The sequence below is a fragment of the Rhinatrema bivittatum genome, chromosome 4 (genome assembly GCF_901001135.1).
Source record: "Rhinatrema bivittatum chromosome 4, aRhiBiv1.1, whole genome shotgun sequence".
Lineage (NCBI taxonomy): Eukaryota > Metazoa > Chordata > Amphibia > Gymnophiona > Rhinatrematidae > Rhinatrema > Rhinatrema bivittatum.
In genome coordinates, this window is record NC_042618.1 from 36,089,926 (window position 1) to 36,378,283 (window position 288,358).

Consider the following 288,358-nt stretch of genomic DNA (forward strand, 5'->3'; position numbering starts at 1 on the left):
TAAATTTAACGTGGACAAGTGCAAGGTGATGCATATAGGGAAAAATAACTCATGCTGTAGTTACAAGATGTTACATTTCATGTTAGGAGTTGCCACCCAGGAAGAAGTTCTAGACATGATAGTGGACAATACTTTGGAATTGTTGGCTAGGTGTGCTGCAGTGGTAAAAAAAGCTAACAGTGTGTAAGGAATTAGGGGATTGTGTTCTTTTGGTTCACTCACTGTTTTTTTTAATTCAGTTTGTTTCCTGACCTGAAAACCCCCCAAAACCAAAGAATAAAACAAGCCTCCCAGAGGCATTCTGACCCCTCTCTCACCCCAAGAAAAGCCCTGGGTCCCTTTGACCCAATCCATCCCACAAAATAGATCTAGACTTGGGCCTAACTGGGGCTTTGCCAGGCCACTCTGACCCCCCCCCCCCCACCCCCATACACACACACCCCATTCAAACAAACAGCATGCACAGGGTTAGGGCTGGAAGCCTCCTCAACCCCCACTTACCCATTCTCTAGTGGCCCAGTGGTTCAAAAGGGCAAGAGCAATGCCCAATGTCTCTGCTTTATCTGGTGCTCTTTCACTATGGTGGCATTGGCCAACCTGAGTGGTGCCAAAATGACATCACTTTGACACCTGTCTGAAGTACGGCTGGCACCATGTTGTGTTGGCTCCCGCCATTTGTTTTAAGGGAAAAGAGGAGTTGGAGGGGCCTGACCAGGCCTCTGCTGGGCCTAGCTAGGCCCAGATAGTTCCAGCCGGGTAGGTTTAAGCCTGGACTTATTTCTCAGGAGGGAGGTGGTTTGGAAAGGCCTGGGTGGGTGTCCAGTGACTTCTGTTGGGGCAAGAGGGGAATTAAAGGGCCTCCAAGTAGTCTTTTATTATTTTGCTCACACACAAATATGAAACTACCTAAAACATTTTGGGTATTTTTGTAAGAGGCCATTTTGATTTGTTACATTTGGAATGAACTGAAAATGGCCTCATTCATCCCATTTTACCCATTCGGGTAAATAAAATGCACATCCCTCTAGTATAGACTGTCCTGGCAATTCAGGTTTAACAAAAGAAGAAACCAATGATCAAGTAGGTTCCTACCTTGATAAAAGGCAAAATTATGTGGAGATTGAAAAAAGGGGTATTCAGACAATGCATGCCAGTAATTCAAAATAGCATTTTGAACAAAATGAGAGCTAACAGAAAAAAAGGTAAAATGCATACCAAAAATAATGATGAGACTTTTATTTTTTAGACTCAGCAACCATTCCTGATGTGCATGTAAAGCCTATTTATAAACCTTATTCACAATCCAAAAGGGGTAGGCAGACTTGCTCCAAAACTTGAGAAACGATATGCTGTGCAGAAACGTTAAACTAATTAAATGGAGAGCAAAGTAATCTTAAACAAAGAACTTGACCTGTAGGTATATTGTCAAGTAGGCACTTAGGATGATGACTCTGATAGAGCAATAAATTGTTTTCAAACCACTAGGCGACACTGAAATCAAAATGTCCAAAAAAAAGTATATGCGTGGTACTAATGTGAGGTAAACTATAGGTGTGGGCTCCAGCTATTGAGCCAAGCCACGAATTCTTGGAAACACACCGTTGAATCAGTCCAGATGATAAATACATCATCCGTAAAATGCTTCCAAGTGCTGTGACTTCATAAATATTTGTACCATTTTATACGAGCCCTGGATTTTCCTAGGTATTGTTTTCTTTATTTTATGTTTGCTCTCATGTTACGCCTCTCTTCTTATGGTGGAATCATTTTTAAGTTTTCCTAATTGATTTTCTTGTATAAGCTATCTCTTTTCCTTTTTCTTTGAAATAATGCTTTTGGAAGTAGATTGCCTGCATTTGTTGAGTTAAATAGAGAAAAAATGTTAAATGAGAAAAAAAAAAGTGCTTCCAAGCATGAATGCGAAAATATACAGGGGAGATGTATAAACATGCGAAGTGTCAAAATGGGCCTCATAGAGACAAGCAAGAGAGGGTGCTGTGGTGACACCCAGGGCTGTTCCCTCGCCCCGCTGATAAAAGCAATCCCGAAAAAAAAATAGTTCTTTGTGATAGCAAACTTCATAATGTCTCCCAAAAACACCACTTTTTCTGCAGAAAAATGGTAATACTGTAAGGGGTAGATTTTCATACAGGGCGCCCTTGCGTACTTTTGTAGGCGCATCAGGCGCAAACAAAAGTACGCTGGATTTTAGTAGATACGCGCGGAGCCGCGCGTATCTGCTATAATCCTGGATCGGCGCGCGCAAGGCTACCGATTTCGTGTAGCCGGCGCACGCCGAGCCGCGCAGCCTACCTCCCTACCTCCCTACCTCCGTTCCCTCCGAGGCCGCTCCGAAATCGGAGCGGCCTCGGAGGGAATTCGCTAACGCCCTCCCCTCCCCTTCCCCTCCCTTCCTCTACCTAACCCACCCCCCCGGCCCTGTCTAAACCCCCCACCCCCTACCTTTGTTGGGGGATTTACACCTCCCAGAGGGAGAAGTAAATCCCCGCGCGCCAGCGGGCCACTGGTGCGCCTAGACGCAACCCGGGGGCGGTTCCGGAGGGCGCGGCCACGCCCCCGGACCGCCCCGGGCCGAAACCACGCCCCTGGGCCCGCCCCCGAAATGCCGCCGACACGCCCCGAAAACGCCGCGCCGATCGGCCCCGCCCCCGACACGCCCCCTGACAAACCCCGGGACTTACGCGAGTCCCGGGGCTCTGCGCGCGCCGGCAGGCTTATGTAAAATAGGCGCACCGGCGTGCAAGCCCTGCTTGCGTAAATCCGGGCGGATTTATGCGAGCAGGGCTCTTAAAATCCGCCCCTAAATGTTCTTCTACCAAGGTTACTGTGGTATATTAGTATACAGCGAGTGCACGTAGGCAATACATTGATTAAATCAGGGTAAGCTCTAATGTATGACAAATTCTTAGCAACAGGAGGTTGTAAAAATGTATCTGTATAAATTGGTAAGGGCTCCAAAACAGAACCAATGCCAGAGACACTAGGTCATCTAGGCAGAGATTGTAATGATTTATGAATCTTAGGCAAAAAAAAAAAAAAAATCAACTGCAGGAACAACAAGATGAGATTATACAAGGAAATCATTCTCTTTAGCTGTCAGAAAGCCATGATCCCTGCCAGAATTAACAATAACTGATATTATAATCTGTTGCTGAATGGAAGAAGTAGGGTCCTTAGGAAGCACAGAGTAAAACTGTATATCAGAAAGTTGTTGACGTGCTTCCTTATTATACATAAGAACATAAGAGGTTGCCCTACTGGGTCAGTCCAAGGGTTTATCAAGCCCAGCTTCCTGTTTCCAGCAGTGGCCAATGCAGGTCACAAGTACCAGGCAAGTACCCAAACAGTAAATAGATCCCATACTGCTATTGCGCAGTGATAAGTAGTGACTAGTCCCTTAAAGACGAATTTTTCAAAAGCTGAATCCATACAAATTAGCAGGTAGGTGTGTATAATAGCCATCTGCAGATCAAAAGTCAGCATCATCATTCTTTAATTACTTCTGGCCTTTCTTTGCAATTTTGAGGATTTGGTTTACAGCTGAGCATTGTTTTGAACCTTTGATTTACTTGCTTTTTCAGCCTCTATTAATTTTGATCTAAGATTGATATAAAGTGTTTTTTCTGGTGTATTACGATTAGACATTTTTGACAGTGATATTCCGCTGTCATCATGGGAAATTATAGTTCTATGAATTATCCTCTCTCACTCGTTTTATGCACCATTCACTGGTAAATATAATATTTTGTTTAGTTTATGAATGTTTATTTATGGTTTAATGTAAGATTTTTTTTAATTTTGTACTATAGGACCCCCCCTTTTATTTGTTTGTTTTTATTTATACTAATCCTTGGATTTTGATTATTTGCCCTTTTGTGTGTACTAGTGGATCAGTGCTGCCATTGCTGCATTGATGGCTAGGAGCAGCTAGTGCAGTCCTTTTTCCAAGATGTACTGATGAGATCCTAGTAAATATTTTATGCTCCACCGGGTGCCTTGCTCGCCGTGGGGGTCGGTGGAGGAGCAAACACCATCCCCTTTGACCTCGGATGTATCTTCGAGCCCCGGCGCGCCAAGCAAGCCTGCACCACCCTACCAGGACCCGATGGGCGCCTCGGCTGCTGCGACGGTCTTCCCGAGGGTTCAGTGGGGAGACATGAAGGCAGCGCAGGCTGGAGACCCCCTTACTGAGATCAGTGGGGTGTGAACTACCGATGAGGATGTACCCAGGAGGAATGAGTCCCTCGCGGGCCATGGCCTCGTCGAAGTGGTAGACCCCCAGGTGTGCCGCCACCCCCCCCCCCCCCCGGTCTCGGCCCCGACTCCTACCTCATTCTCGATCACGCCCGCTGACCGTGTGGTTTTCTGGGTCGCGAGCAGGTTGGGCACTGCTCGCGGCCTCGCCAAATCTCCACTCCTCTTTGCCGCCGCTTGCAGCCCCATATGGCTCACACCCAGTGGCGCACCAAGGGTCTCCAGCGCCCGGGGGCCAATGCATTTGTGTGCCTCTCCAGCATCCCCCCTTAATCCTTCTTGTACTAATGCTTAAGGTCACAGAAAATCAGTGGCATCTCTAGACAGAATTTGGGGGGGGGAGGCAGCCAAAATGACATTTCTTCATCACACCCACCTCCATAGCATGGATCCTGCTTTAAAATTGGTTATAAAAAAAAGTGTTAATAAAAAAGTCCAAAGGGTCTTCTGCATAATTTTAAAAAGCTGGCCAGTTTCACACTATAAAATTATTTGATAGCCTCATTCAACTAATTCTATATGGCTATGAGAGTGAAGTCTGGAATACATAGGAAGGGACAGAATGTCAGTATAAATCCTGCACCTCCAGTTCTGTAACTCTGTGCATCCACTGAAATTCCCCCAAACAATGGAGCTCGAATGTTTCCCTTACAGCTCATCATACTAAAAGATGTTTTCAAATTCTGATGTCACCTCACAGTAATAGGAGCACAAACACCTTCCACTGCCAGACACATTGGGGCGGATTTTCAAAGGGTTACACGCGTAACACCGAGAATCTGCTCCTGCGCGCGCTGAGCCTATTTTGCATAGACCCGGCGACGCGCGCAAGCCCCAGACCGCGCATATGTCCCGGGGCTTGAAAAAGGGGGCAGGGCGTGGGCGGGGCTGGGTGTCCGGGGGCGGGGCGGGGCTGGAGCCTCCAGGGACAGTGGCCATTTGTTGCTGTGCCCGGGATTGCGGGCCGGCCGTTGGCCTGCGCGCGCAACCTATGCCTACACGGAGGCAGGCACAACTTCTAAGTTAAAGGTAAGGGGGGTTTTTAGGTAGGGCTGGGGGGCGGGGGGAAGGTGGGGGGGCGGAGGGAACGGAGAAAGGCTGCGCGGCTCAGTGCACGCAATTTGCACAATTGTGCACCCCTTGCGCGTGCCGACCCTGGATTTTATAACATGCGCGTGGCTGCATACAGACACTACATGCTAGCAGAATCTCTCATCATGGTCACACACACAGAGCAGAGACAGACCCTCACCAAATACAGAATGGAAACCCCAAGAAGCCAGACTCTGGGTATTAACATTGGAAAAACAGAACCAGCATTCCTCATAAAACAAATAAAATCAAGAAACATAAAGCATCAGTTATAATAGTAAAACCATACTAATAAAAGAATATTTTAAAACTACTGATAAATAGAATTTCTATTAATTAAAATCATATACATTTTTTACAATTTCCCAAACACCAATAAAATATTTCAAAACAGCACATATATCGAATAACACCCAACAATTAAAACTAATAAGGATTTTAAAAAGCCCCTGCTGTCCATTCGTGGGAGCTCTTGATTTCCAGTCACCCTGATATTGTTGAGGATTAAGAGGTTATCCTCTCTCTCACACACACATACTCACATGTCCATTCTCTCTCACACATACACATACATACCCATTCATGTTCTTATACCCACCATTACCTCTCGCTCTCACAGACACTGACACACTCTCAGGCTCTAAGACACTCTCTCCCCCTCCACAATACTCTTATTCCCCTGAATTTTCTCATACACACTCATGCTCTCACTCTTACTGGCTCCTTCACATACACACAAACACACACACCCAGGCAAGCTCACAATCATTCTCACATAAACACATACACCCAGGTAAGCTCCCAGTCATTCTCACACACACACACTGACCCCCAGGCAGGCTCCGATTCATTTTCACACCACTCCCTCCCCATCCCCCAGACATGCACACATTCAGTGTCACATACATAGACCCCCAGGCAGGCACCAATTCATTCACGCACACACATACACCACACACAGGCAGGCACCTATTCTCACACATACAAACCCCAGGAAGACACTCATTCATTCTCATACACAGACACACCATCAGGCAGGCACCCATGCATTCACACACATACACCCCCAGGCAGACTCCCATTCATACACATGCACACACTAAAGGCAGACCCCCTCTCTTTCTTTTGCCAGCAACCTCAGAGCCTCTCTCATTCCTCTGCTGCCACTGTCATTGCTACCGCGTGGCTAATGGGGAGGTGCTGATTGCTGCTACTGGCACTGAAGACCATTCTGCTGCCTCCTCTGTGCAGGCCCCGTGGACTTCCACTTCCTCCATGCTGATCTCGTACATTGTGAGATTCGCATAGAGAAAATGCTACTCTTGCACATTCCCAAAGATTGCATGTGCCAATTAATTTATTTATTTGTTGAGTTTTATATACCTTCATTCGGTAGAGCCATCACAATGGTTTACAAAAGTGTACATTTTTCTTAGCAGTTGTGTAACAGAAAAGCAATGTGAAAGTTATACATTTTCTTAGCAGTTATGCAACAGTAAAAAACAATTTGAACAATATCAGAAATAAGCATATCAAGTCCAGAGAGCATTATTAGGTTGGATGAGGAGGGTATGCAGGTTCAGGGTGAAGAGAATATATTAAGAGGTTTACAACTGAGAGTTCAGTTGAGAGTTGGGATGATCACTAAAAAGTAATTTTTTTTTTTACATTTGCTGTCTGATCTTAGTTTTCTAATTGGTTGGTCACAGGCTTTTTTTTCCCAGCTTCCCTTTCTTATATTTTTGCCAATTCCTTTTAAATTGTCTTTTTTTCTATTTCTTTTCTCTCCATCTACCTTCTCCCCTCAAACACAAGCCAGGTTCTCATTCTCACATGCTTTCTCTCTCACACACACACACTCACACACACACACACACACACACACACACACACACAGACTCTCACTCTCACATGCTCTCTCTCATACAATCATTCATACACATAGTCTCTCTCTTGCACATGCTGTCTGACTCTCACACACACAGGCTCTCTCTCACTCACACATGCTGTCTTGCTCAAGCACAGGCTCTCACTGTCACATGCTGTCTCTCTCACACACACAGAGGCTCTCATATGCTATCTCTGCAAACATTCAGGTCCTCACTCCCACAGATAGTCTCTCAACTCATCTCATACACACACACATACACACTCTATAGGCCCTCAGCCTCACTCTCACCTCTGGGCCTCCTCTTCACGAGTCGCCGCAGGATGGGCTCTGCAGCGGCCCTGATCTTCTTGGGCCACCCGCAATGTGGGATCCGCAGCAGCAGCCCTGCTACCGGGCTTCCTCCTCTTCTCAACCCGCTGTGACTTGGGATTCGCGGCGGCCCGTAAGCGCCGCTCCTCTTCTGCACGCAGCTGATGCTCCTCCTCCTTCCTGCCTGTGCGGCTCTGGCAACGTTTTTTTCCGGATCCACGTGGGCAGGAAGGAGGAGGAGCACCTGCAGGTTTAGACGCGATCTTTCTCTTCGGGCCGTCGGCCCAACCGATCTTCCTGCTGTGTGTATCTGGCACATAGCACAGCAGCAGCTCACTGCTCAGCCGCCAGTGGGATGAGGTCCACCGGCGGCCACATTGGCTCCCCCTGACCTCCCCTCAGTATACCACTGCTCGGCACCCCCTAATGCTTTGCGCCCTAGGCCCAGGCCTAGATCGCCTAGTGCTTCCACCAGCCCTGGGTATGAATAAATACTAGAGATGTGCATTCATTTTTGCTGAATTGTAAAATTCCAAAGAAATTGTCCAATTCAGCATGGGTCGACGGGCCCGAATCCCTAGACGGATTTTCCCCGAACTTCGGGGAAAATTTGTTGTTCGGGTTAGCGCAGGGGGGAGGGGCACATTTATTTTTTTAAAAAATCCCAAACCCACCCCAACCCTTCAAATTTACTTAATTACAACCCCCCCACCACCACCACCACAATCCCGGTCCCCCCAAAGACTTACTGAAAGCCCTGGTGGTCCAGCGGGGGTCCCGGGAACGATCTTCCCCTATTGGGCCGTCAGGCCTGCCAGGAATCAAAATGGCGCCGTGGCCCTTTGCCCTTACCATGTGACAGGGGCTACCAGTGCCATTGGTCGGCCCCTGTTAAATGGTAGGCGCAATGGACGACCGGTGCCATCTTAGAAAATGGCATGGACCATCCATTGTTCCTTCCATGTGACAGGGGCTGATCAATGGCACCGGTAGCCCCTGTCACATGGTAAGGGCAAAGGGCCACTGGTGCCATTTTGATTAGTGGCAGCTGACGGGATCGGGATGGTGGGGGGGGGGGGGTTGAAATTAAGTAAATTTGAAGGATTGTGGTGTTTTTTTTTCCATAGACAATCGCTGAAAAAAAAAAAAACGACCCACTGGAAAATGAAGTTTTCCAGGAAGCGCCCGACCCATAGCTTGAAACGACACACATCTTTAATAAATATTAACATGATTTCCTCTTACAATCTTAAAGTTGAAAATATCGAACAGTGTTTAAGTGCCTCTGAAAAAATACAACAGAATTTGGTTCAAGCTGATTTAGTTAATAGTAAAAAATTGAAAAATATAGAAAATGCCTTAAGATCTCATAATCTAAGAATATTGAATTTTCCTGTGATAAATATGATATCGTCAAACATTGGAACTTTTCAAAACATGTGTTCTCCAGGTGTTGAAAATACCAGATACTGCTATGCCAGTGATTACAAACGTTTACTATTTACTGCAAGCCCCTGGAAGTACTGAGGACGCATCAAGGCAGCTGCCATCATTGGATATATCAGAGATTTTGGAAATGTCTCAAGAGACTGAGGTTGTTAGACGAAAACTGCTCTTAATGTCCTTTGCTTGTCTTATGGATCGGAATAACATTCTGAGACTCTTCTTTCGCAATAGACAGTCTCTATTTTATGGTCAAAAGATCTGGGTTCATCCTGACCTTACAAAATCTACTCAGTCTCGTAGGAAGAATTTTCTTTCTATGTGCCCGGATGCTCTTCAAATAGGGGCTCAATTTGTTCCTCGTTACCCTTGTAAGTGCTGTATTAAGTATCAAAATGTGAATTATAGCTTTTTTGAGCCTGTACAACTGTGGGGCAGATTTTAAAAGCCCTATGCATGTAAATCCAGCTGGATTTACACTTGTAGGGGGGTTATGCGTGCCGAGCCTATTTTGCATAGGCCTGGTGATGCGTGCAAACCCTGGGACGTGCGTATGTCCCGGGGCTTGAAAAAAGGGGCAGGGAGTGTGCGGTCCAGGGCGGGGCAGGGGCATGGCCAGAAGCCTCTGTAGGGCCTCTAGGTGGGGGATCACGCGCCGGCACTTGGCCGGTGCGTGCAACCTACGCCTGCCCGGAGGCAGGCACAACTTGCAAAACAAAGGTATGGGGGGGTTTAGGTAGGGCTGGGGGGCGGGTTAGGTAGTGGAAGGGAGGGGAAGGTGGGGGGGGGGGCGGAGGGAAGAGGGAAAGCCATTGGGGTTCCCCTAGGGCTCGGCGCGCGCAAGGTGCAAACATCTGATGAATAAAAAAATCAAATAATTAAAAAATGTTCTATTTCCCCCAAAAAAATTAAATATTTCAAAAGAGCAGAAACATCAAATTACACCAGAATAATTAAAGCTAATAAGGATTTAAAATCTCCTGCTCTCCAACTTGGGATCTTTTGATTTCCAGTCACCCTGAGATCATCATGGATTGGGGGAGGTAGGGCTGTACAAATGTTATCCTCCCTCTCACACACACGCACAATAACACTTTCATCCTCTCACACATTCCCTCTCTCACATACACAGGCTCCTTCTCTCTGACAGATACATTGTGTGTGTGTGTGTGTGTGTGCCTGAGAGAGCCTATTCACAAACACACACACACAAGCACACAGGCTCTCACAGGCACATTCAAAGCACATAGGCTCTCACACAGACACACACACACACATAGGCTCTCATACAGACACACACAACACACACACATAGGCTCCCTCACACATATATGTGCTCACATAGACACATAGGGCCGGATTTTATTAGCTACGCCCGATTTTACAACATGCGCGCGCAGCCGTGCGCATGTTATAAAATCTGGGGTTGGCGCGCGCAAAGGGGTGCACACTTGTGCACCTTGCGTGCACCGAGCCCTAGGAGAGCCGTGATGGCTTTCCCCGTTCCCTCGGAGAGAACTTTCCTTCCACTCCCCTCACCTTCCCCTATCTAACCCGCCCCCCAGTCCTACCTAAATCCACCCCCCCCCCACCTTTATTGTGTTATTTACGCCTGCCTGAAAATGTATCCAGTTCTACCTCCAGGGAACTGTAAGTTTGCAAATACAAAAATGAAGTACCTTTCTCCCTCTCTTGCTTTGCTTCTGCTGTTCCTACTCTTACTTGTTACAAAATAAGTCTCCCCTTTTTTTTGAACATCTCTATTATTTATTTGGCCGTGCCTCCTCTTCCTGCTGCATTGCTATTACTATTGTTAAAATTCAGAAATGAAAATCACCTTCTTTGCTTCACTCTCCTTTCATCTCAACTTTTATCTTCTGTAGTGAGTCCCCACTTTTCAGTCTAATTCTTTTTGTTTAAAAGGTTAGTCCAGTAGATTTTTCCTTTAATTACAGACCACCATCAACAGTTTGTTTGTATAATCTGGTAGCACACTAAACCTTATTTATGCAGGGAAAAGGGGCCACATTGAAATTTCAGGCAGGAGAAAACATAAAAGTCTGCAAACTGAGTTGCATAGAAAAAAAAAAAGTCTTGCAAACAAAAACTTGCACAGAAAGCATTTTATGGGACTTTTGCCCAGTTCTTTAACTTTTTAGGGCAATGATTCAACAGTGCTTTTTGCAAGAGATTTTGCTGGCACATTTTTTTTTCCTATGGCTATGTTTCCCCACTTAAAGTCATAGGAAATTAACTATGCAAGCTACAAACTGACCCAGAGCATTTTTTCTCCCCATTTTCCCCCTGCGAAAAGCCTCATCTACCTTTCATCGGTACCACTGGAATATACATTTTTAGAAGTCATCTGCTTCAGCCATAAAATGTGCCATTTATTAATGACGTTAATGGGCTGAATTCAAATATAACAATGAAGCCAGCTGATTGGCTACTGTTTCCACGATATTTAGATTTTATATTTTGCGTCTATGTTTATTGCGTAGATGGTTGAGTTTTAATCATAAATTGTAAACGTAGGTCTTTTCGTGTATTTATGGTTGCATAAAATTAAATCAGCAAAAGGATTATAGAAATAAAATGTAGTCCTTCTTCAGTGGCTACTCTGCTCTGTCACTGTCCGTCTACAAGCATTGATAGGCTCCATTTGCCCTGATACCTTTTTTTCCATTGCTACAACGTCCTGGTGAAATCGTTTGCCATGTTCATCATCACTCACTGCTCTGCAGTTTGGAAAAAATCTAGATGGGAGTGCAAAAAATGTATCTTTAAAGACATGTTGCAGCCAAGGCTTCTGTATGCCTTGAGGAGGTTTTCCACCAACTCCTTGTAGTTGTCTCCCTTGTTGTTTCTGAGAAAATTTGTTACCACTAACCAGAAGGCTTTCCATACTGTCTTTTTTTTTTGCCTCGCAATGCATGATTAAATGCATCATCTCAAAGAAGTTCACAAATCTGAAGACCAACAAAGACACCTTCCTTTATCTTAGCTTTACTTAACCTTGAAAATTTACCACTGAGATCTTTGAAGGCTGCTTTAGTTTTGTCCATGGCCTTTGTCCATGGCCTTGACAAAGTTCTACATCAGACCCAGCTTGATGGGTAAGGGTGGTAACAAAATCTTCCTTGATTCAACAAGTGCTGGATGCTGATTTGATATTCTTTCCCCTTTTTAACTCACTCATCCTCTGCAACCCCGAAATCAAAATCGTATATATTGACCTAATAGCATATCTTGAAAACTGAAGACAATTTTAAGCATTATTTTCGTTCTCAGTGACCCAGATTTAGTAAAGTTTGACTACATTCATTTTGGAAGCATTTTGGCTGTAGACCAGTGTACTTAGTAAATCTAGAAAAGAAAATGTCTGCTGAAACTGACACAGTGAACGAAGAAATCATATGTTTCACAGTTGCTGTGAACCTACAAGACCGTATTATACTGTCAGACCATACGCTGTTGAAACCTCTACTCAACTGTAATTGTTGTCGTATTACAACATGACAATTCTTCATGCTGTCTTAGTGGAATTTCAACAATGATACAAAAAAAACCTTCTATGAAATCGAAAACAGATGACCTTAATCTTCTTTCATTCTTTCTTGTGAATTTTGTCCATATGGGTTTCAATGATCTGTTAGCCAAATGCTTGCACATACTTTACAAAACAAGTTATTCAGTGACACAGCAGAATGCAGTTATTAATGGGGGTCAGCTGTAAATTTAGTGTCGACATCTGGAAAAATGGTGCGAGCCCATGTTGTAAAGAGAATTGGATTGAGTCCTGCATTCAGCTTGTGGCTTCATTTACAGATCAAAATATATTGCTCAGGAAAATCATTGCTCAGGTACAAGCATTTATGGTATATATGACTAACTGATGATGTCAATATTACAAAATGCATGCCCATTTTTCTTTTTGGAATGTATTTGATCTTATGACTGAATTCACTTTTAAGACATTTTATTCATGTTAGCTGAAAAGTACAGCAGATGTATTTTTACAAGTATTTTTAAAGTTTGCTCACAGTAGTTGGCTAAATATTTGATCTTTAATAGTGTTCTGATAACACTATACCAGCTACTAACCATAGTATAAAAATTATATTAACTTTCAGGAACTGTTAGTGTCTTATTTGCTTTTAAAATGGTAAACACTGGTCTGGAATTGAAAATCACTGCTAAAACTATCTGCTGGCTAATTTGATGCAACAGAAGCAGCCACTTTCACAGCAGATAATACACAATAGAATGAAACATCTATAGATTGGCAGTATTTGCAGCATATAAAAAAACTCACAAAATTCTTTCTACCTTTGAAAGGCAGGAGTAAAATTGTCACCAAGGGATAGAATGGCACTTTATTTTATACCATACCAATGGGTTCAATAACAGGTTTTGTGCACATAAGCCACTTTGAAAATCAGATCCTTATGGGCCTGATTCATCAAGATCTTTTTCCATAGACAAAGAAAGGTCAAGCCCACATCCAACATACATCCATCTCACTGTGATATACCGCCACATTTATTCGCATAGTCTTATTTACTCATCTTGTTACTCTTCTACATTTATTGGCTGAAATGTAAATATTGCTCTGTTCCTCTATCTCCCCTCTTCCAGTTCCAAGTTAATTTTCCCTGTTTTTTGTAACTTTCTCACATCCTTTTCTGATTCCCTGTATTTAAAGTTCAAGGTTTTTATTGAGAATATTGTTATTACGCTACGTTATGCCTTTCACACTTTGTTAATTGTAAACCGGGTTGATGTGATGCCTGTCATGAAACTCGGTATAACAAAAACAATAAATAAATAAATAAAATAAATTACAAAAAGTCAAATTCTATATGAGTTCCAAAAATCTTTTTTGCAGAGTTTTCTAGATAGCATCACAGCAGTGCGTGTAAATATAATGTACATGTTGTAAGTGATATCTTTGCCTCAGAATACTGTACCTTTGAATGTTCTTTTTCATGTAAAATCTGTTATAAATGCGTAATGTGTGTGTGTGTCTGGAGAGAGGGTGGGAGTGAGGGGGCATGTGTGCAAGGCTGTAAGGTTTGCCTTGGGTATCTAATACCCTACTCTTGACCATGGGTTCCATGGGAGCGGGGGGAGGGAATGGGTGTCAGTTTTTAAAAATATAGAATGCTAGAGGGAGATGGGCTTTTTGTGACAGGCCAGGGACAGAGGTGGGAGGGGAAGTGGGAGCAGTACAGTAACTGTTTTCATAGGGCAGCAAAAAAAGCTAGCACCAGCGCTGACTCTGGAAGAGGATCAGTCTGTGGAGCCCTCTTGACTCGTGGTGTGCAGGTGGTGAGATCAGCCCATAGGAGCTGCTTGATAAATCAGGGGATTATTATTTATTTATAGATCTTTGATATTCTGCCTGAAGATGAATTACAAGTTTTAACCCGGCAGTTGCAGTGCATTGATCGAAGGTCATTTACATTCACAGGTGAATCAAATTTACAATGGATAGCATTGAGAGCCCAGGGTATATAAGTCATAATCCTTACTTGTTGGTTCAGATAGCTAGGTTGGAAAGACTGAGTGTCTCTGCTGGGGAATTGGCCCAAAGACATCCACTTGATGACTCGGAGGGCTCACTGGCATCACTTCATGACTTGGGAGGAGCAGGGGGGGTATCATCACTGCCGGTAATACGTCTGCATTAACTCTGAAATTATAACTACTGCAGATTTTGCCAACATGAGAAAGAAAGCATGGGATTAATAAAAACATTCACGTGGTGTTAGAAATAACCTGCGGCATTTTGTTTCCAGTACGTGCACCAGTGCATGATCTGCTGCTACGTGAAAAGTCTATTATACATTAATTTACACGCCATTTCTACTTTTCCCAATTTTTTTTTAATCTCCCGCCACCAATGGCACTGCCCAGGAGATACACGTGCTTCTTTCAGGATACAAGTTCTTCCATTAAGTGATGACCTAGAGTGGGCAAAGATTTGGGGAGAGCACCAAGGGGCTCCACTAAGCATGCAGGGCTGTGCCCCCTTGACTCTATTCAGTGCTCCAAATGTCAGGCAGCAGAGAACGGCCCTCTGCTGCCTGCACTGGCTCCATCTTTCCGAGGCAGCGGGCAGGGAATCGGAGGGGAAAGGGTGAGGCTGGAGTGGACACTGCAAGTTAAAGAGGAACTACTCTGCTCCCTAATCCAATCCCTCTTCCCTGTCATTCAGGGACAGGAGGAGAGGGGACCAGGTTGGCTCAGACACTGCAGAGCAAGGAAAAAATGCTCTTCTCTCTAAACCACTCCTTTCTTTTCTGTTGTTTCCTCACCCCTACTCACCTTTTGTCTGCAAGGAGCAGGTGGGGACGGGTAAGGCTGGAGTGGACAGAGCAAAGAGGAGCTATGTTTTTGTCTGCATATTTCTAGTTATACTTTGTGGTCACTTGTTCTTTATTTCCTGAGAATCTGTGTTCTGCATGTTTGACTGAGGTAAGGTAAAGTTTATTTTCTTAATAGGGATCTGTAGCAGTCCAGTGTGCTCTATTTTCCCAATAATTTAATTTTTTTTTCTTTTTTTTTTTTTTTTAAATTGTATTTAAAAATGTTTAGACAGCCTTTCGGAATTTTACAATACCTCCAAAGCAGTGTGCAGCCACTAAACTCATGCATACAATATTACTAGAAACCTTCATTTTCAGTTCTAATTTTATTTTGACTGGGAATTTCAATGTTAGAACAAAAACGACTTTTCCACCGATTTTTCTACTGTGATTTTAGAACAAAGTCATTTTTCCACAAATTTTTTTGTTCTAACATTGAAATTCCCACATGAAAAAAAAATTGAAAATGAAGGTCCCTAAATATTACTTGACAAAACAGACGTAAAGGCATGTGCATATGTAGAGATCCACCCAGAAGTGACTAGGGCCAGATTTCTGTCAGAAGGAATATTCCATTGGCATGGGGAGGCAGTGAAGAAGTAGTTAGTGGGGGTGTGCAGCTCTCCCACGTGGAGCCTGGAATGGGGAATCTTAAGTTTACCCTTCAGGGACAGCATGTTTCAAGGACTGTTTCCTGGTTTTGTTTATTTTTAAGGAGGGCCTCTGGGGACTCTGGATTGAGACCTGCGTTCAGCAAGGAGAAAGAGAGCACTCACCTTTTTGAAGGACTATGTCTGGACAGTGCAGACCATGTCTGGAAACCTGTTAATGTTTATGCTTCCTGAGACAGGAATTTTTCCACTCCCCTTATCTCTTATTTTGGCTTTCACTTTTTGAAACATTTATTTTTCGGCATACTTGAGTGGCGTTTCTCAGCTGGAGAACAAGGGGGGGGCCGTAAGGAGCTCTGATGGGGAGTGGGATTTCATCCATTCCTGGATGACGAAGTGGACTGTTTGGTACATTTGATAAGGAGTAAGTACATTTGATAAGGAGATTCAAAGAGTAGAGGCAAGTAAAGGTAATCATCAAGTACTGTGAGTAGGAGGAAGAATTACAGAAGAGGGAGGAGTGACTGGGATTTTTCTGAATGGACTTTGACTGAATTGGACAGTAAGAACTATGATCCCTATCCCCTATCAATTGGGAGGGAGCTTAAAAACTGCATTAATATTGATTGGAGAAAGAGAGAAATTGTACTTGTTAATTGGCATTAAATTAAACCATTCAAATAAATTTACTAAAAAGAGGGAAGGCACAAATCTACTTAAAAACTTTAAAGTGTAATACCATATTCTTTGAAATAACCAAAGCAGTAAAGAATTTTCATTAATTTCACCATTCATCAATGGACATTGTGGGCCGGATTTTCAAAGCTCTACGCGTGTAAATCGGGTTACGTGCGCCGGGCCTAAAGGCCCAGTGATGAGCGTAAAGCCTCGGGATCCATCTAAGTCCCAGTGCTTCGAAAATGGGGCAGGGTGGTCCGGGGGTTGGGCGGGGGTCGGGTGGGGTCAGAGGCTCCTGGCACAGCGGGGGATTGGAGCAGCCTGGGAAGGAATGGATGAAGGCCGCGGACATCGGCGCATACAGGGTACACAATTGTGCACCCTCCTTGCGCGCGCCGACCCCTGATTTTATAAATGCGCGTGCATGTTATAAAATCGGGCGATCATTCTGTGTGCATGCCGGGTAGCACACGTACATGTACATCCACGTGCTTCTTTGAAAATCTACCCCTATATTGGAAACTATCCTACGCTTCAATAGTGATTATTGCTGCTGTGATCATTAGTGATGTTTACACTTGACTTTAACTTGGGATTTACTGAAAGCAATGTACAGGGCCTAGAAGTTATTGCTTATCCCCGTTAAGGGAATCATGGACATTAGGGGTGTGCATTAGTTTGCAACGTATTGGCAATCCGCAACATATATGCCATATTTGTTGTATTCGTGGGGGTCATGAAACGTATGGGGAACCCCCACGAATACAATGTATCACTAACAAATAAACCACCACTCTTCTGACCCCCCCAAGACTTGCCAAAAGTCCTTGGTGGTCCAGCAGGGGTCCTGGAGCGATCTCCTGCAATCGGGCTGTCAGCTGCCAGTATTCAAAATGGCACCGATAGCCTTTGCCCTTACTATGTCAAAGGGGCTACCGGTGCCATTGGTCGGCCCCTGTCACATGGTAGGAGCACAAGATGGCACCAACCATCCATTGTTCCTACCATGTGACAGGGGCCGACCCAATGGCACTGGTAGCCCCTGTGACTTAGTAAGGGCAAAGGCTATCGGCACCATTTTGAATACCGGCAGCCGACAGCCCGAGTGCAGGAGATCACTCCAGGACTCCCGCTGGACCACCAGGGACTTTTGGCAAGTCTTGGGGGGTTAGGAGGGTGGGGGATTGCAGTACATTAAATTTAAAGGGTTGGGATGGGGTTTTTTTTGGGGGGGAAACGAATACATATGTAGCTAATGAATGGATCGGGGTTCCCCGAGAACGGATGCAATGGATTTGGGTCCCGACGAATATGAATACCGAATGGGACGAATCCGTCCCTGCTACACATCCCTAATGGACATTCAGATAATATAACAGCTTGGGAAGATGGTCCTTAACCATTATGTCTCAAATTTTTTAAGAGGTTTTCCTTTAAATAGGACACTGGGACATAATGGGTTAAGAGACTTGTGTTTGTAATGTGGTTCCTGGGGCCTTTATCCAGGACTATTAGCCCAGGAGTTATATGTATGAATAAATATTAATCATTCACCATCACTAAACCCAATCCTTATGCACATCCATTATTCTTCCCATAGCCTGCCCAAATTCACAACCCCTCAACTCCCTCATCAGCTTCTAGCTATATCACTTAATACGACCCTCCCACTTAAAGATATTCCTCCAACCCCCCCAGTACCACTATCTGTCTTATTCAATCTCTGAACCTAATATTTATTTCTCTATTGCTGAACAATCTTATATATCATTATATTCCAATCTAACCTCTCACCTGCATGGTAATTATCTAGGATCCACTTGATCTAGCAAGCATGATTGTCACCCTATCTATTAATTTAGCTGAATACCACTGTAAGAGGGGCACTTTTAGCTCAGGGTGGGTTTGGAGGGGGTGCAGTATTACATTGGTGCACTACAGATCCTTGAATCCTGGCCATGGGGGAGGGAATGAAGGACTTGAACAGGTAAATGTAAATTGGTTATTTATTCTCTCAGACAATAGAAGGACTAGGGGACACTCCATAAAGTTAGAAAGTAGCTCATTTAAAACAAATCGGAGAAAATTCTTTTTCACTCAGGGGTAGATTTTTTAAAAAAGCGCGATCGCGTACTTTTGTTTGCGCAGCACGTGCAAGCAAAAGTACGCTGGATTTTATAAGATACGCGCATAGCCGCGCGTATCCTCTAAAATCCTGGATCGGCGCGCGCAAGGCTGCCGATTTTGAGCAGCCTGCGCGCGCCGAGCCGCGCAGCCCGCCTCCGTTCCCTCCGAGGCCGCTCCGAAACGCCGCACCCCGCCCCCTAAATGCCGCATCATCCCGCCACGCCCCCCGCCACGCCCCCGACAGGAAGCCCCGGGACTTACGCGCGTCCTGGGGCTCTGCGCACGCCGGCGGCCTATGCAAAATAGGCCGCCGGCGCGCAGGGGTTTTAAAATCCGCCCCATAGTGTCATATGTCTCACCTACACTGCATGCTCTCCCTCTCCTTCCTTTTCTTTTTGAGTTATGCACATGACTCTTGGGAACACACATGCCCTGCCCCTGGTACTTTGCCGCTTCTTAAAATTTGCGTTCTTCGCGAGTGGCCCACATACGCATGTATGGGGCTGGTTTGGTTTTTTTTGTGAGCAATGCTTTAAAAGTCTACCTGTTTGGGAGTTAGCCAGACAAAACTTGCTGTTTCTATTTTCCTTCCACTGACTGGCTACATTTAGTCAGAGGCAAATCATAGCCTACACAAAATTTAGCCAGCCAAAAAAATGGTAAGCCAGAGGGTGTTCCAGGGAATGGGGAGGAGGGGTTTAAGTCTTGCCCAGTCAGCACTGTCCAGCCAAAGTTACCCTATTAAATCACAGGCCAAAAGTTAACTGGGCAACATTATTAGCCCCAGCTAAAAAAAAATTACGAATTAAATGCTGCGGTCCTATGCCCTTTTCTTTTTTTTTTCCTCCCTCCTGCCAGTGTATTTGAAAGAAAAAGTGTCTGAGGCCTGATGCCCACTTCCTCCCTCCCATCTGATTAAAAAATAATATTGCTCCGGGCCCAAGAAACACTTTTTCTCTCCTTCCCTCCAGCTGCACAACTTAGAAAGGAGGGAGGGAGGGAGAGGGAATCTCCAGCTGGCACTAGGCTTTTTTTTTTCGCATGAGGTAGGAGGAAGGATGAAGTGTGGGGTGGGGGGGGGGGGGACTTTTTTATTGCCTGTCAGTGCGGAGGCAGAAAGGGGGCGGGAGTCCTGCTGCTGACCGGATTTTCTTTTCCCCAGAGTGGAATGGAGGGAGGGAGGAAATAGACTTTGGGTCTCAGGCATTATATCCTTTAAATCCCCTGGAAGGAAAGGGTCATTGTTTTTTTTAAACGAGTGGTGAGCAAGGAAGGGAAGGGATCTGTACTCCGGACAGTGGGGGTGGGAGGTTAATTTTGAAATCCGGTGCGAGAGGTAGGAAAGCATCCCGGGGTTGTTAGGTTTTTTTTTATTTTTGGTTTTTGGTTTTTTTTAAATTTTGGCCAGCTAGATTTAGAAGAATTTTTAGCTGAAAACCTAGCTGACTAGGTTACTAATGATAACCAGCAAAAATATGATTCGGAAGCTCCAAGTGGTGCAAAACCACATAGCCACCAGAATTATAATGGGTCGAGCTACTGCACCCCTTTTGCTGAAGATCCAGTGAGATCTTCAGCAAAAGGATTTTTTTTTTTTTTTTGCTAAAGATCCGGTGAGACTGTGATGTAAATTCAAACTTCAGGCGTTAACTTTTTAGATCTTTTATGGCTTAGGCTCTCCCTACATGTCTGGTAAGCTTAGTTTATTTATTTATTTTATTTATTTCGACATTTTATATACCGTTGTTCCATGTAAAGATCACAACGGTTTACAAAAATAACATTCATGGCTATAAATCAGCAAATAATGATTGGTTACAGAGGTAGCATTCATAAACAGTCATTAACATCTATCAAATGAAATGTTCCAATAAATAATGACTAAAGATCTAGGACAGAAGATGTGGGGTACAGAAAGTAAAATAAAATAAATTCTCATATTAGTACATTGTATTGAGCTTCTTACAATCTCTCGTTACATGTGTTCCTCATGCATCAGATAGGATCTCTTGTCCTTCTTGTTATTGTAGATCTCCTCATTCTGATGTTTTTAAGTTAGGTTGTATGCATTTTTGAATAGGGATGTTTTTTAGCTCATATTTAAATCTCTTTCTATCTACAATCAAACGTAACATCTCAGGTAGGGAATTCCAAAATTTTGGACCCGCCATAGAAAACTCACGATCATGCGTCAGGTGTGTGCTCCGTATTATGGGGACAGCAAGTAGACCCTTAGGTTGAGATCTTAGTGTTTGCTGCGGTGTGTATGGTTGTAATGTCACACCTATCATGCCAGTGTTATTAGAATGAATGATTTTGAATATTAACGTTAATACTTTAAAACAGATTCAGGATTGTACTGGCAGCCAGTGCAGTGAAATCAGGGAGGGTGTAAATGTGATCAGACTTCCTAGTTCCTAACAAAAGAACTTGCTGAGGCACTTTGTACTACTTGTAGTGGTTTTATGAGACACGAGGGAAGACCGAGAAATAAGGAATTTACAGTAGCCTAGGTTTGAGAAAATGAGTTGGAGATCTTCACATAGATAACGGGATCACAGTATTGTCATCAACTCCAACGTCTAGCAGTCAGAGCTAATTGATATGTTAAGTTGCAGAATTGCTCATTTACTATGTCAGTGCCTAAAGCATGGAACAATCTTCCACTATCTATCAGAAAGGAGTTAGATTTGATGCAGTTAAGGCATAAGATGAAAACCTGACTGATGGAGTCTGAGGAAATAACACCTGTGATGGCTGAGTTGATGTCTCAGAAATCTGTTTTAATATCATGTCATTTTATTTTGTTTTTATGATTTTGTTGTTGCTTTTGTTTATAAATGTGTGCATCGCTTTGAAAGATTTTATTGTAAAATTGGAAAGCAATTCATAACATTTTATAAATAAATAAATTATCTTACCCACTCAGCAAGTTTTTGAATACTGACCTCAAATTAGTTCATTTCCAGTTTCAATTCCTTTGAAGGCAGATTCCATTGAGTTGGTGCTGTGAACACAGAATCTCTGGTCCTAATCCCAAGCACCACTAATAGGTCCTCTTAGGAGGAGTGTAACCTGGTGCTCTAGGGCACAATGTAATATTAGCAGTTTTGCCTTTTCATGGTAGGTTCGCGTTTTGGGAGTTAGTGCTCTTTCAGCTTACAGGTTTATTATATAGGTTCTGAGTGTGAGTTTTGCAGGATTTTGTGTCTCTTCACCAATGTGGAGTGGAGGAGTAGTCTAGCAGTTAGAGCAGCGGGCTAAGAGCCAGGGAAGCCAGGGCTGAAATCCTGCTACTGCCCCTTTGGCAAGTCCCTCTACCCTCCATTACCTCAGGTACACATTTAGATTATGAACTCCCAAGGGACAAGGAAATACCTACAATACCTTTGAAGTGACTGAAAATAAAGAGTTTTGCACACTAACAGCCGGATTATTTTAAATATGTCACGCGCGTAGAAATCGCCACTTACGCATGTGGCCGGGTCCTGCACGCGCTGCGCACATTTTAAAACAGGCCGGGCCAGGCGCGTAAGTGGTGATACGCGCATAAGTGCCGGGCCCTGACAAATGGCTGGTCCAGGGGGCGGGCAGGGACAGCACCATTCCTCGCTGTCCCGGAGCCTCGCTCGCCAGCCGGCTGCCGGCGCACGCAAGTTACTTCAGGTCGGGCCCTGAAGTAACTCAAAGAAAAAAAAGGGATTTAGAGGGTGGGGAGGAGAGGGGAAGAGGAAGGGAGGTTAGGGTAGGGGGTAGGAAAGTTCCCTCCCAGTCCGCTCCTAAATTGTAGTGGACTGGGAGGGAACTGGGGGAGCCCCGATCTCGTCGCTACGCAAATTTGCAAAATTTCCCACCCCCTTGTGCGCGCTGCCCGCACATACGCGCGCGGATTATAAAATCCGCGAGTGTACGTGTGTGCGGCCCACGTATTTTATAACATGCGCGCGCCGGTGGATATATCGTTTTCCTGGCAGCATAATTCTGCTGGGATGGTCAAAATTCCTATTCTGTGACTGTAAAAGCAGAAGATGTCACATCTTGCAGACTGGTACATTAGAGAAAAGATCTTCTAATAATTCCTTAGAGGTGACCTTTAAAAGCCTGGCACGCACATTAATTAGGGGACATGTGAATAAGTTGGGCTCGTGCGTGCCAAGCGGATTTTGAAAGCTGTCGCGATATGGGCGTAGGTCCCGCAGCGCGCACATCTCGAAATTTTTCAAAAAGGGGCAGGGTGTTGGCATGGCCTGGGAGGGGCATGGGCGTTTGGGGATGGGAACCTGAGATGTGCGCGAAAGCCCTTATGCAACCCAGCGCGTGCCGAGGTTCCCTGCTGCATAACTTTATTTCTGCTATGGGTAACATGTAAAGTTAAGATTAAAGAAAACTTGGCAGACCTGTGGGGTTTTTAAGGGTCAGGGCTAACTGGGGGCAGTGAAGGCTATCAAACCAGGGGGAGTTGGGGATCTGTTTCTTAACTGGGAGAACTATGGACAAACTGGTAAAACTGGGAATAGCATCGGCATGCACCCCTTTGAAAATCACCCGGTTTACGTGGTAAACTAAAAGTGGGATTTGCACACACATGCGTGCACCCACTTAAAATTTGGCGTACATGTGCATGCGGTCAGGCTATTTTACAACATGCATGCATATGTGTCCCTGGGTGCAGGCTGATGTATGCGCACACATGTGCACACGTGCGCCAGTTTGAAAGTTTCTGTCCCTATGTGTAAAAATATCCTCCTTTCGATCAGTTAAAGGATTCTGCTTTCTCCACTCCAAAAGTGGAGAAAGCAGTGGAGAAAGTTAGTTGGTATATGCATTAGAGGGTTAATTTGTTAATATAGTCAGTGCAGGATACTACTCTACAGAGGAGGTGGTTAGTGCAGTTAGTATAGCTGGGTTCAAAAAAGGTTTGGATAAGTTCTTGGAGGAGAAGTCCATTAACGGCTATTAATCAAGTTTACTTAGGGAATAGCCACTGCTATTAATTGCATCAGTAGCATGGGATCTTCTTAGTGTTTGGGTAATTGCCAGGTTCTTGTGGCCTGGTTTTGGCCTCTGTTGGAAACAGGATGCTGGGCTTGATGAACCCTTGGTCTGACCCAGCATGGCAATTTCTTATGTTCTTATAGTTCATACAGTCCCGTAAAGCAACTGTAGAGTACACATTCACTGAAAGGAAAATAGATTTATCTGGGGCTGTTTCTTTTTTCTGGGACACTGTAAAATATCAAAACCTTCTGGGCTTATTTCAATCATATCTTCAGGTGAGATGACTTTGGATACACTGCTCCACCATGCCGAACTGAACTGACCAGATCTTCCTTCACACAACCACCACAGGGCTTAGCTTCTCTGCCCAGTACATGTCTTCTTACCTTGTCTGATAAATCAAGCTATATACCTATATATTTTAAAGCAGGATTTCTATCTTTGAATGCTCCCACAATAATCATTTGCTGAATAATATATACAGCATTTTTTTTTGAGGCCCTAATAAAATTTGTCCCAGAAATCTTTGAAATTACTTCTAGAAGCAAAATGAATACCCTGGCCACGGAAAACATGGCCTTCTTCATTCTAGGCTTCTTCTGAATAGGATCAGTTTCTTTCAGAAGCCATTTTTCTTTGAAAGAGCACACGTTACCGATTCAGCAATCCTTCTTCACCCATAAAGCTATGCTAGCTTCCAGTGCAGGAAGCATATGGCTTTTCAGCCTCGTTTCCTATAAAATCATCATGTCCATGTGCCAGTCTGTCTGTCTGTGACCCCGTTGTAACTGTGCCCTGCCCCTCCCCCATAACCTTTGAACCATTCATCTCATTTCATTTAAATGTCTGTTATAGATATTAGAGACCCCATAAAACTCCAGTTCACACTTCTGATGTGCTCGTGAGGCCCATGACTTTTAGAATCCCTGTTCCTGACTTCTTTCCTGTAGGAGAAAGAGGCCATTTCAGTTGAAGCCTCAGAGAGATGTCATTATTTTGAAAACTGCACTTCCATTGGTTAATATTTATTTATTTACATTATAGATATTTGATATTAATTCTGCCTTTTTTTTTTCCATGAGTGGACTTGAGGAGGATTGCAAAACAAGTTTTAACTCTACAGTTGCAAGTATGTTGGTCAACTAGAGGAACGTAATGTGGCCTATACAGGTTTGCCTAAAAAATGTGTTAAAAAAAAACTGTAGGGTGTTCAAAATGTAGCTGCAAGAGTTTTGACAAACAGTATGATTAGAGAGCATATTTCACCAGTTCTTCGACAACTCCACTGCCTACCAATATCACTTTGGATACAGTTTTTAAAGAGTTTCCGTTACCTTTAAATGTATCCATGAAATGGTCCCTCTTATCTAACAGACAGATTGAAACTCTAGCACCCTTTATGTCTTTTAAGTTCTTCTCAGGAAGGATACCTGTATGTTCCGTCTTTGTCTGACGCTAGCCTTAAAAGACCCTGAAAGAAGTCATTCTCCATTCTTGCCTCCCATCTGTGGAATATACTGCCCGGAGAGGTGTGGCACTGCCAGGGTCATGTGTATTTTTTTTTTTTAAGTCTTAAAAATGTGACTTTTTAGGAAAGTTTTTAACATTGATTAATTGGGTCTTTATTAAGGAAACTCTCGGAGACAAGCTACATCACCTAAATTCATGATAAGAATATAAAATACATAAGATACATAAGTCAAAACCATAGGTAGATATGAACCTATCTAAAGATCTCATCACTTCTTTCTTTCCAGCCCACCCCCTTCTCTACATCCCTCCAGCACTTTTTGTTTTATAAGTGCTGCCTCATCCCTTCTACCCCATCTCTTTATATCTCTCCTTCCCCTGGCCGCCCCATGTGTCTTGCGCCTAAGATGTATGATATATATATATGAACACATCAAGTGATTGTAATTGGTGCCTGTAATATTTATGTCATGATGTAAACTGTTGTGATCGTCACTTGGAACGACGGTATATAAAATGGCTAAATAAATAAAAGTAAATAAATAAATTTGTGTCCAAAAGAAAGAAAGAATGTTTACATGAAGAATGTTAATATCACCTTGTTATAATCTAGCAGGAACGTATGAATGCATATTGTAGAAAACTCACAAAAAAATTCATACCCCCCCCCCCCCCCCAAAATGAATTTTCTTGGAATTATGAAAAGTCCGAGACAGTCCTAGTCTTACCCCATGGCATACTAAGGACTTCTAGTTCCAGTTTCTCTAAAGAAAGCAGGAATTTTTAAGTCCATAAATGCAACTGCATAATACCAAGACTGACTCCTGGAATCTAGATGGCACTGAACCACTTAGGTAGCTCTATGTTTCACAGGTATAAGTATGAATGCTGCATTTCTCCAGAAAACCACCTGAACAAAACCAAAAATCTTAATTGGATTGCTGCATTGCACACTGTTTTCCTGCACATGCAGCACTGTGCATTTTTTTTTTTTTTAACCACACACAGTATGCACTGGGCGAACGCTGAACCAGGTCCATTGTGTCTTGCATAATGTTTTAAACAGCATTCGTAGCATTAGCCAACAGTTGAGCAATCTGTTTATGTTTAATATTAGCACATTACCCGTACAGCATGTTCTGCATGCATAAATCCATGGGCTCTGCTTCCAAAAACCTCTACGTGTATTTTGGACCCACAAAACAAAACAAAAAACTCGGTGATCAAGACCTTAGCTTGATTGGCCAGAAGCCTTTAATGTGGTGGGGCGGGCAGGAAATGTTTACTTCCCCACTCTCACGAAACAAAAAAAAAAAACTTGCGCAGCTTTCTGCAGAATTCAGATCCAACAACAATTTAAAAGGACATATTTCATGTAATAAAAACACAATAGGGTCATGGTTTCAAAAGGGTTTCTTCCACTCCTTGTCTATAAGAAAAAAAACATTATTTTGACAATAAGGTCAGTGGATAAAGCTGTTCCAAATATTTTTATGTGCTTTGTGTATGCACTGCTGCCAGAATGTGTCAGGAATTTGTCAAAAATGGGAGTGTGTGTTGTTCTGACATTTTAAAAGCTCTGGTTAGATGATTGTGCTTGCTGGATGGGTGTACAGAGGGCATTTCTCCTCTGATCTGTTCACAAGATTGGACAAAATGAAATAAACGCATTGTAGTAGGCAAGAAGGGGCTTCCACATATAAAAATTCTGCAAAGGATATAACTGTCAGTGCAAGAAAAGAAACAACTGGCGTCTATCTGTAGGGGTTAACTTGCTCCTAAAAACAACGTGGAGAGAAGGAAAGGAAATAGATAAAAGTCAAACATTCTCTTAAGAAAACCAATCTAGTAAGATTTAAAAATACCACACTATAAGTCAATTTGAAATTGAAATATTAGCTGCAGATAGTTGGGGTTTTTTTGCCCATAGATCTAGCAAGCACCAGAAAAAGATTTTATAATTGTTCAAAATATCAGCCAATTGAAAATGCATATAACACTAACAAATACCTGCCCGGAGCGAGCTCCTCAACAGCGCTCCTCTAAAACGCACTCCCCATCAACCCGCCAACTTCTCAACAGTATTACTCTAAATCCCCTCAAAAACATTCCAGCTCCTGTTTTTTCATTTGTTCATGAAACAAATGTGCTATCCACTAATATACAACACAGCCTATAGTGGGATACAGTAAGATGCAACTCCCTGAGAGATGGACTGCAGATACCGACCTTTCCTGAAGACCTTGAGGTCCTCACTGGCTCATAAGAGGCAAGACCAAATATGCAAAAAGCAAGGCCAAAGACTAGTGCAGTAACGGAGTTTCAGCAAGTCGGTAACACTGTCACAATCACCGAAGCCAGTCCTCCCTATCATCGCCCCCAAAAGTGCTTTTTTGATTTGTTGATGTGCTAATGCAATCATAGATTGTCCCAGTTCAAATGCCAATTGTGCAAATAATGTAAAAACAAATGTCAGATCTGACACTGAATCTTGAAAGAGAAGAGAGGTGTATATCTGACGTTGATCACTATGTTTGTCAGATAAATTACATTATTGTTTTCCCCTGATACAGTCGTGTTACAAAACACTAGCTGGTGTCGGGACTTGGTTATTGTAGTTATCCCGTGCTTTTTTGAATTCAAATACTATCCTTGTCTCCGCCACTTCCACTGGAAGGCTGCTCTATGCATCCACCACAATTTCAGTAAAGAAATGTTTCCTTAGATTACTCCTACTTGCTTTTACTTTCATCCTATGGCCCCTCATTCCTGAACCTCTGTTAAAAGAGGCCCACCTCCTGTGCCTGGAAACCTTGAAGATATTTAATTATCTCTATCATATCTAGAAAGTCTGATACCTCACTTTCAATGCATATCCAGCATAGCTCTCTGCTTCAATGGCAGGGGAGAAAGACTGATACGTCACGCATATCCAGCATAGCTCTCTGCTTCAACGGCAGGGGTGAAAGTCTGATACTTCACTTTCAATGCATATCCAGCATAGCTCTCTGCTTCAACGGCAGGGGAGAAAGACTGATACGTCACGCATATCCAGCATAGCTTTCTGCTTTAACGGCAGGGGGAATGAAGAAAGGTGGATCTATATACAGACAACAACCAACAAGTACTGAATTATTTAGTCTGGGTGGGTGTTGGTGTGGCTTGCTTATTGCGGCGGTTGCTACCCTAACTAATTGGGCTAGATATTTCACTTATATGCAGTTCCAACACTGCTCTCTCATTAATGGAGGGGGTGGAAGGGAAATAGAACCAAAAGGTTACTAAAAGCCAAGAGTAACATAAGTATGAGAAAAAAAAATTGCAAAACTTGCTGGGCAGACTGGATGGACCGTTTGGTCTTCTTCTGCCATCATTTCTATGTTTCCCTTATAACCACCATTGACCATTTTAGAAACCTCTGTTTATATAATTTTAAAGGTGCAGTCTCCAGAACTGAACACAGTATTCCAAATTAGATCTCACCAGGGCAATATCACCTCCTTTTTCTGCTGACCATTCCTCACCCTGTACACCCATACATCTTTCTGCCTATTGTTGTCATGTTATCTACCTGTTTGCCTACCTTAAGATCATCAGATATGACCACCCCTAAATCCCACTCTTGTTTCGTGCTTAGAAGAATTTAACCTCATATACTGTACTGCTCCCTGGGGTTTTGGAATGCTAAATACATGACTCTGAATTTTTTAGCATTAAATCTAGCTAATAGGCTCTAGACCTATTAGCTCCATGGTGAGACTACACCTTGAAAACTATATACAATTCTGGTCACCGCATCTCAAAAAAGATATAGTTGCGATGGAGAAGGTACAGAGAAGGGTGACCAAAATGATAAGGGGCATGGAATGGCTGCCCTATGAGGAAAGGCTAAAGCAGTTAGGGCTGTTCAGTTTGAAGAAGAGACACCTGAGGGAGGGATATGATAGAAGTCTACAAAATCATGAAAGGACTTGAACAAGTTAATGTAGATCGGTTATTTACTCTCTCAGATAATAGAAGGAACAGGGGGCACTCCATGAAGTCAGCAAGTAGCTCATTTAAATCAAAGTGAATAAATTATTTATCACTCAGAGCATAGTTAAATTCTGGAATTCATTGCCAGGGGATGTAGTTTCAGCAGTTAGTGTTACTGGGTTTAAAAAAGGTTTGGATAAGTTCCTAGATGTTAAATCCATAAACTGCTATTACAGTAATTAATAAGCAATAGTAGCTTGTGATCTATTGGGTACTTGCCAGGTACTCATGACTTGGATTGGCCACTATCGGAAACAGGAGACTAGGCTTGATGGACCCTTGGTCTGACCCAGTCTGGCATTTCTTATGTTCTTAAGCTTTGCCAGATCCTTCCACATGATTCCCACACCTTCCTGGGTGTCTACCCAGTTGCAGATTTTGGCATCATCCGCAAACGGATAAACTTTTCCCGATAGTCCTTCCGCAACATCGCTTTAAAAATGTTGAAAAGAATTGGTTTAAGGAGTGATCCATGTAGCACATCAGTAGTAATACCCCTCTCCTTGGGATGAATTCCAGTTACCACCATGCTTTGTCGCCTCCCACTCAACCAGTTTTTAACCCAGTCACTTTAGGGCCCATGCCAAGGGCGTCAGTTTATTTATAAGTCATCTATGTAGAACTTACTGAAATCCAAGTGCACTACATCTAGTGTTCTGTCTGGTCACTCAGTGAAAAAAATTGATCAGAATCATCTGACAATTCCTACCTCTGGAAAAACCATGTTGCTGGATCTTGTAATCTGCTGTATTCCAGAATCTGCACTATCCCCTGTTTGATTCCATTAATTTACTCACCACTGAGGTCAGATTAACTGGCCTGTGGTTTCCAGCCTCCTCCTTACTTCCAATCTCTGTGAAGAAGAGTCACATCCATCTATCTCCAGGCCACTGGAGCTACTCCCAACACTGAAGATGCATTGAAAAAGTCAGTCGTTGGAGCTGCCATAGCTTCTCTAAGTTTGCCTAATACCCTAATACCCTGTCCTGGCCCATCACTTTATCCACTTTTAGTTTAGCTAGGTCCTTACAAACGAGGTCTTCTGAAAATTGTTTGAGGTTTACCTTTCTTCCAATCCTATATATATCCTTTTTATGTGGTCCTACTCTTGGCCATTCCTCAGTGGATACTGAACAGAAATATTTGTTAAGTAGTTCTAATTATTTTTTCTAGTCAGCCTCTGAATCTCACAGTGCCACTTTTGCACTTCCTCCTATCACTAATAGCAATAGGAGTGGAATAGTTTGCTACTAATTAGAAAAGTGGACTGAGAACCAGGGGAGTCAGGGTTCAAATCCTACTTTTTCTGCTGTCACTCCTTGTGACCTTGGGTAATCACTTCCCACTCCATTGTCTCTAGTAGAGACAGGGATGGTAACTTTAAAACAGGAGCGCAGGCACCCATACACACACGTATATTCATACATACGCAGGAATTTTAAGTTGTGCGCACAATTGCGCACGTACTTTTTTAAAACACTCCGGGTGTGCATATGTGTGCTCCTAATTTTAAGCGGCAACATGATCAAATGTAAATCGTGTATCTTCCTTAGGAATTTGTTGGCTTTAATGAGTGCAGGTAAGCAAATTTTAAAAAGTGCACGTGAAGAAAATAGCCAGTTTGAAAACGTGTCCACCAGTTTGACCAGGTTATCTCTACGTCATCCAGATTCCTCTGGCTCTTCCCATTTGTTTACGTGGACCCCTTCACCCAGTAGTTTTCAGCCTCAAATAAGTTTTCTTCAGACTTGTACCTCATCAAGAGCAGAAGTAAATATGCACAGCTATACACCCAGCTAACAGCCTGTCACGTATTGTGGCCATTGGATTGAAAATTCCGATTTATAAGCAAAAATGTTGTACCCGCCCTGCAATACCTCTGACGCGCCCTAACTCTGTCCCTTTCTTCCATATGTATGGGAACTCGTACACGCTCATATATGCATGTAATTGGGCTGTTTTAAAACACGACTCGCTTGCACTCGCTTGGTCTCTCATCAGTGAGGCTTTCCTGGTAATTGTGAGGTTTGCTTTATTAAGAAAGCTTTTCCCTTATTCTGTAGCGGAACACATGCTCTTCCCTTTGTTGATTTTATGGTATTGCATTAGTATGGTATTGAAATCTTTCTCACATTCACAATATGCAAAATATCTCTCCTATGCATGTTTTCTATTGTACCTGCATTTCTTCCTTCTGACTGAGGGTTTTGCTATAGTATATGTATATTGTCTGTATTAAGTATCAGATCTTTGCTGTGATTTCAGAGTTACAGAATCCCTGAGGAATATTACACATACATCACATGCACATTCCACTGTTGTATAATTTGTCTGCCCTTCCCCGGTGTGTGACATTACTAATACTTTGCTCATACACAGAATTCTCAGCTGAATTTCCTGCTGAATTTCTTTGTGTCTTTTCTGGGATACATTATTCCTGCACTTTTTCCCCAGTCAGAACAGGAGGAAATATTCTTGTTGTGTCTTTCTGATAACATCTTTTTTCCCTTCCAGATTCTCATTAAACTCCCAGTAAAGTGTCTCTGTATTACTGTTTCTGGGATGATATTTTTTTGAAGATTAGAGCATGGCATAGGATAAACATAGGGGATCCTAGTGGCTAAAAGATGGAGATGAAGGAAAGAGGTAACCCATGTTAAATGGAGTAAACTGTATGGAGCAGCAGTTACTATGCTAAGAAATAAAAATCTATCAAAAATCAAATAAAATAAAAATAAACTTGCTGGGCACATTAGATGTACCATTTGAGTCTTTTTTTTTTTTTTTGCCATCATTTACTGTGCTACTGGGTGTTCTGTGATTTTGTTCTTTAGAATAATTTCCATGATATTTCCCAGCACTGAAGTCAGGCTCACCGGACTTAGTTTCCCAAAAAGGCTCCAGAGTTTTCACCTCTGGAGCCTTTTTTGTATATCGGGATTATATAGACCACCTTCCAGTTTTCAAGTAAAATGGATGATTTTTAATGATAGGTTATAAATTACTTGTAATAGCTCTGCAATTTTATTTTTTAGTTCTTTCAGAACCATGGGATATACACCATCCAGTCCAGGTGATTTGCTATGCTTCAGCTTGTCAATCTGTGATTTGGGTCAGTTCATCTGAATCCACACCCTTGAAAACCATCTCTGGAATGGGTATCTCCCCAACATCTTCCTCAGTAAACACTGAAGCAAAGAATTAATTTAGGCTTTCCAAGACGACCTTATCTTCCCTAAGTGCTTCTTTAACCCTCAGTCATCTAATGGTTCAACTGACTCCCTCACAGACTTCCTGTTTTGGATAGAGTTATAAAGGTTCTTCACCATGATTTGTCCTCCATCCTGTCTCCTTGCCAACTTGTTCCGCCTTAGCTCCCAGGAGGCTGTGATTCCATTTAGACCCTACACTCGTTTGTTCGCTGAGAACAGCCAAAGGCTTGAATGGGCATACTCTTGAATGTGAAACAAACGAATGAGACAAACATTTTTGTTTAAATTTGTGGGCACCCTCCATTCATTTCAGGGGTCCACAAATGAAACAAAAATTAACTCAATCATTGAACTTTACCCATTTGTTTCAAATGAATGTACATCCCTAATATTTACTTTCCTAGCAAAAAGATTAGTTGCCATACAATATCTTCTTTTAGTTTTGTCTACCACTTTTTTACTTCCATTGATTTTTCCATCCAGCTAATGACTCCTAGAGGAACTCCCCCGTTTAATTTAGTTTTCTTGAAGTCTAGGATCCTCACTTTAAATGAACCTTCAATTCCTGCATTCTAATACTGAACCACACCATTCAGTGATCACAAGGTTCCAGATGATCATACACTATTTATTTATTTAGACATTTTATATACCGGCATTCCATGTAAAGATCACAAAGGTTTACAAAAGTAACATTCATAGCTATGGATCATCAAATAAAGATGGGTAACAGAGGTAGCATTCATAAACAGGCATTAGCATCTATCAAATGAAATGTTTCATTACTTATTAACTAAAGATCTTGGACATAAGGTGAGAAGTACAGAACATATAATAACATCAGAAACACTTTTCTACTTTATAAGCAGCAAGTCCAGTATCATCCATTCCTGTGTGGGTTCAATTAGCAGATGATGAAACAGTTCTCCTTCCAGAAAATCCAAGATCTCTCTATAGATGGAATCACAGTCGGGATGTCCCAATCATCCAATGGATTGAAATCACTTAACAATAGCATCTTTCATACCAATATTGTTAATATGCTCCATTAAATCTCTATCCTTGTGTTCTGCCTGTAATGGAGATCTGTATATCACACCAATATGAATAGATATTCCATTCCCTCTTTCAAGTCCCACAGTGCCTCCTCCTTAATGCATAAGCCTTGCAGTTCTGTTGCTTTAGCATTATTTTTTATATATAGTGCCATTTATTTCACTCTAATTACACCCCTCCCCTCTTCAGCAATACTTCTCCTGAATGCATTCCTCAACACTCTATGAAAGCAAGCTCCTCGGTTACTCTTCCAGAGCAGAGATTCTCATCTGGTGTTGTCCCACTGCCTCGGTGGTGCTTCTCTCCTCACTTTTTCCTGCCCCAACAGGCCAATGGGAAGCCTCCGCCCTTCTTCCTGTCCCTGTGGGCCACTCAGAAGCCTCATCCCTTCTTCCTGCCAAAGGGAGTAGGAAGAAGGGAGGAAGTCTCTGATTGGCCAGTGGGGCAGGAAGAAGGGGTAGTACACATGAGGCATTCACGTGTGGACTCTCCGAGCCAGGCCTTTCCAGTCCTCCCCCCGTTTTGACGTGCTCCTCAGGTGGGTCGCTATAGAGCGCTTCTCTTTCCCTCTCTGTGCACAGATGGAGAGGACTACCAAAAGTAGCCCATCAACTTTCAGAATACAAAATGCAGTCTGCTGAGTGAGGGCAGCAAGGATAAGCTGCCACATTACTGCAAGAACATTGACTTGGGCTTCAGAGCGGTCGGTCGTGGAAGATGGTGAAGAAGCCAGCACAGGGAGGCCGTGAGAGCTCGGCCAGCTTCATGCAGCATGTGGACTTGGAGAGCAAGCGGCTGAACCTGGAGCAGTGCAAATTCATATGGCAGGTGAAGACGGTGCAGTGGCAGCATGGTGTGGCGTGGAGGCTGTGGGGCTGGAATGTGCCGATGGGCCTGACGATCAGAGCCATGGTACTGGGCATCTATGGTTACACCTTTTATTCCATATCTCAGGAAAAGTTCTTAGATGAACTGGAAGAGGAAGCAAAAATCACCTGCACTGTGGCTAGCAAAACTTCTGCAAAGTGAAACTGATATGACAGTTGTCACCAGTACTTAAGAGACTACGGTGGAAAAATGTGCTGCCCTGAATATCAGCCGACCATGCGTTAATGGTTCCCTCCCCTTAAGAACAATCAGCCTCTCGAAGGAACTGTGGATGTGTCTTCGTCAGCTTGTTCTTGGCCCACTTATTATGAAAATTATGTTCTCTCTTAAATTGTCTTCATGTATCTCTCACAAATTGGTCAGATACATTTCTTGGATTCTTGGTGTTTCTTCTTACTGCATTTAGATTGACACTGATATGGTGTCTTGGATACCCAATCGAATGCAAAAAATCAAGACCCCCACCCCAAGAGGCCATCAACAGCACCTACGTTGATAAGAAATGCCCGTTCACTGATAATATGTCCGTCTGAGGCTGTATACTTTCGGGTGTGGTGACCAAGATGAAGATGCAGAGAACTATTGTCATCCACAGATCTGCATTATATTCGCATGTACAACCACTTTGAGAAGCACCACAAGAACATGTCTGTGCACCTTGCCCCCTGTTTCAGAGATTTCCAAATTGATAATATTATCACAGATGACAAATGCCAACCCCTGAGCAAAACAGTTCATTTCAATGTCCTAAAGGTGACCAAAGCTGCTGGCACCAAGAAACAGTTCCAGAAGTTCTAAAGAGAAGAGGATGCATTTTCCAGGCTAAATAAATGCAACATAATTCCCCCCTCCCCCCCAAAAAAAATCCCATAGCCCACAGTGTATGTGAGAGAGAGACTGGTTATTGGGGTCTAATTGGCGTGTGTGTGTGTGTCTGGTTGTGTGTGTGTGTGTGTGTGTGTGTGTGTGAGTGACTGGTTGTTGGCCCTAAAGAAGAGGACTGTGAGGACAGAGCTTCAGCAGCCCTTGCTGCTTCTGGTGAGTGCTATTGGCCTGAAAGGGAAAGGAGTAAGAGAGTTGCTGGAGAGGGTAAGTAAAAGTGGCTTTTTAAGTTTATTTTTCTTGATTTACTGCCATTTTAATTATTGGGTTTTATGTGATGTTTGCTGTTTTGAAATATTTTATTGGTATTTGGACAATATATAATAATTTTAATGAGTTTTTAATTGTTGGATGTTATTCTATTCATCAACAGTTTTGTAACATTTATTAGTATAGCTTTACAATTATTTCTGTGTCAGGACCTATAGCAGCTTGGCTTGTTCTGTTTTCCTAATAGGAGGTGTATTAGTGTTTAGGGCCTGGTTTAATATTTGTAGTTTTCCCTTTTCATAGATAGGGTTGTTACTGTTTGAATGCATTCCATAATACAGGTGTAACTGTGCAGATTAGTTTGTGTGCATTTCTGCAGATACTAGGAGTATATTAGGTGCTCTATTTCTCTTTCCATTTCTACAGGTTTGCACTCAATGCAAAGTCGGTTTTTTGGTTTTAAATTCCAGTTTGTCTCCATATTTATTATTTGTGGTCTTTCTGTTCTTGATGAAGGTCGGTTTTGTGTGTGTGACCGAGGTGAGGTATTTTACTAGCATGGAGGCTCTTGAATCATTCTTATTTGTTGTTTTCTCAACAGGCTATGCATTCTTGGTAAATTACTGTCTTTTCATAAGAAGGACTTTTGTGCCTGGTAGTAGAGGGAGTTTGTTTTGCTTTTACTGAGATGTCATCAGAATATCTTTTTATATGGTGAGTTGTACAGGATAATGCCCTAGTTCTGCTCTGCACCCATTGTTGGGGGTCAAGGGGGTTCCTGAGGATGCAGAGTGTATGTTTACATTTAGCCCCGTGACAGTCACATGTTCAGTGTGTCACGCATGTGAGAACCATCTGTCAGGTGGGTCCCAGCCAAATAAAGGTTGAGAACTACTGTTCTAGAGTATGTTTCTCAACAATACCCTTCTAAAGCAAGCGCCTCAACAGCACTCTTCTAGAGCATGCTATTCAGGATACTCATCCAGAGCAAGCTCAACAATAGTTCTCTAGCAGAAGCTCCTCAGTTAAAATGACATTACAAGTAAAGGCAAAGGTAAGATACGATATTGTAATAAAAGAATCTATAAATATCACTTCCATAGTTTATATCTGGTGCTGTATATTTTGTATTAAAAAAAATCTGCATGCTAAATGTATTAGTATCATACATCATTAAAACTTTTCCGAGTATATTATACGTACATTTCATTTATTGTACCTGACTTTTCAAAATTAGTTGTAGCATTAGAGGGAGAATGGAAATCTTCATACTGGATCTGATTTTCAAAAGCATTTACATGTGTAAAACTGGGATTTACCCATGTAAATGCACGTTACCCATGGACGTGGGTTTTGAAAATTGCTACAATAGTAGGTTACATTTAGGCATATAACTCTTTTGAAAATTCGTCTACCTGAGATAACTAGTCAGAGTTAAAGAATGTTGCATCTTCTAAAGATTCTGAAAAAGAAAGATTTTCATGAATATTTATAAGGAGACCTATGTCTTACATTAAAACAGTTACATTTAAACAAAAAATATGCTGAAATTCAGATCACCCATCTCCAAGGAATTAATTTCTCATATAATTAAATTCTTTGTTTTTTCAGTACGGAACACACAATAAGAATATGTGCAAGCCAAAAATAGATAGATAAAAGTAAACTCCATCAACCAATGCCAATATGCTAAAATGTGGAAAAATTCATTTTAAGAAAGTGAAAGGGACAAACAAATAAGTTAGAACTGCCTCTGGCTGGGCTTCATTTACCTAAGTGTGTATGCTGTGGTTGCATATTTGGTTATCAGAGAAGGATAAATTGTTCTTGACCAAGTTTTTCAATGTCATTTAACAAACACAAACATGTTGTCTGGCAAAATAGGGCGTGCATGACTCTTTTCCAGCTAATTGTTTTCTTTTTTTTTTCAATTATATGTTTATTAATTATACCATTTACATTCAAATGAATAACACAAAGCAATACTAAATTATACATTAATACCTAGGAAATAATATACATCATAATCTGTATAACTAAGTGTAAGCACACGTTAGGAGAGACTGAAAGGAAATTGATAAAGAAGAAATATATAACAAAAGAAAAGAACAATCATATTGCAGTATATTGACCTATAATTCTATTTCTTACTTCAGTTCCATTATGTAACCCTCTCTAATATGCACTTACATCACGGGTGATTTTCTATAAGAAAGGTCTCCAAGAGGGATGGATCTAGAAATACATAGGTATTCCCATGGTAAGTCTCTATATTTACAGGGAAACTTTAGGGAAAAAAAGTGGCCCCAGTTGAATGGTTCACTGTTTAAGAGAGAAAAATAACTTCCTGCATAATTGTGTTTCACGTGACCCATCTGGAAGATCTGTACTTTTTGTCCACAAAAATTAACTCTTTTTATTTAAAATATTGTTTGTATCAATTTAATGATACTAGGATATTAAAGGGATTATTTTGTAAGGCTTATCGCGTGCGATAGCAAGCGGGGGGCGGAGTCGGGGCGGCGAGGAGGCGGACTCGGCGCTGTCTTCGCTGGCGGCGATAACGTAAACCAGGTTATCACCTCCAGTAGCATGCACAATAGTGCCACCTTTCACGGTGGCACTATTGGGTGCGAAAGCCAGCAGCAATAACACCGCGGTGGTGCGATGTCTGCCGGCTTTCGCAGGCCCATCCCTCCCCACCCCCCGATACCGCTGGATTCACCATTTTGTCTGAGAATGGAGAATCCAGGCCTAAAAGAGTTGATCTAGTTGTTATAATATCCTGAAAATCCTGAAGAAATTCAGAAAGGTTGGAACTATCAGTAGGTACTAGGATATTAAAGGGTCCACAGAGGCAGGCAGAGCTCCAGAGTTTCAATGCATGGATGAGACGATGGTGCAGGGAAGAGGGATTCAGCTTTGTAAGGAACTGGGGAAACTTTGGGGGAAAGGGGAGACTTTTCCAAAAGGATGGGCTCCACCTTAACCAGAGTGGAACCAAGCTACTGGCACTAACTTTCAAAAAGGAGATAGAGCAGCTTTTAAACTAGAACAAGGGGGAAAGCCGAAAGTCACTCAGCAGTGCATGGTTCGGAGAAATGTATCCTTGAAGGATACTAATGAAACAGGAGAGTTAGGGCATCCCAACAGAGAGGTTCCATTAAAAGCAAACACAGTCCATGTGCCTGTATGTAAAAAATCACCGAAGCTAATGATTTCTGAATTATCCCAAACAACTGAAAAACCGGTTGTTAAAACAAGCAAAAACCACACTTTGAAATGTCTGTATGCCAATGCCAGAAGTCTAAGAAGTAAGATGGGAGAGTTAGTGTACAGCAGCAAATGATGAGATTTACATAATTGGCATCACAGAGACTTGGTGGAAGGAGGATAACCAATGGGACAGTGCTATATCAGGGTACAAATTATATCGCAATGATAGAGAGGATCAACTTGGAAGGAGTGTGGCGCTTTATGTCCTGGAGAGCATACAAGAGACTAAATGCACTGTAGAATCTATTAGGGATGTGAATCGTTTTAGGACGATTAAAATTATCGTCCGATAATTTTAATATCGTCTTAAACCGTTATGGAACACAATACAATAGAGATTCTAACGATTTATCGTTATAAATCGTTAGAATCGTGAGCCGGCACACTAAAACCCCCTAAAACCCACCCCCGACCCTTTAAATTAAATCCCCCACCCTCCCGAACCCCCCCCCAAATGAGTTAAATAACCTGCGGGTCCAGCGGCGGTCCGGAACGGCAGCGGTCCGGAACGGGCTCCTGCTCCTGAATCTTGTTGTCTTCAGCCGGCGCCATTTTCCAAAATGGCGCCGAAAAATGGCGGCGGCCATAGACGAACACGATTGGACGGCAGGAGGTCCTTCCGGACCCCCGCTGGACTTTTGGCAAGTCTCGTGGGGGTCAGGAGGCCCCCCACAAGCTGGCCAAAAGTTCCTGGAGGTCCAGCGGGGGTCAGGGAGCGATTTCCCGCCGTGAATCGTTTTCGTACGGAAAATGGCGCCGGCAGGAGATCGACTGCAGGAGGTTGTTCAGCGAGGCGCCGGAACCCTCGCTGAACGACCTCCTGCAGTCGATCTCCTGCCGGCGCCATTTTCCGTACGAAAACGATTCGCGGCGGGAAATCGCTCCCTGACCCCCGCTGGACCTCCAGGAACTTTTGGCCAGCTTGTGGGGGGCCTCCTGACCCCCACGAGACTTGCCAAAAGTCCAGCGGGGGTCCGGAAGGACCTCCTGCCGTCCAATCGTGTTCGTCTATGGCCGCCGCCATTTTTCGGCGCCATTTTAGAAAATGGCGCCGGCTGAAGACAACAAGATTCAGGAGCAGGAGCCCGTTCCGGACCGCTGCCGTTCCGGACCGCCGCTGGACCCGCAGGTTATTTAACTCATTTGGGGGGGGTTCGGGAGGGTGGGGGATTTAATTTAAAGGGTCGGGGGTGGGTTTTAGGGGGTTTTAATGTGCTGGTTTTGCGATTTTTAGATTTTTAGATTTTTCACGATTTTTCACGATTTTTCACGATTTTTCACGATATTTTACCCCCCCAAACGGCAACAATACGATTCCCTCCCCCTCCCAGCCGAAATCGATCGTTAAGACGATCGAGGACACGATTCACATCCCTAGAATCTATATGAGTAGAAATCCCATGTGTGTTGGGTAAGAGCATAGTGATAGGAGTATAGTACCGTCCACCTGGACAAAATGGTCAGACAGATGATGAAATGCTAAGAGAAATCAGGAAAGCAAACCAATTTGGCTGTACAATAATAATGGGAGATTTCAATTAACCCAGTATTGACTGGGTAAATGTAACATCAGGACTTGCTAAAGACATAAGGTTCCTGGATATAATAAATGATTGCTTCATGGAGCAATTGGTTCAGGAACCAACAAGAGAGGGAGCTATTTTAGATTTAATTCTTAGTGGAATGAAAGATTTGGTGAGAGAAGTAACTGTGGTGGGGCCACTTGGCAACAGTGATCATAACATGATCAAATTTAAACTAATAACTGGAAGGGGGGCAATATGTAAATCTGCAGCTCTAACACTAAATTTTAAAAAGGGAAACTTTGATAAAATGAGGAAAATAGTTAGAAAAAAACTGAAAGGTGCAGCTGCAAAGGTTAAAAGTGTTCAACAGGCTTGGACATTGTTTAAAAATACAATCCTAGAGGCGCAGTCCATATGTATTCCGCGCATTAAGAAAGGTGGAAGGAAGGCAAAACGATTACCGACATGGTTAAAAGGTGAGGTGAAAGAGGCTATTTTAGCCAAAAAAAATCCTTCAAAAATTGGAAGAAGGATCCATCTGAAGAAAATAGGATAAAACATAAGCATTGTCAAGGTAAGTGTAAAACATTGATAAGACAGGCGAAGAGAGAATTTGAAATGAAGTTGGCCATAGAGGCAAAAACTCATAATAAAAACGTTTTAAAATATATCCAAAGCAAGAAACCTGTGAGGGAGTCGGTTGGACCATTAGATGACAGAGGGGTTAAAGGGGCTCTTAGGGAAGATAAGGCCATTGCAGAAAGACTAAATGAATTCTTTGCCTCCGTGTTTACTAATGAGGATGTTGGGGAGATACCAGTTCCGGAGATGGTTTTCAGGGGTGATGAGTTAGACGAACTGAACAAAATCACTGTGAACCTGGAAGATGTAGTAGGCCAGATTGACAAACTAAAGAGTAGCAAATCACCTGGACCGGATGGCATGCATCCTAGGGTTTTGAAGGAACTCAAAAATGAAATTTCTGATCTATTAGTTAAAATTTGTAACCTATCATTAAAATCATCCATTGCACCTGAAGACTGGAGGGTGGCCAATGTAACCCCAATATTTAAAAAAGGCTCCAGGGGTGATCCGCGTAACTATAGACCAGTGAGCCTGACTTCAGTGCCAGGAAAAATAGTGGAAACTATTCTCAAGATCAAAATCGTAGAGCATATAGAAATACATGATTTAATGGGACACAGTCAACATGGATTTACGCAAGGGAAGTCTTGCCTAACAAATCTGCTTCATTTTTTTGAAGGGGTTAATAAACATGTGGATAAAGGTGAACCGTTAGATGTAGTGTATTTGGATTTTCAGAAGGCATTTGACAAAGTCCCTCATGAGAGGCTTCTACGAAAACTAAAAAGTCATGGGATAGGAGGTGATGTCCTTTCGTGGATTACAAATTGGTTAAAAGACAGGAAACAGAGAGTAGGATTAATTGGTCAATTTTCTCAGTGGAAAAGGGTAAACAGTGGAGTGCCTCAGGGATCTGTACTTGGACGGTGCTTTTCAATATATATATAAATGATCTGGAAAGGAATACGACGAGTGAGGTTATCAAATTTGCGGATGATTCAAAATTATTCAGAGTAGTTAAATTACAAGCAGACTGTTGTGGGAAGAGTCTGTTAGTGAACCCTTGGGCCGGCTGAGTGGAGAATGGACTCCAGTCGTTGGTAAGGAAGCCGGGAGGTGGTACACAGCTGGAGCGGATGAGGAAGTCTTCGCCCTGAAAACCCGAGACCCCCCCAGGAGGAGCCCGCAGGGGTCCGGGTCGCTGGGACTTAGGAGATCCGGTGGTCGAGGCTGGCTGAAGAGACGGAGAAACAGGAAGAAGTCCGATGGTCGAGGCTGGCTGAAGACAAGGAGAATCGAGAAGAAGTCCGGTGGTCGAGGCTGGCTGAAGACAAGGAGAATCGAGAAGAAGTCCGGTGGTCGAGACTGGCTGAAGACAAGGCAGGGTGCTGGAGAGGCGGGAACGGAACCTCAGGAGCGGAGGCAGGAACAGGCAGAACTGGAGACAGGCTGGGACAGGCAGGAACGGAGCACGGCAGGAGCAATCAGGAACACGCAGGAACCAAGGCACGGCAGGAACAAACAGGAACAAGCAGGAACCAAGGCACGGCAGGAACAAGCAGGAACCAAGGCACGGCAGGAACAAGCAGGAAACAGCAGGAAGAGCAACTAAGCACTCACAGGAGCGACCTCGTTGCAAGGCAAGGTAGGGGAGACAGGAGCCAGTTTAAATAGGCAGCCAGCATCTGACGTCAGGAAAGGGGCGGTTCAGCACTTCCGGGTGCTGGACTTACAAGAGGCGCGCTCGCGCGCGTTCCCCGGCAGGGTTAGGAGTCAGAGTCGGGCCTCAGCGGCGTCTCCACGAGGGAGACGCCGCTGCCATGCGGCCAGGCAGGCCTAGGCTTCGGGGGAGCGCGGCAAGAGCGGAGGGACCGGCATGGAGGTAAGGACCCGGTCGCTAGCCTGGCGACCGGGACCGCAACACAGACTGTGATACATTACAGGAGGACCTTACAAGACTGGAAGATTGGGCATCCAAATGGCAGATGAAATTTAATCTGGACAAGTGCAAGGTGTTGCATATAGGGAAAAATAACCCTTGCTGTAGTTACACGATGTTAGGTTCCATATTAGGAGCTACCACCCAGGAAAAAGATCTAGGCATCATAGTGGATAATACTTTAAAATCGTCGGCTCAGTGTGCTGCAGCAGTCAAAAAAGCAAATAGAATGTTAAGAATTATTAGGAAGGGAATGGTTAATAGAACGGAAAATATCATAATGCCTCTGTATCGCTCCATGGTGAGACCGCACCTTGAATACTGTGTACAATTCTGGTTGTCGCATCTCAAAAAAGATATAGCTGCAATGGAGAAGGTACAGAGAAGGGCAACCAAAATGATAAAGGGGATGGAACAGCTCCCCTATGAGGAAGGCTGAAGAGGTTAGGGCTGTTCAGCTTGGAGAAGAGACGGCTGAGGGGGGATATGATAGAGGTCTTTAAGATCATGAGAGGTCTTGAATGAGTAGATGTGACTCGGTTATTTACACTTTCGAATAATAGAAGGATTAGGGGGCATTCCATGAAGTTAGCAAGTAGCACATTTAAGACTAATCGGAGAAAATTCTTTTTTACTCAACGCACAATAAAGCTCTGGAATTTGTTGCCAGAGGATGTGGTTAGTGAATTTAGTGTAGCTGAGTTCAAAAAAGGTTTGGATAAGTTCTTGGAGGAGAAGTCCATTATTGGCTATTAATTAGTGATGTGAATCGGAACCGGAATTGGTTCGGATTCCGGTTCCGATTCACATGTGGGGTTTTTTTCATCGGGCCCGATCGAGGTTTTGTTTATCGGCTGCACCCGAGCCGATAAACAAAAAACCCACCCGACCCTTTAAAAGTAATACCTTAGCTTCCCCCACCCTCCCGACCCCCCAAAAAACTTTTTACAGGTACCTGGTGGTCCAGTGGGGGTCCCTGGAGTGATCTCCTGCTCTCGGGCCGTCGGCTGCCACTAATCAAAATGGCACCAATGGCCCTTTGCCCTTACCATGTGACAGGGTATCCGTGCCATTGGCCGGACCCTGTCACATGGTAGGAGCACTGGATGGCCCGCAGCATCTTGTGCTCCTACCATGTGACAGGGGCTGACCAATGGCACCGGTAGCCCCTGTGACATAGTAAGGGCAAAGGCTATCTGCGCCATTTTGATTACTGGTAGCCGATGGCCCGAGTGCAGGAGATCGCTCCCAGACCCCCGCTGGACCACCAGGGGCTTTTGACAAGTCTTGGGGGACCCTCCTGACCCCCACAAGACTTGCCAAAAGTCCAGCGGGGTTCCGGGAGCGACCTCTTTCACTCGGACTGTCGGCTGCCAGTATTCAAAATGGCGCCGATAGCCTTTGCGCTTACTATGTCACAGGGGCTACCGGTGCCATTGGTCAGCCCCTGTCACATGGTAGGAGCACAAGATGGCGCTGACCATCTAGTGCTCCTACCATGTGACAGGGCCGGGCCAATGGCACAGATACCCTGTCACATGGTAAGGGCAAAGGGCCATCGGCACCATTTTGATTAGTGGCAGCCGACGCCCGGGAGCGGGAGATCGCTCCATGGACCCCTACTGGACCACCAAGTACCTGTAAAATGTTTTTTGGGGGGTCGGGAGGGTGGGGGAAGCTAAGGGATTAGTTTTAAAGGGTCGGAGTGGGTTTAGGGGTTATTTTTGTGTGCCTTTTTCCCACCCTCCCCCAAAACGATAAGAGAACCCCCACGATCAATATCGTGGGGTTTTCCTATCGTTTTGGGGGAGCCCCCGATTTCTGACGATTTTGAAAATATCGTCTGAAATTTTCAATCGTCCGAAGCAGGATTCACATCCCTACTATTAATCAATTTTACTTAGGGAATAGCCACTGCTATTAATTGCATCAGTAGCATGGGATCTTCTTAGTGTTTGGGTAATTGCCAGGTTTTTGTGGCCTGGTTTTGGCCTCTGTTGGAAACAGGATGCTGGGCTTGATGGACCCTTGGTCTGACCCAGCATGGCAATTTCTTATAGTCTTATGTTCTTATGTACAAAAAGATCCATACTTCCTTCAGGTCTAGTCTCCCCTCCTAAGTTCGGGAAGATAGTAACACTTAGAATGCTTGATTTCTTTATTCTGAACTATCTGCAAAACATCGCAAATATACTTATTAAATAATTCCACTGTTGATAGTAATCTAATTCTAGGAAAATTCAATATTCTCAAAGTTTTGTACTCATAGAATTTTTAAAAGTTCAATTTTGTTATGCAAATATAAACTATCCTTTACACTAGAAGAATTAAATTCTTTATCAAATTACTTGAGGAAGAAATTTGCACTTCCACAGCTCCTATCCTATGTTCCAGATACCTATATTTGGCAAAAGCTCCCATGGAAAAAGCACATAATTGAGAAACAAATTGAGACAAAGAGGTCTCCATCCTTGAGGCCACTGTCCAAATGTCTAAGAGTTATATTTGCTGGCTCAGATGGTTCCCCAGCTTCAAAGTCTCTTGGATCAGAGACAAACCCTGGATCTCTCTTCATCTATAGGAGCCTTATAAACACCATTCAAAGCCAGAGATAATAGGAGAACATAATGTTTGCAAAGAGCTCTCCTTAACTAGAACTCCATGCGATACCTCAAGGGAGACAGGACCTTCAACAGAAGCAGCAGTTGTCTTTGCTACATAGCCAATATCCACAGGTCAGGGCAATGGCAGAGGAGTACCTACACCCACACTCAGGGAAACCTCACCTGCATCTCCACAGCTGACTCTTTAGCTTGTATACTGAGTCATATAAGTTGCTGATCCAGCGGTCCTGTAGTAGGTGTAGAGGCAGGGATAGCCGTATTCACTCTCCCCTTCCTTTTTTTTCCCCAATTCCAGCAATGAAAAAACCTTGCTAGATGGGGCACGCTGGTGGCGGTGCACTGCAGGCCAGCCACTTGTAACACCACCCCTAGAGGTCAGCCTCAGGACCTCTAGGTGATGGTCTCGATGCCAGGTGACAAAAGCTTCGGGTGGGTGGGACAGGCAACACGCTGATCTCCAGAGTCAGGAAGCTCCCCCACCTCATTGTTTTTCAAAACGGATACAGTACATCTATTCCAGACATGCCATATCGGTAGACACAGACAGAAGCATTCCTGGAAGATGATAGCAGATAAGATCACTTGGATCTACGCAGTCTACCCCTTTATACTTGCTTATTGTTCTGCCACAGATCCTATTCAATACATGGGTTCCTCTTTCCTTTTACCTTCCACTACAATCCTTTCACCCTTACTGGGAAATATTTTCTCACTTTTTTTTTTTTTTTTTGCATCTCCCCCCTCCTTCCAGCTTCATTTGATGATCCTCTGGCTTTCAGTTTTTCTAATTTATCAGGAGTCGAGCTGCCTAGTGCTTAGCGCAGCAGTCTGGGAAGCCAGAGTTCAATTCCTTCTGACCTTGGGCAAGTCACTTCACCTTTCATTGCCTCAGGTACAAACTTAGGGAGTCATTTACCAAAGGTTTTCTCCCATTTTCAGGTGAGTTTTCAAAATAATTTGCATGTGTAAATGTAACTACTACTACTGCAGCAATTTTCAAAAGCATGTAAAGTGCACTTATGTAAGCAAATCCTGTGGACAATTCAATGAAATATGTTGTAACAATTTTCAAGGGCCCACTTACTCCAATAAAGTGCATTTACTGCGTAAACCCCAGTTTTACGCGAGTAAATGCTTTTTAAAATCAGGCCCTGACTGGTAGATTTTAAAAGGCCTACGTGTACCAAAGCCGGGAGATACACGAGTGTCTCCTGCCAGTGCGTGTTCACGTGCACGGGGGGGGGGGGGGGGGATGGATTTTAAAAAGCATTGTGCGGTCACGCGAGTAGGGATTCCCCAGTTCCACCCCAATTAAGGAGCAGACTGGGAGGGAACTTCCCTGTACCCCTATCTAACCTTCCTACCTTTTGCCCTCTCCTCCCTGACCCCTACCCCCGACCTATTAGAATGTTTTTTTATTTTGTACCCTACTGCTCCTTCGGAGCAGCAGTAGACTCTGCACGACAGTGGTTAATGGCCCTTGTCCGGCCCGCTCCCCACGCCCAGACCATGCCCCCCAGCCTGCCCCTTTTTTTTGGGCCCGGCACTTCGGCGCATAACAGGGGTTACATGCGTGGCCAGGCCCTTTGTAAAATGTGCGCGGCACGTGCAGGGCCAGGCCGCATGCGTAACCCCCCCATTTACGCGCGCAGGTCTTTTAAAATTGAGCCGAATATAAGGGCAATTTTGGTTAGCCTGTGCAGGCACAATGTCTACAGGTACTTTTGTATCCATGTACTTTGTAGCTAATTTTGAAAGGGAAAATACCCATGGGCCTTTGAAACTTAGCAGATACAAACGCACCACTGGCTGGGCCTTGTCAGCTCAATGTCTGCAGGTTGACTGTTGAAAATGCAAGCATAGCTTTGGAAAAGCATGCATTTTTTTTTCTTCCCAACTTATCTCCATCCCACCTAGAACTCTTTGGGAATTGTCCTCATCATCTTTAGCTTTTTAGGTCTCTTTTGGAAAGGTTTAATAGTGCAGTCCCATGCACCATTTTTGTGGCCCTTTTAAATCACCTCTACCTTCTAAATGTACTTCTGTACATGTGGGGCATATATTCAGCCGCTGGGCAGCTGGCAAAGTTATCAGGGTAAACTTATCTGACTAACTTGGTTGGGATATTCAGTGGCTCAGATATGCTGCTGAATATAGACAGCTGTATCAAAGTTAGCCAGATAAGTTTAACCAACTAACTTTAGGATTGTTCTCAAGCAGTCCTAAAGTTATCTAGCTAAGCTAGCCAGATAATGCTGACAATCGACATTATCTGACTAACTTAGCTAGATAACACTGGAACACCCCTGACCTAGCTGGATAAGTTTTTAAGCCAGCTAATAACTTATCTGCCTAAATCAGGGTTGGTCAAACTGGCAGTTCCTCCAGCTAAGTCCTATCTTAGCTGGACAAACCATTTAAAATGTGGACATTCTGTTCTCTAGAGCAATACACAGTTGTCAATTTGGGATCTCAGCAGAAATCTGTAGAAAGTTAATATTGCCTTCTTCTTATTGATTCTACATCATTTTCTGCACCAAGGCATGCTATTAGCTTTCCCCACTGTTCCTCAAACTGGCTACTTTCAGAACAGAGGGGATGACCCCCAGGTCCCTTTCCTGCTTAGCGAATTTCAGTTCTTTGCCTCCCAAATGGTATATGAAGTTGGATCTGCACCTCAAATGTATGATTTTGCTTTTTTTGGGGGGGGGGGGGGATGAGGAAGAGGAGAAGAAGCTTAAAGCACAGCCATCACATCTTTCATCATTCTGCCAATTTTTTTAAAGCTATCATTCACTTTATGGTATATCCCCACTGGCATATCAACTCTGTTGCAGAAATTTATGTCTTCTGCATATTTCCCTTCTAGCACTTTCCTGAAAGTTGCCAATACAGACAAACCAACAGTTCAGCAATCTTTTACTCTACTAGGTACATTCTCTTCACCAGAGTGGACCACATGCCACCACTTTCTGAGTCCTCAACAACATCTCACTCAACTTCCCTTCTTTTATATTTATATTCATAATGCTCCCAGCATATTTGATGCACTGTAGCAGTGATGTGATCCTTGCTAAATTTGTTGTTTGTTTTTTTTTTCCAGAATCTGTTAATATATTTGCTGGATATATTTTCAGTACTAATCTTCTGCACTAACTACTCTTTCTCTTAGGGCTTGAAATTAAATCTATAGTTCCCAATTCACACACACACTCACAGGCTGGCAGGGTTTGGACATACTGTGCAGGCATATTCACAGCCACCGAGGGAGCCCCAGCTAGCTATAGAACAACAGCAACACCTATTGATCAGACTCAACGTTCATGCCTGCCAGGTTCCAAAGGGGGTTGTGGTGGTGTGTCGCCCATGGCAAAGGACTGAGACTATGTGATGCTTGGGCTGAACAGGAAGGGATTAAGGTTTAAAATAGCAGGACTGACAAGTTACCCTGTTCCAGGCAGGGGATTTTGGGCCCGTCCTCTATTTCTAACAACCCCATTCTGATGCATTTTGCAATCTGCAGCACTGTTTCAATGGGTAATATTTATTTATTTATTTATTTATTTATTTATTTAAACATTTTTATATACCGGCATTAGTTGTGGACATCATGCCGGTTTACATCAAAACTGGTAAAGTATGGAAGTTACATTTTAACAGGGAATTAGAAACTGGGAGGAGGGTAAATAATTAAATAGGATAGACGAGAAATAACAGTAACATTAACATTAACATGGTTCCTCGTTGTGAACGAGGAGAGAGGATAACAACATATGGTTCCTCAGTATGAGGAAGATGGAACAGACGCAATGTGGTCTATTTTTATTGGAGGAGGTGTGAGTTTTTATTCTGGGTAGGCATGTTTGAACAACCATGTTTTCAATTTCTTTTTGAAGTTGTTCATACATGGTTCAAGGCGTAGGTCAGGCGGCAGTGTGTTCCAGTGAGTGGGACCTGCTATGGAAAGAGCACGGTCACGTGTAGAGGTGAGATGGGCTGCTTTAAGGGAGGGCACAACTAGGGTGCCTTTATTGGTCGTTCTAGTCGGTCGATTGGACTGGGTGGTTGTGAAGGGTAGGTCTAGCTAGGTGGAGTTGTGGGTGTAAATTGCTTTATGCATTATGGTGAGTGTTTTGTAGATAATACGAGAGGCTATGGGGAGCCAGTGTAGGTCTCTGAGTATAGGGGTGATGTGGTCGTATTTACGAGAGTTTGCAATGAGTCTCGCTGTGGCATGTTGTAACATTTGTAGAGGTTTGATGGAAGAGTAAGGGAGTCCTAGAAGAAGAGCATTACAGTAGTCTAATTTGGATGATATGGTGGCCTGTATGACTGTACAAAAGTCTTGGGTGTGAAGAAGGGGTCTGAGTTTTTTAAGTACGTTGAGTTTGAAAAAACAGGCTTTGAGAATGAAGTTTATGTAGTTCTTCATGCTTAGTTGGTGGTCAAGGAGAACTCCAAGGTCTCTCACGGCTGGTTGTGTTGAGAGGAGGTGGAGTTTGGAGGTACCAGATGGCGGAGGTGCAGGGGCAGCGTGAGGTGAGATGAGTAGAAGTTCAGTTTTGTTCGTGTTGAGGGCGAGGTGTAGGTTGGTGAGCAGGGAGTTGATGGCTGTAAGACATTTCTCCCAATGTTCTAGTGCGTCAGAGATGGAGTTCTGGATGGGGATGATGATCTGAACATCATCAGCGTAGAGGTAAAACTTGAGATGGAGATCAGAGAGGAGTTGGCAGAGGGGGGTGATGTAAATATTGAAAAGGGTGATTGAGAGAGATGAGCCTTGGGGGACTCCCTGTTGGAGGGGTTGTGGTGTGGATGTGGAGCTCCCGATTTTGACTGAGAACTTTCTGTTTGAGAGGAAGGATTTAAACCAGGAAAGGGCTAGGTCTGAGATGCCAATGAGTTCCAGGCGAGTTATTAGATGGTGGTGGCTGATAGTGTCGAAGGCTGATGAAATGTCGAGAAGGGCTCGACATTTCAGGAACTAGAAATATCACGTTGCTTTGGAATGTTAAGTTCATAACCAGGCATGGCCGAAAGGTCTCCCTCCTGGAAATGGGTAACTTGCTAGCTCTGAAATAGGGAAGAAAAAAAAAACTGGAATGAAAAATCAAGGGTTGAAGAGGAAACGTCTGTAAGTTGGAAGCCAAAACAGAGCAGGAAAAGGTTTCCAAGCCAAAAAATAATTAAAATATACTTGTGGCATCACTGGAAGAAGAATAGAGCAAGAGGAGACTGTAGCTAGAAATCTAGAAATTAGCATGGGCATAAGCCATTGTTCACAAAAATTCTCAAGAGATATCACTGAGGCAATAAAGTTAATAATGAAGCACTTATAGTTTTCATAAGTTAAGTAGTCATGTTTTCTAAATCCATATTCTGTTATATTTATAAAGTAATGTTTCTCAGCATAAAGCAGCATACAAAACATACATAAAATATACAGCAATACATCTAAAACAATAAACATACATCAATCAAAATTAAACAAGTAGAAAAAACATGCCAATATAAATCAAATTAAATAGCTTAAGCTAACATAAATCAAACATCAGTTACTTCAAAAATAAAATTAAAATAATGGCAAAAAGAAATCCCCATAATCCCACAATAATTTTTCAGCATAATCCACCAAAGAATTTTGCTACTGAAATTGACTGGATAGTTACTCTTAGCATAAACTCCAGTCATAGTGAAAATTTGAAAGTAAAAGTGCTAAATGGTACAACAGCTTATTTCTACAATGGCAAAATAAAGCTTGTAACAAACAGTGAAGTTGTACAGCAAACTTTTCCAGTATGGAGAATTTATGTATTGTACTGACTGGTGCCGATTTTGTACTACTTCTTCTGAAGGCAGATGTAACAGCGAGTGACTGGCCAAAGTCTGACATCAACCAGTTAGCAACAATGGCATTAAATGTTTTCGAAACAGGTTGCCAAACAAAGACAGTGGCCCCCTGTCTTCTGAAATGCCAGTGTGCTTCAGTGAATCTGTGACAAGCCAACTCCCTTTAAGCTAAAAGGCAGTGGGATATTGTTTCACGCCATCCCAGGACAGCGAACTTTGCTCCTGAAAATTACAGGCAATAAAAGACCCAGGACATACTGTTCCATCAGGATTTGTCATCATATTTAGGAAATTCTGTTTCAGACCTGACTGCCAACTTTTCCTTTGCACAGCACAGAATTACCGCAACGTTGCCATAGAGCCAGGATTTGGTTATAAATGATGTATGGTTTATCTAGGCTTCTAGATACACGCCACAACCAGCACAACGAAACACGTTTTGAGATGAAGCTGAATTTAATACAGTTTGTAGAAGAAAATGAGTAGTTTTATAATCTGTGTTTAAAAACAGTAGGCATCTTTAAACATGGAATAAATTTGTTTTTAAGAAAATTTGTATATTTCTAAACTTCAGACAGAAACAGAGTGAGTTGCATTGAAAATATCCTCCATGAGGAATGCACGGTATTCCAAGTTTTGCTTTCTTTGACATTCAGATCCATAACAGATGCAAATAAATACTTGGAGTAACTAAGGCTGATGAATTTTGTAGCTCAGTAACTAAATATGGACATAAATATTGTGTCTACTATAAAAACCAGTGTATCAACGCGAGTATTTCATGTACAGGTGATAGAAGCTATATAACATAGAAAAGGAAAGCTATCTCCCCTGATGGTATATAAACGGATAAAAAAAACCTTATAGGTAAATTAAATAATAAATTATTTGATGACCTTCATATATGGCGTCATCGTGTATGTGCTATAAAAAAGCACAGAATGTTAACTCTGCCAAGGTATATAATTATAGGTCATATTTTTTGATTTTTGAAAAAATGTTTGTGCAACCAATGTGCTCAAAAGAAATATGTTTCGTAGAGAAATTCTATAATATTGTGTTTGCCAATCAATTACTGCATATCAAATAACTTGTCCAGGTATCAATAATTAAATGATTAAACGATGACTGAGAGGACAGAATAATACTTAACTGGCAGAACGTAATTAAGTCCAAAAAAAGAGAGAATTTACTCCATATAAGAAAAATGGTGCCCGACACGGTCCGTGTTTCGGTAATCCTTCTTCATGGGGCAGAATGAATTCCAGTGTATTGCAAATCTGCCTATTCCAGTATAGATCCATTTCCGGTTACGTTCCCTCCAGTGCCTTGGGTCCTGTCACGCTACCCAGTGTTGCCAGCCAAGATGTCACTGCTCATCGAGCCTCTCCGCATGGCCCGCGGAGAGACACCGCCATCAGGGCTGCGCCCCTTTCTAGGCGCACGCATCACTAGTTCTTTTAAAGGGCCCGCGGAGGGAACCTGGCCATGGACCCGGATGCTGACATCAGACTCTTCAGCATATAAAAACTCAGGCCTCGCTCCATAGCGTTGCCTTTGTAACAGGTTTACTCGTATTCTGAGTACTCGTTGCTGATTCCAGAATTGTGTCTTCGTGGTGTTCCTGTTTCCTGTGGTTCCCAGTTCCTGTGCTACACCTGACTATTCTTCAGCTTCTCTCCAGCCCTGGACCTCCACTACACCTGACTACTTTTCAGCTTCTCTCCAGCCCCAGACCTCCGCCACGCCTGACCACTCGCCTGCTTCTCTCCAGTCCCGGACCTTTTGCTATGCCTGACCATGCCTCCTTCTCCGTGCCCTGACCATTGCTTTGATTGACTAGGGCTGCCTTCTCCGTGCCCTGATCATTGATTTGATTGACTTCACTACAGACTGCTCTGTGTCCAGAGTTCTACACTACTTGCCACAACTTCCACTTGCCGCTGGCTTCGATCCTCGCCTGTCAGTGATGCCTCTCCTTGCCTATTCTCTGGTCCTGGACTTACAAGGCTTAGACTTTTCTTTGCTTGAGCGCCTCCAGTTACTTATTGGTCATTTGGCGCCTGAGTTCCAGTACCGAATCCTGTCCAGGATAGGACTATGTCATCTACCGGCTTCGGTCTCTGAGCTGAACCACCTTCCATCCCGAGCTAACTCTGAGGCCCACCTAAGTCCTGCCGGCCCTGGCACCCAAAGGGGAGCGAGGGCTGGTATAGGTGAAGCTACAGTGGCCTCTAGCTTCAGCCCATTCCACCTGCTGACGGTGGGGACCCATAGGTCCTTGCCTATGGGTTGCGTCAATCCCACCTCAGCCCAAGGGTCCACCTCTGACGCACCAGCATTGTTTGTTAAATAGGTATTGTTCTCTTCATTTTCTATATTATATACGCCTATGCATTGTTTGTTAGATCGGTATTGGTCTCTTCATTTTCTATATTACTATTGCACAATAGCGAGCACTCGATGTCCCGAGGCTCTATGTCCACTATCTCTAACAGCAATCCTAGCTCCTCCCCACAGCAGCATTAGTCACTGAGCCACTGGACCAGCCCAGTTACTGTTTTTTAACTGTACCCCATTATTCTGATTTTACAACACTTAGGGCCTGATTTTAAAAAGTATTTACATGCGTAAAACTTGGATTTACTCAAGTAAATCCACGTTACTTAAGTAAGTGGGTTTTTGAAAATTGAATTATCCATTGGATTTGCTCATGTAAGTGTACTTGTTTGAAAATTACTAATACTAGTTACTAGGGGTGTGAATCGTGTGATCGATCGTCTTAACGATCGATTTTGGCTGGGGGGGGAGGGAAATCTGATCGTCGTGTTTTTGTTTTTTGTTTTTTTTTAATCGTTAAAAATTGTAAATCGGGGAGGGTGAGAAAACCGGCACACCAAAACAACCCTAAAACCCACCCCGAACCTTTAAAACAAATCCCACACCCTCCCGAATCCCCCCAAAATGTTTTAAATTATCTGGGGTCCAGTGGGGAGGGGGGTCCTGGCGCGATCTCCCGCTCTCTGGCCACGGCTGCGTTAAGAGAAATGGCGCCGGTGGCCCTTTGCCCTTATCATGTGACAGGGCAAAGGTAGCGCCGGCACCATTTTGGTTCCTGGCTCCTGATGTCACGCGTTTAGGAGATCGCCCCTGGACCCCCGCTGGACCCCCAGGGCCTTTTGGCCAGCTTGGGGGGGCCTCCTGACCCCCACAAGACTTGCCAAAAGTCCAGCGGGGGTCCGGGAGCGACCTCCTGCACGCGGGCCGTATTGCCAATATTCAAAATGGCGCCGGTGCTACCTTTGCCCTCACTATGTCATACGGCCCCCAGGTCTGGTAATCTAGTCAATATGTTAGAACAAATCTGTGAAATGTTTAAAATTTTTTACCAGCACTTATATGCTGCAGAGAATGATGATGTTGAGAAGGGGGAAACAGTTTCTAGAGCAAACAGTTTTGCCAAAGCAAAGATTACTTCCCAGAAACTACAGTAGAATATCTAAATCATCCTCTACAAGTTTCTGAAATTGCTGACATTTATGCTGGCCTTAGGAGTTTTAAGTCGCTAGGGCCAGACGGTTTGACCGCTCATTTTTATAAGGCGCTTAAACCAGATGTAATAGAAACACTTGAGAGCCTCTTCCAAGCTATGATTAATAATGGAAAGATGCCAAATTTTATGGTAACAGCGAACATAGTGGTGTTGCCCAAACCTGGTAGAAATGAGCAATTGCCAGGTTTATATCATCCAATATCATTATTAAAGCAAGATATTAAAATTTACTCCAAGCTATTAGCCAACGGACTTAAAAGTTATTTTACCAGATCTTATATCTAGTGGGCAAGCCAGATATCTTCTGGGAAGGAAATTGAGCGTAAATGTCCATCAAGTATTAGCTTGGCTGAAACTTAATAAGCAATATAATTATAAAGATTTATTATTAATTGGCCCAATTTTCCTTTACAGTGGGCAGGAAAAACGATAAAATATTTAGGTGTGCAAATTCATAGGTCTCCAGACAAGTGGTACCAATGAAACATCCCTTAAATTATTCAGATCTACCAGCAAAAAACACAGAGTTGGATGAACTTTCTCTTATCTATAGCAGGGCATTTGGCATTGGTAATGATGGTTCTTTTGCCAAAGCTATTGTACCTTATGCAAATGATGCTGGTATGGTTGAAGCGGAAAGATATTGGGAAGTTAAATAAAATCTGGTTGATTTTGAAAGCCTTGTGTGTGCCACACGGAATTTAAAAGGCCCGCAACAACATGTGTATCTCCCGTTATGTACACAAAAAATCTGAGAGGGGGAGGGGCGGGGCATGGGCATGGTCTGGGCAGAGCATGGGTGGGCTGGGGTTGAGGCATGATTTCTGCACATATCTATTTACGCGCACAAGGGTACGCCAGGGTCCCCTACCAAATAACCTTACTTCAGCTATGAAGGGCATGTAAATAATTAAATTAAAAAATATAGGCTACTTAGTGAGGTTTAGGTGGTCTGGCCTAACTGGGTAAAAAGGAGGCAAAGTAGATTAGGAAGGCCGATTGGTTAACTGGGCGAACTGGGAAAATGGACTCTAGCGTGGCGCTCATGTCTAGTAAAATCCTCCCCTTATGCGAGCAAGGCGGCATTTGTGTGCACATGCATGTGTCAATATGAAATCATGTGCACATGTACATGTGGATAACCGATTTTAAAACACGTGCATGTATACATGTATGTTTTAAAATTGTCGCGTTCATGTGAGCGTGCCAGCAAATGTGCGCCCATGTGCACCTGCGCGCAGCTCCTAAAATATACCTCATTATGTTCTAAGTTCATTTGAAAAGAGAAAAGGCCTAGACTGGCCATCTCAAAGTATATACATGTTTAAATTAATTATTAACCTGTCCTTTCTCTTCTTTCTCCGCCAAGTTCTAATCACCCTGTTATATGTAACTGCCTTTTCCGCACCATTGTTTTAGTTTATGTTTACAATGCACCCCTGTTTTATGTGAACCAGCATGATGGGACTGCGCTCTCGAATGCCGGTATATAAAAACCCGAAATAAATAAAAATAAAATAAATAAAAAAATATATACCAAAATCAGAAGAGGGTTGGGGTTTTCCAAATTTCAAGCTATATAATTTAGCTTGTCTTATGAGATCGCTGGGAGATTAGCTGTGGAATAGTAATTACTATTCAGATATTAATATGGAAAAGACTGTGCTGTCCTCTTTAGACCCTAAGTATGTCTTGCATTCCCAGAATAAAGATTTTCCTTTAGAAATTGTAAATTCCTTTTTGCTTTCCTCCATGTGACAAATATGAAAACGGGTGAGAGGTAGGCTCTCGCTCTCTTGGGATACATCCTAGTGATTACCTTTGATTGGTAATCCAGAGTTTGTAATGGGAAGTTCTAGTAACGTTTTTCATGACTTATCATTAAAAGGGGTTGAAACATTTCAAAATTTATTGATTTTGGGACATTGAAGCCATATTTCTTTTTACATCGCCAGCAAGTTGTAGGAATGAAAGAAGCTAACGTTTTAGCATTAATTTTATTTATTTAGGTGTTTTATATAACGTCATTCCAAGATAAGATCACAACAGTTTACAAAGTCATCAGTCGGTTTCTGGATTAACATTCTCATTTTAGGTCAGCATTCATATGCCTGGTTAATACAAGCATCTAATAGATAGTTGAGGTCATATTCATGCATTATCTAGTTTCGTACATTATCTAGTTTCTTACAATTCTAAATACTAGTTCTAAGTCAACACAACATTATCAACTATGCGTTAATTAAGGCGCTATTTCATTTAATTATCCTATGTGTAGTCTTTTACATTTTATATCATTCAATTTTTTTTGCTCAATTTACTGATATTGTTTAAACATTTGATAGTGACATGGTCAGTTTATTGGCCTTTATGTTTGATTATAGGCTCCTCTAGAGAGCCTTTATATTAGATTATAGGCTTTTCTAAACAGCCATGTTTTCAGTTCTCATCTGAAAATCCTTCTTTTTGTTATCAGACGTAGTGACTCTAGGAAAGAGTTCCATAACTTGGGGCCCACTATGGAAAACATGCAATCTATTATTTGCATTAAGTGTGTGCTCCATATTGTTGGCATTTTTAGCAATCCTTTGTCTTGTGATCTTAGGGCTCTCTGCGGTGTGTATGGTTGAAGAATCACTCCCAATAGGCATGGGTTAATATTGTTGATGATATTAAAAATTAGAGTGAATACTTTATAGTGGAATCTGTATTGTACAGGAAGCCAGTGCAGCGCTATCAGCGAGGGGATGATGTAGTCAAATTTCCTTGTCCCTAGTAGCAGTCTGGCTGAGGCATTTTGTAGTGATTGAAATGGTTGTATGAGTCCAGAGGGTAGACCTAGAATAGAGAGTTGCAGTAATCTATGTTGGAAAATATTAGTGATTGTAGAACAGTGTGGAAGTCCTGTATTGATAATAGAGGTTTCAGTTGATGTACTATTCGAAGCTTGGCGCATACTGTTTTAATTAGTTTGCTTATATGCTTTTTCATTGACAAAATTTCATCAATCTGTATTCCTAGGTCTCGTACCTGGTCTGAGGGAGTAATGTTAAAGTTTCCTAAGTCTAGATTGACGGTTTGATTATTGAGGAATTTCTCCTCAACCATACCATTTCAGGGGTTTTTTGTGTTTATTTTTAATTTCAGCTGAGTTAGTCTATTGCCTTCATGTATGTTGACAGTGTCGAGGTAGTTTTTTTTTCAAATGATTTGTCGAATGGGATGCATGTAGTAAATTTTATTACAGTCAAATTTGGGGCCCTCCAGGAAATATATATCTGAGGCTTTTCAAAGGTTAATATATCTTTACAAAAAAGGGAAACAATCTCTCTCCATTTTACACAAATATTTATACTTAATGACCTACTACACCTATATAAAATCACTGGCAAATGTATGGAGTACAGATCTAAATAAGGAAATTACTGAAGATCATTTATTGGTATGTATAAATATGTTAGCAAAAACAACAGAATCTGTAAAATTGAGAGAAAAGCATATGAAAGTTATTAATGGTTTGATATTCTCAGCATATAGGGCTTTTAAGGTAAAATTCTCTAATTCAGCCACATGTTTGAAACATAAATTGCACAATGCTTCATTATTTCATGGTCTCTGGGAATGTACGATGGAACAAAGATTTTGGAGCAAAGTGCAAGGTTTTATATCAGAAATACTAATGTTGTCAATACCAGCCAATCCCTTGTGTGTATTAGATTATACAATTAATATATCAGAATGTGAGCAATATAAAATGATATTCATTTTGAAGAGCCTGTTGATGGCTAGACACAGCATTTTAAAATCTTGGCTAGAGTCTGAAGAACCAATTTTTCAGTGTTGGAAATTGGCACTTGCAGGTCTATTATGTCTAGACCACAGAACATGGACACTTCATAACAGCGGAACGGCTGATAAGTTTCAAAGAACTTGGAGACCATTCATTCAGTCATTTCCAGAGGATAACCACTGAAATATTTACCTGGATGAGGTGGAAAGACTGCACATCACTTTGGAGATTCTTCCTGTGGGGGGGTTAATAGTCTTGGACTCGGACTGATTGAGGGAAGGGGGGGTTGGGGTTGGTGAGGTTTCTCATGGGTTTTTTTTGGTTTTTTTATTTTGTTTAATGGTTAAAATGAAATTAATACAAATATTATTAAAAAAAAACAAAACACCACATTCTGCACATAGGTGCTGACCCTGCCCAGACATTCCCCTAACACACCCCTTTTTTACGTGTGTACTTTTGCTCATGCATGTGCATAAACACGCATATCTTTGCAACTCCTCCTTTCCCTCCCCCATGCAACCCTTTCCCCCATTCCCCTCCCTGTATGCAATATACAACCCCTATCCCCTCTATACATTCCGTCCATCTTCATCCCCCCTCTACCCCTTTCTTTCTTTCCCCCCACTCCATCCCCCAACCATTTCTCTCAATACCATCTCAGTTATCCAACAACCTCTATTTAAGTCTCTCTATTTAAGCCTCGTTCATTGTATAGTTTATTTAATTTTATTTTATTCACTGTTTTTCCTATAAGTTCTATGTAAAGCCTCTGTTTTGCTGATTTTGAAGTTATAATGTAAACCGAACTGATGTTATCCTACGAAGTCCGGTATATAAAAACCACAAATAAATAAATAAATGTAGCCCCTTTTTAAAATACGCATTGTGCGCGATTGGACATATATTTATTTATTTAATACAATTTACAAATTGCTTTCCAGATTTAAAAATTAAATCACCCAAAGCGATGTACAAAATCATAAAATGCAATTTAAAGCAATAAAACAGAAATAAAACAAGTGAAATACAGTATCACATTCTCCTTTCTTCTAATTCCAATTCTACAGACTTCCATCACAACTTTTATCTATCAAGTTCATTCCTTCTCATCCCCTCACCCTCACCCTTTGGTTTCCGCCCTAAATGCGTTCCTTGTGAAAGTTTCAAACCAAGCGGCCTGGTTGGTTGGATTCCCACGAGGACTTGGTGGTGATGGGGGGGGGGGAGGGGGAAGAGTTTCTCTGTATTTAAGAGGCTTCATTCCCTCCCCAGCCCAGTTGCTTACTTTTGCTGCTCTTCCCCGCCCTCGTTTTATTTAATGTGTCAGTTTGTTCCAGTTGGTCACAATAGCGAGCCCAGATTTATTTTATTCAATAATTCGCTGTTCATATGCGGAGCTTGGAGCTCTGCTCGGGCATTTAAGAGGGTTTGGGGAGGGGGTAGAGGGTTGTTGCATTGGGCGGCAGCAGCAGCAGTGCCAGTGCGGTCACCAACTGCGTTGCCAGACCTCGATTGTTGGGACGTGATGGGGGGTACTGGGTGTGGTGGGAGCCCGCCGGTACAATGTTGTAAGTCGGGGTTGGCTGTTGGTGTGATTTACCACCCCAGTGCTGGGGGGGGGGGGGGCAGGGAGGGGGAGGTGTTGCATATCGTTTCAGGTTATGTATTGTACAGGCTCAGGTCTTGTTTATGCTTGTAAGCAATAACCTGCAGCCTCCATTTAAATCCATATTAATTTGGTGCATTTGCTGTGAGTTGGGCGCTGGTGAGCTGGATGGTCCTGCATGCCAGCATTACTGTACATCATCACATAGTACTTCTATCGTTATATACATGAATCACGGGACTCTACAGTAAAGGAAAACATAGCTTTTACCTACCAGTATAGACAGACAAGCCACATGCTCCGTATTCCCAGAGAAGTTAAAATGACCAAAAGAAGATGTAAAGCATTTTTCTCATAAAGACAAACAGCAAAAAAAAAAAAATAATAATAATAATAATAATAATAAAATTAAATAAAACATTAGTACTATTGGCCTATAATGTTTCTGTGATTTGCTCTGCATCGTTTGGGGAAACAGTGTCAGTCCATTCTTCTGCTTCTCTGGCTTTGAAAATAATAATTAAAAAAAAATTTCAATGACAATTAACCTGTTTTCAAAACAAGCAGACAGAAGTTTTCCTGGACTCGGTTTTTAGAAAAGAAGAAAAAGCCTCTGGGGTGGGGGGGGGGAGAAACCTCTCATTCCTCCAACACGCTATAAAAATTGTTAATTATTTTTGTAAGCTTGTTTCTTCAATGCAAAAACTATTACAAAAAAAAAACAAAAATCTTCGTAGAAATGACTCAGTGTTGACATTTCAATGCCTTAAGTTCTTTTAAGAACCTGTGCATTAGCTGTGGCCATGACCTCAGTTAACCCAAGAAATCCGACAGTCATGGCTTATTTCTTTTTTTCCTGCTGGCAGCTCGTTTAATTGGCAGGTTCACAATGAGCACTTTTGTTTGCATGCTAAACATGCAGAGCACAATTAAAATGTTTGATACTTTCATCCTCTGAGCAGAGCAGTTAATACAGTTTTATGTAGGCCAAGTCTGGTATACTTTCACCCAGCAACAATTGAGCTCTACAAGAACAGGTTGAAAAACATTTAAAAAAGAAAGTTACAGAAAATGTTTAAAACAAACACACACACACACACACAAAAAGACAACCCATCCTTTCCTTCAAAACTAAAAACAGAACAAGCCCGTTTAATTTTAGAATAAATTCATTCCACTTGTTTTGTTTCATTTTATTGTGTGGATTTATAGGTGGATTGGCATCATCTTGTAAAAAAAATTAAAAAAAAAATGCCTTTAGTGTGGGTGAGGAAACCGCAAGGTGAAGCTGAGGACACAACTCCCAACACGTTACTGCCCTTAGCAGATAAGAACTGCCCTTGCAGAGATAAAATGCTGTAAATCTTTTCCAGCTAATGGCCTCAGAAGAGGTCATTTTTTTTTCTTTATTTTTGTTAAAGATGTGTCTCAAAAGATAAGCAAATACCATCATTCATGGAACTGTAAAAAAAAAAAAAAAAAAAATCCAAGGTTTACAATCAGTTTTAAGGCTTATATTTGTGGATTTATAATGTACTAAAGGTGCAGTTTCACGCATACCTCATTCCCAATATGGGCTTTGTTTGCCATGGTCCCTTCTAACACTAATGTAAATCCAAATAGTTCCTGATAATTCAACTGGCTTGTTAATGTGATCCCTTTGCAATGCAATTCCTACCTAGCAGAGAAGAATAATACATGCGCAAAGCCAATACGGCAAAAAGTGAATTCTCTGTTCCACAATTACTCAGATAAATAGTTGGTTGGGTTGAAGGAACAGAGAGTCCCACCATCTTCTAATTATCTCACAGCGCCATGTCTATACAGGGTAATCAGAAGGAGGAAGAAGAGAACACAGTGTATCTTCAGCAATTCAGCTGCACCGTTGTTTTCCTGACCCTATATATGGTGCTTGAATTAAACCTGTAATTAGATCATCATTTCTATCTATATCATTTTCAACTAAAACTTGCTCCATTTTACTTTGAAGTTATTTAGTGTCAATTGATTGGAAAATTGTTCCATCAGTTTCCCCATTTGTCAAAGTGGCCTTGTGGTGAGAACAATGGGGCTAACAATCAGGAAAGCCAGAATTCAATTCTTTCTTCTGACACATTGTGGGCAAGTTACTTTGTCTTCTGTTGCCTTACTTACCCACTTAGACTGTAAGTTCTTTAGGACAGGGACTAATCACCATTGTACAGTGGTGTGTATATTCGTCAATAGCACTTTAAGTATTATCATTGTTTCCTTTGTTTTACTGGGAGTAAAAGGTCCCCCTACACGATTCTTATAGGCATTTAAATAATTGTGCAGTGTAATTCAATCCTTCTTGTTATCTTTTTTTTTTTTTTTTAAGGAAAATAACCTTCTTCATATGCAAGTCCTTTCCTCTGTTTAATAATGTAGTTGTCATTTAGCTATCCTTTATAGTGCCCAAAACTGAGCTCCACAGTCTATATATGGCCTGCTAAGGACTTATATAAGGGGGGTATGGCAGCTTAGCTCCTTACTTCTACAAAGTCTACATTGACAATCAAGTATCACAACAGCCAAACAGTCAACAGAATTACCAACCGAAACCACGCAAAAACAAGACATCAACCAGCACCAAGCAAACCCTTCTCATACAAAAATGATCTTATGTCGGACTATAAAAAAAGAATAACTTTACGTTTAACTAATTTCCCCACCCTTATAACCCTCCTTTCCCCACTCTTTCTATTCACACCCCCCCCCCCATAGCAAATCCACCCCTCTTCCTATACCCTCTAATCCTTACCCACTCCGATCCCCCTTTATCCGCTCATTTTTCGAATATAATATGTATCCTGTTATACCCTTAATTCGCATATGTTAAGATACTACCTTTTGAATCTTGTAAACCGTTGTGATGGCTTCACCGAACGACGGTGTATAAAACTCAACAAATAAATAAATAAAAATAAATATCCTGCTTATAAGACATGTGCTGCTATTTGCTTTTGTGCATTTATTCCCAGTTTATTATCAACAAATATGCTATGGTCTTTTCCTGGTTAGTGTCAGCAAGTACAAGATATTGTATGTCAACTCTTATGCCCCATTCATATGTACAATATTTACACTAAACTTTATCATTCCATCTCGGCCTCTTTACCTATAGTTTACAAATCCTTCCGTAGGATCAATGAGTACTTTGGTTCATTCATTACTTGGCATATTTCTGTGTGCAAATCTGACAAACTTTGGTGTTTATTACAAAGTAAACCACAGATAAAAATATTAAATACCAATTGTCTGAACCAGCCCTGCAGCTCAGGCTCTAGTGTTGTGGTCCATGTAATCTGGATTCAGATCCTTCACCCTCTGCAACCTTTCAGGCATGGCAGTGCTCCACCAGAGAGCTGGTCATTCAGGCCCAGGGAAGGAAGGAAGGAGGACAGCTGCCACTTCTATTTATTTATTTAAAATGTGTAAACTGCCTATCAACATTCCTAGGTGGTTAACAAAGTACCATTCTTAAAATAGACATAAAACAAACAATCAACACTTAAGACATACTCAATTAAATAACAAAGACTAAAAGTATAAAACAAATCATACCAATGCATAATAATAAAATGTAATAAAACCCATACCAATGTATAAATTACATAAACATTAACTAAAAACAATAATATTAGTTAAAACTGCAAACCCTAATGAACTAAAATTAAATAAATAATAAAATCATATAAACCAAATAAAACTAATCTGGTAAGGCAGTTAAAAACCTGCTGCTAAGCTTCACTGCAAGGCATATAATCATAAATTAAAGGACTGTTGGAATAAAATACCTTTAACTGCTTCCTGAATCTTAGCAAAACATTTTCTCCTTTAATGCATTGAGGTAGTGTGTTCCATAATGTTGGACCTTGGACACAGAATAAATATTCCCTTGACTCGTCCGAGCGAACTACTTTAAGGGAAGGCATATCTAAAGTTGTTGAGAAGCTGTTCCTAAAGATCTTGTTGGTCTGTAAATTTTCAAAGTTGCATTGAAACTATGGGGAGCCAGGCTGTTAATTTTCTTGAACACCAGCATCAGCTTGATACGCCAGAGAACAGGCGACCATGGAAGTTTAATCAATGTGGGAGTAATGTGACGGTGAGTTGGGAACTGAGCAACTATTCTAGCCGTGGAATCCTGGACACACTGAAAAGCATGTAAAGTACGATTTCTAACCTCTTTTGAAATAGCTATCTTAACACCATCAATATTCAGTGTTGATGGAATGCTTTCTAAGGGGCATTGAGATAAGCACAAAGGGCCTTATTTTCCAAGGCTATCGCAGGCTTGCACTAACAGCGCAAGCCTGTAATAGCTTGCGAAGGTAGCACATGCCTGCACTACCTAAATCGGGGCTGAGTTGGCTCCAGAAGAGGCAGAGACGGGGTATCACCGGGGCCGACTCCATGAAGACGCCACGGACGGTGAAAAGGTAGATGCCTTTTCGCGTCCTATTTCGTGCCCAAAAGCTACACCTTCTATGGTGGCACTATTGGGTCCGAAACCAGCAGCGATCGCACCGTGGCGGTGCGATCGCTGCCGGCTAGCGCAGGACCGCCCCCCCGTGTTGACCCCCCACCCCCCATTAATGCGATTTTCTAAAGTGTCGCAGGCCTGCGATACTTTAGAAAATGAGGCCCAAAATCTCAGTCTTAGGTTCAGAACAAATTTATTAGAGGATAACCACGAGTTAAGTTTTTCAACACATATCTTAAACTTATCAAAGGCATATTTATAGGTGCCCCTAAAAGGAACATAAAACTGGATGTTATCAGCAAAAATTCGGCAGTTGACACCCAGTTCAGAAAAAATACAACCAACAGGTGTTAACGATATAATTGAACAATGAGGCCCACAGAGCCAAGCCCTAAGGCACTCCAGTTTTCTGAACAAATAAAGTATATTTAGTATCCATATTCACAACCTGAAACTTCTATTCTTGAGATATGAGACAAACCAATTTAGGATCATGTTCCAAACTCGGATATCTCTCAGCCAACTTAACATTATGCTGTGGTCAGCAGTATCAAAAGCCGCTATTAGATTCAACAACTCTTTAAAAAATTCCATTCCATTGTCGAACCCACATCTAAAGATGTCAAAACGTGATTAAAGCAATGTCTCAGTGCTATGCCCGGGTCTAAACCCGTATTGCTGAGTGTCTAAGATTGAATTGGTGTCTTTAAATGATTGAAGCTGGCTAAAAACGATTTCTCTAGAATTTTAGAAATAAATGGCAAGTTAGAAATGGATTGATATAGATTTTAAAGTCATCTTGAGCAAGATTAGACTTCTTAAGGATAGGTTTAACATTTACAATTTTAAGGAACTTGGGAACATGACCTTCAGAGAATGAAAAATTTATGAGATTATAATATAAGCTACTATATCTTACCTAAAGCAAATTACAGATGCATTAGAACAATTGTTAAGTAGACAAACAGTTTTTAACTTACTAATTATAGCAGTCACTTCATTAGGCTAGGTTTCATCAACACTATCCCAAAGAATGGGAGGACTGCTGCTTTCAAGAATATCACATGAGGTGTCAGAAAAAGAAGAAGTGATTATCTATGGAAGTCCCTGCTGATCAATGTGCAATGCCGAGGTTACACCTTGGATGAGAAGCCCCTGCCAGCTGGTGAGGGAGGAGCAGCAATCACCACTGTTTATAAAAAAAAAAAATGGAAAAAGTAGAAAAAAAAAAGCACCAATACTCTAAGCATTGATTCTTGTGTGATCCCAGTTGTCAACTTATTCCAGTTAGAATATGTGTCATTAATTATGATCAGCTGAAATCAATCTTTGAAATGTCATTATTTCCTATTAAAAATGTTCATGTACAATATTTATGTTTCTGGGTGTGTATACCATTTGCTAAATAAAGTGTGTTAACAAATGTTCATACTTAGGTTTACTATATAATATATATCCATTTTCTCTTTTACTGAAAGTGTTTTAATTCCAACTAAAGAGGTAAGGATTTAAGATTAATTTATTTTTATATTTTTATACTTATTTTATACATGGTTTGATTCCCTTAAAACACTAAAATATCATGAAATCATAGCACTTGGCTGATATCCTTTTTAACAGGTAAATAATTGACAATATATGTTTTTAAGTATAAAGGGAAAAGCATATTGAAATGAATAAACCTCATCACCTCTGGAAAGAAAATTAGCTCTTTCTAAAGGCTTCAGTAACATATTTTACCCTAGTGAAGGAAGTCTGGGCTCCAGTTAAAGATTGGTAGCATCTTCTACTAGAGAAAAAAAAATACTTGCTCCCATCAAACTGCAGTAAATAAAATTCAGACCAACTAGGGCTCATCTTGGATCACTATGGTGATCAGTTCCAGTTCCACATCATGGTCATCAGATATTGCTTTCAGTGAGTAGGGTGGCCCATCCAACAGCATGTAAACCCACTTTAACTAAATATATGTAATGTCCCCTTGACCGCTTACCTCGCGGGGCATCCTGGGTCCAGGAGCCTCCCTAGGGTAGACTCCGTTGGTTCTCACGTTCTTGGTGCTTGGTGCCTCCACCTGGGGAAGAAGTTGTTAATGGGTGGGATTCCCCTCCATTCATCCCAGGAAAACAAATGAGACTGTGAACAAGGCTGGCAGTATGAGCAAATTTATCAGGTTAATTAGATTATATAAGTATATACATTTCTTAATGACTATGTATATCACTGAGAGGATGTCACACAGCGCTTATTTACTCGAGGTTAATAGTCTCAAGCCACACAACTATATACATTTCTACAAGGTAGCAAGAACATTTAATATTTGCCAATTTGGGGTTGTTGGCCCCCACAGTATACCACCATATAGAAAGGACATCTTACTTTACCGCTTAATCAAGTATTATTATTATTCTTCCCCATTTTTTATCCCAAGTCCCACCCATGTGAAAAGATTTAACTGGGCTGGTGGGCAATGTTGACCTGGGTGGGGTCCATTGTATCTAAACTGCTGACATCTCCTCAGTGCCGTTTCCACTTCGCTGAAAAGTCCGTGTCAATGCTGGAGTCCATGCTATCCTGGGGACCACTCAATCTGCTACTGGGGCCCATCCCTCCCTGGGGTCCGCATGATCTGCTGCTGGGTCAATGCCCCCCTGGGGGACCACTTGATGTGCTACTGGAGTCCACACCCTTCTGGGGGACCACTTAATCTGCTGTGAGGTCCATGCCTTCTTGGGGGATTTGCTCGATTGGCCGCTGGAGCCCATGTCTTCTTCGGGGACTGCTGGGTTCCACACCTTCTTGGGGTCCCCCAGGAGTAAGGGTACCCCAGCGGCTCAATCTGCCGCTGGGGTACCCTTACTCCTGGGGGACCGTTCTACCTCTGTCCTTTGGTTCCTCTCCCTTGGTAGGAGGGATTTTCCTGGCTTGGGTTTACAGCATTACTATGTACATGGCTTGTTTAGCGTTCAGTGATTCAGACCCTCCGAAGACTCAGTGTTTAATTATTTTAGCTCTATTAAACTCACTGTTACCCATCCTGGATGGGTCACCTTCTCTCAGCCAAAACGCCAAGAACCAGGTAAGACCATAGGAAGATAATGTATGCATACCCTTCCATCCTGCCTGGCTTTTTCTTCTTTTTGAGAACTGGGTACCCAAGGGTCTGACTCCCCTTGTTAATCAGGGTGAGAATCTGTTTGCCTCCTTGGACTCTTTTTCAGTACATTTTTTTTCACAAATCCCTCTCTCATTCAGAATTCTCCAATGTAGGACTTTTCAAGTCATAGGGTCTCATTTTCTCAAATATCGCAGGCCTGCGATACTTTAGAAAATCGTGCTAATGGGAGGCGGGGGGGGGGTCGACCCAGGGGTGGCGGTCCTGCGCTAGCCGGCAGCGATCGCACCACCACGGTGCGATCGCTGACAGTTTCGCACCCAATAGCACCACCATAGAAGGTGTAGCTATTGGGTGCGAAATAGGACGCGAAAAGGCACCTACCTTTTTGCCATCCATGGCGTCTTCGCGGAGTCGGCCCCGGTGTTGCCCTGACTCCCCCTCTTCCGGGGCCGACTCTGCCCTGATTTAGGTAGCACAGGCGTGCGCTACCTTCGCAAGCTATCGCAGGCTTGCGCTGTTAGTGCAAGCCTGTGATAGCTTTAGAAAATGAGGCCCATAGTTCTTTTTCATTTAAAGTGATCTAGGGGACTGTGATAAACAAATTCCCCTACCTGAGTCTCTGACTCGTCTATTCAATGGTCATTTAAGCACCTTCGCAGTAAGTGGTCTGGCAACCTTTTCAATCTTATTCTGTGTTTCCTGGGCTGGTGGCTCAGGTTACATAGATGCGCTGTCCTCTTTTTTTCTCTCTGCTGCAGTTCACTTAGATGGTAGCATGCTCTTTAATCTCAGTCTCTTGGGATCGGGGGTTTCACATATAAGACTATAGGTTATAGAGAGAAGATCTGTGGGAAATATGCGCTTGCCAGCAAGCCATTTCATCAGGGTTAAACACTAACTTCCCTTCTCCCTGACATTTGCCTGAATAAAAGCATCACTTGTGCTTAAGTCTCTGCCTGGGAAAGGATACCTGTTGGCCCTGAATTCCTGGGGGAGGGGCTGGGTTTTCCCTAGTCAGAGGCAGGACAAAGTCAGGAGGTATAGATTTCAGCAGCCAATGATATGATCCGTGCACACCCCCTGAGCCAAAGCCAATGGTGTAATGACTCTTCTGTTGCTATGGGAAAGTAGCCAATCATGTAATGACACATCATCTGCCTTTGTATGAATGTACAATAAAAGGAAGAGGCTCGTGAGGGCAAACCCTCTTTGCCTCTTTGCCTTCTCTCTTCCTGCCTGCCATGAAAACTGTCTGATGCCTCTTCATTACTCCTATAAGATCTGACAGCTAACATTTAAAAAAGTACCATCTTGGAAGCCCAGACCAGATATATTCCACCAATTAAAAAGGATGGAAGGAAGGTCATATTGCTGCCTACAATGCTAAAAGGTATCGTGAGAGAGGCTATTATACCTAAAAGAGCATATTTAAAAAAATGGAAAAAGGGATCCAAATGAAAAAAAACCCAGAAAACAGTAAAGGCACTGGTAAGTTAGTTGAAAAGCATTAATAAGGAAGACAAAGGCAACATTTGAAAAGAAGCTTGCTGTGGAAACAAAAACTCATTAAAAAAAAAAAAACGTTTTCAGATATATTAGAAGCAAAAAGCCTGGAGGGAGTCATTTGACCCATTAGATGATCAAGGAGTAAAAGGAGCATTAAAGGAGGAAAAAAAATTTCAGAGAGATTAAATGAATTATTTTTTGGGGAGGGTCTTTACTGAGGAAGATGTAAGGCAGATATCCATGCCAAAACTGATATTTAAAGATGTTTAAGTGGAACTGAAACAAATCTCAGTGAACCTGGAAGATGTAAAAGGGCAAAATTGACAAACTAAACAGTAGCAAATCACTTGGACTAGATGGTACACATCCCAGAGTGCTGAAAGAACTGAAAAATGAAATTGCAGACCTACAATTAGTAATCAGGTACCATAATCGATTTTAATAATAGTTTACAGAAGACTGGAAAGTGACCAACATAATGCTACTTTTTAAAAAGGGTTTTAAAAAGGGATCCAGGAAACTACAGCTCTGTGGGCCTGATGTCAATGCCTGGAAAAATGGTAGAAACTATTATAAATAATGGAACAAAGTCAAAATGAATTTAGCAAAGAAAAGTCTTGTCTTACCAATGTTCTAGAGTTTTTTTTGAAGGTGTGAATAAACATGTAGATAAAGGTGAGCCTATTGATATAGTTTATCTGGATTTTCAGAAAGTGTTTCACAAAGTACCTCATGAGAGACTCTTGAGGAAATTAAAAATGAATGGGATAGGAGGCAATGTTTTATTGTGGATTGAGAAACGGTTAAAAGATAGAAAACAGAGAATAGGTCTAAATGATCAGTTTTCTCAGTGGAGAAAGGTAAATAGTGGAGGACCCCAGGGAGCTGTACTGGGACAACTGATTTTTACCATATTATCTATAAATGACCTAGAGATGGAAACAAAGTTATTAAATCACAAGAGGATTCTGAGACTAGCAGACTGGGTATTCAAATGGGTATGTGATATTTAATGTGAACAAGTGAAAAGTGATGCATGTAGGGATGACAACCCAAATTATAGTTACATAATGCAAGCTTCCACATTGGGAGTTTGCACCCAGGAAAAAGATCTAGATGTTATTGCGGATAATATGTTTGATATCCTCTGTTCAGTGTATGGCAGCAACCAAGAAAGCAAATAGAATGCTAGGAATTATTAGGAAAGGAATAGAGAATAGAATGCTAGGAATTATTAGGAAAGGAATAGAGAATAAAACACCTTGAGTATTGTGTGCAATTCTAGTCTTAAAAACAATATAGTGGAATTAGAGAAAATACAGAGAAGGGTGACAAAAATGATAAAGGGGATAGAATGACTCACCTATGAGGAAAGGCTGAAGAGGTTAAGGTTCTACAGCTTGGAGAAGAGATGCCTGAGGGGAGATATAATAGAGGCCCATAAAATAATGTGTGGCATGGAACGGGTCTGTGGTTTACTCTTTTAAAACGTACAAAGACACAATGAAGTTACAAGGTAATACATTTAAAACAAATAGGAGAAAATACGTTTTTTACTCAAAACATAATTAAATTCTGGAATTCTTTGCTGGAAGATCTGGTGAAAGATGTTAGTGTAGCTGGGTTTAAGGGAGGTTTGGACAAGTTCCTGGAAGAAAAGTCCACAAACCTTTTATTAAGGTGAACTTCAGGATAGCCACTGCTTATCCCTGAATAAGCAGCCTGGATTCTATCAACCTTTTGGGATCCTACCAGGTATTTGTGACCCGGAATGGCCACTATTGAAAACAGGATGCTGGGCTTGATAGACTGGTCTGACCCAGTATCGCAAATCTTATGTCCTTAAAGGATTTATCTATTAATCAAAAGTTCTTTTTATCTTTGCCCATACAACCCTGTCTCATGAGTAGCATAATTCACATTCCACAAGGCTCCAGAACCACAGCTAGGCTTTAAGGGAAGATTCCTTGATGCCCTATGGTCTAGATCAGGGGTTCTCAATCAGCGGTCTATGGGGAAGCAAATGAAAAATGAAAATATAACAGCAATATACATGTTTAATTGTTTAGCTAATTCGTATACAGAAGACAATGCTCATGTTGTGGTACAGGGAGGCAATGAATAGATTTGCAATTACTGCCTCCAAGATATACAAATCTATCTCACACATAGTCACTCTGGATATCCAGAAAATCCGACTGGCTGGATATATCCTGAGGACTGGGTTAAACACCATTGATCTAGACCATCTGTCCTCAGCCCTGCGACATGCGAGCTGCACGATGTGTATGTGCTCTCACGTGAGATAAGTTGCTTTATAAATGAAATCTGAGTAAAACTAAGCAGACTAGCATGGCAACTATGTTGCTTTTGAATAATACCAAAGGATATGGCAAAGCATCCATTATTAACTTATATATTACATTGCAGTATTAAAAATAATGAATTTAGGAATAAGAAACATTAAACTGGGAATATAATTTTGTTGACAGATTCTCCAGTTACCCAAAATAATAACAATAACAGGTATAGGCAAAGCAGTGAAAACTCTCCACAATGTCTGCCCGGTGTCCTCTTTATCTTGTTCAGGAGTTGCCTGGTGACATTCAGCATGAAAAGGTATTCAATCCATTGCTTCCCTCCCATGATCGACAGAAATTATGCTGACGAGTGGCAATCTCAATGTGGATCCATTATATCCACTGAAACAAGAATTGAGACTAACTGATTATGCATACCATACTCATACTGATATCAATTGGTGATAATTGCTAGGGAATAAAGCAGGCCACAATTGGGTAGCTTAGGCTTGGTGACGAAAGGATCTAGAAGTTAACTAGAGATGAATAGGAATGGTTTCCATGTTATTGCCCTAAGCTGGCAGCATTTCAGTTTGTTCTTGGTATTCAATCCAAGATTGTGGACGGAATATGGAATGAATGTGACAGGCTGTTCCATTCCTTAGGCGCCCATCCCAAAATACATTGCTGTCCGGAACAGACTGTCCCTGCCTGGCCGATATGTGCATTTCGTAGCCGACTGTCCTCCGCCTCCTCCTGGAGGTTTTCTTACAATGACTTCAATGTGTCACCCCCTACAGAACAAACAGCAGATGTCGGAGGCTGTCCTGGTTTGACTTTTACACTTTCTAATTCTCTGCTCCAAAGAATGTCTGCCACCACAAGTCACCGCTGCCACTTTGCTGGAAAAAACAGCCAGTTCTAATATGTCACAGGCTGTCTGTGCATCGTAGCATTTGGTTTTCTTTCCCTAGGGACTTTTTATCTAAAATGTGTCCCTGGATGAGTTTACCGAAAGAGTCAGATCATGACATGTCAAGCACTATTGCTATGTCTGGTTCCTTTGCACTTCCTGTCTCTCATTTGTCTCCTGCTGATTCTTCTTTCTGTCTTTTACTTTCTCTGCCTGCTTTTCCCTCTTCTTCTCTTGGTTTGCAGCAGGATCTTATTCTTGCCCTTTCTCATTTGCTTCTCCTGCCTTTATTCAAGCACTTGCAGGCGTAGCTGCTACTCAGGGCTGGCTCCTCGGATAGATCTGGGGTTCTTGTTATAATGCACTGCATCACTTGATGAAGTCGATGTTACGGAGCAAACTCCTTTCTGCGGCAGGAGGACTCTAAAGAACAGGTATCCACATAGGCTGTATGCTCTAACTGTGTGATTTCATTGTCCATCTCATATTCATACATCACAGTCCACAGGTAGTAATGAGTTTTCCAGTTCTCAACCTTCTTATGGGAAACCATCAAACAGCATGCAAGACATTAAAAGAAAACACCCATAGGTGACTGTGCCCGTACCCATATTCTCCTTTTGGGATCTGGTTTCAGAGCAAAACCCTCCTTCCCAATAACAGGCATCCGGGGGCTACTAATAATTCTGAAACGTTTCAGTAGTTCTACTGAGAGGCAAATACTTCAGGAAGTCCTGCATAGCCTTCCCTGGGCAATAAAAATCTCAGAAACGGAGCTGAACCTCATATACTTGCTCCATGCTAGGAGGCAGTTCTGAGTGTGCGTGTTAGGGATGTGCAGAGGGACGCCATACGTTGCATTCGGGATTCTTATTCGTCGGGGGGCAGATACGTTGCATTCGGCAAGGGGGGCCCCCGATACGTTCATGCGTTAATTCTTATTCATTTCCCGGCTAAAATTGAATTAACTACAACCCCCCACCCTCCTGACCACCCCAAGACTTACCAAAACTCCTTGGTGGTCCAGCAGGTGGTCCGGGAGTCATCTCCTGCACTTACGCCCTCGGCTGCCGGTATTCAAAATGGCGCCAATAGCCTTTGACCTTACTATGTCACAAGGGCTACCGGTGCCATTGGTCAGCTCCTGTCACATGGTAGGAGCTGGCCATCCATTGCTCCTACCATGTGACAGGAGCCGACCAATGGCACCGGTAGCCCCTGTGACATAGTAAGGTCAAAGGCTATCAGCGCCATTTTGAATACCAGCAGCCGAGGGCGTGAGTGCAGGAGATGGTTCCCAGACCCCCCGCTGGACCACCAGGGAGTTTTGGTAAGTCTTGGGGGGTCAGGAGGGTGGGGGATTTGTTTAAATTCGCTCCTTTAGACAGCCGAATAATTCAGCGAAGATTCGTTGTATTCGTGGGGAATCGCGATACATTTTGCTTCCCCACGAATACAACAAATATGGCCCTATACGTTGCGGATTACCAATATGTAGAAAACGAATGCACACCCCTAGTGTGCCTGCACAACCTCATGAGGACACACATCCAAGTTACACGGCACCCAGATCACTCTCACTAGACCATCAACTATTCCTTCACAGAGTTGCCTGGAACATACTAAGTAATCGATAAACAGGGATTAAACAGAGAGTCACATCTTCTGTCCCCTTCATACCTAAATTTCACAGATAGGAATAGGTTATAGGCACTGAACAATCAAACTGTGACTCCTGACAATTTCAGCAGTTCATTTCAGATCACTGGAGTGGATTCATTATTTTTCTGAAGTCTTGTCCTTTATTTGATAGCAAACTTTTTGTTCAACTAGCAAATTTATGTTTTATATTTGTGTTTCTGTTTATGCGTTTTTAAAAATCAGTTTCAAACATGGATATTTGTACATATGGGGGCAGAGGGTTGGGGTCAGTTTTGAATAGTCCTGGTATGTGCAGATACTTTTAGCCTGCTTACACTGGGGGAAACTTTCAAAGGGAAGCTACTCCAGTGGCACATGTGGAGCTCTGCTGTACAGTTCTAGGATGTGCTCTAGATTTTCTTTTCCGCATTGTTCTCAGCAGAACATGAGGTTTCTATGAAAAAGTGTCATCGTACTTCTCCTCTTATCCCAACATTGGCAGACGATTTTCCTTGCCACAGCTGGAGCACAGGTGGTCAAGCCAGAGCAAAATATAAAACTTTTTACTCCATGGTTCATTCAGAAGTAGGCGAAGTTTGGTTGCTGGCACATTTTGGGGCAATCGTAAAATGCAAAACTTTCGATCAGAGGTTTTTCCAAAGAGTAAGGTTGCTTTTAGGAGTTCAGATTTCAAGTAATCTGCCAATAACAATTCTGTTTTAGGTAAACATTGTTCTACTGAATACCTAAGTACACTGGAGATGAAGCTGGGTGAACCTCTAGTAACAAAGACTTAGAAAACTTTATGGCAGAAAATATTTAGGGGCAAATTTTCAAAGGGTTACGCGTGTAAGATACACGCCTAACCCCCCAAAAGCTGCCCCTTCCACCCCCTGCGCACGCTGAGCCTATCTTGCATTAGCTCGGCGGCGCGAGCAAGCCCCGGGAAGCGCGTAAGTCCCGGGGCTTTCCTGACGGGGCGTGTCGCGGCGGCGCGTCATCGGGGGCATTCCAGGGGCGGGGGCGGGGCCGTGGGCATGGTTTCGGCCCAGGGGCATTCCGGGGGTGTGGCCGCAGCCTCTGGACCAGCCCCCGGACTGGAACATGACGCGCCAGCAGCCAACCGGTAGGGGGGGAATTAGTTAGGGCTGGGGGGAGGGTTAGATAGGGGAATGGAGGGGAAGGTGGGGGGGGGGCTGGAAGGAAAGTTCCCTCCGAGGCCACTCCGATTTTGGAACGGCCTCAGAGGGAACGGAGGATGGCTGCGCACCTCAGCACGCGCAGGCTGCCGATTTTGCACAGCCTTGTGCCCGCCGACCCTGTATTTTATAACATGTGAGCAGCAACGCGTGCATGTTATAAAATCGGGAGTAGATTTGTTCGTGCCGGATTGCGTGAACAAATCTACTCCCGCGCGCACCTTTTAAAATCTACCCCTTAGTGAATAACTATGTTAAAATCTTATGAAAGGAAAAGTGCAGATCAGAGGCGGTTCATCTCTCAGGTCAATGGATTAAACCCCCTTTAAGAAGGTTTAGAGGCCAGTCCCCAATTCAGGATTATATATTAAATTATCAGCTGCATTACAATGTGTATGACCCTTGTTATCCCTTTCTGGATAAGTAGAGTTGCTTTTTTAATAAAGCCAACATCTGGAATTGGGCAAAGGAGGTGCACTGAGCGTGATCCGACTGAAGTCAGTTCAAACCAAGGGCATGAAACTATAAACACTTGCCCAAACACCAATCTGCCTCTTTTAAATATGCTTAAAACCCCGCTTATGTGGCCCAACTGCACAGGAATCAGTGAGGTAACAAGGATAAATAAACAAAAATAAATCTCGCTTAGAGCCATATGCACAAAGCAATTTCTCCATAGACACAAACTGAGGGACAGAAAACCACTTTAGTACATCTGGCCTTTCAAACGTGCAAAAAAATACAAACACATTTTTTAATATTTAAAAGGAAATAAAGGGTATTATACGAGAGTTAGGGGATAATAAAACAAAAAGAGTCTGCTGCATGCTTTGGCAGGAGTCAGCGGCACAAAACCTGCAGTGTGATTTGCACAAAGAAAGCGAGTTGTCAGGAGGCTGAATTTTCCTGAGCCAGCAGATGGATGCAGAAGTGGAGGAGGCTGGCAGATGAGGGCGTAGTCACTATTTTGTGTGGTTCCCGAGCAGGTCTTTGTATTTACTTTTTTTTTTTTTGAACCATCCCCATACACCGTGAACTGTGATATGTTTCGAGGGGGGGGGGGGGGGGGGAGAGGGGGGAACTTTGCTGAGCTGCTCACACTTCATAAACATAACGAGGTCCTTAGCTTAAAACCTGAAGAACAGCCTAATCATCATTGGAGGCGGCATGCTTAATACAGGGGAATGCCAGGCTGCAAATGCCACTCAGGCTCCTTGTGAGCGTGGGCAAGCCACGTCAGCCTCCCTTGCCTCGGGTGGGCCTGATTCACACGAGGGCATTTCTCCCACTCTGTGTCAAAGGGAAAATGCCTTGATGAATCAGGCCCTCAGCTTGGGAGCCCCCTTGTGGACAGGGAGGTGCCTGCCGCCCCTGAATGAAACTTGCCACGAGCACTCATAATTTCATGAATGAAGCCCGTCCTCTATTTAGCAGATTATTGCTTGCAACATACACAGTAGCTTTAGTGTGAATCATTAGACGTGGCACAACCAAAATCTTCATTCATGAAATTATGGTATCCAAGCAAAGTCCATGTTTGCGATTATATAGACAGACTTTTTTATTTAAATATTAGGTATTTCAACTAATACAGTTATCCCAGTGCTCTTCATATGCGTTGTCCCCTGAACATCTCCATTTCAATACAAAAAGTGTTTGCTTAATTAAAGTTTTTCTATTCCAAAACGTGACTCTCCTCAGTGTAACAAAACTTATTTTCCTCATTTTCTTTCCTTGACCACTTGAGATAATGATGGAAAATAATTACTGTTGCCGTAAGTATTGGGAAGGGGGGGATGGGAGCCCCCATCAAGCAAATCACCTCGGATTCATAAACCTTAGTTACAGGGCACTGCGGTGGAGAGAGAGAGAGGCAATGAGCAGGTCTTGGGACTTGAACTCCAGGACTTCCCATAAGACGCTGCAGGAGAGACGGCGCATTGCAAATAAAACACTGGGCATCTCAGAAACCACGTCCATAACCAGATACAGTAACGGGTGCCCCTCGTGATTTCCAATAAGAACGACAAGGGGGAAAAAGTGGACAAAATACGGGTTGGAAGTGACCCAGAATTAAACTCTTTTTCCTTTCCATCCTCTGTGACTAGGGGGGCAGGGAAAGTCACTCACCTCCGACAGTTTTGCATTGTTTTCCTTTGCACGCGTGTTGAGATATTAGCAGTGCCATTCAGCAGGATTGGAAATATCCGCTCTCTGAGGCTCGGGGGAAGAGAGATTTCGCCTCCTTCAGGAAAAGAAATGTTCACTCTGAGTGGAGGAAATTATGGAAACATCATGGCTGATACATTAAATAACAAACGGGCCGATACAGTAAAAAGCGCGGGAGAGCAGGCAAGCGCCCGCTCTCCCGGCGCACGCACAGGCCACTCTCCTGTGCGCGCGATACAGTAAATAAATTTATTTAAATTAGGCCCAGGGGTAAAAAGAGGCGCTAGGGACATTAGCGCGTCCCTAGCGCCTCTTTTCGGACATGAGCGGCGGCTGTCAGCAGGTTTAACAGCCGACGCTCAATTTTGCTGGTGTCGGTTCTCGAGCCCGCTGACAGCCACGGGTTCGGAAACCGGACGCCGGCAAAATTGAGTGTCCAGTTTTCAACCCGCAAGCTGCGGGCCTATTTCAAAATTATTTTTTTTTAAACTTTCGGGACCTCCGACTTAATATTGCCATGATATTAAGTCGGAGGGTGCACAGAAAAGCAGTTTTTACTGCTTTTTTGTGCACTTTCCCTGTGCCCATAGAAATTAGCGCCTACTTTTGGGTAGGCGCTAATTTCTGAGAGTAAAATGTGCGGCTTGGCTGCACATTTTACTTACTGATTCGCGCGGGAATATCTAATAGGGTCATTAACATGTATTTGCATGTTGCGGGCGCTATTAGTTTCGGGGGAGTTGGATGCGTGTTTTGGACGCGCTATTACCCCTTACTGAATAAGGGGTAAAGCTAGCGCGTCGAAAACGCTCGTCCAAATGCCGGCTAACAGTGCACTCCATCGGAGCTCCGTCGGAGCACACTGTACTGTATCGGCCTGAAAGTAAAAATCTAGGCAGGGTTTCTGGCAGCAAGAGGCATCAGTAGGGAATAACAATGTGAAAGGTAATGATATATTTGGGATTGGGGAAGGCTTGTTACATTGAACTGGTTACAAATGCACTTTTTAAAATTTTTGCCTTCTCCTTAATCAAGTAAGTCTGGTTTTTCCACCCATTTGGCTATACAATTTTGGGTACGGGACCAGTGTCTGATGCTCAGGTGCCTGTCAGTACAGTACTGTCTCCATTAGGGATTCAATCCTCTGGTGCAGCATCAGGCCTCGTAAATCCATTCCTGAGTCCCTAGAATCCCAAAGACAGAAGCCATCTTAGAATAGAAAATTTCCTATAAAGATGGCCGCTTCCTTTCCTTTTTTCCCCCGCTCTCATGATCTTTTTTTTTTCTTTTTGCTCTCTTATACTAGAAAAAAAATCTAAAAAGCATCCATCTTTCTCTGATTCCCAGCTGCTTGCAAAGTCAGAAGATTCCACCACTGCCTTATTTTTCGGAATCCAAGCAGCTCACGTTGCCATGTTTAATGCTCGGTGCTGAATGGACATTTTTTTTTTCGTTCTGCAAGCAATGAAAACCTGGGACGAGTGGGAAAGTGATTTCTTTTCCTTTTTTTTTTTTTGCCATGAGTATATTATAGGATTAACAGATAAGATGAATAACATATATAAAAAGCATATTTCATATGGCTGTGTGCCATTATGTCTTTTAAACTATACCTGTGTTTCAGTCAAACAGAATTATGACTTACAATATGCTCTATTATATTTATACAACTCTCTCTCTCTCTCTCTCTTCTATATCTATAGAGACATATAAAGGTGAATTTTAAGACCCGTGTGCGTTTGCCAGCTTGCACACATGGACATGGCTTTTTTATACATGTGTGTATACATGCACCTGTTATAAAATCGGATATGTGTGCATACATGTGTCACGACTTTATATTGACGCACGCATGTGCGCACAAATGTCACCTCAATTGCATAAGTGGGGGGAATTTTAGTAGATACGTGTGCTGACGCAATTACCTGTTTCCCCAGTTTGTTCCCAGTTCACCCCAGTAAAGGAGAGGACCTACTAAACCCCCTAACTAACTTGCCTTCGTTTTACCCTATTAGCCCCAACCCTTAAGGCCCTGCTGACTAGCCTCGGTTTTTTTTTTTACTTTATTACTTACACGCCGTCTACAGCAGAAATAAAGTTACGCGGAAGGGGACTCCGGCATGCGCTGGTGCACATAAATATTTGCACGTAGACTTGATGTTAACAGACTTGACCTGTCCAGAATCCGGCCCTGCCTCTTTTTTCTGATTTGAGCACACACCAGGCGATACACACGTACTTGTGCTGTTTTTAAAATCCGCGCAGAGGGCCGGATTTTAAAAGCCCTGCGCGCGTAAATCCGGCCGGATTTATGCGCGCAGGGCACTCACGCGCCGGCGCGCCTATTTTGCATAGGCCGCCGGCGCGCGCATAGCCCCGGGACGCGCGTAAGTCCCGAGGCTTCGTAAAAGGGGTGGGAGGGGGCATGTCCGGGGGCGTGTCCGGGGGGTCAGGGGGCGGTTTGGGGGGCCTCCAGACCAGCAGGGGCGGTTTGGGGCTGGCCTCCAGATCAGCCCCTGGGTCAGGTGATGGCGCACCAGCAGTCTGCCAACAAAGGTAGGGGGTTTAGATAGGGCCGGGGGGGGTGGGTTAGATGGGGGAAGGGAGGGAAAGGTGCGGGGGGGTGGAAAGAAAGTTCCCTCTGAGGCTGCTCCGATTTCGGAGCAGCCTCGCAGGGAACAGGCAGCGCGCGCCGGGCTCGGTGCGCGCAAGTTGCACAAATGTGCACCCCCTTGCGCGCGCCGACCCCGGATTTTATAAGATACGCGCGGCTACACGCGTATCTTATAAAATCCAGCGTACTTTTGTTCGCGCCTGGTGCACGAACAAAAGTACGCGCGCGCATAAATTTATAAAATCTACCCCACAGTGCGCCGGGCCGAATCCCACACATGTCTCCCGGCTTTGGCGAGCGTCAGGCTTTTAAAATCCACCAGATTATGTCGAGTGTAAGCTTTGAAAAGCAGAAGTTTCATCTCACAAATATAGAAAACTATCCTTAAGATAGAGCAATCATCCACTTGGACAAGTTCTTCACATCACAAGCATATATAATGTTTTGCATAGTTTTTTTTCTACAAATAAAATACAATTCACAGACACACTGCTGGAGGTAGAATTAATGTCTACAACATACCCCATGCCCATCTTGTAAAATTCACATTTATAGCACCACACTAGAGCCTGTATTTTGAGGATTAGTTTCCTACCTGTACCATACTGTAATTCATTGTCTACAAAGCATCCATGCACAGAGCACTTAAAAGGTAAGTCACAAAGATCTCGATTCACCCAAATTCAGTACTTAACATTTTTAGCAAAAAACATAGGCCTGGATTCACCATTCTACCGCAGAATGGTGAATCCAGTGAAAACGGGGGGCGGGGAGGCGAAGGGGGTGGCGGGCCTGCGAAAGCCGACAGCCATCGCACCACCGCGATGTTATCGCTGCCAGCTTTCGCACCCAATAGCGCCACCGTGAAAGGTGGCGCTATTGGGTGCACTACTGGCGATGATAAGGTTACTAACCTTATCTGCGACAGCAAAGACATTACGGAGTCCACCCCCTCGCCGCCCCTACTCCTCGCCTAGCCGCCTCAACTCTGACCCTAGCAAGCTATCACATGCCTTAGAAAATGACCCCCATAGTCAGCAAGTTTGGTGAATAAAAGTAAAGCATCCTCGCACTCCAGGTTTTAAAAAATGCAGTGCGGGAAAAAAATGCACCTATCCTGATGTTCAGGTTTCTAGTCTGGCTCTCCTTCTGACTTGCTAAATATATATGGACTGATTTTAAAAAACATTTATATGCTTAAAATTGGTAAATGAACTTTACCCGTGAAAGTGGCTTTTGATAATTGCTACAATATATGCCATAAGATATTCCCGTGAAAGTGCACTTTACACGTGTAAATGGCTTTTTAAAATTGCATGAAAGTGTGTTACATTTAAACATGTAGCTCCTTTGAAAATTACCTCCATAATTATTGGCTTCAATTCTCAGATGTATGACCACCATCACTGTGCATTTTCAGAGAGGCAAAGCCATTCTCCTTACATCCTTACAACATCTGGTTTTGAGCAGAGTTTGCCCACCGAGCATGCACTTGCCATGATGTCAGGTGATTACATATACTTGGGTCAGATACAAGGACATACAAAATTTAGTACAATACCTAAAACATGTTATTTGTCTCCCTCCAACATGTTGTCTTCCAAAAAAAAATAAAAATCTCTTAAAACTACCCACAGGACCTGAATGTAATCTGCGCTGAAGCATTTGAAAGGCAGATTATAAAGCAAATGAATTAATTCATTTATTTATCGAAGAATTTTTTTTTTAACTTTAAAAAGATTTCATTCTACTACAGAAGAACAATTTCCAAATGGTAATTAATCTTTACTTTGGTTGAGGACACAATTATTCCTTTGCAAGCTTGGAACTGAATAGAATATTCTGGTATCAGCTATTGCTAAGATGGTATCTCAACTTCAAAGAACTCCGGTGAGCTCAAAGGGAGCTCCTATGAAATCGCTTTCAACAGTCAATCTTTGAAATCCCAGTTCATTTTTTTTAATAGGTTTCATAGTGTTTTGAGCATTTAATGCCTTCGGAGAGCATTTAATGCCTTTCAAAAAAAAACAAAGTGGAGGTGATTTTCAAAAGCATTTACGCACGTTAAGTGGACTTTTGAAAATTTGTACTTTTCATTCATAGGGCTGAATTGACAAAAGGTTTTATGTATGTAAATGGACTTTACACATGTAAATGGGCTTTTGAAAATTGCTTTTACGTGTGTAACTCCTTTGAAAATTACCTCCACTGTGAGCTGGTCTTTTTCCCTACTGCACATTTAGCTCATGTGATGCAGGACCCAGAATCAGCACCTCACCAGTCTGCTAGGATGAAAATGTAGTTTACTCAGAAAAAAAAAAAACAAGACTTCATGAAGCACTTTTTAAAAATATTCAGTAGCTCAGAAGGCGAAATAAAATCTGTATGTACGCGAAAAACCTCCCTTGGGGGTGCAGAATTGAAATCCTTACCAGTTATTTAAGGTTTTGCTGGCAATTCAGCAAGCTCTAAATGTGAAGTTTTTCACCAATACCTGGTTTCTCCTCTGAGCTATGATAGTCCCCCTTGGAGATGTGCATAGAAGAATGTCCTAGTTTAAAGGCAAAACCCAATATTGAAATAATACTGCAGCAGAACCTCCTAGTGCTTGTTTGGGTGCCAATAAAAACCAAAGACAATAACGTGACCGTTAGGGTTACAAATCTTTTTATTTTTCAAAGCCGTGTTTGGATGAACGATATACCCTGAAAAAGAAGCTTTGAGTATAAACACATTTTATTTTTTTTTCATTTTGGGCTTATTGAGCTCCTACAGCTGTTTTGTAATGGCATTTTTATGAAGACTTTTCAGAATAAACTGCATTTTGATCCTAGTAACCTTGTGGATTACTGGTTTATAATCTTAATTTATTGGTCCATCTGTCTTAAGGACTCTGCATGTTTGTACAGTTCAGGTTACACAGATATTTGCTTACTTCTAATTATCCTTTATTACCCCCTTCCTTATGTGAAGAACCTGTCCAGGTGGATGATTTCTCTCTTAAGCATATTTTTGTATTGCTGTGGGATGAAGCTTCTATTTTTCCAAAGCTGACACCCATCATAAAAAAAAACAAAAAACCTTCCACTATACATATCACATTTATAGCAAAAATATCCAAAACAAATTCTAAACCAGACTGGTGGATTTGTGGTATAGGGATACACAGACTACAGATCAGCAGAATCCCACATGACCTACGCGCCAATGCTAATAGCTAATTTATTAGCTTGGATTTCATTACCTAAGCAGGAAATAGAATCTCTGTTTATTTAGGTTATGCCACTAGCACAGAGATCCCTGCCAGTCAATATAATTCATGAAATAACATCAGCTGTAATCTAAGAGAAGATAAGCTCTGTTGGCTGAGAGAAACTGCTGAATCGGCAGTAAGGGAAGAAGTGGGAAAAGGACTATTAAGAGTTAAGACAGACTCAGAATGCATGAGATTATATATACATACTGCATACATTATTACAGTGATTCTGCCAGGGAGACAATCTAATTATTCTGTACTGTTAAGAGGTCATAGAGCTTTGTTAGGGTAAGTGAACTTCCTTGTGCTCTGCTGTACCTGTTTAAGATATAAGGTCAGTTGGATCTATTTTTTAACAGGTACCCACTTGAGGGATTAATTTCATAGTGTGTTTAGCTAAGTGTCCACGGTTGGTGTTCGTGGTCTAAGCATAATTGTCATTTGAGTTTTGTTCTCTGTGTTGCAATAAACATGGCTACTTCTGTTTGGTTAAATATTTTTGTTTCTCATTATTATACTGTAAACTGCTGTGGGGCAGATATTCAAAAGCCAATTAGATGGATAACAAAAATGTTATCCTTCTAATTGCTACGCTGCTATTTTAACATTTTTAATTGGCTATTTTCTAGCCTGATAAAGAGTTATCCGGCTAGAACAGAGCCAGTTAAGTTGGAGACGTTCTGGGGGCAGGAAACAGGTGTTCCCAGTAGGAGCAGAGTTAGTCGCTTCGGTTAACTGGATAACTCTAGCCGTGCCATAGGACTAGTCTAAAGATATCCAGGTATATTCAGTGGTTACGATAACCAAAAAGGTTCATCCAGCTAACCTTACTAGCCAGCCACTCAGCGGCTGAATACGGACACCTGTACGTATATTTATATTTATGTTGCATATCTTGTAAACCATTTTGACTGCTTCACAGAAAGATCAGATATAGAAGTAAAATACATTAAATTAAATAAGAATTAAAGCTGCCATTTTGGACAAGTTCAAAAGTGTCACATACCTTCATCATAAAACAAAGTACTATATCTAAATGGAATAAATGAGCATATTTGTAAATGTATTAACAGTATAAAGAATATTGTGCACATAATTTTGAAAACAGCAGGATAAAAGTTGAATTTTGAAAGCCCAGTACACGAATTAATTAGTGGATGAGCGAAGAAGCCGGGCTCAGCGGATTTTAAAAGCCAGCGACATACATGTGTATCTCCTGCACTGCGCACATCTCAAAAGTTTGCCAAAAAGGTGAGGCATGAGCTTGGTCTGGATGGGGCATTGGCGTTTCAGGGCGTGAACCTGAGACGTGTGCATAAATACTGCCATGATTTGGCAAGCACGGCGGCCCAGTCTCGTAACTTTACTTCTGCTGTGGATGCCGTGTAAACTTAAAAATATAGAAAAATAGGCAGATCTGCAGGGTTTTAAGGGTAGGGGATAACTGGGGGGGAGTGAAGGCTATTAAACTAGTGGGGTTTGGGGGATCTCTCTCTTAACTGGGTAAACTGGGGATAAATTGGTAAAACTGGGAATAGCGTCCTCTGATTTAAGTGGTAGAAGCAACATTTGCGCACATAGACGCGTACTCACTTAAAATTTGGCACACATGCATGCGCAGCCGGGCTGTTTTATAACATACATGCATATGCACGCGTAGGCTATAAATTGGCAGCGTCCCTGGGAGCCGGCCGACATACTCGGGCCAATATGTGCCGCATTGCCAGTTTGAAAGTTGCCATCTAATTGTACTAAATAAGGATTTCAGTGATGTCTTTTTAAACCTCAAGGCTAAGATTCATCCAATTCTTTTGCCATAGACACAGCATGGGAGAAATGCCTTAGTGAATCGGTCCCTTCGACGGTGGGTATAAAAGAACAGCTTTGCTCCATGCTTTGTTAGTGTGTTCATTAACTGATGGTTAAGATTATTGAAAATGTCACCGTGGTTCTTATTAATCATAGCCCAGCCAAAGCTTTAAACTCTACTATTCCTCTTTTCTGCGACCCTACCAGATGTGCACAGCTCCAAATGAAAACATAAGCCTGTACTAAATAAAATGTGGGAAACACAGAGGGCCGGATTATTTAAGATTTTGTTTCCATAAGCAGAATGCTTCGGCAGTTCCCTTTTTGAAGCTGTGCTAGCACATGGCCCTAAAATAAAGCAGAGGTAGGCCCCCTCTTTCTTCTGCATATTTAACATCTTCAAAATTTGGCACCCTGGGCAGTTGCCTAAATCGAGGCCTGAATACAGGCTTATGTACCCTAATACTTTATGGAAGTATGCTGATAGCATTTTGTTTTTAAAGTCCAGATTTACAGCAAAATAAGGTAAAGTCTAAAAAGTCAGCAAACCAATTTTGATTACAAAATTTGTAAATATTTCATCTTTTGCGTAAGGATTACATTTTTTGTAACTTTTAAAGTGAATACAAATTCCATAGGAAGAAAACATGTATGCAGGAATAGGTGTGAAAATGATGGTTATTTGTACAAGATTCTTCTGTACAATTCTTTTCCTTTGCTGAAGTTGCAAGAAATCAAATCCTCTGGTTATGACCGCCAGTCGCAGACGGCTGTGAGCGCGTCTGCTCACGTCCTGCACCATGCTGCTTCCCTCTCTGGGCCTGCTCGCGGCGCGGGCTAGTCTCTGCTGCTGCGTTCCCCGTGGCTCCTCGTGGCGGTCGAGATGCTACCGCCACCCATGCCGATTCTGGGCCTTCCTAGGTGCGTGTGCGCGTGCCACCGGGCACTCCTTTAAAGCCTCTTCGGCGGAAACCTCGGGGGCATCCCCGATTGATGATGTCATTGGATCAGGGTTCTTAAGCTCCACCTTCGCCCTCAACTAGTCAACTTGGCAATGAGTTTATTTATTTATTTATTTAAAAAGTATTTATATACCGTTTTTTTAAAAAAGAAATTTTATCAAAAACGGTTCACAGATTTAAAACCAAAAATAAAATAATCAAAATAAAATGGAATTTTTAAACTTTACATAAAAATTGATAATAACTAGACAGAATGCTAGTATATAAGGTTATTAAAAATATAAAATTTTGGAACCATGGGCTTATTGTTTTGGGGGAAAAGGGGAAATTGGGGGGTAAAGGGAACGGGAGGAGGAAGGGGAAGTGGGAGAAATAGAGCGTAAAAATTATATGAGATAAAGGGAAGATGGGAGAAGGGTATGATAATTGGAAACGTGTGAATGAGCAGGTATGTTGTAGTTATGTGTAGTATAAATGGGATTGTAATGGGTGTAACTATGTTTAAGAGTTTAAGAGTTCCATTACTACTCTACGAGCTCCTGTCTCCGTTGATCCTGTGGTGACGCTCCCGGATCATCTTGGACTCTGGACCCTGCCTAGGTACCCGCTCCTCGGGGGCCAGCATGCACGCTCTATGAGGACTTGGTCTCCTCGCCTCCCCCGCTCCTCGGGCTGGCCCTGCGCCTTCCAGAAGTCCTATCTTGCGGGCTACCCACTCCTCGGGGCCGCCTCTGGGAATGCCTTTACCACTTGGGAGTTCTATTTCTGTGCTTCCCTGCTCCTCAGGGCAGTGCCTACGTTCTATACAGAGACTGTCAGTGCTTCGCCGCTCCTCGGGGCAGTGCCCACGTTCTATACAGAGACTGTCGGTGTTTCCTCGCTCCTCGTGGCAGTACCCTTGATTCTACCACCAGTCACTGCCGGCACCTCCCGCTGCTCAGGGTGGTCTACGTCATCATCTGGAGACCTGACTCAGGCTTCCCCGCTCCGCGGGTTGGCCTATGTCATCACATCAGTACCTCCTTTGCTGCGCAGCTCCGCCTCTCAGGGTTGCCTCTCCGAAATACCTCCTGCACATCCTGTCTCGTGCTTCCCGCTCCACGGGCCTGCCTAGCGCCATCCCCTTCGGAGGTCTCTGCCCAGGTACTGATCTCTAGCCTGCCTACTTACTGTGGGGATCCCTCCTTGCTGTGCCTCTTACCCCGCTCCTTGGGACCTCTCCACAGTTTTACCCAGAGCTCCCTGCTTTGCCTGACCTTGCCTCCCGACGGTGTGGACCTGTGGGGCTCCTCTCCACAGGTGGTAACAACTCTCACCTCAAGCCAAGGGTCCACAAACCCACAAACCATTACACCTCTGCTGGGGTAGGCAACTCCAGTTCTCAAGTGCCGTGAGCCAGTCAGTTTTTCAGGATATAACCATGAATATTCATGAGATGTATTTGCATGCTATGGAAGTGGCGCATGCAAATACACCGTATAAATATTCAGCCTGGATATCTTGAAAAGCTGACAGGCTTGTGGCACTTTAGGACTGGAGTTGCCTTCCCCTGTGCTTTGCTGTTTCAAAACCGAAGAAACAAACTGACTGGTGGATTCCTGTGCTTTATACCCATGACTCTTGCCTGGAAAATCTGGCCCTGAAAGAGCTCAGTTATCTATTACGCTGTCTGTGAAGTGCTATAAAATGTATTTCATATCTATAAAGGCATACTATAAAACTGAAATGTTCTTTTTTAACTCAAAGGAAGTAGATCTGGTGCATATTTGATAATTCTCTTTGAAATCTCATTTCATCCTTTTCATCCTCACTCTTCAAGACCCAGTCTAATGAAATCATCCCAGACATGGGTGGTTCCAGACACCAAACAATTCATTGAATAGAGGCTAATGCCCCATGGCAGGTAATGCCTACTAAAGATTATGAAATGATATGCAAATAAAGTAAAAATGAATATGTGTTTACCTGCCCTGCCGTGTGTTTCTTCTTCAGGGTTCTGGAGATTGTGGAGACTGTCTGGGACTTGTCGGAGCATGGCCCGGGGTGTTTTACTGGGGTCTGAGGAGGCCCGGGGAGTTATTCCCTGAAGTTATTTTAATTTTTGGAGCCCAGGAATGGAGCAGCACGAGGCTGCTATAAGCGGCAGGCCGCATTGTTGCCAGTAGACCGTGGGAACTTGGAAAGGCTCCACGTGGTCAGGAGCGGGGGGCAGGCCGGCATCAGAGAGCGCAGCGACTGAGCGGGGCCAGAGAGAAAAGCTGTTTTTGTGGTTCGCTGCTGCTCCTGGGCACCCGCTAAGTGTTGGGGATTCAGCAGCGACTTGTTTTTTTTTTTTTTTAATAAAGTTTAGGGCCGCCAAGGAAGGGGCCGGAGAAGTCAGCAGCAGCAGCCTTGGAGAATCTGGTGCTGCGCCCAATATGAGCACTTTGAGGCATCAAGGGCCTTAAGCAAGACACTGGCACGATAGATGAGAAGGCCCTGAGTCCCGCTGACATGGGCAATGACATCAGCGGGTGCCTGGGAGTCTCCCATGCCAAAATTAAATATCTAAATACAAATAAAATCAAACATAACTAACATTTTAAAACTTGGGCGATTCAGGTTGGAGAGCTTAAGAGAAGTTCCCTACCGAGTTATAGTCACCGGGAAACACATTGGCAAACCCAGCACCATTAACCTCATAAAAACACATTAAAATGCCAAAATCTGTGGGATTTTCTGGTGGTGGTCAGGTCAAGGGTTTCTGCTAACCTGACCACACCATAATTTTGGGATCAAAAAGTGTTGGATTTTCAACCCATTTTTCTGAGGAGGTCCCTGATGATTAGAAAAATGTTAAAACACTGCAGAAAGTTTAAGGTCCTGGTGGTGGCCATCTAAGGAGGGTATTAAAACATCAGTTTGACCATTGGTTTAAAACAAATTATTTTAATTTTTAAAATAATTGCTTAATTGTGTCCGAGGGTAATTGGCATGGCTTTATTGAGAATTTGAGGCCATAGGACACCTGTGGGGACCAAGGGATGTTGATGGAATGGTTTGGTGTGATTTTAAATTACAGAAGTGGGGTTTTTATTAGTTTTATTTTATTGAATTTTCCCATTAAATTAAAGGGACAATACTGACACAAGTATAAAATAAGGTCTGTCCAGTTCAGAGAGGGTTCTGATCCCATCTCCATAGAAACGTCATAACAATGCCATGGCAACGTTATGCTTACCTGAAGGCATTAGGTAATTTGGCCAATGTAATAGAACTTCAAAAAGTCAAAGTACCATATTGATTAAATAATTAACTGTATTAAAATTTGGAATAATTAAAAAACATTTTCCAACATATTTATTTGTGCCAGGGAGGTTTTGACTGGCTTCCTGGGAAATCTGTAGGATTTCTGGATGAGGCGAAAACTATTCCTTTGATGACATCAGTAAAGTAGGGATCCGTGAGACAGAAACTGGACCAGTGACAGTTGAGAATGCTGAGAGAGCTGCGCTGGAGGGTGACAAGGGAAGTCCTCTGTCAGTAGTTAGTGTCACAGAGGCCCACATTACTGTAAAAACACCTCCAGAATAGTTTGGACATTCCAAGTCACAACTTTCAACCCATCAAAATGTGTCATAGTGAAAAATAATTGGAACTTCTGCAAGGTAACTAAACCAATTCAGAAAGGAAGGAACTCCCCAGCCTAAGCCCTTCCAAGGATGCCCACCATGTCATTACAACCCATTGTTCAACCCATTCCCCTTCTTTCCCCAACAAAACTACTGATCCATCCCCCCTCCCACTCTTTCCTCTCCCCCCCCCCATCCAAATCCCACATAGACCTATCCTCCGAGGATCCATCCACTTATTATAGTCACACCTGACACCTTGGGTGCTGTCCAGCATCACACCCGACACCTTGGGTGCTGTCCAACATCACCCCATCCTCTGCCCCACCCCTCCAGACAAAGACTAGAAGAGGAATCAGGACAAAGGGGCACAAATCAATAATATGGGTAGCCAGGACTGACGCTTCTGCCCACGCCCGTCCCTTTACAACCAATGAATACACTTAACACAGATAGGGATCAACAGGATGCAGCTTTTATTAACAACATCCCAGTGCCTGAGCCAGTTCACCATAACAACCAATTACCCCTCCACCCCCGACCCGCCATGAGCCAGCAAGACGAGCAATCCGAGGCTATCCCAGCCCGTATGCAGTCACATCATGTACACTCCCCCTACGACTCCCACCACCACCCAAGCAAGGAGTCGTACCATCAGCAACCGCACCCAGTTGTTCAGTTCGTAACCACTGACCTGACACCTGTCAAGTCAGACACTTTAAACCACTGCATAACCCCCAGTCGTCTCGGGCTACCCGCCCCCATCCCCAGCTGCAACAACTCCAAACCCCCGAACAGTAACAACAACCACATTTTTTAGGGACGGGCGGGCGGGTATCAGCGACCAGACGCCACAGCAGGTAACCAGCGAATGCCTCCCAGACCCCAGGACCCTCCCACAACTCCTCCCCTTCCCAGCTGCCCCTGCTGAAGGGGAACCAATGGGATCCCCAGAAACAAGAGGTTTGAAAATAAACCTCCAACTCCCCCCTCCCCTGCCTTATCTTGCAGCCCGAGCCCAGATACGGGCTGCTGCAGCTAACACACCCCCCCTCAACTCTTAACCCCCGGCGTGCCAGGGAGGAGCCTGGCACCATATTACCGTGGCCAGGCAGGTACGAGACCCGCCTGACCTTACAAAATGTAAATAGCTAACAATTTTACTCCAAAAGGTAATCACTGAAAGAAACCTCAGCTGGACTGGCACTCGGAATTAGTGGTAAAGATAAAAGAAACAAACATAACTCCTCTGAAAAAGGCAAAGAACCAAGAACATGAGTGAAACATCCAGAAAAATAAACCATTTTGTGTGCTGTAAAAATAACACCATCTTTATAAAAAAATAAAACTGGGAGTGCTGCTGAAATGTCCATGAAGTAAAAGACCTGAATGCCATTTACTAAGATGTAAGCTGCATCCTGCTCGTTCCCCGAGCAGGAACTGAGTTTCCAAGAGTTCAAGTCAGTGCCAGAAAGCATTGATAGCTCTTGACACAGAAAAAAAAAGCAACTCTATTTTCAGTTTAATTGTTAAGAAACATAGCTCACAAGCAACAAACCATCCATGCTGCTAATAGGAAAGAAAAGAATGAGCAGCCTGGAAATAACAGCAGATAGCAGTCATTTGATCTGATACATCCAAACAAATACTCAAGTCCATCCCTCCAGCAAAAAAGTCTTGTGCGGCAGAGAGTGTAGTAAACCAGAACGATCCCCCCATGTGAGAAACAGGAAGTTGTGCCAGGTAGAGGAGCATGCTCTTCACCTTCATTGCATACAGTTTGGAACACACCAGTGTGATCTCCTGTCACTTAAGTTATCACTTTACCTAAAAAGTCTTGAAAAACCAGGATCTTTTTATTTTTGTAGGGTAGTTTTCCACACCGAAGTGATTGTAAAATCAGGGACTTGTAGAAGTTGAAAACCTGTGCAATCACCGTGTAGGGGCCTAGTTTCCAGCTTCGCCCTTGCAGCCCAGCTGATGCACGTGCTTTATTCAGAACTTTCCCAAGTCAGCTGCTAGGGACAATTCGTGAGGCAATCAAGACTCCAGAAAGTCCTGAAGTTTCGTGTCTGTCACTGTTTCTGGGTTACCCAAGAAACGAAGGTTGTTACGCCACGATCTGCTTTCAAGATCCTCAACTTTATCTTACAGCTGGGAGACCCTTTCCCACACTTTGATAAGGCTGCCCATATTAATGTGCACATCATCTTGCAGATCAGAAACTTTCTGCTCTAACTCAGTTGTTCTCCAGCCATATATAGCGCGCGTGTTATTTACTTCCTCTAGCTTCTGAAAGATTTTGGCCAATTTAGTATCCAGGCCAGCTATCACCACCAATGTTAAATCAGCTGTAGCCGCTTCACGCTGGGAACAAGATTCCGACTCATTCCCCCCATCGGCCATTTTGAGATCAGCCAAGCTGCCTTTTTCTTTATCTTTCCCCACTGACCTGGTCGACATAACCAACTAACAGCCATATGGAAAGTTTCCCCAAGGTGTCAGCTATTAATCCAAGAGATTTAAAGCCAAGGACGGTGAGCTAAGCACCAATGCTAGTGGATATCAGAGGATGGCACCCAGAGCAGACAGGGGAAACATCCTCCTTTGCTCACAACATCACATGACCCACAGAAGAATGTTAAATAAATAAACAATGGCTAATTGACAGAGCATGTAAATATATTGTGGTTCAATTGGATAAAATACCAGTTCCAGCATTTCCGCTACAAGAATAAAACATTAATGAATCACAGGCACAGACCATTATGATTAAAGAAACAGGACCTGTGGAAGAAACAACATAAATGCTATTTCTGTTATCAGGGGCAGATTGGCCTATCGGGGGATCGGGCATCCCCCGGTGGGCCGGTCGCACTAGTCACGTGATCTGCCAAGCGCAGCCGTGACGGAGCCGCGCTCGGCAGACCACGTGGTATCTCCTGGGCCGGCCTGGGCAGCGAATCCCCGAGCTGGTCTTCATCGGGAATCCGCCGCTGTGTCTGTTATTGCTCAGCAGTGCATTTAAACTGAGGAATCTGAAGTGCAGTAATAAAATCTAGTACTTTTTAATCTTAGACTGTAGTACTTTTAAGTGGTCCCGTCCACAACAACAAACTGATGCAGTTTCAGGAGTTCAACAACTGTCCTCTTAGGCTGCTGTAAATAAAATATAATAAAATAAAATATGAAACATCTTGTTCTGAATATACAATTTTAATCGCAGATGTTCTGTACAATTCTATGATCAATAATGGCCAAAAAACAGAATCTTCTGCCCTAAGTACTGGAAACTACTGTATCAGTATTAGCTTTGAAATGGAGCCCTCCTCAACTCACTCATGAGATTGAAAGGTAAAAAGCAAGATGAAAGTTCTTATTAATCACAAATATACCTTTTGTATGCAAACTGCATTAGTTGCAAAAATTCTGATTAAACATTATATATAATTCTAACGTTTCTTATTTTTACAGACGTATACTACCAAGTGGAAGGTTTTAGTTACAGTAAGTGTTGAGGGTATTTTCTTTATTCACATAAATCAGATATAGTCATTGGAATTCTTCGTTTCTGGCCCACACAACTGGCCACACCATTAACATCTGGAAATCACATGGCAAGTTATTCACACCCACACTTCCTGTCCTCTTACAAAAATGCAATTACTTTTCTTTGCCTTTTATAAAACCTGGACATTTTGAAAGAGAATAAAATTAGAGCATGGTTAACAAAATAGAATAACAAATTGTAAAAACTATTTATTGTCTTATAAAATGACCATTATAGCCACTGTGACCTTAAGAACACAGAAACCTAAAATATAGCAGCAGATGAGCATACAGCCTATCTAATTTGGCCAATTGCATTCCTGATGCAATACCACATATCCCAGTTAATTTATGGATTCCCCTTCCCTTCTTCAGAACTCGGGCTCCTCTGTACTTATGAATTCTGTTACTGGTTTTCCCTCTGTCACTTCCATCCAATATATCCACGACCCTTTCCAAGAAGAAATATTTTCTGAAGCTCCTGAGTCTACACCCTTGGAGCCTCATACCATGATTATTTAAATCTAAAATACTTCTTCCTCTCTCTCTCCCCCTCTCTCCCCAATATTGCACAGCTTAACACCAGGAAAAAAGGTGTGGTTATTTCCTGTGTTAAAAACATGTGATCTTGGGGGCTCACCTGCAAAAGAAGAGGCGGAGGACCTTGTGTTCCAGCTAAGGAGGCTTTTTCTTTCCACAAAAAAAGTCTTTAAGATCACACTCAGGAGTCCCGGTAAGAAGGAGGGGCGTGGCGTCACTTCTGCCCCCTCCGAGACCCAGCCAATAAAAACAGGCTTGCAGCGGTGAGAGATGGGGCTCACCTGCAAAAGAAGAGGTGGAGGACCTTGTGTTCCAGCTAAGGAGGCTTTTTCTTTCAGCAAAAAGAGTCTTTAAGATCAGATGCGGGAGTCCCGGTAAGGAGGAGGGGCGTGGCGTCACTTCCACCCCCACCGAGACCTAGCCAATAAAAACAGGCTTGCAGCGGCATGCAGTCGATGCCGGTGCGCTGCCTAAGCTGCATGCGCCGAAGGGGCGCGCGGCTTTGGCTGGAAAATTTCTCCAAAGTTTGGGAACTTAAATATCTCCCCTGAAGTAGTTGTTTGTCTTCTGATGCAAGCAGCCCTCACTGAGAGACCATACGAAATAATAGAAGGAAGACGGTAAGCAGAACTCTTATACTTTGTTTGTTGTTTGGATTTCCTTATTGAACTCAATGCCGCATACGAAGAGGAAGGGGAAGGTGAGGGGAGGGAACCTCGACCCCACGTCAGTATTCCCCAGTTCAAACGAAGATAAAAGAGTTCTACCCCGCAGTGGGAAATGCCCCTGGTGTGTCGGCTGGCTTACTGGATTGGGAGCAGAATCCAGAACGTCTCGACAAGACATCTTTGAGCCCTGGGGCTCCTGAGACCCTTCCCCTCCTGTCCATAATAGAACGGCTGATACTGCAGACCCCCTGAGTCCAAAGATGTCACAGATGGGAGAAGCGATCGAGGGAGGAACAGCTATTATAAAGTATGGACAGATTCAAGGTGAGAGAGTTCTGTCTACCTTGAAAGAAATTAACATTGGGACATTGAGTGGAATTGGCAGTTTGATGCCATTACCCACTGAAGGGGAAAGTGCAACAGAAAGGGATAGATTAGGAGTTTCTCTCAGAGAACTCCAGTAAACATACCAGAGATTACACTGTTAGGAAAACTAGAAGTTGTGACCTTAGATGTATTATGGAATGCAGTATCGGTATTTGAGAAAACAATTATTTCTTTAAATCAAGCATTTCAAGGTTTTCAAGACCAGTTTACAATAGTGAACCCGGTAGAACTATCCAATTCTATTAAGATTCAAGAATTGGATTCTCAAGTAGTTCAGATGAAAGAAATTCAAACAAACCTGATTCAAGGAGATTCTAGAACAGATAAGAGAATAGAAAATCTGGAAAACAGTCTCAGATATAATAATCTAAGAATGATAAATTTTCCTAAATGTAAACTCGTTTCTCCTACAGAACAATTAAATAAACACCTACAGGAAGTACTATCCTTCCCCTCTTCTAATATGCCTAATACAATTAAAGTATATTTTTTACCTGATATGCTAAAAAGAGATGTTGAGGAAGGAGATAGAGGTATTCCCAAGAAAAATCTGATGACATTGTCCCCTTTAGAGGATCTATCAGGGTTTTTAGAGACCTCCCAAGAAGAGCAGATAGAGAGAAGGGGAATATTATTAGTAACATTTACCACATCAGTGGAGAAAGATAATGTTTTAAAAAATTCTCTCAAAAATAGAAATAAATTGTATTTGGGAGAAAGGATATGGGTATATCCAGATGTAGTTAGAACGACACAAATTCGCAGAAGAAAATTTTTGAATCTGTGCTCTAGAGCCCGAGCTTTGGGGGCGCAAATATTGATTAAATTCCCATGTAAATGTATTATGACAGTAGATAATGTACGGTATGTTTTTATGGAGCCAGAGCAATTAGAAAAACTGTTGATTTCAAAAGAAGTAACAACTTAAATTCTGCTGTAAACTCAGGAGATAAGAATTATTCCCACCACCTTCTAGTTGTGTTAAATTTGATGATCTGTAATGTTGCTCCATTATTTACTTAATATGATCTCTCAGATTTCATGGTAATAATAAGGCTATAACACAAAAAGAGAGGGAAAAGGATCAACAGTCCAATCCACAAACCTTCAACTGATTAACGGCAAATGACGATATCATAAACGATCTTTGCTTTGAAATTTCAATCCGCGGCCTCTCGCCTCGCAATGGGCCGCAAGCCTTAGTCAGCTTACAAAGCAGAATAATATATAATCATCTATCGTCATTTGCTCATATTAGTACTAAACTTTATTACAGTCTCCTAATTTTTACCACAAATGTGAAACAAAAACTATACTTCCCACCAATCTTAAAAAATTGAAAAAAGGTTTTTTTTATGTATATCCAAAAATTTAGAAAGAGGAATACTTAGCCCATGCTTTATAGGATATCGATTAATTAATTCCCGACATGAATCATGTTTCGATTGTAGAAAACAATCTTCTTCAGGGGATATTTCTCTACAATTCTTTGCATCAAGCGGCCAACATTCTTCAATCACTTCTAAAAACAAACACAACATATTAAAAAGTGCACCTGTCTAAAGTTGTACAAAACCCACAATCGTCTAACATTATATCCATTCACAGAGTAATTCACACAACCTCGTATCGCTTAGCGTGGTTGTGTGATATAATGGAATGTGAATGGTTGTGTGAATTACTCTGTGAATCGTCTAACATTATATATATAATGTTAGACGATTGTGGGTTTGTACAACTTTAGACAGGTGCACTTTTTAATATGTTGTGTTTGTTTTTAGAAGTGATTGAAGAATGTTGGCCGCTTGATGCAAAGAATTGTAGAGAAATATCCCCTGAAGAAGATTGTTTTCTACAATCGAAACATGATTCATGTCGGGAATTAATTAATCGATATCCTATAAAGCATGGGCTAAGTATTCCTCTTTCTAAATTTTTGGATATACATTAAAAAAACCTTTTTTCAATTTTTTAAGATTGGTGGGAAGTATAGTTTTTGTTTCACATTTGTGGTAAAAATTAGGAGACTGTAATAAAGTTTAGTACTAATATGAGCAAATGACGATAGATGATTATATATTATTCTGCTTTGTAAGCTGACTAAGGCTTGCGGCCCATTGCGAGGCGAGAGGCCGCGGATTGAAATTTCAAAGCAAAGATCGTTTATGATATTGTCATTTGCCGTTAATCAGTTGAAGGTTTGTGGATTGGACTGTTGATCCTTTTCCCTCTCTTTTTGTGTTTTGAATAATAAGGCTATAGCATAATAATTAAGGTGTGGTTATAAACTGCCTAATTTACTTGCAAGTATTTGTTCAAATGCTATACCTTATGGTAAGGTGTGAAATCCTTATTTGTATTGTTTTTGAAAAATTAATAAAGAGATTAAAGATTAAAAAAACATGTGATCTTGCCCCTTCAAAAAATTTGCATTTGCGCCATGAAGTAACACAATCATCGCATGCGTTAATGCATTTTGATGAATGACCCTGTAAGCAAGATAAGACTAAGATTTCTCCAGCTATTTTACTTAAGCAGATGAGACACTGCTTAGCCAGATAAGTGGTACCTGATTTTTTACTTCTTACTTTAAAAATATATGCAGGGAGATTTTAAATGCATAATTTACACACATTTACCCTCCCATAAGTCAGCTTTTAGGAGAGTAAGTCAGCAGATTTTCCAACAGGCATGCATGAAGGAATTACCGGTTTTACCAATTAGTCCACCAGTTTGCCCAGTCCACGTGCAGGACATCGAAACCCTCCTGGATCTTCAGCCTGAACTCTCCCCAGTTCTCCCAGACCCCTAACCCACTCAGTATGTCACAATAAAGATGTTTAATATTACTTACACCAGATAATAAACAGGTTTAAATACATGCGAGTAAGCTACCAAATCTACATGCATAAGTCTCTTATAAAATAGCTACTTACATGCATAACTTTTGGCCATGCTCCGGAATGCCTGTAGACTGCTCCGTTTTTACACATGGGTATTTATGCACATATATAAAATAGCATATATATGAGTACATGCTATTTATGCATATTAGGCTACATTCTAAAAGGTACGCGTGTGCGCCCATAAATATGCATATTGCAGCGCGAGCAAAAATAAGCCTCATTTTATAAAGTATGGGCCAGATTTCAAAAGGGTTACGCACTTAAGTTAAGTGCGTAACCCTTAAAAACCCCCTCTGCGCGCGCAAGCCCCGGGACGCGTGTCGGGGGGCATGTCGGGGGCGGCGCAAAGTTTGGGGCGTTCCGGGGGCATTCCGGGGGGCATGGTGCCGGCCCAGGGGCGTTCCGGGGGCGTGACTGAGGCCTCCAGACCAGCCCCCGGTTTGGGTGATGGTGCGGCAACGGGCTATCGGTGCGTGCAAGTTACACCTGCTTCGAGCAGGCGTATCTTGTGCGATAAAGGTAGGGGGGGTTTAGATAGGGCCGGGGGAGTGGGTTAGGTAGGGGAAGGGAGGGGAAGGTGCAGGGGGATGGAGGGAACAGGCAGCGCGCGCAGGGCTCGGCGCATGCAAGTTCCACAAATGTGCACCCCCTTGCGCGCACTGACCCCAGATTTTATAAGACACGCGCGGCTCTTATAAAATCCGGCGTACTTTTGTTCGCGCCTGGTGTGCGAACAAAAGTACGCGCGTGCGCTGTTTTTTAAAATGTACCCCTATGTGCGTAGCATATAAAATATTTTTGCCATGCGTACTTCTACAGCCTTTACAGGTAGGTTTTCTGGAGGTGGGTTGGGAAGAGGAAGGTGTTGTTACAGACACATTCAGAGGTATTCATAGTAAAATTGACATCAGTAAATAATTATAGCCCTTATAAGTCATGAAAAGGAGTAGATTTATATAATGCTGCTAGCACTGCAGTGTACAATTCATCTCCTCATGTTAGACTTTTCAGCTCTTCTGAATCATCATGTTTGAATATCATGTCTGGCTTGGGTATCTCTCTTGCATCTTCCTCAATGATTACCAAAGCAAATAATTCATTTAGTTTCTTTGCTATGGCTTGGTCATCCCTAAGTGCCCCTTTTACCCTTTGATCATCTAATGGTCCAACTGACTCCCTCGCAGGCCCTCTACTTCAAAGAAAAAATTTTTATTATGACTTTTTGATTCCATGGCAAGCTTCTTTTCGTAAAGATGCCAACCCTTCTCCCAGATAGGGGGTGGGAAGGGCACAATCAGGGCAAAGCTGACTTCTGCTATAGCCAGAGCTATAGCAGAAGTCATTAACTGCTCTCTTGCCCATGGGACTGTCCCTGACACACTTAAACATGCAGTAATTAAACCTCTCCTAAAGAAACCCTCCCTAGACCCAAAAGACCCCTCCAACTTCCGCCCAATCTCTAACCTCCCATTTATTGCCAAGCTAATGGAAAGAGTTGTTAACTCACAACTTATGGAATATCTCGAAAATCATACTATCCTCCATGCATCACAATTCGGTTTCCGGAAACACTTTAACACTGAAATGCTACTCCTCTCCCTATCTGACCACCTCCTCAGAGGTATGGGCCAAGGCCACAGCTACCTCCTCACCCTCCTCGATATTTCAGCAGCATATCACACCATTAGCCATCATCACCTCCTTGCTCGTCTGGAAAGCATTGGCATCTCAGGCCTCGCCCTTGCCTGGTTTAAATCCTACCTCTCGAACCGAAAGTTCTCTGTCAAAATAGGCAACACCACATCTTCCCCATATCCCCTACAACAAGGAGTCCCACAAGGCTCATCACTGTCATCCACCCTCTATAACGTCTACCTCACCCCACGCTGCCAGCTCCTCTCTGACCTCAAACTTAAGTTCTTTCTCTATGCTGATGATGTCCAGATCATCATCCCAATCCACAACTCCATCTCTGATGCACTTGAGCACTGGAAAAGCTGCCTCATAGCCATCAATTCCCTGCTCACCAACCTCCACCTTGATCTCAATATGAACAAAACTGAACTCCTACTTATCTCTTCACACCCTTCCCCCTCACCCCCACTACCCACTGACCCTAAGCTCAACCTCCTTTCAGCACAACCATTTGTAAAAGACCTTGGTGTTCTCCTTGATCACCAATTAAGCATGAGGAACTACGTTAATTCTATCTTAAAAGCAGGTTTTTTCAAACTCAACGTACTTAAAAAACTTAGACCACTACTATACACCCAAGACTTCCGGACAGTGATCCAAGCCACCATCTCTTCCAAATTGGACTATTGCAATTCACTTCTTCTAGGGCTCCCCTACTCCACGATAAAACCTCTACAAATGTTACAAAACGCTACAGCAAGGCTCATTGCTAATACCCGCAAACATGAACATATCACGCCCATCCTCAGAGAACTGCACTGGCTTCCCATACCCTCTTGCATTCACTACAAAACCCTGACTATAGTACATAAATCCCTTTACACCTACAACTCTAAATGGCTTGACATGCCTTTCAATGCTCCTGCGCACACACGACCCACCAGAACTACCAACAAAGGCACCCTTCTCGTACCTTCCTTTAAAATAGCACATCTCTCTTCTACACGCGACCGTGCCATCTCAATTGCTGGCCCCACACTCTGGAACTCCCTGCCTCCTAACCTGCGCCTTGAACCATGTGTGATCTAATTCAAAAAGAAATTAAAAACTCTGTTATTCAAACAAGCCTATCCAGATTAGATCCTCCCACAGCAGTTAACCCCTGTGTCTCCCCTTTGAGGTTATGCTCTCCTTACATTAAGGATTAAGTTGCATGGTCAAGCTATCTTATGTTATCCTCATCTTAACCTTATGTTAAGGATCAAGTTTCATTGTTAATCTATTTTTCCTAGCTGCTCTTTGTTACCCCCATCCCAGTTCATTTCTCCCTGTTGACATGTAATTTCCATATTTAATTGTTCAGATGTAAACCGGTATGATGTCCACTACTAATACCGGTATATAAAAGTTTCTAAATAAATAAAATAAATAAATAAATAAAGCTCCACTTCCAGATCCCAGGTGTGGAGGCTGTGGGAGGATCAGCAACCATAGAATTATGAGTGGGATGGCTGATCATCAACCTCTTCATGCAGTGATTTTCCCATCCATCTGTGGACTGCTTGAGGGCAATCTGAATGTGGCCTGGTTGAGTGGGAAGACGTCAACACACAATTTCGGCATAGTGAAGATGAATTTTCTATGTCCAGTGTTACATGGTAAGTAATATGTTGAAGCTGGCCAGGCAGGTAATCAATCTTTCTGCCCCTACATTGCATGGGTGGGTAAGAACTGACATGAGTTGTCTGTCAAGCCTTCAGTTTTGACAGCTGGGGCTGGCCTGCTCACCACCCAAATAATTTTACATATTCATAAGTGACTCCTGCTCTATTATGGACCAGGATGTCATCAATTGGCAGAGAAAATCTTACCTGCCGATCAAGGATCAGATTGCAGCATAACTCTAGGAGCGAGGCTTTGAAGGCCCTGCATCCTAGACAGTGAAATGTTGTAATGGAGGATTAGATTATACAACCAACCCTGCAGTACTAAAATGCCTATTGAATATTTGCAAACTGAAATTCAGCAGGGGAGGGTATGGTCACTCCATAGGAATTTGTGAATTTAGTTGGTGTATTGGTTTATACTCAGTGAATGAATTGTTGTATAAAATTGATCTATGCTGCCACCATATGCATCCAATGAAGATATTGTTGCGTCCGTCAGTCTCAGATGGCTTCGACCTCTGTGCCTTACCTTTCTTCCTTCTCTCTCCTCAAGCCTTGGGAAGATGGCTGCTGCCGCGTCTTCATGCCGCTCTCTCCGGCATCCCCGGATTGGCAACGGCGACAATGTTCGCCATGATTTTCCTGAGGGCCTCCTAGGGTGCGTGCGCACACGCCACCCACGTCTATATCCACGTCATGGCGGGAACCTCGGGGGCGTCCCCTCTGAGTGACATCATCACATCCCGGTTTTTAGCCTGCGCTTAGTTTGCTAACAAATTGAGTTAGCAAGGATTGGTCTGCCTCTGGTTTAAGCTGCTCTGCCACTTCCAACTGCCGCAGAGGCTCTCTGCCCCTCGGGATATTCTTCACTAACCTGGGTACCCACTCCTTGGGGGCCCTTCAGCTCAATTTCAGGTACCTATCCTGGGATACCGGGTAATCGCTCCTCGAGGGCCAGCTCTCCCTAATCTGGTGCCTGCTACTGAACAACTTCTGCCTGCCAGGACCTTCTACAATACAGCTTCAGCTCAGTGAGTACTAATTCAGTCTGTCTCATCTCCAGCTTCAGAGCTCAGGGTTTACATCCGGGACCTGTCCCTGCTACGCTGCTCTGCCTACCACCTACTCGAATGTGAGACGGGTCTCCTCTGCTGAGGACCTCTGGACTACTTCACTGGACTTCCTTCACTGCTGTCCGCCCCGGGCAGTACCATCAAGCTCAGCTGTACAATAAATACTACTTCTCGTGTCTGCGTGTATAGAGTCTAGCCTAGTACTGCGGTTCCTCACGGGGCTCCTCCCCGTGGGAGTAGCCATCACCGCAGTACCCAAGAATCCACTTCAGCACCTCATAAACATAACAGATATGGCTCCCCTTTCATTTTCTTGGCTCAAAACCTGATGTAAGGAAAGTGGTTTTGGATACATTGGAGGCTGAGGCCATGTATGGAGCAATAAAAGGTTATATGATAAGGATGGCCTACATTTGTCTGTGGCAGGAAAGAGGATTCTAAGTGAAAAATTCAGATCATACATTATCAGGCATTTAAACTAGGAAGCAGGGGTGACAGGAGGTGGCCAGTGAAATTGGCAGGTCACTCCCAAGCAATGCAGGAAGTGGTAAAAGAAAGTAACAAAATCAGTTTAAAAAAAAACAGAAAAGTTGACTAGGATGAGCAACTGCAAAGCAATGACCACAAATACTCAAAGTCTGGGAAATAAAATCCAAGACCTGCAGGCCCTAATAGTGGAAGCGGAATTGGACATTTTGCTGTTACAGAGACAAGGTTCACTGATTTTCATGATTGGTATATGGCCATCCCTGGCAATAACTTGTTAAAGGACAGAGAGGATAGAAAAGTGTGAGGATTAGCTCATTATGTCCAAAACAATATCCAAGTAACTGAATTGCAAGGGACGTGGCTTAGAGAAGAAGCATTATGGGCCATCCTAAAAAAAAAAGAAGATGGTGCTTCCATTTTTTAACTGGTGTGATCTACAGGTCTCTGACGCAAACAGAAGAACTGGACAGAGAACTGATTGAAGACATCCAAAAGATGGGAAAGAAGAGAGAATTGTTGCTTGTTAGAAATTTTAAAAGGTCGGATGTGAATTAGATCAGTGGTTCTCAACCTTTTTTTTGGCCGGGACACACCTGACAGATGGTTCTCACATGCGTGACACACTGAACATGTGACCGTCACGGGGATAAATGTAAACATGCACTCTGCATCCACAGAGTGCAACCCCCAGCAATGAGTGCAGAGCAGATCTAGGGCAATACCCTGTACAACTCGCCATACAAAAAAAATATTCTGGTTCTGATGACATCCCAGTAAAAACAAAACAAACTCCTTTTACTACCAGGCAAAATAGCCTTCCTTATGAAAAGACAGTAATTTACCACTAATGCATATCCTAGGGATGTGAATCGTTTTTTGACGATTTAAAATATCGTCCGATATATTTTAAATCGTCAAAAATCATTAGAGCCCCGATACAATAACAATTCCCCCGATTTATCGTCAAAAAATCGTAAATCGGGGGAAGGGGGAGGGGAAGGGGGAGGGCGGGAAAACCGGCACACTAAAACAACCCTAAAACCCACCCTGACCCTTTAAAATAAATCCCCCACCCTCCCGAACCCCCCCAAAATGCCTTAAATTACCTGGGGTCCAGAGGAAGGGTCCCGGTGTGATCTTTTACTCTCGGACCTCCGTGCGTTGTAGAAATGGCGCCGGCACTACCTTTGACCTGTCATATGACAGGTCAAAAGTAGCATCGGCGCCATTTTGTTTTTTGTCCCCCGACATCAGGAGCATAGAAGATCGCTCCAGGACCCCCGCTGGACCCCCCGGGACTTTTGGCCAGCTTGGGGGGGCCTCCTGACCCCCACAAGACTTGCCAAAAGTCCAGCGGGGGTCCGGAATGACCTCCTGCAGTCGAATCGTGTTGCCGTACGGCCGGCGCCATTTTGCGCACTTCCCTATGTATTATTGCACACATAAAGAATTGTTTTATTTTCAGTACCGTTGTTCTATTGATTTATAAAACACTTGGAGGTAGATTTTTTTTAAAAAGCGCGTTCGCGTACTTTTGTTTGCGCACCAGGCGCAAACAAAAGTACGCTGGATTTTATAAGATACGCGCGTATCTTCTAAAATCCTGGATCGGCGCGCGCAAGGCTGCTGATTTTGGGCAGCCGGCGCGCGCCGAGCGCGCAGCCTGTCTCCGTTCCCTCCGAGGCCGCTCCGAAATCGGAGCGGCCTCAGAGGGAACTCTCTTTCACCCTCCCCTCACCTTCCCCTCCCTTCCTCTACCTAACCCACCCCCCCGGCCCTATCTAAACCCCCCCCTTACCTTTGTCCGTAGATTTACGCCTGCGAGAAGCAGACGTAAAGCACCGTGCTCCGACCCAGGGGCTGGTCCGAAGGCCTGGACCACGCCCCCGGGTCGGCGCCACGCCCCCAGTCCCGCCCCCGAAATGCCGCGCCCCGCCCCCGAAATGCCGCATCATCGGGTCCCGCCCCCGACACGCCCCTTCCAAAAATCCCGGGACCTACGCGCGTCCCGGGGTTCTGCGAGCGCCGGCGGCCTATGGAAAATAGGCGCGCCGGCGAGCAGGGTTTTGAAAATCCGCCCGTTGGTATATCATATATGCAATCTTTCATTTGTATATGCAGTAATTATCTACATTTACAGTAAGTCCAATGCCATTTGTATGACCAACATTGAGAAATAAGCATAGAATAAATACAGGACAAATGACTATAAATGTTCATAGCTTGAGCTTCTATAGCTGCCTGGACTTTCAAAACAAAGGAATCTCCTAGGCACTATCATACTTCACTGCATCACCTGTACGGATGAGACCAAAACCAGAAACGTTTGTGCTTTGAAAAAGCAGATGTAGAAAATGAGTTACTGGAAAGTCTCACCAGTGACTGAGGACAACTCTTCTGACAAAATAAAGGAAAGATCTAATAACCATCTTTCCAAAAATACCTGCCTGAATAGTTAGTAAGTTTTAGAAAACTGGAGAGCAGTTTCTATATCTGGAATGTGAGGATCCAGTTTGACTGCTGCAGAATGTATTCCTGCCATGCCAGTCATGATGAAACTGTCAGTATGCGATGATTGTCAACTTGTCTACTACTTCCTGACTTCCTACTAAGAGATAAGACAAACTGATGACCATCACAGCAATTACTTTTGGTTCAAAGTAACTGCTCCCCAGATCATGGTCCTCATCTTCAAGATAAGATTGATGAATAATTACTTACATGTAAGACTTACTGTCCAGTCAGACAGACAATTTGGCATAGCATAATAAACACATTTATTTTGCCATGATTGTTATCCTGTAAGCTTTGCATACATTCCTAATTATCTATCACCAGAAATGACTGAAGGCATATAGGATGCCAACATTATTCCTTTACAGATTAGGAACCATTAAAACTGACGATTAGACCTCCTTGCAGTTACCAAGTCATGTATAAATCACTTGTCATACTTGATTTTGCCAACAATTAACATCTCATTTGAAAACACGGCATGGTTTTACAACCAGTACTGCTGCTTCTCAAGCTACTCAAGCGAAGAATAACACATCAAAACCAACATATTTACGATAGCACAAGCATTGCCAAGGTCAAAGTGCTGGTATCCATATGGACTGCTCTTTAGTTCAGTTGAGGGCTCGGAATGGCTACTGTATTATTAGATATGATGTGAATGCAGCTACTGTATATAAATAATTACAAACAGATGAACACATCAAAACATGTAAATCTTACTGAGCTGAAATTTCAACATGAAACTCTAATATCATAAATAAAGACTGAATGTAACTGAAGGCTGTACAGATTTTTCAATAACTGCTTAAACAACAATGAGGTCAATATTCAAAGCTGGCCATTTAAGTAAATTAGCCAGATATAACTTATCCAATTAAGTTAAAATATATATTCAGCAGCACGGCAAAGATGCTGAATATACATGTACATGTGCACACTTTGCCAGATAAGTCTACCCAGCTAAGCTTAGATCTGCTCAAGGGGGCATTCAAACTTGGGTGTACATTTATACACCTAACTCTAAATATCTGCCCCCGATCAGCCCAACGTATGCCCATTATTTTTGTGCATATATTATAGCCGTATAAGGGACTTGTACAGCTAAGCAGTGGCCACTGAAATGGGCGTACATTCAGTTGCTGCTACTTAGCTGCATAAGCCCCACTCATCCGGCTAAATAGAGTTGAACGAACTTTGAATATTGACCTCACAATATTTATGTGAGAGTGTATATTATCTTAACCAATAAACATAGGTTGAGAAAAAGAAGTTATAAAAGGCTTATTCTATGGCATTTTCTCTCCCCCAGCTGGCCTTTAACTTGTTGAAAGATACTTTGCCACACACATAAGCTGAATCTTGTGATAACTAGAAAATATTTTGTGATTACAATGCAGTTCTTTCATCTGGTTTTATCACACTCTCCAGGTGTTAGAGAGAACTATGTAGCCATTTAACTCAATGTACAGACTGGAGAATGCTTTTGATGCATAACCTACAATTTGGTCTTAGGCCTGCCAATTTGGTCTTAGGCCTGCCAATTTGGTCTTAGGCCTGCCAATTTGGCTGGCCTATTCAATTTTGATTAAGGGAGGCTGGCAGGGAGGCATAGCAATGTAATTGCTAGGATTTTGCTAATCACTGGCCTCCAAAGCAACTGACACTCCCTTCTTCCTCTCCACAAAGCAGTTTACAACCCCCTAAACCTTCTCTCTCCTTTTTTTTTTTTATGCTGCAGCTGCTCGATTCCCCCAATGGAGACATTTTCTTATGGGGCAGGTCTTAGTTCTGACTGTGATGGCAGCAACAAAAGGCTGTGAAGAATTCCGGGACTGGGACTGGGACTGAGCCAGGGGAAGCTGCTCTCTCAAGCCACTCTCTTCTGGCTTTCATAAAGCTAGGAACAGAACATGCACTGGTCAGTGTCCAGCTCGCGTCCCTTCACAACCAGCACTGGTCCTACCACCAAAGTCAGACCATGGACCAACCTCTGATTCATAAGAAATTATTTCCAAGGGTGGGAAGTTAACAGAAGAGAATGTATGGGATGAGCTAAGTAAAGTGAAAGTGGACAAGGCCATGGGGCCAGATGAGGTACATCCCAGGATTCTGAGGGAGCAAAGAGATGAGCTGGTGGGTTCACTGAAAGACCTGTTCAATAGATCCCGGGAAATGGGATCGGAGCTGCAAGATTGGCAAAGTGCAGTTGTGGTTCTGCTTCACATGAGTGGTAGCAGAGAAGAGGCTGGAAACTATAGGCCAGTTAGCTTTACTTTGGTGGTGGAAAATTAATGGCGACTCTGCTGAAGAAAAGGATAGTAAACTATCTACAATCCGGTGGGTTGCTCAATCCAAGGCAGCATGGATTCACCAGGGGAAGGTCCTGTCAGACAAATTCAATTGAATTTTTTGATTGGGTGACTAGAGAACTGGATCAGGGAACAGCTCTCGATGTGATTTACTTGAATTTTAATAAGGCTTTTGATATGGTCCCACATAGGAGACACATGAATAAAATGAGAAGCTTGGGAGTGGATGCCAAAGTAGTAGCATGGATTGCAAACTGGTTGACTGACAGTAGACAGCGTGTAATGATAAATGGAACCTACTCTGAAAAAAGAACCATATTAAATGGAGTGCCACAGGGATCGATTTTGGAGCCGGTTCTGTTCAATATTTTTGTGAGTGATGTTGCGGAAGGGATAGATGGTAACGTTTGTCTATTTGCAGATGATACTAAGATCTGCAACAGAGTGGACACACCTGAAGGAGTAGAAAGAATGAAAAACGATTTAAGAAAGCTTGAAAAGTGATCGAAGATTTAGCAGCTGGGATTCAATTCCAAGAAGTGCAGAGTCATGCATCTGAGGTGTGGTAATCTGAAAAAAGCTCTATATGATGGGGAGTGAAACAATGATGTGCACGGACCAAGAGAGAGATCGTGGGGTAATAATATCTGGTGATCTGAAGGCGGCGAAGCAATGTGTCAAGGTGATAGCTAAAGCCAGAAGAATGCAGGGCCGCATAGAGAAATAACTAGCAGTAAAAAGGAGGTGGTGATACCCTTGTACAGGCCCTTAGTGAGGCTTCACCTAGAGTACTGTGTTCAGTTCTGGAGACCTTATCTCAAAAGGGATAGAGAGAGGATGGAGGCGGTCCAGAGAAGGACAACCAAAATGATGTGGGGTCTGTAATGAAAGACTTATGAGGAGAGGCTGAAGGATCTAAATATGTGCACCCGGAAAGAGAAGAGATGCAGGGGAGATATGATGCAGACCTTCAGATACCTGAAAGGTTTTAATGATGCACAAACTTTGAATCTTTTCTGTTGGAAAGTACACAGTAGAACTAGGGGTCATGAAATGAAACTGCAGGGGGAATGACTCAGAACCAGCGTGAGGAAATATTTCTTCATGGAGAGGGTGGTGGATACTTGGAATGCCTGTCCTGAGGAGGTGATGAAGAATAAAACAGTCAACAAATTCAAAGGGGCATGGGATAAACACTGTGGATCTGTAAAGGCCAAAGGATGGAAATGAAGAAGAGGGTGCATAGGGGTAACCTGCACGGAGCGGCAGTTACTACCCTTAACAGAAGGTATCGGGATTACTACCCTCAATCAACAGCCTTGATGCTTTGACACAACTGCAATATTGCTCCCTGTTCTGATGGCAAGGGAAGGGGGAAAGGAAACTAGATACAGACAGCAACCAACATGGGTCCTGACTTTTACGTTCTGAGGAGGATGATACACAGACATAAAAGGAAAAGCACAGGATAACTTCTATTGCCAAGTCCCAAAGCAAAGAATGTGAAGCAACATTGTCTGAAAAATCAATAAGACTCCTCCTCTAGTAAAAATGTTGCTAGCATTAATTTATAGGTTTGAAAGGTGCTTGGTTTTGATTGATTGTAAATATTACTACTATTATCATTTTTATTTATTTTTTTATTTAGACTTTTATATTCTGCTTATTGCAGCCCTTCAAAGCAGTTTACATTCGGGTACTGTAGGTATTTCCCTATCCCCAGAGGGCTTACAATCTAAGGAGGTTATTTTTCAAAGCATTATTGCATTATATCGCATGTGATAAGGCCATATCGTATGCAAAAAGGGCCTTTTCGCATGCGATATAATGCAAATTATGGGGAGGGGAGGAGTCGGCTGTGGTACCAAGGCTGGCGAATAGCGATACCGTTTATGGTGTCACTATTTACTGCAAAAGGCTGCAGCTGGCCAGGGAAATCACACCACTGTGGTGTGAATGACTGTGGCCTTTTGCAGACCCCACTCTAAGGAGCAACAGTGGGACTTGAACTCTGGTCTCCTGGTTCATAGCCTACTGCCCTAGCCACTAGGCTACTCCTCCATCATAAGGCTTGGGGGGGGGGGCTATGAAGTGACAGTTTCTACCCTTGAGAGAAACATGGAAGTGTCCTGCACAGAGCGGCAGAGACTACCATAAGAAGCTTGCTAGGCCAACTGGATGGGCCATCTGGTCCATTTCTGCCATTGTTACTATGTTCCTATGTTAAGTTGGGGAGCATGAATACTACTGTAGAGAAAACAGAACTTGGGAAAGAGAGGAGGAGGCCTGACCATTCTTTTTTATTTTCAATGTTGGCAACACTATTGGTGTGGAAAGAGAAAAAGAGAGGTGGGTGAACCACACAAATAGATATGAAAATAAGTGAGGTACACTACCAAGAAGGTGATAAATAGATAATTAAATAACTATATAAAAGTAAATATTCAAAAACAAGTAAGATAAAATTAAATATTACAAAATTTAATATCAATTAAAAACAAAAATACAATAATTATCACTTTTTTGTTTTGTGTGCTCTTGTTTTCTTATTTATTTGTGTAGTTCACCCACCTCTCTTTTTGTCTTTCCTGGCTTTATATTGAGGTACAATATGCCTTTTGTGCCTTGGGATAATGTTCTTAATTATGATAACAACCATCTGTTGGATCTTTTACAAGATACCCTACTTTTTGAAGAGACTCACATTGTGGATAATATAGGCCAATGGGTAGAGTTGACACGACAAAGGAAACAAGACAGAGTTATTTTATGCTACATTATTGGAATATTGTAGGGTGAAAAGGATTCCAAGGGGTCTTTGACTTATGAAAGAACTCAAGATGTTTACAGATGCTGAAAATGTCATTAGAGTTGGAATTTGATTCTTTACAAAGAGGAAGAGAACAATATAAAAGTCAGTCATATTGATGGGGCTGCCAATTATGAATTTATCAAATGTCATATTAACTTCAGCAGAAGAGGCAGTTTTTGAGAACGGTCTTTCCTTTGTCCCTTCCAGTAAATATACTGCTCTCCAGATGTGTATTCATTTAAGTTTACTCATAAACTTAGGGTACAGCATTTTTTTTTTTTTTTGCAAAAGAAACTACAGGGTATGTGGATTTTTCTCTGCTCAAGAAGAATTCTAAATGGGTACTTCCTGAGCCTATTAATCCACTGATACATACATTTCAGACCCTTGTTCTCAACGATATAGAGAAATTGAAGCAGAAGAAAAATAGGTTTTGCTTTTTTTTTTTTTTTTACTAAGGAAGAAAGAACATCATCACTCAAAGAAAAGAAAAACATCATCATTAAGGCTAAAGGCAAGAGGGGTGCTATTTTTGTTCTCAGTATAGCAGATTATGTGAAAGAGATTGATAGGTAGTTATGAGGCACTTCATGTTATCTTCCTCTTAAAGGGGATCCTACTTCTATCATTCAAAAAGCCATCAATGATGTACTCAATACTGGTGATTTGGGGGGCTTTCTTATTAGTAAGATCAACTTTATAAAGCCTGAGCATCCTGTTACTCCAACCGTATATATTCTCCCTAAAATCCATAAATCGTTGCAGAATCTATCAGGCCACCCTATAGTTGGAGCAATTGGCTCCTTTTTGGAGACATTGTCGAAGTTCACTGATGTGTTTTTTAGACCCATTAAGGTGAATTTCAAAAGTCAGCTGCACACCAAAATCAGCAGATGTGCACATGTCTAGCACATTCGCGTTTCCACCCAAATTTTTAAGCCACCCACATGCATGCACAAGTACCAATGTACTAATACCTCACATTGGGAAAAAATGGATGGAATGTGGGAGGGGCCTGGGCATTCCAGGGTGGGGCTCAAGTAGCTATGTGCCTGGGCACATGGCCAGGTATAATTGAGTGTAAATTTGCTTCTGCTATGGAAGAGATGTAAGTCTTTATAAAATTATTTCTGGGCATCTCTGAAGTGTAAACCGTAAACAATAGATCAATGTAGGAAACAATTCATCCGAACATTACATAATTTCATCGGGTGTCCCCCAAGGCTCCTCTTTATCCCCACTACTGTTTAATATTTACTTACTTCCCTTAGGTAACATCTTATCATCACTAAATGTCCAGTTTAAAATGTATGTGGATGATACTCAATTTTTTGTACCATTTAAACAATTCTTGGTCCAATACACTAGCAACAGTTACTCTATATTTCAATACAATCAATACATGGCTAATGCACAATCGTCTAACATTGAACACTTTGAAAATGGAATTGGTTCATCTCACCTCTATTTCTGACTCTACTATTGGCCCCCATCTCATCTGCTCCTTAATAGAGTTTCAGTGCCTATAACTAACCATGCCACAAATTTAGGTGTTATTATCAATTCAGATTTATCCATGACACAACATATATCATCCATTATAAAAAGGTAATTCTTTAAAATTCATGTACTAAAAAGACTTCATCCATTGCTCTTTCCTCAAGATTTCAGAACGGTCCTTCAAGCCTTAATCTTCTCAGGATTGGATTACTGTAATGCTCTCTTTCTAGGTTTATCAGATTCTAATTTGCATTCACTTCAATTAATTCAGAACTCAGCTGCACATATATTGACAGGTACATCCATTCAAAACCATATATCACCAGTGAGCCTGACTTCAGTGCCGGGAAAAATAGTGGAAACTATTCTCAAGATCAAAATCGTAGAGCATAGAAAGACATGATTTAATGGGACACAGTCAACATGGATTTACCCAAGGGAAGTCTTGCCTAACAAATCTGCTTCATTTTTTTGAAGGGGTTAATAAACATGTGGATAAAGGTGAACCGGTAGATGTAGTATATTTGGATTTTCAGAAGGCATTTGACAAAGTCCCTCATGAGAGGCTTCTATGAAAACTAAAAAGTCGTGGGATAGGAGGCGATGTCCTTTCGTGGATTACAAACTGGTTAAAAGACAGGAAACAGAGAGTAGGATTAAATGGTCAATTTTCTCAGTGGAAAAGGGTAAACAGTGGAGTGCCTCAGGGATCTGTACTTGGACCGGTGCTTTTCAATATATATATATAAATGATCTGGAAAGGAATACGATGAGTGAGGTTATCAAATTTGCGGATGATACAAAATTATTCAGAGTAGTTAAATCACAAGCAGACTGTGATACATTACAGGAGGACCTTGCAAGACTGGAAGATTGGGCATCCAAATGGCAGATGAAATTTAATGTGGACAAGTGCAAGGTGTTGCATATAGGGAAAAATAACCCTTGCTGTAGTTACACAATGTTAGGTTCCATATTAGGAGCTACCACCCAGGAAAAAGATCTAGGCATCATAGTGGATAATACTTTAAAATCGTCGGCTCAGTGTGCTGCAGCAGTCAAAAAAGCAAATAGAATGTTAGGAATTATTAGGAAGGGAATGGTTAATAGAACGGAAAATGTCATAATGCCTCTGTATCACTCCATGGTGAGACCGCACCTTGAATACTGTGTACAATTCTGGTCGCCACATCTCAAAAAAGATATAGTTGCGATGGAGAAGGTACAGAGAAGGGCAACCAAAATGATAAAGGGGATGGAACAGCTCCCCTATGAGGAAAGGCTGAAGAGGTTAGGGCTGTTCAGCTTGGAGAAGAGACGGCTGAGGGGGGATATGATAGAGGTCTTCAAGATCATGAGAGGTCTTGAACGAGTAGATGTGACTCGGTTATTTACACTTTCGAATAATAGAAGGACTAGGGGGCATTTCATGAAGTTAGCAAGTAACACATTTAAGACTAATTGGAGAAAATTCTTTTTCACTCAATGCACAGTAAAGCTCTGGAATTTGTTGCCAGAGGAGGTGGTTAGTGCAGTTAGTGTAGCTGGGTTCAAAAAAGGTTTGGATAAGTTCTTGGAGGAGAAGTCCATTAATGGCTATTAATCAATTATACTTAGGGAATAGCCACTGCTATTAATTGCATCAGTAGCATGGGTTCTTCTTAGAGTTTGGGTAATTGCCAGGTTCTTGTGGCCTGGTTTTTGCCTCTGTTGGAAACAGGATGCTGGGCTTGATGGACCCTTGGTCTGACCCAGCATGGCAATTTCTTATGTTCTTATATTCAATCTCTACACTGGCTGCCTATCAGATCAAGAATACACTATAAAATTCAAACTATGATTCATCCGTTAATACATAATCCTTCCACTACTTGGCTATGTTCTATCCTTCACATCTATCAACCTGCTAGGCATCTAAGGTCACTATCAAATAATCTACTGGAAATCCCCTCAACAAAATCAGTTAGACTACATTATACAAGAAAGCGCGCTTTTTCAGGGGCAGGCCCACTCCTCTGGAACTCTATACCCAACACACTTCGCTAAATATCCAATAGAAAGCAATCCAAAAAAAATTCAAAACATATCTTTTTCAGCTAGCCTATAATATTTCAGAAACTTGACAAACATTACATCAATCACAGTGGGGTGGATTTTAAAAGCCCTGCTCGCGTAAATCCGCCCGGATTTACGCGAGCAGGGCCTTGCGCGCCGGCGCGCCTATTTTCCATAGCCCTGCCGGCGCGCGCAGAGCCCCGGGACTCGCGTAAGTCCCGGGGTTTTTTGTCGGGGGCGTGTCGGGGGCGGGGCCAACCGACGCGGCATTTTGGGGGCGGGACGCGGCGTTTCGGGGGCGAGCCCAGGGGCGTGGTTTCGGCCAGGGGCGGTCCGGGGGCATGGCCGCGCCCTCCGGAATCACCCCCGGGTTGCGTCTCGGCGCGCCAGCGGCCCGCTGGCACGCGTAGATTTACTTCTCCCTCCGGGAGGCGTAAATCCGTGGACAAAGGTAGGGGGGGGTTTAGATAGGGCCAGGGGGGTGGGTTAGGTAGAGGAAGGGAGGGGAAGGTGAGGGGAGAGCGAAAGAGAGTTCCCTCCGAGGCCGCTCCGATTTCGGAGCGGCCTCGGAGGAAACGGAGGCAGGCTGCGCGGCTCGGCGCGCGCCGGCTGCCCAAAATCGGCAGCCTTGCATGCGCCGATCCTGGATTTTAGAAGATACGCGCGGCTACGCGCGTATCTACTAAAATCCAGTGTACTTTTGTTGGCGACTGGTGCGCCAACAAAAGTACGCGAACGCGCATTTTTTTTTAATCTACCCCAGTAGGTTTTCTGGAGGTCATTTGTAGCACTATATGTCACATGCTCTCCTTTTCTTGTTATGTAAGATGTAATATTTTACTTTTTATTTATTTTGATTTATATTAATGAAATTTTTGTAATTTTGTATTCTTTTATTCTATATTTATTTTTATTGATTTCATATTTATGTTTTACGCTTGTAAACCATTTTGACCAAGTAATTGTAAAAGCGGTATTTAAACACTTTAAAATAAATAAATAAATACATATGCACACATGTTATAAAACAGTCTGCCTGCATGCAAATGTGCGCGCAATTTTAAGTGGATGCACACCTATGCACGCAAAGATCGCTTCTATCGCGTAAGTGGGAGGATTTTAATAGACACGTGCACTGATGACATTACCAGTTTGCCCAGGTAAGGGTTAGGGCTTCCAAACCCCCCTTGTTTTATAGTCTCCCTTCTTCTCTAGTAGGCCCTAACTCTTAAAAACCTGCCAATCTATTTATCTTTATTTTATAACTTAAATATCAACCACAGCAGACGTAAAGTTACGCAGCAGGGCACACCCGTGCGTGTAAGTATTTACGCGCTAATTTAAAGTTGAAATCTAGAAACACCCATGCCCTACCCCTTTTTTGGAAGTTTTCATTTGTGTGTGCGCATACTCAGGGTGCTCAGGCGGCTTTTAAAATCTTGGGCCAGCCCAACTTGTGTGTGTATCTCCCGGTTTTCACAAACGCTGGGATTTTTAAAATTCACCTATAAGACAGTAACTTTTAAACCGGTGCATGGGCGCACACGTGCGTGCATTCATTGGCCTGCGCCCAAGGATGTGCCATTTTAAAATATACGCATGTATATGCGCATGTTAAAAAATAGCCTGTCCGCGTGCACATATGCGTGCGGTTTTAAGTGGACATGTGCGTCTACTAAAATCCCCCCACTTAAGCAGCAGAAGCAGTTTTTGCGTGCATAGGCGCGTGCCCACTTAAAATTGTGCGCACGTGTGCACGTGGACTGTCTATTTTATAAACATGTGTGTATATATGCAGGTATGTAATAAAATGGCCATGTTCCTGGCCGCGGGCCGAGGAATGCATGCACACGTGTGCACGCACACCCTTTTAAAAGTTACCGTCCCTTTCTTTGTGTTTGTAAATAAGGTAACTACAAGAATATTTTTGGTAAGCTTTTTCTTTTTTTGCTTGTTTGTTTTTTGTGGCCTATTCCCCTTTTTGGAGGCTATTCCTTTCTGGGCACTCCCTGCCAGGCTTGATCTGCCTCTGGTTAGGGTAAGAGACTTTGTTAAGAGTTTTTTCTATTTTTTGAGATTTGTTTTACTGGTGGGCAGCCTGGGTTCCTCCTGGAAATGGCCATTCCCCAGATCCAAAGGCTGGGACCCTGAAGAACTGCTTGCTCCCTTCTAGGTCAGAGAAGGACTGCAGTGAAACAGCACCTTATGGGGTTTGTTGGACAACTGAGTGCAGGATTTCTATTTGTGTTTGAGAGTTCTATCTCCCCTCCTTTCCACTGAAGGCTGGGCTGTATGGCCCTCTGAATGGTCAGCAGAATTGAGACTGGAAAATGAAGGAGAAAGACCAGAATTGGTGATTTACCACTGGATTGCCCCCAAGGGACACAGGGACTGCTGGGTAAAAGGAGAAAATAATTGTGAACTCGGGTAGGATTTTTCTGTGATGTACAGGGACCCCACGCAGAGTAGGAATTACCTCAAGTAATGGATTTCTCAATCACTCAGAGCAGGAGTGGTAAGACTTTGATAAGGAACCCGAGCTGGAGACACTTACACAGCAGGAAGAAGACATTCAGCTGTAACTTCATGTATTCATAACTGGACATTGATTTAATTTTGCAGAATCAGTAAAGTGTTATTTGAACCCCCAGCTCTGTGTCCAGTGAATTTGTCTCTGCAATATTACAGCATCATAGACCACGGAGGGAATTACACACCTGTTACGAGAAAAGCACCTCACTGCCTGGGCCATAAGCATCAGCTCCCCCCCCCCCCCCCAGAAAGGACCCACACCTTGGGAATGAAAGCGGGGGAAAAGAGATAACAGAGAAGACAGCCCCAGAAAACCTAAATTCTTTTGTGTGCCTTTTGGAGGATATGCCACTTCAGAGAAAAGGGTTACATCGTTATTTATCTATTTATCACCTTTTTATTTTGTGTACAGTTCATGTGTTTTCCAACCTTTTTGGCATTTTATATCTGAGAAATTCCATAGTTTTCTGAAGACAAGCTTGTCTGCCTTACTATTTCATATGGCTCATTTCAAACTAAAAGGTATTTGCAGATTGCATTGTTTGCTGATAAAAGAAACAATAGATAGTGGCCTGCCAATACTTCCACATCAAAATGGATGACAAGTTTGGTGTGCAAGAATAATTGTATTTATTACGTGGAGGACTATTAACATTAACACTGTGCAGGGCTGGCATTGTCTTCATACCTGCCCCTTTAAAGGTGTGTAGTGGCCTCTGGATACAATTTGCCCCTACAGAGGTGCGCATTCCAACTGCAGACTAGATAGGCTGCATGGACTTTTTCTGCCATTATGTTTTTGTATTTCTGCGTTAATGGGAAACCCTGCTCTGACCACAAGGGGCTCCCCTGAGTGATGTCACTGAGACAGAGTCTCAGGGTGCCGAACCCTAGCTTGGCCCACTCTTTAGTTTCTACTCTGAGGTCTAGTATATCTAATGCCGGCCTTCACAATGTAGCTATGGTTTCAATAGCATGCAGTATGCTTTGCCCCCTCTCTTTCATCTTGTCCCGACTCTTAACATTTCCCCTTTTCTCCTTCCTCCCATCTCTGCAAAGGACGGTACACATACACACATACAAATCGTTTTACACAGAGCTCTAATGGATTCAAATTGTCCAAAACTATCTAACAAAGCCAAGCAGGAAATCCAAAAGGCCAACAGCTTGTGCTAGGACATAGTTTTAATTCCCTTTCTTTTAGCCACAGAAGAGAATATCTGCATAGTTTAGTAGTAATAAATGCACAACTTACATCATTAGTAATGGGAGATGCAGTGACATTCATATCATATTCAAAATGTACCACTTATCCTAGTGCAGACCATTGGTGTAGCATGGTGGCACTCTACTCCGGCACTTTGCTTGGTAATATTATCACTGTCCTAATTACGAGTTAAATTCCGAGGGTCAGTACCTTTCACTATATAAGAGCATCAGCACCTTCATGTTTGCTGAGAGGAGCACAACATGGGATAAGCAGTCTTATAAGATAAGTGTGCAATTAAAGAGCATTGTAATGCCCTCCCCCCACCTCTGATTGGAAGCGACTGCGGCAACAAGCTACTCCAAGGACTTTGGCTAGAACTTCCTGTAGCTCTGAACTCGGGACTTCCTGTGGAGCTGGCTGATGACATCATATCCTGCATGAGTATACAGGGAAATCTCCTGCGACCAGCCAGTGCCCCAGTAACAGGACTTCCTACTCACAGTGCATGTTGCTACTCTGCTGTTCCTGATTCTGTGTGCTCAACTTGTGTTCCTGCTTCTGTTTGTGTCCTCTGCTTCTGCCTTTGGCTTGCTCTTACCTCCCTCTTCTCTTTGCTTTGATCCTTGCTTCCTCTTGGCCTGATCTCTTATGCTTGACCTGTTATCTCACTTTGCCTAAATACCACCTGCCTCAACCTCTGTCCGGTATTCAACTCTGCACACACACCGCCTTCCCTGACTTCAGCCTGGTATCAGAATTTACCTGTTCGTTGCCCACCCTGACTATTGGCCTGTTTCTAGACTTTCTTCGCTCATTGGGACCTCACCTAAGTCCTGCCAGCCCCTGAACCCAAGGGCTCAACCTGCAGGGGAAAGGGGTTGGTAAAGGTGAAACCCAGACCCAGTCTCCGAGTGTGTCCATCTACTAATTGCGTGGGCCTAGTGGTTTTGCCTGCTAGACTACATCAATCATGCCTCAGTCTCAAGGGCTCACTGACCATGACATTCTTACGCAATAAGTGGCACTGCTCTCTTATTACAAAGCAGTTACAAATCTATGGAAATGTCATATAAGTTTAAAATAGTGCCATCGGGTAAACTTTCCTCATGGTTCACAATGAAAGTTGCATTGGAAAAGGTACAGAGAAGGGCAACCAAAATGATAAAGTTGATGGAATGGCTCCCCTACAAGGAAAGGCTAAAGAGGTTGGGTCTATTCAGCTTGGAGAAGAGACATCTGAGGGGAAATATGATACCGGTCTATAAAATCATGAGTGGAATAGAATGGGTAAATAAAAATCAGATATTTACTCTTTCAAAAATAAAAAGACTAGGATGCACTCCATGAAGTTAATAAGTACCACATTCAAAACAAATCAGAGAAAAGTTTTTTCGCTCAAAGCTCTGTAATTCATTACTGGAGGATGTGGTTAAGGCAGTTAGCCTAGCTGGGTTTAAACAAGGTCCTGGAGGAGAAGTCAATAAACTGTTATCAACCAAGTAAACTTAAGAAATAGCCACTACTTATCGTGGTGTGATAGCAGCATGGGATCTATTTATTGTTTGTGATCTTGCTAGGTACTTGTGACCTGGATTGGCCGCTGTTGGAAACAGGATACAGAGCTTGATGAGCTCTTAGTCTGATCCAGTATGGCAAGTTCTTTTTTTCTTATGAAGAATGCAACTATTATTTTACTGTGCTAGGTGGCACTGAACAGACATCAAAGGTAGGGATGTGTCAATCAAGCAAGCAGTTTTATTGACTGAATGGTACTTTATAATTACCCTGGTGGTATACAGTACTTTATAATTACTTTATAATTACTTTTGAGAATATGGTTTATTGAACAGGCAAAAACTGGAAATCATTATGATACTTTGCTAGTGCATGACCTCAAGATAGCAATTTGAAACTTTCATACCACATAAGTACTGTATGCGACAAAGCATTCCTAATATTGTATTCCGGTTTCGATGTACTGGCACTTTACGCGTCATCTGATGCATAAAAATATCCTGTACAAATAAATTCTTCGGAAGATGGAGCCCTAAATCTTAACTTTGGCTAAAGCTCACTTCAACTCTTCACATCTAGTTCTCCTTTAAATAACTATAAATGACTATTTACAATGCCAATTAAAAAAAATGTAGACTATCTATATCTATTGCAAAATTAGCGCAAAAATACTCATATTGAAACTTCTTGTACAATGGCAAAGATTAATGCATTTGTTGAAACCCTTTCCTAAAATGAAAATATAAAAGTAACCTCTCTCAAAATATTGTTTCAAGCTACCAGTCAGTGAAAAATTAGGAGAAAACAGCTACTTCCAATGTAATAAAATCTTTCATGCCAGAAAAAGGACTGCTATGGAAGGAACAAGACACCTTTGCATGTTGCCAGCTGCAAATTATGCATCTTTCACTGACAGGTCATTAGGTTAACAACATTTCATTCTGAATCTGTCATCTGCTCAGTGACAGCGACTTTGTTGCATCCATCATACAGAAGCACACTGGTTTCAAACAACCTCTTCAGCCTGTCTTGCCAGTCCTAAAAAGGAATCTTAAGCTTTGAGATAACAGAGATTCATTAAAAAAAACAAGTTGGATATCTCGAGCCACAGAAACAAAGAGTAATTACAATTTATTATTATGAATGGTCTTTTCATTAACTACAAGGCACACATATTGACAAAAATAGCAGGTGCTGACTTTGCTTTTACTTTTACAAACCTAAGAAATTCAAGCAGTCTATGCAATGTAATAAAAGAAAAAGGATGGTTCATTTCCTCATTATGCTGTCATAATCATGATGGAGATATTATCCAATCAAATACCTTCAGCAACCGAATGTGAACCCTTTTCACTTCTATGAGAGAGTATCATACACATAACATGGGCATGTTGGACCCGCTGACCGTCTCCTGAACCTCTCACCCCTCACAAAGAGACAGACACTCGTGTACTGGGTTTAAGTAATGGCACAGTTTATCAACAATACAGCATTCAACCTGAACCCAGTGCAACATTACAACACAATAACCAATCATACGCTTGATCCAATGCACCACCCTCTCACATCCAGCCAAGCTTTGGGGTAGTGTCATAGGCAGGGCCTTCCCTTTATCCATCCAGATAAAAAAAATTCCAACTCCAAATCCCTTCCTTTGGCTGGAGTATGTAATACAATCCAGACTCTACTCCAAATGCACAAGTCTCTCTCCCAGATACAAGTTCAAATCCAGCCCACAAGCGACAAGAAGGAAAATAAAAAAAAATATTATATTGCTAGCAGTTCTGATGCAGGATTCTGAGTACCTTGTAAGGTTTCCCTGAATCCAAGCTCACAGCTTGGATTCACACCATTCTTTGAAAGCTGAGAGTTTTTAAATCCAAACAAAGCAAAAAAAACCAAACCTGAGGCAAACCTTCTCAGAGTAGGGCTCTAAAGACCTGAATGTCTCTCTTGCATCCACCCTCACATCCCCGACCCCCCACCCCCACCCCCAAAAAAAATTGCAAGAAGGCCAATAGAGCCTAAAGGAAAGATCAACCCACAGGGCCATGGTGGAGCTCAACCCACCATGGCTCGAAGTGAAGAGGAGGATGGAGGAGGCCGCAATGGAGCTCATCCCACCATGGCCTAGAAAAAGGAGGCCGAATGTGTGTGTGTGTGTGAAAACCTGCATGCATGTGTCTGTATCAGAGCTTGTGTATGTCTGTATCAGACACATGCACATGTGAATGTTGTGTATCTATGTGACACCTTCCATGTGTGTTTGTGTCAGAGCTCATGTTCATGTGTATGTGTGTATGTTTGTGTGAGAGCCTGTGTTCATGTGTGTGTGTGTCAGTGTGAGACATTGTGTGTGTGTGTGTGTGTGTGTGTCTGTGTGTCTGTGTCTGTGTGAGAGAGAACCTGTTGCATTTGTGTGTGTCTGTGTGACAGCCTGTGTGAGTGACTGTGTGCATGTGTGTGTGTACCTGTGAGAGCCTATGCATCATAGACACTCACAGGCATGCACACACATACATAACGTATCTGTTAGGGAGAGATAGGGCATGTGTGTGAGAGCATAGGCATGTATATGACAGATGGAATGTGCGAGAGAATGAATGTGTGTATGCATTCATGTGTGTGAAGATAAAGTTTTGTGTGCCCATACCTCCCCCAATGCACGACAATGTCAGGGTAACTGGAAATCAAAAGATCCTAGGTATGGAGAGCAGGAGATTTTTCAAATCCTTATTAGTTTTAATTATTGGGTGTCATTTTATGTTTCTGCTGTTTAAATATTTTATTGTTTTTTTGGAAAATATTAGAACATATAGTAATTACTGGATTTTTTTATTCATCAGATGTTTTGAAATATTTTATTGGTATTTGGGAAATTTTGGATACTCTATTTGTTAACAGGTTTGAAATATGTATTCTTTTTATGACTATGATTTTACTATTATGATTGATGATTTCTTGATTTTATTATTTAATGTTTTATGAAAAATGGTAACGTTTCTCTTTTTCCTGTGCTGATCTGCTTTATAGAGGCTGGCTTGTTGTAGGACCCAGTTCAATTATTCTCATCATGTTTCTATTTATACTTTCTGGTCTCTTTAGTCTGTATTTCGTCAGGGTCTGTCTGTGTTCTCCATGTGTGACCGAGTTGAGGTATTCTGCTACCATAAAGGTGAATCTTGAGACCTGCGCACGGACACACATGTGCGCATGTTTGCCGGCGTGGGCACATGGATGCATCAATTTTATAACATATGCACATATGTGCATGTATACGCACGCGTTATAAAATCGCCTACACGTGCGTACTCGTGCACAAGATTTTATACTGGCGCGCGCATGTACGTGCAAATGCCGCCTCGAGTACGTAAGCGAGGGGAATTTAATAGCTACGTGTGCTGACGCAATAGCCCTTTTTCCCAGTTCGCTCTCAGTTCACCCCAGTAAAGGCGAGGTCTTCCTAATGCCCCTAGCTAACTTGCCTCCCTTTTACCCTATTAGCCCCGACCCTTAAGACCCCGCTGACTAGCCTTATTTTTTTGGTACATTACTTTCACGTCATCCATAGCAGAAGTAAAGTTAGGCGGTAGGGGACCCCGGCATGCGCTTGTGCTTGTAAATACTTATGCACTGACTTCGTTTTACAGCCTCAGCCCGCCCACGCCCCACCTACACCTTGTCCCTTTTTTCATTTTTATGATTTGTGCGCATAGTGGGAAATACGCATGTAACCCACGCAGGCTATTAAATCTGCACGGCGTGCAGGGCGCCAAGTCACACACACACATCTCCCGGCTTCGGCGCGCGTAGGAGTTTCAAAAACCTACCAGATATAATTTATCCGTAGGGATCTATAGCAGTTTGATTTGTTCTGTTTTCCTAATGGAAGGTGTATTGGTGTTCTATGTGCAGTGTTGCCGTTTCATAGATAAGGTGGATACTGTTTGAGTGCTGGCAGGTAGGGGGTTTTTTGTATGGGAGGTTCACTATACTGTAATGGTAATTCTGTTTATTCATGGCTTTCTGAGGGACAAGCCCACACACAGCACACATTACAAAAAAGTCTAATTCCGTAGGAGCTCCAAGTGTCTTTTTTGTTGTGTTTTCTGGTTGGCGCCACAGCAGTGCATGTAAATATAATAATCATGTTGTAAGTGATATTTTTGCTGAAGACTGTTCTTTTGAATGTTCTTTTTTCATGTAAACTCTGTTATAATAAATGCATAATTGAATTTTGTGTGTGCATCTGTAGAAGGTGTGTGTGTTTGTGCAATGCTGTAAGGTTTGCCTAGGGTACCTGATATCCTTCCCTTGACCATGAGTTGTGTTTGGGGGAGGGTGGCAGTTTTTAAAAATAAGATCGCTGGAGGGAGCCGAGACAGAGACTGAATGAATCGGAGTTGCGGGGGGGGGGGGGGGGGGAGGGGAGGGCAGCACTGTAATTGTTCGCACAGGGCAGCAAAAATGCTAGCACCAGCCTTGTCCATCTCCTGCTCTCCTGAAACCTCTGGGGTAGATTTTCAAAAACCGCGAATAGGCGTACTTTTGTTGGCGCTCCAGGCGCAAACAAAAGTACGCTGGATTTCAGTAGATACGCGCGTAGCCGCTGAAATCCGGGATCGGCGCGCGCAAGGCTATCGATTTCGTATAGCTGGCGTGCGCCGAGCCGCGCAGCCTACCCCCGTTCCCTCCGAGGCCGCTCCGAAATCGGAGCGGCCTCGGAGGGAACTTTCTTTTGCCCTCCCCTCACCTTCCCCTCCCTTTCCCTACCTAACCCACCCGCCCGGCCCTGTCTAAACCCCCCCTTACCTTTGTTGGGGGATTTACACCTCCCGGAGGGAGCAGTAAATCCCCGCGCGCCAGCGGGCCGCTAGCGCGCCGGGACGCGATCTGGGGGCGGGTCCGGAGGGCGCGGCCACGCCTCCGGGCCGCCCCGGGCCGTAGCCACGCCCCGGGCCCGCCCCCGGAACGCTCCCGACACGCCCCGAAAACGCCGCACGGTTCGGGCCCACCCCCCCGACACGCCCCCTCCGAAAACCCCGGGACTTACGCGAGTCCCGGGGCTCTGCGCGCCGGTAGGCCTATGTAAAATAGGCTTACCGGCGAGCAGGGCTCTGAAAATCCGCCCCTATGTGCGTAACCGGGTTTACGTGTGCCGGGCCTATTTTCAAAAGGCTCGGTGACACGTGTAAGTCCCGGGGCTTGCAAAAAGGGGCGGTCTGGGGGCGGGGTCAGAGGCTCCCGGCACAGCGGCCATTTTCCGCTGTGTCAGGGATCGCGTGCCGGCAGTTGGCCGGTACGCGCAACTATTTAAAACAAAAGAAAAAAGACGAAAAAGGTAGGGGGGAAAGGGTGGGAGAGGTAGGGGAAGGGAAGGGAAGGTGGGGTGGGGGGGTAGGGAAGTTCCCTCCGAGGTCGATCCAATTTCAGAGTGGCCTGGGAGGGAACGGGGGAAGGCAGCGTGGCTCGGTGCGGGCTCAGTGCACACAAGGTGCACAATTGTGCATCCCCTTGCGTGCGCCAACCTCCAATTTTATAACATGCGCGCGCCTGCGTGCGCATGTTATAAAATCACGTGTCCATGTGTGCGCACCGGGTAGCGCACGCACATGGACGCGTGCACATATCTATTAAAATCTACCCCTCTGTGTCTGGAGAGGACAGATTGTATTCCATCTCCTCCTCCTCCTGTGTACGTCCCTTTCATTCAATTCAGGGTCTCCTCCTTAAACTCCTCCTGTATCACTGGTCTGCTTATCTTCTGACCCACATGACCATACATGACTCATTTGGAAATAATTTAAAGAAACTCTTTGATCTTATAAGGCTAAAGAGGTTAGGGCTGTTCAGCTTGGAGAAGAGAAGGCTGAGGGCGGATATGATGAGAAGTCTAAGAACAGGTAAATATAAATTGGTTCTTTACTCTTTCCGATAATAGAAGGACTAGGAGACGCTCCATGAAGATAGCAAGTAGCACATTTAAAACTAATTGGAGAAAATTCTTTTTCACTCAATGCACATTTAAGCTCTGGAATTTGTTGCCGGAAGATGTGGTTAGTGCAGTTAGTGTAGCTGGGTTTAAAAAAGGTTTGGATAAGTTCTTGGAGAAGTCCATTAACTGCTATTAATTCAGTTGACTTAGGGCCAGATTTTAAGATTTAGGTGCGGGCGTAGATTTGTGCATGCAACCAGGCACGCAAAAATCTACGCCCGATTTTGTAACATGCGCATGTTATAAAATCCGGGGTCGGCGCATGCAAGGGGGTGCAACTTGTGCACCTTGTGCGTGCCGAGTCACACAGCCTTCCTCCATTCCCTCAGAGGCCGCTCCAAAATCGGAGAGGCCTCAAAGGGAACTTTCCTTCCACCCCCCCCCCACCTTCCCCTCCCTTCCCCTACCTAACCCGTCCCCCCCCAGCCCTACCTAAAAAAAACCCCTTACCTTTAACTTAGAAGATGCGCCTGCTCTGGCCCCACCCATGCCCCGCCCACTCTCTGCCCCCTTTTTCAAGCCACGGCGTATGGCCGGCGTATGGCCAGCGCCATTTTGTACGGCAAAACGATTCGAGTGCAGGAGGTCGTTCCTGGACCCCCGCTGGACTTTTGGCAAGTCTTGTGGGGGTCAGGAGGCCCCCCCAAGCTGGCCAAAAGTCCCTGGGGGTCCAGCGGGGGTCCGGGAGCGATCTCCTACTCTCCTGACGTCGGGGACAAAAAACAAAATGGTGCCGGCGCTACCTTTGCCCTGTCATATGACAGGGCAAAGGTAGCGCCAGCGCCATTTCTACAACGCACCGGAGGCCCAAGAGTAAAAGATCACACCGGGACCCCCCCTCTGGACCCCAGGTAATTTAAGACATTTTGGGGGGGTTCGGGAGGGTGGGGGATTTATTTTAAAGGGTCGTGGTGGGTTTTAGGGTTGTTTTAGTGTGCCGGTTTTCCCGCCCTCCCCCGATTTACGATTTACACGATATTTAAAAAAAAAAAAACCGCGACGATCCGATTCCCTCCCCCCCCCCAGCCGAAATCGATCGTTAAGACGATCGATCACACGATTCACATCTCTACTCTCCTCTCCGTGCTCCTTTCCTCTTCCACTGCTGCCGATGTCCCAAGGATTTCCAGAAATGCCACTGCTCGGGGTGGGGCTGGGGCTGTCATGATGCCACCACTCAGTGACTCGGAGTGAGCCAACTCTCCCTCGCCCCTCCCGACCAAAGGCCCAGGCTGAGCAGGAGAAATATGGGGGGGTCTCCATCAGAGGAACGGGCCGGCAACTCTTCGCCTGATGAAACTCCAAGCATTAACTTCTTTTCTTCCCCGTGAATTCCAGATTGACACAAGGCCATCGAAGAAAGGACAAATGTATCCATAGGACCCAAAAGGTAAAACAGATGAAATGTAGGGGAAGAATTGGGCTTTCCCCTTATGCATGGATTCAGTGAGAATAATGGGTTAAAAGGGGGGAAAAAATGAGCAAGGAAACAGAGCCCTCACGAAGAAGCAATGCTTCCTGCAGTCATCTAGGTTTCCCCTTATCACTATGCAAAGTGCCTTTCTTCAGGAAATAAAAGCTTGCTTTTCTACTTCTAGTCAGCTACTAATTTCATCTAAACTCTGTGGCAGCTTAGTCATCAAAAATTTCATTTATCAACTCTTCTCGAATGTTTAAAAACCTTTGGAAGATAATAACTGACTTTTTTAATTTCAAGAAGCCAAGTCATCACCTCTTTGATTTCTCAAAAAAAGATATATCCATTCTTCCATCTTGCATTTAAATAATATGAGCTGCTTTTCCCCAATAGTACATGCAAGAAAGGAAAAACAAGAAAGAAGGAGGAATTTCTATAGAAAAAGAACAGATCTTAGACACAATGGGGTAGATTTTCAGAAGTATGCGCGGGCGTACATGTATTGCCCGATTTTATAACATGCACACGTAGGCATGGGGTGACTGCTCTTAACCTGAAGATCACATTTTCCATGCAAGTTCATCCGGCAGTGATGAGGAGGAGCTGATGATAGCAGTAGCCAATGCGCCAAGTCCTCCAGTGATGCAGGGAACAGAAGGCATCCTGTGGCTGGGCCTTGTAAAGGCAAACCTAGAATTTCACAGTCCAGGGAACAAAACCCCAAACCACTTGAGAACATCTCAGAAGATGGCCCCAGAGAGACAATATTGGCAGGTTGTGGCCAAAAGCACACGCACACACACACGCACGCACGCACACACACACACTCCTTGTTTCTTTTGATGCCACAATAAGTTTGGAAAGATTCTAACATACAGCAGTGCAGATTTAGTTTGTAATAAACAGGGCCATTTTTCAAATTGTGTTAGGGCTTTATCGCAGGCATTAGGGCCCTAATGCCCGAAATAACGCCGTAATACCCATGAAAAGTAACGCATCATGAGATGCGCATGCAAATTTAAAAAATTTTCCTGAATGGGAGGAGTTAGGTCAGAGAAAATTAAAATGAGGGGTGCTTAGCGTCGCGAGCGATAGCATAACGCACATTTTCGTGGGTTTTAACGCCAGACATCAACTACACTTTTTTTCCTGGCACTATGCATCCAAGCCGCACATTTTACTTTAAGAAATTAGCGCCTACCCAAAGGTAGGAGTTAATTTCTGCCAGCGCCAGGGAAGTGCACAGAAAAGCAGTAAAAACTGCTTTTCTGTGCACCCTCTGACTTAATATCATGGCGATATTAAGTCCGAGGTCCCAAAAGTTAAAAAAAAGTTAAAAATAAAAAAACATTTAAAACCGGACGCTCAATTTTGCCAGGGTCCGGTTTCCGAACCCGTGGCTGTCAGCGGGCTCGAGAACCGACGCCGGCAAAATTGAGCGTCAGCTGTGAAACCCGCTGACAGCCGCCGCTCCTGTCCACAAAGAGGCGCTAGGGACGCGCTAGTGTCCCTAGCGCCTCTTTTTACCGTGGGCCCTAATTTAAATATTTTGTTTTACTGTATCGCGCGCACAGGACACTGCTCGCCCGCTCTCCCGTGAACTTTACTGTATCGGCCTGAAGGTTAGGTGGGAGGAAAGGAAAGCTGTAATACATATTTTCTGCCTTCCGTAATGTGTGAGCACTTTTTATGGAAGAACTCAAAAAATGGGGTGGAGCAGGGTTACACCTGACTGTGGACAAGCAGCCAGAAGCTTTCAGGGGTCACTGTCCCTTTAGACACTATGAGCCTGGTTTTTAAAAAGCATTTACACACTTAAATAGGGTTTTATACTTGTAAATGTGCTTTACCCTTGTAAGTGGGCTTTTGAAAATTGCTACAATGTATGCCATTGAATTGTACTTAGGATTTACCCGTGAAAGTGCACTTTACGTATGTAAATGGCTTTTGAAAATTGCTATGGTAGTATGTTACATTTCCGCACGTAACTTCTTTGTAAATTCACCTGTACATGCCAAGCAAACTCTAAAAAATGTCATCATAATCTGGAGAGAAACAGCACAATCAGTTAAGGAAACGAACAAAAATTATGCTTGGTACTTGCACAAATCAAGAAGGAATGTTCTGGGTGATAACTTTTCACCAGCACAAACTTAGTAGAAAAATTAGCAAGTGAAAACATTTTTTATTTTTATTTTATTTATTTATTTATTTATTTATTTTTATATACCGACATGACCTATTGGCACCATTAGGAGACACAAGGCTGACATTACTGAGAAATCTTATCCATCTTTGCTTTTGATGGAGATTTCACCTTAGTTTCCCCATGTGCCCTGGAAGTATAAAGCAGCAATTTGCTATCAACAGTGCATTATGACATGGCAGTAATTGGAAAGGAAAGAAAACCTCTTATCAATCATTATTATGAACAACATGATCTCAATACACAAATCACCCCGTGCTTCAAGATCTTCTGACAAACTACTTCTAATCATTCCACCCCTGTCATCTGCGAAACTATCTGCCACTAGAGATAGAGCCTTCTCGATAGCAGGACCGATAATATGGAACTCTATCCCAGGATACCTAAGCTCTATCAGAGATCCCAAAACCTTCAAAAAAGAACTAAAAACATGGTTGTTTAGACAATCATTCACAGACTGATATGACAAATCTTGGTTTATCCTACTTCTTGATTTCTGTAACAAGCCCTTTCTAATTAAGTTATATATTGCCTACTGAAAACCTGTTCCACTCTGCTTTTTGCTGAGATGTTACATTTATATATTTATAATTTTACATTTATATTTATATTTACATTTATATTTACATTTATATTTATATTTATATTTATATTTACATTTATATTTATATTTACATTTATTTATATTTATATTTACATTTATATTTATATATAATTATATTTACATTTATATTTATATATATTTATATTTATATTTACATTTACATTTATATTTATATTTATATTTATATTTACATTATATTTATATTTACATATATTTATATTTATATTTACATTTATATTTATATTGTAAATATAAATATATTTACATTTATATTTATATTTACATTTATATTTACATTTATATTTATAATTTTACATTTATATATTTATAATTTTTGTTTTGATTACTGCAACTCGATTCTTCTAGGCCTCCCATCAGCACATACTAAACCTCTCCAATTGATACAGAACACGGCAGCAAGAATACTAACAAACAAAAGGAGAAGAGATCACATTACACCAGTCCTCAAAGACCTTCACTGGTTACCAATCCATTATAGAATAATTCATAAGTCCCTCACCACAATCTACAAGAATATCCATGGGCTGGCTCCACTAGATCTACAAATAGCTCTCAAAAAACACTCCTCCAATAGACCCATCAGAGAAGCTTATAGAGAATATCTACAGGTACCACACAACAATACCACCCAACATATAACATTGAGAGAGCGGGCCTTCTCCACAGCAGGTCCCCCACTATGGAACTCAATCCCCTTAGAATTAAGACAGGAACCATGTCTCCTAACCTTCAGAAAGAGACTGAAAACATGGCTGTTCATGAAAGCATTTCCAGACCCTTAAGGATTCACTTCCAGCAATTGCAGCAAAATCTAATACAGCAATACTGAACATTTTCTATCAAATAAAATATTTATTTAAAAGAACAATTACTTAATTGAACATTCCCTTCCAAACGGAATCAATCACTACAAACCAATCACTACAATGTTTTAATTCTTATTAAACTTGTTTATCTTTCCTTTAACTCTAATCCCAGTTAGAATAACCCCTGTTTATTGTAACTTTCTCTTCCGTGCACTTGTTTTATACTACTGTAATGTATACTCTTATGTTTTAGTTATGTATGTTATAATGTATTGATCACCCCTTGTTTTATGTAAACCGACATGATACGTACTCCCGTGAATGCCGGTATAGAAAAACACAAATAAATAAAATAAAATAAATATATTATCTGTAATTACTTTCAACTTTCAACTTATAACTCGTTCTCTGTATGAAGTTGTATAACTCGTTCTCTGTATGAAGTTGTTTCACTGTAAACCGGGGTGAAGGCACTCAGCTATACTTTGGTATATAAAAGAATATAAATAAATAAATAAATAAATAAATTATGTACTATAACAAAAACAAAGATGGGTGGACAACCTGGGTCACTTTGTACAGATCACTACTTGCAAATGCAAAATAAACAGGTGGCCAATGGCAATATTTTTCAATTTGATTGATGGTGCAATTTCAGCTTTGTTGTTTGGATGAGAAATCATCCTACCTGGATAACAGATTACCTCAAGAAAGATGGTGACTGCTCCTTACTCAGCTGGGAGAGAAGTTGATTGAGGGACTGATCAGATGACCAGGCCAATCAGAACTGCGCTGACTGCACTGGACTACAAAATCCCAGTACTATCCACCATTGCACTCGCTGAGGGAAAAAGGGTCTGTCCCAGAGCAGCAGACTACAAATCATGAAGATGTGAGGATTTGCAAAAAGTTTGTCTGCAGAGATCACATGACTGTCTTAAAGTTGTGTTCTGACTGTGTTCAGTGAAAAATTCATGCTATGTGAATCTTATTACCTAATATTTTCTACCTCAGTTACTGGAAAAAAAATGAATATTCATGAGAAAAACATTCTTCTAAGTTTATAAATAAGTTACTGAATAAAAAGTTTAATTGATGTTAACAAAATAAATCATGTTTTTTCAGAGTTAGGAGCCTATTTACTAAAGGTTTTCTCCCATTTTGTGTCTATGGGAAAATGCTTAGATGGTAACTTTTAAACAAGTGTGCATGTGCACATGTTCGTGCATTCACCAGCCTGGACTCAGGGCGTGACCATTTCATAACATAGGCGCATAATCGTATATGCATGCATGTTATCAAATACCCTGAACTCGCGCACATGTGCACAATTTTAAGTGGACGCACGCCTATGCATGCAAAGGCCGCTTCTACTGCGTAAGTGGGGGAATTTTAATATGTGCGCTGACGCAATTACCAGTTTTCCCAGTTCATTCCCAGTTCACCCAGGTAAGGGATAGGACTTCTAAACCCCTCTAGTTTAATAGCTTCCCTTCTCCCCTGTTAGCCCCGACTCTTAAAACCCCCGCTAGTCTATTTATTTTATTAGTTACACATCCTCCATAGAAGAAGTAAAGTTACTCATAAGGGAACCCTAGTGCGCGCCTATGTCCATAAATATTTACATGCAAATTTGAAGTTGAAATCAAGGAATGTCCACACCCCACCTCCTTTTTTGCACTTTTTTATTTGTATGCACAGTGGGAGATATGCATGTACACGGGTGACTTTTAAAATCCGCTCGGCGTGCGTCTGCTCAACATATTCACGTATCTTCCGTTTTGGGCATGCATCGGGCTTTTAAAATTCACTTTTTAGTATATAGGGTTCTTAGTTTGCAGTATTTATTAGTTATTTTGCTCAGGGTGATGAGTGGGCCTGAACAGAAAACCAACATGATGAGTGGGCCTGAACAGAAAACCAACATGGAGAAGGAAATCCCCAGAATCCTCTACTTTTCTTTAGCCTGCCTGGGCTGAATGAACTCTAAGTGACTTTCTGAGCATGACTTGCAGAATTTCCCTGGATATCTACAAAGGCAGGCAAGCTGGCACCAGAAAGATGAGGCCTATTCATTGGGTCACAAAGAAGAAACCAACGGCGGGAGCGTCAGGCACTATTCTCAGGAGTTTTTATCAACACAGCCACAGATGTGTTAATTATCTTGACCAGTAAGATTTTAACAGAACAAAGGACTATCTGGAGAATGAGGGCAAATGGGCCACGCCTGGGAAAACTAATCAGGGCAGTTCAGAGATAGTCATCATGTGGTTGGCATGACAACCTATATAAATGATTCTTTGGGCAGTCATGCAAGTCTAGAAGCTTCCACAATATTGTATATTATCTATAAAAAGAAGGATCACTTCCTGTATACTAGGAGATGCTGGTGGACAATGTTGTCAGAGGCATGGCATCAGCACCTCCCGAGAATACTTATATTGTCAATAAAAAATGTTTTACACTGAAAATCTAAGTGTTCTTGTCTCCCTGGCCATAAGCGTCATAAAAAATGGCATGGCGCTTAACAAGGGTCCAAAAGAACTCCAGGATTGTGCCAGTGTTATGGGGTCTAAATGTTCCCCAAACAACATTCATGTTTTTCCTTCCCTGAAAAATGATGAGGATTAAATAAAGACTTAATATAAAGCACTTTGTTACATTGCTAAGTTGTTTTCTGTATTAAAGGTATTTTTCTTAGGTTATTACAATGAACAAACCCAAGGAAGAATTAGGAAATTATGACTCAGACTACTTTTTACTTTGGCAAGGCAGACATTTTTTTTTTTATGTTAGTGCACTCATAGCACACAGGCAGTTTTTGGACAATCGGTATTCAATGTCATTTAAAAATGATTTTATTACATGAAATACACTTTTTTTTAAAAATCATAAAATATAACCTTTTACTACAATAAATAAGATAAGATAGATGTATTCTTCTTCCAACTGCAGGAAGGCATAAAATCTTTGGCAGATTATAATATAAAAAAAATGTGTAGCATCTACCCAATATACTTTTTGGCACCAAACTGGATCTTTTTTGATGGTTATGAAAAATCTAACAGACTGAAACAGCTTAAGGCACCACTGCCTCCTCTTAGCAAAATTCCAGGTTGCAGCAAGTAGGAAGGCAGTCCTGATAACAAGGGCGAAGAAACACCAGAAAATACCTACAGTACCTGAATGTAAACCGATGTGATATCTCAGATCAAATGTTGGTATATAAACAATAATAAATAAATACATAAATAAATAAATAAATGTTGTTTTCTAATGGGGTCTAATTTTAGGGGGGGAAAGATGCATTTCCTGTTGAATTAATTAGGAATGCAGAAAAATATGTGATTCCTGCTTAAGTTTTCTCAGATTCTAAATATCCTCTCATCTTCCCTTGAAATGCCAGGGCCCACCAGATGGGAGTCACAAACAGGATGCGCATTTACGACGCGGTAACTTTACCCCTTATTCAGTAAGGGGTAATAGCGCGTCGAAAATGCGCGTCCAATCCCCCCGAAACTAATAGCGTCCGCAACATGCAAATGCATATTGATGGCCCTATTAGTTATTCCCGCGCGATTCAGTAAGTAAAATGTGCAGCCAAGCCGCACATTTTACTTTCAGAAATTAGCGCCTACCCAAAGGTAGGCGCTAATTTCTGCTGGCACCGGGAAAGTGCACAGAAAAGTAAAAACTGCTTTTCTGTGCACTTCTGTGCACTTATTAAGTTGGAGGTCCCAAAGTTTAAAATAATCATAAATAAAAAAAATAAATTTTAAATCGGTCCGCGGTTCGCGGGTTGAAAACCGGACGCTTAATTTTGCCTGCGTCCAGTTTCCGAACCCGTGGCTGTCAGCGGGTTTGAGAACCAACGCCGGCAAAATTGAGCGTCGGCTGTCAAACCCGCTGACAGCCGCCGCTCCTGTCCAAAAAGAGGCGCTAGGGACACGCTAGTGTCCCTAGCGCCTCTTTTTACCGTGGGCCCTAATTTGAATAAATTATTTTTCTGAATCGCGCGTCCCGCGAATTTTACTGTATCGGCCTGAATGAAAGCACTCAACTGGCGGCTCAGGGTAAAAAGAAGAGAAATCTCAAAGATAAGGAACAAACAGGATTTGGTATGAAATGGAGTAATTTAAAAAAATACTTAGGTTAAAAAGAGACATATCCAGAGGTCTGTTTCGATCAGGGGAGTAATCAGCATGCCTAAGTTGACATTTTTAAAGGCACAAGTGCTGGTTTGCCCAGATCAGCTGTCCAATTTATTTTTTAACTTTACTGGTATTTTCAAACAAAAACAAGTATAACTTGTTATGCGCCCTGTCTGTGCCCGTCCCGTGCAAGGGCCTGTTCACCTTCATGGTTCCACGGCAGGTCCCGGGCCGGCCTCCCTAGCGGCAGCTGCTAGCACTTCCAGGCCCCGGCGTCCCGCGGCGGCGGTCACTGGGCCTTCTGCTGCGCACCTGGCCTCACGCCGGAGCTCGGCATCTTCGGCACTGTTGGCCACGCCTCTACGCGCGTGCGCGCGGACCTCCCGGCCTCTTGTAGGGCCAAGGGCAGGTCTTAGCTCCGTGGCACGCCCTGATTGATTCTCTGTTATAAGGAAGTCCCTGCTAGCACTTCCTTGCCTTGGCAATCGGGTCGGCTTATGCTAGATTCTCTCCGCGCTTGTACTTGCTCCTGTCTTGTTCCAAGTCTCGTTCCAGGATCCTTCTGTTCCAGTTCTGTTCCTGCTTCCTAGTTCCAGCATCCTCCTGTTCCTGTTCGTCTGTTCGTCTCCCCAGGTAGTACCTCCTGACTGACTCTCTGGTACTGACCTCGGTTTGCTACTTGCCTTCTGAACCCGGTCCGTTCCTCGACCTGCCTGCCGCCTGCCTCCTGACTCCAGTCCGTTCCTCGTCCTGCCTGCCTGCCGCCTGCCTTCTGACTCCAGCCTGCTACTCGACCTGCCTGCCTGCCGCCTGACTCCTGACTCCAGCCTACCTGTGACCTCGTCTGACCTCCAGTACCTGATCTCTGCTTTGTTGACCATTCCTCGGACTGACTACTGGACTCTGACCTTTGCCTGTTTGACCTCGTCTCTAGATTCTGGCTCTGTTCCTAGCCTTGTTATCACCTATGCTCTTCTGGTCCTCCTTGTTCCACCTGACCTCCAGTCTCGAACCTGACCATGCTCCCCTTCTGTCTGTGGGTACGCCGGACTTCCACTCTCCCAGGAGACCCTGCAAGACCCACCTAAGTCCAAGCGGCCCGGGTCCCTACGGGCTCCTCCCGGGGGTTCCTCGGGCTTCCAGTGGTGAAGCTCTTCCTAGCCTCTGTCTCCTTCCATGCTCCGCCCCCTTGGGGCAGTTGCCTCCTGGTCCCTACCAGGAGGTGCATCTCCACTGCCACAGGACAAGGGTCCACCCCTGAGCGCAACATAACTTGTACAGAAAAATCAATCAGAGCTGGCTACTAGAAATTGATTAATATTATATGTGATCAAAACTAAGGTATAAATTCCTAGCCAAACAACTCAAATATTTAAAGGGGAGAACAAGATAAAATTTATTTATTTATTTATTTATTTAAGGATTTTTTATATATACCGTGGCATGTTAGCAACATCACTTCGGTTCACAGTATAACATAACACAGCAACAGGCTTTACAATAAATTTCATATCTAACGGAGATTGGGCTAACAGGGACATTTCGATATAGGAAAACAGGGAACAGTTAAATATTTGGTTAAGATTCAGAGTTCAACAAGGGGAGTCAATATTTGGTTAATATTCGCAGTTCAACTAGGGGAGTTAACCAGTATGACAAGAGTTAGTGCATAGCAACGGGGAAATGCCGTGGGGATGTACACCAGTGAAAGTATAGGAACGGTGAGAGGCGGGACCCAGGGGGGGAGGGAAGGGGCAGGAGGGGGGGGACGTGAGGGGGGTTCAGAATTCAGAGAGGTGAAGGGGGGTAGTCAGTACATCCGGAAGCATTGAGTCAGTCAGGGTATGCTAGTTTGAAGAGCCAGGTTTTAAGATTCTGTTTGAATTTCTTATGGCATGGTTCCTGGCGTAGGTGAGAGGGCATTTTGTTCCAATGGGTAGTTCCTGCTATGATGAATGAGCGCTCTCTAGTGGTGACATGCTTAGTAAGTTTGGGAGAGGGTGTCTGGAGTTTCGCTTGGTGTTGTGTTCTTGTCGGTCTGATGGGTTTACGAAAGGAGAGATGTTCAGGGAACCATTGCATGTTTTGTTATGGATGGCTTTGTGTATGAGTGTGAGGGATTTATATATTATCCTAGAGGCTACTGGGAGCCAGTGTAGGGACTGGAGGACAGGAGTAATGTGATCATGATGGTGACTGTTAGTGAGAATGCGGGCTGCAGCGTTTTGCAGCATTTGTAACTGTTGTAAGGTATTTTTAGTAGGCCTAGTAGGATGGTGTTACAGTAGTCAAGCTTGGACAAAATCATGGCTTGTAGTACTGTGCGGAAGTCATAAGGGTGTAAAAGGGGTTTGATTCTCTTCAGTGTGTGGAGTTTGAAGAATCCGCTTTTTATAGTAGCAGCAATGAATTTTTTGAAATTAAAATGGTTGTCGATCATTATGCCAAGGCTGCGGATCAGTTGAGCTGTAGAGCATCCGGATTGTGAGAGGGGAGAGGGATTGTGGGTGGGATTGTTTTGTGGGGAGATGATGAGTAGCTCAGTTTTGTTAGTGTTAAGTGCTAGGAAATTGTCGGTGAGAAGTTTGTTTATTTCAGTAAGAGCAGAGTTCCAGGCTTTCATCTCATTAGGGATAGACTCAGTTATTGGAATAAGTATCTGCACGTCATCCGCGTATATGAAGTGCGGGAAACCCAGTTTAGAGAGAAGTTGGCAGAGAGGGAGGAGGTAGATGTTAAAAAGGGTTGATGAGAGGGAAGAGCCTTGTGGTACTCCTTGTGATAGCTTTACTGGTTTTGATTCGTTGCGACCAATTTTCACACTATAGCTCCTATCGCTAAGGTAAGACTGAAACCAGAGTAGAGCAGTGCCAGAGATGCCAATTTCCTTGAGGCGCCTGATGAGTGTGTTGTGATTGACTGTGTCAAACGCGGAGGAGATATCCAGTAGTGCAAGAATGTAGGATTGTCCTTTGTCCAGAGCTCTAAGTATGGTTTCAGAAAGGGAAATGAGTAGTGTTTCTGTGCTATGATGTTTGCAAAAACCATACTGGGAGGTGGAGAGTATATTGTGTTCCTCTAAATATTCTGTGAGCTGCCTGTTGATGATTTTTTCAATTATTTTGGAGAGGAAGGGGAGGTTCGATACTGGGCGATAGTTGGCTGGTTCTGTGGGATCTAGGTCCATTTTTTTAAGGGAGGGTTTTTATTATGGCATGCTTGAGTTGCGCTGGGACCTGGCCAAGAGTAATTGATTTGTTTAAAATGTTTGCTATGGGTTTAGCTATTGTAGCGGGTATTGTGAGGAGTGTTTTAGTAGGCATATTGTCTGAAGGTTGAAAGGCTAGCTTGATTTTTTTGAGTGTAGTTTCTATTTCTAATGCGGATGTATTCTCAAAGTTCGAGAGTGTGGTTGTGGAGTTTGTAGTTAGTGTAGAAGAATTTAAATGTGGAGTGTGAGTGGTATGGTCGTTGGGTGTGTTGTTGGATGCCTCTTGGTTAGCGGTAACAGGGGGTGGAGTGAAGCGTGCCATAATGGTCTCAACTTTAGTGCGGAAGTAAGAAGCTAATTTCTCACATTTTGTTTCATCATCCTTGTCAGGGTTTCTGCTATCGGGTGAAGTGATAAGGCTGGTGACGTATTGAAAGAGGGGAGGTGGGTTGAATTGGAACTGATGGATTCTTGATGCATAGAAATCTTTCTTGGCTTTGTCTGTGGCTTTTCGGTAGGTGTGTAGTAGCGTGCAAAACTGTGATAAAGTGCCTGGGAGTTGGTTCCTCCGCCAGGTTTTTTCTATTTTCCGGAGCTCAGATTTCATGGTTTTAAGTTCGTCCATGTACCATGGTTTTGTTTTACTCTTATCCGAATTGATTTCTTTGGTTTGAGAGGGGCAGAGTCTATCTGCTATGTTGGTGGTGATTTGGAACCATGATGAAGTGGCAGTGTTGGTGTCGGTAAGGTCTAGGTTAGGGAGTTCCTCTGACAGAGCATCCATGATGTCTTCAGTCTTGCATTGTTTATGGAACCTTATAGTTTTTTTGGGGTGTGTGGGGTGGGGGGTGCATTTAGTTGTGCACCGGGTATCAATACGGTAGTGGTCTCACCAAGGTCTGGGATTGCAGTGGGGATGGTCAGCTTGGACAAGGGTGTTAGTAAATATGAGATCGAGTGTGTGCCCGGCCTTATGTGTAGGGCTGGATACAATCTGTTTGAATCCCAGAGCATTCATAGCCGCCACTGTGGCTTCGCATGAGGGGGAAGGAGGGTTGCGGTCTATATGGAGATTGAAGTCTCCAAGAATGATGGCTGGGGTGGCAATGTCAATGTGTTTGGTAATGTATTCTATAAGGGGAAAAGGGTTATTTTCCAGAAGGCCAGGGGGAGCATAAATTAAGCAAAATTGGAGAGCATTAGATTTAAAGAGGCCAATCTCAAGTTTGGGTGGGAGGGTGGTGGTTGCTTGGAGCGTGAAGTTGAATTTCTTTTTGGCGGCAAGGAGGAGACCACCTCCTCTCTTTTTGTGCCTTGGGATAGTAAAGAAGCTGTATACGTCTGTGGGAAGTTGATTGATTAATGCAGTGTCAGTGTCCTTTAACCATGATTCCGTGATAGCACGTATGTCGGGGGATCCGTCTGTGAGGATGTCGTATAGTAGTGTGGTCTTTTTCAAAATGATACAAATTAAAAAGATAGAAAGAAACAACTGTGACAAAAGAGAGACAGTGTTCAAAAAACAACTGTAGCACCTGCTACAAATTTACCTAGCTCCCAGCATGTGAGGGAATGGTTTACATATTGAGGTCCTCCCCCTAGCTTTACCCATCCCTCTTTGGGGTTCAGGGGATTATATATTCTCCCTCTGAACATGAGCACAAGGTCTTGCCCGCTCCAGAGTAGACAGACCAGGAAGGGTGGGAGTGCTTCCTGCTTCACAGTGGGAGGCAAGGAGTTTTGGAGGGATTAGCAGAGTTTTTAAGATTGTTTTTTTTTTGGAAGGAGGGTAAGAATCTCCCTTGCTGATGGGACTGGCTCCAGATGAGGGTCTGCCCCCACGAACGGCTTGAAGTTGGGGAGGACTTTGGCCTGTTTTTGTGAATTTTAGCAGAGGACAAGAAAGAGCAAAGTGGGTCTGTTTTTTGAGAACGGGTCCCTACTATATAAATGCTGGAGGGAAAAGATCATTTTCGAGCCCTCCGAGGAGAGGGAATTATGGTCACTGCTCCAGAAGTGCCACATAGGAGGAGAAAGGCGTGCAACATGGGCAAGGACACTGCTTGTCTTTCTGGTTTTGATCTTCTTTATTCTTTTGATGATTTTTGCCAGATTGCCTTGAAAACTGTACTTCACTGCTTTTTCCCCCAACCTTTCTCTATTAGCATACCTTTTTTTTTTTTTTTTTTTACTATCCATATGAGTATGTTGGTTGCCTTGGCTAGCAGACCATGCCCGGTGTTATTTTTGTATTGCTTGATTTAAAATAAGAAAACTTCAAGTTTATATTATACTTCTGTGACCGACCCCCTCGATTGCATCACTATTAAGCCCTGGGTATTCCTCTATTAAAAAAGCAGCCTAGTATAAGTTAGAAATAAGGGGAGGCTCCATTCAAATGCAGCCCCTCCCGTTGAGGGTGCTGGGATGATACGCCCCCTGAGAATTAACAAAAGCAGCTTGTAAGAGTGAGCTTTGGGGGCTGTGCAGACTTGAATTGGAGTTAGGAAGGAGTCTTTTCATAAGTTAATCTTTTCAGACCCAGTCAGGATCTAGGCAAGCCCTGCTTGGTGGTCCTGACCAGGATCAGGAGGGATTTCCTGATCTAGTCCACTCACTGGCTGGTCAGGATTTTCCCTCTGGGTTGTTTTCAGGATTTTTACAATTTTTGTGGAGGGAAATCTTGTGAGACACCTGGGCCTTTATGGACTCAGGGAATGGGTAACCCTGTGTTTCGGATACCCAGGGATATAGGAAGACCTGCCCTAGAGGTGGTGACCCGCGGCAAGGAACAACTCTGGTGTTAATATCAGTTTTGGGACTAAGAGACATTTTTGTTACGAGATCTGGGAGGAAGATTTTTGGCTGCCCCTCCTTCGTACCCTGGTAAGGAAATATCGAAAGCTGTGTGTTCCAGGATCCCTTCCCAACTTGGGATCTATAAAAGTGAGTGAGACTGAGAAGGACGGAATAAAACTGTGAGTAATACTAAATTTGAGTTACATCTGAGGATCCCCCCACCCCCTCGGAGTCTTTACCTGGAGAAGAGAGATAATTCAGAGTCCTGTACAGAGTTTGGGTAATATATTTTTGGCCACTTGGAAGGGGTTTTTCCATCCAAACAAGGAGATCCCTGTCCACCTGGGAACCTCCTTAATTCAAGCGCTGGATGGTGAGGGTTTTCCTTGCCCCTGGACCCAATAAAGAGATCCTTGCACAGATAGAACAAGAAAGAACTGTAACAGTCACCTGTGGAGACTAAAGAAATTAAGTTGAAGTCTACCATTTCCGTCTGATTACCCATCAGTAAAGAGATTGATTTTGGACACTCTGCCAAAGCCTTCTATCTCTTATTTCTGTTATACATCATTTACTGGGTTGAGAAAAGAGTATCTCTCCCATAGGAATACAAATAAAGGTCGTCCCTGTCACATTGGGCCCTCGAAGTATATCTTCCCCCTCACCTACAAAGGATCTGACCCTGGGAGTAAGGAGGAATGTGAAAGAGCTCGCTGGTGAGAGGTTCCAGCCTGGAAGAGAAACAAATTATTTTATGGCCCCACCCATGCAGGATAGACACGGGGGTTACATTTCACTACTGTACTTTTTCCCCATTTAATGTTCTGGTTGGATTTTCTATCTACTCACATAATACTAGTAAAAGGAATAATTACTGTTTTATTCTGATGTGATGATTTTATCTGGTCTGTGGTACCACAAGTGAGAGGTTCTTTGGGAAGGACACAGAACTGAGGTATATGGGTGACCGGGACCCTATCTCATCCCCCACGCAGGCTACGAACCTGAAGATAAATCATATTATTAAATATAATTTCTCAGGTGGTACTCCCCACCCCAAGCATAGGGGTAATTCATAGTCTGGACCAAGGGAGGAAGGCCACCCTGGTAACTGGGCGCAAAAAGGGAAAAACCCCAAGAATTCAGTCCTTCCAGCGATGGGGGTTTGCCCTTCTATCAGGAGCTGGTTCAAAATGGATATCAATAGCCAAATTCTTCTATACTCAAAAATCTTCTCAACTTCTATCAACATTTCCTCTCCTCTCACTTCCTCTTCTCCAGGACTATCCACCATGGGAGCAGAAAGACCTTGATCAATCTTCTGTATCAGAGAAAAGGCATGGCAGCCCCTCAAAAGAGGAACATTTACATCCATGAGACACATCCCACAAAAAGGTGGGGCACAGGCAAGGGGAGGACCCCAAATTTGCTACAAATAGTGACAAAAATAGTAAGGACTACACATATGTTTGTGGCTTAGCTTCACACACATCTCTGGCACTTAGAGGAGATAAGACCTAAATGGTAACATAGAGCTCTATAGTGTTATGGCCATTACAGCAAGGACACTGAGGGAAACTTTGTCTTGACTTAAAACCCTTATATTTGGGAGCAGAACTGAGGCTGCTAATAGGGTAGGAGGGAGGAAGATACAGGTTACTGGAATGAGCAGAATGCAGTGCTACATACAAACCAGTGTGTGGGTATGTGAGTATGTTTAATTATTTATTTTATTTATGGGTTTTATCTACCAACATTTATCAGGGATATCACATCGGTTTATAGTAAACGAGAAAACTATGCTTAAGATGCGCTTGACAAGTAACATAAAACAGGTACATACAAAGCCATTAACAGAATAGATGTCTATATGTATATAAGAAATATGTATAGGACTAAGGAAATTGAATATAAAGGTAACTTATGTATTGTACATAGCATTAGAGATATTTACAATACCTTGAAAAGTTACTTATATTGGGAAGGTTCCAATTAGATGAGGCAATAAGGGGATGAACGGATGAGGGGAACATAGACGAGGATGGAATGGTGCAATGTGAGGCTTGGAGAGAGGGGGCAGGAGGGAGTGGAGGTGGGAGATATTGCACATGTATGAAGATTGTGTCAAAGGATATGGGACATCTTAAGAGGAAGTAACTGCAGATGAATGCTGTGTGAATAATAAGGTTATGATTAGGTGTAAGCTTGTGTGAACAGCCATGTCTAGCTTTTTCATGAAGATTTTTAGGCAGTCCTCTTGCGTAGGTCTACGGTCATATTGTTCCATAAGGCGGGGCCGGCTATGGAGAGCGCCCATGCTCTGGTAGATGCCAGGTTGTTGTTTTTGGGGGAAGGGGTACGTATGGTGGCAAGGTATTGGTTTCTGGTTGGTTTGTGCAGTATGTGCAGTATGGTTGGTTTGTGCAGTAGGCTTTCTTAAAATGAGCTTGAGTCTTGGGTAACATGGCACCTAGCATGCAAAAGAATAAGCCACATGCAAAAGCTAGCAAATGCAAAATGTTATTAAAATTATCAAAATAGAACTTCAAAACTTTAACAAAAGAAGGGGAGGGAAAGGAATGTCTAGGGACATAACTATGTACAAAATAGAAAAGGCCCCAGGAACCACAAGAGAACAGGTGCTGCTAGGCTCAGAGAATTTGGGATGTTTATGGTTGGCACATATCAACCAGCTCAAGAGCAGCAATGGGCCCCTCCTGAGATCGGGCAAGGTTCTCCACCACTGCCACCAACATCCTGAGGTCAGCTCCCATGTGGTCAAAAGCTTCTCCCATCTTTTGAATAGCAGCATTGTAGCTATGAGAGACTGTATCTCTGTGTTGGGAGCAGGTACTCCTGCTATACATCCAGCCTCCACAGCCACAGTGTGCTTCCCTGACTTGATGGCGTGCTGTCCCCCAGCATGCTATCCTCCCTACTGCTACAATGGCAGAGCACCTTCATAACATCCATCCTGAGGTTTTGGGGGGAAATGGGGAGGAAGCCCTATGGGGCAACAGGAATTTGGAGGCAGGAGGTCTAGGGCAGCCTAGAGTGGCATGTCCCTGAGAAGCTTGGGGCCACTTTGTAGGGTGGGGGGGGGGGGGTTGGCTATCCTGCTACAGGTGATGGTGGTGATATGCTGCAGTGCAGTTGCATCAGCAGGAAGGGCCTGCTCCATCTCTCCCTCCTCATCTTCCTCCTTCTCATCATCAGAGAAGGAGCTGTTGTCTGTGTAAAAAGAATAAGGTTCATAGAAAGTCATCAACTGGTGTGAACAGGGTTGTGACCTAGAGCATGCTAATAATTGTAAGTGTGAGTTCCATTTATAGGAGGAGTGAAGGCTAAGGGATATAATTGAAGCGGGGGCCACCCATGAGTAATAAGGTGTTGCAAGAATTTAGAGTCAAACAGAAATGAAGCTATCTGTATAACTCGCCTGTACAGCATAGTGGCCACTTGGTGATGCGACTCAGAGCTTTTTGGGATGCTGCCTTGGGTTCCAATGCCTCTGTAGTCATGATACTGCTACTAAGCAAAGGGACCTTATTGGAAGGGAGGCAAAGTGTTTCCCTGTTTTAGGTTTTTAGAGTGTACATTGACACCCTAATAACAAATATAGTTGGCCTGAACCTCTGTTAGAATAGTGCCTCATGGCAAGGCCTTAATTATTTTCTCCCATCTATTTGAGTTGATGGGAGAAAAAGAATTCTCATTCAAACCAACAATCAAGTAGCCATGTTCTGTGTCAACCTCCAAGGAGGCACAGGGTCATGGACTCTCTTTCAAGAAGCAATAAAAATATGGGAATGGATATGCAATCTTCAAGTGGTTCTTCAAGCAATGAACCTCCCGGGAATCTCCAATACACTAGTCATTCATCTCAGCAAAGTATTTCGCCTTCAGGAATAGTCCATACAGTAGTCAACAGTCAACAGACACAGGAAAGCCCAGAGGTCACAAGGCATGGTAAGGCCTAGATAGGCTGCAAAGCAAGGAGCAAGATACAGAAAGGCCTGGAGACCACCAGGCAAAGTAAGGACTAAATAAGTTGCAAGGCAAGGAGCAAGATACAGGAAGGCCCAGAAGTCACGAGGCATGGAACAAAGTAAAAACGGGCAGGTCAGAGAACCAAGGGTGACTCCATGAAATGGCAACTAGATTCTGATAAGGCAGGGTTAAATGGGGCTGGAACTTGGGTGAGATGCTAGCAGTGAGGTAGAGCTTGGCAAGGCAGGAGGTGAAGCTCATGAGGACCCCTGGTGAAGAGGAGGCTGTACCACAGGCTGAGTCAGGTGGTCAGTGAGGAGATGGTTCGGGTAGCTCAGAACAGAGATCACTGGAGGACTCTGCAGGTGGGTAGGTATCATAGCAGACTGGATCAGGGCACAGTGAGGTTGCACATCAGGACAAACCATGACATCCAAATCCTGGAGTTTTCTGGACTCTATACTTTAAAACTAACTCTCTAGCCTCAGGGTTACAAAAGATTGAATTTTCCTACATCCTTGTTTGCAAATCTTGCAGGATAGTATATTATCTTGGTATACCTGCTGGCTCTGCCAGAACATTGAGAATCTGAAGAAGGCTGAAGGCTTCAGTGCTAGGGTCCTTGCCTTTACAGATATCAATTCTCAGAGCTTGACCCAACTTATCCAGAAACCTGGAATAGGAGATGTCTTCTGGTGGAGACAAATACTCCAGAGGGTCAAGTATGGGGTTGGAGGGAATTCCCATTGATTCTTCCTCTGATGCTAAGGGAGAAGGAACATTAATCCAGGACTCCAATTATGAAGTGGGTGACAGTGGAGGGGTCCTTGTTCACCTCGGAGTGGTGTATCCCTGGTGAATATCCTCTGACTGGATAGACTCCGCTGCAATGGAGTGGTGAGGACTAGAATGAATTTGCAGGAGATCTGATGGAGGGTGAGACTCCCTCTAGCTTTTGAGGTTACCTAAACATATGGAGTACAATACAGAGAAGGAGTTAACTGTAAAATAAGAATAATTTGTAATCTATTTGCTAAATCAATAAATGATTTGAACCAGAGCTTTCCTTGGAGAACAAGTGTATATGGTATTTGCTTTGTTTTACCTTTTTAAATACCTATGGATTTTGTTTTTATTATATATATTTATTTTGTAAACTGCCATGATTCTGAATTAGAATGACTGCATATAAATGGATAAATCGATTAATTAATTAAATAAGTTGAACATCCTGGAAAGGAGATGTTGAAAAATACCCTCCTTGTCCATGGAGGGTATTTGCTAAGAAGGTAAAGAGAGTCCTCACCAACTCTGCCACTTAGTCTAAAGGCTGATGTGCTTTCTGGCCAGGTGTTGGAAGTGGAACATCCTCTTCAGAAACTGGAATGGAATGGAATATTCTTGTACATCATCTGAGCTCTGTAAAATTTGTCCTGGGGGCCTCTTAGAAGTTAAGGTCAGCAGGGATCAAATGTGGTCTGATGTGTCGAGATGTAAGCCTTGTTCCAGCCATCTTGATGGAAACATTGTTCTTGTAATTGGTGGAGGTAAGTGAAGTATATCTCCTCCTGCTCCTATCACTTGTGAATGCATCGGAGGTAATGTAGTAAATAGTTGCATCAGAAGCACAGCAGTCCAGTGAGGCAATAATGCAGACAGTTGAGGCATTGGATGAGGGAACATTATTGGCATCAAGGTTCAATGCTTTGAGTGTCCAGAATATTATGCATAGAGGATGTCGATGCTACATCCCTCGATGGCATTAAATGCTGGTGCATTGAAGGCGCTGGGAATGTCAAGTCTCAGTGCACCAGTAAGTGATGCATCATTTGCATTGCCGGCACCAAGGCCCAGTGCTTCTTAGGCATCTGGTGCATCACCGACTCTGAAGTGTAGTGCTTCTTCTTTATAACCAGCTCCGAGCTCTGCGAAGCCCACAAAAAGGCTTGTCAATACCTGAGAATGGCACTTTTCCTTTTTGTCAACCCCGAGATGTGGAGGGGACGGAGGCCTGCTTCAGTGACAGGGGAAGCTTGCTTAAGCAGTACCTGTTCAACTCAGTAATAGGGGAGTTCGATGATGCTCCACTCTGGGAGAAAGACCGACTGCGGCTCTTCAGAGACTTATGTATTTCTCCATTTCCAAGCTCTGGGCTTCAGAGAATGAGGGAATATCCCACTCACAATAACAGTTGGCTTCACTGTGATTCAGTCCTATGCACTGATAGCAGATGTCATAGCAGTCTGTGATGGACAATTTTCTACTACATAAGCAATACTTGAAGCCTGTGATGATGGGCTTCTTGGTGCTGGACATTTCTGTGAAGAAAGATTTCTTCTTAATTTTTATATATAGCACTGAAAAGTGTTGTTTGGGTGGGGGGGGGGGGGTGGAACGCTGTTGAGAAAAAGATGATACCTTTCAAGAAAAAAAAAACCCAGAGATAGGGTGCATGTCCACTACTACTGCTCAGACAAAAGAAGACTGAGGGGGCTCACATGGCAAAGCCCGCACGGTGAGCAAAAGCTATATGAGCTGAGAGAAAAGGGTCTTTTTGGCATCATTGGATGACAACACCCCCACGTAATGGCTAATTCAGCCCTGCTTGTCGACAGAGAATCAAGTAGTTTTGCAACAGTTTCTGGTCTAGAGTAGTTGTCCATAGGAGTTTGTGACATACAGCTATGCCATCAGCACAGGGGATATTGCTGTAAAATCATTCCATGCCCATTGTGGAAAGAGGGTGTCAAACGTACCTGCTTGATGATCATCATCCTGTTTAGAAAGTCTGTGGTGTCTCGTATGAAACTGTTCGTATTGGGGGGGGGGGGGTTCCTACTATGGGTTGGGAGCATCCCCTCCCTTTGAAGTACCTGAAAAAGTAGAATATAAATCAAATAAATAAATAAAATATTAGTTCAGATATTTCCTCTTTGAGTGTGCCAGTACTGTATATAATTGGTCTGCCAGGGTTCCCATGTTTGTGGATTTTAGGTAGCGTGTAAAAGGTGCTTATAGAAGGCTGGAGTAGCATCAGATTTTCCTGAAGAGACTGTAATTGGCTACTTTGGAGATGTGCTAATGACATTTTTCAGTTGTATATATTCCTATGTGGGATCCTTGTAAAGTTTAGAATTGTCTGTGCCTCTCTCCTATATATTTTTCTTTCTCCGTAACAACTATAGAGCCTCCTTTGTCTGCTGGGTTGATGGTGACTTTTCAGTTGTTCTGCAGATTTATAACACTGGGGAACACAATTTTCATTGAGCTAGATCTGTCATTTGCTTTTGACTAACTTTTGACATCTGAATCCAAAAATGACCCCAGTTTTTCTCTATCACGTCAACTTTTTAAGGTACAGGATACCCTCCCTTTGTCCCAAAAATCATACAAAATGTACATACAAAGGAAATAAAAGAAAAAATTACCTGAATATACTGTTTATTTAGAGTTATTTTATTCATACAAAGGCTATATATTGTTACTGTGTTGCAATATCACAAGCACAATTGGATCATCTGTGTTGACCTTAAAATGCTTCTTCCTTGGTCAGCAACGCGGATACACCAAATATCCCTGTTTTCTGTGTATGTGGGACAGCAGAGCTCGTGAGAAGCATTGGGTGCAGTCGAATTGGCCTCCAAGATCTGACCTCAAACCTGGTGATCCAAACATTCTACATGAGCCACTTGTTGACAGAAAGAACATTATATTCCCATCTCTGCACATAAAACTGGGTCGCATGAAGCAATTTGTTAAAGCTTTGCCAACTGAAGGAGACTGTTTCAAGAATCTCATTTTGGCATTTCTTAGCCTGTCGTTTGAAAAGATAAAGGCTGATGAGTTTGATGGTCCACAGATTCGGCAGCTCATTAAAGATGAACATTTCATCTGGACAATGTCAGAACTCCAAAAGAATGCTTGGTTGTCATTCAAAAACCTTGTCAAGGACTTTCTTGGAAATACACGAGCACAGAATTACACCGAAATTGTCCAAAGAGCTTCAAAATGCTTCGTTGCAACATGAGCATCAAGGTGCATTTTCTGCATAGCCATCTTGCTGACTTCCCGAAAAACCTTGGTGCAGTCAGTGATGAGCAAGGTGAACAATTCCACCAAGATTTGAAGGTCATGGAGGCACTGTATCAGGGTAAATAGGGATAGAAAATGACCCCCTAAATTTGCTATTTATACAGTTCATTCTGTAGATTTTGAGGAACTAGTTCACTTTGTTAGAGCCACTATAACCTGAATATTATAGTTCAGTGGCATGCAGTCAGGGCCTTCAACAGATTCAGTGAATCCCCAGCCCTAATTGACTACATTTTAATTGTTTGCTTTTTTTTTCAGCTGCTGTACTTCTCAGTATCATGCCCTACAGGCTGGCCCAGTGCTAGAGGGTGTGCATTCTGTGTAATTGCATGGGGGCATACTTCTGGGGGTGGCAGCAGAGCAAAAGCTTTGATAGGGTGGGCTGGGCAGTTTCCCAGGGTGCTGTAGGCTGAGGGGCACCCTGGACACCGCCAGCATCACCCAACCAAAATAACAAATAAAAAAATAAATAAATAGAACATACCTGAGGTTTGAAGAGTAGAATCCAGAGGAGCTCAGAAGCGAGGGGGCCTGAAGCAACTAAGCCCAAAGCAATGACAGCAGGAATACAGGGGCCAGTGGCAGCTCCTTGCATGACTAACAAAAGCCTGACAGAGGCTAGAGGCCCAGTGGTGTAGGTCAGCAGGGAGCCACAAAGAAAGCAGACGGCCAGTGATTTAAAGGACAGATGGTTTAAGCTGCCGCGAAAGCTGACCCCAGTGCCCGATGTCAGCCAGCCTTGTTAAAAGCACTGGGAGAGGAGGAAAAGCCATAATAATCCCCGAGACAGGTCAGAGATCGTATGTTGGGAGACAGTGACATCTTGACACCCCCCCTGTGGTAGTAATTGCTGCGCAAAGGAAAGAAACAGGTTGTAGCGGTGAAACCAGGAAGGCCGCGTTGATTGAGGCCACAGACACCTGATCAACTGAGAAGGAAGGGCCTGTGTGAAGGAGCGTCGGGTTGCTACAAAGGCCGGCCTTCCCAGCAAAGGCCCGGGCGGCGGCGGGAAAGGCCTGAAGGCCCGTCGGGGTGACAACAAAGAGAGGGGAGGAGGCCGCAATGCTGAGGCAGGGCGTCGGAGTGTGGTGAGAGGAGAGGGTCAGTGAGGAGAGAGCGGGCGCTGGGTGGCTGCAGGCGCTGTCTCTCTCAGCGTGGGTCCAGGCGCTCGGCGCTTAAGGAAAAAAAACAGAAGCTGCAATCAGAGAGCGGGGAAGCACAAAGAAAAAAAAAGACTTCGAAGAAAGCGGCATCAGGCCACCCAGGTGCCGAAGCGAGTAGAGAAGAAGGGGTCGTCCCGGCAGGAGAAGCAGGAGAAGCTTCAGAAGGAACGCGTCGGAGGAAGGCTGGAGGGAAACAACTGACCGGCAGCGTTCTCCTCCCGTGACCACAGACAAGGAGAGAGAGAGAGAGAGAAAGACAGGAAAGCCTTGAAGAGGGAGGAAAGAAGAAAGAGAAGAGCAAGAAGAGGAGGGGGGGCCACACGTGAGCAGCGCGACGTCGGATCGCTACCACCGTCGAGCCCTCCTGCTACCGACTCTGCTGCTGCCGTCCCCTACTGTTGTGATGAGTTTAGAGCGGGCCGACAGTAAGTACCCCCGCCTGAGCTGCCGCAAGTTTAATTTAAAAAGGCGCAGGTGGCTTCAGAGGGACTGGAGGAAATCCCGATGCTGTCATCCCAGCTGGGCCGCGCTGCACTGATGTTTCGGCAGTGATGACAAGCGGGACCCATGGAGCCGGAAGAGCGGTGGGGGGGGGGGGGGGGGGGGAGAACTGCCACTTTTATTAAAAATAAAAGAAATGAAGCAAGAATTAAATGAAACAAAGTAACTACAGCCTGGCCACCTGAGCCACCCCACCTCCCGAGCCTAGTTTTAAATTGTAATGAGCCCCGTTGGAACAATAATCTTTTTAAAGGGTAAAAATCCCTAAAAATTTAGAGAGACATATTCATATTAAGAAATTATAAATAATGCAATATGCCCGTCTACCCAGTTTCCTCTTTTATATATTTATGGGAGAAGAAGTGGTAGCGGTTCTCGATTGAATGAAAGATCTTAATTGTTCAACAGTAAAGAATATATATATTTATTTTATTTATTTATTTATTTATGGCTTTTCTATACCGACATTCATCAGGGACATCATGCCGGTTTACATCAAACAAGAGACAACAACGTAGAGAAAAACAGTTCAAAAAACGAGGAAGAGCAAACTGGGAGATGCAAAAGTAATATGCATAAAGGAAAGGGAACAGAGGCATGAGTAAGTTATCCTAGAACTAATACAAAGAAATAAAACGGGAGAAACATAACAGCGCAAAACTAATTACAAGTCATATGTTAATATTTTAAGTAGCGAGGGGTGGTGGCAAGTGACATGGTAGGGCGGGTGTTCAGTATACATGGAGAAAAACTGATTGAGGAGGGGGGGGGAATTTGGAAGCTAGTTAAATGCCTGTTGGAAGATCCAGGTCTTTAATCGTTTTTTGAACATATGTGAGTTTGGTTCCAAACATAGATTAGATGGCATTGAGTTCCAAATTGTGGGTCCTGCAAAAGACAGTGCCCGATCTTTTGTGGAGCCGAGGTGTGTGAGTTTGGGTGTAGGTGATAATTTGAACATCAAATTGACATACTAATGAGACCAGGAGAGTTGCTTTGTCCAAAACCTCAAGATTTGAGCTTTCTAATATTGCGGTCAGGTTTTCCTGAAGATTAATTCTATTTGGTGTAGTAACAGTTTTAGGCAGAAAATAACATTTATTTATCATTGGTAGATTTTCTTCAGCGAAACCCAGAGCCTCACTCAGGAATCTTTTCAAGGAGCCATGAAGAGTTTCTCCTAATATTCTTGGAAAATTTTGAATTCTAATATTTAAAGAACGTGAGGCATTTTCAAGAGCCTCTATTCTTCTGGTCAGAAATTCTTTATCTTTAACCACAGCAACTTTAAAATTCTCATTTTCCCGCTGCTTCCCTTCTAGTGTAGAGACTTTAGTAGATATTCTTTCAACTTTTCTTTGTAAGTCAGATGAAACTTGATTATTTTGTGAAGCCAACAGTTCCACTCTCTTACTCAAGTTATTCACAGTAGTTGCGACCCCCTAAGTCCATTAACGCAGCATTTGTGACGACCTCAGGCCGCTCAGGGATCATTAGGGGCTTAAATTCTGGGGGAGTCTCTTGTGATAGCTGCAGGCCGCTACCAATTTGACTTACCCCAATTGCCCCTTCTCCCAAACCAAGTTCTGCTACCTCGACGCCGAGCTGTAATCCCGGGGCCACCGCCAGAGATGTCGAAGCCCGAAAGGCTGCGGTCGGAGTTGAATTCACTGCAAGCAACCCGGAAGAGGTCCCCTCACTCAGCGGATCGGGTTGAAACAGCGGCTCTGATCTTGCGTCGGCGCTACTCTTTGGTCTGGACTCAGTGTTGTTTCCTCCGGTGCAGGGACTTCTCTCTCCATCCCCTGCACTCCTGGATGTGGAACTGGTAAAGCAAGGAAGCGGAAAATTTTCTGCTGCATTGTTTTCGATGGTGGGGGAATGAGGGATAAACCCTGATCTTCTCTTTCCTTTTCGAAGGCATAAGATTGAGAGAAACAAGTATTTTCCAAACTTGCAGTAGGAGAGAGCTCTGCTCCTATACTCGACGTGCGGCCATCTTGGATCCGAGCTCCTCTAAGTAATGCTATACTGATTTACGGATATAAATGGAAGTATTGCTGTATTATTTGCTTTAAAATGTTACAACGAATGTTTATTTACTTGTCTTCCATTTTTGATTTCTGTACTTGCAAAATTTATTTTTTGTAATGTGAAAATTGATAAATAAAGAATTAAAAAACAAAAAAAATCCCTAAAAAGTCGCCAGAATGGCTTAAAAACAAAGGATGATTAACAGTAAGGATACCAAAAACCCCTGCCCAGCCATTGCATGTATTATTAAAATAACAGGTGTAAGGAAGAAAATGTTAGCGCTGACAGAAAGAGCTGAGATATCATTTAAGGACAAAAGCCAACAGAAACTGAGATAAACAAATGTGGGGAAAATTTCTGAAGCACACAGAAGAATTTTTAGTCCATCATTGCAATAAATATAATAATTACAGTTTTTACCCTACTGGTGGCACCTGGACACCCCTAATTTGATTAGTACATCCCAAGGCTTCACTCTGAAAGTGGTACCACCATGGCAACCGTAAACATGGTGCCTTAGCGACGGCTTCCCTAGCAACCTGCAGTGAGGCTGGAGCCATCTCTACAAAACCTGGTCGCAACGCAGGGACCCAGCACAAAGTGAAAAACATAAGTAAAGGCTTTTAATGATGTTAAACATGCCTCAAGCCAAAAAAATAAATAAACAGATGAAGCAGGCAAGGAAGGGATGCAAGGGCAACCACTTAACCTATGCATCAGCTAGCTAAAGGTACTTTTTCCTACAAGGATACCAACAGCAGGAATACTGCAACCCATGTAAGCGAAGGTCCAGCAGGAGCAAGAACCTGACTTTGAGCTGAGCAGACCTGATGTCTTAGCGCTCTGCTTATAGGCCCTAAAAAAAAAAAAGGCCCAAAACATTTAACAGAGAAAGAACGGTAATACTATTTTAAAGTATGAATGTGCAATGTGTGAGGGATTATTTTAAGCAGTGTTTCCGGAAAAGGTGAGGGAAGTTGTTAGTTTAGAATAAGATTAATATCCAGCTGCTACGCTGGATTGCAGGGAGGCTTATTTTAGCGATGCAAAGTCTGTAATGGAGAAAGTTGTTTGTGGGTCACACATTAAGCGATGTTAAAGAGAATTAGGCAGCTAAGGGCAAAATGTGATATGAAAAATCCTGAGAGTAAAAGACAATTCAGCGGTAGCCGACGATAGTCAGGGAGTAAGACAGCCTGAGAAAGCTGCAAGCTCAACGATAAAAGAAGAGAAAGTGTATCCCAAAACTTTCTTAGCAGTACTACCCGCATGTTGTGTCCGTCGCTGTCCGACGTCTCTGCTCCGCCCACCTTACCTCGTTGGCGACTCCCTTCGGGGTTGATGGAAGTTTGGCTGCTGCGGCGTCTCCAGGCTGTCCTCCTCCAGCATTCCCGGACCAGCTCGACGCTGCAAGCCGCCATGTTGACCAGATGCCTAAGGGTGCGCGTGTGCACATGGCCCGACTGTTGTACCAGCGTTGGCGCAAACCTCAGGGGCGTCCCCCTGAGATGACGTCACCAGCTCCAGATATTTAAGGTCTCAGTTTTCGCTAAACAAGACGAGTTAGCAAAGTATTGGTTTACCTAGCTTCCTCCTGGTCACTGCGGATGGGATTCGCTCTCCGCAAACCCAGCTACTCTGCCTCCTCGGACTTCACTAGAGGTACCCGCTCCTCGAGGGGCCTCGCTCTCTCTTTTTCTTTTCAGGTCGCAGTCCGGAACCGGTACTCGCTACTCGAGGGCCCACGTCCCAGACTTGCTCCTGAATATCACTTCTGCTAAGAAGACATTGTTGCTTAACATCAGTTAGTTTTCCATCTCTCTCTCAGAGCTTTCCCTGGATCCAGGTACTCGCTCCTCGAGGGCCTAATGCATACCATCTCCTGGGCTGCCTCAAGAGACTATTGTGTGAGTGTTACCATCAAGGACTTGTTCCAGAATTCTGCATACCCTGCCTACTCACTTTCTTAGTTTCTCTACAGCTCAGCCTTCCTGGGAATCGCTGTTCCAGTACCTGAGGGCCTACAGCCCAGCCAGGCGCTTCCAACTCACTACTGCCACCTCTGGTGGTTTACTATATTGTCTAATAAAAGAACAAGTGTGTGTCTGTCTCCTACACTAAGCCTGACCAGTGGTCCCTCTCGGGAGCTCCCCCCAGGGCATGGTCACCTGCCACTGGTCCAAGGATCCACCCACAACTATTCTAAATAACAACAGATTGCTAACTACCAGCTTTATCAACAGAGCTTTCTGACAGATTGCTAACTCCCAGCTTTCACCACAGAGCTTTGTTAACAGATTGACATCAGATTGCTAAATCCTAGCAGAATGCACAGCACCGCAAGAAAACCACAATGAAATAAAAGAAGTGGAAACTATTAAAATAAAGAAAGGGGATTAAGTGTACGAGTGAGCAAAGAAAACCGGGTTTTTCTATAGCTAGATTTATTACAGTTACATTGAGGAACCCTGACTGACTTAGGCCTGGATTCTCTAAGGTCACAGGGGGGGGGGACGAAGCGGGGGTCGGTCCTGCGATAGCCGGCAGCGATCGTACCTCCGCGGTGCGATTGCTGCCTTCTTTCGCGCCGAATAACATTTAACTCCACCACAAAAGGTGTGGTTATTTGGCGCAAAACCGGCGGGGTTAAGGATTCTTACCTTTCGTCGCCAGCAATGTGTCCACAGCGTCGTCCTCGGTGCCGCCCTGACTCCTCCTCTTTTGGGGTCGATTCCTCCCCGACTCCGCCCCGAGCTAGCTATCGAGTACGATAGCATTAGATAGAGAATGAGCCCCTTAGTCTGCAGAAGATCATAATATTGGTTAAGGGAGTTAATCTTTTTTAATGGTTTGGTTAAACTGCAGGCTAGTAGGTTAAAAAGGAGAAGAAGAAAAGAAAAAGGAGGAAAGAAAATAAAACCGCCATTGAGGAGAAGCTACAATGCAGAAATAGAGAGAGAGAGAGAGGAAAGCTTAAAGAAAATAGATAAGTACATGCACTAGTAGAAGTTTTAAAAAACCCTGTCCTTTGGTTTTAATGTATGGTTTCTCTGCCTTTATTTAATCTAGTCTATTAATTGCCTTATTTATTTACTTAAAGTTGAGCTTAGTTTTTGGTTTTACCTATTTATTTAGATCAAGTGTTTTTTTCTTGTTTCAAGTCTTGTTCAATGTAAACTGTTCCATGTAAACTGTTCTATGTAAACTGCCCCCCGGCAGTAGTTCTTCTGTTAACTGTGAACCGGAGTGATATGTATTGTATACAGGAACTCCCGGTATATAAAAATTATAAATAAATAAATAAATAAATAAATAAATAAATAGTACAAAGTAGCCAGGTCTGAGCTCATAGATTCAAAGTAATATAAAAACACATAAAAGAGAGAAAGTAAAAAAGAAAGAAGCAAGAAAGAAAAAGAAGAGAGTATACTTACCTTGAATAGAGCTCCTTCACATGGACAGGTTTGATGCTATAAAAGAAAGTTGACACAAAATATCAATTCTTACAGAACAAAATGAAAACAGAACACAAAGTTATAAAAGGAATGTAGAACTGTTTATGGAATGTAAATTTGAATGTACTTATCTGATAGAGTGCAGACACTTTGCACTATATTCATTTTCTTTTTTACTGTATCGAATGTCTAAAAGAAAAAGAAATATGTTTACAATGTTATATAGGAAATAAGAAATAGAATAATTTAATGATACAGATTTAAATGGGATTATTATAGAAACTAGTTAAGTAATATCTGATCTGAATTATAAAGTCACTTGATATTATTTTAAACCTTATTTGCTCTGTTGGATTTGTTGATCTCATATATTCTTGAAGGTTGGGCACATTAAATCGTGTGTCTTGTGGGCAAATAACATCAGAAACCTTGCTTCCTGGTCATACATGACTACTCTTAACATCTACCTCGGCCATGACAGAAGTTTTCATTTCCACAGGACCCAGTTTGCATAAATTCACAATATCATGTAAAAAGTAAACAAAGAACACTTAACAGAAACATCAGATCCAATCACATAATAAAACAAATATCAATATTTTCTTTTATGAATTCTCTTTCCAGTAATACAGAAACTATCATAACTATAATTAAAGAGCAATAATCATAATAATCATATAAAAAAGATTTGCAGCTGCTGCAGAGCAGAACTAGGATATGCAAAAAAAATAATATTCAAATTCCCATGTCACCTCAGTGACAGCAAAACAAATTCCCTTCACTGTTAAACACTTTGCGAAGTAACACAAAAAACCCTGTAAAAAATAAATACATAAATACCTATAATCTTACCATAACTTAACAGCAGTAACTCTCAGGACTAGGCGCTAGAACACTAATACACTACCTAGTGGGCAAACAGAACAAACCGGACTCTTTTTTTTTCCATTGTCTGTCTTCTCCATATTCCTTTTTCAGGGTCTCTTTTATTTTGTCTGTTTCTTCTCTCTCCTCCTGTCATCTTTATTTCCTTCTTCATACACACACACCCCCTCATACACATAGACTCTTTCACATGTCCTCTCACACACACATGCTTTCTCTCACACAGGATCTCACTCTTCCATGCTCTCTCTCACATACACACAGCCTCCCACTCCCACACACATATACATACAGGCTAGGGATGTACATTCATTTTAAACAAAATAGTCAATGGCAACAAAATTGTCTATTTCATCTTGTTTTTGAAGCATCACGAAGCAAAAGAAAAAAATGACAAAATTTCATAAAAATTAGTATTTTCTGTTAGTGCGCACTAATGGGACTTAGTGCGCACTAACTGAAAATATTACCAATAAGTTAAAAAGTGTCAATTGGAAAAGCAGTTTGTTAGAGGTATAGTTCTAGAATCCCACTGGCTGTCTCCTTAGTTACTTGTTTGTGTTGCCAATGTTGCAAGGTGGTGTTTGTGGGGGATGGCCAATGCCTAGTAACAAATATAAACAAACAAGTGATATAATACTATCAAGTTCTAGTCAACAAAAGCAAAAATATGTAATGCAAATGCATATTTTGAATTTCACAATCCCTTTGTATTTTAGAAAAAGATCCCTGGCATACTTTTAATTCCCCTAGTGGGTATGGGGGTGATTGGTGAGAAGGGGAGTGTCTAGAGTTACTGTATGAGGTGACAGGTGGGAGAGGTGAGTGGTGACTAGTGAGAGAGAGGCAGCTTGGTTTGTGTGTGGGGGTGGCTGGTATGACTGAAAGGTGTGACAGGTGGGATAGAGATTGGTTGGGATGGTGACTGGAGAGAGAGAGGCAGCCTGGTGTGTGTGGAGGTGACTGGTGATAAAGAGAAGTGACTTGAGGTGACTGAATGGGGGTCAGGTGGGAGAGAGACTGGTTGGGGTGATGACTGGTAAGAGAGAGGCAGGCTGGTGTGTGTGGGGGGTGACGTGTGAGAGGGGGAGCGACTGGGGTGACTATGGAGTGACAAGTGGGAGAGAGACTGGTTGGAGTGGTGAGTGGAGAGAGAGAGGTGGCCTGGTATGTGTGGGAGGGGGTGACTGAAAAGGGCCCTGGCATTTTGGGATATGCATACTTTGAATTCCCCTGGTATGTGTCTATATGTTTGGGGGGAGGGGTGACTGGTGAAATGGGAACTGACTGAGATGAATGTATGGGGTGACAGGTGGGAGAGAAACCGGTTGGGGTGGTAACTGATAAGAGAGAGGCAGCCTAGTGTGTGGAGGGGGTGACTGGTAAGAAGGGAAGTGACTGGGATGACTGTATGGGGTGACATGTAGGAGAGACTGGGATAACTTAAGTTGTGACAAGCCACCCAACACATACCAAGCTGCCGCTCTCTCAGCAGTCACCACCCCAACCAGTTTCTCTCCCACCTGTCACCCCATACATTTGTCTCAGTCACTTCCCATTTCACCAGTCACCCCTCTCCCCAGACATATAGACATACACCAAAGGAATTCAAAGTATGCATATCCCAAAATGCCAGGACCCCTTTCCTAAAATACAAAGGGACTGGCGAATTCAAAATATGCATTTGCATAACATGCTTTTGCTGACTAGAACCTGATGCTATTATTATATCACTTGTTTGTTTACACTTGTCACCAGGCACTGGCAATCCCCCCTAAAACACCACCTTTACTTCTGCTAATGAGACAGCAAATGGGATTGCAGAACCAAACTTCTAGCTAACGAACTGCTCCCCAATTGACACTTTTTAATCTATCAGTAACATTTTCAGTTAGTGCGCACTAACTCTGAAATTAGGGAAACCTGAAATAAAGAACCCCTGAACCACTTTAAAAATGAAATCCATCAGACAATGACTCAAAACAAAAACAACATGAAAAAACAATCTATGCACACCCGTAATATAGGCTCTCACTTTTACATGCTCTCTTTCACACACTGGCTCCCACTCCCCCCACACACACACAAGCTCTCATTTTCATGTGCTGTCTCTCACATGCAGGCCCATTCCCCCCTACAGACACACACAGGCTCTCACTATTACATGCTCTCTCACATACAACCCCACAGGCTCTCATATGCTCTCTCACACATGAAGGCTCCCACTCCCATGCATACATACAAACACAGGTTCTCAGTCTCACATGCTCACACACACAGGCTATCAAATGTCTCCCATTTTCCCTCACAGACACGCACACAGGCACTCACTTTTACATGCTCTCTCACATACAGCTTCATATTCCCACACAAACACACAGGCTCTCACATGCTCTTTCATATGCAGGTTTTTGCTCCCACTTCCATACATACATACACACCACACACACACACAGACATTCACATGTTCTCTCACACACACATGCCCACCCAGGCCCACCCGTGGCTATGCCACTGGTTTGGTCACAACTTGGAGTGATACAGAGGCATTATGATATTCTCATTTTTATTCTCCATTCCTTTCCTAATAATTCCTAGCATTCTAAGTCCTTTCTTGGCCACCACCACACACTGAGCACAGGACTTCAACATATTATCCATGATGACACCTAGATCCTTTTTCTGGGTGGTAACTACCAATATGGAACCTTGCACATAGCTATAATTTGGGTGGCTGTTCCCTACATACATCATTTTACACATGTCCACATTAAATGTCATCTGTGATTTGGATGCCCATTCTCCCAGAGTCACAAGGTCCTCTTGCAATTTCTTACAATCCTCTTATGATTTAACAACTTTGAATAATTTTATATCATCAGAACATTTATGAATATGTTAAAAAGCAGAGGTCCTAGTACAGATCCCTGAGGTATTCCACTATTCACCTTTCTCCATTGAGAAAATTGACCATTTCAGCCTACTCTCTGTTTTCTATCTTTTAACCAGTTCTTAATCCACAACAGGAGATTGCCTCTTATCCCATTACTTTTTAATTTCTTCAAGAGTCTCTTATGAGGTACTTTGTCAAATTTCTTTCTGGAAATCCAGATACACTATATAAACTAGCTCACCTTTATCCACATATTTATTCATGCCTTCAAAATATTTTACAGATTAGTGAGGCAAGACATCCTTTCACTAAATCCATGTTGATTTTGTCCATCAAACTATGTCTAGCTATATGTTCATTAAAATAGTTTCAACCATTTTTCTGGCACTTGAAAGTGAGACTGCTAGGGACTGAGAAAGAGAGATGGGGGTTGAGGGAATGAGACTGCAGGGGATTATTTATGTGTTAGTTTTAATTATTGGGTGTTATTTTATATATATTTTGTTTTTAAATATGTTTTTGGTGTTTGGGCACATTTTTTAAAAATTTTATTTGAGTTTTTAATTATTGGATATTCTATTCATCAGCTGTTTTGAAATATTTGTTCTTTTAATTAGTATGTTTTTTCTATTATTAATGATTTTTATTCCTTGATTTTATTGTTAGATGTTTTAAGAAGAATGATAATATTTCTGTTTTTCCATTGCTAAACTGTACACATGGTCTGACAGTTCAGTTTTTGTCTGCATGTTTCTATTTATACTTTATGCCCTTTATTTTGTATTTGGTTAGGGTCTATCCCTGTTTTGCATGTGTGACTGAGTTAAGGTATTCTTCTACCATGTAGGATCTATGTAGGAATCTATAGTAGCTGTTTTGTTCTGTTTTCTGAATAGGAGGTGTATTGTCGTATTAGGGTCTGGTGTAATATTTGTAGTATTGCATTTTCATAGGAAGGGTTGTTACTGTTTGATTGTTGGCAATTAGTGCTGATATGGTGTGGGAGGTTTACTATATTGTAATTGTAATTCAGTTTACTGGTGGCTTTCTTAGGGCCAAGCCCACAACCAACACCATTAAAATAGGCCTAATACCATATGGTTGCCAAGTGACCTTTTTCCTTTATTTGCAGGGTTTTCTGGTTGGCACCACAGCAGTGCATGTAAATACAATATACATATTGTAATATTTTTACCTCTGAAGACTGTACTTTGAATGTCCTTTTTTCATGTAAAATCTTTTATTAGGAAAGAATTTTATTATTAACAGTCGTGCCCCTCTCCATTCTTCCCCCTCTTCTGAGTGTCTGCGAGGACTATCCCTTCAGTTTCCATGAAGCATTGCTACCTCACCTACATATGTCCCCTGTGCCTCCCACTTGTTTTAAACTCCCCCTCCATTTCCTCGATGTGATCCCCAAGACTGGTCTCACAGCTGTTCACTGTTCTTCACATCCAACCCTAATGCCTGCCCCCTGCTATATTTCTACTCACTCGAGATATTAACTGTACCAGTTCTAATATTTTTCTCCCAAGCAGTTGCACCATTTGTACCCGTTGTACCAGTTTGTACCAGTTGTACCAGTTTGTGCCAGCTCCTGTTTTTCCTCTGTTATTTATACGGCCTGCGAGCTAAGTTTCCTTCTGTTCTTGTTTTCTTTTGTTCTATGTACGGCCTACGAGCGAAGTTAATGTTTACTGTAAACCGAGGCGATCTGTATCTCATACAGGAACCGCGGTATATAAAATCTAAAAAATAAATAAATAAATACATACATACATAAGGATCTAAGATGGATCTGGGGGAAGGGGAGGACCTAGGAGAGGATGGAAAAAATGATCTTTGCTTTTTTCATTTGCAAAGCAATACAATACTCAAATCTTTCCATATTTATACCAGATATGCCACTAGAAGAATCTCACTCTTTGGCCTTCAATCTCACTTATTGGGACAGAAAATTTCACTCTTTGGAATTGGGGAATAAGGGGAGAGAGGCAAAGTTAGGCAATTATGCCAGATGGTGGGGTGGGGGAAGGGGGAGGGAAAGGAATGTGATAATGCTTGGGTGGAGGGTGGGGGTGGAAGGGGAAGGGAAGGTGATGTGTAATTGCTGAATCCCTAACTTTGAATGTCACCACATACCACTATTATAAATATAATTTTTATATATACAATAGCAAAAGGAGCCAGAGACCAACTTTTATATAGGTCAAATGATTTGTCAAGATGCCAGTTGGACTGGCCATGTAACAATTGGACAGCGTGATGGCTACATGGCAGATTTTTTTCTTCAAACTTTCTTCCTAGCGTAAAGTATAGAATTTTTCTCCACAGCGTCACGCCCTCAATCTCTCCATCTGGTTTCTTCTGCAGCAGTCTGCACTCAAGTTTGCCCCGTGTCTCGGTCTTCGTCTCTTTCTTTCCTCCTGCGACTCTGATCCAAAATAGCCCTTTCCTAGCTCCCACAGCCTTGCTTTCCATGCCTCTGACTCCAGTTCTTGTGTAATAAAATTTGTAATTTATTTTTTTTTTTTGTAATTAACATGCACCTTGTTTTTAGGAATTGTACAGTAAAATGGAGCCATCTTGATGATGAAATGTACACCATTGGCTCTTTTATGATGGCCACATTTCCCAGAGAGAGATGCCCGACAACTCAGTGGAGGCAGTTTATTTTTCTTTAACTCTGAACACACAAGTCCCTTCCAAAGCCCGTCCAGCTGTCTTTACTGGTTTACCAGAAATGAATGTGTTGCTATGACTTTGCTTCAGATACTATTTTTACATTGTACCTATTTTAGATCCCTCTATTCCAGGGGTGGGCAATTCCGGTCCTCGAGGGCTGCAAACCAGTCGGGTTTTCAGGATATCCTTAATGAATATGCATGAGAGAGACCTGCATACACACTGCCTCAGTTGTATGCAAATCTATTTCATGCATATTCATTAGGGGTATCCTGAATACCCGACTGGCTTGCAGCCCTCGAGGACCGGACTTGCCCACCCCTGCTCTATTCCTTGCTTCTTGTTTTGCCTGATTTGTCTTTTCCTAATTACTGTTTATGCTCTACTGTCCAGTTATGTTTGCCATGCATTACTTTCTCCAGTGTTATTGATATAAGTATCTGTCCCATATTTTATTCATTTTCCGTTTTATCTTCTCTCTGCGGTATCCTTTGTTCAAACACAGCTACTTCTTAGCTCCTAGAATTCTTTAAACAGGCCTTCCATTAATATTTTTCCAGTGTCTTGGTATTATTCTATGCGCTGCCACCATGACCTATCCCACCCATTTTCTCTCATGCGTACTGGGGTTAGTTTTATCTAAAGCACAATTCAAATTGTCCATTTAGGTTTTCATCTGCATTAAGTATTCATTATTTTCTCAAGATACCCAACGATGCAATGTAAAAAAAAAAAAACAAAAAACCAGAACAAGTGCCAAAGTTATGTGTGAAAAAGAATCTGCTTCCCCACATTTCCTCCGACACATATTTGCTGTTTCAGGCCGGCCCCTTTTCTTCGTCCCCAGACTTTTACCACGTTCCCTGAATGATGTGGCCGCTGGTACCAGTGTCTTTCAGTGCTGCATGCTTGCTGATACGGTCTCTCAGTGCCACAGCTTTAAGTTCTAGCAAAACTATATTCATGCAAAAGTTCCTGGAAGCTCTTTATATTTTGGCTTTTATTTTAAGCTTACTTGCTTAATTTTTCTCCTTTACCTTTCCTTATAGCAATATTACTGTCTGCTTTCACACGCGGAGGGGGATGACACATATTGCTGTCCCTAATATATTTTCCAGAGACCATGTGGTTTATTCCTGATTTCTAAGGAGTTATTTTGAATTGGATTGCTTAATATTTTGGGATCTTTACAGCATTTAATGACCTCCACTACTTACAAGGTTTTACTATTTAGTTTTCAAGTAATATCTTTGTAGAGGCTTTGTGTTACTCTAGGCTCACAGAGCCTGAGTTATATTGAAGGTCTAGTAAAATATTTTAGATTGGGTGACTTTAATGCTCCTTTGTCTTTACCTAACTGTACTGTACTATATTTTATTTCCAGTTTCTTTACCAACTTTCCATTCTATAGAAAGCTAAGAGATTTTTGGTCTATTCTCCTAATATTGATTTGATATTCCATGCAATGATATAATGCAAAAAAGGCAGATAAAATATATCTAATTAAGATGGAACCAATGACTTAGCTTATTAAGGAGAGTGGGATTCTCTCCCACTTCTCTCCTGCGATTTTGATAATCACCTTTAATCCAGTAGTGAATGTACATTCACTTGAGATTCACTCCTGCTTGAATTCATACTAGAAAGAGCTTGGAGACCATTAATCCTGGAATAACTAATCCCCTTCAGGGAAGTAGTTTCATTTCTGGACTAGATATTCCAGAAATAACTAATGCAAGATATACGGGTGAATTTTAAATCCCATGCGCACCTTAAAAACGGTGGTTATGCGCATGGCCAGGCCTTGAGCACACCGCACGCATTTTCAATGGAGCCCGGCCATGCGCGTAACCCCGTTACGCTCCAAAGTGCTGGGCCCAGATAAAGGGGTGGGCAGGGGGGCGGGGCTGGAGGCGGCTGGTACAGCAGCCATTTGCTACTGTGCCGGAGAAGTGCCAGCGCGCGCAAGTTACTACTGCTCTGGAAGAGGAGCAAAAGGTAAAAACACTTTGGGGGGTTAGATAGGATAGGGATAGGGGAAGGGGAGAAAAGGGGAAGGGAGATTAGATAGAAGGGTTGGAAAGTTCCCTCCCCTTATTCGGAGCAGACTGGGAGGGAACTGGGAGAGGCCCAATCTTGTTGCCATGGTACTTTTTGAAAATTAGGCCCCCCTTCGCACGCCACCTGCAAATGCGCATGGGGATTATAAAATCCAGCGAGCATATGCGCGTGGCCCAATGATTTTATAATACTCGCGCATTGGCACGCGCATGTTATAAAATAGGCATTCAATGCGTGCGCGCCGGGAAGCGTGCGCACATGGATGCGAGCATGCACCTTTAAAAATCTACCCCAAAATGTATATAATGAGGTTTTGGAGTCAATTCCAGTGCTAAGAGGGTCATTTACTAAGCTGCAAATAACACAAGATTTCCTAAACTGGAATACCAAATTCCCACAGTTTAGTAAATCCCTCAATATTTTCCTCAGCAGTAAAATACCATGGGGAAAAATATGGCATGTTAGCAGCTCCCACAATCCTGTGCGATGGCAGCCCTGCAGCACCATCCTATTAAAGGGCATGATCGGCCCACACGCCCCTCAAAGTGTGCCAAAAAAACCCCAGGGGGGGTCTTGTGAAATGCCTTCTATCCCACCTCCCTTTGCTGCTCATAGAGGTGGCCCCCGTGCACAAAAGTAAAACAAAAACCAGGGACAGTAAACTTTCAAACCAGCACATGGGCCATTTTATAACATAAATGCACGTAATAAAATAATCTGGCAGTGCGCACATGTGCACCAAACTTTTGCCACATAAATCAGAGGATTTTTAAAGGGGCCAACACCATTCCCGGTTTACCAGTTCATCCACCAGTTCACCCAGTTCATAGATAGGTCCTCCAACCCTCCTTGTTTCATAGCCTGCATTTTCCAAGGTTATCCCAGACCCTCAGAAATGGCTTCATCCTTTTATTTTTTAACTTGCACGTCATCCATAGCAGAAGTAAAAGTTACGCAACAGAGGATCTCTGTGCACGCCACGGCATGTAAGTATTTATGCACACATCTCTGGTTCATGCCCAGAAACGCCTATGCCCCACCCTTTTTGAAAACGTTTGAGATGAGTGCGCTGCGGGATATTCTCGTGTATCGGGGCGGCTTTTAAAATCTACTCGGCACTTGTGAATGCCACTTATTCATGCAATCCCTTAATTAATGCAGGCGCCGGGCTTTTACAATTCACCTTAAAACAACAGAACAGATAGTAGTGCCGTATGCCCCCTCACCCTCCCAAACTCCATCTGTTTTTCTCAAATTCCGGCTCCCCAGGCCTTCCAATCCCCCAGGCAACTGACCCTTCTTGACCTCCTCCTGATCCCCACTCCCCAGTTATACCTTAAACTACCTGCTGGATTGGTGGGGCCTGGAGCATCCCCAAGGCTCTGGGCCTTGCGATGTCTTAAGTTAAAATGGTGCCGGGTTTGTTTCTAGACACCTACTTTTTCCCATGGGGGGGAAAAAGAACAGGGAACAAAGCAACATAACTAATCCAGAACTGAATATTCTGTGAAGTAACACAGGACTAGAATGGTCAATGTCTAAAATAATATTCGTCTGTTTCAGTTTTTATGGTATTAAAGATTGTAGATGTTACACTTATAATTTCTGTCTAGGCCTGGCTATATTCTTTAGATTGTGAAAAATACCAGCAATGGAAGGCTCCAAGGGGGAACGCTGAAATGTTGCATGACAGAGGGACGGTAACTTTCAAACTGGCACAAGGGGCACACATTTGCACGCGTGCGTCAGCCCGCACCCAGGGTCGTGGCTATTTTCTCACTTGCGCACATATGTGCGTGCATGTTATAAAATAGCCTGGCTGCGCACACACGTGCGCATAATTTTAAGTGGGTGTGAGCATAGGCGTGAAAATCCCACTTCTTCTGCGTAAATCGAGGGAGTTTAAAAAGGGGCATGCACCCACATCATCCTCAGTTTACCAGTTTGTCCACCAGTTCACAGCTAGGTCCTCCAACCCTCCCTGGTTTGATAGCCCACACTCCCCCCAGTAACCACAGAACCTTTAAACCCCTCAGAAATTGCTCGAACCTTTTATTTTACGACTTACACGTCTTCCATAGCAGAAGCAGAGTTACATGGCAGATGAGCTAAGGGCGTACCGGGGAACATAAGTATTTACGTGAGCATCTCTTGGCCAGGCCTCAAAATGCCCTCACCCCACCCAGACCACACCCATGCCCTCCCATTTTTGGAAGCTTTTTAGATGTGCGCACTGCGGCATTTACGCGCATATATATGGGTGCTTTCTAAAATATGGTCGGCGTGCTTAAGCCTGACTCCTTCGTGCATTCCCTAATTATTGTGCCCGCCGGACTTTTAAAATCCACCTTTAAGTGTCTAGTCCTCAAAAGGATGATTCAGCGGCGATATCCATACAGGGTCCTGTTTGAGTCACTGAGAGTAGTTTAGTTTAATGTAATTGATTCTTTTCCATTTCAGAAATCAAAGTGGTTTATATGATTAGCTCTTCAATGAAGGCAGCAAGAGCCATGCTTCTCCCTAGCTCCAGGAGGGGAAGGGAGTGCTGCCTTCCCTTTCCACTGGGAAAATTGTTCTCTCTTTTGCAGCAATTGGAGGGATTCCAAGAGAGGGCCCATAGTCTACAGAGCCTTGGAAGGTTTTGTCTCCAGGTCTCAGGGGCAGGACAACGGCTTGACTGGGAGATGGAAGACACCAATCAGGTATTACCAAAACTTTCCGAGTGGGAGAGAAGGATTCTTCAGTATCTTTGGGGCAGGAAAGTAGTTCCTACCCCACTGGTATCTAGAGGAGGACCCAGTTTCCTGCTAATTAGCTCATGAAACATGAGAAACAGTGGGGTAGATTTTACAAGAAGCACATGTATGCCCAATTTTGCGCATGTTATAAAATCCGAGGTCGGCGTGCGCAAGGGGGTGCACAATTGTGCACCTTGCGCACGCCGAGCCCGCTCCAAGCTGCGCTGCCTTCCCCTGTTCCCTACCCCCACCCCACCTTCCCTTCCCCTACCTCCCCCACCCTTTCCCCCTACCTTTGATGACTTCGTTTTTTATTTCAAAACTTACTTCAGCTCTGGGGCTGAAGTAAGTTGCGCGCGCCAGCCGACTGCCGGCATGTGATCTCTGACACAATGGCAAATGCTCTTCGCCCCGCCCATGCCCCGCCCCATTGTGCAAGCCCCAGGACTTACACGCATCCTGGGGCTTTACGCACGTCACCAGGCCTTGTTAAAATAGGCCCGGCGCACATAAAGCCGGCTACGAGCGTAACCCTTTTAAAATCCGGCCCAGGATTTTTATGCTAGAGACTGTGAATTTCAGAATTGTGTCTTTTACTTATTTTTGTACTGCTGAAACTTTTTTGTTTGTTTGTTTATGGCTTCAGTAAAGTATATTTATTTTGGAACTAAAATGGAAGAATCCTGATCCGGAGCTGTGGCCAGATTTTCCACAACCTCTGCAGCATCTGAAGGTGGTCCCACCTATTTCTGGGAATTACACACTGTTATATTATGAAGGACCAATGTGATGGAGCTTCGCCAGTCACTAACATTATCCCTATGTGATTTTTCTATTTTCTATTTTGATTCTTCTCATTGCTATAATCTCACGTTTTGGGGGCATAGGCTTTTCAAGGCTATATAGAATGCTGGAGCATGCCCAGTGCTTGAGTGGGTCAGAAGCTAAGGAAAAGAAAAGAGGCTAGAGATTGCTCCAGGATCTCAAAGCAAATGGCAAGGCAACAGAAGAAGAGATAGGAATCACTGCTAGAGATTTCTCCAGGATCTCAAAGCAACAGGACAAGAGATAGAAGTGTGACTAGGTGAAACTTTTCCCAGAGATAGAGAGGGTTGAAGATCAAGAAATGTCCCCAGGAACACAAAGCAAGGTGGTTGGAGAGCTGGAATTTCAACCTTGATCTCATTGAAGGCAATTCAAGCATTTGGTAAAGAGATATTAAGGACAAGAATTTTTTCAGAGAATTTTCGGATTTTGTCTGACCAGTGCCTGAGGGAAGGGTATACCTCCCAGTATCACAAAGGACTGGAATCAGAGATCTTTTGACACATTTGACCAGTTAACCAATTGGGTAATGAGAAGGATGTAGACATTTGAGCCCCAACTCAAGATACTTGTATTTTTAATAGCTGACTTACAGCTGAAGGCTTTGACTTGTTATGGCATATTTTGCTTGGGGATATTATTTAAACCACTTGATGCCTGAACCGGAATTACACTCGAGTTATCCCACTCTCACTGCTGACGATATTTTCATTCAGGATGAAGGTGCAAGAGAAAGAAGAGAAGTGACCAGATTAAGGATGGACAGAGAAATCTTTTTTTTTTTTATTGATCATTGGATGTATGTTGATTTTTATTTTTGTCATCTTGACTTGGATCTTCTTCTTTAAGTTACAGTAAAGACTATCTTTTATTTGAACATCAACCATGGACTCCAGTATTTTCTTTGCGTGTTCCTCTTGTGGACTTAATAGGGGATGGATGGACCCTTTTGTGATTCCTAGTTTCTCCAGTGGTGATAATTTTGATAGAGAGTGTGACGGGGTCACAGAGATGGTGATAGTGCCAGAGGCCCTGGAATATAAGTCTTCCTCCCTATCCAGACCTGAACATGGACCCATAGCACCCCTAGACTAGGATAAAGCATTGAAACAGCAGACCAGATACAACAATGTATTTGAAACTATCCTGACCACTTTCACTGGAGACTTCTCTCTCAGTGTAAAACTAAGATGTTTAGTTAGTAGCAATTATTCTGTTTCATCCCAGTTTTTGCTGTGAATAAGGCAGAAAAGATTTGTTTTGAATATTAGCCACTGTCATGTGGAAAATGATTAATAATAAGATTAACACTACTTTTAATTTCATTCTCACTAGTTTAGCCACAAATTATGCCGTTACATTCTTCTCCATATAGTTTATCGCCAAAAAAAATATAAGCAACTATTTTATTTCTCCTGCCATGTGTTAGAAGCCAAGGCTTCCCAAGATAATGTGTGACTCAGCTTTGTGGTAAAACAAATTGCATAGCTGCTGTGAAATAGATGATTTTAATGTTAATCTATCATGAAAATATAAGTGAACCTAAAACACAGATTTGTCATCATTCATTTTCAACTTCCTAGGATAACTTCTTTCCCGTAAGTTCAATGACTAATTAGATCAGAGATAGTAAAAAAAAATCTGGCAGGCAGTCATTCCTTTTAACCCCTACCCCTTCATTTTAAGAAGTCATCCTCTTTCCTACATATTGGTCCTAAAAGACCAATCTCCTTCATCATTATTAGAATTATTCTACTGCAAATATTACATTTCTTCTATAAATAAAATTACCACCGTTACTGAAGCAGCAGAATGGAAAATATGGCCCTCATTAAAATTTATTGAAGGAGCCAATCTGATGCCTCAGTGGTTACAGCAGCACTGCACTACCAATCAGATCTACATTCAGTACCCAAAGCAGACCCTTGTTATTTTATGAGGTCAGGGCTGGGACGGTTGCCGAAATAATACTACGCTGAATAGTGACTGGGTCAGTGTTTCAGTCAGAAAGTACAGAAAGGGGTGAAAAGATGTCTTAAGAGGACAGGAGGTATGTTCAGATTGCCTACTCTTCTTAGTCATGACTTCTAACCAGAGCTTAGATAGAAACTGAGGTCAATAAACATATTGTAGGTGGCACCTTTTATTAGGCTAGTGTAAAACATTTATAATTGGTTTATAGAGGTCAGAATATGAAAGAGATGGGCTTTTAGCCTAGACCAAAAAGGGCTAATCAGAGTGTTTTGACTAAAGAGTTTCAGGAGATAGCTTATTCCAGAGAAAATATACTGAACTGGAGTGAGTACGTATGAAAACAAGATGATGAGGACTTTCTGTGAGAAATACTGAGAAGTGACTGGGAACAAAGGAGCCAAGGTGGAGAATAGCATAGAACAAGAATTGAGAAATAGGAAGACAGACCAGATTTGTACCTCAGGGTAGATGTCTTGAAAACCAGACTTGTTTGCTGTCCTCAAGGGATGCATTTGCACAATATTGCATTAATGATTTGACTTGAGTGTAATAAGGAGCAATCTTGCCTGTGGCAGTTGCAGGCATTTAGTCTATTTATAATGTCTAGACTAGAATAGATCAAGACTAAAATTCACTATTAATAATGGATGTGCACTGAATCTAAATTTCTTACACTATTGAGAAGAAGCTTTATACTGGTATAATTGGTGTCTACCTTTTTATTTTTTTAGCCTGGCTGCTTCCTCCTGCTCATTTAGATTCCCAATTCAGTCAGAAATAGACTTAAATAAACATAAGAATATAAAACTAGCTGTACTGGGTCAGACCAAAGGTCCATCAAGCCCAGTATCCTGTTTCCAACAGTGGCCAATCCAGGTCAAAATTTCCTGGCAGGATCCCAAAGGGTTGATAGATGCTATGCTGCTTATCTCAGGGATAAGCAGTGGATTTCCCCAAATCCACTTAATAGTTTATGGATTTTTCCTCCAGGAACTTGTCCAAACCTTTCTTTAAACACATCTACACTAATAACTTTCACCACATCCTCTGGCAATGAATTCTAGAGCTTTATTATGCGTTGAGTAAGAACATAAGAACATAAAAAATTGCCATGCTGGGTCAGACCAAGGGTCCATCAAGCCCAGCATCCTGTTTCCAACAGAGGCCAAACCAGGCCACAAGAACCTGGCAATTACCCAAACACTAAGAAGATCCCATGCTACTGATGCAATTAATAGCAGTGGCTATTCCCTAACTAAACTTGATTAATAGCAGTTAATGGACTTCTCCTCCAAGAACTTATCCAAACCTTTTTTGAACCCAGCTACAATAACTGCACTAATCACATCCTCTGGTAACACTGCGCGCGCAATTCACTATTTAAATTAAGGCCCGTGCTAATAAGGAGGCACTAGGGACACTAGCGCGTCCATAGCGCCTCCTTATTGGCGGAAGTGGCGACTGTCAACAGGTCTGACAGCCGATGCTTAATTTTACCGGCGTCAATTGTCGAACCCGCTGACAGCCATGGGTTCGGAAAATGACGCTGGCAAAATTGAGCGTCTGTTTTCCAACCTGCTTTTCTGCTTTTCTGTACACTTTCCTGGTGCCGTCTGAAATTAAAATGTGCGACTTGGCCGCACATTTTGCTCTCTGTATTGCAGGTGAATACTTAATAGGCTCATCAACATGCATTTGCATGTGATGAGCACTATTAGTTTTTGGGGGGGGGGGGGTTGGCTGCACGTTTCCCATGCGCTATTATCCCTTACTGTATAAGGGGTAATAGCGCGTCAAAAACGCACATCCAAACGGGGGCTAACAGTGCGCTCGGCTGAGCGCACTGTTCTATATTGGCCTGATTGAAAGAGGACAAAATGTGATTTTGTAGAGCAGGGGTAGCCAACTCCCATCCTTGAGAGCCACAAACAGGCCTGGTTTTCAGCATATCCCTAATGAATATGCATGAGATAGGTTTGCAAGCACTGCCTCCATTGCGTGCAGATCTATCTCATGCCTATTAATTGTGGATATCCTGAAAACCTGACCTGCTTGTGGCTCTCGAGGACCGGAGTTGGCCAGCCCTGCTCTAGAGTTTTTCAGTTGGTTGGTGTTCATGGGATGGTCACAGCACAGAAGGACTTCAGTGCTATTTGTTAATCTTCCTAACTATGCATCTCATTTGAATTCTGAATACTTAACTGTTTGCGTTATGGTTACTTAAGGTATAGTGGCTATGTTTTGGATTTTCCAAGCTTTTACATGACATATTAAAAATGAATCTCATTTACCGTTTGACACTTAGCAGTATTTCTGCTTCATTATGTTACTTTCCTTGGCACTTACTACGTTCACTTTCACTTTTCACATGACCCATTAAAGTACTGTATAGGAATGCCATGTGCTGCGTGTTGGATGCTGCCAGAGTTTGACCACATGATCTAAGGCAGGCTTTGCTCACTGACAGCGTGGGAATGGATGGAAAAATTAACAATGCAATTCAGATTTCACTATGGAGCATGGCATTCGTGTTAATCAAGAAACTGATTCCAACTCAGCTACTAAGTGAAATGTGATTGTTCTGAAGACCTCTTCCTGCTCTGTACCTCTGAAAGCCTTCGAGCAATGCCTTGTCTCCTTGCAGTTTTGTGGCATAGAAATGCATTTCATTTAGAAACTTGTAATATTTGCTCCATGATCTGTCCATTGTACTTTGTCTTGAAAAGCATTTTAAGTGCTTCAGTTTATTAAAAAGGAGGGAAGGGAAATAATTCTTATGATCCGGAAAGTGGATTTTTGTGTATAGAATATTCTTTGTGGGCCATTGCATACTACATGAATTGGCCATAGAATAATGAGAAACCAGGCCAGTCAGGGAGGTAGCATTTTTATGTTCACCCCTTGAGTGATGTGGTTTGTGAATGTTTGACATAAGTTTGGGGAGAGAAAGGAGTACATTTCCTTTCTAGCTCATTTTATTGTGCAATATTCTGCTGTGAATGAATCAGTCAGCATCTGAGAATGTGCTTTAATCCTCTTTAACTGGAAATTGCAATGGTAAGAAAGTGAAGAAATGCAAGTTGCCAACAATAAAATATTCTCTTTTTTCCAGTATAATGGGGAAAGGTCATGGCACATGGTCACTGTGCACATGTGGAGGCCTGAATCTGCAAACGTGTCTGCAGGCAGCGCTGAGGCAGTTACTTATTATAAGGACAGTATTTTTAACATAGTTGCTGGTTCCTGTTACCCCAGTGTCAGTTAGTTATAGTGAATAGTTATTCCAAAAACAAAATAATTTGCAGGCTCATGGTATCATAGTCCAGTAAAGTCCCAGTAAAGTCCCTTATGAGAGACTTCTTAGAAAATTAAAAAGTCATGGGATAGGGGGCAGTGACCTATTGTGAATTGGGAACTGGTTAAAAGATAAAAAACAGAGAATACGGCTAATTGGTAAATTTTCTCAGTGGAGAAAGTTGAATAGTAGAGTGCCCCAGGGATCTGTTCTGGGACCACTGCTTTTTAACATATTTATAAATGGCCTGGAAATGGGAACAACAAGTGAGGTGATCAAATTTGCCAATGACACAAAGTTATTCAAAGTTGTTAAATCACAAGAGGATTGTGAGAAATTGCAAGAGGATCTTGGGAGACTGGGCATGTAAATGGCAAATGATATTTAATGTAGACAAGTACAAAGTGATGTACTTAGGGAAAGGTAACCCAAGTTATAACTACACAATGCAAGGTTCCACATTGGGAGTCACCATTCAGGGAAACGATCTAGGTGTCATTGTTGATAATATTTTGAAATCTTCTGCTCAGTGTGCAGCAGCAGCCAAGAAAGCATATAAAATGCTAGGAATTATTAAGAAAGCAATCGAGAATAAAACAGAGAATATCATAATGCCTCTGTATCGCTCCATGGTACGACCTTATCTTGAGAATTGTGTGCAGTTCTGCTCACCACATCTCAAAAAAGATACAGCAGAAAAGGTACAGAGAAGGGCGACCAAAATGATAAAGGGGATGGAATGATTCCCCTATGAGGAAAGGCTAAAATGGATAGGACTCTTCAGCTTTGAGAAGAGATGGCTGAGGGAAGATATGATAGAGGCCTATAAAATATTGAGTGGAGTGGAATAAGTAAATGTGAATTAGTAGTTTATTCTTTCAAAAAGTACAAAGACTAGGGGACACACAGTAAAGTTGCTAAGTTGTACATTGAAAACTAATAAGAGAAAATGTTTTTTTACTCCATGGTGAGACCGCACCTTGAATACTGTGTACAATTCTGGTTGCTGCATCTCAAAAAAGATATAGTTGCGATGGAGAAGGTAGAGAGAAAGGCAACCAAAATGATAAAGGAAATGGAACAGCTCCCCTATGAGGAAAGGCTGAAGAGGTTAGGGCTGTTCAGCTTGGAGAAGAGACAGCTGAGGGGAGATATGATAGAGGTCTTTAAGATCATGAGAGGTCTTGAACGAGTAGATGTGAATCGGTTATTTACACTTTCGAATAATAGAAGGACGAGGGGGCATTCCATGAAGTTAGCAAGTAAGTAGCACTTTACTGTATGGGCCTGATTGTGATTTTGATATCCATAAACACATTACTGAAATACCACTGTGTGAAGAGTGAATATAGTTTAGACTTTCTAAAATACACATTTTAGTTGAATTCAAGTTCAATTTTCATTTCAGCAAAGAGAACTGTTGTTGAAAAAGAGAACTCATTGCTGATAACATTGATCAGTATATTTAATCTATACATAAATGTTTACTATTAATTTACTGTATATTCAGAGTGACCAGAGAGAGCTCCATGTCCAGGGGGAGAAGCTGAGTCAGTCCCCGTTTTCCCTCATTGCATGCCTGAAGATATAGTCCTGCATTTCCTAGGGAACTTGTGATAGCATGGAGCAGTCCCTGGCTTCAGGGAGGCATGCCAGAGGATAGAAAAAAACAGCTGGCCTCCAGTTTTCAACAGAAAGATACTATTTTTCTTTATATAAACAGAAAGACAACAAAAAGCCTGCTTACCCTAGCAGAGCTACATCAAAAGTAAAGCATTCAAATATACAGGGCTCTGGCAAGGTTCCTGAAGCCTTCTCGTCCCCTTCTGGGCCTGTTTGCTCTTTCCTGAGCCTGGGCTTTTGTTTCTCTCCCCTGAGAAACACCTTGTGGCCTGGATGCCCACTCTGGGTATTTAAGGTGGATCGAGCTAGATAGCTGGCCCCTGGTCCTTTAAGGTCTTTTGGGGTTCTAGTTTATACATCCTTTCATAGAATGCAATAGGAAAAGCAGAACTACATCTCCAGGTATGCAATGGGATAAAATCAGGATTGACTTAGTATAAGAGAAAAAGCTCTTTTCAGTTTGGTTCATGAAATGAATCCCTGATGGTGCTGAAAAACCTGAAAATGTTCAGGTTTTTTTTATTTTGGGAAATAGCATGCACTATTTATGAATAGTAGTTACATTTCCAAATAGTGTGCGCTAATTACAAATATAGCACGTATTATTCAGAAATAGTGTACATTATGACCCAAAAATGAAGAAAACACACAAAAAATCCCCCATCCCTATGAAGCAAAATTCAGCTAGAACTACATCCCCCACCCCCAATGTAACAAACCAAACCAAACCTAAAATTTGTGGCTCACAGAATCCTAATCTGTGTGTCTGTCCTGACATGGATCTGTAGGGTCATCCCATGTATATATCAACTCTATAAGTCTTTTTCTCTGGAGTATCTTCAATGTAATCAGAAGTAATTGATGATAGTGTGCTATCTTTAAGTCATTTATTGTTGTGTCGCTTATGGTTATGAATGTTTAATATTTGTACTTTTTATTTTACTTCTCCTATGAAGATATTTCTAATAAGGAAACAGGGGTTTTCCTGTCACTTTATTTGGAAAGTTTTCTAATACCTTTACGTAGTTTCCGATCTACGGGATAAAGACACTGCTTCTCAGTAAGGGAAGAAAAGTGAGCCATTATCGTTCAGCCCTGTTTCCATAACATAGTGACATAGTAGATGATATCAAACAAGGGCCAACTGGTGCACCTAGTCCGCCCGGAGTGTTCATGTCTATGCTGCTTTAGCTATAGGATATTTTCCGGCTATCAGCTGAGCTAGCTTGACCATCTGCAGGATATCACGCCCTATCTGTCCGTTTGTCTTCCCTCTTTGGCCCTCTAATATCTGGCCAGATGATCATACCAGTGTCCATACATAAACTAACATCCGGGACCCCTTCTCATGTCTTTCACCCAACCACTCAACCCTATGTTAACCATTGCCCTTGATATCTGTCCCAAACATGCTCAAATGCTGTCGCGATACGCATTTTTACCTTCTTTGCTGGTAGGCCATTCCAGGCATCTAATCCTCTCTCAGCAAAGAAGTATATTCTCATGTTTCTCCCTTCAACTTTATATCATGACCCCCTTGGCCTTGAATTTCGTTTTCTATGGAAAATGACACCTGTGTGTACTTTACTGAAGCCTGCTGCTAAATATTAGAATATTTCTATTAGATCCCCCTTTCCCATTTCTTCTCCGGCAAGTATATTTTGAGTATCTCAAGTCTCTCTGGGTTAGGGTTTGTGTGGCAGGCCCTGCACCATTTTAGCAGCTCCTCTCTGAACTACTATCTTTTCAAAGGTCTTCTAAAAGTATGGCCTCCCAAAATGAACACAGTAACTGAGGTGAGCTCTTACTAGTGACCAAACAAGGGCAATATTACCTCCTTTTTCCTGGAGATGAAGCCGCTATTTTTGTATCTGAGGGTACCGTTAGCTTTCCCTCTTGCTTTATTGCATTAACCTACAACATGTAAGTCACCTGAGATTGCCTCTAGGTCTCTTTCCTAATTAACAGTTGCCAGTTTTTGTTCTAATTGGTATGAGGCTAATTGATTCTTGTGCCTCACATGCATTTTATATATTTTTGCATTCAAGCACTGTTTCCTCCAGATTTTCAAGTCCCCTTTCATTTTTTTAATCCCTTCCTGATATGTCAACCCTGTTAAAGATTTTTGTATGGTGTGGAAACGAGCATATTTTTCCTTCACGTCCCTTTGCAATGTTGCTAATAAGTATTGAGCCCTGAGGTACCCCACCGATCAGTCTAACATCATCAAAATGGGCTCCACTGAATATCACTACTCACTCAACTGGTTCCTCATCTGGTCAGCAGCTTTCTGTCCTGCTCCCAGATTAGCTGGCTAGTTTTCTTACCTGTCTTCTATGCAGAACTGTGTCAAAAACCTTCCAAGGTTCAAACAGGCATGCAAGCGCACATGCACACGTGTGTGTCAGCGCACGCCCAGAGACGTGGCCATTTTATAACATGGGCGCACATATGTGCATTATGTTATAAAATAGCCTAGGAACGTGTATACGTGTGCCCAATTTTGAAAGTGGGCATGCACAGCCGTGCAAAGTCAGGTTTGAGCCGTGCAAGTGGGGGAATTTTATAACAGGCGCGCGTCCATGCCATGACCAGTTTCACCAGTTCGTCCAGTCTAGAGCTAGGTTCTCAAAACCCTTCTGGTTCTTTAGCCTGCACTCCCCCCAGTTAGCCCAAACCCCTCAAACCTCTCACAGAGGCTCGTTTTGGTTTGTTTTTTTTAACTTATACCTCCTCCGTAGCAGAAGTAAGCTCACGCAGCACTGGACCTGGGCGTACACCCAGGTGCGCAGGTGCTTGCGTGCACATCTCCTGGTGCCACTCCAGAATACCCATACCAAGCCCTTTCTTCGTTCCAAGTGAAAGATTTACCTATCGGGTGATGTGCATGCATGTAGGCAGCTTTTAAAATTAGCTGGACATGCACATGTCCTACATGCGCGCACATCACCTGATTTTCGCGCACCTGGCTTTTAAAATGTACCTCTTTGAGGAGAACTTGCATCCATGGCGCCTATATGACTGCGTGTAAATTTCCGATAGCATTTTAGAACCCACGTGTAGCACATACAGTATGCGTCAGTTATAAAACAGGTGTATCTTTACCCAGCAACATACAAGCGGATCTATGCTTATGCGCAAATACATAGAATGCATTGAAAGAGAGAATTTCAATGCAAAGAATACACAGACTTTTTCTCTACTTATTTTAAAATATACATCGGTATATTTTATGTGCAAAAATAAAGTAGGACTTGCTCACATAATCAGGATACATGCGTGCAAGTTAATAATTTTTTAAGACACGAGCGCATAAGTAAATTAGCAGCTTTACCAATAAGTCCATCAGTTTGCCCAGTCCTTCTCCAGGTCATGAAGACTCTCCTGGTTCTTCAGCCTGAACCCTTCCCCAGTTCACCCAGATCTTCCATCTTGGGCAGTACTATACAATAAGCACGTTTAATATCACTTACGCCAGATAGCAGGCTTCTGTGAGTAAGCTGGCAAATCTACATGTGTGTCTTTTAAAATAGCAAACATTTATGTAGACCGCCCCTTTTCTATGCGGGTATATGTGATTGCAAAAAGTGAAAATACATGCGGATTTTCAACTTTTATAAAATTCCTAATATGCGAGTAGAGGCAATGTGTGTGCATATATTCAAATATTTACTCATGTAACATTTTGAAAATTCATCCCTTACTGAAATACAGATAAGCAACATCCACTGCACTTCTCCGATCCACTAAGGGCCTCATTTTCCAAGCACTTTACCGCGTGCAATAAATTCGCAAATCGCATTAACAGCTGTTAACGCGAATGCAAATTAGTCATTTGGTATTCAGGGGGCAGAGCATATGTAAAGCAGGAACCTGTGTATCGTGTGCGGCGAAACGGCCGCAGTGTTAGCGCGGCTGCTAATAACTACAACTCCAACCTCGCGTTATGGGCCTGAAAAGGAGAGAGAGAGAGAGAGAGAGAGAGAGAGAGAGAGAGAGAGAGAGAGAGAGAGAGAGAGAGAGAGAGAGAGAGAGAGAGAGAGAGAGAGAGAGAGAGAGAGAGAGGAGAGAGAACCTTACTATAGTGCCTATGCCCTACATAGGTATTTTAACCCTATGGGAGGGCCACCTACTAACTCGGGGTGGGGATTAGGTATGAGCGTCGGGGGTTGGGGGCCACTTTCGCATTCCACCATGAGACCTACGGACTGAACAGTGGTCTCTAGTGCAGATTTGCTGGCCGTCGGAGTGAGGACGCTCACTCCAAGCGGAGATTTGGCCAACATTCTCTCCACCTAGCATGTTGTTGCCCAGGTAGAGTGTCCATCAAGCTAGGTAGAGAGAACGTTGCCCAAACCACTTCTTGGAGTGAGCGTCCTCACTCCGACAGCCAGCAAATCTGCACTAGAGACCACTGCACGAAAGAAGCCTCATTTGCATTGGTAACGCCCCCTAATGCCTTACCAATGCGATATTGGAAAATAAGGCCCTAAGTTTGTTATGGCATTAAAGCAAGCGTTTCCCAAATGGTGCGCCATGACATTTTCTTCCCGCTAAACAGGAGTTCCAATAGGAAGAAGTGAGGCACTGCAGCAAAGTCTTCATTTTATCTTTCCCCCTACACCTGCTGGCCTGCAGGATGCTCTCTCTCCTGTCGGCAGAGACAGTCAGAGAGCAGTATTTATCTACTGCTTTGTCTTCCTCCTCTCCCCATTCTCCTCTGCAATCAAAGCTGCGTGGCCCAAATCTCATGAGACTTGCTGGCCCCATGTAGTTCTGACCTACAGAGGGAGGCCGGCGGAGAAGGAAGGAGCAGCAGCAGCAAGCAAGCGCTGCTTGTCGACAGATGAAAGTGCTAGGGGGTATGAGGAGAGGGACAGAAGAATGCCTCAGCCGTTGAGGGGAGGTGAGCTGATGATACTAGGGGGAGGAAAAGGAAGATGAAGATGCCAGGGGGTGGGGTGGGGGTGGAGATGAAGATGTTAGGGAGTAGGGGATGGAAGGTAGAGGGATGGGTAGAAAAGGGAAAAGAAGAGGTGATGATGCCAGGGGATAGGGAAAGGAGAAAAAAGGTAGGTGGATGAGAGGTAAAGGAAGAGAAGGCCTGGCTGGCACCATTTTGAAATACTGACTTGGCTGAATAGGAGGGACTGGAGATCACTCCTGCTTCCATTTGGACTTTACAGACCAATGAAGGGGTAAAAGGCATCCGAGGGGGATGGTAGCAAGCCCAGGGGTCCTTGAATTTTTTTTAATCTTTGAAACCCTGTGAGGTTTCCATTTCAGTTTAGTTTTTTTGTTTTGTTTTGTTTTCATTCTTATTGTTGATTTCATTTCAAATAAACAAAAGGAAACAAAATAAACCACAAATGAAATGAGAAAAAAAAAAAAAAAGAACTGGCAAACAAAATACAACGAATGTAAAAACATACCCTCAATAGAAATGTCAGGATTTTCCAGGACAACCCACAGTAATTCAGCTTCTCCCTGCTGTTCCTTTAATTTCAGAGGTTGCTACTGTGTTTCTAGTGGGGAGGTCAACTTTAAAAATAACTCCGGTGCCTGCAGACCCGTGGGCCCGCATGCCAAGTTTCAAAAGGAAACTCTCCAGGGGTTCGTTTTTTTACCCCCACATACTTTTGCAAAATGAAATCCCTCATGCTTACTTGACCTAGCCCACCTTAACCTTGACCCATTCTTTTACCCCTACTAGGTATGGGGGGGAAAGGGGGTGGGCGCAATTTTCAACACGTCTCCTCAGGTAAACACCCATTCACCCAAAGAGAATGCCTTTGTGAACTGCCCTGTGTAAAGAGCTGCTCCTCCCCATCTTTTTCCTATGCTGTTTTTTTTCCCCAATGAGATTACTCCCTGGAGAGGTCGTATCCCGATCCCGTTTCCCATTTCACCGAGACTCTGTGATTGCAACCACATCTGAGTCTGCCTCTGCCATGGTGGGCCCCCGGGTCTAGGATTCTGTCCGCAAGATTTCGAGCACTTGCACATACGGCTTTCCCCAGGGACGCTCTGCCACACCCTCTCTCTATTTCGTTTTGCTTTCCCTGACGTGTACAATTTAGACCCCTCTGTTTTAAGGTGCACTGCTCTCTTGTGTTTGTGTTCCCAGCTGGATTACATCTAGCTGGAGTGTAATAAATTGTTTCTGTTTTATATGTGTGCACTAGATTTGATAATTTGCTAATGGGGAACCCGGGTTTCCCCTCAATGGGCTGCATCTCTACCTGCTTGTCCTGGCCCTTTTATTTCAGTTAAATGTGGGACCCACTGAGAGCACCTGCTAAGCTAACCACTGCCTTGGTCCAGCAAAAGGGGTGATACAGCATGAAAATCAACCAAATAAAAAAAAAAAAAAAAGCAAGAAACACAGAACCAAAGCAGAGGTCCAGGGAGGCGCTTCCCTTCAGACAATGGACAAAAGTGAAACAGACTGGCAGGCTCTCCAGACATTCTGGCAAGGAATCACAGAAGGCAGGTCCATGCAATCCGTGCCTGTGACTCACACTGAAGCTGCTTTTCTTCAGAGAGAGAGAGAGAGTTGTTACACAGTCAGTAAAACCAATACGTTCAGCACATTAAAATCTTGCATACCAATTTCCTTCAGAATACGAAATTTAGAAGACCTGCATTGGCAGAGATTTGTTCCTTAACCCCCACACACACACACACACACTCTGCCCTCCCTCCCCGCCCCCCCATCCATCAAAGAAATAAACTAGTTTAGGTTCTTTTGCTTTTATGTTATGAACTTAATTTATTCCATGTGCAGCAACCACTTTGTCGGAGTTCGTAACGGGGAGCTCATCGTGTTGCTATGTTGAAGGCTCTGTGTGCTGCTGCGTGCAGCTTTCATTACACTGCTATAGGGGCTCGCAACGGTAATGCTGGCGTTTCAAGGGGTTTGAACGCCGGGAAGTGGAGTTTGTCGTGGGAGATCACAATGCTGCCATAATGAATTCTTTAAACACGGTTAAGCTCATTGTGCTGCTACAGGACCTTAGAACGGCTGTTGTTCATGCCAGTGCATCTACGTTTTTCAATGCTGTGACATTCACGAAGCTGTTACACTGGAGCCTATAAACGTATGCTGTCACATTGCCGAGTTTGAAACACATTTAGGAGACGTATGTTTTGAATCTCTTTTGCTACAATTTTGAAAAATAAATGTGATATTTGAATGTTCCACATAATAGGGCCAGATTCTTTAAGGCTTTTCACCCATTTTGTATCTATGGGAAAAACCATTAGTGCATCAGGTACATAGTTTTTGAAGTTTTTTGTGATTTATTTTGGAGTGTCTTTTCTGGTTCAAAATGATAATTATATTGAGGGGATAATTCTGTCTTGATTAATTTTTTAAATTTTTAGATGGCTGTGCATTTTTCACTCCTGTTTAGTATTTTTTATATATTTTTTGGGTTTGTTTTTTTTAAATAAATATCTATATTGTTTTAAAAGATATTATGGGTTTTTGTGTAGCCATCCCCAGTTTTTTTGTAACAGCAACATCATGTAACATATTAAATGAAAATAATTTATATTTCTCCGAATTTGATAGGAGTATCACTTATGTGAGTTTCTTTCAAAGTAATATACATATTCCACTCATATAATTCTAATGCAAAGCTAAAGCATGCCCTGAACACATTTAAAAAATATTGTCTTTGTCTGTCTTTCTTTCAGTATACAGCTTACGAGGGGGATGATGAGTGTTTTCTTTGACTTTCATAATTCTCTAATGGCTGAATTAACAAGTTCCTTGCACAGGAATAAGGTTTTGTTTTATAGAGATAAAAAATAAACCCGTTATTACTTTGAGTAAATCCAGAGAAACTGTCCTGGATAGTCCTTCTTTGTACAATGTCAACCCAACATCCAAGGCCGCATCTATAAAGTCAAAGTATATCAATTATCTTACGTTTGTTTAACATTTATAATGACAGTTCAATCAAAACCTGCATTCCAAAAAGGGTCTGATATAAAAGTTAACTTCAATGCGAGTTAGAATAGCACATTTGCACCCACACAGAAATCTCAAAAGTGTATTCTGAATCATACTAATATATTTCCCAGTATTCTATATTTACTTAAACTGTCTGCGAGCTTGCCGGTTTTTTTTTAAGTTAGGGTCAAGTAAGGCAAGCAATACTTGGCTTAGTGCTGCAGAAAATACAGTGCTGCTGTTGGCAAAGATCTATCTGAAACATCTCAGCGGCTCGTTAAATGGAAACGTGGCCATTGACAGCCTGACTGAAAATGCAGCATAACAGAAGATTTCTAATCCTCATTTTTATTTATTGACTGGCCAAGATATCTCTGCTCAAGGTAGTGATGACCACCTTCATGGCGGGGCAGGGCCATAATACATACATCTGCGTCCAATGAAGAGTCCAAACTATGGGGGTCATTTTTCAAAGGCTTATCGCGTGCGATAGCATGCTGGGGGCGGAGTCGGGGTGGCGAGGGGAGGAGTCGGGGTGGCGAGGAGGCAGACTCGGCGGTGTCTTCGCTGGCAGCGATAAGGTTAGTAACGTTATCGTCGCCAGTAGTGCGCCCAATGGCGCCACCTTTCACGGTAGCGCTATTGGGTGCGAAAGCCGGCAGCGAAAACACCACGGTGCTGCGAAGGCTGCCGGCTTTCGCAGGCCCGGCCCCCCTGCCCCCCATTTTCGCTGGATTCACCGTTCTGCGATAGAATGGTGAATCCAGGCCCATGTGTCCTCCTCACCCACAAGCCCTGCTGAAGTTCACTGGACTTCACCTGACCGCCTTCTGCAAGCCCCGTCACCCCTTCACTGGCCCTCCCTGACCTCCTGGCTCTGCCACCACACAGACAGACCCCGAGGCTGCTTCGCTACTGTGGCGCCGCTTCAGAAGGCCGATTCTGAGCAGCTGAGGAGGGGTTTCTGGAGATGCACAGGTGCAGAGAGGGAGAAAATGGAGGCCCGTGGTTGGGGAAGCAGGATTCAGAGGGGCAGAGCAGTCAGGGGAGGAAGAAAATTGTGAATCTGTCTAGGAAAGCAAAAAAAAAAAATTCTTGCTCTGCTCTAGACATTAGCAATCAGCGGCCCCTAGCTCCCCACCTCCTCCGAGGCAGCAGCATCTGGTGCAGATGGCTGTGCCGCTCTAGCTGTGGGCCTGCTGCAGAGTCATTCTTTAACTTCACTTGTTTTTAAGAACCTCTTCTCTACCACAAGAGATGGCGAGGATTAAATGTAAAATCCTTTTTTTTTCCAAGATCACTGTCAATTGAGGTTGGACTGAATTTGTCAGATTAAATAGGTGTGCAGAGTATTTGCAAACTGTGGGGAAACTTACCAAAGGGAGATTATAGTCTTGTTGCTACTTGTTGGTTTAGATAGCTGTATCTTTTCACAAAAACTGACAAGAGATAGGGGGAAGAAACACGTAACATAGCACTGTAATGTTCTGAACAATGTTATAGGCTCCCCTGTCTATCACTTACATTGAGGAGCTGATGTACTATGTGGTTCTGCCCATTTTGGGTCTGATTCATTAAGGGTCTGATTTAAAAAAAAACAAAAAACCATTTACATGCTTAAAATTGGGTTTTACACATGCAAGTGGGCTTTTGAAAATTTCTACAATATATGCCATTGAATTGTCCATAGGCTATACACGAGTAAGTGCACTTTACACATGTAAATGGCTTTTTAAAATTGCTACAATAGTATGTTACATTTACACATGTAACTCCTTGTCAAATTACCTCCTAAGGCTTTTCTGAAGGGGGAAAAAATTTAATACATTTGATCCTATAATTATTATATTTGTCTCTGGCTATAACCTGGCAGTGGATGCATGATTTTTGGTAGTAGCACCTGGGTTAAATTCCAGTCTCTTTAAATACATAACAATTTGAAATAACTGGAAATTATTATTTTTTATTATTATATTTGTGAATTGGTTTTTTTATAACATTGTATCACTGTTTTATTCTTGCTTCTTTGGGATTCTGTCTCAACTGCAACTATCCTTCTAAAACAATATGGGGTAGATTTTAAAAGGTGCGTGCGCGCGTCCTTGTGTGCGTGCTTCCCGGCACGCGCATGTTAGAAAATCGGCGCACATTTGAAAATCTACCCCAATATACACAAAATTAAACACATGTATTAAAAATACATCAAAAAGGATTACTTATGTTTGCATAGCTAAATTTTGTGTGAAAATGTTTGCAAAACCGAATTTCATCTAAAGGAGGTATAATGTTCTGCTTTTTTGCAATAAAATCTGAAATTTTGAGTGAACTTTATTGAAGAAAATTTTTCACAAACCTGATCTACGTATTATTTAAAAGGTTCACCATTGCAAAGATTTTTTCCAATGTTACTGGCCAAATGCTGTGAAGCCCTTCGCAGCTTATTCCATTTGCCCCAGTATTCGGAGATCAGGTGCAGGGAGAAAGAGATAGGAAATGCTATTGACTTTCTTTTTTTAAAAAGTTTTCCAGTAGGCACAACAGAAAGAAAGTTTTGGAAAATGGGGTCCTAACTGATCTGGTGAACACCCTTATTGGTCTTCTCGGTAAGGCTTGACCAGATTGTAAGCTCTACAGAGAAGATCTTGTTTCTCATGTGTATCTGTACATAATGCTGCGGACACCTGGTAGTGCTATAGAAAATGTCTTTGCCGTAATAATTGATAGCGACAAGTCGACATCTTTGGAATGCATGACTGCAGACACCTGCTGAGAAATGAACTAGGCCCCTGAGCTGAGAAAATGTCGTGACTCATAAAATTCCCCCATGCTGCAGATGGGGACAGGAATGTGAGCTGCTGCCAGTCCTGAAAAAGACATTTCCTCTGCTCTGAAGCTAACACAGTTCCTCATGAATATCCAATAACAGGATCAAAAGTAGTCAGTCAGTCATCATCATCATCATCAATAATTGGTTGGATCGGAGAAGCTCTACCTGAAAAGGAACAAGCAAGATTTAAGAGGCTGTCAAACTAGATAAAGTCAGAGCAGCAGAAGGGGATAATTGCAAGGACACCATGAATTTGTTTTTAGGAAATTGAATGGAATAGAAAAATTGCTCTCCACTTCTATCCTAGTCCCTGTAGGGTCTATTTTCAGTGGCCTCAATATTCAAAAGTTGGTGTTTAGCTGGATAACGTGTGGGCTATCTGGTTAAATGCCCTTTAATATTGACCCCTAAGGAATTCAGATGGGTTCCAGGATTTTCTTCACCACACCTCAGCCTGCCAAAAGCATGAGTCACTGGGCATGGAAGGGATCAGTAAGCTTAGAATATTGCAATGTTGCCAAAAAAAAAAATCACTAACTAATTTAACAATAGAGAAAAAGGGCAATGCATATACATGTCTGTTTATTCTTGAGGTTTTTCCTACTACAAGAAAGTCACAGGGAATAGATGAAAAGAAAGGGGACAGAAGTACTAGTAATGGAAAAAAGAATAAGAGAATGATACACCATCGACAACAGGCTGACAACTGAAAAGGAGACTGAGCAGAATCAAAAGAAAATGGACTAAGCTGGTGGCCTACAGCAGGGGTTCTCAACCCAGTCCTTACCCAGTCAGGTTTTCAGGATTCTCCGCAATGAATATGCATGAGAAAGATTTGCATGCACTGCCTCCATTGTATGCAGATCTATCTCATGCATATTCATTGTGGAGATCCTGAAAACCTGACTGGCCAGGTGTTCCACAAGGACTGGGTTGAGAACCCCTGGCCTACAGAATAAGCAGGAGCATTGGATTAAGCTTTTAGATGTAATATTTGCCTTTTCAACATCAAGATTTATTTTATTTATTTATTTAAAGGATTTATATACCGGAGGTTCCTGTATAATATACATATCACCCTGGTTTACAATGAACAGTAAATATCGCTTCAAGTTAGAGGCTTACAATGAACATGGTTATTATAAGATCAAGTCGAGTTACAATTCAAGTATAGTAGGAATTTCTCTACCTCAAAGGGCTTACAATCTAGGGTCCTGTTTTACTACGCATTTTCCCCATAGGTACAGAATGGGAGAAAAGCCTTAGTAAATCAGGCTCTAAGTTTGTATCTGAGGCAATGGAGGGTGAATTGACATGCTGGAAGTCATAAGTAGCATTAGCGGGAGAAGTGGAATATGAACCCTGGCTTCCCTGGTTCTCAGTCCATAGGCCTTGCAAGCTAATTTTCAAAGGGAAACTCCCTGCAGAACCTCTCTTTGAAACTGCAGATCAGCGCTCCCACCATACAATAACTGCTTACTTCGCTTATTTTGCACCTGCCTGCCCCGCAATTCCTCCCCCCGTGCTGCCCACTTTCAGCATGGCTGAACATACGCACACTGTCATTCAATGCACATGATTTTAGCCACATTCAGAGTGGTCAAAGCGTATTTTTCAATGCAACCGCCTTCCCCTTCTTCTGTAAATACTGTGCAATATAACTTATTTAATATGTCTGCCTTTTGCTGGTTCTCCTCTTTGCAAATCCTGCTTTCTTCTTTTATCTTACCTCTTTCCTCTTTATTTATTTTCTTTTGGGGGGGGTGGAGAGCTTGCCTCTTCCTTACATAATGTATCTAAAGAAAGTTTTCTCTCCCTTTATCAATTGAGTACCGGTAATTTTCTCTGCTGTTTGGGCCTGTGTACTTTTAATTATCCTCCCTGCTTCCTTTTGTTTTTCCTAATATTTTTCCCTGTCCTCATTTGCCTTTGTTTTTTGAATGCTAATCATTTTGCTGTAACAATTTCTGCTGCCTCCTTAGAGAACCATATGGATTTCTTTGTCTTTGTTATCTTGCCTTACATAGAAATGTTTTTCCCTTTTCAATGCTTCCTTTACTATTGACAAAAGTTCCTCTGCACCCTTTAACTCTCATATTTCCAACAGAGCTTCCTTAACATAATCAGTGACTATCTTGAAGTCAGCTATTCTGAAATACAAACTTAAGTCTTGGAATAGTTTGGTTCATCTCAAGGTAATTAATACTGAACCACATGTTCTGCAGAGCATGGCACTGTGAGCTGGTATGCATATATAGCCCCCTCGGAAGGAGGGGACAGGACTGTTGCAAAGAATGTTAACACAGGGTGGCTCACATTCCAATGCTCAGTACAACCTTCATAGGGCTATATTCATTACTCCTAGCCTTCTGCAATTGTGTGGCCATATGAAAAAAAACACATAATTAGCTTGTTGCCACATAATAGACAGCCTGCTAAAGAATCAACATTCCTGAAAGCTTTCATATCCTAAATTCAGTCTTTTAAAGAAAGCTGCAGAGTGCCTGCCTGCCTTCAGTCTCAACTCTCTGACTGTCTGTTCCTACTCTAGACCCTCCTTTCAAAAAAAGCCTGTAGGGAACACTCTCTGTTGCATCCGTTGCTGCTCAACGCCCTCACTCCATCCTCCTTACCACTGTGGCGACTCCCTCCGGGCTTGATGTACAGTTTGCTGCCGTGGCATCTTCTTGCCATCTTCTTCCGGCATTCCCGGAGCAGCATGACGCTGTGGATCTGCCATGTTCCTGATAACATAGGGCATGCACGCGCGTGCGCTCCAAATGATGTACCAGCAAGGACGCGAACCTCGGGGGCATCCCCCTGAACTGACATCATCCGCTTCCAATAGAAAAGGTCTCAGAAATTGCTAACGGATCGAGTTAGCAAAGTTTCACTATCTAAGCTACTCTGCCTCCTCGGACGTACTAGGAGTACCCACTCCTCGGGGGCCTCGCTCTCTTTTCTCTATTTCAGATTGCTGATAGGAACTGGTACTCGCTCCTTGAGGGCCCATGTTCCTGAACCCTCTGAAGATTCTCTACTGCCTGGAAGCTATCGCTGCTACAAACAATTGTGAGTTACCATCGCTCTCTCAGAGCTTTCCCTGGAACCAGGTACTCGCTCCTCGAGGGTCTAACCCTTTTCAGCTATTGAGCTTTCTAAAGACTTATGTGAGATCTGTCATCCAGTTCTGCCTATGAACACAGCATATCTGTCTACTCACTATCTATAGTTTTTCTACAGCTCAGAACCCTGGGATTGCGGTTCTAGCACCTGAGGGACTTCAGCCCTGCCGGGCATAGCAGCTCACTACTGCCACCTCTGGTGGTTCTACTAACCTGTCTAATAAAAGAATTCTCTGTGTCTGTCTCCATACTCAAGCCTAGCCGGTGGTCCCTATCAGGATGTCCTCCTGGGGTGCAGTCATCTGCCATCAGCTCAAGGATTCACTTATCTACATTCCTCTACAGCTGAGTGTCCTCTCCAAGCACTCCGCTGGTAACAGATGGCTACTCCTTTCCTACCAGGAGTCTTCAGCAACAGATTCATTAACAGTTTGTTACTACTCCCTCTACAGGAGCTGAACATATCACTTTACTACTTCTCCTTCCACAGGAGCAGATTCCTATAGATTGCCAACTCCGTATGGAGATTCATAATAGCTTGCTAACTCCACCTCCTTCAGGAGCTAGTACACAACAGATTGCTACTCCTAGCTGTAACACAGAGCTTTCTTAATAAGATTGCTAACTCCTCCCCTTCATAGGAGTTTAACCATAACAGATTGCTAGCTCCTCCCTCCAGAGGAGCTCGCACATAACAAGATTGCTAACTCCTCCCCTCTCAGGAGTCGAAGCATAAGAGATTGCTAACTCCCTAGCACATTTCCCAAAACTCTCCTTCTGATGTTCACCCACCTACCTTCCTTCTATCCAATTATGATTAAAATCCTGCTGTCCAAATAGATTGCTGCATTCCTCTTCCAGCTGTTATTAGAGTTACCAGCTAAAATTAAGAACTAGATTCATCGTTTTGCTATAAATATAGCAAAAATAGTGCCCATGATAAAAAGGGGTGTGGTTAGACTAATTTTATTGAAACTGCATAGCATAGGTATTTACTGCAATGAGCAAAACCATTATCGCACTCATGTTATTTTCATATCACACAGTGAGTAATCTACTGCAGCCGCACTACCAGCCAAAAAGGTTTTATCGCAGTTCAGGCTGCTCTGAGAGAGAGAGAGAGAAAGATACACTCTGTAGAGGCTCACAAAAAATTTAACTTTATACCACTGCAAGAGGGGGCAATAGTAACTTGGGTTGAGGTTTGTGGGGTGGGGTGGGTTTTGGGGAGTAGTTTTACATGGACAGTCATATGTACGAACAGCACACTTAGCATCAGTGAAGATGTAATATGATTTGGATTGATGAAAGGTAAAAGAAAAGTAGATTTGTATCATTTACCCTCTACCTAGTTTGACTGCAGCTAGGCAAGAGTGCATCAAGCTAGGTAGAGAGAACATGGTACAAATCTACTCTTCTTTTACCTTTCATCACTCCCAATAACAGTAAATCTTCAGTGATGGTAACTGTGCTGTTGTTATGGGACCACGGTTAGTGGACCCATCTCTGGTGGAATGTGTGCCCTCGGGCGATGACACAGCTGTAGAGGAGCTCCAGCAAGCGCCACAGCAGGTGAGAGGCGTCCGAGTGTAGGCTGATGAGATGGATTTTGACCACCGCCACACCTGTACGCAGCAGAAGAGATCCAGACAACGCAATGTTGGTCTCATGAGTGGTCCTCCGACTACTCCTAGCCCTTTCGGACCTGCCGCAAGGAGCAGCAACTGCGACAGGGCAAATGGAGGTCGAAGGATGAAGACATCAAGATGAAGATGAGACTTGAGGATGGGGAATGTGAGGACATCACGAAGACTCAAATGGATTATTGATGACTGAGTGGATACTCAGAGTTGCTTGAAGAATAAAGATGTAGATTCGAGGAAAGTGAGAGCATCACGAAGAGTAAGAAGATCTGCAACTGGATAGGTACTGCCACATCACACGCCCTACACAACTGATGAGGGCTGGTCGCGGACCATGCCAGCCAATGCGCCCTACACAGCCCGACATGGCTGGTCGCGGACCACGCTTGTGGTTCCCCATACAGGACATATCAATGGCTCCAATGAAGCCTGGGCCAAGGCGAGCCTTGCACAGCCAATGAAGACTAGGCAAGGAGAATGCCGAGGTACAGGATAGAACAGAGTCCAATCTTTAGGCAAAGGTAGCAGTGACGAACTCCAGTAGGGGTTTGGGAAGGTCTCAGGATCCAGGGACTCGAAGACCTCACTCAGCGCGAAGCTTAAGTGGACTCAGAGTTTGTAGCCTGAGGATAAAAGCTTCTACGAGGACAAGGTTTAATCGGAGCGAGGACAATAAAACCTGGACGTCTGAGGCTACATTGCCACGGAGAAGGTCTGAATTGATTGAAGATCAAGATGAAGGTGGACAAAGATGAAGACATCAGGTGAAGGAAAAACCTCCAGACAATCTGAAGATGAAGATGTCTGAAGTAGAAGACGAAGCTGAGAGTCCATGGATGAAGAAGACAAACATGGAATTCCAACGAAGAACACAAGCCTTGAGAAGCTGGATGGTAGAGAAGTCCTAAGGAGGACTGGCTCCTTGCAAAGGCAAGGCTGGAATGAAGATTGAGGCTTTAATACTGCAGAAGAGGCGGATCCAAGGATGACATCAGAGCTGGACCTCCTCCCTCGCTGTTCCTGTAAATACTGAAGAGATAGCCAGCCTCGTCCCCTAGGTGGAACAGGAAGCAGAGCAGGACCCTGGACAGCAGCCCTGCTGAGATGCTGAAGCCTGTAGAAGGAGAAGCAGGCCTCAGGACAGGTCCCGGGATCAGGGGCAGCTCCCTGCTGCTGAAGAGGGACTGCTGGCAGCTCCTGCCATCAGGAAAGACCAGGGATGCAGGCCCTCTTTCCCTGGAGAGCCCAAGGTAAGGTGTGTGGTCTCCGGGCCACATGGAAATGTAGAAACACGGCTCCTGCCACTTAGAGCAGTTACAGCGTGGCACCAGCCATGCTATGTGAGCGTCAGTGGCCTCCATCGGGCTATCCTGGCACGGCTCCTGCTGCGTGTGCAGTCTCGGCACGGCACCAGCCATGCTGAAAAATGTTGGCAGCCCCCGGGCTGTTAAAAAGGCAGGGGGAAAAGGGTGGAGAAGCTGCCCGGGAGGGCAGAATCATAATAGCTGTTCATATGTATGTGCATGTAAAACTGCCCCCCAAAACCTACCCCACCCCAAGCTCTTACAGTGGTATAAAAAGTTCAATTATAAGTGAGCCTCCACAGAGGCTCTCTTTCTTTCTCTTTCTCTCTCTCTCCCCCTCTCTCTCTCTCTCCCTCCCTCTCTCCCCCCAAATCGGCATTTGCAATAAATACCATTTTGGCCAGTAACGCACGCATAACGCACAGAAAAAAGGTGTAGTTATTTCCGGCGTTAAAATCACAGTAATTTATTGCACGTAATGTTAACTGACCCTCATTTACATTTACTATGCCCAAACTCCTCCCACTCAAATACTAATTTTAAATTTGCATAAGCATTTTGTTATGCAATATTAATCACGTTATGGTGTTATCGCGTGTGTTAGGGCCCTAACATGCACGATAACGGTCTAACACATTTTGATAAATGACCCTGTAAATTAGTTGATACTAGTAAAAAAAAAGTTATTCTTATATCATTGTTAGAATCCAGCTGCCTTCCCAGAATCCTTGGCATCAGAAGCTCAGTGTGTAGCAGAGAACAGCTATCAGGCATCCTGTTGCACACATAACCAGGACCCAGCAGAGGGACATATAGGTGGGCATACTCATCTGTGTGCACAATTCTACATGCCCTGGCGGAAGGTCAGGTAGTCACCCTTATGATAATGTTGTATGCTTTAGACTTATAGCTTGCTGGCTATAAGTCTAGAGTCAGCATTCAATGATGTTACATGACATATTTGCTGGTGCTTCATAATCCAATTAAAGCACATCAGGTCAAGGCTACAGCAACTTCACAAGTACTTGTGTATAATGAACCAATTCGTGATATTTGTAAAGCAGCAACATAGTCATCAGTTCACACTTTCACATCCCACTACTGTCTTGATCAACAATCAATGACTGACAGTTCATTGGGATCAGCAGTGTTGCATCATGTCCATCAAAAGTAGTGGCTGTCCGCAAGCACAGGTTGCTAGTTAACACTGAAAATGATAGACTATCACAAGCAACCTTCATCTTGAGACTCCCAGACAGCATGGCTAAATAAGCCTGCTTATCGACAGAAAAAGCAAGTTTGCTTACCATAAATGGTGTTTTCCCTTAGATAGCAGGATGACTTATCCATGCAACCCTCCCTTCTCCCTGGAAAGCCATCTGAAATGTTCTATTCATACATAAGCTTAATAATCAATTGAGGAGATTTGCTCGAGATGCACAGGAAGCACCGCGCAGCCACACAGACTGAAAACTCTATGAGCTTAGAGAGACAGCTCCGCCCCGTGACATCTGGATGATGTCTCCCAGACAGCATGGCTAAATCATCCTGCTGTCTATGGAAAACACCATTTTACGGTAAGCAAACTTGCTTTTACTAGCATGTAGCAATTTGCATCAGTCTTATTTGTTGTGTTTTCTCAACAGGATATGCATTGGTGGTGCACTGCTGCCTTTTCATAGGTAAGGCTATTGCTGATTAAGACCTTGGAATTAGTGATGCTATGGTATGGCAGGTTTGCTACACATATGCAGAGTGTTGGTTTTTTTTTGCCCAGGTTTTGTATTATTTCACAATATCCCTAATAGTAGAGGAAGTTTGTGTTACCGGGGTGATTTGGGAAAGCATAGACCAGTGAGCCTGATGTCAGCAGCCAGGTAAAATGGTAGAAGCTATTCTTAAAAACAAAATCATTGGCCATATACAGTAGATAGATATGGCTTAATAGGGAAGAGTCAACATTGTCTTAGCAAAGGGAAATCTTGACTTACCAATCTTTTAGATTTTTTTTGAAGATGTTAATAAACATGTAGATAAAGGTGGTCCAGTTAATATAGAGTATTTGGATTTTCAGAAGGCATTTGACAAAGTCGCCCATGAGAGATGCTTCAGGAAATTACAGACATGGGTTGGGAGGTAATGTCCTTTTATGGATTGATAATTGGTTGAAAGACAAAAAGCTTGGTCTGACTAAATAGTTTTCCAAAGGAAGAAAGATTATTAGTGGAGTACCACAGGGATCAGTACTGGGCCCTCTGCTGTTTAACACATTCATAAATGATCTGGAAAAGGGTTCAATGAGTGCAGTGATCAAATTGCAGATGACACAAAATTATTCAGTTGCAGAGTCATAGCCAAACAATTTGGCAGCTATGGCCAAGTGAAAAACTGCACCTTCACCCATTACATAACACATGACACTACAAGTTGGGAGACTCTCTTAAATGTATGTTCAGCAATGGTCAAGGAAGGTGCAAGGATATTAGACAACCTAGACAAATTTTACAGCCTTGCACCCCCGCACCCCTATCACACCTTCCCTACACATAATTAAAAATTATGGGGTCGATTTTAAAAAGTCTGCGCATGCGTCCATGTGTGCAGGGTTCCCGGTGCACGCACATGGATGCAGCTTTTTTATAACATGCGCGCGTGTATGTGCAGGCGGGTTTCCTCTAACGCATGAAATTCAATAAATAAATAAATCGCAACATGAATATTATTTTTACATGCACTGCTGTGGTGCCAACCAGAAAACCCTGCAATAAAGCAAGAGAGACACTTGGAACACATTGCTATTAGGCCTATTGTAATGTGTCTTGAGCATGGACTTGGTCCTCAGAAAGCTATGAGAAAACAGAATTGCAATACAATAAACTTTCTATATCAAAAGAGTGCTAAAGCCAGAACTTGAACGGCAACAACTCTATCTATGAAAAGACAACATTGCAAAAAATTACACCAGGCCCTAAACTATCAATACACCTCCTATTAGGAAACCAGAACAAGCCAAGCTGCTAGAGATCCCTACACATAAACTTCAAGCTTGCAGAATACCGCTATTCAGTCGCATACTAGAATACAAACACTCAACAAATACAGAATAAAGAGACCCTAAAGTATAAATAGAAACATGCAGACAAAAACTAAACTGGAAACCACAAGAAGTTAGATTCTGTGTTTAGTGCAACAATGGAAAAGTAGAAATATTCCTCATAAAACAATAAAATCAAGAAATATAAATAATATCAATAGCAGTAAAACCATATCAATAAAAAGAATAATTCAAAACAGCTAACAAATAGAATAGCATCCAATAATTAAAAAATCATAAAAACATTTTTAACACCAATAAAATATTTCAAACACCACCCAATAATTAAAACTAAGGATACACACCTGAGAATTTGTAATTTCTAGAAGCCCTGAGATCATCATGAATTAGCAGGCAGAGAGGAAGGGGTTGTTGCGCACAAACCTTTTCCCACACACACACATGCATGTATGCTCGCTCTCTCTGTCTCTCTCTTACACACACACACACACACACACACATTCACTCTGATACACACATATAATCACACGCTTTCTCTCACATATACACATACTTACACAAACACTCCTCTCACTCACTTTACCCCTTCCCTTAAAGAAGCAGCAGTCTCCTCCTTCAGATTCTACGGCCAATGGAACTTCTTCTTTGGGCCACAGGGGCCAAACCAGCTCTGGCCTTGTGGTCCTTTCTGTAGGGTATGCTGTGCTGCCTCTCCAACTAAGGCCCCGCTGGCCACGTTGCCAATTCTGGTGGGGCCATGCTGCTCCCAGCAGCGCTACAACACCCTTTGGGTGCTGTAGTACCTATGGCCGAGGCCATTTAGCCATAGGCATGCTATGGTTCTGCAAAGTTGTTAAAACAGCAGGGGTTTGTGAGGTACTGCAGGGAGACCTTGCGAGGCAAGCAGACTGGGCAACTAAATGGCAGATAAAATTTAATGTGGAAAAATGCAAAGTGATAGACATAGGGAAAAATCATCCCAATTACACTTACACAATGCTGAATTTCTGTATTGGGAGTCACCATCCAGGAAAAGGACCTTGGAGTCCTTCTGGACAATACATTCAAATCTTTGGCTCAGTAATGCGATGGTGGTCAAAAAAAGCAAATAGAATGTTAGGAATGATTCAAAAAAGAATGGAGAATAAAACAAAAAAATATCTTATTGTCTCTGTATTGAGCCATGGTGAAATCAAACCTTGATTATTGTGTGCAGTTCTGGTCACCCCATTTCAAGAAAGACATAGCAGAACAATAAAAGGTGCAGAGGAAAGTGACAAAGATGATAAAGAGGGTGGAACATCTCTCCTGTGATGAGAGACTACGCAGGTTAGAGCCCTTTAACTTGGAGGAGAGACTGCTGAGAGGGGACATGACAGAATAGTCGGAGGAATGAGTAAATAAAGGACGGTTATTTACCCTTTAAAAAAAATACTAAAACAAGGAGGTCACGCCATGAAACTAGCAAGCAGCGGATTTAAAATAAATCATAGAAAATACTTTTTCACTCAGTGCACAATAAAGCTATGGAATCTGTTGCCAGAAGATGTGGTCAAGGCAACCAGCATAGCAGGATGTAAAAGAGATCTGGACAAGTTCCCAGAGGAAAAGTTCATAGCACATTATTAGCCAGGTAGACTACAGAAAGCACTACTGCTATCTCTGGGAGAGAGTAACAGGAACCAGATCTACTTTATGGGATCTGCTGGGTACTTCTGACCTGGCTTAGCCACTGTCAGAGACAGGATGCTGGTCTCGATTGGCTTTGACCCGACCCTGCTTAAAATTGGCTAAGTTAGCCAGATAACTTTCCACCACCCTGGAATGCTCCCAGAATGCCTCATTTTGTCCAGCTAGATTTCAGCTGGGGAAGGACTGAGATTCTATATAAGAAGAAATGCATGCATACATAAACACAGGCACGCATGTTATCTTAGACAACTTTGGTTGGCCAAGTTGAAGTTCCCTTTAAAAGGTCCCATTTTCATAATCAATCAATTGAAAATTAAGACATTTTAGGCAATGGTATTTCTGTACTTTGGTAAGGAATCATTTTGCATATGGTTGACTCTTACAGTGTAAAACATACCTTAAAACACTGAGTTAGAGAAATAAATATTTATGCACTCAAAGATTACTTTTACTGAAATACTTGTACGAACAATAACACCAGTGCCTACTTAGTAATTCTTTTAGGAACATATTACAATCTTCTTGATTCTTAATCATTATATGCCGTTATTCTCTTTAATTCTGAGCCTATAGGATAAATAAACGAGAGGTATCATGCTTCCTCAACATATCAGTCATCATAAAGCTTGACCGTGGTCACCAGTAAGATTTGGAAAGGATCAAATGTTGTTAAAAAGATTCCTATTGCTTGGAGGTGGAGCACATTAGCTTCTGGAAGGCTGTGCAAATGCTTTCCGTATTAACACATAAGCAGTAATGTGTAAATGTCAAACAACCTAAATTGCTGCAATTTTCACAGTAAAAGGTCACGTATGCGTTCACTTTACAACTTGCTGTGGGTACAAAATGCCTGTGGCCATTTGCACCTGCTTTTTGTGAGGGTACTTTTTTCAATGGAAAATAACGCGTGTAGGTTTGAAAATGCAATCCACCTCCCCCAATCTAAGTGTGCGCCCGGGAGCACCTCCTCCTAATGTGGCAAATCGGAACCCCCTCCTGCGTACTTATAGCTGAGTCAAGGCCGGGCAGCTTTCCGATGGCCTGCTTACCTGAGTCAGACTGTGAGAAGGAGTTGGAGGGGAAGGATTTCTGTTGAAGAAAACATTTCCGTTCAGCACTAAGAAGACAGAACAAAGGGAAGTGTTGTGAGTTGATCCTTGGCCATTTTGAGGTAGCCCTGGCACTGCCACTAGGGTGATCATCTGGCCTCTGGCTGATTGGTTAGTTTTGGAACATTGCATATGTACACACAAATCACTTGCTTCTTCGTCTTTCTGTTTTTACCTTAATCTTTAGGGCAAGATTAGGCCAATACTGTTTTGGGGATTTTGCTATAGTAGAGCTATTTTGGAAATACGTTTGTTTTTACAGGAAGTGTTGATCCCTGGGAACTGCAGTATGCCATGTAACAGTCTCTTAAGCTTGAAAGAGGCTGGGTTATGGTGACTGTGCTCCCTCCAAAAATGTTCCTTTTCCACTTGAAATGTATGCAGTTTGGGATTTCAAGCTAGATCAAAGCCCTACATTTTGGATTGTTCTCAACATTTCAATGTTAAAAAATATTGCTTCCTGATTTGAAAATACTTTGACTTAATAGGTTTCCACAAAAATGTCTTCTACGATTCCAATTTGTAAAGTGTTTTTGCACTGACTATTCAAGTTTTGCAGAGTCTACTTGGGAATGTATGAAGCTAGAAATTTCATAGTCTTTGTAGAATGTCTCTCAGTACAGAGCAGCAGAAGTTTTAACCAAGAAAAAAAACTAAAGCTCAATAAATGGCAAAAAGATTTTTGATACATTTCCTTTGTAACTATTCCTATTAATAATTACATATCTTGCCAACTCAAATGTTAAGAATTGTATTTATAGCATCTTTGTAGCCTCTAGACACAGCAGAGTCAGATTGCACAGAGTGCTGGCATAACTCTGTCAACTTCAAATTCACTATTTTTCCATCTACAGTGGTACTATATTTTATTGCAAAATGCATTTTGAAAATGCATGGAGACCCTTTTTGGGGAGAAAACAAGAGTCATACTTTAGCTAATATGTGAGATTAATTTTGTATATTTGTTCATACTGACCCTGCTATACAAATACTGTCAATTAATATGGCCTTGGTTGTGCATATTGATGTTTTACCTGTTGCAATACAAATGCTATAGCACTTTAACATGGAATGAGCAAATATAAACCACTGTTAATAAACTTCTTTGGTATAATACAGTCACACACACAATTACCCCCAGACAGAAGATAATTTGGCCCAGTCTGAGGGTACTGGGCATAAGAACATAAGAAATGCTATGCTGGGTCAGACCAAGCTCCATCCAGCCCAGCATCCTGTCTCTGATAGTGGCAAATTCAAGTCACAAGTAGCCATCAGATCCCCCATAATTGAACCATTTTTTGCTACTCACTCCCAGGGATAAGCGCTGCCTTTCCCAAGTCTACCTGGCTAATAACTGTTCATGGACTTCTCCTTCAGGAAACTGTCCAATCCTCTTCTGAGCCCCACTATGTTAATCGCCTTGGCCACGTGCTCTGGCAACAGATTCCATACCCCGTTATTGTTGTGATGGCTGTAGATGGAAAGGAAAATAAAATGGGGGGGGGGAAAAAAAACTTGGGTAGCTGCAAATGAAGGCTCATTGCACATTAGTCCAGTTATATCAAGTTTCAATTAAGCTGGAAACCCCAAAGGATAACAATGACACTGTCAGGTCATCAAAAACAACCCAAGCCCAGCTGCAGCCAAATGCGCTGATGTCAGCAGGAGGGGACAGAGCTGGCACAAAGTTTAAACTGGAGCCAGCTCCAGCATTTTCCCTTGAGTCTGCTGGCACTCAGAGCTCCATGCCCGATTTTCCTCCCTTATGACTTTGCAGTGTGATCAACAGGAAACCAAAGACTGTTAATAGATATGTACGTTAGCCAAAATTGATATTTCTTTGTTATCCCTGTTGTGCTGGGATGCTCAACCGTATTTCTGGGGAAGATACATTAAGGGAGTAGGGAGATGTGTGACTAGGGTCATAGTCTCAGCCCAATTAGTGGAAGATCCAGAAATGAGGCGGCAACGGGCCTGGCAGTTAGGTCTATGAAATCAACCAGAGGATCGTACTCATCAGATGATAGATGGGTACCAGTAGGCTTATTGTATGCAGCAGTCTGCCTAGTGTGCCCATCCCCCTTGAAGGTTTACAGCTGGACCATCTGACTAGAGGAAGACCTTTAAAGACCAATAAGCAGTGGAGGAAGGGACTAAATAAATTTACTGTAACGCCCACGGTAATTAGAGCAACTCACGTTAGTATGCAAGAGAGATGCAATCAAGCTAGGCAGAGACTACATTGTACAAATCAACTCCTCTTTTACCTTTCATCACTCCAAATGACAGAACATTTTCATTGATGTCAATTTTGCTGTTCTTACCTCTTGACTGTGTATGTAAAACTGCCCCCCAAAACCTCCCCTAACCCCCCCAAACCTCACCCCGAGTTAAAAGTGGCCCTTCTTTCAGTGGTATAAATAGTAAATTTACTTGTTGGCCTCTACAGAAGTGCTTTCTCCTTCCCTCTCAATAAAATTACGTATGTATGCAGGAGCAGGGAACTTAGCCTAACCATGTCCCCTTTTTTTTTTTATCACAGGTGCTATTTCCACTATATTTATAGCATTTTTGATGAATCTAGGCCTCAGGTTGTAAGTAAACCTAAGTGTCTGAAAGACGGCATTTAAATCAAATAAATATTAGATTTTATGATTAAGTATCTAATAAAAGTGCTGCAGTCAGTATTATCCAACATGATGCTTAGGGTGTTATTGTTATTGCTGATTAATCATTGCATAAATAGAAGATGGCCTGAGCGGGTCAATCACAGTTGCCCCAGTTATATATAAAAAATGTGCAGCGACCAGGAGGCTGAGGACAGAGTAAGAGAAATATTTCCCCCCATTTTGGCTTTCCTTAAATGCATCTGGAAAGCCTTAAAAAGAGTTGTATTTCCAGAATTAGCAGAGCTTTTATAAAATGCTGGTGCATCTCCCAATCCTTCTTAATACTCTTTTGGGATTCGACATGGGCCAAGCCACCAATTGGGTGCCTTTGAAGCAGCAGCCAATTAGTGGCTTGGCCCATGTCAATTTAGGTTTTCCAAAAATGCTTTGAAAAATGGGCTAGGGGAAATGGTTTTAATTCTTCCTATCCCCTCAGCCTCCTACTTGAAGGCACATTTAAAATTTAATTGTTGAGTAGGAGGCAATACTGCTTTAAAATTCAGTTGATTTTAAATGCTTTTGGTGAGAATCCGTTCACTACTTCTCTCCTATCGACCAGTCAACATCCAAAAATTGAACAGTGAATACTTTTGATACGTACAATATTTTGACCCTGCCTCACCTTTCTGAGAGTCATTTTGTAACCATCCTGCTTAAGTTGCATCAGTTTTTCAGAGGGAAAGCATGCACTTACTTTCCTTTTGAAAATTAAACCCCTGAAACTACCCTCACATTACACCTGCTAAAAATATATGGAATGTGTGCACACTTTTGAAAGTCCAAAAGTATGTCCATAAGTGCAAACCCCTCCCTACCTCAGCCCCCAGGAACATTTCCACTCAGTCCAGGTAAAAACTTCCATGCAAACAGGACATCTGTATGAAAGTTTACCCACAGATCAGACAGGCAGCCAATTTTTGTAAAAGTCCATTTCTGTGGGTAACCCACTGTTTTACCCATAAAAATGCCTTTGAAATTTACCACCGCCTCCCCTTCCCCACCACCACCTCAAGGATTATCTCCATGGTAGCTTAGTTCTGGGCAGGATAACTGCAGTACAGGTTCTTGTTGAATACCTCCATCACCCCTGCTGCTTTCCTCAAAGACCAAGACACACACACACACACACACACACTCACATCCCGATGCGTCTTGAGTTTTTGCATACCCAGACGGAAAACATGAGCATGAAATGTGCCACCTCTGCAATCTTAGGTAGTGCTTGTGCTGCTTGACTGAATGCTTTAACATTCCACTGCTGACAGGGCCGGTGGAAGCACTAGGCGAACTAGGCCTAGGCCTAGGGCGCCGAGCATTAGGGGGTGCCGAGCAATGGTATACTGAGGGGAGGTCAGGGGGAGCCAATGCAGCCACCGGTGGACCTCATCCCACTGGCGGCTGAGCAGTGAACTGCTGCTGTGCTGTGCTGTGTGCCGGACACACACAGCAGGAAGATCGGCAGGGCCGTGGTGGAGCTCATGTCACCACGGCCCGAATAAAACGGTCACATCCAAACCTGCAGGTGCTCCTCCTCCTTCCTGCCTGCATGGCCCCAGAAGAAAACGTTGCTGGAGCCGCACGGGCAGGAAGGAGGAGATCATCAGCCGTGTGCAGAAGAGGAGCAGCGTTGTTGCAGCGGGCTGAGAAGAGGAGGAGACCCGGTAGCAGGGCTGCCGCCGCGGATCCTACATTTCGGGCAGCCCGAGAAGATCAGGGCCACTGCAGAGCCCATCCTGCGGCAACCCGTGAAGAGGAGGCCCCGAGGCAAGAGAGAGGCTAAGAGCCTGTAGAGTGTGTGTATGTGTGTGTGTGTATGAGATGAGTTGAGAGATTGTATGTCTGTGTGTGAGAGTGAGTTGAGAGACTTGTGTGGGAGTGAGGACCTGAATGTTTGCAGAGACAGCATGTGAGAACCTCTGTGTGTGAGAGAGAGACAGCATGTGACAGTGAGAGCCTGTGCTTGAGCAAGACAGCATGTGGGAGTGAGAGAGAGCTTATGTGTGTGAGTCAGACAGCATGTGCAAGAGAGAGACTGTGTGTACGAATGATTGTATGAGAGAGAGCATGTGAGAGTGAGAGCCTGTGTGTGTGTGTGAGAGAGAGAAAGTATGTGAGAATGAGAACCTGACTGTGTGTTTGAGGGAAGAAGATAGATGGAGAGAAAAGAAATAGAAAAACAGACAATATAAAAGGAATTGACAAAAAAATAAGAAAGAGAAGGTAGAACAAAAAAGTCTGTGACCAACCGATTAGAAAACTAAGATCAGACAGCAAAGGTAAAAAAAAATAAATTACTTTTTACTGATTGGTACATGTAATCTTTGGTAATGTGCAAGAGTAGCACTTTCTCTATGCGGATCTCACAATGTACGAGATCCGCATGGAGGAAGTGGAAACCCACAGGGCCTGCACAGAGGAGGCAGCAGAATGGGCTTCAGTGCCAGTAGCAGCAATCAGTGCCTCCCCAACAGCCATGCGGCAGCAGAGGAATGAGAGAGGCTCCGAGGTTGCTGGCAAAAGAAAGAGAGGGGGTCTGCCTTTAGTGTGTATGTGTATGAATGGGAGTCTGCCTGGGGGTGTATGTGTGTGAATGCATGGGTGCCTGCCTGAGGGTGTGTCTGTGTATGAGAATGAATGGGTGTCTTGCTGGGGTTTGTATGTGTGAGAGTAGGTGCCTGCCTGTGTGTGGTGTACGTGTGTGTGAGAATGAATTGGTGCCTGCCTGGGGGATGGTGAAGGAGTGGTTTGAAAATGAATGGGAGCCTGCCTGGGGGTCAGTGTGTGTGTGTGTGTGTGTGTGTGTGTGTGTGTGTGTGTGTGTGTGTGTGAGAATGATTGGGAGCTTGCCTGGGTGTGTGTGTTTGTGTGTATTTGAGGGAGCCAGTGAGAGTGAGAGCATGAGTGTGTATGAGAAAATCCAGGGGAGTAAGAGTTTGTGTGTGGGGGGAGTGTGGAGGGGGGGAGAGTGTCTTAGAGCCTGAGAGTGTGTCAGTGTCTGTGAGAGTGAGAAGTTATGGTGGATAAAAGGGAATGAATGTGTATGTATGTGACAGAGTATGTGTGAGAGAGAATGGATATGTGAGTATGTGTGAGAGAAAGAAAATAACCTCCTAATCCTCGACAATATCAGGGTGACTGGAAATCAAGAGCTCCCACGTATGGAAAGCAGGGGCTTTTTAAAATCCTTATTAGTTTTAATTATTGGGTGTTATTTGATATATGTGCTGTTTTGAAATATTTTATTGGTGTTTGGGAAATTGTAAAAAATGTATATAATTTTAATTAATAGAAATTCTATTTATCAGTAGTTTTAAAATATTCTTTTATTAGTATGGTTTTACTATTATAACTGATGCTTTATGTTTCTTGATTTTATTTGTTTTATGAGGAATGGTGGTTCTGTTTTTCCATTGTTAATACACAGAGTCTGGCTTCTTGGGGTTTCCATTTCAGTTTTTGTCTAATTTGTGCTCCTTTATTTTGTATTCTGTATTTGGTGACAGTCTGTCTCTGCTCTGTGTGTGTGACCGTGATGAGAGATTCTGCTAGCATAGGGATCTATAGCAATCTGGTTTGTTTTGTTTCCTCAGTAGGTGGTGTATTGGTATTCTAGGACCCAGTGTAATATTTACCCTTGCTTTTTCACAGGTAGGGTTATTGTTGTTTGAGTTCTTGATGTTATTACTGTTATGTTATGATGGGATTGCAGTATAGATTTTTAGTGTCTTTTTTGCGGGGTTTTGTGTTAGTTCACAATGTGCCTGGCAGTGGAAGGTGTTTGTGCTGCTGTTACTGTGAAGTGACACCAGAATTTGAAAATATCTTTTAGTATGATGAGCTGTAAGGGAAACATCCAAGCTCCATTGTTTGGGGGAATTTCAGTGGATGCACAGAGTTACAGAACTGGAGGTGCAGGATTTGTATTGACATTCTGTCCCTTCCTATATGTTCCAGACTTCACTCTCATAGCCATATAGAATTAGTTGAAAGAGGCTATCAAATAATTTTATAGCAGTTTTACTAGAAGTGTGAAACTGGCCAGCTTTTTAAAATTACGCAGAAGACCCTTTGGACTTTTTTATTAACACTTTTTTTTTATAACCAATTTTAAAGCAGGATCCATGCTATAGAGGTGGGTGTGATGAAGAAATGTCATTTTGGCTCCCCTCCCCCCCCCCCCCCCCAAATAAAATTCTTCTGTCTAGAGATGCCACTGATTTTCTGTGACCTTAAGCATTAGTACAGGAAGGATTACGGGGGGGATGCTGGAGAGGCACACAAATGTATTAGTCCCCGGGTGCCGGAGATCCTTGGTGCGCCACTGGGTGCGAACCATATGGGGCCGCAAGCGATGGCAAAGAGGAGTGGAGATTTGGCTCACGACCCAGAAAACCACACGTTCAGCGGGCGTGATCGAGAATGAGGTAGGAGTCGGGGCCGAGACTGGGGGGTGGCGGCGCGACCGGGGGGGGGGGGGGGGGGGGGGCGCAAGGGAGAAGGCTCGCCTAGGGCACCAAATCTCCTTGCACTGGCTCTGACTGCTGATAATCAACAAGTTTTAAAACCTGATCTTTTTTCTTTCTCACACATCTCATAGGACCTGATTTACTGAGGCTTTTTCCCCTCATTGTATGTCTATGGAGATAAAGCCTAGAATCTCAGGCCCATCGTCTGTTTGTAGACCTGAGGAACACAGGTTTATTACGCAACTGAGACCAAATGTCTTTGGATTTGGGAAAAGTTTATAAACAGTAACGAAATATGCCGGTAATGAAGAGATTTTAAAATCAATTACTCTACACCGGATAAAACGGGATCAGAAAAGTTAATAAGGGAACTGTAGCTGGTCATTTAAAATTTAAAATTTGTTTAAAAAAAAGACTTAAAATATCCTCCTCTCAAGCTTTGAAAATTATATTTATTCACACAAGCACATTACCGATCCTTTGCAGGTATAATCATAAGAATCTTTATGCAGAAAAGTAGATATGGACTATGAAGAATATTTTAAAGCAATAAGCAATTATAAGAGATTATCATTATGACAGTTTTGCAGTCCCTGGTGTAATGCTCAGTATCACATGGTTGCGTTATTTAAAATAAGGTTAAATAAGGACAATTAATCTTAGCCAACCACCACCATGTGTGATGCATAAAATTGCTTCAACCGAGCCAATTTTAGAGACTAGTATATAGTGCAGTGCACAAGCATAATCTCCTCAATATTGTGCTGTTCAAATTTGGCTGACAACTGTTAAAAGCTTCCTTTTTTTTCCCTCCAGAGAATGCATGTTCTATTTGTCCATATATAGAGTCTACTGATTAATGATCTATCTCTCACTGACAGGATTTCCTCTTAAGCAGGAAGAAGTTAGGATAATGTACAACCCTGAAATGCACTCACTTCAAAGCTGCAGCCTGTTGAGCAAGGGAAAAAAGCTAAGTCGGTCATCAAGCATATCATTGTAGGAAAAAAAGCCTTTGACTGCCATATAATACGAAAGCACAACTATCACAACCAGTAGACTTTATCCTGCAAATCATTATTAGTTTCTCCAACTCAGTCTTATCAGGTCTAAAATTAAAGCTAGCTTATCTGCATAATGCATGTATTTTCTTATTTTCGGAAAAGTTTTTTCCCATATGAAATAATGGTCCAGTGAACGAATACCTGAGAGGCAATCATATGGAAACCTGTACTTTTTGAAACAAGCATGTGCTTGTGCACACACAAGTAATATGGTGCTAATGAAATATAGGTTTGTAATACTTCCATTTTTAGCCCTGAAATGCAACATGAATGCTGATTCCAAGATGGCTACCTGTGCACACACAAGTAATATGGTGCTAATGAAATATAGGTTTGTAATGCTTCCATTTTTAGCCCTGAAATGCAACAAGAATGCTGATTCCAAGATGGCTACCTGCACAGCTACAATTTTAGATTCTCGATCACACAGTCATCTGCAGCTGAGCCATTTCAAAATGGTTTTGGAATGAGATTCCCTTTCAAATGAGCCCCACAGCATCTTTAGAGATCAATTTATTCTAAAGTTATGATTCCTTGAACTCTAACTCACGCTTTTGTTTGTGTTGTACTAATGACGGTAAATTTCAAACCGGTGTGCAGATGCACTTTGGTGCCTGTGGGTCAGCACGCGTTCAGATAAGCGTTTTCTAACTTGCATGCATATATGCGCGTATGTTATAAAATAGCCTGACCGTGCACACATATGCGTCCAATTTTAAGTGGGCGTATGTCTGTGTGCGTAAATCCTGCTTTTACTGCCTAAGTCAACAAATTTTAAAAGGGACGTACGTCCACGCCATTGCCAGTTTCACCAGTTCATCCACCAGTTAGCCAGTTAACAGCTAGGTCCTCCAAACTTACACTTCCCTCTGTCACCCCAAACCTATAAAATCCCTCTGGTATGGCTAGGTTTTGGGGGGTTTTTTGGGGGGGGTTATACTTATACCTCATCCCCAGCAGACGTAAACTTATACTGTAGGGGATCTGGGTGCACGCCCAGGCGTGTAAATATTCACACGCAGATCTCCTGGCCACGCCCATGTCCCACCCAGACCATGCCCAAACCTCGCCCCCCTTTTGAAAACTTTTGAGATGCTCACAAAGCAGGAGATGCATCTGTGCGGTCTTTAAAATTCGGCCATCACGTACAAGCCCAACTTGTCGCTCATCCCCGATTGATGTGTGCGTCAGGCTTTTAAAATTCACCTCAATGTGCATTTTCACCTCTGTGTCCTTTCACACTGAAAAAAAAAAAAAAAAGAACATTGAAAGAGGAAGAACATTTTGTTTGGCTTCTTACCTTCAGAATGAACTTACCTCTGCAATATACGTTTTATTACTTATTTATTATTCCATCTTTATAAACCACAAATCCGAATCAATGTTCAACAATGGTCGTCTTTGTATTCCAGAACACTTTCAGGGAGCCCCACTCATTCTATTCTGTTGTACTTATACTTTGACCTATTTTCATCCATAACAGTCATTTTGGACATATTTTAAGCACATGCAGTATATTATTCGTGTTTGTCAGTGACAGTATTACAACTTCCCTTTGCCACTGCTCTGGGATGCGAGTGAAGTAATTATGGCAAATTGCAAAGAAGTTCAAATTTGCGTATGGGGAGAGAATACAGGTGAGCTACCGGAACCTTTGAAATAGCCTCTGCGCACAATATGCCAGGAAGAGAAGAGAGGAAGCAGTGCTCTGGTGTGTCCTGCCTTAAATAAAAGAACTACTGCCAGGAATACAGGATATAGAAAAACTAGCAACAAATCTCGTGAATTTTCAAGAACTTCAGACAATTCTAAGTATGCATTTATTTAGTTATTTAAGGCATTTTCTAGAACACAATCCCAAAGCAATTAAGATTGCCCAATGTGGTTTACCATTCTCACAGCATAAAAACCATTAACTTATAAAATCTTTAAAAAAAAAAAAAAAAAACACATTAAAATAAAATACCTACAGGTAGCCAACCCCACAAACCATCTTCTCAAAACATTTTAGCCAAGCCATTATCGGCACCGATTCTAAACACCATTGACATTACAAAAGGTATCACCTTTCAATGAATTTCACCACTGAAAATTCCATACTTTAACCTTCTTACAAAAAGTGAGCTAGATTTGTTCCAGCTGGAGTGCCAGCAGAAGCTTATTATGTAACGTGGGAGCACCTACTTGAAAGCTCTATTCCTCTGTCATGTTTTCCTCTTCTCCCTCACTGGAGGAACTACTTGCTCTATTTGCAAAAGCCGTTGTAATGTACACCTGCCAGGTTAATTTTTCTTTCAGGTAAAATGGGCCATTCTTTTCAACATCCAAAATGTTAGGGATAACTTAAAAAGAATGCAGGCCCGGATTGGAAACCAAGGAGATTCTCTGAGAAACTGGTGTCATCTTGGTATAACAGTCCCTTCTCCATTCTTGCTACAGCATTCTGTGTCACTTGCAACCTGTGAAAAAGTTACTCCTGCAAACATATTCATGACCATTAGAATAGTCCAATTGAGGGATTACTAAATCCTGGACCACCGCACAAAATGCTTTAATATTTAGAAAAGAGAGAAGTTTCTCTGTCAGCCCCAGTTTAAAAAATACATTTCTGATCATCTGAGAGACCTGAGAAGACAAACTAAAATCTGCGTCCAGTTTTATTCCCAAATTCGTGTCCATGTTAAAAGACATTACCCTTTTGAACATTTAAAACAGTTTTCCTGTTTCACTGTTTCACTCAGTAAAGTCAGAAGAATTTCCATGCTGTGACCTGAACAGAAACCTGCCTGGTAAACATCTACATTACCCCCCCCCCCCACACACACACACACACACACACACACAGACACAATTCTTCCAAAAAAGAAGTTAACAGTTGAACTACCACTCCTTCTGTCAACTTGGTTATGAATTTATTTTTATTTAATAAACATTTGTATAACATCAATCCAACAGGAGCTCTCGGCAGGAAGGAACACAACAAACATAGTAACAAAGCATAATCAAAAACACAAAAATATACAGCAATAAATAAAAACATGATCAACATAAATTGCTGGTTAGGCAAAAGCAGGTTCAAATACTTTAGAGAACAGAGAGAACATTCCTCATCTCACAGTTCTTGAGGAACAGTATGTCAAAAAATTGGAGCAGCTACTGAGGAAGCTCTTGAGATGGTCTCCACTAATCATATGTTACCCCTTTTTTGAAAGCAGAATATTCTAATTTATTTCTGTGGGGCTGCTCCGGCTAGCACTCCTCCCAGGTGCTGAGCTCTTTATCCCAGAGGGGGGACTCTTTTTATGGGAGGGGGAGAGTCTTGTCTATGGCCCAGTCAATGGTGTGATGTATCCCTTGTGTGTGTTGGTAACTGTGGCAACCTGGGAAGGAGTTACTGTAACAAAACAAGCAGGACCAGGCACTGGGTGGAATAATAGTTTACTGATTAGTTAAAGGCAAATTAAAGTCCAATTTTAAATAAGTGTGCAGTTACCCATGATTCATTGTACAGTTAGGGGTCGATTTTAAAAGGAGCGCGAGTGCGCGTCCATGTGGCATGGTTCCCAGTGCACGCACATGGACACGGCTATTTTAGATGTCATAAAATAATGTGCATGTTATAAAATACCGGTTCCGCATGCACATGCCCACTGAATTTTTATGTCCGCGCATGCATATGCAGGCGGGTGGCTTCCTTCGTGCATGGGGGGCATTTTAGAAAAATACGTGTGGCAACACAATCGGGCCGACCCCAGTTCCCTCCCAGTCCACTCAAATTAAGGAGTGGACTGGGAGAGAACTTTACTGTCCCTAACCCTACCCTTCCTACCTCTTCCCCTCTCCTCTCCTCTCCTCCCCGACCCCTAAACCTACTCTAACTTATTTTTTAAAATTTTGAACGTACCTGATCCTTTGAGCAGTCGTAAGTTCCGCGTGCCAGCTGACTGCCGACGTGCGCTTCCCTGGGACAGTGGCTAATGGTGGTGTCCTGACCCGCCCAGACCATGCCCCTGGCCTGCCTCTTTTGCAGGGCTTGACCCTTCTGCACGTAACAGGGGTTACCCGCGTGGCCAGGCCTGTTCTAAAATGCATGCAGCGCGCACAAGGCCCAGCCATGCACGTAACCCCCTGTTTTTATGCACGCAGTCCTTTTAATATCGGGCCGTTAGGGTGTTTCATTCTGGGTAGGTGTCCTTTTCTTCAGCAAACTGGTTGAGCATTCCATGGTGGTTGAAAATGTGCATTAAAAGCTCTCCCAGCAGCTTAATCGGGAATCCTATGTCAGGGGTCTACTTCTAGTATTAAACAGTCCTACCTGAGTCTTCAATGTCTTCCCCAACACCTAACCCTATATCCTGGTCCCATACTGGTGGAGATCTGGATGAGGTCTCCATGATCTTACTTGACTCCTTTAGTTGTTATGAAAGGGTGACTCCTCAGATTGAAAAGTCTGTGGTCAGGAACCTGCTGATCCAGCCAAGCTCCCAATGAGAAGGGGTGGCTCAAAAACCTCCTCACAAGAAAAGAGAAAATACTTTCTTAGTCAAAACTTCCTAGACTGGTGTTTGGCTCTCACAGATGCTTGCCACATTCATGGGGAGAATGAGCTCACTGATCTTCATCCCTTGTCCTCTGAGTATAGCCAACGAGAATAGCTTTCCCCAAAGGAGCAAGGTTAAATACAGTCCTTCCAAAAATATTATTCTTCTAGCCTTCGATCATCTCACACAACCAAGCCTGTCACAGGTGCTTGCCTCATCCATGGAGAAAATGGGCTTACTGGTCTTCAGCTCTGGTCTTCAGCTCTGGAGTGGGAGTCCCGAGAGGGTTCCAGCAAAAAGAGTTCCTTACTGTAACTGAACTTCTAGAGACCCTCTGGCAGGGGGTGCACAGAGGAGACTCCCCTCAAAAAGCAAAAAAACCTGATGAGGTGGGGAGGCCCGACCAGGGAGTGAAAAATCATACATCTTTTCTGCTTGGTATCTGCACTGAACTGATTCTAGCCACACCTTAAATCACAAAATTCCTGGGATATAAGGGCAAGGAGTGACCAATCCCAGCTCTCCTAGGTGGCAGGAGGGCAAGAGGGACAGAAAGCTCAAGAGTTGTTCAATCTCTAGAAAAGGAACTAATGGCATATAGTGGCAGACTTGGGGGATCCTGCCACACTCTCCCCTCCCCACAACAACACCACGTTTGTCCAGGGAGAGAGGGCATGACCTCATTTACAAATGTTTTCAAGGAGAAAACAGAAAATACTCACAGTAGTAAAAAGATACCTTCCCTAGGGTCTATGACCAGCAAAGATGGGAGGCATTTTGTATTACATTAAAATCAAGGCACATATGAAAGAACTTATAATAACACATACAACCAGTGAGACTATATTTTCCTGTAACATGAATAATATAAATGAAATAAGAGCCAGGACTGCCATTGCTGGCAAGCAGAGATAGTACCACTACCCAGATGGGACACTCTCACTGTCCGTGAACTGTAAGAAACATTGAAATAACACATATACATGCTCCCCCTAATTCCATTTCTACCATTCAAAAGCCATAAAGATTTCCTATTCTCCATGGGGATATTCCCAGAGGGGGAATGCTAAATACATTTAAATACTTCATTGTTAAATTCAAATCACTTTCCCTTCTGCCTTCCATCACATAAATGTGACAGAACATTCCCATTACATCATCCAGGCCGCAGGAATTTATCGTATCTACAGAGCAGTATCCTGTAATGAAATAAAAATGAATATAAAGGATGTTCAAAGCTATTGACAGGATTCCACCTGTGAATACAATAAATGATTAATCATGAAATTGGCAATAAATAAATCAAAACACCGGGTTTTTTTTAATTTTTCCTAAAATTTTATATGTACCCATTGGGCAGAAAAGAACACTTGAATAAGTGAAATAACATGAAAGCATGTGAGATATTTTTATAGTATATAGAAGTAGATAGTCAACACATTGATTTTAGTTTATTCACAGCAACTTTGTTTATTTTTTAAAATCTCTTAATATGAGGTACACTTCACCCAGAGGGTATACCAGTTTCACCCTCCCATGGAAGGCAGGCATACAGTTTTTTCCTTTCACCCTCTAACAGAGGGCAAGCAGCAAATTCACGGATGTGTCTTCATCCTCCCATGGAGGGCAGGCAAACAGTTCATGTCCTGATTTTCACCCTCCCAAGGAAGGAAGGCAAGAAATCCTCTCTTAACTTGAGTAACAGGCCAACAGGAACATGTTCTGAAATAAAGCACACATATATATCACGCATAAGAGAATATGTCCCTTCATAGGTATCTGTAAAGTCTTTCGGTCAGCCCCACCTCAAAGGGCAATCAGATTATCTGTAGGAGTATCCGCCTGGGCCCATAGTGATTGGGACTTGGCTTTCTGATGGTGATGCCATTGGGGAGGAGTGAGGGCCTACACCCCTGAGGTAGTATAGCACTGCATGTTTATATATATATATCCCTTCCCCAGCGCAATTCTGCTACCTTGTGGTCCAAGATCCTATGATAATCATGATTCTCCCTACAGTATTCTGGCATTGCAGAGTCCTTTACTGTAGTGCAGTCAGCACACTCCACCAACCAGGCATCCCTGTTCTCTTCAATAAAGTTCATGACGTGTACCAGGAAGTATGGATATTGAAGTCCAAACCTGGCCTGTACGCGATGCTTCAACCTCTCCCAGCAGCTTACCCAGGATTCCTATGTCAGGGGACTCCTTCTAGCATTAACAAACAATGCCTTCTCAAACACTCAGCCCTCTATCCTGGTCCCTTGTAGGTGCAAATCTTGTTGGGGTCTCCATGATCTTACTTATTTCGTTTAGTTGCTATGAAAGGGTGACGCCTCAAATTGAAAAGTCTGTGGTCACGAACCTGCTGATCCAGCCAGGCTCCCAAAGAGAAGGGGTGACTCAAAAACCTCCTCACAAAACAAGAGAAAATACTTTCTTAGTCAAAACTTCCTAGACTGGTGTTTGGGCTTTCACAGGTTGTTGCCGCATCCATGGGGAGAAAGGTCTCACTGATCTTCAGCCCCTGTCCTCTGAGTACAGTCAGCTAGAATGACTTTCCCCAAAGGAGCAAGGATAAACACAGTCCCTTCCAAAAATATTATTCTTCTAGCCTTCAATTGTCTCACACAGCCAAGCCTGTCACAGAGGGAGAATGGGCTCACTAGTCTTCAGCCCTGGAGTGGGAATCCCACAGGGGTTCCAGCAAAAAGAGCTCCTTACTGTAACTAAACTTCTAGAGACCCTCTGGCTGGGTGTGAACAGAGGAGACTCCCCTCGAGAGCAAATAATCTGATGAGGTGAGGAGGCCCCACCAGGGAGGGAAAAACAAACATCTTTACTGCTTGGTGTCTGCACTGAACTGATTCTAGCCACATCTTAAATCACAAAATGGCCGGGTTATAAGGGCAAGGAGCAACCAATCTCAGCTCTCCTAGGTGAGAGGAGGGCAAGGGGAATGAAAAGCTCAAATGTTGTCTAGAAATGGAACTAAAGGCATATAGTGGCAGACTGCCACATGTAAGTTTTTAAATAAGGGAACTATTAAACATCGAGCATTCATGGACACAGATTGCATACAGGAGCACAGTAAGATAGAACAGAATAAAAATAAATGGATCCTTGCCAGCAAGAGCCTTAAAGGCCAAGATCATTATTTTAAACTGAGATGTCTATACCGGGAGCCAGTGCAATGCCTGTAACATTGGAGTGATATGATCAAGATCAAACTGTACGGTCCCAGTTATTAGATGGGCCAGCTGCAAGACTTGTAGCAACAATGTTGGAAGTCCTAAATAAAGGGAATTGACATAATTTATATGAGAAAAGGATAAAACTTGCACCACCAGGTAAACATTAGCTGAGGAAAAAATTGGTTTAACATGTTGTAACAGCCTCAGTTATAACATGCACACTTAGCCATTGCCTTTATCTGGAGCTTCAAAGATAGATGAGAATCCAGAACAATCCCATGACAGCATCTTTCAGAGAGAATATGAATAATGACATCACCCAGCTTAAACGTAGGAAAAACAGGTACTGGAGAGCAAGAAACCCAAAAACATCCATCTTACTAAGATTAAGAGCCAACTTAATTGTTGTCATCCAAGAACTCATTGCTTGAAGACAATCAGTGAAAGAAGATGGAATAACCAAATTATCAGCATGAGCATAAAAACTAAAGTGTATTCCAAAAGAGGCAAGTAATTTAGCAAGAGGGAACATATCAATGTTAAATAAAACAGGAGAAAGAGCAGAGCCCTGCAGCACCCCAGAAGATAAGGGCTTCCAATCCAAGTGGGAAAACCCTATCCTCACTTGTTGAAATTGATCTGTTAGGAAAGAATGAAATTGTTTAAGAATAGATGGAGCAAGTCCAATTTCAGCCATTTGAGGTTGAAGGCAGCAGTGACTTCAAGAAGAACTATCAAAGAGATTTTCCCACCAATTAAACCCCGTCATAAGAAATCCAAAGCGGAAAGTTAAAGATTCAGTCCTCTTTGCTTTATGAAAAACCAAATTGCGAGTAATCCAAAACAGAAAATCCATCAAGAAAATCTTGGTGCTTATAAGAGAACTGCTTTTTCTAATAATTTTGCCAAAAAAAGGTAAAATTAGATATTGGGTGATAAATTACAATATCGAGAAGAGTCTAAGGAGGGCTTTTTAATTTTGGGATAAACAACAGCTTTTCTCAAAGGAGCATGAACAACCCCTTCTGTAAGCGAGTGTAAGTGGTGCAGGGACCATTTGCACAAAAAATTATACAATGGATTTAGGATCAGCTTTAATCAGTCAGCCAGAACAAACATCCAACTCAGAAACTATGAGTTTCAGCATACCCAAAAACTTAGTCACTTCCATAATCATAACAAGCTGAAAATTATTCCAAAGCACATCCACAGGAGAAGACAAGGCTTGACACTACAGATGGAATCTGAAGTTGAAAACCAGCCCAAATTTTCTTAATCTTTTCACAAAAGAAATGGGCCAAAATCTTAGCATTAATAATATCAGAGGAATTATGTGACATAAGGACCGCTATCATAGTTCGAATCGTTGAAAAGAGAAGCCATGGAGGGTGTGCTACAGAGGCAAGCTTATGGGAAAATTAATGCTTTATAGCAGAATCAATCAAAATTGTACAGTACATTGTAGCAAATTAAAATAAGCATCTCTATCTACTGGAGTATGAGTCTTCCTCCATCGCCTGTCATTGCATCTTAATGTAATCTTAAAAGCAGCAGTCTCAATAGAAAACCAAAATGTAGCCCCCATCCCAGTCAGCTCTTGAGCATGGGGTCATATGGGGAGGGCCATGGTCCATGCAAGGCCCCATGACCTCCCGAGGTTCCCATAAAGGGGGGAAAAGATGAACATTTCAAGGACCTTAGGGTTTTTGTACTCACAGGGGCTCTTCCTGCTAACCAGTCCAGGCACTCTCAAAGAAGACACAATCCACATGAATGCTATTGTTCAAAGCTAAAAATCCTTTACTGAACTGATGGCAGGGTAAATGAAGTCCAAAACAGTGCACAACTCTTCAGAAACCAAAGCTGAAATCCAAACCAAAGTTGAAAGCCAAAAATCAAATCCAGTCTTTCTTCACCAATACACCCCAAACCGGTCAGCTCTTTTGAGATAGACACTTCTTCTACTCTGGGCCCTCCCAGTACTTGTTTGGAAGGGCCCAGGGTATTTTCTTCCTTGTATTTTCTTCCTTGCTCCCCCTCTCTTCCTTGTATTTTCTTCCTTGCTCCCCCTCTCTTCTTTGGATTCATGGGCTGATTTTAGCTGAATCAGTCTCGGTCTCTGATGAGCTTTCCCAGGCACCTCTTCCTCTAGCATCTCCCAGTAAACTGGTCCAAGCACTCTCTAAGGAAATCATCTTCCCCTTATGGCTCCCATCGTCACTCTGGTAGACTTATCCAGGCAGTCTGTCCTTCTTCTGTCACCTCCTAGTACACTCCCCAAGCCTCAGGACCTTCCTTACTCTCTAATCTTCTGAACTTCCAGGAACTCCCTCTTCTCATGTCTCCTCTGTGCACTCTCTGTGAAGGGAAAGGCCCTTGGTGCTACTCTGTGAGGAGGTAACTACACACCACAAACAAGACTCCAGATCTTGGAGTTCTATCCTCTTGCTCTTACACTCTCCTAACACCCCTCCCAATGAGGAGTGGTACTCCTCCTTAGCTCACTGACATCACTGGCAAAGTCTAATGAGCCCTCTGTCACAGTGAGGGCACCCAGACCAGCTGAAGCCCCCATATTGCATGTTTGTAAGGGGCAGCAACATTTTCCTAGGGGCAGAAAATGGGCACCCACCTACATAAGCACTGACTTTTTTTTTTTTTTTTTGCATGGTAAAACTTTAATTTACTGGAGCAATGAAATCCAAGATCTGAGAGACTGTGGAGGTCCAAAATGCTACCAGGTTATCTCAGTGGCTATACAATAATTCAGAGTCAATTTGACCATGCTTATAAGTATTAGAGGAAGAAGGAGTCACAGCAGGAACATCTTAAACAGGGCTATAAAAATTGAGCCTATGGTCAGACCAAGGCACTACTATATAATGTACTTATAATAGACAATTAGAGTCAAGAGCAGGCTCGCCAATGAAAATTAAATGTAACATATGACCAGCTGAATGAGCAGGAAATTGGATAAATTGAAAAGATGCCAATGCTGTCATCACAGATAAAAATGCCAAGGCTTTTACAGAACACTGAGAATTATAGGGAAATTACAATCACCTAATATTTAAAAGTTTTCAGGGGAAATTTTAGACAAAGAAAGATAGTCAGTAAATACAGATAAATCAGTTGGAAATCCAGGAGGATGATGTAGTATGAAAAGTCCCTAAGAATGAAAAGGAAAAGCAACCAATTCACACTAAGTTGGAACAGGTAGAGCAAAATGAATCAACCCAGAGTCTCCCTATATATAATTGAAACACCCTCTCCTTTTTTCATTTTTCCTAGGATAGTGCTCATATCAAAAACCTGGGGCACACAGAGAGATAAGTATAACAATATCTGAGTCCAACAAACAAGATTCAGTTATGCAAAGAATATCTGAGGAGTATTCCGAAAACAGATCAGCTAGCATCTGAGCTTTATTCTGAAGAGAGTGTGCGAATCCTAACCAGAGCATTTAATGCAGAGGGCCCTTGGGAGAAAGAAACCATCTGTGAGGTCCCCACCATCCGGATACTCACAGATACGGAGCAGGACCGAGGGGCGCTTGGACTCAGCTGGAGACAGGAGTCCGGCAGGTTGCACATAGGAACATTAGTGCTGGGCAAGAACTTGAATCAGAAACAGTTCACACAGAAGCAGGCTTAACTCAGAAGCTGGCTTTGCAAGCCAGAAATTGGAGTCAGAATGAAGCAGGCTTGAGCAAAAAGATGGACTTACAGACCAGAAGCTGGAGTCAGTAACAACTTCCCAACAAAGCAGTTTAAATATGAAGCTTGACTTCCAGACCAGGAACTGAAATCAAGAATAGGTTGCACTTCCAAAAGTTATAGGTTCTGTAGCAAAAGGCAGGTCCCCCTTCCGGTTGCTGTTGACAGCTTCCTGCTTCCCAGCCAATCCCTGATGCCCAGGGGTGTGGCCTCTAGGGCTCTATGTGCCAGCCTTCTCTCTTGCCACTTCAGCTTGTTTCAGATGCTCAGCTGGTCTAAAGGCTAAGATTCTGGTCCTGAACTTTGTTGCAGCACCAGTTTAAGCCCCTGTCAGAGTTTTTCCTTAAACCATATGACTATGTGATGACTGTACAGGCTGTAATACGACAGGTGACCAGGTAGAAAACTGATAATTAATGGGCCTATAACAAGAATAATTATATCAGCTATAGTAAGTGAATACAGTATTAGGCATAGCAGAAATCAGCACATTTGCATGCAGACACATAATAAAAATTATAAAAACAAATAATACCCTAGCATCAAGGACTTGCAAAAATGTTATCAGTTGCTCGACACTTTATGCTAAGGGGTGATTCCCCCTTAGGCTTTGCACCCTTCGCTGGTAAGCACACTATCCCAGACCGGATCAGCGTTTATTAGTACTGGGACCAGAAGGGATCTCACTAGGTAGGTGGGCTCAATGGTGACATCAGCAGCATAGAGGCCAGGCGCACGACTTGGCGTTGAAGACAAACAGCATCAAAGCAGGAAATAACTTTTCTTCTCTCAGAAAGGAGGGAGAAGTTACCCAGCAAAGCTCTGTCAAGAAACAATGAGGCAGAGTAGTGCTCAGGTCAATGTTTATCGGCACCAGGGCCTTAATAATATAAATGGTATATTGGCTACTTGTCTATAACTTGAAGGCATTGTTGCATCTAGCAAGAGGGCACATAGCCCTCACCAAGAGACTTGTTAACTAATCTCAACATCTGTGTCAAAATCAAGTATGGACACTTCTTTAACAAATTAGCAGGACAGGATCCAACTTACATTATGTCATATGTCAAATGTGCGTTTGCCAAACACCCCTTAAATTCAACAAGAGATAAGGAGTCAAACATCTCCAAGTTCGTTTGGTCCATCTTTCCTTGCTCTCTGCAATGATTCTTCTTATTATGATCAAGCTGGAGTTCACTATCATCCTGTGGCTTCCGCATTATTTGAGACCTTCACTTCCAAGGCCTCTAAGGCCTTGGATACTTTAGTTTAAGAAAATAAATAAATAAAGCAAAATCCTCACTTCCTGGCAATACAGAAAAATCCTTGGACCCCCTTCAAATCAAAGTCCAGTCATTTATTGAGAGTGATGAACACCGTCTGAGGATCATACTCAGCTTCTCTAGTGGCTGCAACATAAAATTCCATTTTGGCTTTTAATGTCACCTTATAATAATTAATAAATAGCAATTCGCCATCACTCTTTTCTATTACTTACCTCTTGTTGCTTCCTCCATCTTCTCTCTATCCATCTAACCTCATGTTTCAAAGCCTTTAACCTATCTGAAAACTACGGGGCTCATGTATTCCTCTTTTTTACCTGTTCCTTCAAAGGGACAACTTCTTCTAAAACCTCCATAACCTTATTATTTCAGTTTTCACTTACTTAACGGAATCTTTGTCATTAAATAACCTTAAGTTGCTATAACAAAGCTGGAAAAAATAATTGCCTTTATTTTCCCTCTGAACTATTTCTTCTGATCTTTAAACTCCTCCTCTCCTTTACCGAAGGTGGAATTAGGGAAAAACAAAAACAAAGGAAATTACATGATGATGTGTCCAAGGGAACTTCTATATTTCTACCACCGTAATATCCCCATCTCTCCTTAATGGGTTTGACCCAAGAACTAAGTCTAAGATATGCCCACTGATATATGTTGGAGTCTTAACAAACTGGGGTAAATCTATATTCAGAGGTGAGGAAAGTGAGAGATTTTAAGAGACACGTTAATGATACATTCTAGCACTTGACCCAATAAACTCTGATTAAAACCCAGCAGATGTTAAAAAAATTGTAAAATTCCTTTCCTATTCCTTTATTTAAAAAGGCTTATATTTTGCACCCTCCAAAATATGTGATCAGTGTGATTACAGCAGACTATGTTCATAATAACACATAGGACAGAACCAAACAAAGCAGAATAATCAGCATAAAACACATAAATGACAATTACTTAAAAGCATTATTAAAAAACAAAGCTTTTAGTTCCTGGGGATCAGAAAAGTTGTGGCAACCCACCAATCCCAGTTTATCATAGGAATCTCATTCTGCATACTTAATTGCATATATCCCCAAAGATTCAAAGCTTCCTAAATCCATTCATTTATCCTCTCATCAATCATTGTTGGAACTTCTATATCAAATAGATTATTCAAGCACTCCATCTGCATTGATTAGTCAGTAGCTAACGTCACATAATCAGCTATGGTATGCAAAACTGGCAATGTTTCGCTAATATTCTCCTTAGGCAATAGCAGCTTGATCCTGTCCACTCCATTGATGTAGTTGAGGGTGACTCCTAACCAACCAATTTACTGGCAGCCAACACTTTTATCTCTCCTCTTCCGGAAGGGTTGAGAGTGTGTTTGCTCTCTCTCCCCCTACAAATCAACAAGGTCATTTATCAAAATGTGTTATGGCATTATCGTGGGCATAAGGGCAATGAAAATGAGGGGCAATATTGCACTGTGTGATAATGTAATGCATGCTGTGAATGCTGGAAACAACTACACCTTTTTTCCTGGCATTAAGCTGTGTGATATGCCCGCAGTGGGATTTGTGTTAAATATCACAAATTCTGTTTTGGGCATTTTCAGTCAGGAAGAGAGGAGAGAAGAGGTGAGGGAGCGAGAGAAAGAGCCCCTGAAGTAGCACACATAGTAGTCAACACTTTATACCACTATAGGAGGGCCAGCTAATAACTCGAGGTGAGGTTCTGGTGGTGGTCTAGGGTTTTGGGGCCAGTTTACATGCACAGCGAGATGTACAAACAGCACAGTAAACATCAGTGAAGATTTCACGTGATTTGGAGGTAGAGAGTCCATCAAGCTAAGGTGAGAGTACATTGTAGAAATCTCATCTTTGTGTGACTTTCCTCACTCCAAATCACGTGAAATCTTCACTGATGTGTACTGTACTGTTCGTACAGACCACCACAAAAAACCTCACCTTGAGTTACTAGATAGCCCTCCTATAGTGGTATAAAGAGTTTTTCTCTCTCTCAAGTAAGAAATGCCTATCTGGGCAGTGTGATAACTTTAACGCATGTTGCGATAAAATACCTATGCAAAGTGCTAAGATAGCATGCAGTGTTGTAACTAAAATTAGCATAGCCAAGCCCCTTTTCCTTATTGTGGGTGTTATTTATCGCATTTTGATGAATGTAGGCCAAAGTTTGCTGTGACATAAGAACATAATAACTTGCCATGCTGGGTCAGACCAAGGGTCCATCAAGCCCAGCATCCTGTTTCCAACAGAGGCCAAACCAGGCCACAAGAACCTAGAAAGTACTCATATATCAAGAAGATGCCATGCTACAGATGCTATTAATAGCAGTGGCTATTACCTAAGTAAACTTGATACATAGCAGTAAATGGACTTCTTCTCCAAGAACTTATACAAACCTTTTTTGAACCCAGCTACACTAACTGCACTAACCACATCCTCTGGCAACAAATTCCAGAGCTTTATTGTGCATTGAGTAAAAAAGAATGTTCTCCAATTAGTCTTAAATGTGTTACTTGCTAACTTCATGGAATGCCCCCTGGTCCTTCTGTTATCTGAAAGTGTAAATAACAAATTCACATCTACCCGTTCAAGACCTCTCATGATCTTAAAGACCTCTATCATATCCCCCCTCAGCCGTCTCTTCTCCAAGCTGAAAAGTCCTAACCTCTTTAGTCTTTCCTCATAGGGGAGCTGTTCCATTCCCCTTATCATTTTGGTAGCCCTTTTCTGTACCTTCTCCATTGCAATTATATCTTTTTTGAGATGTGGAGACCAGAATTGTACACAGTATTCAAGGTGCGGTCTCACCATGGAGCGATACAGAGGCATTATGACATTTTCCGTTTTATTAACCATTCCCTTCCTAATAATTCCTAACATTCTGTTTGATTTTTTAACTGCTGCAGCACACTGAGCCGATTATTTCAAAGTATTATCCACTATGATGCCTAGATCTTTTTCCTGGGTGGTAGCTCCTAATATGGAACCTAACATCGTGTATCTACAGCAAGGGTTATTTTTCCCTATATGCAACACCTTGCATTTGTCCACATTAAATTTCATCTGCCATTTGGATGCCCAATCTTCCAGTCTTGCAAGGTCCTCCTGTAATGTATCACAGTCTGCTTGTGATTTAACTACACTGAATATTTTTGTATCATCCACAAATCTGATAACCTTGCTCGTTGTTTTCCTTTCCAGATCATTCTTGCAACCTTTCTATTAAATTAGTTCTGTTCATTAACTTATGCAGAGCAATACATCTTAGAGACTGCATTTGTTTGAAACGACCTAGACAATGTCTTCTCATTTTCAAAGCAATACAATAGGAAGAAAAACAAAAAATGTTATGTTTTTCCTTCTATTATTTTTAAAAGTAAATTTTAAAAGGCGCATGCATGCATCCATAAATACGTGTATTGGGCATGCAAGCAAAAATACGCTCAATTCTATATTATGCGGGCAAGTACACGCATACCTTTTAAAATATCCCTACGACGCGTATGTGTTGTAGCCTTTACGTGAGAGTGAGAGAAAGCCTCCTTTAAATGGCCAATCTAGTGGCAGGATTTGGGTATTCTTTATCTGGGGCATTTTTACCATGTGGAGGGTCATAGACTTCCATGGCCAGAGTTTCGAGAGCTCTATGGGGTGGACCGTAAGGATTCCTTTTATTATATGCAAATAGATCACTACTTACGGTCGATACCGCCTGCATTCTTGCAGCATAGAGTGTTTCAGAAATTGGAGGAGCAGCTGCACTTGTCTCAGACTAAAGCACCGTCCCTCTCTTTTTACTACAAATGCTTGACAAAACTAAATACTAGTGATTTCTTTGACATTATGGCTGCTAGATGGAATGCAGATGGGGAACTTCAGATGACAGCCAATGTGTTACGTATCTGTTACCGGGGAATACCCCAGATCTCGAGCAATAGTTATTACCGGGAGCTGCTATTTAAATTTCTGGGCCGGGCCTATATATCGCCGTTACGGGCGTATCAACAGCGTCTGGCGGTATCTCACTGTTGTCTCAGATGCACTGACAGGGTTGGCACTTTGACTCATGCTTTTTGGTCCTGTCCCATGGTCCTGCGCTTTTGGGCTCACATTGCAAAATATATAGCTGGGCTATTGGGGATTTCCATTCCAATTGCACCTATGTGGTTATTGTTTGGCTATATCCCGGAATCCAGGCTACGAGATCTGGGTGCTCGCCTTTTCATCCAAAAAGCTAGTGTGGTGGGGAAAAAAATAATTTTGTTACAGTGGCGAGAGGTGGATCCCCCCCTCTTTTTGGGCTTGGAGAAACCTCTTGTATACAATGATGCATATGGAATCTCTTTCGGTTAAAGGCCATCCAAGATTGCGGAAGAGATTTTTGGACGTTTGGGAGCCATATTTACAATCGCTTCCTCATCGGGCTCGTAGCCGGATTCTCAACGACTGAAGATGTGGTGCATTGCGATTGGTTAGACATTCCTGGAATGTTTTTGTTTTTTGTTTTTTTCATTCTACACAGTGGAGGCCGTGCGAGTGTTCGGTGATGGACTGGTATCCATTAGAGTGACATACGGATATAAGTCAGCGAAGTGTGGGGGGGGGGGGGGGGATAGGGTGGGGGAAGGGGGGGATAGGGAGCGTATGACTTGGGTTTGATATTGCTGTAACTGTTGTCAGTATTGCTGGGGGTAGCGGCAGAACCACCTGCGCCCAGCCATTTGTAACATGATGTTTTGTTGGAAACTTAATAAAAACTGTTTAAACATAAATGGCCAATCTGACACTCTTTATATATCCTACTGTGTTACACTGGTCTACCTAGGGTGCAAGGGTCTGTAGACCCTTATAACACTTCCTCCCCTCCCCCAAAACCCACGCTGAGTTGAAAGTGCCCCCTTACAATGGGATATATAGAGAGTGTCAGACTGGCTCTTTAAAAGATGCAAACTCTCTCTCTCTCTCCCCCTAGTGTTCAGGATGCCTCTGGCCCAAAATCCCCAGACTTGCACCTCATCAGGACCAGTAGTAAACTTAAACAAGTAACATGGCACTCATTGCCAGGGGTTACACACATGTCTTGGCCCCACCCCAGAATACTCATTTTCTGCCTCCTTTTTCTTGATGTGCGTACTTCCCGGCTTCTTAAAATTCATGTTGCTCACGTGCATGGAGCCCTTTTTTGCACAAGGAACGCTTTTAAAATATACCTATCAGTGTGCACTATTTGGAAATAGTGCACAGTATATGCAAAATAGTGCACATTATTTCTGAATAGTGTGCACTATTTCCGAAATTTAAAAAAAGAAAAATTAGGAAAAATCCTAAATGACAAACAAATTTGCCCCCAATAAACAAGAAATGGACATGAAACAAAATTCTTTGTCCTGCACACACCTACTGTTATGGGCTCTGGAGTCCAGGAAACCCTCCTGGAGAGTAACATGGGACTGCAAGGTAGGACGCAGAACAAGACAAGGGCCGGTCTTCCACCTGGCCAGCCCCCTCCCCTGTAGGTTGAGTCCTTGGGTTCTGGGAGCCAGGAGGTCTCTGCAGCAGCAAGTCCATACAGCTGAGAACATGACTAGTCATGGCAAGGCTAGACAGGCAAGGCTTGGAAACGGCAGGCTGGAGACAAGGCTTGAACATGCAGGTAGGCTTGGCAGGCAGGACAAGGCTAGGCTGGATACTAAGCAGGATCTGGAACTAGACAAGGCAAGGACAAGACTGGTATAGGCAGGACTGAACAGGATACTGGAACAGACAGGACAAGACCAACAAGGCAGACTAGGGCAGGAGACTTAGACAAGGCAGACAGGGGAAACACTGAACAAAGAACACAAGCCCGAAGGCAGCAAGCCTAGGAACAGATAGAATAGGCCAAAGGCCCCAAGACAGGAAACAAGGCAGGATAGGCCCGTGAGCCTCAAGGCAAGGTAGAAGACCCATAGGCCTCAAGGCAAGGCAAGAACAAGGGTCAGATCATGGATCCAGAAGTGACACCATGAGAGGACAAGGTTAGAAATGCAAGGCAGGTTTATATAGGGCTGGGGCTTGGGCACAGCAAGGGCAGTGAGGAGTAGAATTGCCAACTGGTACCAGATATTCAGGACAGTTTGATCCAGTCCTGGTTTTACCCCATTGCATGCTGGGATTTATTCTGCTTTCCCTATTGCATGCCCTAAGAAAAGCAAGACTATAAGTACCTGCATGCAGGTGAGTAAAAGCAGGATTGGATCAATCTGTCCTGAAAATCTGGAGCCCTAGTGAGGAGGAGCTTGGCAAGACTAGTGCTGAGGCATACTGAGGGCCTCTGCTGGCGGGGAGGCGTCATGAAGGTAGGATAAGGCTAGCGAATTCCTAACACCTACTGAATCTTCCTTTTCGGAAACCACCAATACATGCAAAATTATGCAACCTTCTTTCCTCCTAACTTCTAGCTGCTGCTCCTTCTGAGGAGAGTTGCAGAACAACATCGGCTTCCTAGCTCTCCCCTGGAAGGCTCCTCTTGTCACCCTCCTACTCCTTTTTCCTATCCTACTGCAAGCCAACCTTTTATGGAAGATCAAACCTAAGACAAACAAGCACTCAGCCTCATTTGGTCCCAGTTATAACTTTTTACAATGTATTATAAAAACTATGTTACTGTTGCTAAATATAAAATAAAGATAGCATCCATAATTTCCAAAACCCTTTTAAAGCAATTAAAAGGTGGAGATATATTTCTCAAATTATTTCCAAAGAATATGACTTTTTTTTTATTATTTCTAAGAGGAATCATCCAAAACGCCTGCAGTATTTTATTGTAATAGACTTAAATGTATGCCTTCCAGGGAACCTCCTTTCTCCTCCCTGTCCCCACCATACACACACACTCGGAGTGCCGGGGATCACTTGATTAGGAAATATTGTTTGGAGGGAAATTCATTTTTTGATTTCACTGACAACCATGGGAAAGTCCTGCAGAAAATCAACCCATGGTACCACAAACATTACTCTCACTGCAAAATCTAAGTAGATTCACTGGCAAAAAAATATATAGTAATGAGGAAAATGATGGCAGATGAAGACCAAAATTGTCCACCTAGTCTGCCCAGCAAGGTGTTTAAGGTTGTAGCTGCCATTCCATGCACAAATGTTACACTTATAGAGGTCATTATTCAGCACCATTTAGATAAGGTAGGACTTATCTGGCTAAATGGCACTGTTTGAATATTCGGCCATATTCAGCAGCGGTTATCCAGCTACTTGGTGGGCGGGACAGGGCATTCTGAGACGTGGATGCTTATCTGGCTAACTTTGCCAGATAAATAGCAATATTCAGATTTCTCCAATTAAAGGCCAGATTCGTTAAGGCTTTTCTGCCATTTTGTGTCTATGGGAAAAATCCTTGAAGGTGAATTTTAAAAGCCTATCAGGCGCATCAATTCTTTTTAAAAGCTGCCTGAGTACGCGTGTATCTCCGGCTGCGCGCAGAAATGAAAAGTTCCAAAAAAGGGGCGGGGCATGGGCATGGTCTGAGCGGGGCATGGACATTCCTGGATTTCATCTTCAAATTAGCGGGCGAATACTTACGCACACAGGCGCACCCCCAGGGTCCCCAGCCACGTAGCTTTACTTCTTCAATGGATGGCGTGTAAGTCATAAAACCAAAAAAAACAAACCCCAGATCAGCAGGGTTTTAAGGGCAGGGGCTAACAGGGGGGAAGGGCTATTAAACTAGGGGGTATGGAAATCCTATCACTTTACTGGTCAAACTGAGAACGAACTGGAACAATGGGAACTGATGTAGGCGCATGTGTCTTTTAAAATTCCCCCACTTACACGGTAGAAGCAGGATTTGCGCGCACAAGCGTACACCCACTTTAAATTGAGCGCACATGTGCGCGTGGTCAGGCTACTTTATAACATGTGCGCATATTCATGCATATGTTATAAAACAACCATGTCCCTGGGTGCGGGACAACGAACGCAGGCACACACGTGCGCCCGCGCCTGTTTAAAAGTTACCGTCCCTATGAATCAGATACGACATTAGCCACATACATTAGACCTAAACTGAACAGGTCGAAAGTTAGCCAGATAAATTATCCAGCTATTAGTTATCTGCGTATATTCAGCGGCATCGCTGCTGCACCTCTGAATATCCCGGACTAGTTAGCCGAATATGCTTATCCGGCTATCTTGTTTAGCCGGATAGGTGCTGAATGTGGACCTCCAAGTTACCACCCCTTTCCACTGTTTTTTTATTTGCATCCTGTAGCCACTAGGGAGGGAGCCTCTGTGTTTATCCCAAACCCATTACTGTTCTTAACTTCACCACCTCTTCCGGGAGGGCGTTAAATGCATCCACCATACATTCTGTGAAAAATTATATTCTGACATTATTCCTTAGTCTATCCTCTTGGAACTTTATATCATGATCACAGATTCTTTACCTTTGGAAAAGATTTGATTCTTGTGCATAATTAATAACTTTCAGGTATTTAAAAGTGTATCTCATATGCCCCGTGTCTCTCCTCTAAAGTCTACATATTTAGGTCCTCGAGTTTCTTCTCATAAGTCTTTCAATGCAGACCCTGTAACATTTTTATTGCTTTTCTTTGGACCACTTATATCCACTCTCTATCTTTTTTGAGATATGGCCCCCCCCAGAACTGAGCACAGTACTCCAGGTGAGGCCTCACCAATGACCTGTACAGGGGGCATTATCACCTTTTTCCTGCTGGCTATGCCTCTCTCTATGCAGTGCAGCATCCCTCTGGCGCTAGTCACCGCCTTGTCATGATGCTTTGCTGCCTTCAGATCGTCAGACACCGTCACCCCGAGGTCTCTCTCCCAGTCTGTGCACATCAGTCTCTCATCCCTCATCATGAACAGCTCCTTTGGATTACTGCACCCCAAATGCATGACTCTGCATTCCTGTGCACTGAATCCCAGCTGTCAAACCTTTGACTATTCTTCAAACTTTCTTAGATCACATCTTGTTCTCTCTACTTCTTTGGGGTATCCATTCTGCTGCAAATCTTGGTGTTATTTGCAAAAAGGCAAATTTTTCCTTCTAACCCCTTTGCAGCAAAGAAGGAGAAGTTTAAAACAATATACAAATTAATGCTTTGGAGCTCATTTAAGGAAAAAAGGACCAATCATTCTCAAGACGGCAACATGCTTTAAAACTATTTAATATTTGTGGCATAAAAAAGGTCTCAGCAGCATAGTTTTCAACTCCAACCCATCAGGAACCTTTTTCAGCCATTCCTGGTTTTTTAACTCCCATCCTTATGAATTCTTCATCAGTGAAAAATTTAGGACTACAAATCCCAGGATGTTGGGAGCTGAGAATTTATAAATCAAGAATGGTATAAACTCTTCCTCAATATTTATAGTTAATTGAGAAGTATGGTGGCCATTAGGATAAGATCGCTGAATCCAAGTTTATCTGTTCAAGGCTCAACACTTCTGTTGTCAGAATAATATTAATTTTTTTCTATTTCCAATAAGTTTAGAATCCTATCCATGTGGCTCATGTTCTCTTTACATCTGCTTCAAGAATTTCAAATGCCTGCAATCCACAATTACACATCTCCCTAAGATACACCACTCAGGATCATGGGCAACATTAGGGGTGTGCATACACTTTTTTCCCAATTCGATTTGTCTTTTTTTTGGGGGGGGGCAGGGGGTAGTTCCATTTGTTGTTTTGTTTCTTTTCATGTATTTAAAATGAAAAAAAAAATTAAAAAAAGGTAACAAAAATATTGAGGGCCACCTTCTCCATTTTTAATCGCAGTATCAGTGGGGTAGGAGCAACAGGGGTTCACTCCTGCCCTGTGAAAAACAGTATGGTGACAGAGTTCAGGTAGGCGAGGGAATCAGGAAGCAGGTACAAGAGATTTGTTTTCTTTTGGTGGCATACTTTAAAGTAAAAATAACGAAAACGGATGATATTGTGTTCATTTTTCTTTCATTTTGTTTAAAAAACTGAATTGAAACAAAACAGGAAACTTCATTAAAATGTCCAGCTCTATTTCAAACAGATGCACATCTCTAGACATTAGACAATCCGATTCACAGGGGGAAAATCCTACCCAACAAAATTGTTCAGTTTCTTTGAGGAGATAACTAGAATGGTAGATCAGGGGGATGCAGTAGATATGGCCTATCTGGATTTCTGTAAAGCCTTTGACGCTGTTCCTCATGAAAGAAAGGTGAACATGCTAGCCAGTCTGGGATAAGAAAGAAATCTTACCAATTAGATGAGACGTTAGTTGAGCAACAGGATTCAGAGAATGGAAGTCAATGAAGTCCACTCTGAGGAAGGGAAAATGACCAGCAGGGTGACACAAGGATCATTACTAAGCCTAGTCCTCTTCAAATATTCATAAAGGGCATTGGGGAAGGATTAGAAGGAAAATTGTTCCTCTTTACAAATTTATTCTGACAATTTGCAACAATATAGAGGGTAGATAAGACTTTTAAAACTTGGCAAAATGGTCAAAAGGTATGGTAATTATGCTTTAATTCATAAGAAAGCAAAATCACACATTTGGTATGCAGAAATCCAGTACCTTCTATAGGAAAAGGTCTAGCAGTTACCAAACAAGAGTGAGACCCGGGGATCATCAACTCATAACCTCAAGGTAGCCAATACGATGAAGCAGATAAAGATGTATCACTAGTAAAGACAGAAAAGTAATATTACCTCTCTACAGGTCTCTAGTAAGACGCCACCTCGAGAACTGTGTCCAGTGCAATCTACAAAAGCACATGGACAAAACAGAGGCATCTAAAAGGAAGGTCATCAAAATGATGCATGGTCTGCACTATAAGCCATATCCAGGTATTTTATTTTTTTATTTTCACATTTATAAACTGCCTTTCCCAATCTGGCTACAGAGCAGCATACAAAATTAACATACAAATTAATTTGCATACAAAATTAGCATGCAGCAAACATCATTTAAACAGGACAGATCACAAAATTATGTTAGGTGTGCACTGTAGTAGAAAGAATTTTCAGACATCTAGCTGGCTCCAGTAAGGTACCAGAAGCAAGATCGTCCCACAGAATGAAACACCCAAGGAAGCTGGAGGGAAGGAAGCTCAAAAGGAATATGAGAAAAAAAAACCTGCCTCTTCACTGGTGGATACCTGCAGCATTCCAGTGGAGGGGGTAGGGAAAATTCAAACATGCATAGGACAGACGCAAAGGGGTCAGTTTTCACTAGGTCAGGAAATTTGCAGGTCCCATGGGCATGCAAGCTAATTTTCTAATTTACAAAGGAAAACTCTCCACAGAATTTCTCTAGGAAAATCCAACCAGCAAGGCTGTTTCATTGTTTGTATTCTTTTTTATTTAGGGTTTTTAAAAATAAACTTTTTCTAATTTAATTTTCTTTTCTTTTTTTTTTAATTATGGTTGGTTGGTTATTATAGGTCACACTATGAGACCTATTTACTGAATTGCATTAATAAAAACACACATTAACACATGGTTTTAATGTGTGTTATTGTGATGCAGTATTCAATAATGGGTGTATTGTCTTTAGTAAATCCTGTATTCAAAGCAGTTTACCATGGCACACCTATTGATGCTTGAACAAAAAGTTAACTATTAGGGTCATTTATCAAAATGCTATAAGGCATTTTCGCATGCGAAAATGCCTTTAATGCATGTGATAACACCATAACGCATGGTGCGATGCAAATCTGAAAAAGAGGAGGAGTTAGGGGTGGGCTTACTGTAGCCCTATTGCATGGCTTTAATTACACCTTTTTCAGTAGTGTTAAGCTGTGTGATAGGTTGCCTTCCAATGCCTGTTTTAGTAGTTTTGAAGAGAGAGAGAGAGAGAGCACAACTAGCCATAATCCCCCAACACTAGATAGATATTTATATCTATTTGGGAGGCCTGCCTAGTAACTCGAGGTGAGGTTTAGGTATTAGTGTAGGGGTTAGGGGCCACTTTGATATTCAAAGTGAGACATACGAACAGAACAGTGCTCTCTTGTGAAGATTTGATGACCTCTCTCAAGCTAGGTTGAGAGAACATTGAACAAATCTCATCTTTGAGTGAGTTTCCTCACTCCAAAGGTCATCAAATCTTCACAAGAAAGCACTGTTCTGTTTGTACGTCTCACTTTGAATGTCAAAGTGGCCTCTAACCCCTATACTAATACCTAAACCTCACCTCGAGTTACGAGGTGGGCCTCCCATAGAGATATTAGGGCATTATGGTCAGTCAGTCAGTCAGTCACTCTCTCTCTCTCTCTCTCTCTCTCTCTCTCTCTCTCTCTCTCTCTCTCTCTCTCTCTCTCTCTCTCTCTATCTCTCTATCTCATCGTGCAAAAAAGTTTAAAAACTGCCTATTATCATAAAACATGCCCCTTTTTCTATCACATGCGATATTTAGTGTACTTTGATAAATCCAGGCCTATATCTCTTGAGCTGTACTTAACGTCATGCTGTAGCCACTGGGTTTTTGCAAATTGCATGACTTAATGAGATTTGCAGTATGGGCTTATGTTTTGTATGAATAATAACACAATCCTGTGCATTACCATTAATGTATTTTGTTTTAATGTCATTTTACATGCATTGTATCTATATCTATATCTTTTTTTTTAATGCCAGTTTTGAAATTTTCCTTTGAGATCTTTATATACGTGCAAAGAATAGGACTAAATTTAATTTGCCTAGGTCTATGGTCAAGAATTGAATCTTATTAAAAAGTTAGCACCATCAAAATCTCCCTTTTTAATTGCATGCTAAACAACAGAATTCTCCTTATATTACTATGCATCTGGTCATTGTGCTAAAAAAAACAGCTGAAGATTTTCAAGCTGTTTTACAGGCACTGATTTTTACACCATTAGATTATTCTAATTCTCTCTACCTAAGCCTGCCAAATACCAATATTCATACATTGCAAACTGTTCAAAATGCTGCTGCGGAGTGTTAACTGGAGCTAAATTGTGTGATCATAGTACACCAAACCTGGCCTCTCTTCATTGGCTCTCAGTTCATATGCCTAATAAATTCAGGCATATGATTTTGGTACACAAAACCTAGCAAGTATACTTTTATTGGGCACGCAAGCAAAAATATGCTTGATTTTATGTACCATTTCAAATATCCCTATCATGCATACACATGAGGGGGAGAGAGAGAGAGAGAACCTATTTTAAAGGGCCAATCTGACACTCTATATAAGTCCTACTGTAAAATGGGCACTTTCAACTCAGGGTGAATTTTGGGCAGGGGTGGTGTTAGATTGGTCTGCCTAGGACGCAAGGGTCTGTAGACCCTTGTTACACTGCCCCCTGCCCAAAATTCACCCTGAGTTGAACGTTCCCCTCTTACAGTGGGAGATATATTGAGAGTGTCAGATTGCCCCTTTAAAAGTTTGTTTGAAAACTTTCCGCAAACAACTAAAAACCTTTTCATTTACTCCAGTCTTTGAACACTGAGCAACAGGGCTGACGTTATATCCTAGGGCTATTGCAGTCCTCATAGTACCTCAGCTATTTTTCAATCCTCCTAGCTGGTCTAGTGCTAGATTTAAAGGCACTTAATCAACTGTTTCCATTATTTCAACTTTAGTGCATTGATTTTAAGACCTCAGTACTGGTTCTTTTATGTTTCTTTGTCCTTGTTAAGTCTAATGCTTTTTTATGAATGCTCTTATCAGGGGCGGCTCAAGGCAATCTGCTGCCTGAAGCGAAGGATGAAATGGTGCCCTCCCTCCCCCCCCCCCCCCCCCCCCATGGCCCGGTGCAGGCGAAATCACCAAGTGCCAGGGTAGGGGGAAGGCAATGGAAGATGAAATGACTTGCCCAAGGTCACAAGGAATGGCAATAGGATTGAACCCTGGCTTCCCTTGTTTGCAGCCCACTGCTCTAGCCTCTCAGCTTTTGGGCCTGTTTATTTTTTTGTTCTCAGTTTTCAGCATCTGCACTAGGGGGCGCCAGAGAAATGTTTAATGAGGTGGGAAAGGCCACCCCCACCTCCTGGGTCTAGAAATAGGACTCCTCCATTCCTTATTGCCTGCCTCCCACCCTTCTCTAGGATCTGCCCCCTTCCCCCGGGGGAGTGAGAGGTTTGTGAATGGTGGGAGTCTGTGTGTGTGTGACACGCTCTCTCTTAGAGCTGATTCAAGGGTATTAGATGCCCTAGTACAGTGGTTCTAAACCATTTTTCTACGGGGACACACGTGAGAGATAGTGCTTACATGCATGACACACTGAACACTTGAACTTCGTGGGCTATACTCTGCATTCCCAGGAACTCCCCCCTCCCCTCGGTGTCCAAACAATGGATGTAGAGGAGATTTCCCCTATACAACTCACCATATATAAAAGATATTCAGATTCTGGTGCTATCTCAATAACAAAAACACAAACTCTCTTACTACCAAGCACATTGTAAATATACAAGATCTGAAAAAAAAAAAAAAACAACCCACTCAGACGTGTAGAAAACCTGCCATAGCATAGCAATACTAACTCCAAGAACTCAGACAGCAATATCCCTGCCTTTGAAAAGGCAACAGAGCACCACCAGTGCATGTCCTATTGAGAATGAGAAAACGCAACAAATAAGACTGATACGGATCCCTACCTACTAGAAAAATACCTCACCTCGGTCACACATACAGATCCAGCCGTCACCAAATACAGAATAAGAGACCACAAATTACAAATGTGGAGACAAAAACTGGAATGGAAACCTCAGAAAGCCTTTCTGCATGCAGTGCAAAACTGGAGAACTAGAAACAGAAATCCATATCCTCCTGCACTAAGCAAAGTACAAGGAGAGAAGAAATGCACATTCCCCAAACTCTCTTGTTCCCCATCACTCTCCTTCCATACCTCCATCATCCTTCACTTCTCCCAGTTACTCCCTTTCAATAATCTGCTCACACTCACATCCCTGCCCAGCATTCCCGAACCTCCCCCCCCCCATATCCTCTTCCCTGTGCTCCCTCTCTCCCCTGCTTGACTCTCCCTACCTCCTTCATCCCATCCCCCTCCCTGCCCAGCTATCCCAACCCTTATTTCCCACCCCTTCCTGCTCAGCAGCCCCCACACTCACACTCCCTTCCACCTCTCTCTGCTCTGAATCCCCCGACTTCCTTTCCCCCACCCTCTACCGTTTGAAGAGATCAGCAGCAGCAGCATCACTCCCAGTCTCAGCTGGGGAAGATAACGTTTGCAACCCATCAGGCCCAGAACAGCAGGAGCTGGCAATGTCTCGTTCTGATCTGGGTGAAGGAGGAAACAGCCTCCTACTGGGCCAGAAAGAGAAAGAAGTGAGAAGAGCCTCCCATCAGGACCAATGTAAGAGAAGTCAATCAACTCCCAGCAGCCTCCTGCTGGCCCTGCCACACACCTCCCAGGTCCTCCCGACACACCTGTTGAGAACCACTGCCCTAGAAAAACCTTACAGCTTTTCATTCCCTCTTCTCTCCCCTCCCCACATAATTAAAACTTATGCATTCTTTTCCATTTTAAAATGTATTAACTTCCCCAACCTAAAAAGGCAGATTGCATATGGAAAATAGACATTCAAAGTACAATCTTCTGAAGTAAAAATATCACTTATAACATATATATTATATAGGCATACACTGCAAAAAAAAAAAAACCAAAACACACTTTCAATAATAATAGTTTAATAGACTTAATAAACTACCTTTCTCATAGTAATCAATAGGGATGTGAATCATTTTTTGACGATTTAAAATATCGTCCGATATATTTTAAATCGTCAAAAATCGTTAGAGGCGATATTTAATAGGAATTCCCCCGATTTATCGTCAAAACTCGTAAATCGGGGGAAGGGGGAGGGGAAGGGGGAGGGCGGGAAAACCGGCACACTAAAACAACCCTAAAACCCACCCGACCCTTTAAAATAAATCCCCCACCCTCCCAAACCCCCCCAAAATGTCTTAAATTACCTGGGGTCCAGTGGGGGGGGTCCCGTTGTGATCTTCCACTCTCGGGCCACGGGTGCGTTGATAGAAATGGCGCCGGCGCTACCTTTGCCCTGTCATATGACAGGGCAAAGGTAGCACCGGCGCCATTTTGGTTCCTGTCCCCCGACGTCACGAGCGTAGGAGATCGCTCCCGGACCCCCGCTGGACCCCCAGGGACTTTTGGCCAGCTTGGGGGGGCCTCCTGACCCCCACAAGACTTGCCAAAAGTCCAGCGGGGGTCCGGGAACGACCTCCTGCACTCGAATCGTGTTGCCGTACGGCCGGCACCATTTTGCAAAATGGCGCCGGCCATATGGCCATATTGCCGTATTGCAAAATGGCGCCGGCCGTACGGCAACACGATTCGAGTGAAGGAGGTCGTTCCCGGACCCCCGCTGGACTTTTGGCAAGTCTTGTGGGGGTCAGGAGGCCCCCCCAAGCTGGCCAAAAGTCCCTGGGGGTCCAGCGGGGGTCCGGGAGCGATCTCCTATGCTCGTGACGTCGGGGGACAGAAACCAAAATGGCGCCGGCGCTACCTTTGCCCTGTCATATGACAGGGCAAAGGTAGCGCCGGCGCCATTTCTATCAACGCACCCGTGGCCCGAGAGTGGAACATCACACCGGGACCCCCCCACTGGACCCCAGGTAATTTAAGACATTTTGGGGGGGTTCGGGAGGGTGGGGGATTTATTTTAAAGGGTCGGGGTGGGTTTTAGGGTTGTTTTAGTGTGCCGGTTTTCCTTCCCTCCCCCGATTTACGATTTACACGATATTTAAAAAAACAAAACTGCGATGATCCGATTCCCTCCCCCCCCCCAGCCGAAATTGATCGTTAAGACGATCGATCACACGATTCACATCTCTAGTAATCAATGTGGTTTACTGGATCCCATATGATATTAGGCTTGTGGTAAAGTGCACTAGGTCCACAGAAAGCCAGTAATAAACTGAACTACAATTCCAATATAGTATGCCTTCCATATCATAATTGCCAGCACTCAACTTGTGAAAAAGCCACACTGCAGATATTATATCAGGCCCTAAACACCAATACACCTCCTATAAGGAAACAGATTAAAGTCAGGTTGTTGTAAATCCCTACACAGAAACTACATGCTAGTGTAACCCTTGAAGTTCAATTTTCTTTATGACTCCTTGTGTCTGAAACCTGCACTTTGATTCCCAACCCAGTATCAGAAATGAATCCACACGCTCTTTAGTGAGTAACAGTTTTATCTTTACTGGAATGAATGACTGAAATAAATCTGTTCACTTCCTAAGCATCTGCATTTGTCATATAAACACATGTATATAGTACAAGAGAAAACTCAACTTTGTCATAAACTCATGTTAAGTATTTCAACCAGAATCAGCATGTGATATAGCACCCGACCTTAAGCAGTCTCTGAACAAGCAAAGTCCCAGATTGTATCCTACTGTGTGTCCATTTGAATTTAGAGCTGAAGAGGGCGTCAGTACTGCTCTTTGCTTCAACTGCCAAATCCACAATACAGCAGCCTCTATCCGAAAGAAGAGCTTCAAATCCTGACAGGGCACAGTTCAACTACTCCCAAGTCGTCCACAGCAGGGTTCCAGAAAAGAGAACCTTAATCAGTACAGATAATATTTATTAATTCAGAGCAGGGCAGGAACTCTGTTCAAGCTGAGCAGTGATCTGTTTGCACATGCTCAGACAAACCAATTTTCAATCTCCTTCCCCCCCCCCCCCCCAGCTCTTAAAGAGACAGCACTCTATTGTCAGTCTTTTCATGTCACAATGATGATTCAACATTTCTCTGCCCTAGTTCCTAGAAGTATGTTACATGGTCCCCTCCTAAAACCTGACGTCCCCGGCAGGTATTTATGTCCACAGCTTATATATTAACTCTGTTTGTTTGCTCAATATCTCTTGCATCATACTACTTAGTTGCTGCATGGATATACACGCCTCTAATGGATTCCTTGAATATGACTGTCTCAATATGTTGTGGCTGTGCAACCCCTTGGGCAATTGCACTTCAAAGTCATCGAATCTACTAGGCAGTCTCCTTGGTCTCTGCGATCTTTGAGGTAACGGTAGAAGTCCTATTTTGGTCATTGATTCATCAAGAGTTTTCTTCTTCCCCAAGGAGGATGCACGCTGTTCTTCATTGACTGAGCTGTTCAAATCGCATGAATTGTTATGATTTACTGGTATACTAACTTCCACAGGATCCTCTTCCCATGACTCTGGATGAAACTCCTCCGCATTAGGATTTAATGTTCCATTTGACTGAATTTCACCAGTAATTGGACTCTCTTCCAGTTCAGCTGGATCTGAACTTCCGCTCTCCATAATAGAGCCATCCATACTATCCTCAGCGTCCTCCTTCTGCTTTTTCCTCAATTGCTTGGTACTATTGAATGGTTCACAGTGAATATCAGCCTCTTCTCTTCCAGAAATAAATCCACAGGGGCGCAGTAGATCCCTGTGTAACGTCCTTTCGGGTCCATCCCCTGTTTCTGGCTTCACCACATAGACTGGTATACCTTCAATTTGTTTTACCACAATATACACTGAAGACTCCCACCGATCAGCCAATTTGTGCTTGCCCCTCAACTTCACATTCTTGACCAATACTCTATCACCCTCTTCCACTGAGGATGGCATTACTTTCGCATCCCATCTGCGTTTGTTGGCTAGTTGATGTTTCTCAGCTTCCTGAGTAGCCAGCTCGTATGCATACTTCAACCTCTGACGTAACTCTCGTACATATTGGTGATGAGTTTTAGCGTTATGACCCACTGGACTGATGCCGAAGCATAAGTCTATTGGAAGTCGAGGTTCTCTTCCAAACATGAGAAAAAACGGAGAAATTCCAGTACTGTCATTCCGAGTACAATTATAGGCATGTACTAGTGGCCGAACATATTTTCTCCAGTGTTCCTTACGCTTATCCTCTAATGTACCCAACATTTCTATTAAGGTTCTATTGAAGCGTTCTACTGGATTTCCTCGAGGGTGATATGGAGTGGTTCTGGATTTAGTGCCTGCTATTCTACATAGCTCTGAAATGAGTTCAGATTCAAAATTGGCTCCTTGGTCACTATGGATTCGTTTTGGAAATCCATAGTGGCAGATGAAATTCTCCCACAGGGTAACAGCAACAGTTCTTGCAGTCTGATCTCTAGTGGGATATGCCTGAGCATACTTAGTAAAGTGATCCGTGACTACCAAAACATTTCGTGTATCCTTGTCGTCAGGCTCTAAGGTAAGGAAGTCAATGCAAACTAGCTCCATGGGGGCGTAAGCTTTTATATTTACCAAGGGGGCTGCTTTTTCTGCTCTAGCTTTTCTCCGCACACATCTTTCGCATGTCTTCACCCATTGCTCTACCCCATGTGCCATTCTCGGCCAATAAAAACGTGCATGTGCTAAGTCCAAGGTCCGTTCACAACCCAGATGGCCAGTTTCATCATGTACCCCCTCCAGAGCTCTCTGACGATATTTTCTTGGAATCACAAGTTGTTGGTGTGGTCCTCCACTCCTCATCACTTTTCTGAAAAGTACTCCCTCTTGAAGACATAGTTTTTGCCATTCTCTGAAGAATAATCGCAATTCTGGATGCTCCCGATTCCTGTCTCGATCTTCAAATTTCTCACCTCTCTCCAGCATCATTATGACTTGGGATAAACATGGGTCTTCCCTCTGGAACACTCTCCAGTCACCCAAGGTAAACCCAGGTAGGGTGGGTTGTCCAGGCCACAGGTCCGGGTCATCAAAATCATCTGGAACAGCATCTCCTCCTGCAGGTAAGATTTCCACCAAGGCACCAGGGCTGCACTCAAACTTGGAAGTAGAATGAGGTGTAATGGGAGTGTCGTAGTCTCCCGAATCTTCTGAAATATGTGTCAAAATAGAGACATCATGCTTCTGGAATGCCGCCTTACATATTACCTTAGATAGAGTGTCCATTCCTTCTTGATCTGTCTTCACACGAGATAGCATCTTGGCAACCCTCTCCTCATATTTCAAAAATTCTTCATCATCTTCTTCAGGATCATGTGGTCTCCTAGACAACCCGTCAGCATCTATATTGGCTTTACCAGATTTGTATCCGATGTCAAAGTTGTACAGGGAGAGGGATGCTAACCATCGATGACCTGTGGCGTCCAGTTTAGCAGTCGTCAGGACGTACGTCAGAGGGTTATTATCTGTCACTACTTTAAACTCTGCACCATATAGATAATCATGAAATTTTTCACAAACTGCCCATTTAAGGGCTAAAAATTCCAATTTGTGGATAGGGTAATTCCGTTCACTTTTAGTGAGCCCACGACTGGCATATGAAATCACTCGCAGTTTTCCTTCTTGAATTTGGTAAAGTGCAGCGCCTAGCCCTGTAGTGCTGGCATCAGTGTGTAATACATAAGGTAGCTTCCAATTTGCGAAAGCCAACACAGGGGCAACCGTGAGTTTTTCCTTTATAATTTCGAATGCTTTCTGACATTCTGAGGTCCACCGCGTACCCAATAGCTGCTGACTTTGAATCCGGGCTTCTTTCCTATCCTTTCGACTGTTTGTTAGTCCCACCAACAGATTACTGAGCGGCTTCACCAAGCGTGAGTATTGATTCACGAATCTTCGGTAATAGCCCGCAAATCCTAGAAAAGATCGCAGCTCTCTAATGTTTTTAGGTTGTGGCCACTTAGTAATGGCTGAAATTTTCTCTTCATCGGGGAGCACCCCCTTCTCTGAGATATGATGACCCAAATATTTCACTGACTTCTGAAAGAATTTACATTTAGATGGAGAGAGCTTCAATCCGCATTTCAACAGTCGTTGTAACACCCTCATCAATCGGTCCTCATGCTCTTCCAGTGTGTCCGAGAATATTATAAGATCATCCAAGAAGGCCACAACTTCATGTAGATTAATATCAGTCATTACTTTCTCTATCATTCTTTGAAAACTTGCTGGAGCATTTGTCAGTCCTTGAGCCATTCTCTTAAATTGCCAGTTTCCAAAGGGCGTGGTGAATGCAGTTTTAGGCCTATCCATTTCTTCTACCTCAATCTGATAGTACCCACTCTTGAGATCTAGTACTGAGAACCACTTGCTACCTGATAGGAGAGTGAATGTCTCCTCAATTCGAGGCAATGGATAGGAGTCTTTTCTGGTTATGTTGTTCAATTTACGATAATCAACAACCATCCTCAAGGTACCATTCTTCTTTCTAACCAATACCACAGGTGAAGCATAAGGGCTATCAGACTCCTCAATCACTCCTGTGGCTAATAGCTCCTTCAGGTGCTGCCTGAGATCCTCAAAGTCAGCTGGGGATACATGACGTGTGCGCTCTTTAAATGGAGTTGGATCCAACAGGGTGATTTTATGCATTATTCCTGGAATACATCCAATATCAAGGTCATGACAGGAAAATGCTCCTTTTGCCTCTTGATTAATTCTCTTTTCTATATGCTGTTTAAACTCTTCAGATATTGGAGAATCTCCGAAGTCTAGCGACACCTTCTCAGACTCCATGTTACCCTCTCCAATAGATTCTAGTTTAGCACCATCCTTATAGGTCGAGCCTGTAACGTTCATGGTCCTCACTATATCGACTGGCTCACCTACACCCAGTGTCCTTCTAGGAGGCAAACTGATGCTACAATCCGATATATTCTTCATTAGCACCCTAGCCTTTGTGTGCGACTTACTGCCAGTTCGGATGAGTTGAGGTTGTACTAGTAAGCCTCCGGGTAGAGGATAATTTTCTGAAGCCTCAAGCAATATGGACAAACTCTGACCATGTCTGGGCATTCTCAGAATGCATTCCACTTCCTTCGCTTCATCCCTTTCGAACACTATTGGTCTGGTGCTGGTCAATCTAGCCATCATTGGCCTAGTAACTCTTTGATTGGAACTTTGATGAGAAACATAGGTCTGATATGTAGTTACCCAATTTTTGTCCATGGCTAACTCCTTAAGGTAATTTGGGCCAGCCAGTTCTTTACAGTCATGTATTAGATGTCTGAGAATATTCGTTCCCACTATTAAAGGCAGGGGTTTGTTCTTTTGATTGGGACAGACTAGAGCAAGGACAGAATATTTGTTCCCACTTCCACAGGCCTCCTTGGGAAACTGTACTTCAACTTCAATATACCCCAGATAAGGAACAGGTTGACCTCCTGCACCCGTAACACAAAGTAAGTCTTCTAGCGGGTATAGCTTCCGATGTGATAAATAGTCTTCATAGAAGGTTTGTGTTATGCACGTCACTTGAGAGCCAGTGTCCACTAAGCAAGGGCACTGCACACCATCCAAATAAGCGGTTGCAGAACAAACCTTTCCCACGAGGCGTTTCAAAACTTCATCTGGTAGAGGACATGGTGGGATATGATCACTGGATATTTTTCTTTTGGGACTTATCTGAATTGCATTTGGTGCCTTTGTCTGCCCCTCGCAAAAGCACCTTTTTAGTTTAAAGGAGTATTTGAAACCTGCCTAATGCTGGGTATTTTTTTTTTTTTCAAATTTTTCCCGCAATTTCTGTTGGACTAGAGCAGCATTTACAGGATTGATGCATTCTCCCATCATGTGTCCATTCTCTCCACAGTTATAGCAAAATGAAAGTATCTTGGGATGATGCCTCCCTTTTTGAGGCATCTTCTCTACCCAAGAGTTTCTTCGCATCATGCTGTTTGCAGCAGGGCTATTTACTATTTCTGAATTGGCAGCTCTACAATGAGTGATCAATGGGGTGAGCAAAACATTATCTTCTCCTGAAAATGTTCCCAACTCAGATCCCACCTTAAACTCACTTGCCTCTGGTGTCATATGTTGAGCAATGCTTATGTCATTTGCTAGGTAAGTCCTGCTTACAGGTTTAATCTGGGTAACTCCCAATTGACGTATCCTCCTAGATTCTTTCATGTTTCTTTCTTCCTCAATCGTTCTAATTTTAAATAGCAGCTCCGAGTACTGTGGCAGTTTCTTCGACTGGCTCTCTAATAAGTCCCTCAATTGCAGTCGGGTAATCAGGGTCTCCTCCCAGCACCCACGTACAAACTGTTGTAGTAACTGCCTGTCTGGGACGAGCCCAAAGAAAATTCCCTGCTCCACGACTTTCTGTAACAGGACCTGAAGCCTTCTCAAATAGTCTGAAGATTTTTCTTTGCCATTCTGGAAAGTTTCAATAAATTGAAAAAATAATTCCTCTCCATTAGTTACACTGCCATATGCCTTCTCCAGTTCCTCTAAACACTGCTCTGCTGTGGCGCTTTTATCTATGTAAGAGACAATATTTAAAGCTGGAGGAAGGAGACTTTCAATTAATTTCCTTTTTTTTTGCACCTGCGGTGAGATCTGGATCCTGCAGTAATTGCTTAATTTGAATATGCCAAGTTTCATAGTCTCCTTCATTACTAGGTTTAGGGACATTTCCAGAGAAAACTTTAATTTTGTAGTACGTATGATTCAACTCTGCACCCTTTTCCTTAGGAGTTTTGATCACATGCTCCACTATAACCTTTGAAACATCCGCAGGAATAGAAATTGGTGGAATGGAATATTGAGAAGAATTGACTGCCACAGGATGTTGGGTTAGCATAGCATCCCGCCACTTGGGAACTTTTTTTTGGCTTTTAACTGGAGTCTGCAATATACTCTGGGGTGATTGATCCATATCTCGTGTTTCTTTTTCTTGTGACCCCAAACTCTCAATCATGAGAGCAGATGTTCTTTTCCTCAGATCTTGAATATTGATTTTATGACTGTCAGCTATATATGCTAATTCTTCTTGAAGTCGATCTGTCATATCTAAAAGTATGTCACTCACTAGTGGGTCAGTGCATGCTTCAGGGGACATCGACTCAACATTCTGTTCTGATACTGTCTCATCTAAGACAGGTAAAATTATCCACTGACTGTCCAGTTCCCCTTTTAAGCTCATTCTTTCTAAAATAATTATAGAAAGCGGTTCTTCAAACTCACACAAAACTTGATCAGATGACTCAGCTCTTAAACGTTTCAATTTTGTAACTACACCCGCTGGGCTTAATGCATCTTCTACACTTGCTAAAGATATTTCAGGATTTACAGAACTCAGAATAACAGATCTATCAGGAATACAATCATAGTACTTGCAATACTCCATTTTGTATGAGAAAGAAACAAAGAGAATACTGTGCTCACCACTAATGATGCTGGGTCGCTCAGTAGCAGGTCAGACAGAGAGAAGAAAAAAAAAAAACACTGCCCCACGTTGATGCGCCAGAATTTGTTGTAACCCTTGAAGTTCAATTTTCTTTATGACTCCTTGTGTCTGAAACCTGCACTTTGATTCCCAACCCAGTATCAGAAATGAATCCACATGCTCTTTAGTGAGTAACAGTTTTATCTTTACTGGAATGAATGACTGAAATAAATCTGTTCACTTCCTAAGCATCTGCATTTGTCATATAAACACATGTATATAGTACAAGAGAAAACTCAACTTTGTCATAAACTCATGTTAAGTATTTCAACCAGAATCAGCATGTGATATAGCACCCGACCTTAAGCAGTCTCTGAACAAGCAAAGTCCCAGATTGTATCCTACTGTGTGTCCATTTGAATTTAGAGCTGAAGAGGGCGTCAGTACTGCTCTTTGCTTCAACTGCCAAATCCACAATACAGCAGCCTCTATCCGAAAGAAGAGCTTCAAATCCTGACAGGGCACAGTTCAACTACTCCCAAGTCGTCCACAGCAGGGTTCCAGAAAAGAGAACCTTAATCAGTACAGATAATATTTATTAATTCAGAGCAGGGCAGGAACTCTGTTCAAGCTGAGCAGTGATCTGTTTGCACATGCTCAGACAAACCAATTTTGAATCTCCTTCCCCCCCCCCCCCCCCCAGCTCTTAAAGAGACAGCACTCTATTGTCAGTCTTTTCATGTCACAATGATGATTCAACATTTCTCTGCCCTAGTTCCTAGAGGTATGTTACACTAGCAGAATAACTAAAGCCTCAGTCGCACAAGCAGAATTCAGATAAACTCTCATGAAATACAGAATAAAAAGATCATAAAATATAAATTGAAGCGTACAGACAAAAACTGAACTTGAAATCACAAGAAGCCAAACCCTGTAAGCAATGCAAACACAATCAAGAAATATAAAACATTAAACATACCAATAAAAAGAATGTCAAATCCGCTGATAAATTCAGCCAATTAAAAACACGTATAAAAATGTTTAAAATATTACCAAACACTAATAAAATATTTCAAAACAGCAGATACATCACATCCAATAATTAAAACTAACAAGGATGAAAAAGAATCTCCCACTCTCCATACCTGGGAACTTTAGATGTCCAGTCCTCCTGAGATTGTCGTAGATTGGAGGAGGGCGAACAAACTTTAACGCTCTTACACACATATATACAGGTACTCTCATATACGTACACACATGCGCAGACACTCTCCCTCATAGATATACACATACAAATACACACACACACACCCTCTCATATATACACACACACACAGAACAGTCCTCCTGCAGGGCTTAGGCCTGTCCATTTTCCGGACGAATGGAGCATGTAGAGACATCATGGCCGGGCTGACCACAGTACATACAAAGGCCGCGCTTCTTCCGAAGTCTTCTCTCTTTGGAAGTCAAACGTCCATGACCAAGTTGCATCGGTTCATCGTTATCAGCAGCAATGATTACTGGAACCATCCGAGGTGCAGATGCAGCACTAGCCTGTTTCAACCCAGGTAACACCTTAGGCCGGAGTTCCTTCACCTTGTCCCGGAGCCGGTGATCAATCCGAGTGGCAAGGCTACTAATTTGCCAGCGAGTCAGGTGTTTCATGAGCAGCCAGCTTGTCCTTTAAATGGGTATCCAGGCCTCTACAAACGAGAGTCTTGAGACATTTGGGGTCCCAGCGGAGTTCTGCTGCAAGAGTTTTGAACTCTATGGCAAATTCCGCCAAAGATCTGTTGCCTTGCTTCAATTCAACCAAAGCAGAACCGGCTGCAGAAGTTCGAGCAGGGTCTTCGAAAACAGATTTAAACAAGTCCATGAATCCTTCTATGTCCTGCAAAATGGGGTCCTTGCATTCCCACAAGATAGATGCCCAAGACAAGGGCCTACCATCCAGGTATGAAAGGATGTAGGTACTCTTGGAGAAAGCCATAGGAAACAATGATGGCTGTAAGGCAAAATGCATGCAGCACTGGTTTAAAACGCCCCGGGTCTTCTGGATTTCTCTGGAAAAGCGGATTGAAGCCGCCAGTGGTACAGCAGTTTTTAAAGTTACCTCCTGTAACTGACGTTCATGGTTGGAAGCTGTGCCTCGAACCTTCTGTGTGTGTAGCTGATGAAACGCTGAAGTAAATTTCTCCAAGGCGTCTAGCTGCTCCACGATGCACTGGGCCAGGCCCGGTATGGCCTGCAAGGCATTGAGTTGTGCCGGATCCATGGAGTTAGCAATCTGTTATTGTTTGGGATAGTTGTGAGTGGATCCTTGGGCCGGTGGCAGATGACCACGCCCCCAGGGGAAAGTCCCGAGAGGGACCACCGGTCAGGCTCAGAGTTTGGAGACAGACACACACTAGTTCTTTTATTAAACTGTATATTGAACCACCAGAGGTGGCAGTAGTGAGCTGGAAGTGCCCGGCTGGGCTGTAGTCCCTCAGATACTGGAACAGCGATCCCAGGATGGCAGAGCTGTAGAGAAACTAAGTATAGTGAGTAGGCAGGGTAAGCAGACTTCAGGAACAGAACCTTGATGGTAACACTCCCACAATAGTCTCTTGGAAGCAACCCAGGAGCTGGGATGGATTAGGCCCTCGAGGAGCGAGTACCTGGTTCTAGGGAAAGCTCTGAGAGAGAGATGGTAACTCACTGGTGTTGTAGGCAGCGATGACTTCCTGGCAGAAGTGGTATTCAGAAGCAGGTCCGAGAACGTGGGCCCTCGAGGAGCAAGTACCGGTTCCAGACTGCGACCTGAAAGGCAAAAGAGAAACGAGGCCCCCGAGGAGCGGGTACCCCTGGTAAGTCCGAGGAGGCAGAATAGCTAGGAGCATAAGAAAACCTTTCCTTTCCTTGCTAACTCGAATAGTTAGCGAATTCAGAGACCTTAAATATCTGGTGCGGATGACATCATCTCAGGGGGACGCCCCTGAGGTTCGCGCCACTGCTGGTACTTGAGTCGGGGCCGCGCGCGCACCCTTAGGCTTCTGGGAAACATGGCGGAGTGCAGCGTCTTGCCGGTCCGGGGACGCCGGAGGAGGGCGGCAAGATGACGCCGCGGCAGTCAAACATCCAACAAGCAAAGAGGGAGTCGCCACAGAGGTAAGGTGGGCGGGGTGGAGACGTCGGGCAGCGACGGTCGCAACAAAGTGAAAATCTGTGCCATCCCCCTTTACCCAAGACATGATACCATGAGTTGGGAGATTCTGTTAAATGTTTGTAGAGCAATGGCCATGGCGAGTGCAAGGGTATTAGAGGCCCTAGGAAAACTTTACAGCCTTGCACCCCCCCCCCCCCCCCACCCCATCACACCCTCCTCACACACAATTACAAATTATGCATTTATAATAACAGATTTTACATGAAAAAGAACATTCAAAGCACAGTCTTCTGAGGCAAAAATATCATTTACAATATTTATATTATATTTGCATGCACTGCTGAGGTGCCAACCAGAAAACCCTGCAAAAAAGCAAGAGTCGCTTGGAACCTATATGGTAGTAGGCCTACTGTAATGTGTCTTAGGCATGGGCATGACCCTCAGAGAGCCACGAGAAAAAATAATTTCTATATCAAAACAGCACTAAGTACCAGCACTCAAACAGCAACAACCCTGCCTATGAAAGTTAATACCACAAATATTACACCAGTCCTAAAATAGTAATAAACCCCCTATTAGGAAAACAGAACAATCCAAGCTGCTGTAGATCCCTACATGGAAACTACACATTAATGGAATAACTTACTTCAGTCACACATGCAAAACACAGATAGATCCTCAAATATAGAATAAAGAGACCATACAGTATGAACAGAAATGTACAGACAAAAATTGAACTAGAAACTGCAACAACCCAAATTCTGTATGCACTGCAACAATGTAAAAAGCAGAAACATTACCATTCCTCATAAAACAAAATTAGTAAAACCATACCAATAAAAAGAATAATTCAAAATAATTAATTAATAGAATAACATTCAATAATTAAAAACTCATATAAAAATCTTCAAAACATCAATAAAATATTTCAAAACAGACACATCAAATAGCACCCAACAATTAAAATATGGATTTTTAAAAATTCCCTGTTATCCATACCGTGGAACTTTTGATTTCCAGAAGCCCTGAAATAGTCATGGATTATGAGACAGAGAGTAACTGGGGTAGTTGTGCACACACATGCTCCCTCTCATATACACACATGCTCTTGGGCATTCCCCCACATATATACAAACATTCTCTCTCTTGCTCTCCCACACACATGCAAACATGCTCTCTTTCAATTTCACACACACAAGCTCTCTCTCTCCCACATATATGCTCTCTCACTCTCCCATACACATGCATACATGCACTCACTGTCCCACACAGAAGCACATATGCTCTCTCTCAATTTCCCACACACAAGCTCTCCTTCCCACATATATGCTCTCTCACTCTCCCATACACATGCACACATGCTCTCACTGCCCCACACACAAGCATACATGCTCTCTCACTCTCCCACACACATGCTCTCACTCTCTCACACACATGCTCTCTCTCACTCTCCCACACACATGCTCTCACTCTCTCACACACATGCTCTCTCTCACTTTTCCACACACAAGCACACATGCTCTCTCACTCTCTCACACACATGCTCTCTCTCACTGCCCCACACACAAACACACATGCTCTCTCACTCTCTCACACACATGCTCTCTCTCACTTTTCCACACACAAGCACACATGTTCCCTCTCACTCTCCCTCACATATGCTCTCCCTCACTCACTTCCTCCTTGTCCTAGCAGGCAGCAGTAATCTCCTTTTTCAGCCCCAGTGGCCAAGGGAACGTCTTCCGGCCACAGAGCCACGCCAGCATTGGACTACTTCCGGCAGGGGCACGTCTCCTTCTCCGAAGCAGCGCAGCCCCACCAGAATCATCAGCGTTGCTAGCAGGGCAGCACTGCTTTTCCATCTACTAAGGCCGTACTTACCACACTGTCACTTCCGATGGGGCAGAGTTGCTTTTCTCTTCCATTTCTTTAGCCGCTGCCAACTTGGGATCCAGTGGCAGCGGCTCACAGCACCTCTTTCATTCTTCAGCCACCACCGGCAAGGATGGGCTCTGCCGCAGCCCCTTATGGCTTTCTTCCAGCCGCGGCGGGATAGCTCTGCCGAGGCCCCGGCAGTTTTCTCTTCAGGCCACAGCACCGGCAGCCCCTCTTTTTTCTCTTCTGCTGGGAAGAAAAAAAAAAAAAGGCATAATAAAGTCAGGGTGAGGTGGCTGTGGCAGGAAGGTTTCAGGGGCAATTTTGCCGCCACAAAATCACACCGCCTGAGGCGGCCACTTCACCCTGCCTCATTATAGAACCGCCCCTGGCTCTTATTGTTACTCACATGGATCTGTGGATATTGCGAGCTACAAATGAGTTAAATAAATACATTTTTTTGCAATCGTGAAATTTCGGAAACAACGCTAATTTCTCCAAAACGCATAAACTTGCTGCAAAAACTCTGCACTGGGTTCTGTTTTCGGGAGCAAAATGTCACTTCTTTGGTAGCATAATTATACCTCAGAAAGGTGTAGTTAAGGGGGTTTTGTGATAAAGTCCACGGTTTCATGCAACCTTTACTGCTAAACTAATCCCTGCAAATCCATGTGCATGTGATATAGATTGCCCAGTATCACAAAAAAACTTCTCAAGGTACCGGGCCATTACTGCAGAGCTGAGTACAATTTAGTGCATCATTCTGCTCTCAGTGGCATTCAGTACACTTAAATACTTATTAGGATTTTTTCATTTTCTTTTGGGCCTGTAATTATTGGGTCAGTCATTAAAGGAGAAAGGACATTTATTCAGCACAAAAATCAATTTAAGAATCAAGCAAAAATTCCATGGGGCTTTTTCCATTCTTTGCTGGCATGACGTTTCATGTGGGGTTTTTTTTCCCTTCCGGAACTTTCAGGAAATTAAATGTTTGGGCACAAAATGTGCTTTTGCAAGAGCTGTGCAAGCAAATTGACTTGCAGGCTTTTCTTGCAATTTGTGTTTTGCCTGAAACTAAATTGGCCCTCAGTGGGTTTTATTCACATAAGATGTTCATTTAAACAAAAGCATTTACTCACTGCATCTTCTATATCAACTTTTGCATTGGTGGAAAAGCTTGCTTTATTTTGTTAATCATTAGTATTAATTTGTAATAATTCATTGATGTCAATTATTTAGTTGTTATGTTTTAAACTTTTAAGTGCCACTATCTTTTGATGTGTTTTTGGAAGCACTCCTATCTAAAGTTATTTTAGGTAATTTGGATGGAAGTAAAAATTATTATAATACCTCTTCATTTCATTCCTAAATAGATATTAATGTTAATAGTCTTCATACTTAGTCACACCTGCCTTTAGGAATTTCAGTAAATATAAGCCCTGCTGTGCATGTCCCTCCCAGAACCCCCCCCCCCCCCCCCCCCCCCCCCCCCGGACAAAACATTGATACACTTCAAGTGTGAAAACAGTGAGAACAACTAAACAGGGAGCTTCCTGAAGGAGATTTTTAAAAATCAGAGAGCATGATTATAATGAAGGCACACAGCTTATTCCAAACATGCATATATATATTTCTTTAAATAAAATACTAGGACAAAAATAAAAAGGCATCCTATACATACGAACAATAAGCAAGCAACTGGCAATTTGATATTTTAGTGAACTGAGAAATTCTGCTGTTTTAAGTATTAGATCATTCATCATGTGCAGATTCATTATAGCCCACTGTCCCTTACCAGGCACGCTAAAGGCATTTAGAGGCCAAGTCACTAACAGATGCATGTTGAGTAAGCCAGTGAGTGGAAGTTATCCCTGTAAATTACCTGAATAATTTTGGAAGGATTTTCAGAAACATATCCAGATAAGTATTTCGTTGATGTACCCTGCTAAAGTTATTTTGATTTGCTTGTGCAGAAGAGAGCTATGATACCAATTAGACCAAAATCTCGGGATCTTCAATAATTAAATCAAATATCGCATGCTGAACATGGAAAACAGTGTCATTGACCAAGTAAAAGTATCTACATAAATGTTATAGCATGGCAGGGCCTGTGGGCTACATGGACTTAGTTTGCACCCACCTTCATTCATAAGGATAGTATAGGTCAGTGATGACGAACCTTTTAGAGACCGGGTGCCCAAACTGCAACCCAAAACCCACTTATTTATCGCAAAGTGCCAACACGGCAATTTAACCTGAATACTGAGGGGCAGATTTTAAAAGCCCTGCGCGCGTAAATCCAGAGCGGCCTCGGAGGGAACAGGGAAAGCCATCAGGGCTCCCCTAGGGCTCGGCGCGCGCAAGGCGCACAAGTGTGCACCCCCTTGCGCACGCCGACCCCGGATTTTATAACATGCGTGCGGCTGCGCACGCATGTTATAAAATCGGGCATAGATTTGTGCGCACCGGGTTGCGCGCACAAATCTATGCCCGCGCGTAGGTCTTAAAATCCGGCCCTGAGGTTTTAGTTTAGTTCCGCCACGAACTACCATAAGCTCTTCCTAATCGAGGCCAGCATTCAAACTGCAACCGCGCCAACCTACAAGGCCTCAAAAATAGTCCGCCCAGCCGCGCGCCTCTACGTAAGATACCAACAGCGCATTCTACGAGTGCTGGCAAGCGCAGCAGCTCACCGATTGGCCATCGCTATAGTAACGGCAGGTGCGTAAGCGTGGGGGCCAAACGGTATTTAAACACGCTCAAGGAGCAAGGTCTCCTCAGTTGTGATTGAGACTATCGAGAGGAGGAGTTCCTGCTGAGCGGTAAACTGGACAACTACTGCTCCAACGCTTTTGCTACAATCCTGCCATTATTAAATTTGTGCTAACGACAGAAAAACATTGCATGAGCATTTAGAAACCTAAAAAACTGAAAACATCACCTTTTTTTTTTTTTTTTTAAATACACATTCGGAATTCCTCGCATGCTAATATAACTGGCTGATCACGTTTTAGGAAAGGGGTGACCACCTTTCAGGCCAGTTTTCAATTTTAGATTCTCCCCCCCAAGGGAGATTATATACATAAAAAGGCAGCACAACTTTACTGTGACCTTTTAATTACTGCAAAAACGAAGAGACTTGCAGCTCCTGAAATATCCGCACTAATTTGCCAAGACTATCCGAAAGTGGGCACTGGCTGGCAGGAAGCTAGCAAGATGAATGATTTACAACAAATTCAATTAAAACAATTTCTGCCCCGTCGCCGGGGGGTTTAAATATCAGAAAATGGAGAGTGCGGGAATCTGCACTACCTACCCGAAAAGCAAGGGGCAGACGCTGGGCAGTGCCCAGATTCTGGCCACCTGTGGCCACCAACACCAGGGAAGAAGAGCCAGGCAGCAGCCCGGCAACTTGCTCCACCGGCGGAGGCGCAGGAGGAGAAGGAGACGGCCGCGCAGGCGCAGACTGTCGGAAAACCGGCGACGGCGGCGCAGTTACCGCCGCTGGCGCGGACAGCAGGCAGCCATGGAGCTAGGCAGCTGTACTGTCCGGAGAAAATCCGGACGGTTGGCAACCCTAGCGACGGCACGCATGCCCACAGAGAGGGCTCTGAGTGCCCCCTCTGGCACGCGTGCCATAGGTTCGCCACCACTGGTACAGGCAATACTTATATGCACCCCTGAAGGGTTATGAGGTTATTATGATAGTGCCTATCTCAGAGCAAGTAAGAGCGGTGGAAGGGCAAGTATGTAGTACAGAAGTGGCAGCAAGGAAAGTAAAGGACAGTAACAGGATACAGATTAGCAGCAGAGATTGTGATCGGATATTAGCTGCACTACCACGTGCAAAATTCTAACCCACCCCCAAGTATTCTAGTGATGTGTGTTCTGAGCTGGACTTTTGTTTTATGCTTATCCATTTTAAAATGCATTTCACATAAAGGTGTGGTAAGCAGCAGCGCTAATTGCTAAGGCTTCAACCCTAAAATATATAGTGAATCTGAGTTCTGTCCTGCATTAGGGGTGTGCGCCGCACATTTTTGATATTTTTGGTTTCATTTTTCTTTTTTGTTTGTTTTCTTTATTTAAAACAAAAGATGCAAAAAAAAAAAAAAAAAAGGAATATGAACTAAAAAATAGTGTCAGAAAAAGGGTTCTGCCCCTTTCCTGGCCAACAAAAATAACGTTTCAAAATCCTGAGGTCCTTTCTGCCTCTCCCCCACCTCTCCGACAGCTTTTGGAGCCCTTCCTTTGTATCTTACCCCTTATGAGGTAAGGGTGACCCACTGTTGCTCCTACCTTGTACTGCAAGATGGTGCCAACCTCTCATCACCGGCGCCATTTTGAAAAGTAGCAGCATCGGGGCAGGAGCATTAGGAGCCAGTGGAAGATACTGGGGAGGAGGGGCCGGAAGAGGTTGAAGGGGAGGGGTGCAGACAGAGAAGTGGGCTGGAGCCCAGAATTACTTTCTTTTTGTTTTTAATGAAACAAAAGGAAATTGAATGACGTTTTATTCAGTTTCTTTTGTTTTGTTTTCAAAATGAAAGGCAATGAAACAGGAAACCTCATTGAAGTTTCCTGCTTTGTTACCAACAAAAGCAAATCCCTAACCTGCATTTACCTACTAATCAAGCCGAGACACAAAAAAACACATTTTCAAATTAAGAAAAAATATTTGATGGTCCTTTTCGTTTGTCCAGCAGTTTTCTCCAGCTCCTTTGTAGCTCCAGCTCAGTTGGAACCGGGGCTGGGATCTGGTACCAGGAGCGTTCAGTTGCAACTACCTGAGGATTCTTCCCCTACTTCATATCTGCTCCCAACTTAAAATTTAGTGCATTCATTTCGGTGATGCTCCTGGGCTGGTGCATAAGGGCTCTGTCTAGAATCCTGAATTCATGGGTCTAACCACTAGGTGTCCCCCTTAAGCAATGAACTGCTGACTCCCTCCCTCCCCAGGTTTGTTAAAACTGCCTCTGCAGCATCCCCAGCGCCAGTTGGCCCGGGGGAGTAGAAAGCCTGACCTGCAGATTGAATTAAAGGGCCCTCAGCATGGCAACACGCAGCCCTTACCATCCGAGTCAGCAGGCCAGTCCGTTTTATGGATCTTAACGGAATGTGATAATCACAGAAAAGAGCCCTGTGACCTAAGTTATACCTTATTCATGAGAGCAAGACAAGGGCAGGAAGGGTTTCTTCCTGTGAGTAAACTACTCTATGAGGCCCTCAACAGGTCTTCCCAAACCTGTCCTGAAGATCCTATAGGGCTTTGCAGAGGTAAAACATTAATTTTGTTTTTTGTTTTGTTTTCAGGGGGAGGGGGGGAGGGTTCCACATGAATTTCGTTTTGTTTAATGCGTTTCTTTCATTTAAAAAACTCCAAATCAAATGTTATTTATTTATTTACAATGTTTTTATATACCACCTATACAGACAAAATGTGAAAAAAAAAATGGAAAAGGGGCTTCCCAAGGTGTCCCCACCAGCCATCCCTCCCACCTAGAAAAATACCAGAGCCAGGATTCCCCCCCCCCCCACCCCCCTAGCCTACTCTTACCTAGTTTGGAGGGGATCCACTGGTGAGGCCTAGGCCCAGGCTCAAGCCTTGGCCATGCATAGGTCAAGGTCATGATAGGGCACCATGACCTCGGCCTAGACTCTATGCAAGTTCAAGGCTTGGAGGCCTAGGCTTGACTGAGGCATAGACCAGAGGCTAGGGACTCAGGCATAGACCAGAGGCTAGTGACTCAGATTTGGCTGAGTACCAACTCCTGGATCTCGGCCTAGACCAGAGCCTAGGCCCAAGCCCAGGCCTGGAGGTTGGAGCCTGGGGTCAGGCTCAGGCCCAAGGATCAGAGCCTAAGCCTCATAGAAGTCTTGTTTCTTCTGTCTTCTTTCTTCTTCAGATTATACTGTCCACTGGGGAAGTGCCAGAGTAAATTAACTCTGGTGCTTGTTCCTCAGCAGAGGGCACCATTTTGCTGTACGATGATTAACTGAACTGCCGCACGGTACATATAGGGACACGACCTCCAGACTAGGCCTCGGCATTGGGCCTGGGCCCAAACCTTGACCTAAACCAAGACCCAGGTGTTGGGACCTGGCCTCTGGACTGGGCTCCAATGTCAAGCCTGGGCCTTGGCCTAGGCCCAGGCCTAGGCATTGGGATCCAGCCTCTGGACTGGGCACTGGCATCGATCCTGAGCCTGGGCCAATGCCCAGGCAGAGAGGCCTGGCCTATGAACTGACCCCTGGCATCAGGTCTAGGCCTGGACTGAGGCCCAGGCATCAAGACCCAGCCTCTAAACCAGGCCCCAGCATCAGGCTTGGGCATGGGCCTTTATCTAGGCAAAAACCCAGGCATTGGGACCCAGGCTGTTCGCAGCACTCGATCCCCAACATATCAGGTAAGTGAGGGTTGGGAAATTTCCCGACCCCAGTAAACTTTTTCCGGGGGCCTTTTCTCAGGTCTCAGCCAGGACCCCAGGGTCAGGCTTGGGCCTAGACCTGGACCCCCGGTATCGTGCTCAGGCATAGGCCATGGCCCAATGCAAATGCAGCCTATATGTAGGCAAGGCCCTGATGTCGTCTTCGAGCATAGGCTGTGGCCCCCCTGCTTTGGACCTTGGCCTATTCCCTAGGGGAGGTCCCATCTTCAGATGTAGGCGTAAACGTGACAGGAAATGTTTTAACTGAATGAAACAAATAGGATTCGTTTAATTTGGGGGCCCCCCTGAAAGAAAGAAATTGACTCTTATTTGTATCGTTTTTCAAGTTCTCTTTAAACACATGCACATCCTGAGACCCAGTTGAGTTTTCAAGACATCCACAATGAATATGCATGAGAAAAAACGGGCATGCTTTGAAGTCTGTGGGGTCACCAGGACAAGTTTGGGAAGCCCTGCTTATAAAGAACGTGCTGCCTATACAGAAGGAAACAGAATCTGTAGGGGTTTTTTTTATCTAGAAATTCTTCAAGGATTTCACATTTATAAATTTAAACAATCCGATTAAGCTTAAAACAAATAAAGCTTTCAATCTAACATTTCTCAGCAAATTCCTATTTCTTCATTTTCTAAGAATAATAGCAATACTTTTGTTGTCAGTACTTTAATACGATCCTATTTCTGCTTTGAGACTGAATCAAATCTTTGTTCCACTCACCAAAGGATTAAGAAGTTTGCTATTTTGGTAATAAGAGGGGGGAAGATGCAATTACATTACAGCAGCGATCCAAGCTGGATGCCTGCAGAGGGAATAAACTGGGTTACCTTAGATGAACTTTTTCCATGTAATCAGTATATCTGACTACTCTAAGTCTGTATAACAAATAGCATTAGCTTTAAGCACAATACCTATGTATATACAGTTATAGTTTAATACAGCATGCTTAAGCCGATTTAGAAACAGGCCTTACGTCTTTTTCAAAGCTATGCCAGTTTATAAAACAAGAAACCCAAGAAGCCATTTTTCTCAGCCACTGAGTAGCCTTCTAGATAGTTTGCGTTGGTCACTTAATGTTTCATAGCAGGAGGATGATTTCTTAGGGAAACATTGCGCCTCTTTCAATGTGGTATGATAGAAAGAATGTCATGAAGATTAAAATGTGGTTATATTCATTCATTCCAAACATATTAAGGGATGGTCAGTTCACATATTGTGCCAACTTAAAATCGATAGTGCTCTCTGAATGTTCAAAACTAATATGAAACCTGGGATACGGCCTCAAAACTAGCAAAATTATAGCACCTTTACAAAATCAGAAATTGGATACAGCATAGATTTTTCAGAGTAATATTACATTTTTGTGCTTTCCTACAGCAGTAAAACATTTGGTTATTCCTTGGCACACCCCAGCTATGGATAAAATTGCACAAACAGGTAGAGGACTTGAGCCTTGGATTGGCAACTTACCTAGGAGATGGCAACAGATAAAAGCTGCATCTACAAATGAAGAATTTTTGGCAGCTTTTGGACCAGCCAGCGTACAGTGTGCATGGATGAAAGAGAGGGCCTGGAACTGTACAAATCTCTTTCAATAGAATCCACTCATCTGCAGGCCGTTCAGCAATTCCAAATGGCAAAAAACAGTATCACATCTTCCAATTCCCATGGAGACAGTCAAGTGAGGTTGGCCACAGGCAGAAATGCTGATGGTACTCCCTAGCCCCAGTCTACATGCAGAAGGACCGTGCATGATGATCACTTGTCAGATACCACAATAGATGTGGCATTTGTATCCTGCATGAGTAACAGAGCAGTTCTGGTCAAGGATAGGGATCTCAGGGATCTGTATTGGGACCCTTACTTTTCAATATATTTATAAATGATCTGGAAAGAAATACGACAAGTGAGGTAATCAAATTTGCAGATGATACAAAATTGTTCAGAGTAGTTAAATCACAAGCAGATTGTGATAAATTGCAGGAAGACCTTGTGAGACTGGAAAATTGGGCATCCAAATGGCAGATGAAATTTAATGTGGACAAGTGTAAGGTGATGCATATAGGGAAAAATAACCCATGCTATAGTTACACAATGTTAGGTTCCATATTAGGTGCTACCACCCAAGAAAGAGATCCAGGCGTCATAATGGATAACACATTGAAATTGTCGGTTCAGTGTGCTGCGGCAGTCAAAAAAGCAAACAGAATGTTGGGAATTATTAGAAAGGGAATGGTGAATAAAACGGAAAATGTCATAATGCCTCAGTATCGCTCCATGGTGAGACCGCACCTTGAATACTGTGTACAATTCTGGTCACCGCATCTCAAAAAAGATATAATTGCGATGGAGAAGGTACAGAGAAGGGCTACCAAAATGATAAGGGGAATGGAACAGCTCCCCTAAGAGGAAAGACTAAAGAGGTTAGGGCTGTTCAGCTTGGAGGAGAGATGGCTGAGGGGGGATATGATAGAGGTGTTTAAAATCATAAGAGGTCTAGAACGGGTAGATGTGAATCGGTTATTTACTCTTTCGGATAATAGAAAGACTAGGGGGCACTCCATGAAGTTAGCATGTGGCACATTTAAAACTAATTGGAGAAAGTTCTTTTTCACTCAAAGCACAATTAAACTCTGGAATTTGTTGCCAGAGGATGTGGTTAGTGCAGTTAGTAATAGCTGTGTTTAAAAAAGGATTGGATATGTTCTTGGAGGAGAAGTCCATTACCTGCTATTAATTAAGTTGACTTAGAAAATAGCCACTGCTATTAGTAGCAACGGTATCATGGAATAGACTTAGTTTTTGGGTACTTGCCAGGTTCTTATAGCCTGGATTGGCCACTGTTGGAAACAGGATGCTGGGCTTGATGGACCCATGGTCTGACCCAGTATGGCATGTTCTTATGTTCCCATATGGGGACAGGTAGTGAAAAGGCATCCTAAATAATTGCCTACCCCCTCCATAGGTTGTCTGGTCATTGTTCCTGGCTGGCCAATGCCATTCAACAATGTGGTCAAAAAACAAAAGACAATATGAACTTTGTCACAAGGAATTTGTACACACTGGTGAAGATGATGAAGGAAGGACAATTCTACAACCCCACCAACTGCAAGTTTCACTTGTGTCACCTGCATTCCTATCTGCAGGTCAAGGGCTGGTTTCATATCTCATCAGTGGACACACAAATAAACTTAGTCAAAGTGAGTTGCTGAATGCTCATAATTGAATTTATACATCTTAGAGATAACTGAAACATGGCTAGATGAGGCACCAACCCAGATCAGGAATCACAGAGGGGAGTGGCAATCCTATTCCAAAACACAATCCAGCTGTGCAAAATCCCTTTCCCTCAGTTATCAGAATCAGAATTTTTACCAGCCCAGCCAGAAGGTGAGAATCTGATAAGGTTCCTGGTGGTGTACTGACCCCCCACCCCCACTCCTGCCAAAATAACATATCATGCATTCAAGAGCTACTGGACCTTATCAAAGAACTGATGGTAAGAATTCCCCAACCTAGTTATAAAGGGCGACCTACATATAGAAAACCCAATGTCCCACATGACCGATTTCTTCATCATGTTGACGCTAGGTAACAATCCAACTGTTAAATCCCCAACACATGAGAAGGGACACATACCTGACCTGATCTTCCTCATAGGGGATCTTCATCATAAGAATGGCATCAAGATAATAAAACACTAATAAAACACTGCATATTAAATATTATTACCCTTAATATAAGGCTTTGGGCTAACCTGCATGGAGTGATGTTTACTACCTTTTGAAACTTGCTGGGCAGACTGGATGGCCATGTGGTCTTTTTTGCCATCGTTACTAAGATATGTTACTATATTTATTTATTTATTTATTTATTTACTTACTTACTTTTATATACCGGTGTTCGATTTTACATATCACATCGGTTTACATTTAAACAAAATTTGCAGGAACTTATGCGTTACCTTTGTCAAATACATTAAACATTTAAATATGGGGATTGTTAACAAGGGATATAAAAGAACATGGGGAATGGCTAACACTATGGGATTTATTTATTTATTTATTTATTTATTTATTGTTTTTGTTATACCGAGTTTCATGATAGGCATCACATCAACCCGGTTTACAAATAACAAGGAGTGTAAAGCATAACGTAACGTAAAAAACAATATTTTCAATAAGAACCTTGAACTTTAAATACAGTGAATCAGAAAAAGGGAGAGGGAAAGTTACAAAAAACAAGGAAAATAAACTTGGGATGGAAGGGGAGAAATTGAACAGCACAATATTTACATTTCAGCCTATTGATACATTAGAATAGCAAGTGAAAAAATAAGACTATGAAACGGTACATAGGTAATCAAATAAATAAATATGACACAGTTGTGAATGGTAATAGTATGATAAATATTCAGCAGGAATTAGTGAGAGAGGGTTTGAGGTTGGTTGATTCGTGTTTATATTCCATGCACGAAGGGATGCACAAAGGGGAGTGCCCTTTGTGCATCCCTTTGTGCATCCCTTTGTGTTTACATTCCATGCACGAAGGGATGCACAAAGGGGAGTGCCCCTTCAGCGCGCGACGCCTGGTGTTCTGGCGCCGTTTAACGTCCGTCACAGTCCTCAGTGACATCAGAGGGGGGGGCGGGTCTCTCAATCGAGGATCACACACCGCCCCTCCCCTCTCAGTTCCAGATGGATTCTTTCACCTTTTTTTCTTTCTTTCTGTCTTTCTCATCACAGTTATTTCAGGGAGCCCGCTGGTGATGGTGTGTGGCATCCCTGTGCGCAGGCACCCGGTGTTCTGGCGCTGTTTAATGTCCGTCACAGTATATATAAACACACAGTCATGAAAAATCCTTGAAAATGATCCAGAATAAGAAATGCCATACCCCCAAAAACCTGTTAAATGCCCTAGATTTGCCCCCAACAGATGAGAAGCCATTATCTATAACAGACCAGGTATAGGTGTGGAATGAAAACCTAGCAAAATCCACAATAAAAAGTCCTATGTCCTCAGAGATGCTCCCATTGATACTTCAAGGACCTTTGAACTCTAAACTGACAAGGGCAAAGGCAAGAAATGAAATGACATAAATCACTCCTTGAGGGAGGCAGATTACAATGTAAATTGTGCATGACATCCTATAAAGATTAGGGATGTGAATCGTTTTCCATATCGTCTTAACGATAGAAATCGTGTGGCAGGGCAAGAAAATCGTCTTAGGCACGATTTTTTAGTTAAAAAATCGTTAAAAATCGTTTTTTCCGATTAGTGCGCACTAACTCGAGTTAGTGCGCACTAACTGGGAGTTAGTGCGCACTTACTGAAAATGATACAATTTGACACTTTTCAGGTCAGTTAAGGTCAGTTTAGGAATGAATATGTATTCCTATTGGCTGCCCTCTTATTTATTCATGTTACCAAGTTTCCTACTGACAGTATATGGGGGATGGGAAATGGAAACAGTTGGTAGCTTGACAAAACAAGTAATGTGATCAGTCAATGTGACTAGAACTTGTGCCCTAACCCTGATACCAGGGGTATTGTGATCTTCCTGCACACAGTGCCCTATCCCTATTAATACCAGGAGTTTTGTGATCTTCCTGCACACAGTGCCCTATCCCTAATACCAGGGGTGTTGTGATCTTCCTGCACACAGTGCCCTATTCCTGATACTGGGGGTGTTGTGATCTTCCTGCACACAGTGCCCTATTCCTGATACCGGGGGTGTTGTGATCTTCTTGCACACATCCCGGTATCAGGGATAGGGCACTGCATGCAGGAAGATCACAACACTCCTGGTATTAATAGGGATAGGGCACTGCATGCAGGAAGATCACAACACTCCTGGTATTAATAGGGATAGGGCACTGCATGCAGGAAGATCTGTCTGTCTGTGAAGCCAGCCTCTCACTAGTAATGCAGGGAGGGAGCTGTCTCAGACTTCACCATCCTCCTCCCCCCCCCTCACCCACACACCATTCACTAGCTGGGACATGGGGGAAGTCAGGAGTGAGGGTCAGGCAGCTCCCCCCTGTCTGTGAAGCCAGCCTCTCACTAGTAATGCAGGGAGGGAGCTGTCTCAGACTTCACCATCCTCCCCCCCCCCCTCACCCACACACCATTCACTAGCTGGGACATGGGGGAAGTCAGGAGTGAGGGTCAGGCAGCTCCCCCCTGTCTGTGAAGCCAGCCTCTCACTAGTAATGCAGGGAGGGAGCTGTCTCAGACTTCACCATCCTCCCCCCCCCCCCCCCCTCACCCACACACCATTCACTAGCTGGGACATGGGGGAAGTCAGGAGTGAGGGTCAGGCAGCCCCCCCCTGTCTGTGAAGCCAGCCTCTCACTAGTAATGCAGGGAGGGAGCTGTCTCAGACTTCACCATCCTCCCCCCCCCCCTCACCTTCATACCATTCACTAGCTGGGACATGGGGGAAGTCAGGAGTGAGGGTCAGGCAGCTCCCCCCTGTCTGTGAAGCCAGCCTCTCACTAGTAATGCAGGGAGGGAGCTGTCTCAGACTTCACCATCCTCCCCCCCCCCCCCTCACCCACACACCATTCACTAGCTGGGACATGGGGGAAGTCAGGAGTGAGGGTCAGGCAGCTCCCCCCTGTCTGTGAAGCCAGCCTCTCACTAGTAATGCAGGGAGGGAGCTGTCTCAGACTTCACCATCCTCCTCCCCCCCCCTCACCCACACACCATTCACTAGCTGGGACATGGGGGAAGTCAGGAGTGAGGGTCAGGCAGCTCCCCCCTGTCTGTGAAGCCAGCCTCTCACTAGTAATGCAGGGAGGGAGCTGTCTCAGACTTCACCATCCTCCGCCCCCCCCTCACCCACACACCATTCACTAGCTGGGACATGGGGGAAGTCAGGAGTGAGGGTCAGGCAGCCCCCCCCTGTCTGTGAAGCCAGCCTCTCACTAGTAATGCAGGGAGGGAGCTGTCTCAGACTGGTATCAGGGTTAGGGCACTGTGTGCAGGAAGATCACAACACTCCTGGTATTAATAGGGATAGGGCACTGTAAGAGATGACTGTAGTAGATTGAATAAAGATCTGATGTTTCTGCTCTCCTCACACCAAACAAAAACAACACACAAGCAGAGAAGCCCTTCTTACAAAGCTGAGCTAGTGAGTTTAAGTAGGAGGAAAAGTAAACATACTTGTGCCAGTGTGGCTACTTAAAAAATACACTTACCAACAATCAATTACATATATTTGAACTGTGTACAGTTCCAGCCAGGACCACCTTTCTAAAATGCACAGTGATTGGCAAATTCAACATGCACTAGCATTTCAGGTGCCTGCTAACAAAAATAATAAACAAACAAGTTCTAGTCACGTGAGTGCTGATCATTACATTACTTTTTTTGTCAAGCTTCCAACTGTTTCCATTTCACATCCCCCCAACCATTACCTCAGTATTAGCCTTGGTAACATCAATAGATAAGAGCACAGCCAGCCAATAGGAATACATACATACATATTCATTCCTAAGTGACCTTTACTGACCTGGGAAGTGTGAACACTTTGTTTCATTTTCTGTTGGTGTTCGTTAGTTTCCAGTTCCATTTCCCATCCCCCCAACCATCACCTCAGTGGTAACCTTGGTAACATCAATAGATAAGAGGGCAGCCAGCCAATAGGAACACATATTCATTCCTAACTGACCTTCAGTGACCTGGAAAGTGTTTATTTGTATCATTTTCAGTTAGTGCGCACTAAATCGAGTTAGTGCGCACTAACGGGGAGTTAGTGCGCACTAACTCGAGTTAGTGCGCACTAACACGATTTAACGATTTTTAACGATAAATCGTTAGAATTTCTATTGTATCGTGTTCTATAACGATTTAAGACGATATAAACATTATCGGACGATAATTTTAATCGTTGAAAAACGATTCACATCCCTAATAAAGATTGAACAATCAGTAGTGTTCAGTATGATGGTTCACTAGTCCTTTATCAACAGTATTCAGGGATTATGAGTTTATGAAACTACAATGATGAAAGGAAAAGATGAGTAACCTCTACAATTGTATTTACAAAAGATAAAAATCTAAAAAATAAGAGAACTGTATTTGGACCAATTATTATGAGTAAAGCAATGAAGGTTGAATCACCGGTAGTGCTTAGTATGATGGTCCCCTTGTCCTTTATTGACAGTATTCAGAGTGGCTTGGATGTTTGTGTAATCTATAAGGGAAAACATTACATTTAGCATGCAAGTGGGAAGAGAAAATGTTTTGAGAAAGAGAGACCCTGTATAGAGCCAAATGACATGCTTTATACACACACACACACACACACACATAACAACTGTAAGAGGAGACACTTTCAACTCGGGGGTTGGAAGGTGGTGGTTTTACATACACAATCAGAGGAATTAACTGCAAATATGATATGACTGATGAATTTCTATCATTTGACTCAATGAAAGTGTGGGAACGAGCGACGATTCCCACTGGCCTGGAGACAAATTAGACTGACTCCAGCCTTTCTTAAAACATGTTCTTATTCACAACTTCACATAGTAGACTGTCTTCTCATAGTAGACTGTCTTCTCCTCGGACAGGGAATTCTCTTTACTTACAGTGTGTTGCTTTGTCTCAGCACAGGGTTTGGACAGTATTGCATACAGGAGCTGCCTTCCTTCCGGAGACCTCAGGCCTGCTCTGCCTATCCCCATCTGGATCCCAGCTCTTATTCCCCAGCCTCTGGTTATGCCCTCTGAGCCACATCTGCCCCACAGGATCCTGCCCATAGAGCACACTCTTGTTAGTGGATTTGAGGTGGACCAGGTATCTAGCCTGATCCTGCAGAGGAAAATAGGGGAACACTAGGGTTGCTGCCTCACATACCCCTCCCCTCAGCTTGGACCTGTCAGGCCAAGCATCCTTACTCCTGGATGGGATCCAGGAGAGTCCAAGACATCCCAGTCCTCTTCTCTTAGGGTTACCCTTGACTGTGTCACAACCACCACCCTGTGTGCCCTTCGCACAGTGCACATCCCCAGTCCTTTAATTAAGTCCTTTGCTGGCTCCGCGTTTGAATTTCACCCCAGTGGAGCTATGTGGACCAAATGGGGAACCAGCAGTGCTGGCTCCTCTGTATCCTCAGTAGCTGGATCTCTACTGCACCATCCTCAGGGCTCTCCATAAACTCTTCTGCCAGGTTCTCTGCAGCGCCTCCCTCTGGGCTCTCCGGGGTTTCTATCTCTGTACACTTTGACCATTTGACCACGCTAGTAGCTGGCTCCTCCACAGCCTCACTCGCTGGGGTCTCCGCAGCGCCAACCTCTGGGTTCTCCATGGCATATTTCACTTTCCTTTCCATGCCCTCTCTCTCTGGGCTTCTCACAGGAGGTGTTTTGAGGCTCCCGGTAGTGTTTGGGCACCCTACAGGGTTTTCCTCGGGAGCTCCTGTAGCACCTACTTCCAACTCCTTCATACTGCCTCCTCCTGGGCAGTCTGTGTCACTCTCACTAGGGGTCTCTATGACCCCTCTCTCAGCCCCCTTTCCTACACTTCTCACAGAAGCAGTCTCTTGACTCCTGATAGAGTTTGGCCACCCTACAGCGTCTTCCTCATGACGATCTATAGTGCCAATCTCAGACTATTGCCACAACTCAGTGTGCTCACTGGACACCTCTGCCAACCACTCATCAAATTCCTCCACCATGAGCTGTCAGTTCTCCTTGTCCAGCCCATACCACTCTATAGTGTCCCCTCCTAGGCACTCTGCGTCATCAGATTCAAACTGATTCAAATGATAGAAATTCATCAGTCACATAAACATAAGAACATAAGAAAATGCCATACTGGGTCAGACCATGGGTCCATCAAGCCCAGCATCCTGTTTTCCAACAGTGGCCAATCCAGGCCATAAGAACCTGGCAAGTACCCAAAAACTAAGTCTATTCCATGTAACCATTGCTAATGGCAGTGGCTATTCTCTAAGTGAACTTAATAGCAGGTAATGGACTTCTCCTCCAAGAACTTATCCAATCCTTTTTTAAACACAGCTATATTAACTGCACTAACCACATCCTCTGGCAACAAATTCCAGAGTTTAATTGTGCGTTGAGTAAAAAAGAACTTTCTCCGATTAGTTTTAAATGTGCCCCATGCTAACTTCATGGAGTGCCCCCTAGTCTTTCTACTATCCGAAAGAGTAAATAACCGATTCACATCTACCCGTTCTAGACCTCTCATGATTTTAAACACCTCTATCATATCCCCCCTCAGTCGTCTCTTCTCCAAGCTGAAAAGTCCTAACCTCTTTAGTCTTTCTTCATAGGGGAGTTGTTCCATTCCCCTTATCATTTTGGTAGCCCTTCTCTGTACCTTCTCCATCGCAATTATATCTTTTTTGAGATGCAATTAATTCCTCTGTGTATGTAAAACCATCACCTCCCAAATGTGTCCTGAGTTGAAAGTGTCCCCTCTTATATATATAGCATGTCATATTGTCTCTCTCTCCCTCTTCCTCTCGCCCCCCCCCTCCCAATAATAAACTGTGTGTGTTAAAAAAAAAGTACTCTATCTATGCAGTAACTCAACAATTTATAGTAAAATGATAAATTTAGGCCTAAGATAGCCGGATAAGTAAGATAGATGTATGACTAGCATTTGAAGACTTATCCACCTGTCTTGCTTATTTGGCTAAGTATGTGGCAGCAGCCAAGAAAGCAATTAGAATGCTAGGAAAGAAATGGAGAATAAAAGTGAATATTATGCCTCTGTATCACTCCATGTTGCATCCACATCTTGAGTATTTGTGCAATTTTGGTCAACATATCTCAAAAAAGAATAGCAGAATTAGAAATGGTACAGAGACGGGCAACAAGAATGATAAAAGGGATGGAACAATTCCCCTATGAGGAAAGGCTAAAGAGGTTAGGATTCTTCAGTTTGGAGAAGAAACTGCTGAAGAGTGATATGATAGAGGTCTATAAAATAATGAGTGGAATGGAACAGATGAACACAAATTTATTGTTTACTCTTTTAAAAAGTACAAAGACTAGGGGACAAGCAACGAAGTTACTAAGTAGTACATTTAAAACCAATAGGAGAACATTTTTTTTTACTCAGTGCATAATTAAACTCTGGAATTTGCTGCCAGTGGATGTGGTGAAAGCTGTTAGTGTAGCTGCGTTTAAAAAATGTCAGTGGCTGGCAAAATCAAAAAACTGGCCAATGTAAGTGCCAGTCCTCTGCCAATCACCTGCCTTCCCTCCTCTACAAACTTCTTATTTTCTAATCAGGGACCACTCCCACCCTAATCATGACAGCAGCTGCATCAGACAGAATTATTTTACATAGGGGCACAGGGATAAGGTTGGAATCAGCACATGCGAACATACAAGGTCAGCTTTGCAGATTCATACTCCACAGCATAATCTATAATCAGCAAACAAAGGTTTTTTAACTATTCCTTCAGTCATGTCTGCCCATTTGAGTAAAGTCAGGGAAAAAGCAGTATACTTAGCTGAACCGAAACTTTGGAATTCCCTTCCAATTGAGTTAAGATTACAGTCAAATTATCAAACTTTAAAAAAATATTTATAAACCTGGTTATTTAGATGAGTGTTTGGAGAGGAAGCAATATAAAGCAATTTAAAAGATGTAAACCTTTTATTAGAGCTTTTATTCAAGGAGAAGGTGAGGCTTTTCTTTAGATTTTTTTTTTTATGAACTTTTCTGGTAGATACTACTTGTTTTTTTAAATTATTTGTATTTATATTTTAGTTGTTTTATTTTAAATGGTTTTCTAGTTTTTTATGTCTTGTATGGTCCTATTTATATTGATGCTGTAAACCATTGATTGTTATACAAATATTGGAAAACAAAATAATATAAATATGGGATAGGTAACCCTTTCTCTTCTTGGCAATCCTACTGCATATGAGGCAAAGGAACTGGGGAAAGCATGGGCCAGAGGCAAACAGACTTTTCTGCAGTACATTTGGCAGAGGAGAACTCAGGAAACAAGCTTCCTGTATGACAGAAGGTATGAGTACAGAGTATTTTTTATTTATATTTAGCTCACACTTTGTCACTGGTAGCTCAAGGCAAAGTAGAGGAGATATTAACCTTTATTAACCATGCCTACAGGAGGAATTTTCCCTGTCCCCAGAGGACTTAAAATCAGGGAGGATGACTTTCAAAGAACTCTGTGTGACCCTTATAGGTGCATATACGGCCATGCAGAGATCTACTATAATCTGTAACAAGTACACGCAGATTATAAAAAGCGCATATGTCTATCCCCTAACATACACGTGTAGAAACATGGGGCCTGATATTCAGTGGTGGCCAGATAGGCAGCTTAGCTGGATATGACTTATTTGGCTAAGTTACAAGGGATATTCAGCGGCACTGTTCTGTTCGTATGTCTCACTTTGAATGTCAAAGTGGCCCCTAACCCCTACACTAATACCTAAACCTCACCTCGAGTTACTAGGTGGGCCTCATATAGAGGTATAAATACCTAACTACTATGCAGGCCTTATAGCTAAGCTAAGCTCTCTCTCTCTCTCTCTCTCTCTCTCTCTCTCTCTCTCTCTCTCTCTCTCTCTCTCTCTCTCTCTCTCTCTCTCTCTCTCTCTCTCTCTCTCTCTCTCTCTCTTTCACACACACGGGCCCTGATAGCTAGCTAATACACCCCTTTTCCTATCGCATGTGATATTTAATGCATTTTGATAAATCCAGGCCTAAGTTAGGTAAGAATGAATATTGCTACTTACCCGGTTAAGTTAACTGGTATTTCCTAAAATGACTCCTGAGTCTACCCCCTTTCCACTTATTCTCTTGACCCCTCACTCTAGAGCCTCCTTTCCATTGAAAAAGGCTCACCTCCTGTGAATGGAAACCTTTGACATATTTGAATGTCTCTATCATATGTCCCTTATCTTGCATTTCCTTTAGGGTATACATGTTTAGATCTTTAAGTCTATCCCCATATGTTTTAGAATGAAGACCACTGACCATTTTAGTAGCCATCCTCTGGATCGACTTTATCTTGTTTATATCCTTTTGAAGGTGCGGACTCCAGAATTGTACAGATATTCCAAATAAGGTCTTACCAGGGGCCAAAACGGGGACAATATCACCTCCCTTTTTCTGCTGATTGTTCCTCTCTCTAGGCAGCCAAGTATCTTTCTGGCTTTTACCATCACTTTATCCACCTATTTCACCACCTTAAGATCATCAGATACAATTACCCCAAGATTCTGCTTTTCCTTTGTGCTTAGAAGAATTTCACCTCCAATACTTCACCTTTCCCTTGGGTTTTTGCATCCTAAATGCATTATTCTACTTTTTTTTAGCATTAAATCTTAGCTGCCAGATCTTAGACCATTCCTCGACTTTGCTAGATCCCTCCTCATGTTTTCCACTCCTTCCTGGTTGTCCATCCTATTACAGATTTTGGTATCATTGGAAAAAAGACAAACTTTTCCCAACATCCCTTCCATTTGGTCACTCACAAAAATGTTGAAAAGAACCATTCAAGGGCCGATCCCTGAGGCACACTGCTAGTAACAACCCCTTCTCTGAGAAAATTCCATTTACTACTACCCTTTGTCGCCTCTCACTCAGCCAGTTTCTAACCCTGTCAGTCACTCTAGGCTCTATATAAAGAAACCAAAATATATTTATAAATCTTCTGTGCTGAACCGTGTCAAAGGCCTTGCTGAAATTCAAGTACACTACGTCTAGCGCTCTTACTTGATCAAATTCTCTGTTTACCCAATCAAAAAAAATTGATCAGATTTGTCTGACAAGATTTACCTCTGCTTAAACCACGCTATCTCAGATCTTACAAACCACTGGATTCCAAAAATTGTACTAAAATCTGTTTTATCAACAATTCCATTAGTTTTCTCATCACAGAGGTCAGACTATCTGGCCTGTAGTTTCCAACCTCCTCCTTATTTTCACTTTTATGAATAGGAACCACATCCGCCCTTTTCCAGTCCTCCTGAACTACTCCAGACTCTAAAGAAGCATTGAAAAGGTCAGCCAGCGGCACTGCCAGGACATCTCTAAGTTCCTTTAGTACCTTCAGATGTATCCTATCCGGCCCCATTCCCTTTTCTACTTAAAGTTTAATTAGCTTCTCAATAACACACTGGTCTGCAAATTGATTGAGGTTTACCTCACTTTCATTCTTATTTGTGCTTGTTTTATGTGGTCCTGCTCCAGGCACATCCATAGTGAACACCAAACAGAAATATTTGTTATGCAATTTTGCTTTCCTCTCATCAGCCTCTACATATACCTCCCCATCACCTTTGAGTCTCACAATGCCACTTTTGCACTTCTTTCTATCACTAACTTATCGGGGAAAAAGTCTTTACCTCATTTTATCATATTTTCTATTTTTTCTTCTATTTGAATTTTTGCATTCCTGACTACTTTTCCAGATCTTTTTCATTTTTCCACATATTGTCACCTGAATTCCTCTTTCTGTGATCTCTTGTAGTTTATTAATGATAACCTTTTCTCCCTTACCTTTTCAGCAACTTCTTAGAAAACCATAACAGTCTCCTTTTTTTCCTCTTCCCTTTATTTACATTCTGAACAAAAAGATTAGTTGCCCTTACATCATCTCCTTTTAGTTTTGCCCACTGCTCCTCTGCTTCCCCTAGATTTTCTCATCCCGCTAACGCCTCCTTGAGGTATTCCCCCAATCTCAGAAAGTTTGTTTTCCTGAAGTCTAGGACTCTCGCCTTAGAATGAACCTTCATCTCTTACATCCTAATATTGAACCATACTGTCCAGTGCTCACTGGCTCCCAGATGATCATCCACGACAACATCAGAAATACTTGTCCCTGTTGGTAAGCACCAGGTCCAATTTTGCCCCCTCCCATGTGGATTCTGTTACCAGTTGACAGAACAGTTCTTCTTGCAGAGAATCCAGGATGTCCCAATCAATATCTGGAAGATTAAAATTCCCTAGCAGCAGAACCTCCCTTTTCACAGCAATCCTGTAATATCCTCCATTAAATCTCTATCCATCTCCTCTGTGATGGAGTATATTACACCAATATAAGTAGATCTTCTATTCCCTCTTACCAGATTAACCATGGTGCCTCCTTCTTACCTCATAAAACCAGCAATGCTATTGCTTTAATACACCTTACCTCCTCCTTTCCTTCTTACCTGGTCCTTCCTGTATAGATTGTAAGCAGGTATAATTATATCTCAGTCATGTTTTGTTTTTTTGTGTGTACCAGGTCTCTGTGACAGCTACAATATCTAAATCTACTTATGAGTATTTAATGTTTTACTTACCTTATGGTTTTGTTTACCCATCTCCAATGATTCTAGTTTAAAGCCCTCCTCAGTAAGTTTGCCATTCTGAGCTGAAAGTCTCTGCACTCCTTTTCATAAAGTGTTTCCCACTTCTGCTTAGCAATCCTTGAAATATCATCCCATGATCCAGGAAGCCAAAATGCTCATGTCGACACCATCTACGCAGACATTCATTTATCTCCAGAATGCAAGCTTCCTTGCCTGAGCCTTTATCCTTAACTAGGAGAACTGAGGAGAATACCACCTGTGCACCTGTCTACTTTACCTTTTCTCCCAGAACCATGAAGTCACTTTTGATACAATCTGTGAGGTACCTCACAGTATCATTCATGCCAACATGGATGAGCAGCATCATATAGTGGTCAGTAGGCTTTAAGATTCTCTGCAATCTCTCCATAAGTTCTTGGATTTTGACATCCATCAGACACTTCCCAGGACAACATGTCTGGTTGGTAGATGGATGTCTCTGATCCCCTCAGACGTGAGTTACCGACAACTACTACCCTCCATCTCTTAGGTACAGTGGTTGCTGTGCCCACAGCTTTGGGTTTTGCATTTCCTGGTTCTTTCTCATGATGGGATGACATCTTCTCCTCCTCTTCTACGGCTACATACTGGTTCTTCAGTTCAAGGGAAATCGGAGACATATGTGATTTCCTTATGTGCAAATATCATGGAAAGTATGTACTTACCTTACCCTTTTTAAAAACATATGTGTGTATATTTTATGTGCGAAAAAAACTGTAACTTGCTCACATAAAACCCTACTTACACGTGGAAGTTGTTATATTTTAAAATAGTGCGCATAATTAAAATCACCAGTTTGCCAAAACCTCCACAGGTCATCCAGTTCTTCTCCAGGTCATCGAGAGTTCTTCACTCTGAATTCCCGAAATTCACCCAAACCTCCCACCCAACTGATAGAAAACAAGAGACGAGTCAGTTATCAATTGCGCAAGATAATTAGAAGTTGTAAAATTACATGACTAAGTTGTCAAATAAGCCTTTGATAAAATAGCAACTTGCACATGTATCTTTTGGCCCTACCCCAGACTGTCCCAGACTGCCCCTTTTCTTTGCATGTAAATGTGCGTGCAAAACCAAAAATACCATCCATACTTTTGATGTTTATAAAATAGCATGTACATCAATACAAACTACTTGTGCACGTATTTGCTAATTTTATGTGCGTAAATATTTTGAAAATTCACCCCCTAAGTTTGTACTTGAGAAAATGGACTATGAAGTGACTTGCCTAAGGTCACAGGGAATATCAGGAGAATTTGAAACCTGGCTTCCCTGATTCTCAGCCTGAGCTCTAACCACTAGGTTACACCTCCATGTCTGAAAGCATGAGATATCAGATGGAAAGGGGCGGGGCATGTGGCTAGGAATTTTAGTGAGGGAAAGTTGACAACCTAATAATCTCCCCATCAAGAGCAAGTCAATCCCTTGGCTCTCTTCTACTCCTCTGGAATTTTTCTTTACATTCTAGAAAGTTCCAGTCTAAATGTTGTGACCTAACACTGCTTTACTTCTATTATGTGGTAAGGCACTATTTCTCAAGTAGGCCCGGGAGTACCTTCTAGTCACAAGCCAGTCTAATTTTCAGGATATCTATAATGAATATGCATAATATAGTTTTACATACACTGCCTCCATTTTATGCAGATCTATCTTATGCGTTTTAATAATAAATATTCTGAAAATCAGCCTGGATGGAGGGTACTCCAGGGCCTGCTTGAGAATCACTGTGGAAAGGTTTCTTAGAGGTGGGGGGGGGGGTTGGGGAGCCAGCCCACGCTTCATTGGTGGGGAGTGGGTGGGGGGGAGGTCAGAACATTATCGGGCCGATACAGAAAAAAGTGCGGGAGAGCGGGCGAGCGCCCGCTCTCCCGACACGCACCCAGGCCAATCTCCTGTGCGCATGATTTAGTATCGGCCCACAAGCAAATGAGGGCCCATGGTAAAAAGAGGCGCTAGGGACACTAGCACATCCCTAGCACCTCTTTTTGGACAGGAGCGGTGGCTGTCAGCAAGTTTGACAGCCGACGCTCAATTTTTCCGGTGTTGGTTCTCGAGCCCGCTGACAGCCACGGGTTCGGAAACCGAACGCCGGCATAATTGAGCATTCATCTTCCGACCTGCGGGCCGCGGGCCAATTTTTAATTTTTTTTAATTTTGGGGGCCTCCGATATTAAGTCGGAGGGTGTACAGAGAAGCAGATTTTTCTGCTTCTCTGTACACTTCCCCGGTGCTGGCCGAAATTAACAATTTCTGAAAGCAAAATGTGCAGGTTGGCTGCACATTTTACTTTCTGAATCGCGCAGGAATAACTAATAGGCCCATCAACATGCATTTGCATGTTGCGGACACTATTAGTTTCGGGGGGTTGGCCATGCGTTTTCGACGCGCTATTACCCCTTACTATACAGTGCGCTCCGGCGGAGCACACTGTACTGTATCAGCCTGTATGTTGGAGAGGGCCAACTTTGATTAGGGGAGGTCGAACTTAATGTGGGGGAGGATCTGCCCTGATAGGGGGGATCAGGATTTGGCAGAGTGACTCAAGTCTTCATGGGGGGAATCTGGCCTTAATTGGCAGTAGGTGAAAGAAATATTTTGCTAAGCAGCTCTTTTACTTAAGGCTGTTTAGCATGGAGGATTTGGGGATACAGCACACAGATGCTGCAAATTCTGCCCTACTGTGCATGCTTTGAAGTTTTTTGAAGTTTTGCTGGCACACCAAAAAGTTTTGTATCCACTCGTTAAAAGGCGTTTTTGCATGCAAGTTTTAAAAAAGTTTGTGCGACTGCTTTCCTGCCCCAGTTGAAAACAAGGTGTTTCCTGATTAGCTAATAATTTACTTTTATATATCTTTTTATTTGGTGAAATGACATGACCCTTTCATCCAGCTAATACAAGTGGCAGGCTTGGAAGTGTAAATAAAGGTTAAATTGTTTGCAGGTATGTTGATAGAAGATGTAACATTCAGGCTAAATTTTCAGTGGATGCCTAACTAGCACTCTATGTACCTACTTTTAGCCAGCAAAAATCCAGCTGATGTACAGACACAAGGTGCTCGTGTCCTTTTGTGTCTGAATATCAGCTTGTTATGCAGCTAAAAGTATGTGCGTATTCGTACACCACCTAAAAGTTTGGTGTAAAATATGTTCCACGGCTACGCACATAGGGGCGGATTTTAAGAGCCCTGCTCGCGTAAATCCGGGAGGATTTACGCGAGCAGGGCCCTGCGAGCCGGTGCGCCTATTTTACATAGGCCTACCGGCGCGCGCAGAGCCCCGGGACTCGCGTAAGTCCCGGGGTTTTCCGAGGGGGGTGTGTCGGGGCGTGCCCGATCCGCGCAGCGTTTTCGGGGCGGGACGTAGCGTTTCGGGGGCAGGTCCGGAGGCGTGGTTACGGCCCGGGGCGGTCCGGGGGCATGGCCGCGCCCTCCGGTCCCGCCCCCAGGTCACGTCCCGGCGCGCTAGCGGCCCGCTGGCGCGCGGGATTTACGTCTCACTCCGGGAGGCGTAAATCCCCCGACAAAGGTAAGGGGGGGGGTTTAGACAGGGCCGGGGGGGTGGGTTAGGTAGGGGAAGGGAGGGGAAGGTGAGGGGAGGGCAAAAGAAAGTTCCCTCTGAGGCCACTCCGATTTCGGAGCGGCCTCAGAGGGAATGGAGGTAGGCTGCGCGGCTCAGCGCGCGCCAGCTATACGGAATCGGTAGCCTTGCGCGCGCCGCTCCAGGATTTTAGTAGATACGCGCGGCTACGCGCGTATCTACTAAAATCCAGCGTACTTTTGTTGGCGCCTGATGCGCCAACAAAAGTACGCCAAATCGCGCTTTTTGAAAATCTACCCGATACATTTTTAAAACTTTTATGTATGCCCAGCAGAAGTCAAGAGGAAGAGAGAACTGAGCATGCTCAGTTTAGCGTGCCCTGGATAAGTAGCACACTCACAGGGGCAGATTTTTAAAATCTACGCACGCGGGGTACATTTGTGCGTGCCGCCGAGCCTATGCAAATTAGGCTCGGCGCGCGCAGGAGCAGGTTTTCGGGGTTACGTGCGTAAGTTACGCGCGTAACCCTTTGAAAATCTACCCCACACTATTTAACTAATGTATTTTCAAGTTTCCATGCCTGAGAATAGCATGACCACACTGTTTCAGACATGTTTTACTATAAGCATAGTAAATCTTTCTGCATCGCTTGTTAAGTGGCTTTTTAACATGACCATCCATTTTTTTTTCTGAGACCAGGCTAAAATTGGCTATGCACAAAGTTTATTGCAAAGGCACTAATATGTATTAAATTAGGGTAATACACAGGGAGGCCAATATTCAGCACTTCTTAGCTGCATATTTAAGGACTTATCCGGCTAAGAGGCGGTGTCTGAATATCCAGTGCAGCGGCCGCCACTTATTCGACTAAGTAGTTAGCCGGATAAGTGGTGGGCAGGATATAGGTGTAACAGGGAGGAGCTAAAAGGCAAAAAGGGAAATTGGGTTCAGATGACAGCCAACGCTGGGCCCAAACTCATATGATCCAGGATATTGATATACAGACATGAGGGAAAAAGTACAGGACTGCTTCTACAGCCAAATCCAAAAGCAAAGCTCATCATGCAGCATTGTCTGAATTATCAAGAAGGCTGCTCATCCCATAAAAATGTTGCTAGCAGTAATTTTGTTATGGGTTTTATATTGCTTGGCTTTGATTGTAAATATTACTACCCTTAACATAAGGTTTGGGGGTAACCTGCATGTAGCGGCATTTACTCTCTTTAACAGAAACTTGGGGGTAACCTCACGGTGTGGCAGTTACTACTCTTAACAGAAAACATGGGGGTAATCTGCACGGAATGACAGTTACTACTATAAAAAAAATTGCTGGGCAGACTGGATGAACCATTTGGTCTTTTTCTGCCTTCATTACTATGTTACTTATTGGACTAACTTAGCCAGATAAGTGTTGATATTCAGACTTATCCAGCTACATTAGCCCCATAAGTTAGACTTGCTCAATAATGGGTCTAAAGTTAGCTGAATAAAACTTATCCGGCTAACTAGGAACTTATCTGGGTATATTCAGCGGCATACCCATACTGCGTAAATATCCCGGGTGAGTTAGCCAGATAAGTCTTATCCAGCTGAGTCACTTAGATGAATATTTCTGAATATCTATCTCCTAGAGTTGAGCATTTTAGGATAGAAGTAGTTGGTTGATTGTGGTGAAATTCTGATTTTCAAATAGTCACATCATTTACTGTAAAGCATTAAGCAGTTCAGTTAATCATCTTGTTTTGCATCATTCTTTACTGTTTATCACTCTGCAAAATTCATCTTCTGATACTCTATATGAGTACTGAGTTAACCACAATGTTAGAGAGACACTAACCCTTAGAAAGTCTAGAACATTAGGAAATGAATACACTGTTTAACCTTAGTATTAAATGAGGCCTGCCCACATCAGGATTAAGGCAAAAATGTTTCTTCTGTGATGGTCCAAAGAATCGCAAGTTCACATATGCTCATACCCAAGTTACCCACACTTATGTCCCAAATACATGTGGTTTACAGATCACGAGCAAATTTGGAAAACCCAAGCTCAGAGGGCTTATAACAAGTCAGAGAAAATCCCTTACGAAAATAAAATCTTTGTTTCACTTCTCATCTTTCTAGCCTACTAAAGATTCTGTTTATCAAAAGTTTTGATTTTTGAAGAAAAATGGATACTGTCTATTTCCCTAGCAACTCTGTTCATTCAAATTTCCGCAGCACTGAATGTTCCTCTATAATTTATCCAGCAATTGTGGACTGGGTTGACATTTTTTTGAGGGTGTGAATAAATATGTGGATAAAGGTGAGCCAGTTGATACAGTGTGTCTGAATTTCCAGAAAGCATTTGACAAAGTTCCTTATGAGAGACTTCTTAGGAAATTAAACATCATGAGCTAGGGGGTCAGTGTCCTATTATGGATTGGGAACTGATTAAAGACAGAATACAGAGAGTATGGCTAAATGGTAAATTTTCTCAATGGAGAAAGGTGAATAGTGGAGTGCCCCAGGGATCTGTTCTGGGACCACTGCTTTTTAATATATTTATAAACAACCTGGAAATGGGAACAATGAGTGAGGTGATCAAATTTGCCAATGACACAGAATTATTCAAAGTTGTTAAATCATAAGAGGATGGTGAGACATTGCAAGAGGACCTTGCAAAACTGAGAGACTGGGTGGGCATGCAATTGGCAAATGAAATTTAATATGTACAAGTGCAATGTGATGCACTTAAGGAAGAGTAACCCAAATTATAGCCTCACAATGCAGAGCTCCACATTAGGAGTCACCATACAGGAAAAGGATCTAGGTATTATCATTGATAATATATTGAAATCTTTTGCTCAGTGTGTAGCAACAGCCAAGAACGCAAATAGAATGCTAGGAATTAGAGATGTCAATTGGAACCGGAATCGGTTCCGATTCACATCGTTAATTTTTTTTCATGCGGCCCGATCGCAGTTTTGTTTATCGGCTGCGCCCGAGCCGATAAACAAAAAACCCACCCCAACCCTTTAAAACTGATCCCTTAGCTTCCCCCACCCTCCCGAACCCCCCCCCCCCAAATCTTTTTACAAGTACCTGGTGGTCCAGTGGAAGTCCCGGGAGCGATCTCCTGCTCTCGGGCCGTCGGCTGCCACTAATCAAAATGGTGCCGATGGCCCTTTGCCCTTACCATGTGAAAAGGTATCCGTGCCATTGGCCGGCCCCTGTCACATGGTAGGAGTAATGGATGGCCAGCGCCATCTTTAAAAATGGCGCGGGCTATCCAGTGCTCCTACCATGTGACAGGGGCCGGCCAATGGCACGGATACCCTGTCACATGGTAAGGGCAAAGGGCCATCGGCGCCATTTTTATTAGTGGCAGCCGACGGCCCGAGAGCAGGAGATCGCTCCCGGGACTTCCACTGGACCAGCAGGTACTTGTAAAAAGATTTTACAAGTACCTGGTGTAATGGATGGCCAGCGCCATCTTTAAAAATGGCGCGGGCTATCCAGTGCTCCTACCATGTGACAGGGGCCGGCCAATGGCACGGATACCCTGTCACATGGTAAGGGCAAAGGGCCATCGGCGCCATTTTTATTAGTGGCAGCCGACGGCCCGAGAGCAGGAGATCGCTCCCGGGACTTCCACTGGACCAGCAGGTACTTGTAAAAAGATTTTACAAGTACCTGGTGTAATGGATGGCCAGCGCCATCTTTAAAAATGGCGCAGGCTATCCAGTGCTCCTACCATGTGACAGGGGCCGGCCAATGGCACCGATACCCTGTCACATGGTAAGGGCAAAGGGCCATCGGCGCCATTTTTATTAGTGGTAGCCGACGGCCCGAAAGCGGTAGATCACTCCCAGGACTCCCACTGGACCACCAGGTACTTGTAAAAAGTTTGGGGGGGGGGGATTTTGGGAGGGTGGGGAAAGCTAAGGGATCAGTTTTAAAGGGTCGGGGTGGGTTTAGGGATTGTTTTGGTGTGCCGTTTTTCCTGCCCTCCCCCAAAATGATAAGAGAACCCCACGAACACTTTTGTGGGGTTTTCCTATCGGTTTCGGGGAGCCCCCGATTTCTGACGACTTTGAAAATATCGTATGATATTTTCAATTGTCAGAAGCACGATTCACATCCCTACTAGGAATTATCAGGAAAGGAATGGAGAATAAAACAGAGAATATTATAATGCCTCTGTATCGCTCCATGGTGCAACCTCATCTTGAGTATGGTATGCAGTTCTGGCCTCCACATCTCAAAAAAAGATATGGCAAAATTAGAAAAGGTACAAAGAAGGCTGACCAAAATGATAAAGAGGATGGAACGATTCCCCTATGAGGAAAGACTAAAGAGTTTAGGACTCTTCAGCTTGGAGAAGAGATGACTGAGGGGAGATATGATTGAGGTTTACAAAATAATGAGTGAAGTGGAACAAGTAAAATGAATAGATTGTTTATGCTTTTAAAGAGTACAAAGATTAAGGAACACACAACAAAGTTACTCGATGATACATTTAAAACTAATAAAAGAAAATATTTATTTACTCAACACATAATTAAGCTCTGGAATTCGATATCTGATGATGTGGTGAGACCTGTTAGTGTAACTAGTTTTAGACAAGTTTCTGGAGGAAAAGACCTTAAACCATTATTAAGGTGGACTTGGGGAAATCCAATGCTTATTTGTGGGATAAGCAGCATGGAATCTATCTGTTAGGGGCCCCAGAGACCAGAAAACTCACCTGGAGAACAGCACGGGACTGCAAGGCAGGACTCGAGAACAGACAGGGCAATAGCAACAAAGCAGAATAGGGTAGGACTTAGACAAGGAAGACAAGGGATCAAAAAACAATGAAGACAGAAGCCCAAAGACAGCAAGGCTTGGAACAGACAGAATAGGTCCAAAGGCCTCAAAGCAGGATACAAGAGAGAATAGGCCCAAGGGCCTCAAGGCAAGACAAAGCAGAAGGCCTGTAGGCCACAAGGCAAGGCAAAGCAAAAGGTCTGTAGACCTCAAAGCAAGGCAAGAGCAAGGCAGAAAGCCCATAGGCCACAAGGCAGAAGGGCTGTAGGCCACAAGGTAAGACAAGCATAAGGGTCAGGTCACAGAGCCAGAAGCGACACAATGAGAAGACAAGGCTACTATGGCACAACGGTATAAATATATGACTGGTGCTTATCCCCAAATACACCTCTTGCCAGGCACTAGCTGCTTAGAACTGCATGAGAAACTTCACAAAAAGACCTCCATAGATGTCATGGGAAATCTCTTTATTAAGCACACCATTCAGTACAGTAAGACAAATTTTATCCTCTGTCGGTGAATGCTGGTGTCTCATGGAAGGAAGCAGAGCTGAGCTAACTCAAACTGGTCCTCCTTACACAACAGGTTTACATAGGGATGGGACTTGGGCATGGCAAGGGCAGTGAGGAGGAGCTTGGCAAGACGAGTGATAAGGTATACTGAGGTTCTCTGTTGGTGTGGAGATATCATGAAGGTAGGATAAGGCTTTATAGCAGGCAAAAGTCTACCTGTTTAACATTGTTGTTCAATATTTAAATAGAATTAGATAATTAAAAGGTGTAGGTCTCTCCATGAATTGTAACATAATTTAGAAGAATACAAATCTATATAAATTCCTATTTACCTACATTTGCTTACTGTTGCACTTCTCCCATGGCAGGAGCCACAGGAGGTGCTTACCTTCATGGCCCAGAGGCCGCAGCTGAAGCCGGGGCCTTGCCTGACGCTGCCGATGCCGGGTGCTCCCGTGGCCCGGCCCCATGTTTCTGGCAAGGCAGGAGCCGTGCCGGGCCTCCCCAACATGGCAGGAGGCCACCAGCGACACTGTCCACTTCGCGGCCCAGTGGCAGCAGTAGCTGGGGCCTTTCCCGCAGCAGGTACCACCCCAGACCTTCTTCTTGCGGCAGGATGCAGATGATGTCTTCGGGGTCTGTCCTGCGGCCCTCCTCTGGTTTCCTCTGCTCCTCCTTCACAGCGGCAGGATGGCCGCTGTCCAAGGACCTGCCACTTCCTTCCTAGGGGTGGGCCCACGGCTTCCTTCTAGATTTAAAGGGCCAGTGCAGGTGTGGTCCTCTTCAGGCTCCTCCCTGGGTGTTTTCTGCTTTGCCCTACAAAAGGGCTCCGTGCTCAGTTCAACTTTGCCTTTGCAAGGAGCATGTTCCCTCCTGGAACTGTCCTTCAGGAGCTGGTCTTCTATTGGACTTCCATGTACTCCTCGCTCCTGCTTGGCATTCCATGCTCTTCGTTGGATCCTTCATTGTCTTCTCTCCTGATCTCTGCTGATGCTTTGCCCATCCTGATGTCTCCATTGTCTTAGCCTTGATGTTCCTTGACCTCGTTACCATGTCCTGATGTCCGTCTTCCAGATGTCTTCATGGACTCGCCTTGATCCATCCCTGCGTGGTCCGTGACCAGCCGGTTGGGCTGTGTAGAGCGCGCTGTAGCCCAGGTGTAAATCTGCGCGCACCATCACCCGACCCAGGGGCTGGTCCGGAGGCCTCGACCACGCCCCCAGGCCGGCGCCACGCCCCCGGGCCCGCCCCCAAAACACCGCAGCACTCGCGGCACACCCCCCCCCCCCGACACGCCCCCCCCCATGCAAGCCCCGGGACTTACGTGCGTCCCAGGGCTTGCGCGCGCCGCTGAGCCTATGCAAAATAGGCTCGGCACTCGCAGGAGGGGATTTGGAGTAGGTTTTCGGGGGGTACGTGCGTATCGTGCGCGCGTACCCCTTTGAAAATCTACCCCAATATGTCTAAGTCTGAAATTATCATTTTATCTAGAAGGACATCTATAGAGGTCTTCCCTTATTGTTCATTTGAAGGTATGAAGATTAGAAGATTAGATATGAGAGCACATATTATCCATATATTTTAAGATGAGAGTTCTAAAAAGGTTAAATCCTTTATTAGAACTGGAATGTTTCAGAACTGTTTTGCAAACTATTGTATTTGTAGGACTAGGTTATTGCAATTCTCTTTTAATAGGACTTCCTGAAAATTCATTGAGGGCTCTACAACTCCTCCAAAATTCAAATGGGCACCTCGAGGTATGATCACATTACACCAGTATTAGCAGCACTTCATTGGTTACCCATTAAACAGAGAATTGAATATAAAATATTGGCCTTGATCCACAAGATATTAAATAAGGAGAATACATTTTAGATAGGTGCAACAATATGGGCCAGATTTTTGAACCTACGCAAGGGCATAGATTTGCGTGCGCAACCCGGCGCGCACAAATCTACGCCCGATTTTATAACATGCGCCACCGCATATATACATGTGCAATTTGCAATTTTTAAAATATGTATTGCTCGCACTCGGCCCATATACTTTAATATATTGGCCTTTTAACCCGAGCAACACTTTTAAGATTCTCCCCTTAATTACAGTTTATGGACTTCTTCTCCAGGAGAACATTTTCAAACTTGTTCACCTGCTAATTTTCTGGCATACGTGATATTAAACATGTTTATTGTGTGTACTATTGGCCAGGTGAGAGCGCTAGGTGAACTGGAGGAGTTCATGTTAAAGAAGCAGGAGGGTCTCGATAACCTGGAAAAGGACTGGGTGAACTGGTGGACTAATTGGTAAAACTGGTCATTTCCTTGACGTGAGCATGTTTTAAAACTGGCCCACTTGTGTGCGTAAATTCTGATATACGTGAATAAGTCCTACTTTATTTTCACATGTTAAATATCTGTGGGTCTGTTTCTAAAATAGTTGGAAACGTACATGCTTTCAATGCATTGAAATTCATGGTTTCAGTGCATTGCATGCATATATTCATGCGTAAACCATCATACACCACCTTTGTCGCAGGGTAAAGATGCATGTATTTTGTGATACACGCGAGTCATAAAATAGTATGTTAGAGCTAAGCATGGCCATCTACGTGCATACATGCTGCCACGAGCAGTTGTTTGAAAGTTACCCTTATTCTGTGCTTTAAACCTACTCTGTTTTTAAGGCAGTTTCCAAAATGATCACGTGTACCCAGCCAGATTTATAATTACTCCCCCAGGTCTGGTTAACTGTGTCAAATTTTAAACAACCAGAAAGGAAAGCTAGTAAAAGTATAACAGGACTGTTTTCACTTGGCAAGAGTAGATGCACATTTTCTCTTGGAAATAAAGAGCTTCCAGTGAGGGCCTGGAATGTGATTGATAGCATTGCTGCTGTAATAGAGAAGGGTTTAGTTCTGTTCCAAGTGTTAGGGAAATGAGAGGAGATTCTTAGCCTGAGAACTCAGAAAACTGGTATCATTTTTCTCAGATTAAAGAGATTTTCTTTATCTTAAAAAATTCATGCCTTGGAAAATATAAGAAGTCAGGCTGCTAACACCACATTTTCAGGCTGGCTTGCCCAGTTTGCCATGCATCTGTCATTTTCCACTTTCTGAGCGGAATATTGATTTACCTGATTAATGCATCAGTTAAAACCGAGCTGCTAAGGAAAACCAACTAAAACTTATCTCATTGTGCCAAAAGTACAACTTAATGAAAAAGGCATACTAGTTCACATTAAGTGCATTGGTGGTGTTAAGGACACTGTCTAATATAAGTCAAATGTTTTTTGAGAGAACTAAGCTGCTTGCTCCGTCCACCAACCACAGACAAATAACTACTTCTGCACCATCTGGTTCCAATGATGGACAGCTAGGATATTTATTTTCCTTTTCACTATGCTAAGTGCTAAAACTAGAACTTTAGAGGATAATGCTATTACTATGTGCTTTGGGGTAAAGTCTGTGCATGCACAGGTTTGCTTTGAAAATTCACGAGTAATTGGGCTGGTAAGTTGCACCTGCTCTTTGGAGGGTGTAACTTGTGCAGGTTTTGTTTCATGCATAGAGGTGAATTTTCAAGGGAGTTGCATGCATAACAGTAGCATAGACATGTGTAAGTAGCTTGTACGCAATGTCCCCTTTTATGAACAATTAGCCACCCATGAGGTAGCTACTAGCTAGTCATAATAGGCTCTTCCGGCAGCAAGTCTACCTTTTTTTGCCTTATGCTTATTCGTAGGCCAAAAGTTTGTTTTTCTGTTTGTTTTTCTAGAATGCAGATAAATGCACTTATTTTGTCTTATTCAATGCAACAAACAAAAATTGCTGCCGGAAATGCCTATTATGCCTGGTTACATATATAGTCTCCCCCCCCCCCCCCCCCCCCACCACCACCATACCTAATGCAACGGTTAACTGGAGATAGCACTCAACTCCATCCTGCAATCCTGAGGTGGATTCTCCAAAAGTGGTGGTTAACCTCCAGGACCCAAGGCATTCAGATTGTATGACGGCAAGGAGATACTTGATACACTTACGGTGTTCCAAAATAAAAGTTTTAGTAAAATAGCTAAAAAATAAGTTGCAATATGAAGAGTCTTTAAGCACGAAACCCAGAATGTAGATAAGATTTTAAATGGGGGGGGGGGGGGAGGGGGTATTTTTGCTGGTGCACTGTCCTAGGATCTCCTCACTCCTTTTTCTGGGTTTAAGAACTACCTTGGACAGATGCTGGGCTCTCTGAATTCCAAGAACCCTGATGTACCTGAATCTCCACTGCTATAATAATAATCTCTCCTGCACATCTTTCACTTTTGCACTCCTGGATTACAGGAGCAGAGCACCGATTGAGCAGTTTTCTCCTCCTTCAGACAGACGCCTGACACTCACTTCTCACTGTTCCTGTCTAGATCTTTGTTCACCATGAACTTGGATCAAGATCTCCTTTCTCCCTGTGGAAAGGCAAGCCCAGAGTGAGAGCTTGGCTCCCTCAGGGCAGGGATACTGTCCAGCCCATTGCTGGATTCTCCAGGAGCAGTTATTTATAGTGCACTACCACAGGGACTGTCTGTGTTGCCCATTATACTCACTACAAACTATACAGCAATAGAGATAAAGGCAGGTTTTAACCCTTCCCAAACTCCACTCTCCCATAGCTCCCTTATGAAGAAAGGATTAGGGCTCGATGGGCCTTGGTTTGACCCAGCATGGCATATCTTTTATGTTCTTAAATTCTTAAGGGAGATGTGATACACTGGACTTCTCTCTTTCCCCAACTCCTGCCTTCTGGCTAAAATGATCTTGGGCTGCTCTAACCCAACCTAGGACTGTACCATTGAGGCCAGTCCTAGAGGGGAATGCCATAGTAAACAGCTTAGTCCAATACTCTACCTGACACCTCTGCTGGAAGAAACATTGACCTAGCTAGGGGAACATAGGCCCCTTTACGCATAAATTGTATGTAATGAGAAATGGAGCGCAACATTGAACAACAAATGTAGTCATGCAACTAAATTGTTTATACAATTAAGTAAATCTAATTGTTTGTCTACATATACCTGAGTAAGCAAATTGAATCTCAATGGATAAACCATGTCACTGAATCTTTTTTTCAGTACCTGACACATCTGACAACCTGAGCCCTTTATTGCACATTTATACAAGGTTGGTTATAAAGCTAATTGTGCTTTACAGTGCATGGAAGTCTTAGGTATACAAAAGATAAAACTGAGACATTCACATCATGGGTAGATTTACATTTATTTTGCTAACTATGCAATATGATTTTAGGGGGGTGCGTTTGCATGGAGATTCAGTTACTAGCTGAAAAACAATTTTTAAAAAGTTGTAGTATGTTTCTCCAAGAACAGCTGTGCCTAACAATACAGATGTTAAACAGTAGGCTGCCTTTTTTATACTGCTGTCATGACCCTAAGCATTACTACGATAATGTATTATGTATACAAAAGATGTCTTCATTGAACCAGGATTTACAGTAGAGGTTGGGCAACTATTTCTTTTGTGGACATGGTAGTGTCTGTTTGAAACTTGTTTAGCATAAATATCCATGTTCCTTTTGTGGCCATTCTGAGATCTATACGATGGCAGTCTGAGAGCCTACCAAAAGGAATGAAATTCGTTTGGAAAACTTATATTAACCAAAAATACTTGCATCATGTTACTTAATAAGCAAATGCAGGAAGCACCGCCATCAACAGAACATTTTCATCAGTTTTATATGCATGAATTAAGTGTAATTGGAATAGAAGCTCATTGCAAAATCATTTAGGGACAAATTTGCTTTCAATGGCTTTAGAAAGTTCTTTAGATTAATTATCCAAATCTTTATTGAAGATTTAGATTGGAAAAGAAAATATTTATTTTAATCATCCTAACTGTATTTTTATTGTAAAAAGACTCAACAAAGACAAACAGAGATTATTCAGAGGTATATTTCAGTCTGACCTTATAGCTGAAGCTTTTAAATTATCTGCTGTAGTCATGTTTTTCTTTTTTAAAGATGCGAAGAGTCTCCCACAAAGTGTTACGTTCGGCAGTCCAGGGGATAATCCTGTGGAATACCATGGCAGCCCCCCATGCTCCAATGTGGCAGGATGTTTCTGACAGGTCATGCAGCAGGACGCCGCCATCTGCATCTGGCCTCACTTCTCCTAAGGCGCCACGCGCCCGTCACTGCATTACTTAAAGAGCCTGCAGCAAGAAAAGGCTGGAAGTGCTACCTAATGACATCATCCACTCAAGCCTATATAAGGCCTCTGTGGACACCACTCCAGCACCTCAGCAACAGGTCCCACTACCCTGGTATAGAGTGTGTTTGTTACAATTCCTCCCGTAGCTGGAGTCACGGCAGGCCTCTCACCTTTCTCTGGAAGCCGCTCCAAGGCCGGGGCCTCACCTGAACTGGCTTTCTGGATTTTGCTCCACGGCCTGGGAGGCCTTCGATGTCATCGGGGCCTGCCTGAGGCCTGCTCCAGTCTCAGCTTGGACTTTCTGGTTTGGGCCCCACCCTTCTCTCTAAGGGGTCGGCCCGCAGCTTCTCGCTATACTTATAGGGCCAGCCAGGTGTGGCCCATCGGAACTCCTCCCAGGGAGTTGCCTGCTTTCTGGCCTATAAAAGGGCTTCACTTTCAGTTCTGCCTTGCCTTGTATCGGAGTTTCCTGCTCCTGTACGTCTTGCCTTCCAGCACTCCGTCAGGTCCATGTTCTTCGTTGGAGCTCCATGTCCTGTGTTACCTGTTCCCGATGTTCATGTTCCAGTTCCGTTCCTGATGTCCTGAACCCTTGGTTCCTCGTAGTCACTTCTCCTGGCATGCCATGTCCTGGCACTAGCCTGCCTTCTCGTCTGCAGCGCAAGCCTCCGGAGGGTCATCCTTGCCTGAAGCCAAGTCTCATCTTGGTCCCTTGTCTCATGTTTGAAGCCAAGTCTCGCCTTGGTCCCTTACCTTGAATCTCGTCTCGGCCATCGGTTGTTCTTGTGGTTGCTCCGTCCATGCCTAAGACTCTGATTGAACCTGTGCCATTCCGCGTGGTCCGTGACCAGCCTATGATGAGCTGTGTAGGGTGCACCTTGGTACAAGCATCTACAGTATCTTTGCCATGTTCCAGCTTCAGCTATTCCACACCTCATCTAGAGCCTGCTTCGCATTCAAGCGTGGTCCGCGACCAGCCCGTGGGTAGTGGCTGTGTAGGGCACGCTGCGTCGCAGTCTCAACCTAGTACTTGAGCTTGCTTCTGAATCCTTACCTGAATTCCTTGAATACCTTGAACCTTGCCTTGTTTGAGTCCTTGTCTTCAGTGCCTTGTTCCTGTGTCTTCGTTTCCAGTGCCTTGTCCTGAGCCTTCGTCTGCCCTCGTCCGGAGTCCAGTCTGCTGCTTCTTGCCATTCCATCGGCAGGTCCGAAAGGGCCGGGAACAGTTGGAGGACTGTTCATTACCAACATCATGATTGTTGGTTCCAGAAGCATGCAGGTTCGGCAGAGGGTTGGACTGTCAGCTTCCACCCATGCTGGGACGTGCCTTGCCTACCCTCGGTGCTTTTTGGATTCGTCTGGGACTGTGCCAAGGCTCAAGGGCACACAATCCCCTCGAGTGGGACCGCTCCCTCAGCACTCCCATAACAGTGTTGCTAAGGTGTCTGCCTCCAGCCCAGCCTTGTCTTCTGCAACTGTCTTCAGACCAGCATTGTCTTCAGCATCTTGCGTTGTCTTCAGTTGAGCCATGTCTTTAGTGTTCTTTGCCTTCTGTGCTTCTCCTAACCTGACCTCCCTGCCTATCCATCCTTTCATCCCTTTGGATGGATATTTGGATTGACCTCAGTCTGACCTTGAACTATGCCTTTGAATGGGTTCAGACCATGCACACTGGTATTCTGCCCAGGGGCTCTGACCTGGGGGGGGGGGGGGAGGGCGGCTAATCTCACTGAGGTTTACACTGGGGCTACCTGAGGGGCTTATCCTATATAAACTTACACAATTACTGGGATTATACCTGGGGGCTTGAACCCAGGAGCTTACTCCCTATACAAATAGCCACACATAATTACTGGGATTATATCTGGGGGCTTGAACCTAGGAGCTTACTCTCTATTCAAATAGCCACACACAATTACTGGGATTATATCTGGGAGCTTGAACCCAGGAGTTTATTCCCCAACACAAAGAGCCACACAGAAACTTTGATTCAGTACATCACAGTTCTAGGTATTTAGGAAAGTGAGTTTATTTGATCAATAGGAGGATAGAACAAATAAAATCAGATTACACAGAAGAAGTAATAGTAGATACTAACAATTGCTACAGGGATATAAAAATCTTATGATTCCAAAGGATCAGCCTGTACCATCACATTTTCATCACTGAATGTTAAAATTAATCTTTATGATAAAATTATAAGAACATTTTGAAAGTCTAAAAAAAAAATTGTATTCTTCTAAGATAAATCAATGTTATACTGAGAATGAAATAGAAATAATCAGGACAGAGCATCTCTGAGCTGTGCTCTCCGCCGACCTTCAGAAGCAGGAATCAGAATGAGGCTGAATCACGTGGCAATTAGAGGTCATTTAAATACTCTTGGGGTTGTATAGAAAAAAAAAAAAGTTGAGTCACCCAGAAACGTGCGTGTTGAACAAATAAAGGATAAGAGAGAAAAAAACCAAACCGTATCATATAATATTGATAGAAATGTACAAAAAATATATTTTTACCAACAGATTTTCTTTTACACTTGTAGTACATTGTTCTTATGTTATTTTTTTTATACTTGCATACAACTTTTGAACTTTATGTTAACATTTAATATATTTAAATAAAAAATTGTTTTTGTTATTTTTTGCCATTAGGGCTCCGCTTTTGTATCTTTGTTTTTTGTATTTCATACGGTACACTTTATTTTTTATTATTTGTCCTATTTATATTTCCAGTGGGCCCTGTTATAGTGAGCATTTGCTAGCAAGATCCAGAGCCAGGTTTTGAGTGGATATCCTCTATCACCTGTAAGGGAGATCTCAGAGAAGAATAGATTAGATATCCCTTAATGTTGGACAGCTGGGTAATTCCATGGTCAATGCTAGAATGATCCTCCTGGACCAATGCTGTCACTCTACCTAGCTATGAGGGAGACCAAAAGAAGAGGCTAGCTGCTGTGTGCTGGTAGTAAGAAGTGATTTCCTACCTAATGATGTGCCCTTCCTGGAAGTAGTCATGACTTTCTGACTGCGAGAGGATGAGGCATCGTGATTGAAACCCGGAAACCTGGCCATGACGTCCATGATTATCCCCTTGGCATCGAAGGCCATCTGCATATTGAGGAAGTGGAAGCCCTCGCAGTTGCAGTTAGGTGACCTCGTCATCCCCTGATGCCCTTATAGAGATTTGAGTGCAATTGAGCCCCCAAGACAGAGGGGAAGCATGCAGGGTGGTAGAAATCAGTCCTTATTTCTTGTTGGTGCAGTCTGCTGTTAGAGAAAGATATATAGTGGTGTGTTTTCCCTAGAAACACAGCCTGGAACTGCTCTATACATATGGAGGTGTCAGACAGTCATGACCCCTAGGGCTGTCTGAAAGGTGTCGGTGGCCAAAAATGCCAGGGTGGTAGTAATCTTGATGTGTACTGGCAAGGATTGCATCTGAGCCCTACGGGTGGAAAGTTGCAGGACCTGCTCTAACTGCTGGCATACATACAATATGGTTTTCTTAGTGTATCTGAACCTGTGAATGACTTGTTCATTTGACAGATCCAAAAACTGTGCCCTAGTCCTATATATTCTCTATAAGAGGTAGCTCCTCCTCCTCCTGTTGTGCTATAAGTACTCATAAGCCTATTAGAGTCGTTTTGAAAATGGATTCTCCATCACTGACTCCCATGCCCCAGTATGTACCTGTTTGTCCCAGGTACTCTTACTCCTATCCCCAGTTTAACTGTCTGTTAAACTGGGGATACCCAGTTACCCCCCAGTGTAGCCTAATCTGTCCCAGGACACTCCAGTATGGCTCTAAATGCCCCTGATACACTCACTCCTACCCCCTAGTATGCTGTCCTGTCCACTCACCTGGAGAAGCAAGCCTGCAAAATACCAATTGCAAAGCACCATTGTTGTGCAGTTTTGATGACATTTACGCGTAAGTCGCTTTTAAAATAGTGACTTGCATGCATATGTGCAAACCACTCCCAGGCACGCCCA